The sequence below is a fragment of the Dunckerocampus dactyliophorus genome, chromosome 10 (assembly GCF_027744805.1).
Source record: "Dunckerocampus dactyliophorus isolate RoL2022-P2 chromosome 10, RoL_Ddac_1.1, whole genome shotgun sequence".
Classification (NCBI taxonomy): domain Eukaryota; kingdom Metazoa; phylum Chordata; class Actinopteri; order Syngnathiformes; family Syngnathidae; genus Dunckerocampus; species Dunckerocampus dactyliophorus.
The window spans coordinates 26427517-26715874 of NC_072828.1; the positions used below are offsets into that span (position 1 = coordinate 26427517).

General features: G+C 41.2%; 7 protein-coding genes across 20 annotated transcripts; 3 read left to right on the forward strand and 4 right to left on the reverse strand.

Moving 5' to 3' along the window:
* Positions 1–1976: 1976 nt before the first annotated feature.
* On the reverse strand, positions 1977–5882 carry lim2.2 (lens intrinsic membrane protein 2.2). Of its 3 annotated transcripts, none has more exons than XM_054789894.1 (5): positions 5771–5882; positions 4382–4576; positions 3113–3253; positions 2891–3025; positions 1977–2142 (listed from the first exon to the last, which is right to left on the reverse strand). In XM_054789894.1, exons 2-5 carry the CDS (start codon positions 4557–4559, stop codon positions 2072–2074), a joined length of 525 nt encoding a protein of 174 aa, XP_054645869.1. In that variant the 5' UTR covers positions 4560–4576; positions 5771–5882; the 3' UTR covers positions 1977–2071. The 3 variants fall into 3 exon arrangements, with proteins under 3 accessions (XP_054645869.1, XP_054645868.1, XP_054645871.1); XM_054789893.1 differs by having other exon boundaries at positions 5656–5817; XM_054789896.1 differs by having other exon boundaries at positions 5640–5789.
* Positions 5883–9770: 3888 nt separating this feature from the next.
* Positions 9771–22340, reverse strand: LOC129189278 (WD repeat-containing protein 47-like). 3 transcript variants are annotated; one of them, XM_054790809.1, is made up of 16 exons: positions 22193–22340; positions 21013–21196; positions 20851–20934; positions 20691–20775; positions 19437–19745; positions 18857–19296; positions 18661–18757; positions 17023–17195; positions 15579–15800; positions 15409–15478; positions 15183–15340; positions 14024–14193; positions 13742–13912; positions 13202–13333; positions 11332–11550; positions 9771–11268 (listed from the first exon to the last, which is right to left on the reverse strand). In XM_054790809.1, the coding sequence occupies exons 2-16, from the start codon at positions 21168–21170 to the stop codon at positions 11084–11086; spliced, it is 2673 nt and encodes an 890-aa protein (XP_054646784.1). In that variant the 5' UTR covers positions 21171–21196; positions 22193–22340; the 3' UTR covers positions 9771–11083. The 3 variants fall into 3 exon arrangements, with proteins under 3 accessions (XP_054646784.1, XP_054646783.1, XP_054646785.1); XM_054790808.1 differs by having other exon boundaries at positions 22180–22317; XM_054790810.1 differs by having other exon boundaries at positions 11158–11268; positions 11408–11550; positions 22180–22317.
* Positions 22341–23344: 1004 nt separating this feature from the next.
* On the reverse strand, positions 23345–67115 carry camsap2a (calmodulin regulated spectrin-associated protein family, member 2a). Of its 4 annotated transcripts, XM_054789310.1 has the most exons (19): positions 66363–67115; positions 62764–63023; positions 51923–52084; positions 51088–51174; positions 44463–44495; positions 41906–42047; positions 40052–40191; positions 34494–34590; positions 34252–34348; positions 33063–33094; positions 32851–32920; positions 30614–32681; positions 29282–29418; positions 28893–29116; positions 28397–28463; positions 27864–27929; positions 27200–27315; positions 26903–27021; positions 23345–25962 (listed from the first exon to the last, which is right to left on the reverse strand). In XM_054789310.1, exons 1-19 carry the CDS (start codon positions 66499–66501, stop codon positions 25654–25656), a joined length of 4365 nt encoding a protein of 1454 aa, XP_054645285.1. In that variant the 5' UTR covers positions 66502–67115; the 3' UTR covers positions 23345–25653. The 4 variants fall into 4 exon arrangements, with proteins under 4 accessions (XP_054645285.1, XP_054645286.1, XP_054645287.1 ...); XM_054789311.1 differs by lacking the exon at positions 44463–44495; XM_054789312.1 differs by lacking the exon at positions 27864–27929 and having other exon boundaries at positions 66363–67113.
* Positions 66425–74895, forward strand: ddx59 (DEAD (Asp-Glu-Ala-Asp) box polypeptide 59). Of its 4 annotated transcripts, none has more exons than XM_054789317.1 (8): positions 66425–67505; positions 68635–69478; positions 69698–69868; positions 69977–70066; positions 70162–70413; positions 71405–71557; positions 73432–73560; positions 73647–74895. In XM_054789317.1, exons 2-8 carry the CDS (start codon positions 68651–68653, stop codon positions 73905–73907), a joined length of 1884 nt encoding a protein of 627 aa, XP_054645292.1. In that variant the 5' UTR covers positions 66425–67505; positions 68635–68650; the 3' UTR covers positions 73908–74895. The 4 variants fall into 4 exon arrangements, with proteins under 4 accessions (XP_054645292.1, XP_054645289.1, XP_054645290.1 ...); XM_054789314.1 differs by having other exon boundaries at positions 69686–69868; positions 73647–74887; XM_054789315.1 differs by lacking the exon at positions 66425–67505 and adding an exon at positions 68322–68420 and having other exon boundaries at positions 69686–69868; positions 73647–74881.
* A 187-nt stretch (positions 74896–75082) lies between these two features.
* kif14 (kinesin family member 14) lies at positions 75083–93767 on the forward strand. 2 transcript variants are annotated; one of them, XM_054789308.1, is made up of 30 exons: positions 75083–76071; positions 76964–77218; positions 77322–77409; positions 78389–78487; positions 78616–78668; positions 78766–78796; positions 79272–79379; positions 79485–79601; positions 79744–79862; positions 80033–80205; positions 80931–81078; positions 81879–81942; positions 82025–82209; positions 82521–82623; positions 82729–82886; positions 82975–83122; positions 83353–83499; positions 83905–84037; positions 84304–84397; positions 84488–84629; positions 85128–85234; positions 86400–86500; positions 86825–87055; positions 87226–87413; positions 87885–88037; positions 88492–88614; positions 88752–88826; positions 92396–92537; positions 92658–92888; positions 92985–93767. In XM_054789308.1, exons 1-30 carry the CDS (start codon positions 75086–75088, stop codon positions 93017–93019), a joined length of 4737 nt encoding a protein of 1578 aa, XP_054645283.1. In that variant the 5' UTR covers positions 75083–75085; the 3' UTR covers positions 93020–93767. The 2 variants fall into 2 exon arrangements, with proteins under 2 accessions (XP_054645283.1, XP_054645282.1); XM_054789307.1 differs by having other exon boundaries at positions 92658–93767.
* A 124-nt stretch (positions 93768–93891) lies between these two features.
* Positions 93892–196024, forward strand: LOC129188826 (adhesion G-protein coupled receptor D2). Of its 3 annotated transcripts, none has more exons than XM_054789854.1 (25): positions 93892–94103; positions 94198–94234; positions 94560–94584; positions 95217–95441; positions 98157–98798; positions 101479–101670; positions 104097–104170; positions 104258–104542; positions 106131–106242; positions 106466–106603; positions 107752–107854; positions 109748–109859; positions 110232–110287; positions 110385–110511; positions 110811–110914; positions 113209–113311; positions 113829–113982; positions 114128–114261; positions 114592–114707; positions 116006–116126; positions 139859–139900; positions 147383–147436; positions 152334–152487; positions 175677–175759; positions 194121–196024. In XM_054789854.1, exons 2-25 carry the CDS (start codon positions 94199–94201, stop codon positions 194226–194228), a joined length of 3300 nt encoding a protein of 1099 aa, XP_054645829.1. In that variant the 5' UTR covers positions 93892–94103; position 94198; the 3' UTR covers positions 194229–196024. The 3 variants fall into 3 exon arrangements, with proteins under 3 accessions (XP_054645829.1, XP_054645830.1, XP_054645831.1); XM_054789855.1 differs by having other exon boundaries at positions 95220–95441; XM_054789856.1 differs by lacking the exon at positions 98157–98798.
* A 3814-nt stretch (positions 196025–199838) lies between these two features.
* On the reverse strand, positions 199839–266907 carry nr5a2 (nuclear receptor subfamily 5, group A, member 2). The gene is made up of 7 exons (XM_054788796.1): positions 266396–266907; positions 264204–264322; positions 261020–261161; positions 252453–253165; positions 228185–228304; positions 224939–225086; positions 199839–200455 (listed from the first exon to the last, which is right to left on the reverse strand). The coding sequence occupies exons 1-7, from the start codon at positions 266475–266477 to the stop codon at positions 200208–200210; spliced, it is 1572 nt and encodes a 523-aa protein (XP_054644771.1). The 5' UTR covers positions 266478–266907; the 3' UTR covers positions 199839–200207.
* Between the last annotated feature and the right edge of the window lie 21451 nt (positions 266908–288358).

A 288358-nucleotide genomic window follows, 5' to 3' on the forward strand; every position in this document is an offset into this window, starting at 1 on the left:
GTCCAAAATAAATCAAATGTTGCAAAGTAAAGAGCAATTTGTGCGCGCCATTATTCGTTCTCATTAAATGCCTTTTTTATGCAGCTTAATTATGCAAACATCTGTTAAAATATATTTATTCCGATGTAAGAAAAGTGACTTAAAAAATGTAAATGACATATGAAATTAAAATTATATAATTAAAAAAACAACAATTATTCTAACAGGGTTAGTGTTTTATACAGTACAGCCACTATCTTGACAGCCAATCAGTTTCCAGAAACATTTAGACATGCAGACGGAGCCAAAACAGTTCAGATGCAAGCACAGAACAAGAACAACGTGAACATGAAGTCTTACTGAGCTGTTTTCACTTGAAGGAGCTGCAAAGGTAACATTAAAGTTGGGTGCAGGGTTGAACCGGCCCTCGCACCCAAGGACTCGATGCCAGTATTCTGGAGGAAATCAAGATGGAATTTTCACGCGCATACTATTTGCCAGTAGGGGGCCCCGTCTGAGTTGGGTATTGGCAAAGAGTACAGCTGGGGCTGGCTCATTATTGCATTGGTTGTGGGCGGAAAAGGATCTCAGTTATTGTTTGGGTTGGTGTGCTACGCCTAAAGAAGGTCTAATACGATCGGAACGTTGCGATTGAGCACACCTTTTTTGAGGTTCATTGTCTAAAGCCAGATTAGTGGCCCCGGGGAAGGCTAGTGCATTTTCCTCCTCCTCCTCACCTAGAGGAGGAGAAGTTGTAGCTCAAACGCCTCCCTAACTCCCCAACTGTAACTAGTAATTAACCCTTAACTTGTAACGTGTAATCTTTACAGAATCTTAGATTTGAATTTATTTTCCTCAATAAAATTATAAAAATGTAAAAAGTAAAATTAAGTTAAAATAAACTAAATGATTAAAAATAAAATATAACATAAAAAATAAACAAAAGTAAATTAAATAAGATTTTACTTAATTTAATTTGTTAAAATAAAAAAATGACTAACTCATAAGTGTAACTTTAAATGTTTCCATTATATATTAATTTAATTATTTTTCTCAGTAAAATAAAATATAAAGAAATAAATTAAATAAATAAAAATAAATGATTTTAAAAATACAATTCAAAAATAAAATGATTTTTTAAAGTTGTATTTTATTTTAAATAAATTGCATAAATGAAATTGTTTCATTATCACAACAAAACAAAGTAATTTAACATATTTTCCTTTGTGGTACTTAATTTCACTCATAAATATTTTAGTAATTGTAATTTTTTTTATTTATTTTTCAATTATGTAAAAGGATTATTTTCTTTTATCTAACTTATTTACATTTAAAAATACCATAAAAAATAAAATTATCATTTTTATAAACAAAAGTAAGTATAAAGTATAAAGTCCTAATTTTTCATAATTTTTAAAATGATTTTAAAATCATTTCATATTAATGCAATTTATTTAAAATAAAATAAAACTTTTATATAAATAAAACTTGCATTTTATGTGATTTTATTTTAATCTATTTAATCTTATTTTATGAAATTTCGTGTAATTTTATGTAACTTGTAAAACAAAATAAAATTAAATCGTACTTACCTGTACATTTCATTTTGACACAGCCGTAATGCACGGGCCAGGCTGTAGGGGGCAGTAGATCTTACCAGCGCTGCTTTTGCAATTATTCAGTCATCTATTTTCCATGCCGCTTGTCTTATTAGGGTCGCGTGGGTGTTCTGGAGCCTGACTTCGGGCGAGAGGTGAGGCACATCCGGGACTGGTCGCCAGCCAATCGCAGGGCACATATAGACTTCCATTTCCGTGTGGCCAACATGCTAACAATTAGGCCACCGTGCGGCTAATTGCCAGTTGCTTTTGCAATTATTGATTAGTTATTTCAACAGCCATTCCGTCACAAACACCTCTTATGGTGACTGGAAACTTAAGTAAAGTACTGAATGGGCGGGATTTAATAATTGACTGAATAAATAATTGATGTCGTTCTTTAATATCAGAGAAGTCACGCAGGATGTGTGTATGATTTGTCTTTATTCTAGTTACTGACAAACAGCATTGGCTTGGCAGCAGTGTGCTGGTGTTCAGCTGTCAGGGACGTTTGAAGGAGAAGGTTCTGCAGTGGTTCGCTGGTAAGCACACAGTTGAAACACACCTAAGAGACACAGGAAGTCAACATTATCGTGACATGAATAATAATCATAATATAAACGCGGCTTGTGGTAGGTACACCGCTGGTGGGCCATCTAGTGGTACTTTTTTGATGGTACTTGCAAAGCAGATATATATATATATATATATATATATATATATATATATATATATATATATATATATATATTTTATTTTTTTTTATTTTTTTTTTTTTTGTGGTGGTTACCATTGAAAGTAATAATTTGCATTGGATATAAATGTAACCCTTCAGAAAGCTATTTTTATTTAACTCTCAGGAGTCAACAACGCGGCTACACAGACGTTCTATTTCAAAATGCAGACTTCGCACTGCACGCGAGTCTTGAAATGGTGTAAATCGGTCACGTAAAACCAGACTTATGATCAGCGATATTTGTTATGGTTGTGTAATTGTGTCTATTTATGTTTATTACTCATTTGTATGCTGTAATTAAACATGACACCATATTCCTATTGGTGGGAAGTGCTTGTTGTCAATCAATCAGTCGCAGCAATACAGGCGGTTTGGTTGCAAAGGGGGAGGGGGGCGAGTAAGCCAACACGGCCATCAAGTGGTCAACTGAGGTTGTACTGAAAAAAGGGGAAAACCAACCAAGGCAAAATAGAACAAAATATGTCAAAACGCCAAATCTAAACCAATTTATGTGCTGTATTGTTTTCTTCTTCTCAAGAATCAAACCGCCACAAACAATGATGAATGTGGGAAATACCTGCAGCAAAAGCCAGGATGATGGCCACCCAGCCGATGATGTAGGACCAGGAGAATCGCCAGTCCACGAAGCGTTTGCCGAAGAACGTCACTGTCACGCCAGTGTAGATCGAGAGAGCCAACAGCGCAAGAAAACCTGGCGACAGCGAATAATGAATGTTGATATCGTGCGTGCAGAACGATATCGTATGAAATCATATTGAATGTGCGTGGCGCGTGTCACCTGAGAGGACCAGGGCAATGCCCCCCATGCGGACCCTCTTGTTCTTGGTCCCGTTGGTGAAAGCGCTCAGGCCGAGCACCACGCCAGCAAAACAGCTGAGCACGGCCAACAACATGAAGGCCCGAGTCGCATCCCAGAAGGCTGTGGGTCACATGTTCTTTTAGAAGGCCGAAAATGCCCGCTGGTTTGAATACAGGTAGATAGCTACACCCTTCACTTCTCAGCAACCATTTTATTGTACCTTCTCAAGGGACAATACCGTCACAATGACATTTGGATGTAACTTAGAGGAGTCAGTAGTCAATAAGTCTTCTAAGTTCTGTTCATGACTTTTATGGACAGAATTTGTAGGCGCAGCCAGGACGTTGAGGGGTTCCGGTTCTGTGGCTGCAGGATTGGGCCTCTGCTTTTTGCAGATGATGTGGTCCCGCTGGCTTCATCCAGCCGTGACCTTCAACTCTCACTGCATCGGTGTGAAGCGGCCGGGATGAGAATGACCACCTCCAAGGCTGGAGTGCCATCTCCGGGTCGGGGATGAGCTCCTGACCCAAGTGGAGGAGTTGAAGTACCTCGGGGACTTGCTCACGAGTGAGGGACGGATGGAAGGCGAGATCGACAGGCGCGTTGGCGCGGCGTCTGCAGTGATGCGGGCTCTCCATCGGTCCATTGCGGTGAAGAGGTAGCTGAGCCGAAAGGCAAAGCTCTCAATTTAGCTGTCGATCTACGTTCCTACCCTCACCTGTGGTCATGAGCTTTGGGTAGTGACCGAAAGGACAAGATTTCGGGTACAAGCGTCATAAATGAGTTTTCTCATTTTGGACAAGGCTCTCCCTTAGAGATAAGGTGAGAAGCACTGTCACCTGGGAGAAACTCAGAGTAGAAGCACTGCTCCTTCGCATTGAGAGGAGCCAGATAAGGTGTGGCATCTGGTCAGGATGCCTCCTGGATGCCTTCAGGGCACGTGCAATGGGTAGAAGGCCCCGGGGAAAACCCAGGAGACATTGGAGAGACTACAGTATGTCTCTCAACCGGCCTGGGAACGCCTCAGGAATGAAGTGGCCGGGGAGAGTGAAGTCTGGGCTTCCCTGCTTAGGCTGCTGCCCCCACGACCCGACCTCGGATAACATGGATGGATGGAATGATGGATGGATGGATGGATGGAGTGTGTCCAAAGTGTTTGTTGTTATCTAGCACAGCCTTAATCCTCTTGGCTATGAGGTTCTGCACAGGGTGTTGCTGGAATCTTCTTCCGTAATCTTCTGCACTTACCGACAGTTATGGTGTGAGCGTGGCACTTGTGGTTGATGCAAAACCTCCAAAGCCCCTGATTGGCTGAGCTGCCCGAGTAGCGATACTGCATCCAGAAGTCGGTCGCCGTGGAGACGATGAGGAGCACGAGTGCAGCCACGCCACAGAGCGTGCCTCCTCCTGCCAGAGTGTACAGCATGGTGGAGACGTATCCTCCTGATACAGCGGGGGGGAGGATGGAAGAAGGTCACATCAGAGGAGTCAGAGCTCACTTTTGCCCCCTGGGGGGGGTTACCGAACTTAACTATGTGGATTAAAAACTATCATTATGGACCTGCAAGACAATTTACTATTATATCTTGCCACAACTAATGGCAAGCGGTGCCATTTATACGACGTCATTTCTGTGCAACCGAGGCGACGTACTCGACTAACGGCCACTTGATTAGGAACACACACATGTTACATCGCTGGATAGGTATCGATGGGGGGAACCCATCCTGCAAAGACGCAACACCGGGCCAGAGGTAACCAACAGGCAGGCCCGTGAAACATTTTGGAGGACATTTTTGGGGATTTTAATCATTATTGGTAACGATGGTAGACATTTTTGTTTTGATTTTGATTTCAGTCAGTTTTCTGTTATCAGATGCAGCTTTTAAAGCAGGGGTGTCCAGTGTCCGACCCCGGGGGCCTTTTTAGTGGCCCCTGGCTGTTTTTGTTTTCGTAATGATATTTCATTGATTAACATACATAATCAAGTAAACAAAGCCCTTATTTTTAAGAGTGGATTTAAATTTTTTTAGTATATTTTTTTCTATTATTATGACTTTTTTTCTGCATTTGGCCCTCGGTGGAAAAACAACTCGGGACACCCCCGTTTTAAAGCACACGGAAAACACACAGTTTCATTTTCCGCAGGTTCGCAAAATGGTTTGAGGCCAGCAAAGCACTTGATCCAGCTGTCGGGACAATGAGAGTGCATGATAGGCTGTTCCCAGCCATTCTTCACCACTAATCCGCCTCCGCGCGACACACGCCAAACTGTCGTTCATGAACAAGTCAGCACTAGCTGGCAAGCCAAACACACACTCGTGCTCTCGAGGATGTCTGATATTCGCGTTCATCCAGGGCGTTGTATTCTCAGTGTTTCGCCTCTCAAAGACTAGATAGGACAGCTCCTGTCTAGTCTGGCTCAGATGCTTTCAAACACAACACAAAACATCCCACACCCGTCTGTCCTAAAGAAGACTGAATAAGTTCAAGCCTATTTACAAACCAGTGAATCGTTTCACCTTCAGACTCGAGTCCCTTCACAATACGGCCTTTTGGAACGTCAGAGAAAATATCCTCCAGAGAGTCGAGTTAAACACCGAAAATGTGGCGGATAAGTCCAAGTTTTTGTGATACCTCTTGCTTGCTCGGTCTCTCCAGGCAGGCTGGCTGGCGTTAAACAGCGTGCGTATGCTTTTTAAGCCCCCCGAGCATTGGCTGCCATTGTCCCCCTCACAAAGGAGCGAATGATCGAGCGCAGCATGTGAGTGATGACAGCCCCTCTTTTACCCTCCAGTGACCTTCATCACTCCGATAAACCTACGTGCGGTCATCTTCATTCCTCTGGCAACCAACCTCAAGTTCCTCCTCTGGCCTCCCAACCGAGCCCCCGCAGGAAAGTTCACGGGTAACCTCGTATTCGCTGAACTTCAGCGTTCAGCTGTTTGAACTGTGTTGACCCTTTGCCAGTTCAATCATACTGCAACACATTGTTGGCCCACGCATGATGTCCAAGTCATCAATAACATTGAATATGTGAACCACAAAGTAAGCACAACACGATAAAGAGACAGCATCGTGTCAAATAGGGTCATTTGTAGCCCGTGTCGAGGATCTCACGTCCGCTCCTCGCGACGCTCAACCCAATTTCTTGAGTGAATTTTGCACGGCAATCCTCCCGAGGCTGCTGTGAACCTTTTCTTTCCGTTCCAACGTTCCGTGAATATGCTTGGTTAAAGCACTTTCTTTAGCGATGACCCTTTTGTGGCTTCCCCTCCATGTGGAGGGTGTCGTCGACTGTCTTTTGGACATCCGCCACGTCAGCAGACTTCTGCGTGATTGTGTAGGCGCAGGTGTTTGGAGTACATTTGTTGGTTAGGTTGCGACACCATGACTTTTCAATACCAGGGCTGTCAAATGATTACATTTTTAAATCAGATTAATCACGGTTTTCATATCAGTTAATCACGATTAATCACCACGTCACACTATGTTACCATATATTACCTTATCATACTACCTAATCATTTTCCTATGTATTTTAAACTAGCAAGGAGTACATGTGGAATACAGGAAGTGAACAAATGTATGCATCTTCCTGCTCCTTTTTGGACATGTAGGACAGTAAATTGTACTGTGTGATGTATTCCAATGTAACTTGTATGCGTGTTCAAAATAAATTAAACAGTTACCTTTACCATGTCTGAAATACTGAATTTTATTGAAAAAAAATAGATATATTTGGATGTACATTATCAGCACCAAATTAACTTTTCTGTGTTCTTTAATGGCAGAATATTTGAATCAGACTTTTAACTGTGTTATTATGAGCAATGAGGTGTTGCCTTCAAGGACACCACGTCGTTTAAGCTATATTCACATGTTTTGAGTGAATTCTCTGGGATTTCCGAGCACACTTAAATGCAGCAAATCATCACCTCATTAAGAGTTACAAAGCGAGTGATAAGAATATCCATTTATTGATTTTCATTGCATTTCAGCTTATTTAGACCACCCATACGCGCACAATTAAGAGGTTTTTGTGATGTTCAGAGTGTCAGTGAACGCATCTCGCGGTCTGTCTGGCGACAACGAGGAAGTGTTGTGAGGAAGTGTTGTTGCAATGAATGGATTAAAGACGTGTTTGTTCGGAGTAGGAGACACACATATGGTGTTGGAATAGCACTGCTGTTCATGTGTTCAGGTAAGAATAAAGTTATAAAAGAGCGTCAGACACTTTGACTGTGGGGAGCCACACTGTGCCGCCTTCTGTCGTCATAACAGAGCATCATGGCTTGCCATGACGCGCCTGCGTTAATTACGCTAAAAAAAATTAACATTATTAATCAAATATATTAGTTACCGCCGTTAACACGCTATTTTGACAGTCCTGTCCATTACTGAATTAATACAGTGGAACCCCCAGTAAAAATGTTGCCTTGGTTTGCATACATTTTCTGGTTAGTGTCTTGTTGTGTTGTTAATACACTGCCTGAGTCCATCTGTGTTCATCCATCTTGCTAGCAGCTTGCTAACACATGGAAACAGGCAGCAGAAGTCAGCTCCGTCATCAGCGGTCGACTCTGTAGTTCTTTGCTAACTACCACGGTTACGTCACACGTCTGCTTTTCTGATTGATCACGGCTGCAAAATAACTCATGATGGAACCAAAGAAAGTTTCAAGTACCAGCATTTTGATACAGAAGGTGAGAAACACGACTGAATTCAAGAAATAACTCACATGAAGGTGGCGTCCATGTTGATCTCGCTGCCACATCACCGTCTTTGTCTTCAGTCAAGGTTAAAGTGATGTTCAATGTTCATTTATACCTTTCATTCCTCGTTTATATGCATTTTGAATTATTTGTGCATGTAAAACTATAATTAGAAAACCATAAAAATCTATATTTTTGAGACTTGTGGTGTAACTGTTAGTTAGCAATGAACTACATAGTCAACCGCTGATGACATCATAGACGGGCGACAGAGCTGACTTCCTGTTCCATTTTCCATGTCTTCGTAAGCTAACAGTATGCTAACGAGGATGCTTTGTGACAAAAACACAGCTGGACTCACTCAGTGTATTAACATCACGACAATGCACGGCAGATTTTATGTTAACTGGAAAATGTCCGCAAACCGAGGCAAAATTTGAGTTAACTGAAAAACACGCTAACAGGGGCGTACGTTAACTGAGGTTCCACCGTATTCAAATTTTAGTGAGGCACTAAATTAGTTGTTTTTGTTATCTGTACGCCATTATCGTCAAACTTGCAAGAAATAAAAGCTTGAAATATTTCATTCTATGTGTACTGAATCTATATCATATATTGAATATAGATTTAAAAAAATGTTTTAGACGTACTTGCAATGGTAGCTTATGACCGTGATGATTTTATAGGTCAATCTAAGTTCACTCAGCTCCCCATCACTCAGCTCCTCATTGGTTAGCGCTTGTTTTTGGCTGATTGTGCCGTTGATAGTGGTGTTAAAGCTATATTTAGCCATATGGAGGGATGTCCGATATTGGCTTTTTTGCCGATATTTTTCCTCATTTTACAAGTTTATTCTCATAAAATTACAACTTTTTTCTCATTAGAAAACTATTTTTTTCTCTTACTATTTTGACTTTACTCTGGTAAAAAAAAAATTCTGCTGTTGATATTTTTTTGTATCAATTTCCAAATATTTCAACTTTCTTCTTGTATATTTTCTTCTCCGATTATTTGGACTTTATTCCCATGTTAGAAATTTTGCCCCAACCTAAGTTTCCAAAAATTAAAACTTTATTCATTGTTTTTGACTATAAAAAAAAAAAACTTTTTCCAACTTCATGCTACTAGAATTACATTTTTCGTCATATTATTACTTTAGTCTCGTGAAATTATGGCTTTTTTTTTGCCAGATTACAACTCTTTTCTTAATATTTTTACTTTTGATTGATTTTCCTATTGTTGCTGCTGCTGTTGTTTTTTTTTTTAAGTTTCCTTGTTAAATAAAATTTTTAGACTGTGCCGCGGGCCGATAAAATGACAGTCGTGGGCCGCAAATGGCCCCCGGGCCACACTTTGGACACCCCTGTGGTCAGTACTCTGTGAGGTCTGTCATTAGTCGGAATAGCTGCCGGTGCATCATTGACTGCTTGATTTAATGTCGTCGATGCAATTCTGTGACGTTGGCAGTAAAAACTCTCTACCGATGTTGGCCGATATCGATATCGGGGCAAGCCTAGGTAAATGTACACTTTTTTGCTCAAGACGTACGACAATATGAGTCATTGCCAAAATGTTTAGGCAAGTTGAAGGTAAAATGGAGGCATTCCCATCATGTTCTGTAATATCTTTACCCATGGGAGCACATTTGTTCAAATGAATTTACACGTATGTCCAGTATGACCATATTTTCGGACGGCGTCGGTGCAGAATTCTGCAAATACATGCAATTTTGGTGGAAAATAATAATTCATATTTGCATTTGGGACAGAATGCACGACGCATCTTAAACCACATCCGCTGGTCATGGGTGTGTACTGTGATTCCAAAGTGCGCTTCACCCTGAGCCAAAAAATGAAAGAGCAATGTTGGCACATGAAGGACAGCACATTGTTTGAACGCCTTGTAACGTCGTATCAATGAAGCAAAGCCAACGTTTGATGGCAAGTGCAACTTTATTCATTCATTTCTTTCTTCCAACACCAGATTTGGTTCCATTGTTTCATTGCAAGCAACTGAAATGTAGAATGTCAGCTTAGTCATGACTGTGACTCACAAAGGGAACAACACGCTGACGGGACACGTGGAACAAACACTGCACAACAACACGGTGTGATTCAACACCTGCATCGGTGAGGTGTCCGCTGTAATGGCGTGATCATTGTGGCACGCCTCTCAGCCACACCCGCCTCTTTCTGCATCAAGTCGTGTTCTCGCGGTCGCACAACCTCTGCCTATAAAGTGCGTGATTCAGTTGGGTCTTGAACGCATTTTTCGGCGTTTCGTTCTAGAAGACCGAGTCGTCAACTTTGTTTCAAAGACATCAACGTCATCTTGTGCTCTTCTGTCACTCGGAGTGTGATGTGCTCGCCTCCATCTATTCACCTACAGCTCCCTACTCAAAAATGGCAGAAAATGGTGCGATGAGTTCATTGTCTCTGTGTGCAGTTCATCCGCATGCCAGTGCAACGTGATCACACCACCTGCTATTGCCTTCCATGCTAACATGACCACGGAACGTGCACCATACGACAAGAAAGTACACGTGTCAAGGCAAGTGGTAGCATAGATAAAGCAACATAAATAAATACATCATTCGCTTATTTGACAATAATCCACAAATCTCTTCCAATGGTGTAAAAAGGCACATTATGTGACAAATTAAATACATTTTTAAACCACATTTTTGCCTTTTTCCAGTCAGCGATGCATCATCGCGATACCTTTCCTCCCATTCTGCCCACAAAACCCGAGTAGAAAGGAAATGAAACACCCCTCGGCGATCTAGGGTGAAAGAAACGGTAAGCGTCATTCGCTTAAAATGAAGAAAATAAAGCGGACTATTTGGGAAGGGCGCACGACAGTCACGTTACAATCCAGCGCACCTTCCACGTAAATTTTAAGCGTCCCTCTCACGGCAGCAACATTTCATACTGTTACTTTTTAAAAAATATCTTCAGATTTCTTCTTTTTGTGGCATTTTTTGCAAGAACATCCAGTCTTTCCCATACATTCATTTATCTGTGGCGGCCCAAATGTATTGGTGGCACTAAATGTATTAGCGCTTTGGCTGTTTTTGAAATGTGTTTTTTTTATCTGTCTGTCCTCGTTCACGCAATATAGTGAGACATTAGACGCACATTGACGTGTACATGATCTTTAACATCTGAACACTTAACATGGAGCAACGACCACGAACGGCTCGACGTGTGGACGCTGGGATGAACGCGATGCTCGATTAGTGCTCACTCCTGCTTTTGCCGTGAGAAATCAGACCCTCCGCGGGGCCCGGAGCCCACAGGACGACAGTCCGGTCGGCCGAGGAAGAGAGGAAGGTCCTGTCTTTGGGATGCCACCGACACTGGATCACCTTGTCGCAGTGCTCCCCTGCCAACGTCTGAGGGAGCGGCTTTGTCAGGTCACCTGCGTGCAAAAGAAAAGGAGTCAGGTGACGCAGTCACATGACACGAGTCAGCGTGACGCTACCTTGCAGGTCACTGATGATGATTTTGTTGTCATAGGAACCGGTGAGGAGATGATGGGCTCCGGGTGAGAAGCGTACCGAGCGAATGTCGCTGCCGTGGGGGCGGTACGTCTGAACGATGCGGCCTCCTCTGATGTCGTAGAGCATGCAGGTGCTGTCCTCCTGGCCGGTGGCGAGGAGGCGGCCGCTGGGATCTACGGCCACTGTAGCCACTGCACTTCCTGTATTTGAAAGCATTTGTTGTCCAGTGTTTCCCATACGTCAATGAAAATGAAATAAAAGACAAACGTTGTCTGTGCGTGCTTGGAGTCTAACTTATGCAGTGTGAAAGCGTAACACCGGGAACGCACGTGGAATGTAGCGCAGCAGGACGCACCTTTCTGGCCTCCACTGAAGAAACAGACGTACTTGAAAGAAGCCCAAATTGTCTGATAACTTTTCTCATTTCAAGAAAGAAATTCTACCAACGGCATAAGCAAAAGTTGCTTGGCTAGAATTCTTATTCTGGATTATTTTTCTTGTGACTTTTAAGAATATAATGAGCCCGAAAATAAGCAAGTTGTTCTCAGTCACATAGCGAGATGTAAGTCAAGAAGAAGAAGAAGTACGCCAAATGCTCTTAGAAGACTCTTAAAACGAGATCAAATGTGCTTCTATGAGGTTAGATTCAAGCAAAAACCTTTTTACATATTCTAGATGTAGGATACTAGTTATTGTATTTCTACAGTCTCCAATGAACCTATCATGCATATGACGGGGGGGGTTTCACACAGTTGTGTTCCAACGGGGATTTGAACACAGGTTGCTTGACTGTGCGGCTAACATAATAACCACTCATCCACCGTGCAGCTAACATCGCTTCATATGTCGGTTACTTCATTTCAACACGCATGAAGCAAATTATACGGATGGAACTTTTTCATTTAAAAAGAAAAAAGTGTGATTGTATCTAAGATTTAACTTCATTTAGGAAAACCTATCGTCATAAACACGAACAGAATTCTTTTTTTGGCATGATTTGAATGTAAATTCACTAGTTTTTAAATGTATAAACTCGATAAAAAGAGAGTAACTCCAGTTGAAGAATTTTACACATTTTATGACGATAGATTTCATTTAATAAATCTTGGCACGCGCTTTCACATTGGTCCGAAATAAGCAAATCTTTACATATATTTTCCGTGTGTGAGTCCGTTCTTAAATTTTGAAAGTTTAGAAACCAGTTTTATTCTTAATTTAAGACAAACATTCTTAATCTGTTGTTGAAGAATCATCAAAATAAGGTTTTTATCTTGGTATTAGAAAAAAGAACTCATTTCTGGCAAAACATACCTTCATAGGAATTGGCTAGCTAGACTTTCTGAGTAAAAGATAATTTTTCTCAAATAAAAATTGCAGCGTTGTTCCGAAATCAGCAAATCTCTAGATATATATTGTCTGTGTGTGAGTCCATTCTTAAATTTGGAAAGTTAGGTACTGAAGGAGGTTTTGCTCTTACTTTAAGGCAAATATAAATGAATCTGTTGCTGAAGAATAAATCAAATTCAGTGTTTAGCTTGTTATTAGAAAAAAAAAACCTAATTTCTGGCAAAAAAATATCTTCGGAAGAATTGGCTAGCTAGACTTTGTTAATATAAGATCATTTTTCTCAAGTGAAAATTGCGAGACAAGATGTTTTTTCTTCTCAGGAAAAAAAATAAGAAATGGTTGCTAGAAATGGGAATTTCTGTACATTTTTGAAATGTAGTTTTTGCAGTGTTGATGCTCGGTACACTAACTTCGCTAACACCAAAACCTCTAAGCCAACCAAGGGGGAAGAGAATAAGAATGAAACAATACGCTGCATGTTTGCAAGGTGACAAGGCCACCTACCTGAGCCATGCAGGGTTGTGCCCACCACACGCACACAGCTGGGCACCCTCAGGTCCCAGAAGCGGACTGTCTTGTCCTGGGATCCGGACGTGATCATCCACCCTCCCCATGTGTACAGAGTCAGGATGTGGCCTGTTCAAAACCAAAGGTGAAGCCTGAACACACGTATTTCTTCTACTACATTTCATTGGAGGAATAACATCAGGTATTGAATGGTGAATATTCAGCCTGTTGTTGTTTGTCTGCATTTTACGATCCAGCATTCGCAAACTCGCAGATTTTTGGTCAAATTTGCTTTTTTTCCTCCGAAAATAGGCGTTTTTTTCTCTTCACTCACCATAAGTACATACACACGGCGCTCTTCGAAAGCCCCCCAGTTTGTACACATTCATGTTTTTTTTTTTTGTCAAGCAGTTTGTATGCATTTTTTTTGTGTTATCATTGTTGTGAAGGCTATCAAAATAACAGAACTTTGCCATACTGCTTTTTGCGCCATTCTATTGGGCTCCCAAATGCACTAACACAGCACAGGGGTGATACCAGTATGCCCACTCAGGGCGTGAAGGCCTTGTCCTCTCTGGCAGTCAGTGGTGTAGATGTTACAGTCTCCAGCTCCAGCACTTATCAAGATGGACCCCCCACTCTCGGGACCCTCCATGAAGGCCAAGTCCCTGATGGTACCGTCATGCATGCTGAACTCTAGATCGGGACCTGAATCACATCATATGTCCATCTCAGTATCGTCTTTGAATGTCTGTGAAGTGATGTTCTTATAGCTATGGTAAAAAAAAAAAAAAAAAGTCAAACATAATAAAACGGCACCTGTGGCATTACAGCTGTCAGCGTTGAAAGGCAGAACTTTGACATATTTGTCGTTGGAGCCGGTGGCCAACAGCTGCCCACAGTGGCTCCAGGCGACACAGTAGATAGAACCTTTGTGGTGTTTGTTCCTCCTGAAGCGCACCGCCGGCTGCTTGACTGCATCCGGAGTGCTAAGCATGATGAAGGACCGGATGTTAGCAACGTCTAAAAAGGTATTAGTTGAACTTCAGTGCCGCAACTTAACAGTCTAGCCGTCCATCATGCTGCAGTAACGTGTGATGCTTTAAATCAGGGGTGTCCAAACTTTTTCCAGCGAGGGCCACATGCTGAAGAATGAAAGGATGCAAAAAACTGCATTTCACTTTGTAACACGGGTGAAATGCTGATAGAAATGTTTTTTCAATAATAATAATACGATTTTATTCCACTAAAATTGTGACTTTTGTTCTTCATTCGATTGTGACTTTTTTTCTTAATATTTTGACTTTACTCCCGTAAAATTACAGCTGTTTTTTTTTCATTTGTTTTGTTTTTCCAACTATTTCATTTCAGCTTTGTAAATGTTCTCCTCGTAATTATAACCTCATATCTTCTAAAACAAGAATGTATTTTGTTTTATTTCAACATTGTTACTAAAATGTTTTTACTCATTTTACAAGGTTACTCTCATAAAATTGCAACTTTTTTCTATTTAGAAAACTATTTTTTTCTCTGTTGATTTATTTTGTATCATTTTCCAAATATTTCAACTTTCTCCAAATATTTGGACTTTATTCCCATGTTAGAAATTTTCCCTCAGCCTAAGTTTAAAAAAATTACAACTTCAATTGTTGTTGTTTTTTAAAGTTAAAAAAAAGTATTGAGTCTTGAGTATTTCACTTCATGCTACTAAAATGACATTTTTCCTCCTACTATTACTTTATTCTTGTGAAATGATGGCTTTTTCCTTGCTGGATTGCAAATCTTTTTTTAATATTTTGACTTTTGATTGATTTTCCCAAATTTTTCCGCTGCTGTTGTTGTTTTTAAGTTTCCTCGTTAAATTACATTTTTAGACTGTTCTGTGGGCCAATAAAATCACAGCTGTGGGCCGCAAATGGCCCCCAGACCGCACTTTGGACACCCCTGCTTTAAAAGGCCAGGACTTCGGAGTGCACACCTGGCCTTCTGTGTGTCAGGATAGGCACAAACTCGCAGAGTTTTAGAGTTGGATCCAACGGCGTAAAGCGCTCCGGAGGGATGGAAGGCTACTGATCGTACTGCCTGCGTGTCTTCAAGCTGGTTCACTTTGACAAATTGAGTTTTGGACCTTCCTGTCTGCAAAAAAAACAATCTTTAGTGTTATGCTTTGTAGCAGGAGTCCCAGAATTTGCTGTGTTGACCACCTGCTGTGCTGTGCAGCGCGTCACGTGGCTGCTGGCATCATCTTGCATGGCCCCGCCAGTCTTCTCAGCACTGTGCATACAAGTGCATACAAGCAACGACACAAACGCATCCATTTTACGTGCATCCTGCCATAACACGGTTTCATTTAGGAAAAACTAACATTCACTACCTCGCAAGACCTGGAGGCACACCGGGGTGTTGCAGACTACCATCCCCTAATGTGCCACTGTTGTTTACACCGCCTGACTTTGCCCTGTGAATCACCTCCGGGTCCGTGGTGCTGGATGTGTTCGTGTCATCTGCCAGTCCATTCCACTGCTGGCCCAGCTGTGTCACCTCATCGCCAGGGTGGTCGATGCCAACGTTCATCTCCTCCAGTTTCTGGATGGATCTGGACAGAGGAAACATCGCTGTGAGTTTTTTTGTGATATATGTAACCCTCTTTTGCTTGAAAAGCATGCAAACAATACAATAAAATGGTCTTAGATAGAAAAAGCATGTCTCACATTCCAAAAAGGCTGCAATTCTTTTCATTTCCCAATAAAAATTGCTGATGAAAAGCTTAGTCGACTTACACAAATTGCACCTAAGAGCTGCTACTTATGCTATGTTATTTATTGTGCCAGTAATGACGCATGTGTAGAAACTTCAAGAGGACACACACTGTCATTTTACATGACACGTACCAAAAATGAGGCGGTCAGGGCCAAATCATTTAGCCACAAGGGGGCAGCATAGCTCAACTTCTCTAAAGCAGTGAACGTGTGTGCATAATGCATTAAACTTAAATACATTCATATTTAAATTGTACATACTTTTATTTTCTATTTAATGTATTTGATTTCTATACAGTGGTGTGAAAAAGTCTTTGCCCGCTTTCTGATTTCTTATTTTTTTAATGTTTGTCACATTTAAATGTTTCAGATCACTTTTTCACACAGGGCCATGAAGGTTTGGATTTCTTTTCCCCCTTAATAATAAAAGGATTCATTTAAAAACTGCATTTTGTGTTCCTTTGTGTTGTCATCGACTAACATTTAAAACTGTTTGATGATATGAAACATGAAAGTGTGACAAACAGGTATTTCTTATTTCATTTATTCATTGTTTTGATTGATTTATTTCTTGGGGGTGTCTTGCTGTCCATCTGCTGTCTATTGCATTTGCATGTGGAAGTGATTGTCAATCTGTGTTGGACAGTTTGATTTCACAGAAGTGTGGTGGACTTGGAGTTACAGTACATTGTGTTGTTTTGTTTAAGTGTTCTCTTCATTTGTTTGAGCAGTATTAGGGGAAATGTAGAAGAAAAAAGCTTGAATATAACTTATGAAATTCGTATAATATTAAGGAGATCATTGCCCAGGACACAAGGGATCTATGCAGCCTGTTCATGCCTAAGATAAAAACTAAAACAACTGTTGCTGCTTTTGTAGTTAAATAATGTAACAAAAATATCCGAAACAGCTCTCAGTACGATGCAGTGCATTTCTGCACCGCAGCCACAATAATGACGTTATTATTACATTAATACCGCTGGACAGCACAGCTCAAGTGGTGGACCTGCAGGTCGTCCTAACGTCATGGCTGCTCAGTTCCAAAGCCGCATTTCTTACCGGGTGAGGAAAGTCTCTGTGAGGTTGTTTTGGGCTCCATCGTGTGGTTTCACTCCCCCCTCAAGCAGCATCTGCTGGTAAAGCTGCCTCTGCTGTTGCTTCTGCTCCAGATGCTGCTGAACACGCAGACGCTGCCTATAATACTCCTGCACGTGCTCCGTGGAGTCACGCCGCTGGAACATAGACAAGAAGGAAACATGATGAGAAATGGTTTTATTGCACAGAAAGTGGAAGCCGGTATGTTGACAGTTAGCTTGCCGTGTAAATGGCATGTCATCACAAACGCATGCTTGCAGACTCTCTCTAAAGAGCCCCGACTGCCAACTCTGCACCGCTCAAGGCCCCATGCTACATCATGCACGTCATAAAAAAAAGTTTTCAGGGACATCATCGCATCCAACCAGTCTACAGCCAACTCTCGCATCACCAGACATCCAATATGAAGACACGTCGCTCCATTAGATGGAATGTGGGATGCATAAAGATGAGTGATGATGGAGGCAGAGGGCCATCTTGGGTGCGACTGCAAATCAAACCAGATTATCTGCCTCTTCTTCCCATGACCTCCACCACTTTCACGTGCCGGGGGGGCAGCGGGGCTCAAGCGTCATCTGGACAGTGGTGGCGGCGCAGTGACAAGGGATTTATGAAGCAATGGCAGTATGGAGATGAGGGGGTTCAGGGGGGATTTTATTCTAAATCTCTTCCATGGGGAGTAATGACTTTGCGTCACACAACCTTAGCTATTTGTTTTTACAGTCTTGATTCATGAAACCAATCTAGGGTGAGCAGCTAAAGGTGAATCCCTCTATTTACCTTTGACGCTTCTCTTCTCTGCCCGTTTTCAATCTACAACCAATAACAGCCATCATATACTGCACATGCACACGCAACTACAAGGCCACTGTGTGTGTAATATTGCTAACAATATGAATAAAAATGTCCAAATATGCCCCCGTATTCCTTGACCCTACTGAAGCTTTATGAAAAGATAGTTTGGGGTTTGAATCTCGATCTGTGTCGAGTTTGCAAGTTCTCCCCAAGCACTCTGGTGTCCTCCCATCACTGTCGTCAGGGTCAGCAAAGCCTTCTCTGGTGGCCTAAACACTACTGACCTATGTTTACAACTTCAACTGTACTATTTGTTCCATGAAATTGTGTTCATTTATTTCCATAACTTGCGCCGCAGTGCTTTCGAATCGTTTCTGTGTATGTTTGATTGTTTTGTCCAATCAGATTTCAGCTTCCATGTGTTGCCGTGTGAATGTAATTTCTTCTGGGCCTTCAGACTCAGGAGTGCTGATCCATGTCGCTTAAACAATATTAGGAACGGGGCAGTTTCTTTAACCAGTCCGACTTCATATTCGCCTCACAGGGCCAGCTAGCTGGCCTACAGTGATATATTGGAAGACAAAGGATGAACCGGGTTTCTTGCTTAAGTAATAATGGTATTCATTCCCAATGATATAATGCCACATATTGTTCTATTGTGTTGTTGTATATTGATAACTTTGTATAAATGTAACTTGATTGTTTATTAAGAGTTGGACTGGGTCGCTTAAGTCCCCACTGAAGGCCCAGATACAAAATGCACCGCTCGCCACCGCCTCCCACAGTCCAAAAAGTTTTTGTTGTTACCTCAGCTGTCTCTGCGCAGCACGCTGTTCCACCATCCCTCCCAGGAGTCAGAGGGCTGCGTGTGGTCTTGGGGCCTTCCAGTCCCCGTGGGTTCTTTCTGACAGCCAAGGAAAAGTAATATTTCAGTTAATCGCAAGTCCAACTGAGGTTTTCAAGAACTCTTCAAGAATCAAATTGAAAGATTTGTCAATTAGACCTCTCAGGTGAATCATCCAGCTGGTGAACATTGTTCTCCACCAGGCTTCGACTGAGAGCAGATTTCATGTTGGCCTCCATGCCTCTCTTGTCCTGGGCAGCCAGGCCGTGGGACAGCCCGTCCAAAGCCGGGTTCAAAGATCTGGACATGTAGGTGTCGGCCGAGTGAGGCCGCTGGCGGAAAGGTGAGGCCGGGCAGGGGGAGAGACGGTTGATCAGCGGAGTGAGGAGTTCGGCATGGCCCGCCTTGCTGGGCTTCACCAGGCGGTCCACGTGAATGCTGAGGGTCTTTTGTTGAAAGGCGCATGTAAAGGCACTAGGGGAAAGGTTCTGCAGCCAGGACAGCAGAGACAGATCCAGTTCATCGCAACCATTCCCACAGAGCAAGTCTACGCCGAGCAACACCTCGCCTTCTGTAATCTCCTCCCCGGTCGCTTTGCTCTGCAGAAAACAAGGCGTTATTAAGACCAACTGAACAGCCTTACCTGTAATGACCAGGTGATGTCCTTGTACTTTTTTCAATACTGTGTCAACACATCACGGTTCTGTTTTACAGCCATTTAATGAGGAGGTGAGCTTACCTGGCAGAACTCAACACAGCACTCATAAAGGATCCCTTTAACAAGCAGCTGGAAGAGGCGGTTCCCGCTCGCCCGGAAGCCAGCCTCGCTCAGCTTCCTGTCGGCCGGAATGAACTCAGCTACCATTGCGCAGGCCTCCTCGAAGCAGTGGACGCGCGCTGTACTCGGGTTCCAGTCCTTGAACTCGGCATGGTGGGTGAGGCGAGGCAGAGTGAGGAGGAGACAAAGCTTGCTGTAGTCCTCCTTGGATGGGCAGAACTCCTCCAGGTTGTGGAGGCACTTGACGGCCTCCTGCATGGTCAGCTCCAACTGGACATGGCAGAGAGGACAACTGAGTGAGAGGCTGGCCTTATCGAGGTACAATATATAACGTATGTAGTTTGGCTTTGGAAGAAACCCTCACAGTTTTTTTGTACCAGCGATGAAAGTATTAAAGATTCTTCCGTAGAAGTCAGTGCTTAGACACTATGCAAATATAACCCCTGGTTCAGATGCCCTAAATTACAAAGAACAATAATAATGATACAATAATAATAATGATCACAAACAATTCTAGAGGATTTATTGTTGACTTTACCACAAAGTTGGAAGGCCCAATAAAACATTTAGCCATTGTTTATATTTTAAAAATAAAACGCTTTGAAACAAGACATCCTTAAGTCTTGAAAAAGTCTTGACTAAATACAGTCAATGTTACGTAAACAAAATGGGCTGAAAGTGAGCAAGATTTCTCAATAAACTACATTTACAGAAATATTTCAAACTAATAACAACAACTGAACTGCATTATGGTTTTCAAATTGTTTTGTTTTCAAAGCATGACGTTATCTCTTTATCCTTACTGACTTGCGCTTCGTTGGAAGATGCACTGAATAAACAATTTGATTGGCTGATTCGCATCACATGGGTTGAGTTAACCGCATACATTTACTACTGTAATGAACAGATACGATTTTCAAATAATTTATGGATTGGTCCGGGTTGGTTTAGAACTGGTCGGGTCCACATCTGGATAGAGGACCTCCTACTGAGAACCTGATGACATTCGAGCAACGTGATTTGACGCTGATGTCGTGACTTTATTGCAAAATCATTGCTTTTCTGTTCATTATCTCTACTCTCATCTCGCTGGAAAATGAAGTTTAAGTGAGTTCGGCGCTACTGTTAATACCGAGGCAGGAATAAAGAACAGTTTCAAGCATTGGCGCGAATGCTGATCTCTCAGCAAATATTGATGTCCATTTAAAAACATACATTTTGAGGATCTTGCGCTGCAGACATGGCGTTGTTTACACACAGAGCCTCAAGAAACGTCTGCTTCAGAATGATGTAGCGGAATCTGCAGTCACAAATCATCACATTCAGTAACATTCCTTACCTGGAACTGAATCTGGGTTATGTTTACTTCTCTCACCTTTTCTTGTCAAACTTGTCCAGTCCTTCTAAAGGCTGAATAAACTGCATCACCTCCTCCCACTGGCCATCCAGAATGAGTTGCCTGTTAAGTGAGTCACACACGGATAATTAATCCGGTCTCGGCGGAAGGTATATTCAGGTGCGTGTAATAATGTCACACCTGAGGAAAAGCATGTCATCTGAGTAGAGGCCGTTGATGACACCGCTCTCCTTTTCCAAGGCCAGCATGCTGATGTGCAGCTTCCTGGAGCTGAGGAAGTCGAGGACCAGCTTGACCACCTCTGCCTCCTTGACGTTGATGGTCTCCTCTGCTGTCATGGCGACACGCTCCGAGTGGCGGCTTACTAAGAGATATATTTGGACAGAAGTGATTTTCTTCCATGCATGTATGGCAAAGAAGACAGCAATCATTTGACTCCAAACAATTTGAGTTCAGTCAAAGGATAGAAATCCATGACTGGAGTGCCGCTATAATTTTGTTGAAATTGTTTATTTTTGCACAATTCTGCTAACAAAAAAGGTACAAATTAAATTTAAACGTCTCTGACAGTGTCAAAAGTGGGCATTACGGTAGTATGTCTGCAAATGTATAAAATCAGCATCTTTGCGTACCTATATTAATGTGATGTGTCTTTGTTATTGTCATAAAAGGATACCGATTTTGCAGGGGTGACTTTTAGTGTTGTTTACTTAAATAAAAATGGGAAATGCTTATATCACAATCAATACAAATAAATTAATTACAATAAAACACCAAACTGTCACCAGCAACTGACATCAAAATGCAGGCTTAAATGTAACATGAGTTAATAATAATAATGATGATGAAAATAATAATAATAATAATAATAATAATAATAATAATAATAATAATAATAATACATGCTGCTATACTGACAGACTCAAACTCGCTGTTTCTGTTCATCAATACACAGGTTACAGTGATTATAAAACATTACTGATTAGTTCACGTGACTAGGATCAAAGTTAATGATAATGCTAAAATCTGCATCACCTTGAAGGTTATCGAGTTAGAACCCCAAGTGCCGCATGTCAGTGATGCGTTTACGTACATCACGTACATCTTCATTGTCAAGTCAACGGTTTATCGGCGGTCAAGATAAATGTTAATACGGTCCTGTATTACAATGTGTGTTTGGCGGAAAGGCACCGCCCCGTGCATACACACACACACACACACACACACACCACAAAACAACGAAACACAACACAACACCATGCCATTCATTTAACGCTACAAACAGTATGTCATTAATTTACAAGCCACAGACGGGGACGCTTCGTCAAATGGCCACCAAGTCCTGACCTGTCAAACCCACCAGCGTCCACGTTGCGTGACGAGCAGCAAGGTGTCGTAAATTCCGGTCCCGACCGGCTTGCTAGCAGTGCTTTCTCCTTTTGCCTTTATTTTATTATTATTTTTTGTGGCGCACAGGTCGCGTTGCTATGCGGAAACACGCAGACGAAAACGCCCAATCAGGTCCGCCTGCGCCGCAGTGTGGCCACACCTTCTTTGCGCGCGCATGACGAGAACCTGTCGGCTAACACGTGTAGCTCATAATACATGAAATAAAGATGGTCGTTGGGACGGTTGTGTTATATTTCATCTTATTTCTATTCATTATTTTTCGCTGTGCACGTTTTCTACACAAATTGGCACTCCTTTGATATATTTATTTTTGTGCAAAACTGCAAAAAAGACTTGTACTATATCAAATAATACCACGTGAACTTCAGTACCTTTTATTATACTAATATACCAGCCACACTCACTATGTTATTACCATGGCAACTTCATGCAGATGACATGCAGACGAGAAAGGACAGGGACAGTCGGCAGCACCGCAATCCCATTATGCCAAAACACACAAACACACACGCACAAAACCTCAAGTTTATGTGTACCCAATAATAATACTGAATAATCATTAGAATAAATGCTTTTTGAATAAATATAAGTTTATTTATATACAGTTTCATTGTTTGTATGGAGCTGGTGCACAGAAATACCTCATTATTCTCAGGGATTCGAGAAATACAATTTTCATTTTTGATTTATTATTTTTTATTTGATATTTGAAATATATATTTATATATATATTTATTACATAACATATTTTATTTATTCAGGATTTTGATTCATTTAAACAAATTGAACTCTAAGTGACCATATGCTTTTAGAATATATATCAATTTTTTTTTATCCTCATTATCCATAATTGAATTACTCATTACTTTAAAAATAATAATAATAATAATGATATACCACACTGTGCAAAGGTTTTAGGCCACTATTATATGACATTTTAGCAATATGTCAATGGCCATCTATGACTACAATGACTACTATTTGTAATCATATATTTTTTCCAAGTGATTTGGCCTCGGACCTTTGCACAGTATCCCATATATGAAGTTAAGCTGATTGCTGCAGCAACGAAGAGAAAGCATTGGTTTTGCAAGGTCTGACTTACAAACACACGTATTTGGAGGCCATGCTGAGTTTATTTAATGCAGCAAAAACAAAGAAACTACATGTTTTTATGACAGCACATGAAAAGTCCTTATAGCAAAGTCTGCACATGAACACACTGACTGTACAATAATCTTACAGTTGAAATATTCCCTTGGTTTCCTGTGGTCAATAAACCAACATACTAGATTACATTTTAAACTAAAGTACATGCTCTCTCTCAGTCATAAATACCCACCCCGCCCAAGTTTAAAATGATGCACCAAGTCAGCATATTTGTTCATGACACCAAGAAAAGCGGTGCCTTTTCTTACCCGTATGCAGCAGAACATCATCTGCCTTCTACAACTAAAGAGCGGAAAACTAGCAAAATATTCCTAATCTTTACATGTTGCAGCTAAAGCACTCTCTCGTGATAACCGCCATTGTTAACGATGTGCCAATTTAAATACATGAGGATTACGTGGCGTTCATCTGTAACACAGAGTGTGAAACTACAGATTTTCCAACAAAAGTACTAGTCTACAATACAAGGCTTCTTAGTCGTCGCTGTGTGATTTCAGTCCGTGTGAGCGACTGCACCGTTTGCGATTGTACAATATGTTTCAAACTGAAAGCACGAGTAGAAAACTGTCACCAAGGACAGTGTTCAATCCACACAAATCGACCTTGGAACATGACGGATGGGGGCGTCGCTCGATATCGACAGGATTGTACATTTGAGTTCCTGCGTTGAAGTTGAACAACAACCCCTGCAAATTGGAGGAAAGATGGTAAAAACGAAGACGGTAGAGCATTGACGAGGTACATGTACCGATTGGCTCATTAGGGTTCTTGCTCTGATAGAGCGATCATCTTTGAAAGAAAACACTGACACATGCAAACCAGAGCTATGCTCTAATTTGTGCCGAGAACCGTTGATAACCAACAGAGCTCGTACTTTGATATAAACAGCCGTCGACTGCAGGAACCTGCAGAAAAGCGACCATGAATCTTGACCAGTAATGGTGCCAACAACAAACACCTACAGCATTTATTTTTGACCTATACAGCAGTTCAAAACCAATACAGGTCTTGCCTTGATACTGTATGCGCAATCATCCCTGACAGTTGGTTTAACATTTGTGCTGGGCTATCTTGGCCATCTCGTGTCAAATATCAGTCAAACTCAAACAACGTATCGGTTTGATACAGAATAATCTTTCTTGCATTCTTCTATTTCCTTAGTAGAAAATACTTGGTCCAAATGCGTCTGATGGCTGTAAAAATGTGCTCATTTTATGCTGGATATCATCATTCAAAATCATCTTCCCAAGTGCAAAAACAAAACGACAAATGAATCATTTCCACGAGGGGTGCAACAATACGCGTATCAATAAACATGCATACCGAACCGTGAGCCCTGTATCGAACAATACGCAGTTTTAGATTTATTTTAACAACTTCTGACGGCGCCCTGTGCTGAAAGCTCAGCGCATCTGCGATCGACTACTCTGGCTTAGGTTGCACTGTCAAGCACAGAGCCACTCAGCTCCGCCTCCCACATTCATACCACACTGAGAATGTTGAAAAATAACAAAAATGCTGGCAATTATAATAAAATTCTAATTAAAAAGGTAAGTTAATTTCTTTTTTTGCATCGAAAAAGTACCAAACCGAACCGTGAATTTTGTGTATCGTTGCACCCCTAATTTCCACTGTCTGACACTTTCACTTAAACACAAGACGAACACAACACATATGTTCTATCTGGAGTGATGGCCTACATTCCTCCAAAGAAAGGGGTCCTGAAAAAGCTGAAACCGTTTGACTTTGTTGAGCTGAACACACAAGTGGTGTGTGGCGAACGCTAGCTGTATGCAATCTTTTTGGCCCTTTGATTTTGCGTACCGTAACGTACAAACATGGTTACTCATAAACACAAAGGCTTCCTTTGAATATATAGTATATAAAAAAAGAAAGCAACCGAGTACGTCGGATTACAATCACCTCATTGCACTCACAAATTAAAATCAATCTGTACATGAATTATAAACATTCAGTGCTTCAGTGTTCTGAGTACAATGTCCTAGCATTCATACGGTCTCGTTTTTGACGTTTGGCACATAGGAAATAAAAACTGTACTCACACATGCCTTCATAAACTAGACTCCCACATGACTTGGCTTTAAAAAAAAAAAAGTTAAAGATATTTACATCATTCGTCATCAGCAGAAAATTGATGGATGGGAACCAACTACGTGGAATTGCAGGTGTTGGAATCGTCATGGAAATATGCGGTGAAAGTGCAATTTTGTTCAGGTTCCATCAGGACTGGGGGGCAGGCACTACTTTTTTAGGGGTGGCTGGCTTCTTGGTTTGCCACAGGTGGTTGTGGATAGTGACGGCGTCCACGCTGGCCGACATGGTCTTAGCTGGTATCAGGCTGAACTGCTTCTTGTCCGAGTTGTACTTGTAGAGGCCGTCGATCATCTTGCGTGTGATGCTCTTCGGGCCGACGCCTGCTAGTTTGTTGATCTCCTCGGTGTCGGGGCAGTAAGTGTATAGGGAGCGGAACTGGCAGCCGGCGTCTCGGAACAAAACCAGGAAGTTGTTGGCCTCCGATTTCTCCATTTCCTGTTTCCCAAGGAATGACATAAAAGTTATGAGCTGCAAAAGAAAACTACGTACACAGAAGATATACACTATGTTGTCTTATTTTCATCAATGAAAAATTGCAATAAAGGTCTAGGTGCCCCCCCCCAAACAATGTGTGAGAAAATATTTTTTTAAAATAATCCTATATGAACTTTTTAAAAATTGAGTTCAGGGCCTGGTGATGCCATCTTAAAAATGAAAAGCGACCGTAATCACAGCCCTATTTCGTCACAAAAAAAAAAGTATTTAATCACCTCAGCAAGTTAAAATTTGCAATTTTTTCCAAATATGTGTGAATTTTCTTTTTATTTTTTTAATAATCCCATATGAACTATATTTAGTCACTGTCTGGTCCATGCAAAGTAAATTTGGCCAGTATTTTTCGTGTGTGAAATAAAAATGTTTAAATAATCCCACATAATCCCACAGCCACGATAGAAAAAATGTCCCTGCAGGGAAAAATTTGGCCATTTTTTCCCCCCAAACAATTTGTGAAATTTGTTAAAATTTTAAATACTGTAATGCCTTATGAATTATACTTTAAAAAGTCACTACCTTTAAAAAATGCCACTGCAAAGTAAAATTTGTGTTTTCTAAATAATCCAAATGAATCATACTTTTAGTCACTGCCTTAAAAACTGTCCAAGAATTGGCCATTTTTTCCAAACAATTTATGTGTGAACATTTCATTTAAATTACCCCCATATGAATTATATTAATTTTCTAGTCACCTCCTTAAAAAAATGTCCCTGCAAGATAAAATTGTCAAAAAAATGCAAGTACAGGTTGAAAAATCCTGAAAGTTTTATAAGTACAATATTAACCATTTATGATATTGTTGATTTGAGCACACATTATTGCATGTCACTGGAATCAATAAAAGACTAAGAATAAACTACAATGTATCTCATGCTGTTACCTCTAGGATCTTGTTCTTCTGCCCCTCATTGACCTTGCCGGCGAGGCAGCAGTGGGCTAGCGCGTTCTGGATGATGTGCTTATTAGATTTGGCACTTGGCTCTTTGTAGAGTTTAGGTCCTGAACAGATACAGAAGGAGAAAAAAGCATTAAAACTACCATGACGAACTTTACAACGACAATGCAGTATAGTCGTGAACCACTGCAAACGCAACATTTTGTAATGACTTTGTATAATGACCGCCTTTCCAGAACGTAACTTATGCTGCAGGACCAAGAGCACATGTTGCACACCAACCTGTGTACTCTGTGATGGATGTGACGGAAGAGGTGGTGGATGCATTCTCCCAGTCCTTCTCCCCATTCCTGCTGCTGGAACGACTCGGGGACAGGAAGCCATCTGCAGAATCAGGCCTGGAACACATAAATCACAAAATATTACATTTCTGTGCAGTGGTATCAGTATGTTTTACAACAACTATTTTCCCCATCATCACTTAAGTCAGCACGTAAACTGTGTGATATTGCAGCAAGAATGCTAAAAATAACAAACAATCAAGATGCTGACTGTTGCATGATGGCGTTATATCCACTAGTTGAAGCTTGTGAGGCATCCCGGTGTGTTTAAGGTCCATAAAAGACGCCAGCAAATTCGGACACTTGGTGTTCAGCAACGGTAACTGACAACCAAACACACCAAGAGAAGCTGAATGCCTGATGTCAAAATATGTATAGTACTTAACTATGTTTGCACAGCAACTGATACCATGTGAGGGCGTGTTGGCAACGTGATGGTGATGCAGCTGGAAACATACCATCAGACGCACAAGCGCACTGTGATGACCAAAAAAAAAAAGTGCTGTGCTCGTTCAAATCAAAGCTGGTGTGAGGACAAAGTGTAGTGCAGGACCGGGGACAGAACAACACGAAGCACCTTGAGTCAGTACCAAGCAGGGACTAACCTTCTCCTTCTCAGTTTAGGAGAGCTAAGAAAGCAGAGGAGACTTCCAGAGGCTAAACTAGCACTTCTGGCATGTGTGATAGAGAAGGAAAGAATGCAAGACATTTATTAGAAACGTGTGATGTAGTTATTGTTATTGTTAGGAGGGGTTATCACACAGCACAGATGAATACAATTGTGAAAAGGCATAGACTGTTATATGGGTTTAGGCAAGGGGTATTCAATTAAAATTAAAATAGGTCAAGATAAAAATGTACTGTAAAAAAGGTCTGGTCCGGTACATCTCTTATTCCTAACTTTCACACATCTCGCTGTCCTCTTTCTACCTTCTTTCCCTGCATGTCTCACCCGTACTTCCCTGCCACTCGCTCTTTCTGTTGTGTTTAGAGTCGCGATGTTGGCTATAGGTCCAGGTCCGTCTGCGTCTGGACTCAGACCGCCAGTTAGTGATCCCTGGTTTAGGCATACTCAACTTCCGTCAATACTCAAAGCTTGCATCAAAACAAACTCACATCAGCACATGACGAAACTCACCTTTGCGCTCTCTTCTCCGATTGTACGCCGTCGCCGTCTCCCAGGGACGCCAAGGACAAGCTGGAGACTGAAAAGAGATGTTGGCGTGAGTCTGGATGCAGGACGACATGTGGCACAGCACGACACACGGTCACAAGCGGCAACCGCGCACGATGAAACCGGTGGTCAATGCAATGTCTGAGCTAAGATTGAAAACGGACACATATAACAACACATGCCAGCACCACAGATAATGCATGATGCAATGGTACAAGAATGCACTGTTGATGCATCACTCAAGCAGCATGTCATGTTCAAAACGCACTCACTGGCCACAGCATTAGGTACTCAATCTAATGAGATTTGATGGTCACAATTATAATGCATCTGAACACGATGCAGTGCAGGAATACTGTGTACTTTATTTCCAACACAGTTCCCAGAACACATATCATAGACACACTTGGCAGACGGGATCAGCTTGATTTCCCTGCGTAGGGTTCGTCTCTGTGGTTACCTGCGACAGCCCGGACCGGAGTTTTTGGGGAGTCAAGGCTGTCGCGATGGATCGACTTGGGCCGACCTCGCCTCTGCCTGGCGCTGCCAGCTGGTCGAGCCTTGATGACGGTGTCCATGTCCTCCATCAGCTTCAGCTGCTTCCTCCTGAGATACTCCTGCTTGATGAACTCCTTCCTGGCCTTGTCTTCCTCCTTCCTGATGCGCTCCTCCTCCGCTTTCAACCTGAGGGTGAAGAAAGAAATGACGTCATTAAAAAAATTACCTCTTCAGTCCTGAAAATGTATTTGTATTTATTACATTATACCATGTGTGTGTTCTTTTAGGAAACCTCGGAGTCTGAAATTGTACAGTTTTATGGGACATAAAAAATAATAAAAAAAAGCATACCGAGCCTCCTCCTTCTTTTGCTCTAGCTCCGCCTCCTGCTGCATCTTCCTCTGCTGGCTTTCCTTCTCTCTCCTCATCCTCTTCTCCATCAGGGCGGCCCTTTTCTGAGCCATGTTTTCCTCTGCCTTTCCGTCCTCCTGAGACAATTAGGAGACAAACACATGTTACATAAACTGTGCAGATGCTTTAAATAAATATTTGACACCATTCAAAATTGCTATATTGTCAACTAGGGCTGTCAAAGTTTACATCAATTTCCCTGACTTTTTTGTGATGTGCGATTATAACGTGCACCAATCCTGTTTGACCCTCGGCCTACCCTGGAGTTTCACGAAACACAGCAGTTGATGTGGAGCCATAAGCGGGAACAAATAAATGGGCAGAAATGGACAAAGAAAAGGGTATTTTCAATGGCTTTAGCTTCAAAGCCCTGGCAGATGGCTCTCTCCACAAGACCAAAGTTATTTGTATCGACTGCCGCCGTGAGTTGAGTTGTCACGACGACTGCCAGAGAGGAGTGCAAAGGTACCAGAGTATTTTTATTGTCATTTAAACAGTGGTACCTTGGCAGCTAACAAGTGTTTTTAGATGCGAGCCGTCTCTCGACTGATTTTTTGCTTTGAACTATAAACTAAAATTTGGGCTACGAGCTGCTAGTTTCCGGGAGCCATAGCCGAGGACAGCTATTGGGGGGCTTGTGTCAACGCGGAAGAGAGCGGGGCTCACGAGCAAATTTAGTGGTGTTGTCACTGCGCAATACGTACCCGCGCATGCGCAAGGACTACATCACTTCCTCCTTTAGCTAATTTTTACTACCTGGAGGGCGGCGAGGCATACAGGCGCGTTCAGTGGTCAAAATGAGTGCCTGTTGGTCACTCTCCGGGAGAGATTCTCAAAGATCGACCGATAGCTCGCGATCAACGGGTTGGTGACCCTCGCTCTACAGTATAGATACATAAACCTAAAAAGGTACAACAAATGTTACTAAGCAGTAATTAAAATGCCAAAATTGGCTTTATTTTTATTCTTTTTGTTGTGAACATCTCCTACGTATCATTCTTGATCCATGTAACTTCCCTACAACCACATCTCCACAGTGGTGCCTAAATTATTCACATCAGACCCAGTTTTGTGACCTACATTGAAGCCCACACTCCAGCTGGTTAAGTAAGCAGTCCTCACAAAGCATAAACAGCAAGATGATGTCGTCCTCATGTTTCCTGAATCATTTATGTCATCATGCTCAGTGTGAAACGCAAGGTAATGTACGACTACATTTCAGGATTTCAGCAGTTATACAGAGGACAAACTTCCTCAGAAACAACAACTGACCTTGAAGAAGAAGCCACGACACAGCCTCTGTTCCTCCTCCGAGACATCCACATCTCCAAGCTCCAACTCCACGCTGCCATCAAGTGTCATATCTTCCAGCCGCTTCACGACCGACAGAGGAACCTCAATTAGGTTGCTCTTGACATCTGGCAACGTGGGGATCTCTGTGGGGGTCACCGTGAAGGTCTCTACCACTGGGTGGGCCAGAACTTCAGCAAATGACGTCTGTGCAGGCTTCAAATCGACACCAACTGTTTCCATATCAGTGGTGTGGCTTTGGGTGGGTGATTTTGGCTCCTGGATTTGGGCCTTTGAGTCCCCCTCTGTTTTCTCCCCTTTCGGAGAGCTGGGAGGAGATGCACAGACACCACTGAGCTCCTTGTCTGGGGATAGGGGCGAGTCTGTCTCCTTGTTGGCTGATTCGAGGCTGGAAGCTGCCGGCTTCTCCCCCATGTAAACAAAGGAGCTGGCTGTGGGGGGGCAGGGAGAAAAACGCCGCAGTCTGGGGATGCTATCCACAGACTGAGGGGCGGTGAGGACGCGGTTGTAAGGGGCCAACTTGAGTTCACTGGGGCGGACGGTACGAGGGTTGCGGGAGTGAAATGAGGCAGATTTGCGCTTGATGCTGGTTGGAGAGCGGTGGGCCGGGCGAGGGGAGTCTGCCGGGGAGGAGGGTCCTGAGGATCGAGTGACGGCACCACCTCGGCCGTATTTTTGTGGCGAGGGGTTTGCGTGAGAGGGAGAAATGACCCACGCCTGTTGATGTTGCTGCTCCCTCATGGCCATGATGACTTCCTGCTGCTGAGCCAGCCGCTGCATCTCAGTCTGGAGGAAGGCTAAAGAATGGTTGAGTTTCTCAATGGAGCGCGTATACTCGGTGAGGTCTGCCTCAGTGAGCTGGGCGTGGCCTTGCCCACCCTCCTCGCCTCCACAAGGGGACTTTTGCCAACAGGAGCTTGTACTGCTTTGCTCCGCCCCGTCAGGTGTGTCTGCACTGCTTCGACCACACCTCAAATTGGGACTTGCAGCCTTGCCTTCACCATCAACTTTGCCTCCTTCATCGCCTCCACTTGCTGCTCCGTCCCCCTTTCTTTTCACCACATTAAGAAAGGCAGAGTGTCCCGCCTTTTGCCGGTGCCTGGTAAAAGCCGCCTCCACCTTCTTCTTTTGCGCTTCAATGGCTTTCCTTTTCTCCTCCAATCGCATCCTCAGCTGAACCATCTCTGTTGCCATGACCTGAGCAGGGTCATTGGGTGGAAGCTGGACAGATGATGCTTTAGTAGGGACTGTTGGTGTTTGTTGATGAATGGGACTATGTTCAGGGGTCGGAGCCCATGAAACTGATAATGGCAAACCTAAATCTGAACCCTCTGGTGTTGTTTTTAGGGAGCTGCTGCTCTCCCGCCCCGAGTCAGGCGCAGATGGATTCAGTTTCTTCATCTTCTGCTCTGCAAAGTTGGTCATCTTCATTGCGGAGGGGGATTTGCTCTGACTGCTTGGGCAAGGGCTGGGTGTATCCATATCCAGGTCCATGTTCACAGAGCAGTCTTTCAGTGAGGAATCCTCATCCAGCATGTCTTCTGTATGAATGTGGATACCAGTGTCAACCTCTGTGGTGTCTGTCGGGCTCAGAAGTCCTTTGGAGTCCAGCTCAGACACTGGCTCCAAGCTGCCAATGCCAGTGCCAAGGTCCGGGCTGTGCAGGAAGAAACCATTGTTGATACCTTCCACGGGAGGCCTGCTTGGGCTGTGAATGATCTGGAGGGCTTCCTCCATAGAGGGAGTTGTTGATGTGACTCTGCTAGATCCATTAGGGTAGGTCCGCCTGTCAGGCTCCATACCGGCTAGGCTGTCGGGGCAACCCTCCTCCTCAATGCCAACGCTTTGACCGTTCACTGGCTGGAAGGACAGGTTCCGCTTCATCCCGCGGGGGAGTTGGTGGACTTTAAAACCAGAACCGTCATCAGTGCTGATGGACCTGACCATACCACGCGTGGAGGAATGAGGTGCAGGGGCTTTTTCCTCTTTGTCGAAAGGGATGTCAAAGGATACTCCATAAGGCCCAGGCCTGAGGAAACAGAAAGGCATGTTAAAAAAAAGGAAACTAAAATTCCAAAGGGTTATCGAGGAACAAAGATACTAAAATATTAATTAATAGTGTTAATAATTAAAGTTCTTTTCACTGAAAATATATTTTCAAGGCGCGGGGTGATGTGTTGGGACAGTAATATACTAACCTTTTCTCTTTGGGCCAGGTACCAAGGTTGCTATCCACAAAGGACATTGACGTCGACCTTTTGATTTCACCTGGAAAAAACAACCATCAGCATCACACATGTCCAGTATGCACACATTTTGTTACTTGGAATACAGTAGTATATTTATCTACATTGTACAGTATGTCATGTAACCGACTATTATACTAAACACATAAGGAGGTGAATAATACCTGAATTTCGAGGCTGAGGTCGCAGGGGCAAACTACAAAGAAAATGACAAAACATGAAGCATGTATTAACAACGTATTCTATGATGATAAATTAATATCCCGTGTGTGATCACAAAATATACAGTTTTGATATTTTAGACCACCACAACCATATTTTGTAGCCCCCTGCTTGATATTAAAGTTTAGTTTTAGTGCAGCCTGCGCATCCTAGGTGTTTTGTATGCATATTATACAGTGGTGTGTTTGCCCCCTTCCTGATTTCTTATTTGTTTGCATATGTTTGTCACACTTAAATGTGTCAGATCATCACTCAAATTTAAACATTTCAGAAAAAGAACATCATACCAGCAGTAAAATATGGTGGTTGTAGTGTGATGGTCTGGAGCTGTTTTGCTGCTTCAGGACCTGGAAGACTTTCTGTGATAAATGGAACCATGAATTCTGCTGTCTACCAAAAAATCCTGAAGGAGAATGTCGGTCATGCTGAAAACCCTCCCATGCGGCTGAATTACAACAATTCTGCAAAGACGAGTGGGCCAAAATTCCTCCACAGTGCTGTAAAGGGACTCACTGCAAGTTATCGCAAATGCTTGATTGCAGTTGTTGCTGCTCAGGATGGCCCAACCAGTTATTAGATTTAGGGGGACAATCACTTTTTCCATACCGAGCCATGTAGCTTTGGATTTTTTTCTTCCTTAATAATAAAAAGTTTCATGTAAAAACTTCATTTTTTGTTCAGTTGTGTTGTCATCGTATTTCAATCTGTTTCATGACCTGAAACATCTAAGTGTGACAAACATGCAAACAAATAAGAAATCAGGAAGCGGGCAAACACTTTGACACCACTGTATATCGTAGCAAACTAGCGTCCCACAAGAGATGGTCAGAGGCACTTTGGCTTTGGGGGACTACAATCACGGGGCAAACAAAAAAATGACAGCACAACACGTAACAGGTAAATAAACACACATAGAGTAGGGCAACTACTACTAATACTACTACTATTTACAAAACAAGTGGCACATCCTGGGAGGCTGGAAGCACTCCCAGCGACGCTGTGTAAGAGGAAGTCCTGCCAGGTCTCTGGCAGCAAGGAATAGGCAAGAGAAGCCTACGTTCAGAAGAACTGTTTGTGTTTTGAAGAACTCGTTCAAGTTTCACCTGAGACCCCTGTTTTAGATGAACATACCTTGGTCTTTCAGGACTGGGGGGTCTTTCCATGAAGCTCCTCTTCGTTGCCTTAGAGATTGGGATGGCTGGGATATTCTTTAACAAGGATGAGGGGTCTGGGCAGAAACACATTGACACGCCTGAATTGTGTAGTATAGCAACAACCAATCAATAGCACCGAGTTAGTTTGAATTGTTGATATTCAAGTATTTTAAGAAGTATTTTATGTACAAGTGCTGGATTACAATATCGATGGCTTACCTGTGGCTTCATGGTCTGAGATTCTCGGCTTCACAAAAGAGGGTTTAACATCCTCAAACCACCAAAACAGCTCTGCCATAAACGCCAAATAGTTATTCTGAAGAATACAAACAACAGAAAGATCCATGACTGATACACTGATACAATACACATTTGGGTTTTTTTTGCAAGAGCAGCAATTTGGATCAGCTGCCTCATAAACACCCTATTCCTGCCTATCCCTAGCTTTTTTTATTGTTTGTAATTCATACAAATAATAACTTCATGGATCCACACAGTTATTGACCAAATATAATTGTTTTTTCCTACAGTCCATGCCCAAACTGCCAAGGTGGACCTGCGTTAGGTGAAGTTACTGTAAATATCGTTTGTGTCCAGTGCATCCATTTCTCCAGCAGGTGTCTCTGTTACAGAAAACCTCATATTAGGACAGACCTGGTCTCAAAACTTGCAGTCCAGCAGTCAATAGTACTGCTGTTTACATTCAAGACATTCCCTCGGGTTTGATGTGTGCAAAGTTCAAATGATGTCAACAGTACCTGTGGTAGTAGAGAGCGAAGATTAAGGCATTAACCTAATTTACAAAATAGAGGTCAGCTATTTATTTCTGCTCTCAATCACCTGCATGCAGAACACTCGCTGCAATTGGGCATGTCTGTATTTTGCAAAAAAAAAAAAAAAAAGGGGGGTAAAGGTACAATGATCAACCATACAATACCATATTTTTGTCTTGCTGCCTTGTTCTGCAGACACCCTTTGTATAAATTCTCCATTTGGTTCTTAGGTTAGTCCACATCAAATGTGTGCACAGGTGAATAAGCTCTTTATCATTTTACCTGCATTACTGTAAAATTGGAAGCAGGTTAAATATACAGTTCAATTTATTTTAGATTAAACATGGGAGTTAAATGCAGGCATAGTTTAAATACTTATGGAGATTAAAGTGTTTTCTCATTAGTCTAAAGTGGGCAGTTTCTGCAGGGGACCTTCTGGCACACACACGTGCCGACACATGCATATGCAGAGTGAGAGCAGTGTGACGGGTACGACCTTGAGGAAACACGCCACCCCGCCTCCACCCCTCATCAGTGAGAAGTCTGCAGACAAAGACGATGCTGCACAGCTCAGCTCTCAAGATACCCAGTTTTCTCCATCAGCAACATTACTCTCAACCATGCATTGGCACGTGTGCATGTGTCTCTCTTCTCTTGCACACGCACACACACACACACACACACACACACACACACACACACACACACACACACACACACACACACACACACACACACCACACATGCACATGCACGCACAGTAAAACACAGCCCAAGCACGCCAGGGAACTGTAGGCAATTAACATAAGGTACAGGCCATCCCCCTCAAGAGTAACTGCAGCTATTTATCACTTCACATGCGAGCATGCAGAGTTGAAAAATACTACAAAAAAAAAATAATAATCATTTCATGATGAACCCAAACATAACACAAAGAGAGCACTTGCCTATAATAATAATTGATGTTTACAACTTTTCCATCCTTCCCTTCAATATTACATTTATGTCTCCTGTTACTTTGGGATTAAAACACACATTTGCATAAAATGACAATGACAAAAGTCAAACGACACGTTACCTTTGGCAGTACCTCTTGTTTTAAGGTGACCAGAAGACAGGAAAAGGAAATGTGAACAAAAGAAATACCTCTTGCGGTATGTCTGGCCCACAATGGTGGCAACAACCCAACGTGACTCCTCTTGTTCCATCTGTCCGTCTAACTGCTACTGACAGAGCAGGTGTGAGTGCTACAGCTTAATGCCATCAGTCAGCAGCCACACGCACACACGCACACAGCCAAATACCGCACAATCTCCTCATTGACTGGCATTGCAAACTTGTAGGCTGCCAGGTTTGTAGTGTTGCCAGATCTGGTTGGTTTGAGATTTGAGTGTGTGCCGCTCTTGGGATTGGGTAAGGACGGCGCGGTTAGGGGGAAGTAGAGTGGGGGAGGTAATCCTCCTCAGAAGGGAGGGGCACACATCAACTGACTATGCTATCACGGTGCATACTGTGCATGCTTTGTGTTAAATGTTATGTTAAATGTACACAGGAGGGCTCTCTATCCCAGAAACACACACGTACACACGTACATGTACGCATACATGCTAAGCATTCATTCACAGGGCATTACTGTCAACAATCATTGGGCCAGTGGGTTCATTAAACAATTGAGGTTCAGAAAAACAAGCACTCAAATAAATATCAATCAATCAATCAATCAATTTACTAGCATTTTCAGACTAATGAGCCAAAAAAAAAGTCCAATCACCCATATTGAATATTTCAAAACTGAAAAAAAAATGCTTAAGGAATTACAATTGTTCTCAGGGCATTGAATCGATCGCAACTGGACTGTTCAGGCTGCAGAAAAATCACTTGTTTTCAAAGACAAAAAGATGAACATAATATAGTTAGTTGATGTTGCTGTAGTTGTTAGTAGTTAGTTGTTGTTTAGTTAGTAAATCAAATAATTGACCCAAAAGTCGCAAATTTCTCAAGGGCAACTTGACAGTGCTTCTTAGGATGCATCCCTCAATTCCAATACCTCCACGCTCTGAGACCAAAGCGCAGGCTGAACTACTGCCACCCCGCAATTGTGTGTTCATTCACTTTCTCAAACATGTCTGCTCCCAGCAAAAGCAAAAACCATCCCTAAGCAGCTGATGAATGTCATTTTTCAGTCTCCAGCTAAAAAGATACTAATTTAGATGTCATTTAATTTGAAAAAGAAGAATTGTATATTGTTTTGTCCACATACTGAACATGTACTGCAGGGGTGTCCACACATTTTTGAGCAAGGGCCACATATGGAAAAGTCAAAGGATGTGGGGGCCATTTTGATATTTTTTATTTTGTAAAAGGGCTAAAAAAATATATATTTGTTTTGTTTGTATTTAAAGGCAAAACCTGCAGTTTATGACTAATTAGTAGTATCACATTTCAGCTTTTTCTCGTTACATTGCACCTTTTTGCTCTTTTTCCCCATTGTTGCTGTTATTTTTTTGTTTAATTTAAATTCTACAATGTGGCCCATGCAAAACAAGCTGTGGACCCCGAATGGACCCCGGGCCGCACTTTGGGCACCTCTGATGTACTGCGTCTCTTTTTCCGCCCACTGTCTTGCAGATGGTTAAATGTTAAGCATGTCAACCAAACATTGACATTACCATTTTATGTCAGGCCACAAACGGCTAAAAAGTATCTGTAAGTAATAAAGATTTCTAATACTCATGACAAAATATGGTTGTTTTCCATGTTGGTGGAAAGTAAAAGAGCAAATAAATGATATATAATTTCACTTTTTTATCTTTAATGTAAATAGTCAACAATAACCTGATTTTTCCAATTGTCTTTTTCCAAGTTGTTCCTCTTGAGTTTATCTCCCCTCATTTCGAACTCCATTGCTTTGCTTAATATCGCTCATCCTCTTAACATTTTATTTCCACATCAACACCTCTCTCACGCTACACGCCTCTCATGTCTCGGCTCCGTCTCTATAATGAGGTCTGTGTTAGTGTGACGGCCCAACACGTACTGCTACTGAGGGTGTGACTGCAGGGGAAACTAGGTCAAGGTTGCCGAATTTAATGTGCTTTTATGCAGTATGAGCTGCACCTCTTGTCCCAGACAAGAACTGGGTGATTCGTATGCTTTCTTTTTTTTTTTTTTCAAATCTCTGGTGCAATCAGTGTCAGCTAAACATTGCAATTGCCTGCCTGATGTTATTAAATTAGTTTCAGGTTGAGTGTTAAATTGGCATTTTTTTTGCATGTGAAGATGCAATTTTGGCCTTGAAGGAGACACGCAGACACATCTGCACCGATGGACTATGTTGTGTTTGTGCTGACACAAACTGCTGCATCATACAACATCCTAAGGCAAAGTCAAATTCCACTTGTTTTAAAAAATCTGCTTACGTTTTCACATAAAAAGCTAATGCATGCTTACAAGTGGAATCAGAAAGAAATGCAAAAGTGTATGCCATCTTAAAAAGAAAATAAAAAAGGAAGGATATGAAGGAGATATAATGAAAGACCAGCTAAGAGAGGCTAGTGGTTACTTGATGAAGACAAATTTGGATTGAAATGTTTTTCCAGTCTGAGTCAGAGGCGCTCATTTCTCCCGTTTCATGCTGACTTTCTTGGCTCGGGAGCACACCATCTGCTTTTCTAATCTTTTTTTCTGTCATAATCCCCAAAAAAAAAAGAACAAAGTAGCAGGAACACACTGATTTGTGAGGAGTGTAAGGGGCTGTCCACACGGGAACATTTTCAGGTTTGAAACAGTCAAGTATTTTATCCTTTCAGCCTTTCATCCACACGACAACGCCGTACTGGGTGCCCTGAAACGGCTTCCAGAGTGGGAAAATCTGTCCCTATCGTGTGGACAAGCAAAACCGCTACATTCTGAAAAGGATGACGTCACTGCCCCGTGTGGGTGTCCCGTGTGGGTGAAACTATATATTGTAATTTCGGTGTATAAGCTTTGAACCCTGCAGCTTCTACAGTGATACGGCTAATTTATGGCTAAAAGTACTACTGTTCCTACGATCCTAATAGTGCAGCTTCGGGAAGCAGAGAATTGGACGAGTGAAGTGGGTGCTAACATCACGTTTTTAAGTCTTATGCAGTGATTGTGTTTTGATCTGACAAGTCACACTTTCTTGATAGTGTGTCAAAAACTCCACCATCACCAACAGGTTTCGAAAAGCTGGACTACTGCGTGATGAAGAGGACAGCTCAAGCTAAAGGGCTAATTTGCCTAGAGACAGAAGTGACACAGACAAAAGAGAGAGACTGACAAAGTGTGTGATGAAGGAATTACAAGGGTGTTCAATTCTGACGCTGAAGAAGATGACTTTAGTGGTTTTAGTTCCCAGGAGGAGGATGAAGATGGCAATGAATGACTTTTTTGTTAGGCTACTGTTTAACATACTGTATAACATGCACTGTTTGGTGCCGTTTAGAAAAAACATTTATTTAATGAAAAGTTTAAAAAATCTTTCTGTGAAACATATTTCTGTGTGCTAAATATCCCATGTTACCATGTGGACACCTGTGGCTTATAGACCGCTGCAGCCTATATACTGTATGTACAATTTTTTTTTCTCTTTAAATTTAGTAGGTGTAGCTTATATACCGAGTCCGGAAATTACGGTACTCATTGTGTGGACAAGATTTTTTTCATCCACCCGCCCCCAAAAAAAAGAGCCCGTGTGGACAGGGCCTAATTCATACAGTACTTTGTTTTTTATCCTCTTTATAACAAAGGGGAGGAAACATTGGTGCACTATTGGAAGGTAAATATTGCAGCACATAGCAAGATTGCTTATCAAAGGCCAATTATTCAACAACAACGGTATCACCTCAATGTTCACGTTCTCTTTCTGTCGTAGTTTTACATGTTTTTATATTGTAAAAGAGGAACAGGATGCTTACATCAAGCCTTTATTGGTCAAATATTTGACCATACTTTGATTATTTCAGTGAGTTGAGGAAGTACCTTGATGGTGGACGAGGCATAGAGCATGTCCTCCACACTGAAATGGCAGCAGCTGTCCAGGTTGTCTCTGCAGAAGTCCTGAATGAGCTGCACGTTGTAGAGACGATCCGCCAGTGTCATGTTCTCCTTCAGACACACATCTGGGAGCACAGAGGGAGCCATCAGTGTGTTTGTAGTGTTACTGCTCTCGTGTAATGGATCGGTGTTGTTTCCCGTGGTTGGGACCTTTTGAGTTATTTAAGTGTTAGTGAGTGAATGACTGACTGAATGTCATCATCAAGGGGGTGGAGACTTGTTCATGTATCTGGTGACAGAACAATGTACACTGATTGATCTTTTGTCCTGATGAGTGAATGTGTGTGATTGTATTATGAGTCCATCATCACACATTAACGCATTTAAACAGATAACTGATGGGATTATGGCACATTGTTTTTCTATGAAGTGCAACAAGTCATCATGATCTTGTATGTATACGTATAATCTTGTAGGTGAATACTGTGACTAGTGCATACACTAAGACATTTGAGCACACCAGCAGGTTTTTAGCACTCAAGTACTTTATGTCTCCCCAAACTGATGGTTTTATGTATATTGTTTTTGTATCTGCCTGATTTTTCTTTTTTAAATCCTTTCTTCTCTCATCTCTTATGCCAAATGTTGTTGTTACTGTACTTAAAATCAACCTGCCCTCAGGGACTAAAGACGGAAATTAGCCACTGGCTACAATCTTGCATATTTACGTGAAAATGTTGATCAATATGCACGGTCCCTGTCTTTCTTCAATAAATAAATCGACAAGTAACGTCTACAAAAATACATACAAGGGCCACAACATTGAATGAGATCTGAATTTGTTAAAATTCTGTCTTTACAATGATAATAATGCTCGGTATTGACTGACACTGCCAGCAGGAAATCAGTGTATAACTACTGAGTAGTAGTATCAACATTAGCATAAGTATATATTTTGTAACCAATATTCAATTTATTATTACAGCCCTTCCAGTAATAGCAGCACAATTACAAAGATTTGAAATCAAGAAACCAAATCTGTTTCCCAATAGGGTTGTATACAATATGACTTTGCAATATCGCTAACGGTTATGCCTCGGTCACAACCGGTCGTACGGGCTCCTATGGCCCGTCTACTTGCCAGAAACGTAAGAAACACCCGGCGGACGCGCGTGTGACGTGTTTCTTCTTGAGCTGTAGGCTACACAGGTTCTTTGTCATGTCAAACACACTCTACGGGCGCTTACGTTTTTTTCAGGTTGCAAGGCAAATGTACGCACTTCGTACGTCGTCTGTACAGCCAACGTGTGTCTTTTTCTTTTTCTGGTGTCAAGTTCGGGCAAAATGTACACTTTTTCGTACGTCACACTTGCCGACTTGTTCAGATATTTTGCACGCCCTACATGCGTAACTCCTTCATAGTCGCCACAACTAAGTTGTCCAACAACAACAAAAAAAAACAGCGATTTCGGGAACGCAAAAAATTGCGTACGCCTGTTTGCGACCTAGGCTTTACTTACATTTTTTATATACGTTTAAAAATATTGGTTTTGTTCCTTAAGAAAATTGAAGTTGAGAGCAATGAGATAAAAGCAATGAGAGATAAATTCACAGCCCTGGGAGGCATATTTGCATGTACCTGGAAATGGATTTGCTATGATATATTAGCAAGATTGATAGAAAATGCGCATCTCTTTGAGGCGGTTGAGTTGTTTTAGTTGTGAAACATGATCATTTTTTATCATTATCACTTTTTATCATATGAAGGATTATTTTTTACGTATTGGACCTCCTAATATTGTGAAATTGCAAGAGCTTTGCTCGAGAGTAGCTCCTTACCATCGAGAGGCAGCAGCTGGGGGCAGTAGAAGTGCAGAAGAGCACCCAGTGCTGAGCCATCTGTGCTGTCCTTCAGCAGGTTATCCACTGGAGGGATCCAGGGAATCACCTGAGTGCTGCTTTGCTCTTTCCTGTAGCGGGCCTTGGTGACATAAAGACGGTCCAGAGTGAGAACGTTCTCTTAGCTGTCTCATTGTCGCTTTTTGGAGAATCAGCTGGTTTGATAAAATGTTTCACTTGAGGGAAAACACATTTGTAGGAAGCAATGTGAACCCAAGCGTTATTCAATTGCTTTGACTGCCGGTTTGAGCATACAAATGTGGTGGAATGAAAAATAATACCATGGAAAGACTACAGACAGCACTTAAAAACATAATAATATCTCAATGTCAGCTGTGTTTGTAGAGACAGTGCAGCCTGAGGCGTGAGAGACAGCGTTCAGGTGCCAATGCAGCCAAAGGACAGTGTGCAAGGAGAATCATTTCCTGCCAAGTGCTGCGAGACTATGAGAATCAGTCTCTGGGAAAACAATTCCATTAAAATGGCACGTTTTGTGTGTGTTTATTTCATTGTACGCCCCTCCGTGATCGGAGGCTGCAGTAGTTTAACTGGTGAGAACCATGTATTTTGATTAGGGCTGTCAATCGATTAAAATATTTAATCGTGATTAATCTCATTTTGTTAACTCATAATTAATCACATTTAATTGCAGATGAAAAAAAGTAGGGATGTAAATCTCTGTGGTAAACGATTCGATACACAAATACAACAATGTGTATGTAAAAGGGAAATAAATTGTGGATATAAGAGCCATTATTTTAATCAAAAAATAATATACAATTAGAAATCCCACAGTTTTTGCATGTTTGATGCGAGCTGTATTTTGTCCCACTTTGACACATAACTCCCTCTCACGCAGGACAGTCCCACGACAGTACTACTACTACTGTAATGTATTTTTACCCTTTTTCTTTCACCTCACATTTGGTTCCAAATCCTGATATTATGTGGGAATGCATAAAGGTAAGATTTGATTACCTCATTGAGTGCTAACGTGCATATTTGTTCGGTACACAACCTCTCTGAGAAGTCCAGGTTGGTACTGGTGGATGGTGGGTTCAAAAATAACATACAGTTAGAAATCCCCCAGTTATTGACTGCTTAAATGTGAGCGGCGATTTGTCTGACTTTGTTTGATCATCCTTGAATGCACCTTCTCCTGTTCTCACACGCTGCACAGATAGATACTTTCACACAGATGGACTACTATGCTGTATTTTGAACCCTTTTTCTTTCACCTCATATTTGCTGATACTATGTGGAAATGCATAAAGGTGAGATTTGATTACCTTATTGGGTGCTAATGTGCATATTTGTGGTGCACAACCTCTCTGAAAAATAAGTCCAGGCTTGTACTGGTGGATGGTGGTTCTGTATTCATTTCTTGCTTTCAATTTGATGTTTTTCCTGTCATAGTTTTACACAATTGATAATAAATAAAATAAATTAGATCTCTATAGTGTACGTATGTTTAACTGATGTGTTGATAACTAGCCAGTGCACTGCTAACTCGAGCTAATGCTAGCGCTGCTAGCTCTGAATGGGCAGAAGCCCCTACATAGCTGTCCTCGGCTATGCCTGGCGTTAACTAGCAGCTCGTAACCAAATTTTAACTCGCAGTTACACGCAAAAAATCAGCCCAGTGACGGCTTGCTTATAAAAAAAACAAAAAAACACTTGTTAGTTGGGACACTTGTATGCCTTAGTACCACTGTATCAATGGCAATAAAAATACCGGCACTGCCCCAGCTTTTCTATGGCAAGTCGAAGACGACGTAGTCCATGACAATTCTAATCACAGCGAAAGTAACTGTGTTACTAAGTGCAAATAACTTTGTTCTTTGTCCATCTGCCAGGGCTTTGAAGCTACATTTGCCAATCAAAATACCCCTTTTTATTTCTGCTCAATATTTGCTCCAGATTGTAGCTCCACAGAGACCACTGCATCCTCAAACTACAAACAGGACGTACGCACGTTAATCGCGCGTCCAAAAAAAATAGTGCCATTAAGGAAACTTCCGTTTTAACTTTGACAGCCCTAATGATGATTGATTTTTCCAGTTCAAATCCTACATTTACACATAGTATATACTGTACATGTGCTTCCATCATCTGTACCTGTGTTGGAGGTTTACACATACAGGGTAGGAAGCAAAATATGGTGCAGACAGAATCAACCTGAAGTAAGAAGTGATAACGGCACAGAAACAGGCAGTTTTACACCACAGAAACGCAATAGAGGAGCACCTTGCACCCCCACCCACCACCATCTCATGCAGCCTTTGTGCTAAAATGAAGCTGATGATGATAGTTCTGAATGCAGAACAGGTAGCAGTGTATTTTTTGTCTTCTAGGTCTAAAGGCTAAACTGGTGGTCTTGCTCCAGTAAAGTGTTGCTTCTTGTGGTGTAAACCTGCATAAAAGCAGCAAAGCGAAGGTAGCGAGGTTCGCCAGGGATGCAACGATGGAAGGGATTAGCATCGATGAGTTGACTTACAGGCACAAGCTTCATGTACCACTTGGTGGGAGACTGCAGCAGCAAAAGACAAACAGCAACAACAAAATACCGGTTAGTCAGAGAAGTCGGTAACATGGTTAGCACACACGGGCACACACAAGAAGAGCTATGAAGCACACAGCATGAGACTGAAACGTGGCACTAAATAAGCAAATCACATGGACTTGAGTTTAAATTAGACATTTAAGTAATGGCCTGATTGAGCAGACAATGTAAACAATGTAAACAAATAAAAAAAATCAATATTCTAAGGTTGCTGTTCTGCACACCACTCAGAAAAAAAAACATTTCAAATAAGCCCACGTGAATATGAACAAGATTTATGTGTTAAAGATATTTGAACGTAGGGGAAAATGTGCACGTGTGGGCACAGTCTGAAGTTGAGCGCAATTACAATAACTAAATCGCCACTAACAATTCATTTGATGGCCAATTCCCTTAAGAATGAGGTGTCAAAGAAGCAAATGCAAGTGTTAAGTCAATTGTGGCTCAACTCGCAAACTGGCAACCCTCAAAAAATATGAAAGGCAGCAAGAGGATAACGGGATCAGTGGTCACTTTCTTAGATTCCCTAATGCGATTAAAGTCGCAGGTCTCTGAATGGTAATTTAAGTCACCAGCTGAGGTCTGACGGCATCAGAGTAGGAACAGGTCGTAATCCAATCGATGTTCTTTGTTCATCAAGTTGATTTGCTTGCCATTGTGATGTGAATGTGATGCTGCTCATGCTGTGGTGCAGAAAAAAAGTAGATCTGCAGAAGATTAGAAATCCTTTGAAGCGTTCTTAAAATGTTTGGCCTGCTTGTCACGAAAGAACAACTGCATGAAGAGATGTGTTTACACAATGGGGACACTGGCAAATTATATTACACAAGGTCACGTGAGTTCTGGAAATACATGTGCAATAAAAAAAAAACTCAATGCAGATTCTTTTGTCAAACTCACTTTCAACGTGGGGCCACCTGCAAGTGTGAAACCATATGCATGTATAATCGCCTCATTGATATATGACACTTTTGATGATTATCATTTTCACTTTCTAAATGTTTTTCCTACAAACTCAGAGTGAAAGAAGTCAAGGTGCCAAGTGCAAATACATCTATTACATAATTCTAATAATAACCATTTTGTTAATAATATTCTTAGATTCATTAATGAATGATTAATACAAATAACAATTTTTTTTTTATTGGATATGACAGCAAAAATAAGAAATTTGATTTCAGAATTGACAACAAATACATTTAGCAAGAAAGATTAAGTGTCCATTTTTAAATAAATATATTAAAGCATTTCATATATAAAACATGTTTTACAATAATATTAAAAATACTAAATAAAATAATAACAATATAACTATGTTAAACAAGTTAAAAAATCTAATAATAATAACATTAAAAATATACATACAAATATAAAAAAAAATTTAAATAATAAGATACAATAAGTCTGTTTTTGACATGCATTATTTCCAGGCTTTTGCGAGCTGCATAAAATGATATGGCGGGCTGAATCCGGTCCCCGGAGCTTGAGTTTGACCCGTGCGCTATAAATTCATACATGAGCACGACCTTCATTATGCCGCATAACATACAGGCCTGTATATATATCTTCTTCTTTTTTTTTAATGACTTTCAGAGGCCGCAACACATCAGAATAATCTAATCAGATCCAATGAAGTCCAATTTAAATAAAGCAATTTGACTTTAAAAGAACAAGTGCTGCCTTCTAAACTAAAGAGAGATATTAATGTAAAAATATGTTTCTTATTATTGGCTTCTAGTATGCAGTGATGGAAAATTGCATTGCATTATACAGCCTTACACTGTTTTAGTGACACTGGGAAACATCTCTGATCTCCAAATAACTGCGAACACAACCACAAGAATAAATAGGAAATGAAAAGGTCTAGAGCCTCAGCATGAAAAACAGCTAAATAAGACTAATAGGTTGATGACTTTGACACTGCAGATGGGCACGCATGGAGGGTCAATACGTAGAATACAATCAATATGTGGAAGTGGAGGATAAACTCAGCTTTTTATTTGTTCCCATTCACCTAGCAGCTAAAATGGTTCTGACCTTGCAAAGTCACTGCTCTTTCTAGTCTGCAAAGTCCAAATTGGACATGTGGTGGTACGAGGGGGTGCGTTTTAGGAGAGGCAGAGCGTGACAAGATGGAGGATGGAAGAGACTTTGGGTTATGAAAAATTCTCAAGCTGCCATGAATTTTTAGTCTGATGAAAGAATAAATGAAAATAAAGAATCAGATAAAGAATCAGAAGCGCACGCCTTCGTCTGGGCAGGATGTGGGAGTGGGGATTCCAGACACTTAAATTAAATCAAAACATTTAGAAAAAAATATTATTATAAATTGGTTCCAGACCTGACCGTGATAAGAGAATTTTACAGCCTTCTAAATACGTTTTTTTTTAACATTATCAAAGCCCTCTAGGCATGAAATAACACCTCTACAATCACCTTTACACTGGCATTACCTAATATAGTAGACGTAATAACAGAAAATAAGACAAATTAGACATAAATAAGACATAACATAGACTCCCACGTTAGCACTGGGAGAGTTCCTTGCTTTTTTCTGGACAGCGTATTTCCTGCAGTGGCTATTGTCTCATCAATGTAACATTACTGAAACTTTGTGACCAATTTTATACTTGTAAATGCTTAATTTAGGCCAAGAATACATAAAATTTGCTTATATATGATATATAATATGATATATTTGCTTATATGCATTTTTTATTTTTTTTATTTTTTTACTAATAATAGGCCGTAGTCAACCACAAAGCACAAAGCAAAAACCATGTACTGCCAAGGGACGACTGGATTATCTCTAACTTTTAATATTCCCAAAGTTGTACAATTTAGATATTCACAACTACAGCAAATCCCCGCTTTTCACCGTGGTTACACGACCACTCCTGAATGGCAACAATTCACGAGTACTCTAATTGATATGCACGTAAAAAAAAAAAAAGTCTACTTTAGTCTGACTTTGGTCTCGATCCCCATCCCATCCAAACCCTCCTGTTAGCTTGGCGTTGACCGTCTCCTCTGAGTTCGGATCAACATAAGACACAACAAGAGTGACTGTTGTAATTATTAGATTAGATTGAGCTCCAGAACCCTCCACTGCCTCACACACTTAAAGGCATTTTGAAGTCTAAAATGTATAGCTACTCACCACTAAAGAATGATAACCTAAGACGATCAATGAGCAGACGGACGTCACAGAAGTCACGTTGCAGAAGTTACATATAAGATTCACTTGTGCGTCTCTCAGCAACTACGGTGCGTTCAAGGACCACCGAAAAAAGTCTGAAATCTCAATACTTGATGAAAAAACATTGTCATTGAAGCATAAATACAGAAACGTAAAAATGGCGGGCTTTCTACCAGTGGTACATGTATGTTGTTTATTTGACCTTACCCACTCAGGGTCAATGAGATGTGTTTACTTTGGGAAAATGGCTTATTTTTAGAGCAAATAAATATTTTTAAAGTTATTATTTTTTTAAATACCAAAATTAAATGAATACTTTATCATGAATGTGCGGGTTCTACTGTAATTAATTGTTGTAATTAATCGTTGGCTCTAAATTACTAAAGCAAAGTCTGCGGTCACAGTGTGAAAATAAGATGGACTCAATGTGCCAAGTCTTAGAGGATAAGGAGGCTCAAAACCTGGTTAAAATCTCTTAAGACCACCAAATCGCCCCTGGGGCGAGGTAAGGACCTCAACAATCCATCTTTCTTCAGCACACCCCCCCTCCCCCCAACGAAAGTCAGCACAGCATTTGGTGACATTAAAATGGTTATTCTGCTGCAATAAAAATATTGTCATGTCCTCAGAGGTTTAACGAGTCTCCATGTCATCATGTGTGACTCACACTGCAGTCACACTGCAAAGACGGCAGCCGTCTGTGTGGAGAGTGATTGGAGGAGATCTTGTGTACTTGCTTGGAGGTCTTGTATTGCAAAACGTACTTGTCTCATTTCGTGATTGAGACAATTTTTTTTATTTGCTCATTATAAAAATGGGCCTTTATTTCGCTGAAAGCTAATTTCATTCAATAATAACGCATAATAATAAAACATACTGTAGATGTTTGTAATGGCAAGTGCTAACAAGTGTGATGCTTCGGCTTGTGGTGCAAGCTGTAGAGTTCGTTTTAGAGAAGTCATGATGAAACGGCGTGAGGTCAGTAGAAGCGCTCTGTGCTGCCTCTGCACACTGACGCGTCACATCAGCATCAAAGTCTGCAGCCACAAGACTGGCAAGTGAAATTATGCACACTTGTACACACCCCACTGAAGTGGTAAGAGAATACAGTGTATAGTTCGTACCTAATACAGCGTAATGATTAAATTGTGAAATGAATGGGAATAAATAAAAGTGCTTCCATCTTTGAGTATTTCGGACGTGACCAGTGAAAAAAATCCATTTTGTGGTCATATATTGCTGCACCTGCTCGTTAGGTAAATTGTTATTTCTGGATTGAACTGAAAACACTATTGTCTGCGTGAATTTCACCATTACTACTGTACACAATTATTAGGCAAGTCAGTATTTTGACCATATTGTCATTTTTAAGCATATTTTCCAACCCGAAGCTGAATAAAATCGAATGCCGAATGGGTTGAAGCATACCAGGTGATGTGAATGTGCGTACTGAGGGAGGGTGTGGCCGTAGGAGACCGACACCTTTTATAAGGTGTGCACAATTATGAGGCAGCTTCTTTTCTTCCGGCAAAATGGGCCAGAAAAGAGTTTTTTTTACCAGACTCTGAAAAGTCAAGAAATGTAAAACATCTTTCATAGGGATGCAGCACTCTTGAAATTGCCAAGATGTTAGGACGTGACCACAGAACGTGAAGCTCCCAGGAACCCATTATCCTCCAGTGCTGTCATATTCCAGAACTGGAGTGTCCAGAAGTACGGTACACAGTGTGCAGTGCTCAGAGACAAGGCCAAGGTACTAAAGGCTGAAACCCAACCACCACCGAACAAGACACACAAGTTGAAAGGCTATGACTTGTCCAAAAATATCTGACGACAGAGTTTTCAAAAGTTTTATGGACTGATGAGATGAGAGTGACTCCTGTGGAGAGCTCCACTCCAACTCAGACGCCAGCAAGGTGGAGGTGGGGTACTGGTAAGGCCTGGAATTATTAAAGATGAGCTTGTTTGGCCTTTTCAGGTTGAAGATGGACTCAAACTCAAACTCAAGTCCCAAACCTACTGCCACTTTTTTCACACAGTGGTACAGGAAAAAGTGTGCATCTTTCAAGAAGACCATGATTTTTATGCAGGACAATGCACCATCTCATGCATCCAAGTACTCCACTGCGTGGCTAGCTGGTAAAGGTCTTAAAAAATAATGACATGACCTCCTTGCTCACTTGACCTAAACCCTACTGAGTACTTGTGGGCCCTGAAACGTAAGATTTACAGTGAAGAAAAAAGGTACACCTCTCTGAACAGCGTCTGGGAGGCTTTGGTTGCTGCAGCACAAAAAGTTGATGGTCTAATGATCAAGACACTGACAGGCTCCATGGATGGAGGGCTTTTCCGTGTTACTGAAAAGAAGGGTGGCTATATTGGTCACAGATTTATTTTTGGAAATGTCAGAAATATTCATTTGTAAAGTGGTGTTGTCATCCTGACTTCCATATTTGTCTTTTTCTCTGAGTTACCTAATAATTCTGCACACTAATAGTTGCCTAACAATTGTACACACTGAGATATTCTCAACAAAAGCCAAAACCTCACTTTCACTTCCTTAAAGATTGAGGTTTGAGGTTTATTAACATTTCGGATTGACCAAGAGCACTGTTATTGTTAAATAATAAACTAATCATCAATAATGCAAATTGCCTAATAATTGTTCACACAGTATGTGTATATATGTATGTGTATATATGTATGTGTGTATATATATATACATACCTAAGTGGCTGGTTCCCCACCATATTTTCCAGTAATAAAATGTCACTGAGTATATTGCTGTATTTTCCTGGAGGTAACTCAAACTCACTAAACCTTGAGGCAGCATGAGGCTTTTCGTTCAGCAGTGAAAAGGAGATAAGAGAGAGAAGGCCTTTACCATATGTATTTTGCAGGATCCAAACAAATGATTGAGTGGTTCAGTGATCAATTTATTGTAAACGAGTGTTATGCACATACAAAAAACACACAAATCTGCAAAGCATTCTTCCTGACAGCATTAGTAATGGTTGCTCATACCACAGTTATATAACATACTGGGACTGCAGGCTGGACATTCAGTGACCTCACACAAAGCAACTATTGGCCTAATTAGGCTGGAGAGCGCCGATTTTCTTGTTAAGGCACAGATTTAGCGAGGGATTCTTGCAAAGATCAAATCCGAACTTGTTGTGATTCCTTCGATGAAGGCTGGATTTTAATGGCTTAAGTTCCGTCGAGGAAGCGGCTTCCAGATAGCCGAGTGACACAAACGTCAAGGACTTAAATTCATAAAGTGGATTTTGCTTAGCTCGTCTGAGGCTGTCAGTCAAATGAAATCTGCATGTTTTTGCTGAGAAAGGAGTTAAGACTTACCCGAGGACTTCCTGCAGTCTCTGCATTCTGTGTCTCCTTTTTTTTCTTCTCCTCCTGAGCCACAATGTCCTTCAGATACTCGTTTATCTAAAAGGGGAGAACGAACAGGATTCATTTACGCAGGGATGCACAGGAAAAGTACTTGCATTATAGTCTGTATATACACACACACTGCCCCAATCCACCAATACAACAAATAAAGCATAAAAAATAACTTTATGTCATGTTAAAATAGATATATATTTATATTATGGGTCTATTATTTGCATTTTGAGGCCAACAGTACCCTAAAAACTGAAATATGCACTATATTCTTATTCTGAAAAGGTAAACAACCAAACAAGATCAAAGAGCTGCCAGGGACACTGACTACTTGACAGCAGACCAAATGATGAGGATTTGAAAGTGTACTTCAAGCATTACACTAACTCAGTGAAAAGTGGAGATTTTCTTTCAAATAAAAAAAATCTAATTAAATCCTAAATTTTTTATAGTGAAACGTGTATCTCCTCTGCTCGGCTTCATATTGATCAAGTTTAATCAGCCGTTAATCTGGTGACTATTAGACTCTGCCTCGGCACTCCAGCAGAGAACCATATGTCTGCGCAGCAGGAATCTACTTCTGTGTGTGTGTGTGTGTGTGTGTGTGTGTGTGTGTGCGTGTTGCTTACAAGGCAAGTATCACAACCAGTACAATGTAAATAGACTGCAGTTCAGTAAGCTTGAATTCGTGACACAGTAACAAGCACCTGCTATTGACTGATTTATAGTGCAGTGTAGTGATTATTGCATTGACAGCAATATGTGCACAAGCCAAAACAATACGGCCACCGACCTTATTTATCCAGGTGGTGACTGCGTCCTCTGTATCGTATGGCGTTTCCTCCTCAGAGTTGCAGGATGAATACGGGCGAATGCTAGCCATCACCTTCTCCACACTCAGGGTGTCCGCTGCGTACGCCAGCAGCAGAGAGTCAATCAATGCCAGATGAGCACTCTGCAAAAAGAAGGATGGGTTGGAGGGTAACATTTTATTCATTGCAACATCATAGTAAGCGGTGTTATATCATTAAACATGTGTGGCATTTTTAAATTTACGGTTAATAACTGTGATCGATGTATATCAGTCATGGATGACACACACACACACACACACACACACACACACACACACACACACACACACACATACACACAGTAACACCTCTGGACAGTGTAGAGTCTCCAGTTAGCCCAGTGGTTGTCAATTATTTTCTGTCCCCCCAATTTGAAGCACTTTGAAGCACAAACTGATAATGTGTATTTATTTATCTGTACAGTACAGACTCAACTCCAAACTGAAACCAAAAAAATGCAACAAAATGGAGGGCAGTGAAGCATACAAGCGTATTCAGGAGTCAAACTGCATGCTGAGTATGACAGATTCACACATGTTGGCAGGTCTGCACTAAAATTGAAAGTACTCCCTGCCCCAGGGGGGCCCGCACCACCTTTTGAGAAGCACTTAGTTAGCCTAACATGCATGTCTTTGGAATGTGGGAGAAAGCCAGCCACCTACAAAATATACTTCGCTTAAATGAAAGCCTCTTGTTTAGCTTATTTAAAACTTCACCTGTTTGTTGTCATAAACTGTATGATATGTTATGGTTATTGGTGCTGCGGCTGACTGATGCACTGAAATTCAATTTTGTGATTAGGGCCGCAACTAACGATTAATCTGATGCTTGTTGTTTCGATTAATCAAGTAATCAGCCCTAGCAAGTCAATATGAAGCAAACACAAACAGTTAGTGATTAGAAAAGAGGCAAACATGTTGATCACTGTTTTCCAAGTCAAAGCTGCTGTGTGTGAATATCTTGTTTTTGCCTAAAACACTAGGACAATAGGTCTGCTTTCACGTACGACTGAGGAAATTAAAAAATATTCACATTTGAAGGGCTGAAATCAAAGGATATTAAAAAAAAATTTAATAAAAAAAAACTAACCTAATTAATTGAATGCCAAAATAGTTGTTGATTAATGGGATAAAGGATGAATCATCAATTCATCGATTAATTGCTGCAGCTCTATTTGTGACACAGGCCTAGCAGCTCATGTGTCATTTCCCTAGAATACAACATAATAATATAATAATAAATGTCAGCTGTCATTTAGTTGTGCAAAATGTAAAAATATGTTGAATGCTTGGAGCAATGCTAAATTTGGACTAGGTGGCAACCCAGTAAAAAAACAATCCCATGTAATAACAGACTGCCAAGATTTTCTCCTTTATTGCATCTGTCTAAACACTTAGGAAATTCCCAGCTGAGAGACACTAACAAACCAATACACACAAACAAACCGCGTTATCAGTTCCAGCTACGGTTCTTCCGGCTGCTGCCACAACAAATGACCAGCTTCAGGCAAGACCAATCAGAACGTGGTTCTATTCCTGAGAGACCTTTCCCTTCTCCTATCTCATGTCCTCTCTGGAGCAGACTCTGGATATTGATTTAAACCTGCTGCGGTCTGAGGACATTAAATGTCAACAAGGAGAACCGATCTGGTTTACTATACCACAGACCTGTAGCCCTTAATTATATTGAGGGCCACAGGGGCATTGTGTAGGAGCAAAAGCAAAATAATATATTCACAGCCATGTCGTTGAGGTGGTGGAAACCAAAATATTAGAAACGCCTCTGAGTATGATGATTTCAGTGATATATATGCAGATGGATTAGCTTTGAGTACGAGCTGCTGTGTAACAGAAAAAGAACGACGGACAAGGATCAGCTGACCATGTACAAATGTCAGATGCAAGCTAGGGGGTGGAAGAACAGCCTCAGTATCTGGATGGACACTCACCACCCACAGAAATGGCTCTGCCATTTGTAATAAGGACTCTTCCTCTCCGATATGCATTGACATATTGCGATGTAACCTTTAGATTAGCTCATTACATACTGTATGCTTCCTTCCAGCCAAATAGTCTACCATGACTTACTCTGGATCCCTTTGCTTTGATCACCCCATATTTTCTACCATTTTCACATCCTGTAAGTGTCATGGCAAAGTGTCCAAATACTTTTGTCCATACAATGTACAGCAGTTGACCTCACAGGACGGTATGCCCTTCAAACTCAGTGACTTCTAAGCTGCAAACTTTGCTGATTACAGTGTCCTGTCTAGTAAGAAAAAACAACCAAGGATTTCCACTGGGAAAATGAACCAACTGAACCATGCAGCAAAATACCGCACTGCAGTCCCCTGGACCTCCTTTGGCCAGAAAACACAGAGAATCGAAGAGGACGTACAGTAAAATTGAAAAGCAGTCTGCTGGTTTTGGTATCACAGCCCTCTCATCCGGCCAGCAGGCACCATGCCTGGATGAGAGGTTTAAAATTAGGATCTGCCGAGCTTCCGGTAACCTCACACTCACTCAGCCGGACACGGAAAAGCACTCAGCTGCCCCCAACTCTCATTGCTAATGAGGGTCACAATAAGTACATGTTTTAGTGAGACAAGACGATGCATGAGACGGGGTCCGCGAGAACGAGACAAGACGAGATTAGTACAATGTACAAAGAAGAACAAAGTAGTACAAAGAAAAATATGACTGGACAAACAAACTTTTTTATTTAACCACGCCACAAAACAATGCAGGTGCATTATGAAAATGTCCCACAAATTGATGCTAAACAATATTGTTGTCCAACATTTTTTGAGAGCAAATGAACCAATAATGTTAAGATAACATATCAATCATAATAATCATAATAATAATGCAATATTTCCTTTAATATGTCATCTTTCACGCTGTACAGGTATGGAATTGCCGTTTGTGACGTGTTTTGTCACAGCCAACTCGTACCATCCAACATTTGCAGAATTTCTTGAAATGCTGGCTTTTTAACTGTGTTAAAGAATAGCATTTTTTCCCAGATGGGAAAACTGGGTTGGGTGGACATGTCTGACGTGGGCATGATCGTTTTGTTGTCTTTTATGTTGCTACCACTTTCAAATAAATTTGGCATACTGGCTCATTCGTGTTGATGGGCTCACCTTGCTCATTACTAATATTCCCACACGAAGGCTGTGCCAAAGAGGGCTCACTCTGTTTGCCGTTGTTCTATGAAGTGTCTAGGTGCTGAACCAATGCACAGAGTGAATCCTGTTGCTGCCTGTTTGGAGGCGGGGTACGAGGAAAACAGACACACATGCACATGGAAATACAGTATATGGATGCTGGCAAAATGATTTAAGTTTGTTTTTTTTCAGTGCTTTCTCTGAACAAGAAATCTTGCTTTAATATTGTGAGATCTTGTGACACTCATAGTATTTTCTGACACTTCAATAACCTGTAGCACTTACTGGGGTAGCACAATAACTGAGAATATTTCATTGAGCCCCTGCGGTTTTGTGAAAACTACTTTTAGCTGCATAGCATAAATATTTTAGATAAAAAGTTCCAACACTTGACTATGCGCTACCTGCAGAGCACAGTCTGGATAAAACATATGTCCTAGTCCACCAAGGGCCAATAAAAAAAAGAGCTGTGTGCCTTCATTTTTAACATTTCTATTTCTTCCTTTCATGAACACAAACATAAGCTATATAGTGTCATTTTTTAAAGTCGTATTTACTTATCGATATGGTTATATCAATGAGTTTATATGTATATATATTTATAAAATATATTTATTATTCATATATTTTTCCAGCTCCTTCATTTCTTTTCACACAGAAAGCGAACAAAATTTATTGACCACATCATAATTATTCATTTCTTAATTATTATTTTTCTAAATGTAAATGTATTTTATTTTATTGATTATTATTTGTAATTATTTTGATACTTATCGCTTACAGCTAATAAAACCCCCAAATTCAGTATCACATCAAATTTAAAAAGCTAAACTATTGGTTTGCAGTCTAATCAGCAAAATAAATGCAAAAACCTCTTGAACATTTAATTGGTTTCTTAGTGTAAACTGAACTCTTGAAATGTAATAACTCTTCCACAATAAGTGTGCTAGTCCCACTAATAGCTTTTTTCACCTTAAAAATTAAGCTAGGTGAGGAGAATAAGAATTTTAGCAGCCTACAAATTCATTCAGTGCTGTTTTATTAGCAAAAATCTCTGAGATTAACTATTTGGTCTAAATATAAACGTGCCCATGTGTCCCTGTTTAAAGAGGACATACTGTACTACAGTTCCTTTAACAGTCTGCCCAACTCTGAGCTTTGGATACACAAACTGTGTGGTCTGGAATTGGCCCCGGGATGGGAGCTTTTAAGCGGTATAGCTTCCTCCTCAATGTGCTGCAAAACCAACCCTGCAATTTAGATAGGAACCTCCAAGCTAAACATAGTCGAGCGGATAACTGTTACTAGTCTGTGTCTGAAATCATACCTGGGCTCCAAATAAACAACTGCCTTAGTTTGGTGGCACCAATGTGAACATGAATGTAGTCCTGCTTATCACAAACTCACACCTCCACTTAATGACGTCCTCGAAGCAGTTTGCCACCTAGTATTGTTTCCTGGCACGGAGTTTTTCCATTGACTCACGCTTGCTACATTATGTTTAAGCCACAGTGCCTCTGTGAACAGTTAACATAACAAGTAATAGGGTAAGACAGCAAGATAACCTTGAGAGACAATTCACAGTATGGCCTCCACTAGTATTACTTGATTACTGCTGCATGTATGAATGATAACATTAATATTACAGGACTACCTTATGTTCGATGCAGTGACTTTCGTCCAATAAAATGCGCTTAGAGCGATGCAACAACCCCCTCACATTAATCTATGGCTCTGAGTATGTCTGACAGCAATTGAAGAGCAATAATAATCAATTAGTTGGTTAATTGTGTGAAACTGATTGTTGATTTGAGTCCAATGTGGTGCAAAAAAAGAAACAAATAAACAAACAAAAGATGATTTTATAGTTAATTTTGAAAGTCAATAGAGGATGCCCATCCCAAACAATAACAACAGCGACAACTGGAGGCATTAAAGATATCAGGAGGATTCATTGCAAAACACACAGGTGTGTTCTTAAGCCACCTGAGGCCAAATATGATAGAAAATGCCAAACCATAGATTTTTTTCAGCTAGTCTGGTCCCTCATCTCAGACCCAGCTGCCTTGGGAGACCCCACCTGGGGCTACTGTATTTCCTCAGAAAACAAAGCTCCTGGTTGACAAGGGCAGACAATCTGCTCCACTTTGATACAGCTGCAGTTTCAGCCCATAGCTAGATATTTTGATGGTATGCTTAATACATGTGCAGATCCAGTAGATCCCCGCTTTTTGTGGGTGGTTATATTCCAGCCACCAGCGAGTCATTGAGACGCCCATAAAAATGTCTATTTTTGACACGAACTCGGTCCTCGTAGTCCTAAAAACCATTTGCCAGCTTGACTTTGACGTTCTCCTCCAATCTGGGATCAACATTTTCAATGAGAGTGTAATTATTGGATTAGAATGAGCTCCAGGACTCTCCCCTTCTCTCTTCAATATGCCTCACACACATTTTTAAAAAGTACACCGTATAAGTAATCAGCACAAATCATGTTATGTAAGTTATGTAACATGATTGATGAACAGATGGAATCAGAGTTATATATACGTTAAATAACAATGGTGCATTCAAGGACTGCCGACAAAAGAGCAAAATCTTAACGCTTGACGAAAAACATTATCAGTGAGGTATAAAGACATAAACATGTAAGAATTGTGGGCTTTTTAACAGTAGTACACATTTGCTGAACATTTTACTTGTATTATCACAAATTTATGAATTATTACCAATTCATAGTGAATGAGATGTCGGCTTATTTTTGGAGAAAAAAATCATTTTTTTGGCAAAACAAAATCGTGAATGTGTGGGGATCCGCTGTATGTAAAATAACAGCTCTTTTGTCCTTGTTATGAAACAATGGCAGTCCAACTGTGGCCAGCAGAGAAATCATGTAACGTCCACACATCCATACTGTGCCGTCTTGGAGTGGCCGCTGGCACTGAGCACAACATGCTGGCTGTGACTTCACTGAGGCTGACGAGAACAGAGCGTACTTGGCCCGCCTTCCCTTCTACCCTGCTGCTTCCACTCGTCTCTTGGGCGTAAGAACAATTGCAGAGGAAAATAATAAGGGCAGTGGACATCAGTTGAATGTTGAGATAAATATTGAGGGATACGACATCTCAGAAATTCTGGTTTGGCTGCATTTATTGTTTGTAGAAGTCCTGCATGTCAGAATTCTTTGCCTAGAAGCTTGTGGTTCCAGCCCCCATCATACACACAATGAACATATGACATATGCAAGAGTAAGCCACCTACACACACACACACGAAGTACACCCTGCATGCTGGAGTGTAACCATGGAAACAGAGTGCCTTCCCACTAGTGTGATGGAAGCAGATGGAGTGTTCACCCCGTCATCTAAGATAAAATACATGATATGTCAAAGTGAACTGAATTGACATGTTTTATCAATATTCATCAGCAGAAAAAAACATCATAAATCATAGTCAATATATGTGGAGTGGTGTGAAAAAGTGTTTGCCCCCCTGTGTTTGCAGTTTTTAAATGAAAGGTTTTTATTATTAAAGGAGAAAACAAATTCTAAGCTACATGGCACTGTGTGAAAAAGTGATTTCCCTCCCCGTTAAAACATAACTTAACTCAGATTAATTGAGATCAATCAGTGTAGAAAAGGTTATAAAGCCATTTGTAAAGCTTTGGGACTCCAGCCAACCGCAGTGAGAGCCATTATCCGCCAAAACATGGCCAGTGACTTCTAAGCTGCAAAATGGCCAAAACATGGAACAGTGGTGAACCTTCCCAGGAGTGGCTGGCCAACCAAAATGACCCCAAGAGTGCAGCGAAGACTCATCCAAGAGGTCACAAAAGACCCCACAACAACATCCAAAGAACTGCAGATCTCACTTGCCTCAGTTAAGGTCAGTGTACATGACTCCACCATAAGAAGGACACTGGGCAAAAATGGCCTGCATGGCAGAGTTCCAAGACCAAAACCACTGCTGAACAAAAAGAACATTAAGGCTCCTCTCAATTTTGCCAGAAAACATCTTGATGATCCCCAAGACCTTTGGGAAAATACTCTGCGGTCTGACGAGACAAAAGTTTAACTCTTTGGAAGGTGTGTGTCCCATTACATCTAGCGTAAAAGCAACGCTGCATTTCAGAAAAAGAAAATTGTACCAAAAGTAAAATATGGTGGTGGTAGTCTGATGGTCAGAGGCTTTTTTGCTGCTTCATGACCTGGAAGACTAGCTGTGATAAATGGAACCATGAATATCAAAAAATCTTGAAGGAGAATGTCTGGCAATCTGTTCGTGACTTCAAGCTGAATTTCTGCAACAGGACGATGACCCAAAACACAATAGCAACTTCACCTCTGAATGGCTGGGGTGGCCCGACCAGATAGATTTAGGGGGCAATCATTTTTTCCACACAGGGCCATGCAGCTTTGGATTTTTTTCTCCCTGAATAATAACATGTTCCATTTAAAAACTGCATTTTGTGTTCAGTTGTGTTGTCATTGACAAATATTTAAATTTGTTTGATGATCTGAAACACTGAAGTGTGACAGTGAGAAAAAAAAGAAATCAGGAAGGGGGCATACACTTTCACACTACTGTATATGTATGTCCAGCAACATGTGCAGGAATAAATTTGATGTGATTCAAGACAATATAAGGAAATCTTAAGTATAGTGCATTGCGTCTATCCCTTCATGGCTTCAATGACAATGAAGTATTCCCAAGCAAACTGTATGTTTGACAATAAACTTGTCCGTTTAAAAGCTTCTCTGATACACAGTCGCAGGCAGTGCACACATATTGCCTATAAAGTGTGTGAAATGTGAAACCATCACCAAGACAACATCTTAATAGTAAATGTAGCGTACATCGCCTCCAGATACTATGCTGGCAACATTCATGATCAATCATAGAATAAATGCTAAAAGAAACAAGATTAAAACATTGAATAAACATGTTTTAGTTGGAAAAAGAAATCCAGAGTGTCAAATCAGATGCGATGAGTGAGGAGAGAGTGTTCAGTGCTTGTTGATTTCCAACCACATCTGTTGGGATGCCTGTGAGCGAGGCAATTAACCATTCCAGCTACTGAATGAGAGGAAGTGAGGCATTTAATATAAACCAATGCCAATGCATGAATCGGCTTATATTATATTAACCTCTCAGTAGAGATCTTGCACTTGGATGTGCAATTAAATCATTAAACACTCACACATACAAATGTAGTAGCCATTATTCATCACTGCCATCATTTGGCCTTTTTGTATTAACGTAGTTGTCTTCCCACTCACCGTTTCCACGGCAACACATTCAGACGGACTTGTATTTAAATGAAAATCTGTTAGTCATTCAGTCCACCATATTCAATATGTTTCTTCTGTAGCTTTATATTCAGCATGGAACCATATTTGGTAACTTGTGGGTGTTCAAAATGGGAGTAGTAGGAGTAGGTAGTAGTAGGAGTAGGTTTCTCATAGCCGCTCACCAGTAAAACCAAAACCGAAAAATATAGGGTGTCATACTAAAAAGGTTATCCAAATTTAATTCCCTTATGAACTGCATTGCATATGAACTGTATTAATTGTCCAGAGTTACAATTTTGAACTTCCAAGTACATTGGAACCTCGGTTAGCATGTTTTTCTGTTAATGTCAAAAATTCCCGCTAAAATCTTTGCCTCGGCCTGCATATATTTTCCGGTTAGCATACAGTATACCGTGCATCTTGTTAGCATCCCATTCGTTTTTCCTCACCTTCTTTATTAAAATGCTGGCACCTTCAATGTTCATTCATTCAAGGAATAACTCATAACAAAGCAGGAAGGTGGTGAGCGTGTGGATCTCGCTGCCACATTGAGTCTTTGGCAACAATCACGTCTTCAACCAAGGTAAAAGTGTGTTCATTTATCCCTTCCATTCATCATTTATATGTATTTTACATGCATTTTGACTTGTTTTCTGCATGTAAAATTTGAATTGTAAAACTATATTTTATTTGTTTAAATTGTTGGCTTTCTGAAACAGATTAATTGGATTTACATTATTTCTTATGGGAAAAATTGATTCAGTTAGAGTACGTTTTGGTTAGAGTCGGACCTTCTGGAACAGATTAATGACGCTAAAAAGGTTCCACTGTATCTCAATCAGTGTTCTATCAAGGGTTATATTTTCATCTGGTGAAAGAGGCTGCTGCATTCATGGGAATCTGCAACTCAGATTCTGCATGTCTCTCTCACGTGGCAAAGGAAAGGTGAGTGGGTGGAATCATGCAGTACCATACGAGCTGTGCTCAGCTAAGAAAAAACAGCAGCAGCAGCACCCCATCACTTCAAAACTGCTTCATCTAAATGTTCTTTGTCCATGCTGCTAATTTAAAGAATAGTCAAGGCAGTTTGATCATGCACACCGATGACACCACCACAGAGCTCGTAGAGTTAGGACAGTCAGTGCGCCAAGATGCTGAGAAAGCGCATACATTGTAAATGCATCTCCACCTGAGCTGTTATGGTCACGTGGAGCAAGCCATCCAAATGAGCTGCGTCTCAAAGACTCTTCATAGCAAACAATACAGTCAGTTCAAGGCTAATAATAGTGCTACTTGTAAGTCGTGTTTAATTGCTGTGATGTGCTATGCTATGCTATAAATGTAGCTGCATTGAGTGTGGCGTTCGGTGGGCAGTAGGAAAGTAAAGCGCATGAGCAACCTCCGCGTGATCAAAGAACAAGGAGGTGAGTATCGGCAATGGAATGATCACAGGTTGGGGTAGGAAGGTCCAGTGAGAAATAAATAGAAATGTCCTAGGGAAGAACTGTGATTAAAAATGTATGAAGGATGGATTCCTAGTTCCACAGCCAGAAGAAGGCATTATGAGGAAAAAATGTGGAAGTCTATAAGATCACATAAACGTTTTTTTATTTTAAAGTTCCTGTTTGATGATGATATACAGATGCATTGTGTTAGGTGACTATAACATGCCAACTACATACCTCTGACCTCAAAACACTACTTGGAAATATATCAAGGTGGTACAAAAATGATGAATTATGTTCAATAATAATGGTCAAACACCGCATACTTAAAACACTACCCTGTTCTACATTGAATGTCATTTCGCTTCATTTTCAATTAATTCAGAATATAGCCGCGACATTAGGTACGCTGTCTTCACTGTTCAAATTGCAGCAGAACTTAAATAACTTTTTAATTAGCATGGAAGTGAAATTCAAAGCCGCAAGACTCTGCAAACAGACTGCAGGCATACTGTGTGCTAATCGTTTCTAGCACACAGTCACTCGTGCTTCACTGAGGCAGTGCAGCCGCCTGTGGAGACTTACTGTAGCTGCAAACTAACGAAGATGCTTTTTTTCCTGCTTAACTGACAGGCTGCAAAGTCATCTTTATGAGGAGTGAACCACCAATTGCAGATCATGTCATATACTAGTAGGCTGTTTGTTAGGTAGGCAGGTGGGTAGGTAGTGCCAGTGGTTGGTAAGGAGGTTGGATGGATAGGTCACATGACCACTGGTCTGCAGGTAGGTGGACTTGTCATTACAGGCTGGTGTGTAGGCAGCAACACCAGTTATAACAGTACAAAAACCTGCAAAATTATGAAAAACTCTCTTACCATTTGCAGAGGTCGCTTTTGAAGGTCCCTCTCGGTGACAAGTCGATCATGGTCGGTGACATAGAGTCCTCGCTGGGCCAGAGCCTGAATGACAGCGTTGTGGCCCTGTAGAGGTTCACCATTACCACTCCTCAGGATCAAGGTGGCGGCCCGGCAGTAGAGGTCCGCGGACAGCAGAAGACTGGCCACAGGGGGTTTGAGGTGCTCCTGCTCATACTGGTCCGTATAGAAGGGCTCTTTCATGTCTGCTGGGATGCTGTCTGTTTAATGAATTGGGGGAGAGATTAATAATGCCACCAAGGATGAGACTACTTCTTTCTTTGTCTAACATCTTTGTGTTCACTTTCCCATTGCCTAAATCAGTATTCAGCTTCACTGGTTTAACAAACAAACATTTTTCCTGAGGTAATAAACACAATATGACTTTCCCAGGACGCCATTGTTCCCATACATCTCTACAAAAAAAAATATGAGCTTGGTAACAGCAGGTGCATTGCAACAATGCTTAGCATTATTGGACATTGTCCCATCGGTGTACAGATTATTGTTTTTTATTGTTCCCTGCCATGCTTTGGCAGTATCCTGGCATGGTGATGAGTGGATAAACCTGGAAGTTACTATAGCAACCACAGGAGGAGCAGAGCCCAATCGATGAATCTAGTCTGTATCTCTGCAGCATTCAGCTCCCTGGGAACACCCCGCCTCATCAAAGCGACAGGCTCTGTTTGCATGCGTGTGTGTGTGTCGTTGTGCACATGTTCATGGACATGTACATTCTAAGAAACTGCCTGTTCATCATACACTTCATTTGAGTAGCAAAATAGGGCATTACAACTACAGGAAGTGATAATGGTAGAAAATTGGGAATCTGTCATAATTGTACAGGTCAATCCTCTCAATATGGACCCTGCTTTGTGCACTGGTGAACAATGAGACGGAAAAGAGCCTTCCCCAAACTGTTACCACAAAGCTGGAAGAATACAATTGTCCAAAAGGTCTTGGTGAGACTAATAATTAAGATTCTAAGTGGTTAAAACCAACCTTGGATTGATTGATTCATTCACTTGTCTTCCTATTGTGCATGAAAGATGAATCAAAGACACTAACAATTTTGCTTGTAAGTCTGCATAAGCTTTAAAAATACTGAAAGACATCAGAACACACTCCTGATGGTTAGTCCATAGCTATGCCAATGCTAGAGAAATTAATGTCAATTTTGATTTTGTGTGGCACGTGTGGTAATGAGCAGCACCAAATGCTTTCCACTCCCCAACACAACTGACTCACTCAGAATGTCAGTCAATAAATCACCTCCCCATGACCAGTATCAATGAGGTCATCTACAGATAGACGCTATGTCAAAGCAGAAAGGCAGAGGCATCAACAGCCTCCATCTTAGTGCAGTTTGCTCCATCTTGTGATTATCTCATTGATCCAACCTAGTAAATAAATGCATAGTTCCTCTTGTGCCATACATCATCCAGAAGGAAGTCAAAGGTTGAGCCTATGCAAGCGCCATGGCATCATGTCAGAGTGATGTGAAGTGTCCCTAGAACCTCCTGACTCCTTTCAGTATTTTCTAGCATTTCATATCTGTGAATCACAGTTTCATTCATGCAGTCACTTTCCACTGCGCATTCTGTTCAGGGTTACCGGAGATTCTGAGTCTATTCCACCTGATTTTGGTAAGAGGTGGCGTGCCCTGTGGACTGCAAGATGCACCCCTGCATGGATGTAAATGAGGGAGACGCATGTGAAGCATCCAGCATAGAAGAGTGTAGGCTGAGATCTGGATGTGAGCCTGCTCTCTTGCTCACCCTCTCTGGAGGGCTATATTTTTGGAATCAGCTCATTTCATTCTCTGCTGATTGAATATTCACTGAGGATCTGCAAGGGATTTCATGTTTGCAGGGCTTTTACAACACACCGCCAATGGAAGACAGCACATTCTTCTAATAAAGAAGAATGTATTAGTGATCTCAGAGCCTAGGATTCTAAAGTATAACGGGACACTGGAATATATATGCAGTATTAGTGGGGATAATAACAATGAGGATTTGTTATTTTTGAGCCATTTTTTTCATCACGTTCATTGCAAAAATACCAACACTTTTATTAAATATTTATTCATAATAATAGTGATCATTCTTCAATTAAAACACATTTTCCCTGGTTCGTAATATATTGCAGGCTGCTCTAAAGGCCCGGAATTCAAGCCAAGAGTCCGTGGCAGTTCACATCCATTCATTTCCTATACTGCTTGTCCCAGTTAGGATAGCAGATGCGCTTATCTCAACTGACTGTGGGAAATGAACTAGAATGAATTGAAAGCTGAATAGATGAAAAGAAAGACAAAATAAACCATCAAGCCAAAAGGAAAAAAGGCATGCTCATTTACACCACAATACCTTAATGTACATAATAAAGACAAGTCAAAAGAAAAGTCCATGTGATTTCCAGAGAGCCTCGCTGGCCAGGGCAGTGGAGCCAATTCACCCTGGCTGGGCAACACCCTCGCTTGAGTACGGGGAGAATGAAGAGGAAGTGTCTATTGTCCTTCTAACTACTATGCAGGGTGAAGCCTTGCATAAAATGGCATTAGTTTGTGATACAGCTCTTTCAGTAAACTGTTTAAAAATTGTGGATATTTACAAATGAGATCGCATGTTAAAAGGGACTGTTTGCAATTGCTAGGCGGCTGCCTAGAGGGCGCTAACCCACCCTTTTCCTGCCCCGAGCATGTAAGCTACGTAACACACACACACACACAGACATTCGCTATGATAATTGTCAGCTAGTAGCAGCGATTTGACAAAGTTTAGCTGCTAACCTTAGCCATCATGAATGTATTGCCTGTCATGACAGCCTGGCAGTAAATTGTTGCAGCCGGCGGTGTTCTTACATTTTTTTTTATTAAAAAACATGTCATTTGGAGCAAGTTGCAATGTGTGATTTTTTTTTTGTCTCGCTTGTTTATGCAATGTCAAGGCGTGGAAACAAAGAAGAACATCCATGCTTCTGTTAAAACACAACCACAAAAGCTAATGGAACAATGAATTAAATGAGATGAATCCCTCTTACTGAACATTTTTAGCCAATCAGGATTACAAAGCTGAGCATCTGTACATCTGACAGCAAAACAAATGAAAAATGTCGTGAACGTGAATATCATTTACTAGCTGATGTACCCCGTATGATGATGTTGGCCTTCACTCCAAATGTGACATGCGTGTTGTGTTTTCAAGGTTACTCTTTGACACCATGACAGTGAATTTCCAATAAGACAACATATTGATCACTGTAAACAACTCAGGGAATTGCCTTTATCTCATCTCATAAAACTGTGTTCACCATTCTATTGATCTGGAATGGCCCACAAGAGACATACGAAATGAGGCTAGATGAAAACCCCCTCAAACCCACAAAGGTGTTTCATTTGTGATGCTACCTCAGGTAATCAATGACCAGTATGGTAGTATCGTTTAGGTATGCCTTATATTCTTTGTGTTTTGTTAATATTTGAATACATTGTCACATTTGTAAAACTGAAACACGATGAAATAAAAGAACACAATGATGCAGGTAGCTGTTGTACCTACCTGCCCCATACGCTTTGGACAGCAGCCATGAGAGACTGCAACAGATTTTAGCCCGGGAGAAGTCATAGTGCTCAAAGGACTTAATAGCCGGTGCCACGAAGACCTTCTTCATATTCTTCACGTCTTGAACTTCACCCATATTTCCACGCTGTCGTTTTCTTCAGCCCTTCCCAGCAGAGCAGCGCCAAAGCATCCCGTGAGTGGAATTTTGGTGGAAAACGAGCGGCTGTCAAATGAAGAATGTATGCAGTCTGGCTCCTCAACTGAAAGGCGGGTCGGTTGGAATTCTCCAGAATCTGTCGTTGACACAATGAGTCGCGGTGTTTTTCATCCATTCATCAAATGAGACGGGCTCCTTCGCACAAAGCAGCAGAGCCGCTTTCCTTGGATTTCACAGGGGAAAGTGCTCTTCAACGTGGACATTCCCATTCTTTGGGATTTGTGGAATTTGAGGGTGTTTCCTTTTGGGTTCTTGTGAGGAAAACTGTTGTAAGTCGCGTTTTACTCCTTTTTCATAGTCCTGGTGCCTTGTTGCGGTTTCTCTGCAGCGAGGAACCACTCTCCAAGACTCCAACCACGCTCTGCACCGTTTTGTGCTTACTCCGCATGCGCCAAAGACGCCTTCAGGAACAGTCTGAAAAATTAGCGGTTTCTCCCTGTGTGCAAGAACAAACCGATTACCGAGCTACAGCGTGGATCTAGCTGGTTGCACAGGCGTGAATTGGTACTCCAGTGGCATGGCATTATGAGCTTCTTCATGATTTATGACACGATGGGTCTCTGGGAAAATATTTCCATGTTTGGGCCCACTTCACGCCTACATTTTGGCAATTGTGGCCGCACCCACTCGGGCCAGGCATGCACAGCACACTTTTATGCACGTAGTCATGCACGTGCACACGCGAAATGTAGCAGAGACATAGAATGACTGAAAACACCATCCATGCATGCATCCATCCACCTTCTTCCACGGGGGCAGCAGCCCCAGACGAGAAGACCATACTTCCCTCTCCCCGGCTGCTTTACCCAGTTCCTCCCGGTGGACCCCGAGGCATTCCAGTTGAGAGACATAGTCTCTCCAACATGTCCTGGGTCTTCCCCGAGGTCTCCTAAGTTTTAGCCCCAGTGAGAAAGCTTGTTTATGTAAGTCGTCTCTTTGCAACAAAAAAATACACATTCCTTTTCTATACCCTGCATCACGGGAAACCTTTTTTTTTTGGGTCACCAACAGAAATAATGTGTACGATTACCAGCCTCGCTCCAAACGCAGTTATGATCCAAAAACAAAAACACCATAAAACAAATGCAACGAGAAAATGCTGCAAAATAAAAATGCTGCAACCACATAAATGCTGCAAGATCAAAAACAAATGCAAAAGAAAAAGGCTGAAAATGTCAAAAAAACACACACATACCCCGAAAACAACTGCACAACATTTTAGCGTCTTATTTTAGCATTTTAACATTTTTCTTGTTTTTGATCTTGCAGTGTTAAAGTGATCGCAACCGTTTTCGTTTGCAGTATTGCCCTGTTGCATTTGTTGTATAGTGTTTGTGTGTTTTGTTTTGGATTAGTTCTGTGTTTGGAGCTTTTGTATGTCGCTATTTGTTTGCTTCGGCCACCATATTTCAGGGTAAACGTATTTGATAGTATGTCCAGTGTTTAATCACAAACTTGTTTTCGCGCATAACTAAGCAGTTCATATGTGAGTGAGGACAATTCACTAAAATATAAATGTAATAACACAAGACTATATTTTAATTCTAAAAAAAGCCCCCGAAATCCATCTATGAGTGAGTGTTTCAGTCCAAAGGAGCATATAAAATGCACAATGTCGTATTTTCGTACATGCACTGTGAAGCTGCAGTGACATTTGCAAGCTACTGTACAATGCCGAGCGCTATATACTGCCACGGACTACAATTCCCAGAATACTACTGGACTATTGACTACGTCATCATTTTGCGACCGTGTTTGTTTTGAAAAGCAGGCAGATTCGTAGCGGTTTCTTTCGAATTTCTCGGATTAAACATTCGGATATCTTGTGTACGTTGCAGGTTAGTATGATTTGTATACATAATTTTGAAATAGTAACTGCTGCGTAGTTTTTGCATTTATAACTTACGCTTCTGTGATTATCGACATTGAAGACAACTATCGTCTCATATTACAAAACTTTGAAAAAACAATTGCACTAATGTATATAGTAACGTAATATACAGTAAAGCGAGCATAAAAATGATGCTTTATTGTGTGTCTCTGTCTTCCCAGATTACTAGCCCGTAAAATGTTTATGCCAAGAGCCCTTAAAGTGAAGCGCCCAGCAGCAGACTCAAACCTAACTTTGAAGAAGAGGAAAGGTCAGGTGGACGAAGATCAGGAGAATGGTGAAGGAGCTTCTAAGACACATGCTGATCAGGAGTCCAGAGACACTATCGTTGAAGACGGCACAGTAAAAGCAAGTACAGACCCCATTGCTTTCGATGAAAACCCGTTACAGGAGGAAGAAGTGGAAGATTCTTCCTCAAGTGGTGATGAAGAAGAGGAGGAACCAGTCAAATCTTTCAAGAAGAATCAGAGATGGCCACAGCCAGGAGAACCTGTCTGTGTGATGTGTGGTCGCTATGGCGAGTATATCTGTGACAGCACTGACAATGATGTTTGCAGTCTGGAATGCAAAGCCCGTCACTTGGCCCAAATGGGCTTGGGAACCGGGGCGGAAGTCTTTAACCAAAAGGACACGAATGGAGACAAACGGACTCTTCAGGCCCAACCTGCTTCAGCTTCTGTAAATACATTTGAATTGAACTATTCCTACAAGGAGGATCCATTCATATCAAGTCTAACTGATGAGCAGGTGCAGAGGATTAAAAAGGAACTGGGCATTGAAACCCAAGGAAGGGATGTAAGGAGGCCCATTGTAGAGTTTGAACACTGTGGCTTTCCGCTTACTCTTAATAGCAACTTGAAGAAGGCCAGCTACGAGGCGCCCACACCAGTACAGATGCAGATGCTGCCTGTTGGTCTGAGTGGCAGGGATGTGATCGCCAGTGCTGACACAGGCTCAGGGAAAACAATAGCCTTCCTGCTGCCAGTTATACTAAGGGCACTGAAGGTACAATCATATTTGTCAAATTATATTTATACAATATTTTGAAATGAAATGACACCTGAAAACACAAGCTAAACATTGCTTAGGTTAAATTACATTTTCAATCACTCATATTTTTAGCAAAACCACCCAGGCGTGATGCGTATGTGCCTGTTAAAAACCTGTGTGCATGTATGCTAATTAATTATTCCGCTGCATGTTCTCTTTGAGGAACAAACACAGAGTGCGCGCAGCCCTGTGGCTCTCATCCTGACCCCCACCAGGGAGCTGGCCATTCAGATAGAGAGACAGGCCAAGGAAGTGGTGATTGGCCTCCCTAACATGAGAACCGCCCTGCTGGTGGGCGGCATGCCCCTTCCGCCACAACTTCACCGCCTCAAGAGCAGCATCAAAGTAACTTTTTACAGTAATGCTTTTTTCTCAATGAAAAGGTGGCCTCGCAAAATGATGAGGTAATATGGCTATTTTGTAAATGCGTATTTATGTATGGATCACTTGTAGGTTGTCATAGCAACACCAGGGCGACTCCTTGAGATTTCCAAGCAGAAGGCTGTGCAGTTGGATAAAGTGAAGATTGTTGTGGTTGATGAGGTACGGCCATCATTAAGCTACTGTAAATAAATCAACACAATAATTGGCAGATTTCTGACCTTTAATTTATGTGTGTGTTGACATATATTCTGCAGGTTGACACTATGCTAAAGATGGGCTTCCAGCAGCAAGTACTAGAAGTTTTAGACCATGTCCCAGAACACCACCAGACCCTACTGGCGTCGGCCACCATCCCAACAGGGACAGAGGAGCTGGCATCCCGGTTGGTGCGCGACCCAGTCCGTATTGCTGTAGGAGAGAAGAACCAGCCCTGTGCCAACGTCAGACAGATCCTGCTGTGGGTGGAGGAGCCCTCCAAAAAGAAGAAGCTGTTCGAGATTCTCCACGTAGGTTCGACACTCAAGTGTAGTAGAAATGACCCTTTTTTTGTTTTGTTTTTAGCAAACATACAAGTCTAATCAATTGAAAATATGAAGCAATTGGGTGTAAATAAGTAAGTAGATGCATGGGGAAAAGAGGTATTTTCTTAACTCTCCGTAGAGGTGGGCTGGCCTTCACCTAGTCACTCATTAAGAAACCCAGTTTTGCAGCTCTGGCCTCTCCGTGCAGGAAATGGGTGGGCCCACCGTCATGGCTGCAATCCCGGAATCCCAGTAATGCTTGGGCCTTTTGCTGTACATAGTATAAGAACAGTCTACTACAGTTGTCATTTGAATACATTAGACCTTTTAGTTTGGGTTCCACATCTGTGCAAATGTGCCGTGAGGCGGTGTTGTTTTGTTAGATAAAATGTCGACAAAAGGAAGAATGCATACAATTTTTGGTGTAGATCCAGATTAAGGTATGACTCATGGTATTACATTTTCACATTTAGCTGTTGGGTGACTAGCGTATACAGAATCAACATTGCGTGCGCTGAGCTGAGCGGTTTTCATAGGAGTCAGTTTTTGACGAAAATTATTGCCAAAAATATGTCTCGGTTTTCAAACACTGTCTTGGTTATCGTATGGTCGAATAATACGGCCGACAAACTAGTCCATTTGCCCGCGGAATCGAGTGCCCAAACAAAGCATTCACGCGTTGGTGACTCAGTCTGGGTCTGGGTCTTGTAGGGTTGGGACAATATAGACCGATTCCAGCCAGGATATCCTTTAATCATCTTTATTAGGCGTGAGGGCGGTTCATTTGCCCATAGAATGATGAACAACTCCATATCTGTCTCCTTTGCGCCGTGCGCTGTCAAGGCTTTTAAGCGTGCTTCATATTTCTGAGTGTTGAGTGAACAGGCTTTCAGAAATAAATGGTATGCGGTATTTGTGGTTTTAACTCGAATTTAACTTGTAGGAATATATTAAACACATTTCTTTGGCTTTACAGGACAACAAGTTATACCATCCCCCGGTGGTGGTGTTTGTCGACTGTAAACTCGGTGCTGATCTGCTGTGTGAAGCTGTCGCCAAGGTGACGGGCCTCAATACAGTGGCAATCCACTCTGACAAGAGCCAACTGGAACGCAATGGCATCCTCAAGGTGAGGCTAGTGTCGACCAGAATACTGAATTGGACACGGTTATCCTTGGTCATTTTTCTACATCTGCTCTCTTTACTTTCAAACTTTGCTGAGAAGTTTATTTGTCCAATTAATATGTTCTAGAAATAGTAATGAGCGGTGTTTGTCCACGTCTGTCTCTGACAGAGTGTGTGGCTCCAAGAAGCACTATTGTGCACTTTATCCACTTTTTTTACATATTTTACATATACACTGTAAGTCCAATGTAATACATTCTATACCGTATAGCTGATACAATAATAATAATAATAATAATAATAATAATAATAATAATAAAAAGTTAAACCGCACAAACCTTAGCAATACTTGTATGGTTATGGTCACATCTGAACAGGCTTTTATGCTAGGTTAGCCTATTCACTGAAGAAAAACGAAATGATAAAATCTACAGCGGTCATTTCTGTAGATGACTGAGCGCCAGGCTATTTTAAGGCATGTAGTGAAGCCTGCTTTTTTACAACGCTGTCCTCCGTGAAGTGGTGAGTGTATACTGTTAATGGAGCGTGCTCGTCTAGCTAGGGCCGGGTCAGAGATGGTGTAGTGTTCCTGACAAAGGTTTTTCTTTTTCGTTTCGCAAGCAAATATGTTGATGGTAAACACATGAGGGGGATGATAGATTTAGAGCCCGACCGATGTGAGATTTTTGGGGTCAATGCCGATACCAATATTGGGGGCTGAAAAAAACCAATAACCGATGTGTCGGCTGATATTTGAAGTAAGAGCATTGATATACACAGGATATGTACCGTACATTAACAGAAATTCTTATAATTCCCAAAATACGATTCAACACAAAGAAGCAGACGAAAATAAGTAAATAATTAGTAACAATGTCAACATGAGGACATGCCTCTTTGTGATTTACTCTTAGGTGTTGCCACAGTGTTGTTTGTTTGAGACCTGGCTAACTTGCACACTGCACATGTTGCATCTAACGTAACCCCTCCACAACTTACGCTTCCCCTCTGCCTGTCGAATGAAAATATATACATTTAGTGTATTTTGCTCATTAGCCTCGAATTTGATACTATAGTTGAACATTTCAAAATAAGAACACTTGGTGCATTGGACTGAAAGTGATACTGCATAGGCTAATGTGAGGTGTTTTTCAACTAAAACATGTTGTGTTTATAAAAAAAAATAAATAACATCTTACCAGTATCAATTAGTCATATTTACTAGCTATTGAAAAGTTCCATCTGCAGCCACCGAGTATTTGCAAACAGCTGAATAACAGAAAAAAATGCCAAAGCAAACATTAAAAAGTGGGAAAAAAAGTTGACTACAAACAAAATAAGAAATAATGAAAACATGCATCACATTACGAGACTTAATACAAGGGACTAAACTACATTTTATGTTCCAATGTAGCTGCCTTCAAAACATGCAGTATATCATTATTACATTAATATATCATTATTACAACTAAACACATGACTTGGAACATTTTCAAAATGATTTGATCCACTGGGAATCCTGCATGGATGTATGAAGTGAAGTGTGCAAATCTGCATTCATCTTTATTTCATTCAAAACGCTGTATGATAGTCTTAGATAATGATGGCTGTGAATTAACAGTTGCATCTATCTTTGTTTATCTTGCAGAGATGCAACTTGCATGATGTTAAAACACTGTAATACGCTCTCTAAAACTTGTGTGGAAAAAAAAACTAGAATGTTCTCATTGACGGGCCCTGATAGCGTGGCACTGAAGTGTAGTGTTATGTTTTACAAATTCACAGCTTACCATAGTGTAAAAAAAAAACCTGCTCTTGGCACACATTATTATAAATAAAGTCCGTTTTGCATTGACTCTTATTGTCTTGTGTCTTCAGGGTCTTCTGGATGGTGTCTTTGAGGTGGTGATCAGTACAGGTGTGCTTGGTAGAGGACTGGACTTGGCAAACGTTCGACTGGTGGTTAATTTTGATATGCCAAACACCATGGATGAGTACGTCCACCAGGTTAGTGGGGTTGGACAAAAAGATTTGGATTCAGTTTTTAATCATTGCAGCGCTAAGACTTGTTATACGCACTCGTTTCGTTCTAGGTGGGAAGAGCAGGTCGTCTCGGTCACAGGGGAACAGCCATCACCTTTCTCAACAACAACAACAAACGTCTGTTCCTGGGGGTGGTCAACAGGGTCAAACCAACAGGAACCATCCTGCCTCCTCAGCTCCTCAACTCACCTCACCTCTTCGAGCAGCAGAGGAGAGAAAAGCAACAGGCGAAGCTGGGGCCTGGCGACACGCTGGTGACCAAGAATAACCTCATCGACATTATCAAGCAACATGACAGGCGTAAGAAGTAGTTTGGACAGTGATGCTGATGATAATGGCTTCTTTCCGATGCGTAAAATGTCATTGAAATGTATGTACTGTATACGGTACTGTGTCTGAATCACAATTCAGAAGACTGGAAGAAGGTGTTTTGGACAGATGAGTCCTAGTTTGAGCTCTTTTCCTGAGATTTGGGTATTTTCTGTCAATTCTGCCATGAAGTCGCTACTTCTTTTACGGTTTAGTGCTGATTAACTTGGATTAGCAGCCATACTGGCTTTCTATACCGCTTATCCCAGCTGACCACGTGAGAGGTAGTGTACACCCTGGACTGTTTGCCCGTTAATCACAGGACACATATAGACAAACAACCATTCGCACGCACATTCATGGACAATTTTGAGCCTCCAGTTAGCTCTAACATGCAAGTTTTTGGGATGTGGGAAGAAGCCGGAGTACCCGAAGAAAACAGATGGGGAGAACATGTACACTTCACACAGAGATGCCAGACGGAGAGTTCAGCCCTCAATCTCCTGACTCTGAGGCCGCCATGCCAACCACTGGGCCACCGTGAATCATCTGATTGAGTAATGTTGGTAAAACTGATAAAACTGTTCAGTTTCTTTGAAAAACAAAGACATTTTTAAGTGATCCCAAACTTTTGAGCAGTAAGCTGTAGTTTTCCTGGTAAGTGTTTGGTTTCCTTCAAAATGTATGTAGAAGCATTTGGGTCTTACAATGCAGTTAATAAGTTTCAGATATTGACTTTATTCAGACTCCTACATATTCAAAAAATCATATTATTTGACTTGTATGTAGTTGTTTGTTAAAGTCTACCTTATATATTTGATCAGCTCTTGCATCATTTTGTCAAAAGTTTACCACGCCCATACAGTATGTCTGTATAGGTTGGTAGTACGGTGCTGCCGCCTAGTGCCAGATTCTAGACATAAAGTAAAATGACGAAATGAAGCCAGCCAATCAGCTGCCGTTCTCTGTTGGGATTTGAAATTGAGGCGGGTTGAAGGCGGAAGCAATGAAAGCAACACACAGTAAACAAGAGTATCGCTGTTTTACCGAAGACGACTCTGGTTTTATTTAAATGGAGGTACTTTCTTCTTTGAATTACTGCTTGCGATTATTATTCAAGCAAACAAATTATCTTTTTTTGTAGTTTTTTTTTTATCTTGTTCTCAGCCGTCGTCAAAAAATGTCATTATTCAGCGTACAGACTAGGAAGCACACAGCTTACAACGACCACCTAATGTCGACAACCAGGACACCAGGCAGAGAGTTTTTGACCGAAAGAAAAGCAGTCAAGACGCTCTCCAAGTCCGATGACGCTGCGTTTGAGGACAGAGATAAAAGCAGCACCATGAATCGGACGTATGTCATCCCTGCACTGTCAAAAAGCGGACAGACACCCTACCGAGGTCGGCTCACACTTCAGAGGAGGTCACGGCGAAAGACCGGAGCTGATAGCGCGGAGGACACGGCGGTGGAAAGCAGTCATAATAATGTGACAGCAGCCCCGGAAAAGAGACTGACCCTGCAACGGAGGACCAAGACACCCTCTGTGGATAAAAATGCTCTTGTCGCCGGTGTGGGCTCACACACAACGCCGAAAATCCTCCAGGAATTCAACGGAAGGACTCCCACTTTGTACCGTTCTATCAGCTTGAGAGAGACGGCGAGTAAAGCCTCAAATCACCCGGAAACGCAAGGGAGCCTGGCACAGGACAAGACGCCATCCTCCTCCTCAGGTAGGCTGCAGGGTGAGCAGGCCCACACATTCAAAACGCCCACCAAAAAGACACCGTTTGGAAAGATCGCCGCACGAAGAGACGTTTTTGAGAAACTCACTGTAAAAGAAACTCCTAAACCGGTGCTGGTCAAATCTGCAAGTCTGGACAGGTCAAAATCCAGGAAGCCAGCAGATGTCACCAAACCGGTCCCAACTCCTCGACTAAGTAAGGCAGGTGTGCTGAAAGCCAACACAGCAACACAGGTACAGGTGAAGGCCACTGCAGGGGCCCCAGCCTTAAAAGCAGACATCACCAGGACCTCCACCTCAGCTCCAGCACCTTCTCAGCAGTCCTTGTCTCGTCCCAGTGAGGTCTCCAAGCCACAGGACTCGCTTAAGATGGAGAACAGTGCAGTGACTGTTGCAGTCCGTGTGCGGCCTTTCAATGCCAGGTTTGTGTTGACATTATTGCAGTCAAACACAACATTTACAATATATACAGTCCACCTGCAGGTGCTTGAAATGTTTGAAAATGCTGTCATTCGAATGCTGCATATTCAAAGATTTGAAAAGTGCTTGACTATTGGATTAAGGAAGTGCTTGACCTGCAGGCTGATTGATCCTAATGTGAATCATCACTTTAGTTGGTTCACTTCTCCTGCAAATGCTGTTTGTTTCATTTAGGGTTCATGTAATGTTCACAGAGAAATTAGGAGCCAGCATCCAGATCTGCAACTAAAGTTACTTTACTGCAGAGGTGTGCAAACTTTTTACAGTTGGGGATGCATACTGAAAAATCAAAGGATGTGGGGGGTGGCGGGATCACTTAGATAGTTTAATGGGTTTTTTTTCTATTTTGTAAAAAGGCACATTAGATCCATATATTTATTTTAAAGACAAAGCTTTGTGTTATTGCTGTGTTGCAGCAATGCGACCTACAGCCACTTCCCTTCCGGTATTCTGGGGGGCAAAAGTCTAAACACGACCACATACACATGGTTTGTAGATGAATGTCAATAATGGTGCAGGCTGTTGAAATTATTTGCTCCAAGTGTGTGAGTGTGTATGCTGTGTTGCATAAAGAATGAAATTTGATTTGATGATACTGTATTTAAAAAAAAAAAAAAAAGCGATTTACTTTGTTCACAGCATTATACCTTATCTTTTAGTTAAAGGTGTTTTAAGACTCGTAATTATTTCATTTAAAGCAAAAAAAAAAGAAAAAAGGGATATGGAAAGGGTGAATATTTTCCACACAAATCAAACTAAACCCAATTCCACGTTTCAAAGGTGCCTTTAATATTTGTTGTCCTTTTTGGGTGAACCACCACTTTTCCGTCACAGAGAGAAGGCAGAAAAGGCCTCACAGGTGATCTTCATGACGGGTCACGAGACCGTTGTGCAGCATCCAGACTCCAAACAGAGCTATTCCTTCACCTATGACTTTTCCCTGTGCTCGGTGGATTTGAGAGACCCCTCCTTTGCTAGCCAGCAGATGGTGTACGAGACTCTGGCTAAACCTCTGCTGCTCAGGGCCTTTGACGGATTTAACACTTGCCTGTTTGCCTATGGTCAAACTGGCTCTGGAAAATCATACACGTGAGTGTTGGGTTTTTTTTTCTGATTTCCTTACACCTTTGTTAATTGTGTGCATGAATGGAGAGTTTGAAATGTTTGTCAAGCTTAAATGTTGTTGTGGCAGGATGATGGGCTTCGGAGAGGAGGCCGGAGTCATCCCTCGCTTCTGCCAGGAACTTTTTTCAAAGCTTTCCTCCATGGAAAATGAGCAGGTAATTTGTTGTCACTTTTATGTCTCCTCAGAGTATTCATTTTAACTTCATGTTGCAGGATAGTTTTTTTTGATCCTGCAAAAAATGTGGATGCTGATTTATTATTTATTTTTGCTTAGAATTGAGGTTGCAATTCTCTCGGACAGTTTTTTTTTTCCCCACCAATGCACGTCATTCACGTTCAGGGCCATGTATTTCGTTTTAAAGAAATCCTTTTCATTATTATTATTATTATTATTATCATTACTATGAAACTCCTGTCAATGCCCTTTCTGATGTTTTTCATGTGAGGTCCTCGAAGGACAGTTGATGGGGACTTTTTTTTTTCCATAGAAATGAACAGAAAGACAAAATAAAGTAAAAACGTTTAAAAAAAAAAAAAAAAAAAGACGTGCTCGCTCACTCTGCAATACATTCATATACTTATTTAAGAAACATCTATTCATTAATGTGCTTGCTTCTCCCACAAGGTGATAATTGATTGCCAATACGCCAGGGTGAGTTGGTGCCGCTGCCCTGGCTGGTCAGGCTTGATGTGGGATGGGGAGTTTGAGGAGCAAGTGGCTGCCCTTGAATAAAATTACACTTTGTGATGCAGCTTTTTAAGTAAAATATATATTAAAAAATGTATCAATATTTAGAAATTAGATTGCATGTTAATGTGAATGGAGATTGCGATCATTTTTCAATTTTTGTGTGTGTATGCGTGTGCAGGATCATTGAAATGATTCCAACTTTATTGGTAATGATTTAACCTGCATAATCAAATGAAATCCAGTACAGTGTGTGTAAAGATTCTTCCATTTGCAAAGACAATGACGCTCACGTCTGGTTGACATTGTCAGTAATGTAACATTTTATCATTGTGGTTGTTGTTTTGCCGTGATCCATTGAATCATACTGAGAGGTGTTTCTACGGCAGTTACCTTATTTAGAGGAACAAATTAGACAACCATTCATACTGGGTGTTGCGTCCTAGGTCAAATGTCATGTAGAGATGAGCTACTTTGAAGTGTACAATGAGAAGATCCATGACCTCCTGGTGACCAGAGATGACCCTAACCAGAGGAGGATGCCTGTAAGTACAACAAAAGTTGTGATTATTTTGGTGTTGTTTTTTTTCTGCCACTGATGCACACCTTTTCATATTTAAACATGGTTGTCATCGATGACCTTTTAAAATAATGTGAAGTTTTGTGATTTCAGCTGAGGGTGAGGGAGCATCCAATCCATGGACCTTATGTTGCAGACCTCTCTGCGTAAGAACACATGACTTTTTTTAATCTTTCAGGATGTCAAATGTATTTTTTATTTTTTTTAAAAGTGCTGACAGTCATTGATTTATTTCTTTAACAGAAACATTGTGAGCTCTTACAACGATATTCAGGTAAGCCTATTTTTATACTACGGATTCCTAAAAATTGATTATTGGGGGTGTCACAAGATTAATTCGTGACAAGATTTCTTGTTCCGAAAAAAAAAAGTCTGATCATTTTGCCGGTCTCAATATACTGCCATGTGCATGTGCGTCTGTTTTCCTCATTTCCCGTCTCCAAATAGGCAGGAAGAAAGTTCACTCAGTGCATTGGTTTCAGCACCTTGGCACATTTGTGCCATAGAACAACGGCATGAACGGAGTGAGCCCTTTTGTCAGTTGTAGTCTCTTTGCCTCAGTGGGTGGAGGCAGGGCCATTAGCATACACAGTGCGGAAGAGTGTAACGTAGGAGAAATTAGCATCAACAAAGATAATGTACAGGAAATTCAGTATTTTCGGACACCGCAGGGGGGTGTTGTGTAGGCAACCAGTACTTTCCTGTAACCCCAGACAGTGATGTAATAACTGGCTATGTCGTTTTTGCAGGGGTGGCTGGAACTGGGAAACAAGCAGAGAGCAACAGCTGCCACTGGAATGAATGACAAGAGTTCCAGGTCGCACTCTGTCTTTACTCTTGTAATGACTCAGACTAAGGTACTGAATGTCTTCGTCACTTGATTGCATGTACAGTATCTGCAAAATAAAATGTCTTCATGCCATAAAAGCCATACATTTGAGTGTGCATGTGCTGGTTCATAGACGGAGTTTGTGGAGGGAGAAGAACATGACCACAACATCACCAGTAGGATCAACTTGGTGGATCTGGCAGGCAGCGAACGTTGTAACTCAGCACAGACAAGCGGAGAGCGACTCAGGGTACAAAGAGTTTTTCAAACACCAGTTCAAATGTTTTCAGTTTCTTGCTGCATTTCAAATAAAATGTTATTTTTACATTTGCATTAAAAAAAAATCACCAATGGTACTTTTATTTTCTTGGATTTTATTTGTATCATTACAGGAGGGTGCCAGCATCAACAAATCTCTACACACACTGGGAAAGGTCATCTCTGCACTGGCTGAGCAAGCTCTAACCACAAAGAAGGTCTTCATACCTTATCGAGAGTCTGTCCTCACATGGTGAGAGAACTGGCTGTCTTGTTAAAATAATTAGTCGGAATGTAATAAGAATCCGTAGACTCATACCTTAATCAATCAGGCTTTTGCCAAGACCAATTGGTCTCCTATGAGGAAATAATTGTAGTATGCTGTACATACAACACCCTCACTCACCTTTACCTCTCCTTAAGGCTGTTAAAGGAGAGCCTTGGTGGCAACTCCAAGACAGCCATGATTGCCACGCTGAGCCCAGCAGCCAGCAGTGTGGAGGAAAGCCTAAGCACTCTGCGATACGCCCAACAGGCCCGCACCATCATAAATGTGGCCAAGGTCAATGAGGACACAAGTGCCAAGCTAATCCGAGGTCAGATATGCAAATGTTTTAAAAGCTGGTTTGAACTAGTTGACATTTGGGCCGCAGTGATTTGAGTGAAATGGACTGTTATGTAGCTTGTGTGAATGACCTGTTGTGTGTTGACCTTGCCACTCGCACCTTGCTGCCATATTCATCTCCTGATAGACTTTGTGTTTTTTGTTTACTGGTTTTTGTGTTATTTGAGATTCACTCCTACACTACATGTGTCTGTCACCTCTTTGCATGTTCTCCTCATTGCTCTTTCTTTATATGTGAATCTTTACTTTTCTATTTATGTCTTGCTCTTGATCTCCTCTCTCTCCCTCATGCCCTCCTGTCTGCCCATCTATCCATCACCAGCTTATGCACTACCCACTTCAATTAAGGGCCGGGCCCTAACCTTGCCTCTGGGCCATATTTATGCACTGTCAGCCGCACATGGCGGATAACTGTCATGCAAGTATTATTTTTCATTAGATCATCAGGCTGCCGTTTGACGTTTTTAGCACGAAGGCGAGCTCATGCTGTGGATTTCTCTCCCGTCCCCTGACACAGTATGAAAATCAATGTGGATGTGACTCAGAGGTTAGAATTTGGGTCAATGTTAGGTCCGTAATGCTTTTTTGATGAGCTGAACTTTTGTCCGGAGTCACTTGTTGAGTTTTCTAACGCTGTGATTTCATACTGGCGTGAACACATTTACGTATAGTTTGAAACCAATGCTTGTTGCTCAGAGCTGAAAGCAGAGGTGGAGAAGCTGCGGGCGGCCCAAGCGAGCACCCAGGGTATCCAACCAGAGCGCGTCATGCTGTTTCAGCAGGAGATCACTGCGCTGAAAAACAAACTCTGCCAGCAAGAAAGAGAAATGGTGGAGGCCAACAGGTCAGCATCACCATCAGGACTATCTTTATTTTACTCCTCTATCTTTTATTGCATAGTGGGATATTAACAAGTCCAAATTGATGGAAAAATTTCTAAGGCTGTCAAAAATCAGGGGTTAATGGCAGTAGCTAATTTAATTCATTAATTAGGTTACACTTTTTCACATAATTAACACATGTGCATCATGGTAAGACACACCTCTCTGTTATGATGGCAGAGAGAGGCATAGTGTGCATTCAGCTAAAAATGTGGTGGTGTGAAGACACCACCAAGGCAAGCCGTCATTAACAAAGTTAAAGTGATTCAAATGTTCTGCTACTATTACATTGACTACTGTTAGGCAATAGATGTTTTTTTTTTTTTTTTTTAGCTTGATTTACAATTTCAGTTCATTTGGAGCTTGTAAGACATACAAATATACATAATTGTGTCCTGTCATTTATCGTTTTGTTAATAAAATACAGTAAAAACGGGCATATTTCAGATTAATCATAGTTTCAAAGCTGTGATGAATGTGATTACAATTTTAAATCATTTGACAGTCCTACTTATTTCCTATGAAATGTGTTGACTTTTAAAGACTGTGCTGCATTAACTTGAAGTAATATTGATTATACTTTAGATTCATTTAATCTTCAGTATAAACACACATCATAGCCATCATTTTTCCTTTTTGTAATTAAAATATTTTCCTTTTGTGACATTTAATTTAACGGGAATCTTGAAATTGTTAAGAGGCACACATCAGTTGATCGATTTTTTTTAAAATTATTTTTATTTTTTTTTATTGAAAAATGTAGGGCATGGAGAGAGAAACTGGAGCAAGCTGAAATTCACAAACGGGAAGAAACAAAAGAGTTGCAGGTATGTTGCACTGAGCAGAACATCTACAGCCTCAAAAGGTGAAACGATACATAAACCCCTTTTTTGCTGTTCATGTTTGCAGAAATCAGGCGTGACATTTAAAGTGGACAACCGTCTGCCCAATCTGGTGAACCTGAACGAGGACCCTCAGCTGTCTGAAATGCTTCTCTACATGATCAAAGAGGGTCGAACCACTGTGGGCAAACTCAAGTCTGACTCCTCCCACGACATCCAGCTGACTGGAGCCCTCATTGCTGACCAGCACTGGTGAGAAATCAAGCAATAGGGACACTCGAATTTTGTTCGACAAAAGGCGTTCTAGACCCCTGCAAGCTGCAACTGTAATTATAAACCTATTGTTTTACGAAATAGAGTAGCGACCATGCACAAGCCTGAGCATCAGATTGTACATCCTCTGAGATATCCATCTCCTGTGTGCATGTGCAGATATTTCATAAAAAATCATGACAAATGAAGGAAAAAGTCAAATAAATGCAGTATCTTACCATAAAACAATGGCACCACACCTTCATATGCACCCACACCAAAAATATAATGTTTTTTTTTCCTTGTTCCAGTATTATAACCAACACCCATGGTACCGTCAGCATCACTCCCATGGAAAATGCCAAGACTTTTGTGAATGGGAACTTAATCTCAAAATCCACCGTTCTGCACCATGTAAGTATATGACAAATATCTCATTTGTGTACGTTGGAATCAAATCTGTCTCTTTGTCCTATTTTATAAATACTGTATGTCCTATTTCTTAATGTTTGTTTCCAGGGAGACAGGGTGATTCTTGGAGGAGACCATTACTTGCGTTTCAACCATCCGGCAGAGGTGCAGAGTGGCAAGCGGGTGTCGTGTTGGACAGGTGCAGGTGACGGCCACAAAGACTTTGAGTTTGCCAAAAATGAGCTGCTCACGGCTCAGAGAGCTAAGTAAGTAGAAGGGAAAAAAAGTTTATCCTGACCTATATTGGTGTTTTTGGGGCGGAATTCCCTTTTGAGTCATATTTTTGTGTCCCAGGCTGGAGGCAGAAATTGAAGAGGCTCATGTGAAGGCCAAAAAGGAAATGATGCAGGGAATCCAGATGGCCAAAGAGGTGGCCGAAAAAGAGCTGTCTGACCAGAAGGCCCTATATGAGGGCAGAATCCGAGTACTGGAAAAAGAGCTGGTACAGAAAAATTTTGTCTATGGCCACAAGAATGAAAAAACAGAACATTCAGACTTTTATTTTTTGTTATTCTTTGGTTTCTATTTGCATTGATTGCAACGGTACTGTTTCTGACTCACTTGCACTGATTCTTTTTATAGTACCTTTTAGCTGACTGTTGGACCAACATACTGTATCTGTGCTGTCTTTTCCACCAGTCCTGAGTTATACCAAAAATGTCATTCATTCAGAACGAGGAAAATGAGCGCAAGCGTCTCCAGGTGCTCGACCAGCAGAGGGTGGCCAGCCAGATGGAAGAACTGAAGATGGCCAAGCTCGAGCTGGAGCAGGAGGTGGACTCTCATAAGAAACGCCTCCGTCTCCATATGGAGACCCAGGTCAGGGTTTAGACTAACAATTTCACTTGAAAGTGGAAAGTTGGCTGGTATTGTGCAGGGCAGGTTTTTTGTTCCAGATAAAATGTGGAATAATACTCCTACACACACCAGGTCTTTTAAATAAAGGTGGATCCTGGAGGATATCAAGTTAAAGCCTTTACATGCATATGCAGCTTCCAGTGTGGCACTGTCCTTTCACATTACGCAATGTTACGTGTACACCTGGTTTAAATGTGGCCACAAATGATAGACAGCCAAGGGTTAAAGGTTCAAAGTGGGGAATTTTTGAATGTCTATGTTCAAGATGAGTAAAATTATTTTTGCCCTCTTTCATTCAATATTGCGACTACAGACCTTTTTCACACAACAAGTTTAATGTTCATCACTATTATGTATTCACTGTAGGTGATGGAGGAACACCATGTGTGTCAAGCAAGGATTGTGGACGCGTTGGAGGCAGAGAAGAGAAAGCTTGGCAAAGAGCTTGAAGAGATGCAGAAGAAAAGGGCCATGAGAGTAAACCACACGCCTAGAGATGGTGAGTGATATTTCCTGATCCATTATGATTTTTCACCTTTATGATCTTTGGCCTGAACCATCGAATATCGTGTCTCTTGGCCAGAATGTGATACAAACGATAGCCTTGCTGTTTGTTGATTTGAGAAAGAGAAGAAGACAGATTATTGGACTGTTATATTTTGACAATGACTTAGCAGTCCAACATAACACTCAATGATGATAGCCGGATATCATCATCATCAGTGCAAAACTATGCAAAATATATTTGATGTGTTTTTATTGTAGTATCACCACGCTGGGATGCTATGAAACTGTCCTTGATGATTGAGGAAGCCAATAAGATCAGTGCTAACTTGAAGAAAAACACTGTTTTCAGCAGGTATAAACAAAAAGTACAAAAATATATTTGTAAAATATATTTGAGATCTGGATAACGTGGACTTCAATTCTGATCATTCTGTACTTGTAGACACGAAAGCTCAGACGATGGGAGCCAAGGCCAAAGGGATGTGCTGCAGGTGCGGGTCCAAAACACAAAACTGGGGATCTCTACTTTCTGGAGCATTGACAAATTTCAAAACAACATGGCTGCCATGAGGGAACTTGAGCAGGTTTGTTGTAACTACTTTGTATGTTTTGAGATTTTGACTCGGATTTGTGGGTTATGTTAATGATGATTATTTTAATGCAATTGTCTGTGATATATCTCAAACAAGTATAGCCTATTGTCCAAAAAGACAGCTTTTTGGTTTGTGTAATAAGAAACGTGCCACATTATCTCATGTGTTTTAAATCTCATTTAACAACAGTTTCATTTCATGCATGTGTGCGTCTTATCACACACACAAGCGATTTATTGTGTAAGCGGGTGCTGATTTTAAAGATAATATACACGTTATTGTACATCTCATACTCACTATATTGATGAACAGCAGCGTTATAATGCGTGACCAAGTTAGCTGTGGTTGATTTTTCAGGCTTCTGATTGGCCAAAATACGCATGACAACCAGTGAATGTGTCTTTACGTGGACTGGAGTGGGGGAAATGTGTGTTTTTGAAAATACTTGTAGACTTATTTTCTGTGAAAAGCTCTGTCTCTTCTCCACAGGGCGGCCCTTCTTCAAAGGATGACGATGTGTTCTATGACCCTGATGATGAGTGGGAGCAAGATATATCAACTTCCTCCGCTTCCACATCCAACTTCTCACGTCGAAGGTAATTTCCCAGCGCCTCACTCTTCTCCAGCTCATTGAGCCTCTTCACCATTTCTTACTGTATATTACCTCATACTTCCTCTTAATTCCGCCAATGAGTTTTTCCTTTTCTTTAAAAAAAATAACATGATGCTGCTGCAGACTTTATTTTATCTGCTTTATTCTTTTTCCAGCATTCATAAAAGTTATTGTCTAAGATCGAGCCAAGGGTTGTGGGTTGGTTTCCCCCAAACATGTAAAGCAGGTGTGCTCGCACCTTTTCAGCCTGCGGGCTACTTTTAAAATGACGAAGTCTCAAAGATCTACCGCCTATTATAAACATAGAAAATATATTTAGAAATATATAAATGTGTAATATTTATAATTTGTAGACATTTTTATATTTTGCTATATTTATAAATATGGGTATTTACGTTGTATATCAGAGGTGCACACACCTTACAGCATGCAAGTTACAAGTTGGCATGATCTATCTCTTACTATAATTAAAATATATACTATAATATACTGCGATTGGCTGGCGACCAGTCCAGGGTGTACCCTGCCTGTCGCCCGAAGTCAGCTGGGATAGGCTCCAGCATACCCCCGCAACACTAATGAGGAGAAGCGGTATAGAAAATGGATGGATGGATATACATACATACATACAGTACATACATACATACATACATGTATGTATATGTGTGTGTGTATATATATGTATGTATATTTACGTATGTATATTTGTATTTGTACTTTATTTATCCCACAGCGGGGAAATTCACATATGTATACATATGCACATATGTGTGTGTATATATATATGTGTGTGTGTGTGTGTGTATGTGTGTATATATACGTACAGTATACATATGTGTGTGTGTGTGTGTGTGTGTGTGTATATACATACAGTATACTGTATATATCTGTGTATAGATAGACAGAGACAGACAGACACCCCTGATGTAGAGACACATGCAGAATGTCTGTGACCCATGTGGTTATTATTCCTCTCATGTCATATGCTCTTCCAGCTGGAAGACAAATAAAACATAAAATAAGCTGTGTGGTCTCTCACTAGTCTTCTCTCTTTACGTCATTTTATTCTATCATCAGTGTTTCATGACAAATATAATCATGTCATATTAATTATAGGCTAACTACTTTTGTTGTCTTTTTTTTCCCAGGAGCAGGAGTTTGTTAAAGAGCAAAAGAATCTCAGGGCGTCTTTATGAGATCCGTGTCCATCCCATCCAGAGTCTGCTCAAGGGCTCCTCCCACTCTGATGGTAAGTCTGATAATACAACATGAATGATTTCTTGCTCCCAGATTGCTCATTATAAAGGCATAAGAAACACCAGTAATGTCATTCCTCTGGGAAGATATGACCTGGAATGGGAACCAGGGAGGATGTGCATTCCCAAACTCAAACCTTGCTTGCACCTTTTTAAAGTAAAATGTAATCCAAGGGTGTTGCCACTTCAAATATAAACGGAGTCCTGGAGGATTATGTGACAAATTGACTTTTTAATATGACACAATGTTGTAAAAATGATGTCTGGTGAAGTCATTTTTTTTCACACCCCAAGTGATCACCGTGTGTCTCTCCCAGGGTTAATGGGTGTGGCCACACCGCCCTCCAAACATTCCAGCACCACAGAATCTGCCATGCCTGGTATCTGCAAGGAGCTGGTGGGCCAATCAGTGGCTCGTCTACGAGGTTTTGGAGGCACAGAGGAGAGCCTGGCTGATAGGCTCGCCTCAGATTTGCACCGGGTATACACGGCCGTCCAGATCATTTCTGAGCTGTACGACAGTTTAGATGATGACAGCCAAGACAGCGGTGAGAGTCAACCTTGGTTGTGTTGACACTTTGACAAGATGATGGCGCTATGTCATTGTCATAAAGGCTGGGCTATACAATTAGCAAACAGATGCCCGATAACTATGGTGTCATAAAAATGAGAAAATTCTTCTCATTATTATTATTTTTTTTCCCCCCCTTGCTGTCAGTGTTTGTGTGTAACTTGTCGGCTCAGACCCAGCTGATCAAGGCCACAGCAGCCACAGAGAGTGCAGTGTTTGTCATCACACAATGGTTGGCCAATGTGAAAGCCTCCTCTGGTCCACTCTACACCCTCGCTGAGGAACTCGAGAGCCAAGTCAAGAAGATGGGAGTATTTCTCCAGCTGCTCATTCAGGTGAACATAAAGAAATCATTTCAGTCTCTTTTTTTTTTTTTTTTTTTTTTTCTGGAGCAATTATACAGTATTAGAAATACTTGAGATGTGTTATTAATCTGAAGTGGAAAATAATTTTGAATATAGCAGAGGGCGGTTAATAAAAATGCAACGCACTGATTGACGGGTCTTAGCTCTGAGCTGTTTGAGCTGTGTCTATGGAAATGGCCAAGCGCAGGGAATTGTCAACCTTGAGCCTCAAACAGAACATGAATATATGGAAAATGAATTAAATTCCTTATAAGCCTCAGTATCTAAACACTTGTCTATGTTGGGGTTTTTGCATTCTTAGTGTTTTCATTTATTTACAGACCCTCCTCCCCCTGAATATGCCGACTATTTTCTTAGCTAAATCCAATTCAGTTTAACCATTTTTTTAAAGTTTTGGCGCACCCATTATTCACTGGAAATTAATATATTCTCTCTACCCAGGGTTGTGAGTCTGAGATCACATCAATGGTGGCTGAGGCACGAAAGAAGAGTGGTCAGTGCCTGGCTGCTGCGTTACTTGCACTTGGCCATCTGGCGGCGTTGTCAGGAATGCCGCTTAGTGTTATGGAGCTGAGTGCCCAGGCCACAGGCAAGGTAACACCACCATTAATACCTGAGTAGCATCTGTCTGTCAGGCTCTGGGGTCTGCTGTAATTAAGCCCCTTGTTCAACAATACCAAAGAATAGAATAATAGTTCTATGGCGCTCAAGCCGGACATTGGGACGTGTGAAGTTATTGAATAAGAACGTGTTTGTCTAGTTCAGTGTGCATACTAATCATTGTCTTACAAATACATGAAAGTGTGATGGTCCTGCCATTCTTTCATTTATGATGCATATTTCTGGGTGATAGTATCATCACATAACAATGCTGCAAATTTTGCTAAGTAGATCCAAATACACAATCCTTTTTAACAACGTTGCAATTTTGTTCAAATTTCTGAGTGCACAGGCAAATATCTGTGATGATGTTTAGCGCTTGCCTTGACTAGGTGTGCCACTCTACTCTTATGTGAATAACCATCACAATCCTGCCTTTTTTCCCCAGGCATCTTGTGTGGAGTATCTGCTTAATGGGGCCAATAAAGGTGTCCACTCACTCCTGGAAGGAAGCCTCTGCATCGCCAGAGAAATGCTGCGAGACGCTCAGTTGGCTTATCCAAGGAGCCCAGTAAGATCACAACCACCTTTTTGTTAACCTACCTGTTTTATTTCTTTCAGCATTGAATTTTAATTAGTTGTCATGCTGTCATCTACGAACCAGTGCAACCAAGGCAAACTAAACGTTTGCCCTTTATTTATTTACAGGTGCTGCAGTGTCTAAAGTCCAAGACACTTGATTTAGCCCGCTCCTTGCAGAACTACATGCATTGTCACATCACGGTGAGTCATAACCAACTAAATAAAAAGGTAACATGTTGAGGACTGCGTTTTCTCCTGCTTTGCTACTTCATATTAAGTTGTATTTTTATGGCTCCTTACTGCTTAGTTTCATAATTGTCAACTTTTTTTGTTCATTTTTATATACAGTACAGTGTTTCCCACAGGACTGCAATCTATCTGTGGCACATGATTGCGGCTGGTGTGGGGTGGCCATATAACATCATTGTATAATTTTCATTTGCATGGGTGGTATAGCTTGCCATGATGAATTATTTACTTTAAATAGTGCAATCCAAACTTGCACTTTGTACCCAATCAGGGACATTATGCAAATTCCTCAGCAAATGAATATGGTATGGTCTCTTCAATTAGGTGTTGAACCTTCCTCACCTGTAGCAGGGGCTTTTTTTGGGCAGATAATCCTGATCAGAGCAGCCATTTGAAAGAATGGTGCAGCAATGATCAAGAATACACTGACACATGTTTTGCAGCACACATATGTTAGGAATGTTACAAAATTTGGAAATATGTAAAATCAAGTCTGTGATTCTGTCTGATAAAACATGACTAGAACTTTAATTTGATACTTCATTCACTTCTCTGCCCCAAGTATTAAAGAAGTTAGAGCAGATTTCATAGCGGGAAATAGTGCCTTTGGTTCCCCTTGCTTTAACATTGAGTCAAGACTTGGCAAGTACAACTGTACTACAAAATATATCATAACTTAGGCTTTGACGTTTGTTTTAAAAGTCAACAGAGTAGCCATTTACATTTCTCTAATCATCAAAAAGTCCAGGGAAGAAAATCAAGTGTAATAATGCTGGAGCAGCATGCTGTATTGGTTTCCACGCCACACTACTAATTACATGTACACAGTAATTCCAGGGCAAAATGAACATATGTTGCACCATCAGATGATTTCATTTCTTGAAATTTAATCTGCAGATAGATTTTAAAGTGAATCTATATCATACATACCGCTTGTATTGTCCTGAAGCGCCGATCCATGAGTTTGAAAGGTTTAAAGTTGCACTTAACGTTTCTGTATACAAATGAAAACCTGATATATGGAAAAAATTGCATTTTTAAGGACGTCGCCATGGACTCTAATGGAGCGTGCATGCACAGTTGTTCGATTTTTTCATCACTTAAATATAGGACTTTATTTGTAACAGAACTTATTTGTAACATTCCTACATATATGTTTTGACCTGGACACGCCGCGCTGGATGATGACATCACTAAGTGTCACTGCTTCTGGGCCGTAAACTACCGGGCGTACAAAACATCCTTACTTTGCATTGTGTCCCTAATAAATGTTGATTAAAAGGAGTTTCAAATAAGGCCAGATGAGTCACACATGAATACTAAATGAAGTGAATGAACTGACCAAAAGAAGAAGAAGCGAATCAACTGTATTTCACAGGTCAACTACAACTCCCATGACCACCACATACCCGCAAGACAATGACGCCACCGACAGGCAGACTGTAACATTTAACTTCATTTTCATTAAAAGTGCTGGGAAAGTGCCGTGCTTAAATCCAATGCTTCATTTCCTAGTATCGATTCAATCCATTAATTACCTTTTAAACGATGTTAGATGAACATATATGTTGTCCTGAATGGAAACTTGAGAACACATATCGTTGTAGTTGAACGGTAGGAATATAAATGTATGCATCGATGTAGTGAATGAATCGTTACACCCCTAGTAATAAATGAATGTATGGGAAGCACTGCAGTACTAGATTTACTATGCCAGTGGGTGAAAAGGATATGCAAAGTCATGGGAGGAGTTTTGAAAAGACCGTATGGACTTGAGCAAAATACAACTCAACATGTAAATAAAACAGTCAAATCTGAAATGCTTTCTGAACAAAACAATCAATGCCACAGAGAATGAAAAGGCTCAAACTATCTTTCACGGCACACAAACTTAAAGGCTACAAATTCATATTGAATCCCACAACAGCCCCATTAAAGATGGCACTCAGCCTTTATTGCCGGCATAAAGCTCAGAGGGCTTATCTCTCTGCTGTCGCTCGCCACCATCTTTCAGGTAATGAATGTGTTGAATGAAGTGACATCACTCACAGCCAACCGTCTTATTTGCCGTTATCTTTGCCGTCCAAACTAGCTATTTTTTTCTTTTACCATTCATCGACACATTTAGGCGCAGGGCCGTTTTAACAACCGCAGTGTCACTGTTGTCAAGCACACCTGAGTTAAAGCTGAAGCAAATACTTGTAGGGCTTGTACATGCAGCGCGCCTTGCAGTTACCCGTGTCCAAATTCAACTGAGTGCTATAAAAAAATGTTTTGAGAAAGTTACATCGGATGATAACGCAGTCACGTTAAAGGTCCTACATTCTAGTTTTCAACCATTTTCTGAAGCTCTATTGTGCACTTTTTACATACACAGTACACTGGAGCTCTGCACTGTGAGCTACATGCTAACATTGCAGCCTTAGTGCGCCTGCTCTAAGGTATGCTTTTTGTTGCATTTCGCTGCTTTTATTTTCCCTTTATAGTCTGTGCATCACCAAAAATCGGTGAAGACGCTGACCATTGAGTTTCTGATTGGTCAACTTGCGCTGTTGCCAAATCCTCTGTAAAACAAGTCGCTATTGACTGTCATGGAAGTTGCTCGATGACCTCATCGGCTAATTTGCATATTATTTGCATAGGATGTAACATGCTGTAGGGGGGAAAAAAAGCCTAATTTCATAGGAGAGACAAAAAAGCACCTTAATTAAGTTTACAACTACAAATAAACTCAAGTCATGGTTTGTTAATTTAAAATTGGCCAACACTTCATCAAAAATAAAATATTTTTGATATTTGATCTTAGCCAGCGCCTCCCAAAGTCGAGACAGCGTAATAATTGCATCCGGACTCGCCTCCAGCCTCCACTCTTTATCTTGCAGTTAGGACTATGTGTTTGTTTATCACACGTTCTGACACACTGACAGGTAAGTGACCCAGTCCCAATGAGTGTAATGAGTAGTCATTTCATGAAGATTAAGAAACGTGGGAGCTGACAGTGCACTGACCGCTTGTGAGTGCTTTGGGCGGGTTGAACACACACCGTAGGACTATACGTGCTTTCACTTTTTCACCAAAAGCAGAAAACTCTCAGACGACGGCAGAAAAAGTCGCCAGTTGCTTTTGAGTAAAATTCGCCAAGAGGGTTTGTCATGTCGCCAGATTTAGTGACAAAATGTCCAAGTTGGCAACACTGTTGACTCATAGATGTTTGTTAGCTTTTTCAGCTTTGTTTTCAACTGTTTCATGTCTTCATTCAACACACCATGCACACTCACACGTTGACAAGTCCTCATTTCAACGACATATAGCATCCATAAAGTGATGAGTTGAATTGCTTTATTTCCTAGTTTTTGAAATTCAACATCAAAACTTGAATTTTCCATTTCAAAAATAACAAATCTTTTGGACTTAATATAGCTCCAGAGGTCTGCACTCACTGTGTTTGCGTCCATCATCAAACACTTGCGTCTGTCTTGTGTATACTGTATATATTTTTGTGTTTTTATGGTGTCAAACAGGAGAGTGAGACTGACCTGCAGGATGTGGAGGAAGACACTTCAGCCTCCAAATTGCAGACTTTGAGGGCTACTGCGACCACATTGTTCAAGTTGAAGCACGCCATCAAGCAGCTGCACTGCTCTTTGTCTAACACCCTGACAGGTGAGGCTTCTGACACACGCACCCTGCTGTGTGTGTGGATGACAAACGCATTCAACTTCACAATGCATATCATGATCTGTCGAGACTTTCAAGTCTTCACTGCACACAACCATCCCCCAGGTCAAGATAGGCACTCCAAGCTCAGCAGCTGCAGAGAGCTCATCTCCTCTTCTGCCAAGGCTGTTGATGAGATTATCAGAGGTCTCTCCAAGGAAGAAGCAGTTGTGCTTTCCCTGCATCCACCCTGTGGCCAGGCTCTGACGGCTGCACAAGATGAGCTGCACTCTGCCCTGCAGTCTCTATCTGCGCCCTGGGATCAGCAGGCGGCTGTCGAGATGACGTCAGATGAAGGCAAAGATGATGCTCGGCTACCCAAAGAAAGTGCAGCCTCTCACGGTGCTGCTCGAAATCGAAGTGTTAATACATTTGTATATTCCCTCCCTCCAGGCGTCCTGTCCAATGGTAGCCCACGCTGGGTCTAATATTTATCTCTACATAATGAAGGAGTTACTGTAACAACAGTTTGGGTAGCACCAGAGACGGCCGGCACTACTTTCTCCAAGTCAATACAGAATTTTGTTTGCACTTGCCAAATTATCTGGTGCTTGGATTTATGTGTCATTTTGCTTTTTCATATGATTTTTATTTATTTTTTTTCATGGTTGATGTGATTGGGGTGATCTCCCACATCACATGTTGATTTGCTGTGGCATCGTTTCCACAAGTTTCAGCAATGTCACATTTTATTTCTGATCAGTGTTGCATTCATTTGTTGGTACTGATGGAGGGATTTGGACCACTTTTTATATGTTGGTCAGAACATAACCCAATTTAGTTTGTTTGTGTGTGTGTGTGTGTGTAGTGTCAGCAATCTCCTTAGATGTTTTGTTTTTCTCGGTGCATGCCATTCATTGGACCCTTGTGAAACATAATCACTCCAATGCGGAGGCTCTTATCTATTTTTTAGTTAAGTCCACATGGTGTATTTGCACAAGCATTGTAAACATGTTACCAACACGATACGTTTTTGACACTTGATATGATGAAAAATGTTGACATCTGTAGCCCTTCCCTAAACTTATGTTGTGACAAATCATCTATTTCAAATGAAATGCTTGCATCCTTCCATCCAAGGTTTCTGTTGTGTTATTACATTTACGTTTTAGTATGTGCAAGCATTGTTTTGCCGAATATTTTATTACCTATTTGTATTTTATCACAAGGGTGCACTTTTAGCAAGTGCTGTGAACCACACAACGTGTGGAGAAAAGGAAAGTAAGCCATACAAGTGATTAATGCTCCCAGCATTACGTCATTGGGCAAACCTCAATCCAGACTCGGGAGAGAGGAGACGTTCAAGGACCTCAGAGGGTCCTTGGACTTCGGGGCGCTGTCTTTTTCTACTTGTTACACCCACTTTTACAGCTTCCCCGCTTCACCAAACTCTTTACTCCAATGACGAAGTGATTGAAAAACAAGTATTTGGTAAACTCGAAACGTAAGTGGAGAGATCGATGCTGCGTTCAAGACCAGACGTGCTAAAAGTTTCAAGGGAAATTATTTAAGGTAAGACGCTTCTTTTTTTATATATTTTACACATAAGGTAACATGAAGTTGTTCAAATAACTTTCCCCGTTGATTTAAGGTGTTTGATTTTCAGGATGCACCGGTTAATGTCTCCCGATTTAAGCCTGCTTGTAAGTATTTGATTACTAGTCAGTTTTTGGACATGCTAATATTTCCACTCAGGTTGGGTGATAATGCGCATTTTGCATGTTAAAGTGCCACAGCAGGTTGCACCAGAGATACGGAAACACTGGAAGACTCACAGAAAGGCATATATATATAATTTATATTGTATTTTTTAAAAATGTATTATTTATTTTCAGAAAGGCATACTGTATGTCATTCTTGGATCGTTCATAGATCACATACCTGTTATAATTAAAAACAATTTAAAAAAATATATATATTTTTGTTGTACAAATTGGATAGTTAAACATACTGTTAATTGTTTTCCAGGTGTTTTTTCATTGCTGTTTAACAGGTGAGTTGTTAATATTTGTTTAGCATAAATGCTAAAGTTAATTAATTTTGCAAACATATTAATACAATATATAGATTTTCATGCTTGCACTATAGTGTATATTGTATATTTCAAACTACTGACAGTAGTGGAATTTTTCAATAACAATTTGCAACAATGCTTAATATAGATTTGACTTAATAAGATGTAATGGGATGTGTTTGTAGTCATACTTTACTGGAGCCATATTTAGAATACACTGTCAGCACACATCTCTGCATCATTTCTGTTTCTGTTTTATTACTGGAAGGGTGGTGGAATAGTACCAGTATACTTCAGGTGCCCTTATTCCTCTGTGTTCACACAACACACATCCTTGGGTTTAATAGGAAATCTATGCTACTCACAAAAGGTAGGTCCAATAGGGAGTTGGACATTCATCTTGAAATTTCACCCAAAGGCCGGATATCCCTAATTTTATGTGGTGACATGATGTGACTAATCAGAGTAAGCATGGTTAGTCTGATGAGTGATAGTATCCATACAGCATACTGTATGTAGGTAGTTTTAGTGCCATAGCCCTCAAATCACCTTGTCTTGGCCTTTTCTACGTATCTCCACTAATGTCTGTTTTTAAAAACATCTTATTTTAGCAGCTTTTACACTGGAAACCAGGACAGTTGCATATGAGACATCTTATGAGTACATTGCTGATGAGCTGCCATGGGACAGTGCAAGAGAACGGTGTTACCAGCGATCTGGGTCCTTAGCCAGTGTCTCTACTCCGGTTGAGAACCAAGAGATAAACAACTTCTTAACGTCCTTGAACGTTTCTGAAGCTGCGTGGATTGGCCAGAAATTCACCACTCATCTTCAAAGTAGGTTCAGTGTACCATTTTTGCATATACTTCATCAATTTATTAACAGCAGAATTGCAATGGAACCTCTAAAGGCAAATGGCACTTTATTTTTTGTATTTGAAACACAATTTTTTGGGAAAGATTGCCTCGAAAGTAGCATAAAACATCTCGGAGGATTAAACCAGCATGTGTTTTGCTTTTTGTTGGAGCGTTTGTAACAGGAAGGGTGCAAAGAGAAAAAGAAATGAAAAGTTATGCAAGTGGTGAAGTAAGATGTCATCAGCTAATTTACGTAATTGGCCATGACGCCTTTGCCTGTGATTGCAATGGACGCTGTACTTGAGAGGGATGGCCTTGTGAAAAAGTGAGTTTAAAAAAAAAAAACAAAAAACAAAGATGAAAAGCACGATAAATATGTTTAAAACTACAAAAGATGTTTCTTATGTGCCTTCCTGTTGTAATTTTTTAATGTGGGTGTTTTCACATGGGGCAGGGGACCACCGCAGCACCCGCTGCTCGTTGAGAAGAGCAACACCTGCTTTCATGTCAGAGCCTCTCTTAGAAAACGCAACATTTTTTACGTGTTTATGTCTTCGTATCATTGATAATGTTTACATCAAGCTTTAAGCTAAAAGTGAAACCAAAGCAGTGGAACCTCCGGTTAGCGTGTTTTTCAATTGATGTCGAACATTTATGCCAAAATTCTTGCCTCGGCTTGCATACTTTCTCCGGTTTTCGTACAATATGGCGCTCGTCGTGTTGTTAATATACTACATGAGTCGCACTGTGTTCTTAATGGCTTTTTATCTCGAAACGTCCTTGTTAGCATCCTATTAGCTTGCCACTACATGGAAACAGGAACAGGAAGTCAGCTTCGTCACCCGACTACGATGTCATCAGTGGTTCTTTGCTAACTAACACAGTTACGCCACAAAACACACTTTTAGTTTTACAATTCTAGTTTTACATGCATAAAACGATTCTAAATGCATATCAGTGACGAATGAAAGGGGTAAATGAACATTTAAGGTTACTTTTACCTTCATTTAAGACAAAGACACAATGTGGCAGCGAGATCAACACATTTCTTGTTTGTCACCTTTATCAAAATGCTGGCACTTGAAAATGACTTTGGCCCCGTTGTGGGTTATTTTGCAGCTGTGATCAAAAGAAAAGATGTGAGAAACTATTGAATTCAAGAAATAACTCATGGCAAAACACAAAGGTGGCGTGTGGCTGCCACGTCGTGTTTTTGGCAACAGTAACGTCCTCAGTGAAGCTAAACGTAACCTTAAATGTTCATTTCTCCCTTTTTATTCCTCATTTATACACTACTGGTCAAACAGTTTAGAACAGCCCAAAAAGGTAAGGTTACCCAAAAGTGAAAAATTATTTGTATTTCAGAATGATACTGTTTTCAGGGACCACAAAATGGGTCAACAGTTTAAAACTGTTGTGCAGAAGTGGAGGTTGATCAAGCCTTGGCGGTTGGTGCAGCTCATTCCTACAGGTGTTCCAAGGTCTGGAGTACCTACTACCTCCTCTGTCTGCGTAAAAACACACTGTGGTACTATACCCTCGTGAACATCAGTTGTACTGGAGAAAGTCATTTGCTGCTACAAAAATGGCAAGAAAGAAGCCAATTAACAGTAGAAGAGAGACAGACCATCTTCCACCCATCCAATTTCTATGCCGCTTATCCTAATTAGGGTCGCAGGGGTATGCTGGAGCCTATCTCAGCTGACTTCGGGCGAGAGGCGGGGTAAACCGTGGACTGGTCGCCAGCCAATCACAGCGACAGACCATCTTTTAAAAGATCAACTGTTTAAAATGTAGCTTTTTCCTCCAGAGAAATTAGTGTTGTAAAATTTTTGACCGGTAGTGTGTGTATTTTCTGCATGTGAAACTATAAAAATGTGTTTTGTGTTAACTTTTTTGTCTTTCTGGAAAAGATTGATTGGATTTACATGATTGCTTATGGGGAAAAATGGATTTGGTTAGCGTAGGTTTCGATTACATTTGAGACCTTCTGGATTGGATTAATGATGCTCACCAAGGTTCCACTGTAAATCCACCTAGTAGGGGCCAAACTGCCATGTTCCTTAAAGGGATAGTTCGGATTTTTGGACATGAAGTTGTATGACATCCCCATCAGCATTGTAGCCCAATAACAGCGACTTACCCCCACAACTTGGTCTCCTAAGTCCAGTTCTGGTCAGATTTCTGTGATGAAGAACGTAGTTCCACTTAGTTGCCGGGGACAATTAAGTATGGACTTTGGCTTCTCAAAACAATATGCGTTCAAAAGATTAATACATTTGCTTAAAAAAAATCAGACCTCACAAAACGCTTGGCGTTCTATATTTGTCTCCCGCCGTATTCCTGCGCACTGTCGCCTGTGCGTTCATGTGTATGTGACGAAGATGCTTTCTTTTTTGAAAAGTAGCATCTGCGGAGGTCTCTCTGGCAGAGCAGGTGTAAATGAGGTGCGGTAAGAAGGAGACATTCCCATTTTAATGTGTTTGTGAGGGCAAACGTGCTGCGTTATATCAAAATGTTCTTAGCGTTTTATGTCTATCTGTATCGAAGTAGACTGTGTTTGACTTTAGAGGTTCCACTTTCTTACAGCCAGTTCTTATCTGTATTAGTTTTTATCTTCATAGAGTGGCGTGCAAATATGTTTTGCTTTATGGCAATGCCTCTGTTTTGTCTCTATGTGGGGTGCAAAAAAAGGTTCATCTGAGACTTTGATTCTGGAGTTCACTGGGCGCTCAGACCGGAAGAATGCCCGTCTTCTTCTCAAGTTTCCTTCCTTGGACGCAGTGACTGTTTGCGCCTATTTACGCTTCGACCCTAACTGCTACGGAATTTCCACCATCTTTTCTTATTCCATCCAGTCCCGTATTAATGAGTTCCAGCTCCGTGCGAACCTGGTCCAAGGAAAGCCTGTTCAGCTGGCTCTGTTAGTGCACGGTATTCATGGTGCTTACCAAGAAGTCTTCAACCACGACGGCTCCTGGCACTGGACTTGCGTTTCTTGGAAGCAGAATGGTGGACGCTGGACACTATTAACTGATGGCCGCATGGTCTACACTGGGGATGGCTTGAACTCTTCTGACAGCATTGGGCCAGATGGACTTTTTATTATCGGCCAGGAGCAGGACACCTTTGGGGGCTCATTTAAGAAGGATGAGTCATTCTCAGGAAGCGTCACCGAGCTCCACATATGGGATCGTGTACTGAGTAGAAGTGAAATGGACACTATGGAAAAGGAGTGTTCACCAGCGACATCTGGGCTGATTTTCAAGTGGAGCGGAGCATCCGTGGAAGTAGAGTCCTCCCTTACAAAGCTGTGGGGAAGCAGCCCATGTAAAGGTATACTGGGCAGCTTTCAGCATCATGGGGATGGGAACCGCATTTGAAATGAAAGCAGATGACTCAGAATCAGAAACTTTATTGCCATTGTACAAAGTAAAACGAATGCACAAGGCATTGCAGTCTAGTGTCAAATGCAGTTTGGCTGCACGGGTATTAGAGTTGGGTGTGGTTGCTGTGCAGAAAAACAATCACTTAGAGACCATTCGTAAGCCAGTTTGGACTGCACACTTTACAGCTCCGTGCCAAAAATCTGATACGTATTTACGTGTGGAGCCCACCCATTTGGCAAGTCAACCTAGCTGAGATAAACATTTTGGAAGAAAAAAAACCCTGAAAAGTTCTGTCTGTGTCAATGTCTGTCCCCTTGTCCTTACTTCCGCCAAGCGAGTGTCATTATCAGAAGCTTGCCTAAAAGCAATGTGGCCACTTTGGTATGCAGGCTAGTAGTTCAAAGTAGCTAGTCCCGGTGTTTCTCAAATTACTGGAATAAGATTAGTGTTAAAAAAAAAAAGTGCACGGAGTTCTAACGTTCAAAAGTGTTATGTAATGCGCTTCAATGCCCCAATATTTAAAAATACTGCTGAGTTTGCGGCTTTTGCGTGTTTTTATGAAGTCACCAAAATAGGCACGCGATTGTTCCAAACGGCTACTAAGACTGATTTATTTTGTTGCCGGTTTTGGTGTAATGGAAAGCGGTAGTTAAACTGCAGAGCTGTGGTAGTGCTGGTTCATTGCATCTTGTATTTAAGAGCAGGTATATCTGAAATGACTCGCAGTAGCAACAGACTTGAATACACACTAAAACACATGGGCTCATTGTTCATGTTTAATGGCTTTGTGGTCGTTTGCCTGATGTTTCCTTCTGCTCAACCTCATTTAAGCTGCTTACAGTTCTTGTAAATGTTTTGTGACTCACATCACTCGTAATCCACCCTTCAAAACAAACTCTGTCCGGGTTCTGACATCATGGTCCCCTGTGGGTACTGAGAGTCTAAAACTCTCCTCCCACTGGAACTGAACACGGAGTAACACATTACTGAAGTTGTTGCTACAGGACAACACTACAGACAATCTTTTTTCAAAAAAGTGCCAGTAATGTTGCATGTCTCTTTTCTCATCAGTCCATTGCGTGCATCAAAGATCTACAGTCATCCCTCGTTTATCGCTTCCACACCCGATTGTGATAAGTACATTTTGAAAGTAGGATTTCTTATTTATAAATGGAATGTTTCCGTAGTTAGAGCATAGAAAACATGTTTAAAACCTTCTAAATACAATTTTTTACATTAGAGACCTCTAGACATGAAATAACACCCCTATAGTCACCTTAGGACATAACAAGAGACAATAAGACATATTATAGACTCACACATTTGGAGAATTCCTTGGCGTTTTTCCTTTTTTCTGGTTTCTACACTGCACTTCCTGCGGTGGCTATTGTTTCATCATTGTAACATTACTGACACCTAGTGACCAGTGTAGAATACTACACATCATATTATATGTCTGAATGCATCTTTTGAATAAAAATATGTAAAAGTTGCCTAAATATGGATAATAATAGGCTATGGTCAACCAAAAACAGCATTGATTTTTAATTAATGTGTTTTAAAAAACTGTGTTAGAGTGAAGCCGTGGCATATAAAAGGGCGAAGTGGCGAGGACAGCTCTCGGTTTTCATACGCCACAGTTTTTGTACGATTTTAGTTTTTTGCCAAATTTTGCCTCGGTTTTCATGTTTCAGTTTTTGTCTGAACTTCTGAAACTAATAAACAACAAAAACCAAGGTACCACTGTATATATCTAAATGTATGGAAACACGTGTCATCAGTTGTCCCTTCGTTCTTAATTGTTTGTCTTACCGAGGTCCATCAGACAATTGTATGTTTCCAACTTTGTGTGAGCACATGGGGAAGGCCCTTGTCTGTTCCAGCATGGCTGTGTCCCAGTGCACACAAACAAGGTCCATAAAGCCATGCTTGAATGAGTTTAATGCGGAACAACTTGCACAGAACCCTGACCTCAAGTTCGCCTTGAAAACCTTTGGGACCAACTAGACCAGAGATGGTTACCTTATGTGCCCTCTTTCAGGTCCAACATCAGTCATCATGGTTTTCTGGACGATTGGACAAAATATTTCCCAGATGCATTCCCAAATTTTCCTCAATGATAGAAGAAAGTTGGAATGGACCAAGTCCTGATTTTATTCTATGTTCACGGATTGTAAGAATATTTGTAATTACTGGATAGTTATATAATAGTCTGTAGTAGCGGCATCGCTCTGGTTGTAGAGTGCTCGTCTCCCAACATGAAGGTTTCTGGTTCCATCCTTCGTCCTCCCATGACCATGTTAAAATATCAGTGGGCAAGATACCAAAGATACCAGTCACTCCTGATGCTGCGTCATCAGTCAGAACTCTTTGAATACCTCGAAGGTAGAAAAGCCCTGTACAAGTGAAAGTCCGTAGTTGAATTCTTGGTTTCCACTGCTGATGAAATACGTTTACATGAAAGACTCTTTCTCAATTTCTCAACTGAAATCAACAGACTTTGGACTTGTTCAAAAGTTTTGTGGTTGACGTTCATGCATAATTCACTGAGAATCATCTCACGTTTTGTTGATGGTCACAACAATTGATTCATTTGACGAGTTTACTTTACCCTTTTATCTTACAAGGTAACATCTCCGCCTTTGATCACGCATTTTTGGACTCCATCTTGGAGGGGAATGCCTTGCAGACGTTCTCTGTGACGTTTGTCGACAGCACTCCGCCTGGGGAAGAATGTGGTGTTTTTGACCCTGCTACCGGGAGTGTGAGCCTGGAGAAGTGTGACTCTTACAGAGGAGCTGTCTGCCAGTTTAAGAAAGGTACCAGCGATTGTAGTGTATGGCGATAACATCACACAAGTTCTATGAGCATATTGAAGGTTTTTTTTTTCCAAAGTGTGGGACAGTGAGCTTGGGGCTTCCCCTACTCGTCATCCATCAATAAACACTCGGTAGAGTATGGACTAGGGATGTCCCAATCCACATTTTTTGGCTTCCTATCTGATTTTTTTTATAGTCTTACAGATCGTTTTTTTGGTTTGTTTGTTTTTTCAATAATAAGAAGCTTTTGTTACAAACATGAATATGTGGGAACCAAACAACCAAAAGTATTGCTGAATTTACTTTTTTATTGCACAGCATGACCAACAATATTGTTTGATTTTTGTAATAAACCTCTGAGAGTCAGGTCCCTAATCCAATAAAAGTCCATCCTATAAAAGATAAAACTGGAAAAAATGGGCGTTCAAAATATTTTTTGGGTAGGATTAATCATTTGAAATGGTTATACACTAGGTCCCGGATACGAACACAAGCCGACTGGTCTATATTTTATTTTATTTTGCCTTGTAGTCGCTCAATCAGTATTTATACTGCTACTGTACATGCTTGACCAGTAGAGGGCACTGTGACACTGCTAATGGGACCAACAGAGGCAGCGTTAGCGCTAATGGGACCAACACAGGAAGAGTTAGAAGATGGGGAGATAAAGCTAAATAAAAAAGCTAAATTATACAACCCGGACAGAGCGTGTGATTAAAGTTTATGAAGAGTTAATAGGCCTGCTTAATTCTACACCACCCACAGAACACTACCTCTTTTAGAAGAGTCTAATGACGACGACAATTTGTCCTTTTTTTCAATATCTCCTCCTCCACCACAAGCAACGACGTATGCTCGGCCACTCCTCTTCAAAGGTAAATAACATTTATCATTACGTATTATTATATCACTTTTATTGTTGTTTTTTTCATTAATTATCCTCGTTTAATATTACTACTGCATCCAAACTCATATTTACATACATACGCATATACTGTATATGTATACACGTACATGTAGTACCTACATCATTGGTAATATTACCTTTTCCCCCACTTAAGAACAATTTGACATAAGAACGGTCGTCTGAAACCAATTGTGTTCGTAAGTTGGGGACCTAGTGTAGATCAATTGGTGGTGTGATTTAGAATAGATGACTTTATTTTAGAATTCAGTGTTTTACCTTTTCCACTCATTTTACCAGCATTGAGTGTGTGCTATTTGGGTTAGTGAATAAAATGCAAAAATCCTTACCTTTGTTGATGCAATACGTCATTGGCCCATTTTGTCCAGTAATTGAGAAATGGATGTAGCTTACCGATAGCTAACTTTTCTAATGGGATGTCAGCCTCAGCACGTATTGCTACCAAATCTTCAAGAAACTGTAATGCCCGTGCTTGTGACTAAGGAAAATGTTGACACAGATGTCATTTGTTGTCACACGGTGAAGTCGCGCACACACACAGCTGCACTAGTTACACTAAGCGAACCCCGCTAGCTTCCATTCACGCTTCGTAACAGGAGCTTCCAAGTTTTTTCTCCGCCGTTTCGTAGTGTTTTTGCGGTCCCTATCATAAGCAACCAGAGTGGCACTTCCCATACGAGCTCCCTCCACCATGACGCAGCAGTCCGGGCACAGTGAGAGGGAACTACCGCTGTAGTTAGAGAGCCGAATATTCAACGTCCAACGTGAAACTAACTTTACCACGGTACACTGCGGACATGTCTGCATGGTGGTGTTGTGTTCTTTCTTCTTGGTGGCGCGCATTACAGCACCTACCATGTTGGAGTGTGGCTCAGAGTTACGAATGTGATACGGCAACCGGATCAGCCCGATCTCGTGGCGGAAGTCGATATTATCAGACCTTCACAAATACAGCGGATCGGCAGCCTTTGGGACATCCCTAGTCTGGACATGGTATGTAAATCCTGGTCAGTTCTTTAGTACTTTAGCCTTCCTGAACTTGAAAGGCTGAGAAGATGGTAGAGACTCTTTATCAACCCTCACCTATTTACAGGCGCTTGTCAGGTTAGGTTTATAACCGGTGATATCCCCGATCTTCTCAGCCTTTTTAAAGTTCAGGCAGGCTTAAGTGCGAAAGAAATTGGCAATACGGATTTTCAGGAGACTATTTCGTGCTCAACCCATCTTTTCTCCAACATAAGGAATTGGGTTTTGCTAAATGTTGATCAACTTTTAACATAGCTCATGTCAGCCTACCAGGTTTTTATTGTTTTCTTTATTTTTTCAAGCTGTCGAGCCTCTTCTTAAGTCTTCACACCTCACACTTGGAAAACCACTGTTTTAGATGATGTCATGCCTTTCAATTAAATGGTACTTTTGTATCGCATAACATTAACATATAGTATTAGCACATGTTACAGCTTGCAAATGATACAACTTCTATTTTTATTTGTGGTTTTAGAAGTGCTGGATGCTGGAAGTTTCCCAAAGACAGCATTCTTCAGAATATTGGTACTGGAACACTTAGCCAAACCTGTGAGTTGAACCTCGAGTCTTTCATTATGCTTGTGGACAAATTCACAGATTCATTGACGACTGCTGATTTTATTTGGGTTGATGAAGGAGCAGAGTACCTACTGGGACAGTGACCTGGCTTTCCTGCATCAGTTGACCCAGGCTGCCCTGCACATCGTGGAGACCGGTGGCCCGAATGTCCTCACATCAAGTGATGTCCACTTCCTGTCTCAAAAGATGGAGATGGAGTTGTCGGCGCTGGCGAGTGGCCACACGGACAGAGCGGATGCAGCAGAGGCAATGGTGTCCATAGCCACAGATTATGTAAAGATGGCAAGTGTGATGCTAGAGCCGCACGTGGCTCAACAGTGGATGGGCCTAACAGACGATGGGGTGAGAGCTTTCTGTCCAGTTGTCCTACATGCACCAAAATGACACCATAGTTGCTACTAGGGATGTAAATCTCTTTCAGTGTACAAATGATTTGATTTGATACGGTTCAACGGTTACATTAGTTGATGTCGACAGTCTAACGTTCTAAAATAAAGAAGACAATTGTATAAAAGTGGGATTCATTCAATATTTTTAAATGTGTAAAAGAGCACATCATAGCCGCAAAAATGCAGTAAGGCAGGGGTCCCCAACCACCAGGTTACACAATATATAACAAATAAGGAAAATTCAGATTGCTATAATGTACGTATGTTGTGCTGATGTGTTGAAAATCTGTACTGGTGACTAGCTAGGGCGCTGCTAATGCTATTCTCGTCTTCAGTCATGCTAAGCTACGGAGCATGTGCGACAATCGTTTCGCCGGAAACCCAGGCTCTTGTTTAAGAGATGGCCTGTCAACCTGCAGTGTTGCCAACTTGGCGGTTTTGTCACCGAATCTGGCAACATTCCAAACCCCCTTGGTGACATACAGTATTTTCTCAAAAGCGACTAGCGACAAAACAAGCAACTTTTTCTGTCGTCGTTGGAAAGTTTTCTGGGATTTGGGGACTTAAAAGTGAAAGCATGTATTGTTCTGCAGTTTGTGTTGTCACTGAGCAGCAGCGGGTGCTGCTGAGAGCGTCGCCTTGCCCTAAAGCAGTCACAAGTGGTCAGTGCACAGTCAGCTTCTGCGGCACACTGAGAGCATAGCGGAGCTCCGCGCGTCCATGAATCACGCAATGCCGCCGGGTGATCTAAAAACATACAGGTTTTTTAATCTTTCTGAAATGACCACTCATTACACTGAAGTCTCATTGGGACTTAGTCACTGTGAACGTGTCAGAACGTGTGATGGAAGACAGATGTGTAATAAGTGAAATTAGTGGTCCTAACTGCAAGATAAAGGGTGGAAGCTAGAGGCGAATGTGATGTAATGTAATTATTACGCTGTCTAGACTTTGAGAGGCGCTGACCGAGATAAAATATAAAAAATATTTTATTTTTGATGACGTGATGACCAATTTTAAATTAAGACACTAAAAATCAAGTTTATTTGTAGTTCTAAACGTAATTAAAGTGTTTTTACTCACTTCTTTGTCTCTCCTACGAGGATATACTTTTTTCCTACAGCATTGGTCGCAACATATGCAAATAATATGCAAATTAGCCAATGACGTCATCTAGCGACTTATATGACAGCCAGTAGCTACTTGTCTTCCTGAGGAGTTGGCAACAGTGTCAAGCAGTTGCTAGTCTTGCGATACCCGGTGCATGTCTCTACGATCAGTTCGTCTAATAATGTATGACTGATTCTTATCCACCCAGGAGTCTGCTACCGATGCAGCCGCATCTCTCGCTTGTCAGACAGGATATCTGGTCGCATCGGTGTATCGTTCACAACCGTAGCTGCTACCTTGATCTCTTCTACAGATGCACATTGAGCACTTCGTTTTTTGTTCCACATGAAGGATTTGCATGATTATGAAACATGTCCATTTGAATTTGTTTGACAAACTCCTTTGTTGTCGGACCTGATTTTCTTCAACAGATCAGCGTGGGGCCGTTTACTCTTGTCAATAGCATTGACAACCTCACTGAAACTCTGGCAGACATGCTGTTTGCTGAGGGAAGAGGCTTCTCACTTTCTACCAAGAATATAGGTACTGAAACAACATAGTACAAGGCAGATAACTCAGTACAGTAGACAGAATAGTTTGAATTGCTTACAAGTGATTAGGAACCAGAGGAACACAACTCATTTTCATTAGCCCGATGAATTAATGACGTGCATATGTGGTCAGATTTGAATGGTTGACTTTGAATGTGGTTATCTGACTGTGTTATCTTTTGCTGCGGGGCCTTTGCTGCTGTCTTCATGGCCAGATGTGTTCATCAGAAGCCACAAGCTGTCTCAAGAAAGCTGCTGTCAGTCATTTAAACCATCCGACCTCGGCATGAGGGGAAATGATCAGGATGAGCTGCTTATCCCAGACTCAGAGCTGCAGAGGATTCAGAAACTGGGTAAAAAAAAATACATGCACAACTGCAAAATCAAATCAAATCAAATAAAAGTTTATTTGTATAGCACCTTACGACATCCCGATGCTTCACAGGAATTAAAACAACTTGCAACAAATAAGAACAGGGATTGATTATGTAATGCTGAGTGACAAGAACACAAATAGATCCTCTCTATGGGTGTCTGCAGGACATCAGACCTTCCTTCATTTAAATCAGTGGTTCTCACGCTTCTGTCACACGCTCCCAGGGGACAGAAATGTTTTCGCACCCCCCTGATTTGAAATACTGTTGAGAAACTGATAATATGTATTTATCTATGTATACTGTACAGACTGAACTGGAAACTGAAACCAGCGAAGTGCAACAAAATGGACAGCAGTGAAGCATACAAGCATAGTCAAGAGTCAGATTTTATGTTGAGTAAGATAAATGTGTACATGTTGGCAGGTTTGCTGTAATATTGAAAGTCCTGCCTGCCTCTCACGCCCCCCCAACAGTTCACCGTATATTTCTTAGCTACCTTTTGAGTGTTAAGTTGTTGTGTGATGATTCTAGCCTTCTAAGATGACACCGTAAGTCAGACTGGTATATTGAGGAATGACCTCCTGCCATTTCCAATGGGTTGACAAGCTCCTTGTGAGTTCCCTTTATAGCTCGTGATTGGCTCCTGCCAAAGAAAGAGGCTCAAGCTCCTGGCAGAGGTGAAGCCCTTTTTTATCAAGAGCGGACCTTGAAAAAACAGTTTATGCATTAATCCGCTTGAGACTCCATTATTATTATGCCTTCCATACTGGAGTAAACCATCCCTCCTCCGCAGGCTCCAGTTGGTGCAAAATGCACCTGCTGGCCCAAACCATGCCCGTATCACACCAGTTCTCTTTTCTCTCCATTGGCTGCCGATACATTCTAGAATCCATTTTAAAGTCTTCCTGTTTGTGTTCAAGGCCATTAACGGTCTTGCTCCAGCATACTTGGCTGAATTTTTAAATGGCCGTCACCAATCTTGGGCCCTGCACTCTTCTAAGCAAACAATATTGGAAGGCCTGAGGATGAGATACAACTGCAAAAGAAAATCTTACTGCTACTCAGTTATACATTACATCATTTGGAAACTTCTGGTTGCTTTTTTCCCCTCTATTTTCTTCCAGGACATAAGGATGTGATGTTTATTCACACTCACTACAGCCATCTGAATGAGGTTTTATCTGCTACGCCAGAGCCATCTCTCAGTGAACAAGAGAAAGTGAAAAGGTTTGCCTTTTATTGATTATATACTGTAAAATCATCTTTTGTGGATATATGAATGCTGTATGCGATTTGGAGTCAAGTGATGGAGTACAACGGATCCCCACACATTTGCGATTCAATGTTCACACCCCCGCAAATTTGCAGATTTTCCGTCTTTTTTTAATTTTATTTTATTCTTTTGCCATTTTTTTTCAACGGTAAAGACTGACTGTAGGTTGGGAATAAATAACAATCATAAAATGTACAGCATACATGTGCCACTGTTAGAAAGCCCACAATTTTGACATGTTTATGTCTTTATGCTTCACTGATCATGTTTTTTTCTTCAGTCATTCGCACTTTGTTCGGTGGTCCTTGAATGCACCATAGTTTTGTGATGTGACTTGAGACGCAGAAGTTTGGCTACGGAAACATTGATTAGTGGTGGGTACTTCCCCATTTTCTACTTTAAATGTGTTTAATAGGTGTGTGAGGCATATTTAGGGCTTCAGCCTGGATTGTGTCGAGAGTGAACAATGGTAATTAATAAGAGAAGGGGAGGGTTCTGGAGCGGAATCTAATTTAATAATTACAAGAGTCACTTTTATTGCAAATGTTGATCCGAAATTGGGGGAGAAGGTTAATGTCAAGCTAGCAGGAGGGTTTGGATGTGGGGGGGCGAGCCTTGACACGTTGCAATTTTTGGAAGAAGAGGAGCACCAACACGTTATTAGTCTCCCTGTGGCGAAATTCACTTGTTTTATATCAAAAATATTTTGACCGGAACGAGCGATCATACTCTCATAGTCTGAGGTACTGCCACCCAATTGGCTGTCATGGTGCAAATTGCGTTTGAGTCTCCGTTGGGTATAACTGTTGGCATATTCTCCCCGTGTGTGCGTGGGTTTTCTCCCGGGTACTCCAGCTTCCTCCCACATTCTAAAAACATGCACATTAGGTTCATTGGCAACTCATTGTCCATAGGTATGAATGTGAGTGTGAATGGTTGTTTGTCTATATGTGCCCTGCCAATGGCTGGCGACCAGTCCAAGGCGTACCCCGCCTCTTGTCCAAAGTCAGCTGGGATAGGCTCCAGCATACCCTAGTGAGGACAAGAGGCATAGAAGATGGATGGATGGGTGTTAACCTCCCAAAATACAAATTACTAACTCAAAATACAGTAAGCATGACTTTTTGCGAGTGTTGCTTACCATCAGCAAATGGCCTAACTATGCTAATAAAATGATGCGCCCATTAAAATGTCTATTTTTTACACACGGCTCACTCCACCCCTCCAAATCCTCCCTTTGGCGTGACATTGACGTTTGCGTCCTATTTCAGAGCCACATTTCCAATAAGAGTGACTGTTGTAATGATTAGGTTAGACTCAGCTCCAGAACCCTCCCCTTCTCTCTTCAATTGCCATTGCTCACTCGTGACACAATCCAGGTATAAGCCCTTAATATGTATCACAGACGTATTAAACGCATTTAAAGTATAAAATGTCTAGGTACTCACCACTAATGAAATGTAATAGAAGATGATGTATGACGCACACAACTATGGTGCGTTCAAGGAATGCTGAATGAAGTGTGAAATCGCAACGTTTGATGAAAAAACATCAGTGAAGCATAAAGACATTTGCTGTGCATTTTACCTTTGGTTTTGACCTGTACTGAACTTTTGAAGTAAAAAAAAAAAGTGTTTGACCCAAAATGTGCAAATTTGGCGAGGCCGTGAATGCTGAATGGCGAATCTGCGGGGTTCCACAGTACGTTACATTTAATATTTGTCCCAAGAGTGTCTCGTCAAAGAGAACGTACCAAGGAAATAAAAGACGTGTGAATTCTGTATGTGCCTTTTTTGCCGGCTTATATGTACAAAACGGCCTTTAACACTGGTTTGTTCCCTTTTCAGAACCGTGCCTGGTCACCTGGCTTCTGCTGTCATATCTGCTACTGTCCGTGATGCGTCCAAGGCCCAAACAATCCCTGTTGCTGTCAAGTACAAGCTGGGCTTATCACATGTGGTACTGTTACTGTGTGCTCTTCATAGGTCCAGCTTGCATTGTGCACTAATTTGCCTTGCTAATCTTTCCAAGTATAGTTACTAGTTACATGGCCACGCCTGCTATAAGCATAAATTGTAGGTATAAACTAGACAATGAGTGTGAACTGGATGAAAACAGGCTTTTCTACATGTTTCCCTTCCAGCAGTTTGCCTTGAGCTGTTGGCTCCAGTCACAGTCATGTCCCCATTCCCATTCCGCATGCCACATGAATATCATCACAATAGCCTTTTCATTAGTTTGCGCATGAGATTGCAAGTAATTATTGCAGCAGAGATTAGCATCAAAGATAAAATAGAGAGCATTAATGGGTGAATGGTGTATTTTGCTTAGATGGAGAATGCACAGAGATTTACCCCAGTGTGCGCCTTCTGGAATTTCAGCCTCATGTAAGTTTAATCAGCAAAACAGTAATTATGTCATTGCTATTGCAGACTGTTCACTAAGATTGTGATGTTTTTGTGCACTTTTTTGTGGTTTTAATAGGGATAGCCATACCAGTGGCTGGTCCAGTGAAGGCTGCAGCGTGATTGTTGCTGGATCTGGTGTCACTTCCTGTCAGTGCAACCATACGACAAACTTTGCAGTGTTGATGAATTACTTCAAACCAAAGGTGATGCAGTAGATATGCATATGATGTAAAATCATTCTGTGACAGTTCTGTGGCTCAGTCTGTGAATGCGGTGCAATTGAATTGCAGTAAAACCTGTCAACCAGTAGGTGGCACTGCTGGTGCTTTTCCAGTTTTGCTATTTAAATGCAATAAGAAACAATTTGTGTGGTTGTCTTTAGCAGGCCATCACTCCTAAAAGCATTCAACCTGTAATGTTTGTCATGACCAAGAGATCACCCACTCTAACATTATTCTCCTCTCTCCTCATTCACACACCGATGCTTTCCTTTCTGTCCCAGTGGAGTCCCGAGGAAGAGCTTGTTTTGACCAAGCTGACGTTCATCGGCTCTGGTGCATCTTTGTGCGCTCTGGTGGTGACCTTGATGCTGTTCACCGTGTTGGAGTGAGTATCTGCACCTTGGCAAGGTGCTGCAGCACCAACCGCATTTGAAGTAAGCGTAAATGAGTGACCTAACTGACCTACGTAAGGATGCCTTCAGTTGATAGTTGTGTTTTTACAACACGAAAAATAACATAACTATAACACAATAGTTCAAATAGCTTATGTGTGTGACTGGGACGGCTTTCACGAGAGCACATGTGTCAAACTCAAGGCCTGGCGGCCATGTTCATTTTCTGTGGCCTTTGAATGCCTGGAAATAATGCAATCATAATCGAAAAGACACTTTTTTGTATATAAATTTTGTCATTATTTTATTATTTGTATTAATTATTATTTATTTTATTTTTCAATTCTTTTATAGGAAAAAATATTCGTAAAAGTTGAATAATAAAAAAAATGTTGTTTAAAAAAAAACACTTCTTTTTTGCTAAATGTAATTATTCTGTCAATCTTGAATTGTATGCAATTAGAGTGTCTTATTTTTTTGGTTGACCAACACCATTTAAAATGAATTATACCTTTTGTTGTACATTCAAATGTCTGCTTGGCACTTGACATCTGATTTCAATATAAGTAAGTAAATAAATAATAATATAAGAAAATAATCAAATATGTAATAATATCATAAAGCAATTGTACATTTATTTGCTTTCACAATTACAGGCGGCTCTCTGAGGGCAACCGTAACTGCAGTGTGGCCCACAGTGAAAACGAGTTTGACGCCCCTGCACTGGAGGAACACAAATATCAACAAGGCGATCATTGTCATGTTGTCATGCGATCATTGTTATGTTCTGGTATAGTTGTTTAGATATTTGAGCTGCCACAAAAGCAAAAAATATTTGCGTCAAAGTGAAAGTTATGCTTGAAATGTATCTAATGTATCTAAAGCTGGTTTTCTCCCTTTTTTAGTCGGGAATATTCCCCTGAAACTTACCTATGTTCTACTGCTGATTACTAAACAACAGAAAAAGGTAGAAACTAACTTTTTTTTTTCTGATGAAAGACGGGAGTCTAATCTTTCTTTTGGTAGGTTCCATGTTTATGTAACCATAGAATATATAGAATAATATACAGTATACAATATTCTGTGTGCCTTGAAAGATCATTCTAAAATGGCCGGTACTGAAGGGGATGTCCTTTGAAAAATGGCTGGTATTGAATGAGTTAAGGAAGAACTGGTCTCAAAATAATGTTGACAATAATATCGTTTATCGGCAATAATTTGTAGGACAGTTATGGTCCAGGAAAATGTTATGGTGGTGACAGGCCTACTGTACATCTTACTATCCTTTCAGGACACTTGCTCTGCATGTTTTCACTCATCCAACTCCTGCAATACAAATGAGTTTCTAGTTGCCAAGCGTCTTTATGACTCGTTAGTTTTAAAAATGAAGGAATTTCAAAACATTACAATTTTTGCTGCGACACATCAAGCAGGTGATTTGATATTTCCTCTGGCAAGTGTTTGTTTTTTCATCATTGTGGTGTAGGTTGACCCAACAATGTTTCTTAGGGTTGAGGTCAGGGTTCTTCCGCATGAAGTCAGACTATTGGGAGCATAGAATTGTCAACGAGGTCTTGCTTTGACATGATTAGAAAGGCAGAGTTCAACTGTTGGATCTCCTAATTGGTTTTGTGGTTGGGAATGAAGCTGGCGCTGCTGCGAGGATTGACTGCTGCTAATCTTCTAATTACACTTGTCCACACCTGAGTTCACACCAAAGGTTTATGGTGGCATTCTGCGGCTGTTCATTAGCATTAGGGTCACACTGGGATCCTAATAGGCCATCAAGGAGCTGCTACCACAATTTATGACTGTCCTAAAATCCAAGATCTGTGAGCACAACCTTGCGCTGCACATATGCACACTAGGTTTACTTCAAATAAAAAAGACTTCCATTCATTTCATTATTTAATATTAAATGAAATAATGATGAATCCCATAATTAATTCTTAATTACATGAACACATTATTAAAATTAAATAATCAATTGTGCATTTCTGTCCAAATTTTCACTGCAATATCTATTTATTTTTTGATTCATTTATACTAATATATTTACTACTTTATTTTATATCATCATTAATTCAGCTTATTCTTATTTACTCTTATTATTACATTTATTTATTTTTTTTCCCTCTTTTTCCTTTAATACTGCACAAACTACTGTATATACTGTCAGTTTTTTTTCTCTCTAAATATCAGCCTTAATTGGCTATTTTTTTTTTTTGTGAGTCCATCACTTTCATTGTTAAATTTAATTGGATATTTTCCACTTGTTTGTCCCAAGCATCCCTCGGTCTGACAGGACGTCCATCCATAAGAACTTGTTCATCGCTCTGATCTGCGCTCAAGTCATTCTGCTGTGCAGCGGCTCGGCCATTCACAACAAGGTGCGCACTCGTCCGTTACACGCACCGCGTGAAAGCGGGTGAAAAAACAAATTGAATTCCAGACTTTTGGACACAAAAGGTCTCGTTCTCATAAGTATTGTTCACAAAGCGGTCTAAATCTGTTAGTGATTTTTATTATAAGATAATCCATTCCCCTCACAAGTGTGGCATATCAAGACGTTGATTTGACAGGATGATTATTGCACGGGTGTTACATGTTAACATTTTATGTTATCAGTATATTTACAGGTTTCCTGATTTAAACAAAATAGTGCAGTGGTAAGAGGGTATGCTAGTACAGGGACAGAGACTAACAGGCTCCTTTGTGTGTGTGTGTGTGTGTGTGTGTGTGTGTGTGCTTGTGCATGTGTAGAAATTCAGTAAATCCAGGCTAACCAGTATTTCTTCAGCTATATCGCCATAGAAATATTGACGTTTACTGCCTTACCGGAGCGCCGCAAACAGGAAATAGAAGTTTTATCTGTGCCGGTGGGCGCGTGCGTTGCTGTGCTGGCAGGTGGCGTGCACGCTCGTGGCAGCTTTGCTCCATCTCTTCTTCATGGCTGCCTTCAGCTGGATGCTGGTGGAGGGTCTGCTGCTTTGGAGCAAGGTGGTTGCCGTCAACCTCAGCGAGGAAAGACACATGAAGTATTACTATCTCATCGGATGGGGTACGGTGTATTTTCATTTTTTTTTTTATCTAATTCAAATCATGTGATTCTCCATCACAGATATCATCTGCTGAATCAGCATTTATCCTTCTTTTCTTCTGACTGTGTTTGTTGTGCTTTTAACCACCCCCCACCCCTTCCCCAGGTCTCCCAGTGCTCATAGTCACCATCACACTGGCGTCAGCCTCAGGCAAATACTTGGCGGATGGATATTGTTGGCTCAGTGTCCAGAACGGCGTCATCTGGAGTTTTGCCGGGCCTGTCATCTTCATCATTATGGTTAGCAACAAACGTCCTTATCATCGTATGTTTTCTTCATTGCTGACATGACTGATGCCTCGTGAAAATGTATCGCATGCTTGGAAACTGTGCCTTTAAAACATCTTACTACTTTACTTTTCTTTAGTTTTTATATTTTTCCTGATTATTTTCAGCAAACAAAGCATTTGTCTTTTTGCTAAATGATTGCACGGATCTATTAAGCTGTACAATTTGGTGCCTTCCGGTCCAAAGTGATTGTTTGCCCTTGGCTTCTGCATGTCATGACTGTGTCCCTTCCTTATTTATTTTCTACTCTTACTGCATTTTTATTGCTTTTGTTCTTTGCAGGTGAATATCATGGTGCTGACGAGGGTGGTGGTCATCACGATATCCACGGCCAAAAGGAGATCCATTATGTTGCAGATGGGGGCCAGCCCGGTGGAGCAAGCCTACGAGCAAGTGAGGTACTGGCCAAAGGGGGGAGCTATTTGTCCTCTTTTTAAAGATTGCTAAGATTGGCTGTATTCCAGTCAGAAAGAAGACGGGAGATTTTAAATTGGATTCGTCTTTTTTTTTTTTTTTTTTTTTTAAACAGAGAGGCTCATTCATCAAATAAGATAGAAAAACACTTTGATTTTCACCGTTTCAGGATTGTTCACTTTTGACCAGACACAATTAATTCAGACCAATTGGCTTTAACTAGATTCACAATGAGGTTACATTTTTTACTACAATATTAAAAAGAACGAAACAAATAATACAGTCTAGTATTAAAATAAATCAATCATTTCAAAGAAGCGCACAAATTCCTATTGAAACACTTAACAATAAATGATTTTTGGGGTATTTATATCATGAAAAAAATGACTAACCCTAACTCTGCTAACTCTAATTTGAATAGAATGTTTTTTTTTTTAATCATCACAAAGTCATTTCTGCATAATAAATCAAATGTTACAATTGCAGTTAGTCTTTATAATGTGTCTGTTTTTAAATATTGCAACTTGCCCAATCAAATAAACAATTGCGATTCAATTTCCTTATGAAAATAATGAGTTGGGGTTTTACTTTTTCAGTATAATTACACATGTAATGGACCTCAGCTTTACTTCTCTTGCCTTTGCACGTTGCCATGCTGAAGCATGGCAGCTGTGTTTCTCATGGCACCGCTCTGCGGGCTAATCCGTGTGAATCTCTCCCACATGTGATCCAGTAGATTTCCCACCAGCCGTCTTGTAAACGATTCTATTGGTGAATATTATGTCAAAGTGTGTATTTTTTTCCCTCCACCTCAGCCCAGCAGGCCTCACAGTAGGCACACTATAAGAATTTTCAAAGCTGGCCTTGAACCGTTTGGCACCCCTGGGTGGCAGCCGTCTCGGAAACTCAAACAAATTCCTCCGCTGAATAAGCTAGGGCCTTCCATGTCACATTTCCAATGCACACACACACACACAGACACACACACTCACACTGCTGGTGTGGTTTGGCAGTCACCTGAGTGGGACACTAATTCCACTCTAAACAGAATGAAATCAGATTTACGGTGGGAAGTTGTCACCCCAGGAGTCTTCCCAGCCAGTCATCCTAGACTGCTCAGTTTCATCCCTAAAAGAAGTGAGAATTTGCAGAATCTAGATAAGTGAGAGAGGATATTAACCATTTGAAAAAGTTATTGTTAGTCCTTCACCATCTTTAGGCTTGTTTTTAAACATTGCATGCATGCATACAGTGTGCTTAGATTGGTGTCATGTGACCACAGGGCTGCTGTGAAAGCAGTTCTAGTTTTGCTGCCCATCCTCGGGTTGACGTGGCTTTGTGGGGTCCTGGTCCCGTTTTCCATCGTCATGGCCTACATCTTCATCCTCCTCAATTCCCTACAGGTACACACCCATCATTATCATTATTATTATTATTATTATTATTTTGTATTCTCAGGAAAAAGCCTAATTAACATAATGTCTGATTAAATAAATAACAGCTCCTTCTAAAATGATATAAATCATTATAAAAGAATAATATATATATTTATTATTATTATTATTGTTATTATTATTATTATTATTATTATTATTATTATTATTATAAAACATGCATGAGTGTAAACTACAGTTATTTTGAGATTTTACTCCTGGGAGGCAAGAGCAAAATATTTAAAATGGTGGCTACAGGATAAATTATAATAATAAATGGGGGTCAGCAGTAAATTGTGTTTTCTTAACGAGCAGTAATAATTAATATTCACAATAATGGTAATATACTAACTGGTCCGATTGGTCTCAAACCACATGCAACCGTCAATGGTCAAATTAGTAGAATTAGTATAACAAAAATATTAGAGTTAATACAATAAATGAGTGAAAACCATGTGTATAATTTTAGTACGATAGGTAAGAACAATATGGAGCCTTCTGCTTGTTGGATGTGAAACCAAACTAAAATACAACTTTTCAGCAATTTCCAAAATGGCCATCTACAGCCTTAATCATGTTTGTTTTTCTTTAATGAGAACTAGAAAGGTTTTCTATTATACATTCTAATTCTGCTCTCTTGCTGAACATACACACACGTTCAAGGCTTTTATGCGTCTGTGGTAAAGCTGAATGCGGAAAGCGGGGTCTAAAAATAAATAAATAAATAAAAAGATGTGTGGTTACGCAGCTGTTCCATTTTAACAATGGAAATGAACTTGTTTGTTTTACATTTGCATTATTCCTGTAATATACAGCCTAAGGTCGACGTGACTGTGATCACGTTAGCGCTGAAATGTTTTGCGTACGACAAGCCAGTTGTTCATTCTTTACCTGCTGCATTGGGTGAGAGGTAGTTATTCAGTAGATTATTTTCCTACGAACTTGCATCAAGTAACACGGGAGAATGAAGTCACGTGTTCCATTTCATAAATAACAAGCTGTATCTGGATATTTGAGGAGAAAATCAATAACTGTTTTAGCTGCGGTCTGATTATGATGGAAAGCGGCCTGGTTGCCATAAATCGCATGGTATTTTTTGCCATGTTGAAGATAATTGTAACACTGTTTTGCTGCTTACATTTTCTCATTGCAGTTGAGCTGCAGCAAGCAATTCATTGATTATCCAGTGAATCGAAAACTACTTTGGTATTAGATTAATCGTTTTTTGATTTAAAAATGTAAATATCTTCTGATTTCAGCCTCTCAACTGTGAATATTGTTTCATTTCCTTAGTCGTCGGCGAAAGCAGAGCTATTATCTTACTATCCGATTACCAAAATATTCACACACGTCAGCTTTGACTTTGGAAAACACTCATTGACATGTTTGCCTCTTTTCTGATGTGTTTGCAGACCAAAGCACGAACTGTTTGTGTTTGCTTCATATTGATTTGGTCCGTCTAGGGCAGAGGTGTCAAAGTGCGGCCCAGGGGCCATTTGCGGCCCGCGGCTGAGTTTTTATTGGCCCTCGACACATTTAAAAAATACAATTAAACAAGAAAGCTAACAAAAACAACAGAACAACAGAAGTGTAAGAAAGTGCAGTCATTTTACAAAATATTATAATAAAGTCATAATATTAACAAACATTTTTTTAGGGCATAAAGTCGTAATACCATGAGAACAAAACAAAATTTTTATTAAAACATATCTACATGGGTTGCGTGTATTCTTTGATTTGGCCCTCAGTGGGAAAAGTTTGGACACCCCTGGTCTAGGGCCTGACCCATTACTCGATTAATCGAAACAACAAGGTTCAGATTAATCAACTAAGATTAATCAGCAGTTGCAGCCCTACTTTACAGTAATTTCTATTTTTTTAATTCCTTTTTCTATAATGTATATTGCTATACTGTATGTGTTGTTATCTCACTGGCTTCTGTCAGGCTACGTGTAAAAACGCACGTTAATGGTCACAAAGATGACGTGGGAATGCAAATACTGTGAAGGGACAAGCAAACACCACAGAATTTGCCGATACTGTACACCGTATTGACCCATATATAAGACAACCATGAGTATAAGATATAAATACGGTGAAACACCAGTTTTCAATAGAAATCCGTTCCAAAAAGTCCAACGAAAACCAAAGTAATTTTTCCCATAGGAAATCCTGTAAATCTTCCAGGCACTCAAAAATATGAAAGAAAAATACTTTTTCTAGAGGATAATTACACTTTTAAATACAAATGACTAATGAAATGGGCAGATGAACACTGAACATCACATTTACGTTTATTGAAAACTTGTTGGCGTTTTCCGTTGATCCACACGAACAACTTCTCAATGTCTTCCATTGTTTGTGACACCTTTACCCCGTCGGCAACATTAGCTTCCTTGATTTCTTCTTTCTTCGCCAGGGTAGAACTTACCATGGATGCGGACTTCCGGTACATCCTGTCGAGTTTTTTCTTGAAGTCGATGGCGTTTCTCACCTTCTTTACCAAAGCGCTGTCTCTCGCAAATGTCTTTTCGCCCCGTGGCGGGTTATGTATTAGTCACCCTCAATTTAAAACAAAAAAGCATGGAGACAGTCACCAACAGGTGGGATGCTTTGTTTGGGCGCCCGAGTCTGCGAAATGATACGGGCAAACGGACTACTTTGTTTGCTGCAATGTTTGATTGGACAAAAAAATTCGACAAAATTATTTGTCGAAAACTGAATCGTACAAAAAGTAACCGAGCTTTTAACCGGTAAATAAATGAGGAAAAAAAAGCACATCATATTTCTTAGCTGCTAGAGAGTTGCTGCTTGACTGATTACCCTCGTCCTAAAATTGGCATCAGACTAGTCCTTTTGTGTTTGCTAACTTGCCCAGTCCCAATTGTGGTTTGATACTTCAAAGTAAAAAAAAAAAAAAAGATTAGCGTAGTGTTAACACGGCTATTTTTGTCCTCAGACCAAAGGCTGCGCGGTAAAGGCACAAGTATGACATAAAGTAAGCATTGTTGTAAATGGCCGCCTTTTGTGACTTATTATGTGATGATAGTCAAATATCCCAAAATGTTGTCTACTGGGCTGAATATATATATTTTTTTTATATTCTGCAATATCTACCAGCTTATATTTCCCGAAAAGCTTTTGAAATATACTTTTTAAAGCGTGTGAGGCACATGTCTGCATTGAGACATACCGTTTAATCATGAAATGAATCAGGACTAGATATCACAGTTCACCCTGAATCTTTATTTTTCAGCTTACCAAGACTTTTTGGACAATTCTATGCTTTTTTAAAAAATTCTATGCATGAGTGTTGTGTATGGTGTACGACTGCTGTGCAGAAAGCAAGGTCCGTAAAGGCATGCTCGATGAGTTTAGCGTCGAGAAGAGAACCTGAGAGCCCTGACCTCAACCTCATCAAACACATTTGGCATGAACTAGAACGGGCATTGTGAGGCAGGTGTTCTGGTCCTGGTGACCTCGCAATCGTTTCTTTTGGAAGGCTGTACAAGAAATTCCAAGATGACGCGTGAAAGAATCTAGTGGAAAGTCAAGTGAAGAAAAATGCAGTTTGGACATGAACTTGTAATCAGTGCATGCATTTTAATACTGTGTGTTTTTAATACAGAGTCAAAGCAAGCCATCAGTGCTACCTGTTGCTTTATCTCACTGCCCAACTTTGATGTTATTTTCAAGACTTATTTAAAGCTATTCACTTCAGTCCTTGACTGTCACTCACAAAGATACTCTCAATAACTTCATTTCATTTGATCTGACAGTTCAAAGTCATTCATTCAAATGATAGAAACTTAGGTATTTGTCAGGGCACCTTTATTCCCTTTTTTTAATATTAATGACTTTTATTAAGGTGTGACTTATGTCAGCAATGCACTTTTAGGTCCTTTTCAAACCTTTCCAAATCAGACGTTCCACTTCATTGTTTCCTTTTTAATTTTTCTGAATTCCATGCTTTCTTCATTTGTCTGTAATTTTACTGTGTGCATAATATAGTATGCATCTAAACGAAAGAAGATGTTAAATGTAAGCAATCATTTCATCATGAAGGATTAAGTGATATGACATTTCTAGCAGAAGACTGATGACCCGATCAGCCGGTGTCTTTTGTTGGGCGTTGGTTTGCTTGTGGGGTGTCTGTTCTTGGTGTAACAGCCACTTGATTTAGCATAATGGACCTATAAAGTGTGTCCTCAAAAGGCCTGGAGGGCTGAAGACACTAAGGAGGAACCCTGCCAGGCTCCATTCTGTTCCAGCGACACACGGTGTGGACCTCACTGCACTCTGGTCTGCATCGGGGCGCACTGTTGCAATTCAGAGATAGACACAATTAGATATTAGTAATGCTGTAGTAGTTTTCTAACGATTTCATACGTCATGTGTCTCATGTGAGGAGGAAACTGCATAAAATAATAACATAGTTCCAGATTTAGGACATGTAACAAAATTATATGCAAACTGTAGATAAAAAAATGAAAGGGAGAAAAGGAGGGTGTTTATCATGTAGTAATAATAAGAGGAAGAGGAAAAAAAGTTTTCCCTGTTTATTTGTACGAGCTCAAGCTAAGCAGCATAAAGCTTAAGTGTCCAGCTGTTACTGTCAAATCAATAAAAGAGATAATGTTGACTGGATAGTACGCTGCTTCTTCGCTTCCGTGTCTCCTGACGCTGGATACTCGTGGAACCTTGGTCAGTGTCATTAATTCATTCTGTTTGTTCTCTAACTGAAATGTACAGAATACATTTTCCCCATAAGAAATAATATAAATCCAGACAACAACAACATCAGCATGTTTTTGTAGTTTTACACGCAGAAAACACCTGGAAATGCATAGAAATACAGAAGGAAAGGGAGAAGTGAACATTTTAGGTTACGTTTACCTTAATTGAAGACATGATTGTTGACAAAAACAGCTAAATGACACGTTTGTGTTTTCCTTTTGAGTTATTTCTTGAGTTAAATCCTGTTTCTTACCGTCGTTACAAAAACGCTGGTACTTGCCACTTTCTTTTCTTGCATTGTGGGTTATTTTGCAGCCATCAAAGGAAAAGGTTAGACTTGAGACGGAGCTGTGTTCGTTAGCAAAGAACTACAGAGTCAACCGCTGATGACATCATCGATGGGTGACAGAGCTGACTTCTGGTTCTTGTCTCAGTTTGGTTAGCCAGCCAATAGCCTGCTATCAAGGACATTTTGTGCTAAAATTACGTTAAGAAGACTCACGCAGTGTATTAATAACAGGACAAGACGCGCGGCATGTTGTATGCTAACCGAAAAACACACTAACCGGGGCGTAAGCTAACCGAGGTTTGACTGTATTTCAAGTAAACCGGTCGAGATATGACTCAATTGTACTCATTTTCACATCCAGTACGTACCATTTACCACTAGCAGTGGGCATTTACTGTCCCATTTGGGCCCTGCAAATTCACTGACTTTGGGTAAAAAAAAATATATTTTTTTTATAGATTTATTTATTTATTTTGCAGAAAACACATCTCATTCACCCTCTCAGTTGGTAATCATTTAGAAATACGTGATAATACGGGTAAAATGTACGGCATACATGTATCAGTTAAAAAGCCCACCATTTTTGCATGTTTTTTTTTCGTCAAGCGTTGAGATTTCTCACTTTGCCCAGTGGTACGTGAACGCACCATAGTTGCTGCAAGACGCAAAAGGTGAAACTCATGCATAACTTCTGCACTCAGCTGAGTGCAATCTAATAACTGCCGTCACTCTTAATGCAAACGTTGATCCAAAATCAGAGGAGAACGTCAACGCGAGTGAGTCGTGTGTCAAGAGTAGACATTTTTATTGGCATATCAATTACTTGACGGTTTTGGTCAGTTGCCGGTGGTCCTTTGCAGGGGGTCTATTCATTGGGGTGTAGGCCTTTTTTAGTCATTTTTTTTTAGGCACAATGGACAACGACAACAAAGTGTTTACAAAGTTTTTAGTGGGTGTGGTACTCTCCTGAGTCTACTAAAACTTCCAGCTCTGAGTCAGTAAGTTTTATGAGCATCTTTACCATAAATAAAGGCACGCTTCATCTGCTTCCTTATCAGACTACACATAAATAGCACATAGGGGGAGGGGCCAAGGGGCTGTTTGTGGGGGCCCATAAATCGCTCCACCCACTGTCATCCAATCTCTCGGCAATGTCATTCAAAACTTTTGCACGATCCATTACTGAGGTATAATAGACTCGTGGCCATGCGGTGTCCACCCCATTATTAGCCCATAACTTCACTCCATCAATAACGTGGAGAGGCAGGTGAGGTTGAGTGAAACACGAAGCGGAAGACAACAAAGTAGGGAGGGAAGGGAAGTTAAGAGCTGTAACGAAAATGTTGCGGCGCCCCAAGTCATCAAGGAGTGACCTGCTTGTTTTCATTTATGCACTGGTGATTTTTTTCATGGGAAAAAAAAACTTGGGAGTGTGGAGCTCTTGGGTCATTTCTCGCCTATTTTTTTCTATATAGAAAAATTGAAGTTTTTGTTAGTCAACTCCTGGAACATAAACCATTTCACTTGTAAACAACTGAAGGAAAATGTGCTTAAAAGTCTGTTCTACCCCACCAACACACGGCGCCGCTGTATACAGCGGATCAGATTCACAGATTTTTGTTAAAGAAATACATTGTAAAATTCTTGGGTCTATTTTTCACGGAAAATACATCTCATATACCCTAAGTCAGTCATCTTATTGCTGCATGGTAATGCGGGTAATATGCACGGCCTACATGTCACCAATAAGGTTTGTTCATTAAGCACTGAGATTTTGTACTTTGTTGATCGGTCCTTGAACGCACCATAGTTGTGTGCTGTGTGAGATGCAAAAGTTTCTTTGGCTACGGAAGCCTTTTAATTCCAGCCTCAAAACTTGCAGCATGGTGATTGACAAGTTGATTTATTATCGTAAATCGCTACTGGAATTAGAACAGGCAAGCAGTGTGGATTATGTAGACGTGGCTCGGAGAAACGCCTTCTCTAGCCTGCTAGCCTCTTGGCTAGTGTGACAACCAGGCTCAAGGCTGCACCGTGACTCCGATTCCATCTGTTCATCAATCATCCTACATTATCATTCATTAGTGGTGAGTACATTTTATACTTGACATGTGTTTGATACATATTTGGGGCTTCTGTGTCAGGTGTGCACAATGGCAATTGAAGAGAGAAGGGAAGGGTTCCAGAGCTGAATCTGATCTAATAATTCCCATTATTCACTTTTATTACCTCCGCCAAGCGCAGTGCAAAGCACAGCGTGGACCTTCTGTTTTTGCCGGCGTTTATCTTTTTGACTGTTTTGTTCAAAATAACTTGAAAAGTTCTGAATGGATTTGGATGAAATTGTCAGGAATTGTCGGAAATGGGATATGGAAGAACTGACTACATTTCGGGCATGATCCGGATCTCCGTCTGGATCCAGGAATTTTTTTTAAAGGATTCTTTAACATTGCGAGATACGACCATTTTCGGCATTTGTGCTTATAACTCCACCAAAAATGGTCAGACCACTTGTAAAAGAAATACAGGACAACTTTCAAAGACTGATCCAGAAAATATAGGATTAGTATTTTTGCATGAATCACAATATGGGGGGAACTATGGCGCTTGGCGGAGGTTTGCGCTCTTCGAGTGCTTCTCTCGTTGCAAATGTCAAGCTAGCAGGAGGGAATAGACATTTTTATGGACGCATCAGTTACTCACATAAGGTAACCTCTGCAAAAAGCGGTGAGCGAGTGTAGTTGAATGTATATAGCAGGGGTGTCAAACTCGTGCCATGGAGGGCCGAGACACTGCAGGTTGTCTTTCCAGCCAGTCACTAAAGCAGGTGATTTTAATGATCAACACCTTCAGTTTGACGGAAGGAGATCATCAATTAAAAATGAAATGACATTTAAATGTTGAACTTAAAGCAAACATAATAGAATGTTTCATGGTTATACATAAAAACATATTGCAGTCCAATGACAACAATACGACTCTGAACAAAATAACATGTCAATGATCTGCTAAATAAATGAACACATGGTGCTGAAAACTTCAAATCAAAGTAGCCATAGGTATAATCATGGAGATTTATTTATAAATCCATATTTTAATTGGTGTCTTTGATAATTATGAGGAAAAACAAATAAATGCGCGACGTGATTGTTTGCATTATTTCCCGCTACTTTCCCTTTGAAAAAGAGTCCACTGTTTGTGCCGCATCCTCAATTACCAGCTGCAGCATCAAAACAATATTCAAACAGGATACCAAGGTCAGACTCATTCTCACCAAGCCTTCTCTGAGATGCCACTTCTACTGAGGATGTAGAACGAAATGGTGTATTTATAGTGTTTTGTCTCCAAATTTTATTTCTGTGTTATATTTGTTGATATAGAATTGATTGCTAATTTCGCATTCTTTTTTGCTCATTTACTTCTTTTAACAGACAGGGAATTAAGTCAAGGTCTCGACGCAATGTTGGTGTAAAAATAAACTAAAAGGACTATAGAGAGTCAGTTTTGAGAGAGGGGTGTAGTGCTATCAAATTTGAAAAATAAAGCAGGAGAATAATAGACTTCCTGTCAAAGGAGGCAGAGAATTCCTGTCGTTGTAAGACTCTCCTTGTGTTAAACCTGCAGGCATTTATTTAGCTTAGAATTACCTGCAGCTCAATTTGGTAATAGCCTCTGTCATAAGAAAGCAAACCAAACCCATGCGCCCGTACCTCGGAGTCGGAGTCTCAGAACTCATGATCACACTCTCACCCTCACACAAGCCAGTCGATTGACAGTGTCGGGGGGTGGGGTGGGGCGGGGGACATCTGAAATTCCCCGTATTGAAATAATGACCGTGCTAGTTGTAGTTTCACCGCCTTTCTTGTAACTGATGGTGTCGTACACATGCCGACATGTGCACACACACATACAGTATGCATACAGTCTGGGCTGGTTGTGATTAGTATGGGGACTGTCCTGGTTTCCGTTACTCTGCCAGACTGCAGTAGATGTGTAGCGTTTATGCGGCTTTGATGCATACTTTGTGGATAATTAGCGAGAACTGGGTCAGCACAGGGCAAGAAAGCAAAACGGTGTTGTTCTTCTAGTGGGTGGCAGGGAGTTGCTGGGATGGGGTTGAAGTGGGGGTGAGGGTGTCGGGAGGTTAAAAGGCTGTCAAATATTAGCGCCAATTCACATTGAGACATTTTCTTTTCACTGCATTAAGGTCAAAGCAAATAAGCAGCGCCGTCTGTTCTTTTTCTCAAATAATTTTGGTAGATGGTTAACATATATAAAACATGCAGAGATCTTTCCTAGGATCTTCTATTATAACTACTGTAGTTTGAAAATGCAATGGAAATTCCATGGTTGTAATTGTTACATTATTGATTTATAGTGATGATAAGTTTGGTCTTTTATTGCTTGATGATAATCCTGGGTATTTGGGGGAAAAAGGACACAAAAACCTGTCAGGAATATCATGGTTTTATTGTGTGGTCTCCTGTAATTGCATCGTCTACAATGATTTGGACTGTAAGTCGTTATTGATGTTTTGTTTGCAAAATACACAGTCATTTCTGCTCCACAGATAATACTGACAAAGTACAGGAATTTAGGAAATCCAGTAATGATTGTTACCTTTCGTGTCCTTCGCCATCACACGTGTTAATTAGTGTGGAAAGTGCCTTGAACGCTTGCAGCTGCAAAGCAAGAAGCTAGGCTATAGTTATTACTCCATGTGAATGAAGTGTTAAGTTAATTATGTAAAAATCATGTGGTGTCCAATCATCACAACTGTTATCACTGACGTGAATGGTTTGCCAGTGCAAGCTTTTATTTGCCACTGTTTTTCGCGAACTCAACATTGTGCTGCTATCTTTTAGGGACAATAATATTAATAATAATCATAATAATAACACGAACTACTGTTGCGACCGTAACCCACGGCAAACTAAAACGCAACTCTGAACCCCTGATGTCACTTCCTGTACAGCACTGGAACATGTTTATAGCAACACGCACAAGTATGAGTCTTATTTATGTCTTAAATGACTTATTTTTTGTTATGATTATTTTCTGCTGTTGGGTAATACTGGCTGCACAGTGGCCTAGTGGTTAGCATGTTGGCCACACAGTCTGGGTTTGTATCCATGTAGAGTTTGCATGTTCTCCCCGTGCGTGCGTGGGTTTTCTCCGGGTACTCCGGTTTCCTCCCCTATTCCAAAAACATGCATGTTAGCTTAATTGGAGACTCTAAATGGTCCATCGGTATAAAAGTGAGTGGGAATGGTTGTTTGTCTATACAGTATGTGCCCTGTGATTGGCTGGCAACCAGTGCAGGGTGTACCCTGCCTCTCGCCCAAAGTCACCTGAAGTAGGCTCCAGCATACCCCCGTGAACCCTAGTGAGGATAAGCGGGAATAGAAAATTGATAAAGGTGATTATAGGGGTGGTATTTCATGTCTAGAGGGCTCTAATAATGTTAAAAACCATATTTACAAGGTCGTAAACAGGTTTTCTACGCTACAAACACATACAATTTATGTATAAGAAATCCTACTTCATCACGGTCTGGAACAAATGAACCGCAATAAACAAAGAATGACTGTATTTTGTTTTTTATGTGTGCAACGTTTCTTTCGGTGCTGAGTAAAATTTCAGAGAACTACATCAAGTAGTTAATTTTCTGCCCATTCAGTTCTGAGAACTGAATTGGAGTCTTTTGACAGTCCAGACATTTTCCATACCTTTTATTTATGGCACTGAAGTACTAGTGTACCACAATGCGACGCCCCTGCAGCACTGATTTATTGATTGTCGTGGCCACTTATGTATTTGACTACAATTCCAGCATTGTGTGACAGTGGCAATGGGAGCCAAAGAACAACAGCTTGGCCAGCAGGACACTGATTGGGATGTAGATCGTCGTCCCTGCTGCCCTCTTGCCCTTCCTGGGGTTGCCCCTGGCTTGTCCCCTACTGATAGCTTGGGTCGTTTCCTATGCGCGTCAGTGCACACAGATATACACTCTTCCTGCAGAGTGTTTACAGCCACATGCTGATTCCGATTAATCTGCTTCTTGTCGGGACAAGCTTTAGGGTGGGTCCTGGATGCTTTGTATCGGACTCACAGGCCGCTTAAGGTGGGTAAAACATTCACACACACACAACCTGAAAGCCCCCAGCTGACAGATTGCACCAGGCCTGGACCTCTTTTTACACTGAGCAGATGTGGTCTCCCACTTGTTTTCCTTAGTAATTATCCCTCGTTAAGTGAAAGCATGTGCCAATCAAACGGCTTGGCGAGCAAGAGCGGTGCTTGAGCCAGGGCAGGGGGAGAGAGAGAGAGAGAGTGAGTGCGTGAGGGAGGCATCCCCTCCTCTTTTTAAAGCACAGTGTCATTTCAGAGTCATTACAAGATTAAAGGCAATCCTTGCCACGGTGGGAGAAAGCTGCAACAGCTGCCGCACTGACATTATTACGCCTCGTTTGACTTTCAAGTGGTTGCAAATTTGATGATTATCACATTTAACACTTGTCATGTTAGATTAGAGCTTAATGTCATGTGCTGTTGTTAAGATGCTGCCTTAACATCGCAATTGTTCATTCAGAAACTCGGCATCAAATATTATCAGAGAATTGAAGTACAGTAGAACCTCGGCTTTCGCTCCAAAGGGTCCGTCTAAAACTGAATTGTACGAAAACTGAAACAATGTCAACCCAAGTAATTTCTTCCAGATGCCCAGACTTTTCATATAGAACAATTATATTTGTATATGCAGAAAACAATACAGAATTCATATAAATGACAAGTTAAATGGATAAATGGACATACGTCACTTTTAGCGTGATTGACGACTCTGGTGGGCAGCAACTGCAGGGAAGGAGGACAGACCCACATGGATGGTACCTTGGTACTTTGCTACTGGTAATTTTTGGTCGTTGTCGGGTACACGATCCGAGATGGCTGAATAAACAAGGATGCTGGGAGTATTATCCCGCCACGTCTTTATTAATACCATAAGATTCATTATGCCCAAAAGGTAAAATACATCAGATTGTGACGTGCAATGTTGTACGATAACCGAGACAGTGTATAAGGACCAAGGCAAATTTTGGCAAAATGTTTGTCTAAAACCTAATCATACAAAAACTGGAACGTTCCAATGTATAAGATGCAGTCATATCAACAGTATTAAGGTTGATTGGCAAAGAGTGGAATTGTTCTGCATGGATATACAAGGGAATGTTAGACTGGGGGAAAAAAAAAGTTACATGGAGCCCACATACAGTGGATCTCTGCATGTTCATGATTCAACATTTGTGACCCCACATACTGTAATTATCAAAATATTACTTTTTTTATTTGCTGGAAAGCCTGCCTTTTGTGCTTAGCCTTATCCTAGCTGGGTGACCATTCACAAGTATGTAAGGTTAGCATAGTGCGTGACTGCATTGGAAGGCTCGCTAACTCACTCTTGGCGCTACCAAAAATAACACAAGTAAAACATGCGGCACACGCATTGTAACCATACCACAGGTATTGAAATAAACGCTTACACACTAATATACATGCAAAACGATACTAACGTTTATGACCCGCAAGGCATGCTGGGAAGCCCAAGCCAAGCCTCCCGTAAGTCATGAATTAAAGTGGTGGATTCCATTAACCGTATGGTAAAAGACCACAACAAAATTTTGACTCTGAGAAAAGGGGGGCAAGCCGAAAAACAACAGACGGTGATAGTTAAAAAAAAAAAAAGGGAAAGAAACGAAGATATATGAAGTCTTCATGTCGTTGAACTACCATTCATTTTCACTTTGAGGACCTACGAACCGTAGTGAAGTGTGATTGCATGTGACAGTCGCCGTGTCTGCCTGTTTATCATGATGGATACACCCCGCCACTGTGGGGGTGCAACACACACACACACACGCATACACAGACCTCTGAGGCAGAGAACACTATGAAGACTCTTGATACAGAAGCACACATGCTGTATGACCCAAATATTACACAGAAACACTGTAAATCATGGAACGTTGGACTAATTATACAATTCATGCTCTTTCTTGCCTAAGAGCAAATCCAAATTTATTTTAGAATGGTTGCAGACATGTACTCTGAGCACGCTAGATGCTTCAAAGTCGCAGTTGTTAGCTTTGTCATGCAAAAAATGTAGCGTCATATAACTAAATGGAACAATAATGCTCAGATTTACAGTGGATAGTTTGGGTTTTTGTCGAGTGTGATATGTCCTCATGTATGAGTAAGTTCTCATGAAATACAAGGTCACATGTACAACGAAATAATAAAGCAGAAGGCACACCCGTTGACCACGTTTAACCCTTAAAAGGTGAAAGATGCTCCGTCTTTCTCGCTGCACCTCTCCCGCCTCCATACTTTGTGATCTTGACACATGCCATTAACCTCAGCTCGCCTCACCTCAGCTTTGGGGGGGGGGGCGCTGAGGTGGGACCATCCCATAATAGTACCCGCACCAATCCTTTTTCCTGTTTTGTACCCAAAAGCAACTTGTTCAGGTTTTGCATATTGCAGCCATTTGTCATTGCTAGTCAAGGGCACCCCATCGCAGTCTTGTCAGCGGTGCAATTTTATGTTTCTGTTCTCAACACTGGTGTGTATGTGTGACCACAAAGTATAAGTCAGGTGATTTTAAATTTGTTTTCATGCCTACAAATGTGTGCATATGAATAAGTGGACACATTTCTCTCTAGCGCCCGAGGAATAGACCAAGGGCAAACATTCTGTTGTTCCTTGAGCAAAATGTGCACTTTTTATGGCGAAAGAACGTCAATGTTTCTGGGAAGAAAAAAACATGATAAAGTGAAGATTTCTCCAAGTATAAGTTAGTGTTGCTCCTGTTAGATATATAATGTAGGACTTGGATGACATCCATCCATGCATGCTATTAGTAGGAGTTGTTGAGCGTTTTCATCAGTGTGCTTTAGTCTGCCACGAGCATAAAGTATACTTATGCTACATACAGTATGTGTTATGTGTGTATGCATCGTACACATTGAATTTGCATTTGCAAGAAATTCTATGCAAATGAATTAATCACAGGCGAGAATGGTAATTATCTGAGTTTTTAAGTCAATTACCTTTCAAATAATAATTATTCATCAATTACAATTAATGCATTGCACCCTCTATATTTCATATTTAGTTTGCGCAGTTAAGCTTGCACTCTTATTCCCTCGTTGAGTAGCTGTTTATCTTCCTGTGTGGTAGTCATGAACAATGGCAAATGAAGCATATTTTTGTCAAATTTCTCTCCATGAATTGTTGGACGTCTGGCCAACCTTGTAATAGGGCAAGGAAGTATTATACAGTCATGGAATAAACGATTAGAGCGCCCTTGTTTCTTCAGTTTACTGAGCCATTATGAATGCCTGGTACAACTAAAGGTACATTTTGTTTGGACAAATATAATGATAACAAATATAGCTCATAAGATTTAATTTAAAAGCTGATAACGTCAATGGTTTTCTTGATGATAACCAAAATAACTTAAGTTCTTACATGAATAGCTATAGCATTGTACTTTGTTATATGTACCTGTTATATTTGTCCGAACAAAGATACCTTGTTGTATCAGGCATCAAAAATGAACAAGAAATTGAAGGAACAAGAATGGGCTAATAATTTTTTCCATCACTGTATGAGTGCTCGTATTTGTGTATTTCTTCGCTGAGACGCTCGTCAATATGCAGCATTGTTTCTTTTGTTTTGGCAGATTTTAAAATGCCGCTTAGGCAGGAGGGAAAACCAGAAAATGATGTACAGTGATCTCTTGTTTATTGTGGTTAATTGGTTCCACGCCCGACGATAACAAATGAATTTCCGCCAAGTAGGATTCCTTATTTATGAATGGAATATTTTCATAGGTAGAACATAGAAAACATTGTTTACAACCTTCTAAAATGCATTTTTTTAACATTATTGGACATTACTAACGCTTGTATAACCCAGTATAGTAGACATAATAAGAGAAAATAAGACATATCAGACATACTGTAATATAGACTAACAGGCTAGCTGTGGGAGAGGTCCTTTCTTACTTCCCGTTTCTGTACAGTACAGTACTTCCTGTGGTGGCTATTGTCTCAACAGTGTAACATTACTGACACCTAGTGACCAGTGTAGAATACTACATATCACAACATTTCTTTGAATGCGTCTTCTGAATGCCTTTTGTTTGTTTTTTGTTTTTTTACTTAATTTTGCCATTTTTATGCTTGAAAATGCATGCCTAGTTTACGCAAAAAATATGCAAAATTTGCTAATAATTAGCATTTTTTAAAAAGTAATAATTGATGATTTAATGATTTAATATACTTTTGAAAAACCGTGATGGAGTGAACACTGGGTGCAGGTCAAGCTTGATGGGAGGCTTTGGAGGGGGAGGTGTGAGCCGGTGTTGCTTACGCTGGTGCTGTGACACTGTAGCAATATGAAGCCTTTAGAACACCTGGCAAAGGCAATGACAAAATATGTACTGTATATTTTACTAATTGATACTGTAAAGGCTATTGCTTCTCTTTAGCCTTTCTTCCTGGTTCTTTGGACCACGTTGTGATTTTCCCATGGGTCATATCTAAGTGTTGCACAACTCTGATTGTGCTATGTGAGTGTGTGAGTCAAGGAGGCCTTCTATGAGAAGCTATTAGACTGAAATGCACCACGCTACTAGACTGTAATAGTAATATCTAATGCGGTATATTATTCAATGATTCAGGCTCACAAGACTGTGGTGCATAAGTTTATGTTTAACTACACATGATTAATTCAGCCGTCTTTGGTAAACAATATTGCTTATGGTTTTCTGTGTGTACACGTACGCATGTATGTTGTGTTTCCCAGGTTTTCCTCCCATTCAACACTTTTTCCCCCCCCCCAATCAGTTGGAAACCTTTGCGGTTAAAAAACACTTCGGGATTGACAGTGGGCTCACATGCACTTTGACAAGGGGGCGCCCCCAGAATGATCCCTTAGTATTGTTAATGAAACAGCTCTGTGCACTTTGCCTCGCCAGTTCAAAGGCTCTTTCTCTGACCCATGTGCAGAATCTTTGGATCGGTTTTCTGCAGCAATGTTTTGCTTGGCTCTTAAAAGACGCCCAAACCCTAAATTGTCTTGTTTAAAAGCTAGTTTGTTTACAGTTCACTTTCTCTCGCTCTCGATAGCCCCTCAACCTCTCCATCACGTTAGCACATGTGTGTAGTACGGCCTTTTTCAAAGATGCATTTTTTCTCCCGCTTTGGGTAAACATCTTTGAATTACCGTGTGTTACAACAAATAGAAGCCGTAGTTTATTTAAACATCAACGCAGGTAAAGGAGAGCACTCGTCTGTTATCGCTTCAATAACGTCTGATGTAAAATCAATATGACACACTGAGACAACGCTACAGCAATGGCAAACGTTGTCATTTGTCATCGGCGGGCAATAAAGATATACAATTGATTTTACTCCATTCCGATTCGCATCCACCCCCCCATGTATGGCTGTTTTGTGAGTGGACGGACAAAAGGAGTTTTATAATGACGATGGAAGGACAACCTTGCCAAATCCAATTAATATGAAAGAAAGGGACTGTGATGTTGTGAGGTCTCGTGTATTATGTTTTCATCCACATGCCCTGGCAGTAAAAGAGAGCGATACATGAATGGTTGGCTTGGCCTTTTCTCATTATTGACATGTCTTTTTTTTTTTAATGGTCATTGCTCAGTGTCGATGTTTTTATCAGAGCCTTAAACTTTTCCTTTGCTTTTTTTGAATGACGGTCTCTCTCGTGTTATTTTATTTAAAAATATTCGACAGAATGAAACATTTGACAAATAAATAACAATGGATTTGATTGGGTGATTTTCTCTACTGTAGCTTCATCGGCGTCTGCAGTGTGCGCGCTGTATCTGTGTGCATTCTGTTAGGTGTCATGTTGTGTTTTGTCGCCTCTGGCTTGTGAGCAGCCAAGTTGTGCCGGTGGTAGCGAGCAACATCTGTTTTGGGCTTGTTGTTCCTCTTGGCTGCTTTTCAATTGGATTTCCTCAAGCAGGGCCAAAAGCTGTCACCTCTGCCAGGCTCTGTTAGTGATCACTGCCGGCCCCTATATTAAGTAGGTGGTTCAGGGCTAAGCTAATAACTCTCCCTCCTCTCCTGAGCCATCGCACACCACTACTGTGTTTCCACCAGCGTCAGTGTGTGAGTGTGTGAGTGTGTGTGTGTGTGTGTGTGTGTGTGTGTGTGTGTGTGTACAGTCCCTTTGTAGCTTATGTACACCCAGCAGTGGCACACTGACTTGGGGGTCTCTCCCACTCACCGTGACAGCCCAGTTGAGTGCACGGGTGTGTGTCCTAATAGCTCCTCTCAAAGAATGGCCAACCCTCTTTACTAAGTATGATACAATGAGGTGCAAGCACACACTTTGCCGTAGTGCGGTTGAACTGTGCTGAGGAGGTCTTCCAATAATTCATCATTCAACATTAACGCCAAATGAAAGCATTATAGCAGACTTGGGAGATATTTTTCTAATTTGAACTCCAGACAATTTGCAAGTACATTTAGGAAAGATTTTCGTTTATGTGTGGCCATCATTTTTATTATTTGCAGTCGTCCCTCGCCGCTTCGCACTTAGAATTTTGCGGCGTCACTCTATCACGTTTTTCAAGAATGAATGAATTTATAAATCATGCGGTTTGGTGGTTGAATACGGCCTATTATTGGTCAACAACGTGTATATTTAAGCACATTTGACATATTTTTGCCAAAATGAAGCATTTTCAAGTATGAACATGGCTAAATGAGCTAATATACAAATAAATATAAGGCATTCAGAAGCATTCACAGACGTTGTGATGATATGTAGTATCGTATACTGGTCACCGGGTGGCAGTAATGTTACTGTAATGTTCGGTGAGACACACAAGCACCCGAACAACAGGCTCGTTTTTCAAGTTTGAGTTCTTTCGCAAAATGTACAATAATCTGTAAAACGAGCTACTCTTGCGGCCGTAACCCACAACAAACAAAACAAACAAAAAAACAAAACTATACAAACTAGAACTGGAACGCCGGACCACATTTACGGCAACACACACTTATTTATGTCTTAAATGCCTTATCATGTCTCTTTTATGACGTCTACTCTGTTGGGTAATACAAGCGTAAAGGTGACTTGCAGGAGTGTTAGCTCATGTCTAGAGGGCTCTAATAATGCTGAAAACAACGTATTTAGAAGGTCGTAAACAGGTTTTCTATCCTCTAATTATAAAAAAAAGGAATCCTCCTATGTGGAATTTCAGTTATCACGGTTGGGTCTGGAACCAATGAACCACGATACGTTTCACTTTTACATTCAAGGGCCGCTGAACAAAGTGCGAAATCTCAACATCTGACAAAAAAAACACATGATCAATGACGCATGATGACAGTAACATGTGAAAGCCGTGGTACGTGTAAACTGTACATTTGACTTGTGTTATCGCATATCTACACATTGTTACCGCCTCAGGGTGTATTTGATGCGCTTTTTGAGGAGCAATAAATAACTTTGATCAAAATCATGAATGTTCAGGGATCCACTGTAGTCCGAACTAAATGGGGTGACATGGCTCAGTTGGTACTGTAGAGTGGTCGTCTCCCAACCAGGAGGTTGTTGGTTGGGTCCTCCAACCTCCCGTGATCATGTGGAAGTATCCTTGGGCAAGATACTGAGCACCTAGTTGCCCCTGATGCTGCATCATCAGTTGGTAAATCGGCTTTGAGTACCTTGAAGGTAGGAAAGAGTTATACAAGTGAAAGTCAATTTACCATTTTTATTCTTCATTGTTCTCCACTCCTCAATGATTATACTTGTCCTGCCTTGTGGTTCAAGCAAAGCCCATCTGGGTGTTAAAGCTTGCACGGGGAGGTGTTTATCTTGTCAAATTGACAGCAGGGCAGCCTGGCTGTCTACCTGCCTGCTTGTCTGGCTTCATGCGGTCTTGCCAGCTTCTTTGGCCAGCTGGAGCCGATAGACAAGGGTGGATTTGAAGCGAGGAACTGCACAGCATCAACTCTCTGCTTCACAGCACTGACAGATACTTTGATTTGACATGCCATGGGCTGTTAAAGTGAAAGTTATGTATACATGTTAATTAAACTGTTTATGCATGAAGGGGTCAGAGACATTAGCAAGTCCCAGTGCAGAAGTGTGAATTTCTTGTCTTTTTTCCTCCATCACAGCGTTTTCTCCTCCTCTGTCTCTCATTTCCGTAATGATTACCAGGTGCAAGGGCAAAATTTTGCCTCCCCCCTTTTTGTGCTAAGCAGGGATGCAGATAGCTCTATTTGTGAAAAGTGTCTGTGAGTGTTTGAATTTAGGCCGGGGATTTTTGACATTGGCTTTAAGTTGTTGAAATAGCTTCCACTCTTTCTCTCTTTTTTCGTGATACGGAAATCTGGAATTCTTTAAATCTATGTGGAGGTTGTGGTCTTTGGCTCCTTAAGAGAAAGCAGTCGGGCCGCTCAAACAATTTGATTTCTGAAGCATTTATTATCGATGTGTGCTTTGACAAGGGTACTTCATTTTTGACACACGCAAGTGTGTGGAATTAGTGCTTTTTAAAATGAAACGTGGCAAATACATATACTGTATTTTGTAAATAAACTTAGCTGTTTAGTAAATGTCAAAATGTCCTTGAAGAAGACATTTTTAATACGTGTCATGATGTCTGGGTGCAGTGTGTAGAAGCGTATCATACAGTCGTATTTTAACATCAGCACTTAATTTTTGTATTCACAAATTAATCAAAAACAGTAATCCCTCGTTTATCTTGGTCAATTGGTTCCAGACCCGACTGTGATAAGTGAATTTCCGTGAAGTAGGATTTCTTCTTTATAAATCAAATATTTTTGGCGTAAGAGCATAGAAAACCTGTTTACGATCTTCTAAATAGTTTTTTTTTTTTAGCATGATTAGAGCCCTCAAAAAAAAAAAAAAGAAAAAACACAATAGAAAACATAATAAGAAAAAAATAAGACATAACGCATAAATAAGACATAATATAGACGATAGCATTGAGAGCGTTCCTTGTTTACTTGCGGTTTCTGTACTTCCTGCAGTGGCTGTTGTCTCATCAGTGTAACCTTACTGACACCTAGTGGCCCGTGTAGAATAGTACATATTAGGTCTTTGGGTGCATCTTTTCAACACCTTATATTTGTATTTTAGTTCATTCAGCCATTTTTATGCTTGAAAATGCTTAATTTAGTCAAAAAAATACATAACATTTGCTAAAATAAGCGTATTTTTTGACTAATAATCATTGTTTTTGCAAATTGGCAATATTTATTAATTCGTATATTTTTGGAAAACCGTGAAAGGTGAATCCGTGAAATTTGAAGCATAAAGTGGTGAGGGATTACTGTAGACTAAAAATCATAGGTTGTGTATTTAGTTTGTCAGTGGCAGACACAGCAGCTACAATCTCCAAGCTAGACATAATTAACCCACAGCTCTTAGTCTTGCAAATGAGGTGAAGCCAGGGCCGTGCCAGAACAATAGATGCTAACGAGCCAGTATCAGAGTCGTTCATACCCAACTCAGGGAGCGACACTTCCTTTTTATCGGAGGTGTTAATAGCAGGACAGGATTATACCACTACTCCGCCCAGGCTTAGTGTAAGGAACCAATAGAAGGAGGGTGCTGGCACACCAATTCCGCCCACTCTTACTGTATTTAAGGCCTAGGCTACCAGCACTTGTTAGTTCGCTGACGAAGCTCTTCAGATGAGGAGCGAAACGTCCGACACCTTCTTCACAGAAGTACAGATGACGTCTCAAGAAGCCTTTCCCTCACTGCTATCTAAAATACAACATTTCTCAATAAAGTATCACATAATTACAGTTGCCCGTTACTTACAGCCACAGTCTCCAAGGCAGAAGCGTATTAGGGAGTGTTCCATTAAACAAAGAGTCCGGTATGCTCCGCATCATTCAGTTTGTGTGCTTAACTGCGTCACAAGCACCACTTTGTGAATTATTGCAGCCACTAGGTGTCGCCAAACCCCCGTTTTTACTAAAAAACGGCACATGTTAAATTATGTATATACAGTGTTTTGAGATATAAGTTGCACCTGACTATAATTCACAGGACCAGCAACACAAAATGCGGTAATCTTATTGTATTTAATGGCAACATACATTTATTATTTGAATGAAAAATCTCCAAAAAGCATTGAAACACTGGTGCTTTCTTACCGCTGGTCAAACTAGTAACATGCTTAGTGTTATAGCGAATGTGTTTTTCTGAGTTGCATTGCATCGCACTTCTCTCGGGGGGCGTAACTGTTTTTGGTCAAACACAATGTTGGTTGGATTTAACTTTTTAAACATACAATTGTTCTGTAATTAGTTGGCTGCTAATTAATTTATGCTCCCTTGTTTGATGTGCAGTATTGCAGCACTTTGAAAGCAACTGTATTCATCCTTTGCATAAATTTGTAACACTTGCCGGAGAGTTCAAAAGAAACAGGACTTGGTTTAGAAAAGCCAGCACGCATTTAAATCATGTGGCCCAATTTTGTTTGTTTGTTTGTTTATAGCGGGAATACTAATGAATTAACACTTTAAACAATCCATCATTATTGTTCTTCTGCCACTTATTTTTAACTCAATTATATTCTAATAGATCACTTTTCTTAATGTTCTCCCCACTTTGTTCGCACAAGATTAATTACAAATCAGAGCAATGATCAAAAACATGCTAATCAAATTGAAACAATGAGTTGGGAATTGCAATTCTAATGCAATACAACGGGGTATCTGTTGCAAATTAAGCAAAGAACATGTATTATTTTGTGTGCCCGCGTGTCGGCATCGTGTGTGTGTGTGTGTGTGCATCGGTACGTATCTGTGAGGAAACATTTTCTGAAAAAGTCTCAGGAACTAGCCACAGGACAAAGCCAATGCTGGATGCCCTCCATTGTCGTCATTTGTTGTTCTCTTATGATGACACGGTATTTACGTACCTCATGCAGTGTCGTCATCAGGTTTTGTCAGTTTGAAACCGTACAGGTGCAGCCTGAACTAATAGTGTGCATGCTGCTTTTTATAGGAAAGATAGATCATTGACGAGAGGCTTTGCGATACCACAGAAAACATTGTGCAGTTGCTCCACGCATTTACACATAAATTGTGTATTTTTGTTAAAAAAAAATGTTTTTTTTCCTCTGAAAAGATGCCTTTTCCCCCCCACAGAAAACGCATCTCATTCACTGCTAATGTTTTTTCGTCGAGCATTGAGTTTTCTCACTCCGTTTGGCGGCCCTTGAATGCACCGTAATTGTGTGCCGTAAGAAGCAAACGTGAATGAAGCACTAGCTTCGACATGCAATCAGGCCTCAAAACTTGCAGCGAGGTGAGCACAAGTTAAAATATTATTGGATTATGTAGACGCGGCCTGGAGATGCGCCAGCCTGCCGACCGAGCTAAAGGTTAGACCATGATGACTCTGATTCCATCTGTTTATCGATCGTCTTGCATTATTATTCATGAGTGGTGCGTACTCATACATTTTATACTTTAATAAGTGTGTCAGGCGTAATTAGTGCTTCAAACTGGATTGTGTTGCAGGTGAACAATGGTAATTGAAGAGAGAAGGGGAAATATCAGTCACTTTTATTGTAACTGTTGATCAATGTCAAGCTAGCAGGAGGGTTTGGAAGGCGAGGTGACCGAGCCTTGTGTCAAAAATATGCATTTTTATCGGTGTGTCAATTACTCGCCGTTCGTGGTTAGCCTTGGGCCATAACCCACGCAAATAGCGGGGATCAACTTACTTTCTAATGTGCATTTGTGTGCGCGAGAACCAAAGTGGCTTTTCAGAGAATCCATTGTTTCTGCTGACCTTTACCGGACTTTACCCCAAGTTTTCGTGATTTGTCGTACGTCTTTTGCATCAGTGCTTGAAGAAAGCGCTCCTCCGCATTTCCGTTAAGGCAATTGGTTTACATTATGATCTGCAAACTTGTATGTAAAAAGATTTCCAGTGCAAAAAAAACCAAACTATTTTTCTGTGACCCAAAGTGCAGCATTTATGCATCCAAGGGCACGGCATTGTTGGCTTCACGGTACCACAGTAGCCATGGGCTTGTGTGAACATGAAATATCTGCCTTTATGTGTCATTTTTTCATGATGTTCCTTTCTCCCTCTCGCTTTGCTTTCCTCCAATGCTTTTCCTTGATGGTTTGTCTGGTTTGAATTGCTCTCTTTTTGTGTGTCTCCTTTGGTGTGTTTGTGTAGCTGCCAATGTTTATATTGTGTCTGCTTGCACTCGATCTTGGTGTGTGTGTGTGTGTGTGTGTGTGTGTGTTTCTATCTCCGTCAGAATCCGTATTGACACAAATGTACTTTATTGACAAAAATGGGTTTGAACCTTGGACATTTTGCGATGAAGCTTGAGTGAGGGACTCCGCTATTGTAGAGGATACAAACGCGAGCTCGGCCATACAAAAGGGGGCCTCAGTTTGGAGAAGTTGTCATTTTAAGCGCGGCTTCTCGTCTCATTCCTTTTCAAAATAAACTGCTCATCATTCCGGTCATTAGAGCTGATCTTTTCTTGATGATAAGAGAGTGTAACAACTTTGTCCTCCCACCTTATTCCTTGTTCCTCTTTGTCTGTTTGCAGGGCCTGTTCATCTTCCTGATATATGGGGTGTACAACACAGAGGTAAGTCTGCATTGTGTCTCAAGGCTGTCGCAGTGAATGAGAGAAATGACAAGTTTCTGATGGGCTCCATGGTTAAAAGCTGTGCCGGTGGGGGGGAGGGAGGGCGGGAGGGGGGGTTGCTGCAAGTTGTGTGTGTGTGTGTGTGTGTGTGTGTGTGAGAGCGTGTGATGGTTGATGGCGGGAGGAGGGCCGGGATGGAAGGGAGGGGGACATCGTTTCCACGCAAGCGTCCCGCTGCCCTTCATGCTTGGACTAACTTATATGCATCCGAGTCCGACCATTAAACACTGACACGCCGCCGTTCTCAGCCACTCATTGCTCACCCACATTGGCTAATATTTCACTGCCTCTTTAAGTTTTTAAACTCACAGCCCTCCATTTAGAATCCTGACAAAGCCGCTTGGCCGGTGCTTTGCCAGGTCCCCTCATATAGTCTTGATATGTAAGGCGGAGCAAGAAACATACGCAGTGAAGGCCCGAGAGCATTGCATACTGAGATGCTGCGTTATTATCATTTAGATATGCTCTGGCGAGAGATGAAATGTAATGAATGGGACTCACGTTATGGTGATCACTCTTGGTCAAACTTTACATGTGCTCAGGTGAAGCAGCTTGAATCCTGTTCATCAGTTAAATTATTCATCCCCAGGCCAAATTTGGAGTTTTTAATTAGTTTAATGGACATTTTGTATTGCATGGAAGCAGCAAAGCACTTTAAGAAGTTGTGTTGAAGACGTGAGACGCTTTTTTTCATCGGGACTTAACAGCTGCCGCGGTTCAAGCAGTCCAGGCAGTAATTCTACAGTTGATCAGCTTACTTAAGATTTGTCAGATCAAAACACAATCGCTCCATAAGACTTCAACACGTGATATTAGCAAACACTGAATGAATCTGCACTCTAAGCTTCATGTGAAGTGTAAGTTCTTTTAGCCATAAATTAGCAACATCATTGTTTAAGCCGCAGGGTTCAAAGCGTGTGAAAAAAGTAGTGGCTCATAGTGAAGAATTTACGGTATTTTTTACCTTGATTGAAGACGTGATTGTTGACAAAGACGGCGAAGTGGCAGCGAGAGCCACTCTGACACCACCTGCATGTTTTATGAGTTATTTCTTCAGTTCAATGTTCCTCGCCTTCGTTATCAAAATGCTGCCACTTCCAACTTTCTTTGGCTCCAATGTGGGTTATTTTGCAGCCGTGATGAATAAGAAAAGCAGAGACTTGTGACGTAGCTGTGTTAGTTGCAAAGAACTACGGAGTCAACTGCTATAGACGGGTGATGGAGCTGAATTCCGGTTCCTCTTCCAATGTAGGAGCGAGCTAATGGGCTGCTAAAAAAAAGATGTTTTATGATTAAAAAAAAAAAAACACAGTTGACCTCACACAGTCTTTTAATACCACGGCAAGACGTGTCCCATACTCTATTGTACGCTGAGCGGAAAACCTAACCGAGGCAAAATGTTGCTGTAAATTTTTGACGTCAACCAAGGTTTCGCTGTATGGAATCAATGTACTACATTGGACACGCCTGTAGAAAGAGTATGAATCATGGAAGAAAAAGTGAAAACAGACAATATTATTTGTTTAATGTTTTTATTCATACCAATCTTACTCATTCTCCAAAAAAAAATAAATGTATAGAAAATATGCCCTGAGCATGTGTCCCATGTTTAATTTAATGCTATTTTTCAGAACCTGTTGCCAATACAGTTTAAGGTGACAATTTCATCTAATTCTATTAAAATACAGTAAAACCTAGGTTTTCAAAAGCCTCATTTTCCGTATGATTCTGACGAAAATTTTCAATTTTTGCACAGCAAATAAATAAATTAATAAAATCAACTATAAATAACAAAGCAGTCCGGTTGCCTTGTGCGTTATCATTCTGCGGAATGGAGTGCCCAAAACAAAGCACCCTACGCGTTGGTGACTCACTGTCCGAGTGTGACCGCTAAATAACCTGCCACGGAGCCAAAGAGAGATGCGAGTGCCAGCAATTTTATAAAGAAGGTGAGAAACAATATTGAATTCAACAAAAAAACTCATCGCAAAGCCGTCTTTGCCAACAAGAGTCTATCAAGGTAAAAATGATGTTAAATGTTCATTTGTCCATTTCATTTAGAATGATTTCACATTGTTTTCTGCACGTAAAACTGTAATTATTCTCTATAAAGTGTATTTTTTGTTCATATTATCGGGTGTCTGGAACAGATGAATTGAATTGACGTTATTTCCTCTGGGAAAAATTGCTTTTTTTTTTAGCACGTTTGGAGTTTTTGTGTGCCTCAGGATGTTAACAGATAAAACATATTTGTAGATATTGTGTACTGAAGTAACAAAGTCATCACCGAGTGTTGGGATGGATATAAACATCTTTGTCTTTTGGCACTTTGATTGAATGTCCAAGGTCATCATGGCTGGAGTTGACGAGTTGGGTAACACATCACTACGTTTGACAGCTGGTCAATGGTTAGTAATGGTTATTCATCTAGTCCTGCATCATTCCTCTTCCGGGTACTGCCGTAGCCTTTTACTCTGTTGTGTTAGCAAAAAACCTCCACTTGATGTGCTGCATGAGTTGCCTTTGGTTTCCTCAAATCCTCTCGATGCTTGAGGAGCTGTCCTTCAGTCAAAGATGAGCCACAGTCCAGAGACGGGCAGGGCTCACCCTTCCATGCTGTAAAATAAATCAACGCTGCATTCTTGCTTAAGTGGCTTTTTTAGTGCTTTCAAATTCATTTTCTTAAACTCAGGTTGTCCTTGACCCAAAGGTTGTCACAGTTTGGGAGTACTATGTGTACATAATCCAGCAATATGACCGAGCATCCAGGATCACTCTCCTTTGGTGATGTTTGAAGAGAAGTAAATAGTGATGAGGTGATTTCATGTCAGTGAAAGGATCACTGCTGTCTTTTGTTGCGTGCGCTTTAATTCCAAGAGCCATCTAAGATTGAGATTTTTCACCATCTCTGGCATCCAGAGGAAATATGTTCATAAAAAGAATTGACACAATAAAATGCATTATTATGAGCTGTTTCACAGAGCTGGAAAAGTCTGGTTGCTGATGTTTCCTATAATCACAAATCTGTGCAAATCACTTGGTAGCTTCTACTTCAGAGTTTTCCGGCCTTTTCCATGGCCCACACCAGTGTTGCCAGATGGGAAATGAGAATTTATTGAACCACAAGCTTAAAGGTTTTTTACATAGCTGATTTGACGTTGCTCAGGGCCATCTGCTCCAGTGAAACATTACCACAGACTGTGCATGGTATAGCTCATAATGCAGTTTTCCCTTTAGCTAAACTAACAGCACTGTTAAGAAAAAGCTGGCCCTGGAAGAAGACTGCCCACACAATGTGCAACATCCGATGCAGTGCAGGATGCGTCCTCTTTGTGTTTGCGATGTAATGAAGGGGTCAAATGATCATATATTATGGAACGGAACACATCTAGAATACTTTTAATACATTCTCAATTCTCTCTGTTCCCCACAAGTTTTGTTAATAAGAGCTTAGGAACATTTACCCTATTTTCAGGACGAAAAGTCACCCTGTTTTTCCCATACTTGGCCGGTCCTTCAACTTATAGCCAGGTGTAAGTTATAGTTTTTTTTTAGTGACACCCAGTAGCCGCAATAATTCATCGAGTTAAGCTTGTGGCGCAGTTAGGCACACAAATCAGTGATACGGTGCATACCGGACGCTTTCAGTTACGGAATACTTTTTAATTTGCTTCTGCCTAGGAGACTGTGTGTCTGTAAGTAATGTGCAACTGCTGTATAGTATTGATACCTGTGTGGATCTAGAAATGTGATATTTTAGACAGCAGTGTTGTTAAATTAGTACACGAATTATGTCTATAGCTGCTGTGTCAGCCACTGACTAACTAAATGCACACGTATGATTTTCAGTCTATTTGAATTCATTTGCGAATAAAAATAAAGGTTTTGGTGTTAAAATATGGCTGTTGGATGCATCCAGGATTCATGAAATATGTCATCAAAAGTGTCTTCTTTGGGAACATTCTGACATTTATTACACAGGTAAGTTTCCATTGTATACATACGCTTAAAAAATTGGCTTATTTTGACTTTTTTGTCTCCCTGTTGGTGTAAACATTGCCCCCTCCCTCTGGCGTCATCTTCTTGCGCCATGACACCGCTAAACATAAATACTGTTTTTTGCATTTTTGACTGATGCGACTTATACTTCCACACGGTAACAATGACACATTTTACAACCGTTTCCTGTGTTTCACACTGTTTTACTTCCGCACTAATACTGCTGATAGTAAAAATACAAAGTGTTATTTTTCTTGTATGTAGGGTGGCATTTTACTGTTAGTTAATTATGTCATTCAGTCATTTTCTATGACGCTTATCCTCGCCAGCCAATTGCAGGGCACATAGAGAGTCACATTCATACCGAGTCTCCAATTACCGTAACATGCATGTTTTTGGAATGTGGGAGGAAACTGGAGTGCCCGGAGAAAATCATGCACGGGGAGAACATGCATATGCCACATAGAGATACCCAAGCGGAGATTTGAATCCAGAACCCTCCTGACTGTGTGGCCACCATGCTAACCACTAGGCCACCGTACGGCCCCATTCCACTTCTTACAATTTTAACATTGTTAGACTCATTTTCTTAGACTCGTCAGGAGAAAGAGTTGCCGACACGTGATAAAATGCACTAGTTGGGACGACCTGTTCTACTTGAATGATGTTGTCATTGGTCTTACATGCACAGGGACCGCAAATGTTGATATTCATCCCCATTCGATGCAAGCGCACGGGTGAAATTATGGTGAAACACAGAGTTAAAATTGCTGGTCATAAAAAGTCTGAAAAGCAACACGAGTTTCTGTTGCTGAAGCAAATTAGATGTGTATTAACCAAATTTATTTAAAAAAGAAAAAAAAAACTTTGATATGCTAAGGAAAATTGCCTCAGTGTCGGGAAATTCATGAAGCTGGATTCCCGTCTTCATGAATATGGCATAGAAGATGGGCTTTGCAGCTAATATACTCAAAATGCGGTGTTTTTAATAGCTAATTACCTGACAAAACTCCCCATTATTCATTGCAATTAGCTTTTCCTTGGTGGTCACCTTGTATTAACGCGCTTTGATGACCTTTTATTTCCATCAGCTCCAAGGATGGCGGCAGGTGTTGTCGCTTTCATATGTTAATTGCTCAACTTTGCATCGTTGCGGAACCTTGAGTGCGCGCTAAAGCCCTTAAACACATAACAATCATCTAAAACAATGCCCTTCCCCTCATTGTCAAATGATTCATTAAGTGATGTCATGTAATTGCCTCAGCACGAAGGCTGCTTTTGATATCGGTGAAATCCCCGGAACCCCCCCACCTCCATTAAACAATGGAGTAATAATTCCTCCGGTATCTGCACTTGTTGCACATCTTGCCAGAATGAATAGGCCCCGCTTTGAATATACGGCGCGGGTTGTGTTGATTCTGTGCTGTCACACGTGTTAGCTCCTCTTCATTATGTGGCACTTGAGCACAGCCGTATGTAAAATATATGCACATGCTGCCTGTGTGTCGTCTGTGTGTGTGGCTGCTCGGCGGCGTGTCATAATTTATATAAAGCTGAGACTTAATGAAGCCAGAAGCCATAATGCATATTCACTAACAGGGTGGGCTGGCCTTATGTGTTGCGTCCCCAGCCACCGCAAATTTACAGTGAGTGTCGACAATGTGCATGAACACACGCACACATGATTTGGATCTTGTAAATTTCATTTTATGTCATTCAGTACACTTTTTTATGACACCAAGTATAAAATACAGCTTTTAATAAGCAATTGTTGCATTCAATAATGAAATAAAACCTGCATTGTTTCAGCACCATTATAGTTCCTAACAGCTGGTTATCACTGAATCAATGTACAAATCAGGAGTATTCTTTTCTTATATTGTTTACATGTGGAATTCATGGAACAAACACACTCAGGTGAGTTTGATTCAGTAAATAAAAATGCTTCTGTTTTTAGAAACACATTAAAAGCCTGCTGGATGATGTGACTACAGTAATTAGAAAAGTAGACATAATAAAGTAGATATTGTATCAATGTATGTTAAAAAAAAAAATCTTTTCTTCATAGTTCCCAGTCATGTCCTCACCTTGACTAATTTTATTGTTGTAATGTCATTTTTATGAATTTGTGCTTTTTTAAAATTTGATATTGTATATTTTCATATTAATACTTCCTGCCTCAGGACTGCCGATGAAAACTATTCTATCAACTGGCTCAAGTAAACTCTGTATCGGACTGTTCGTTAATGTGCACTATCCTAATTCATTTCATTTCATTTCATTTCATTTAATCAGTTTTTATCAATAAATACATAACATAAAAAAATGAATAATTATGTATGAATATATTTTATTTGAAATTAATTTAATACAAAATATAATTATAAATAAAATATTTTTATTTTATTATGATAAAATATACAGTATATATATATACACATACATATATATATATGTATGTGTATATATGTATGTGTGTGTATATATATATAAAGTATATATGTATGTATATATATATACACATATATATATATATATATATATATATATATATACACACATACATATATATATGTATGTGTATATATATACACATACATATATATATATGTGTGTATATATATACACATACATATATATATGTATGTGTATATATGTATGTGTGTGTATATATATACAGTATATATGTATGTATATATATATACACATACATATATATATATGTATGTGTATAATTATATATATATATGTATATATATATGTATATATATATGTATGTGTGTGTGTGTGTGTGTGTATATATATAAAATGACCCTTCCAAATGCAATAAATTGTCATTCAGATTATGAGTGAAAATGTTGCATCATCAAGTCAACAACATTGCATGGTTCATTTGAATATTATATTTATGAAAAGATGCTTTTTGATTTACAGTGATATTCACTACTTACTGTATGTTATTGATAATTTTTATACTTCAAGTGTATTTTTACTCTGAAATTTTTGGAAATCAGTGCTGTCTGGTCCGTGTTAAATGATGGAGATCTCTACTCCGTTTCCATCCGGAGTATAAAAATGTAATCTGTTCTGCAAGGGCGGTCCCTCCTCCTCCAATAGCTCCATTTGTTGGTCTCGCCGCTGCGTGTTGACAGATGATAGCTCCAAGTCGTCTTCTGAGTTTGCCGACTCTATGTGTCACTTTCAAGTCCCATTAGCCGCCGGGACACACTCCAACACTTTTACTCGTGTAAGCACACACACTTAACACGTTGTCTTCCACTCGCCGTCGGCACCCGTGCAAACGTCCGCTCAAATGTTTCATTTCCTCCCACGTGTCCCTCCGTCTTTGCTTGCTTGTCAAGTACTGGTGTGTTTTGAGTTCCGTGTTTTCACACCGTTAAAGTATCTCTCCTGTTCTGTCAGGTTCGGAGCACGGTCAACAGGATCAAGGAGAGGAGGAAAGCGCTTCATTTTTCAGTAAGTAATCCTTTGTTGTGTTGTGCACACACAAAAACACACACATTGTGGAAGGAAACACAATAGTCACTCCAATAGTGCCGACGAGAGCTGGCCACAAAACAACCTCTTACAGCCTCTCACTGGTCCACAGTCTATGTTAGATGCCCTTATAGATCACATACACCCCCGTAATAACAACCCCCACCCTTCATCCCAGTAATGTCAACCTCTGTGGTGGCTTACAAGTTTCTAATCCAGGACAAGCTGTCCCCTGACATTAAAGTGTCAGGCCAGTATTTATACCCTGTTGTATGCCTGAGATGCTGCCCCGTGTGTGTGTGTGTGTGTGTGTGTGTGTGTGTGTGTGTGTGCCTGTGCATCAGAAAATCACAACCTAAGCCAGACACGGGCAACTACGGCCCGCTGGCCAAACACGGCCCGTTAGGCTGTTAAATCAGTCTCAAGTATAGACGTGCAAGTCCAAGTCAAGTCTAAAGTCAGACAAGACAGGTCGAGTCGAGTCCTTACAAGTCATAAGCACTGTTTAGTGTCATTTTTACAATGAGGTTGCCTTTTGAATCGTTTTATTTTTAAAATAAAACAAGACAAGCGTGACAAGACTTGAGTGCTTACACAGCATTCAGGATGTCGTCAGCGCACGCAAATGTAAGCCGCACGCTCATTGTTTGTTCTTAAACCCGATTGGACGTTAAGCGATTCATTCCGAAAACATGTCGTCGTGCTGGAAACGACACAATGTCGTGATCACGTCAGTTGGACACTTCGAATGCGGACACATTTTACTCAACACATTCACTGAAAATCTCAAGTATTTTCAAGTCATGACACCAAAGTCCCGAGTCATTGATGTCAAAGTCCAAGTCGAGTCTTTGAGGATATTGACAAGTCGTGACCAACATCTCTCGGGTCCACACTTACTTTTCTGACCATAAGTCTTTAACTTTTGTGAAGTGAGACACTCTGCGCTTTCTGGTCATTATTGGGTCATTACAGTAATCATAGGGACTCTGGAAGGTGAGGCTTTGGTAAAACGTAGATTGGGTTCTGCAGCAGTGATAGATATATAACGGGAGTTGTGTTGCTTGATTGCACGACATGTCAAGAAGGGACATTTACTTACCCTTGATATTCAATCACGTGATAACATTTGCACAATTCAACATGTCCGAAAAGGAGTACGAAGAAGCGCCCCTACCCCTTCTCCACGGTATCTTTGACATGTTGACACCTGCAATATTTTGCTTGCTTGCAATTTTTTTCATGTAAAGTTTGTTCACTGTGTTCAAAGAATGACCCCAACGCCCTTTCTCATCGCAGCATCCACATTTGTGTGACTTGTTAGCGATCGCATCAACTTCCCTCCGCTTCCTAGGCTTTATAGCCGCTAACATGCTGTCCTACCCCTCCCACCGCACCCTGACCCCCACATATACACCCAACAATATTCCCCACCTTGCACCCATCAGGTCATGAAACCATTAGTGAGTGCAGATTGATTTTTCCAAATATCATGCGCTACCCTCTTCCTTTGACGCCCCCACCAGCTCCGAGATAGACACGGTAAGAATGTGACCAAATGAAATAAATAAATAGATCAGATGTGTCTGCCAGGCTGGGTTGGGGGCTAATGGGGCCCCTTGCCACTGGTGCTGCTTGATATATTGACTGCTCACGGCATCTGTGAGCCCCCCCCCCGCCATCTACTGTCATTTTTACTGCTTGCTCTTGAGGTGGTGGTTTTCCAATCTCGCTGGGTTCCGCTACCAGAATGCGTTTTTTAGCCATTGCTGCCACCTGACGGTTTTTAGCTAATGCTGTTTGGTGCCATAAATCCTGTTTGAAATACCGTATCCACCTGTCCTCTGCTTGGAGGGGAGACATTTGGCTCTAGATGACCGCACATGCCCCCATATATCCCCTTGTTGTAAAACATAGGATTGGGTATTGTGCCTCGCCTGCTGAGGGTTAGACAGGCTTTACTGGTCTTACTGCATGTGGGGTCATTTGAAGATGAATGACACCAGTTGGAGGTAGCAGGGCTTGTATGGTGCATTACAGTGGATCCCTGTCAATTTGCAGATTTTTGGTCAAAAAAATAATTGAATTGTTTTTTTATTTCAAAAATAGGTTTGTTGCAGAGAAAACGCATCAGTAATAATTTCCGCATATGTGATAATACAGGTAAAATGTACAGCAGAATCCCACCATTATTGCACATTATTGTTTTTATGCTTCACTGGTAACATTTTTCCGTTTGGCCGGCGGTCCTTCAACGCACGTGTTTTTTGGTTAACTTTGAAAAATTACGGCCATATTTAGCCTTTGCTGGCGTACATTTTCCATTTACCGTACAACATGACGTGAGCCTTGCTGTGTTATCAGTGCACTGTGTGTGTTGTTAAGGCTCAGGTATTATTTTAATCGCACAACGACCTTGTTAGCAGCTTGCTAGTACATGAAAACAGGAAGCGGAAGTCAGCTCCGTCGCCCGTCTATGATGTCATTAGCGGTTGACTGTAGTTTTTTTTACAGTTACGCTACAAATCACTGCTTTTCTTTTGATCACGGTGATCAAATAACCCACAATGGAGCCAAAGGAAGTTGCGGGTGCCAGAATTTGGATTTAAAAAAAAAAAAAAAAGGAAAAAAAGGTGAGAATTAACTCCTAGCAAGGTTCGGTGATGAGACACACTTGTGACCTTGACAACCTCATAAACAGTTTGTTGTAATCACACGCTCTCCGCTTCCCCCCCCCCCCCTTTTATCCCCACTGATGCACCCTTAACCCCTTTCCTAAAAGAGGGCCCCCCCACACGGTTTTCCTAGCCCCCTGGGCTTTTCATTTGAAACACACACACTAGCGCACAGCCACTTGGACCAGTGCGGCTTGCCTGTTTGATACCAAGGACCTTCTGACCCACCCTGACCTCCTTCTTGTACATAGACAGCCAGATTGCTTGGTGAAATAAAGCTGTCAGTTTCTGCTCCCAAATAAAAAACAACCCCTTCTCGCCCCTGACACTGCTGAAATCTAGATAGAAGTTGGATGTGGATTAGTTGTTGTTTTTAAAAAAATCTTAATTCACATGAAGACAAGGTATATTTGATTGGTATCGTTTTTTTTGGGCAGGGGGTGATGAAGGAGGGTACCTTACCCAAAAGCCAGATGGGCACTTGTGTCAAGATCATGAGAATTGAGTAGAAAATAACAACAACAACACGTTAAGTACTATTTTGGATTGAAAGCAGACTAGTAACTGGCGACATGAGCGTCACTTTCACGGTGGCTGAGTGTTTACCATTTTGGCCACACAGTCAGGAGATCGGGAAGATCTGGGTTCGAATCAAGTGTGCATGTTCTCCCTGTGCGTGCGTGGGTTTTCTCCAGGTACTCCGCTTTCCTCCCACAATCCAAAAACATGCATGTTAGATTAATTGGCGACTCTAAATTGTCCATAGGTGTGAATGTGAGTGTGAATGGTTGTTTGTCTATATGTGCCCTGCGATTGGCTGGCGACCAGTCCAGGGTGTACCCCGCCTCTGGCCCGAAGTCAGGATAGGCTCCAGCATGCCCGCGACCTTGGTGAGGATAAGCGGCATAGAAAGTACTGTAGATGGAAGGATGAATGTCACTTTGTCACCTTTGGTGCATCATCAACTGTGTGAACTAAATTCTTATTAGACAAGGCTTTTGTAAATATAATCCTGCATACAAACTATTTTCTTTACTTTTCTACTTATTTTTGACTTTACTTTACTTTCAAAAATCCACATTTCCAGCCTGGTTGTACATTTGATGACATAACACAGGTTCTATATACTATACCTCGAGGAAACACTTTTTTTTAAGGATTGTAATGTATTAACCAGCTGATGCTACTTTTCAGATATCCAATTTTAAAATTATTCACAATTTTCATGAACTTGAAGTAGTTTACAGTAAAACAACACAACAAAAATAATGTAAATAGCATGACACCTAATATCACACTATTTTTGTTGTTTGGTTGTGTTAACATGAACTATTAATAAGTGTATTTAGTTTTTTTGCCATGCTGTTTTTGCAATTTAAAGAGTATATAATGTGTATATATACAGTCTATAGCATGTATTATTATAATAATAATAATTTCAATAACCACAATAATCTAATAATAATTATACTACTACTACTACAACTACTGGTATTACTGCTAAAAAATATGATTTATTGGATAATAGTAATATTGTTATTATTAATACTAATCATAATTATATTATCATTATTATTATACTCCTGTGCATGCGTGTAGCACGTGCACGTACAACACCAGCATGGCACGGTGAGATAGATGGATAGATGACTTGTAATGGTAATGATTTAATTGGATTTGGACATGCACACTAGTTACAATGGAATGCATCACACAATTCAATTCACAGTTCCACATGTCCAAAAGGAGTAGAAAGAAGCAAAGCTTATTTAATCCTACCCCCCGTCTCTGTCTGTTCCACATCTGTTGCAGTACGTTTGATTTTTGTAATACATACTGTACAGTAGAAGAGAGATAGATACTGTAGATGGATGCAGTTTTGCTGGTCACTTATGGAATACAATAACTGTGCATTTGACGAAAACAGAAGGTATAGCCTACATTTGAAAAAGATCTATAGATAAATACCCTTTCAATGATGTAATGTCATTTTAATATTTGCGTTAGAAAGCAAAGAGTTGCACTGGTTAATTTGCGTAAGGCAAGCTTAGCTAAGTGAGCAATCACAGGAACGCAGGAATAGAGTAGAGAGTAAAATAGGGGGGAAAAAAACATTTGGTGCGTTTATTTGCTACGAAATATCATGAATTTAAACTGGTCCTGCAGTCTTCTGATCTTGCTCTGACATCTCTCCTTCTCAGAACTGTGCCAGTTCCCGGCCGTCCAGCTCCGTCACCAGCTCTCGCCCCATCAGTTTCCCACAGGCAACAACCCCGAGCCAGGAGGAGGCAGCCGCCCCCTTTTTCCCGAACAGCAACACGCAATGCCTGCAAATAGAGGACGACAGTAGGACATGTAAGTTGTTAAGAGTCATGCAGTCAAAGTGTGTATGTTGGTTACAAGGTGGTAAGATTTACGTTTTTTTTTTAATGACAAATGAATCTGTCAGACAAATCCACAGATTGGTGTCTCAGCGGTAAAAGATGTGATAAAATTCATAATTTGTTTACCCAAATGTAATTGTAGGCATCTGGACTCTTTTTGTTTGTTCACTCTGATGTTTCACCTTTCATCCAAAAGGCTGCTGCAGTTCAACATTTTGAAGCGTGGAGTCTCCCTGTTCATGTCTCTCGTGGGTATGTCCCCTGGGGGTGTCACAATTGGGTTGTTGTTGGCCACAACACCCTAGCTCGTTAGTGACCACTCTTCCTGTTGAACGAGGCGATCCTTGGCAGAGAGAAGTTAGGACATCTCCTGTCCTAACGTTGTTAGGATAACTGAAGAAGCCTTTTGGATTAACGGTGAAACGTCCTCAACAAACAAGAAGAATGCAGCTGCATTGATTCAGCCTTTGCGGATTGTAGATACAAAGACTTCTTCTCTAATATGGTCGTAATTAAGGTAGTACACAGTCATCCCTCAGTTATCCCGCAATTTCCGTGAAGTAGGATTCCTTATTTGTATATGGAATATTTTTGTAGCTAGAGCATAGAAGCATACAGTTTTTAACTTTATTAGAGCCCTCTAGACATAAAATAGCACCCCTATAGTGACCTTTACACTGCCATTACCCAATATAGCAGGTATAACAACAGAAAAAAAGACATATAAGACACAAATAAGACATAATATAGACGAGGGGTGCAACTAACGATTATGAGTATGAGGCCGTAGATGGACCAAATCTATTTGACGCAAACACAATCAGTTAGTGGTTTGGTCCGCAAGACATCAGAAAAGAGGCATAAATGTCCATCACTGTTTTTTAAAGTCAAAGCTGTTGTGTATGAATGTCCTTTTTTGCCTAAACACAAAGATAATAGGTCTGCTTTCACGGATGACCAAGGAAATGATCAAATATTCACATTTGAGAGCCTGAAACCTGATTATATTTACATAAAAAAAGCCATTTAATAAAAAGCGATAAATAAAAAAAAAAAAACGAACAAACCGAATACCAAAATTTTGAGTCATTGGATAATCAGTGACTTCATGGATTCATCGTTCCAGCTCTAATATAGAATCACACACACACGCATACCCCAAGCCTATGGTTTAGTTTCATTTGATGCGCTTACGACACTTATGTAGTATGGTAATAATACTTACAGTATGTACATTATAATTACAATTTGTATTTTACTTCATTTTGTCCATTTTATACTTGAAAATGCGCGATTTAAGATTCAAGATTCAAGAGTTTTATTGTCATATGCACAGTAAGACAGGTAGTCATACTATGCAATGAAATTCTTATTCTGTTCATTCTCCCAAAAAAAGAAAGAAAACACAAGAAAATGAATAAGAATAGAAGAAACATTAGGCCAAAATATGTAGCGTTTTCTTACATACAGTATGCATATTTTTGACAAATAATAGGCGGTAGTCAACAGTGAGGAACGGCAATATGATTTTGGAAGAAAAACATAAACAAACACAAACCATAGAGTGAGGCCGCAAAAGTAGAAGCGTCAAGTGGCGAGGAATGACTATTGTTTTTTTTTTTTTTTTTGACAAGACATTGTGTCTTCATGGAAGGGGAACGCTTGCATGTTTGATGTTATCTTATTGGAGCGCGTCCCTGCAGGGGTTTGCACAGCCCTTGTGCAGGCACAGCGGTGCTCTTCAAAGTGGTGGCGCTCTTCCTCAAAGAACTCGGTAGTAATAATCTTGTTGTCCCAACAATACGGAGCGTGCCAGCATGTGTCTACCCCAACTCTTGGACTGACAGACACTTGGATCAGATCCATGCAAGAGCAGAGAATCCAACCGGAAAAAAACTGTCAATCACTATTCTACCGATGTCAATATTTTGGAAATACCGCAGTCCCTCAAATTGCTTTTAAATACATCCTATTTCCCCACTGTTCAGCCTCTGGCTTATCTGTGATGCATTAGTGCAAGGCTCTCTGTAGCGGTCGAGTGAAATCAGACATGAGAAATGTCCTGTTGAACTGAAACACTGAACAGACACGCTGACATCAATCTATCTGGCCGAGCCGTGCTGCTCTCAGAAAACTTAATAATGCACTTGATTGTGCATAAAACTGGAGTTGCCACATTCAAGCAGGTAAAGTTGAAAGGAGAGGTCACTGTTTAGGGTTGTGCCGCGGTTTCGGGTTCTGCTTAAAATGGAGAAGGTAAGAATAAAACTTGACAAGATTTCTCATTCGGAAAAAAACAGTCTTGCGATAACGTATAAATAAATCACAAACTAAATGAAAATAAACTCAATAATTTTGCCATGTGCATCACGTCTCTTTTTCTCATCTTTCACCTCCAAACTGACAGGAAAGAGTTCACTCTGTGCATTGATTCAGCACCGACACGCTTCACATAACAATGGCGGACACTCTTGTTAGTCATACAGTCGCTTTTGTCTTTGCGGGGGAGGCGGGGTCGCTATCGAATACACACAGCAAAAAAGCGGGGCATCGTGGGGAGCGACGCAAGGTAACGCTGTGGAAATTGAGAGGGGAAAAGATGCTTTCATACCACTGCCCTCAAGTGGGAATACTAATGAGCAAAGAGAGCTCATCGACACGAACGAGCTAGTATGTCGAATTTATTTACCGGTGGTAGCAACGTAAAAGTAACAAAACGAACTTACCCAACTCAAACAAAGCAAAGCAGGAAAAACACAAAGCATGGCAAAACAGGAAGCACTACAAACAAAAGGCATCAAACAGGAACTAAGGCATAAAACTGGAAACAAACTAAACTGTCGCGCAGGCTCACTCACAGGACGTGACAGACAAGCCAGCATTTCAAGAAATGCTGCAAATGTTAGACAGTATGAATTGCCTGTGAGAAAATACATGTCACAAACCCCAATTCCACAACTTTACAGAGTGAGAGATGAGGTTAAAGGAAATATTGCATCACTGTGATATATTATCAATTCTAATTATTACATATGATCTTAGCAGTGGTTTATTCGCTCTCGTTCTTGTAGACGCATCCTTGTGCATCGCCTGATGACTGTACTTTGGTCAATCATCGTCTTCCACTGATATGCATGTGTAATCATAATCGAAGATATCAGTTGGCACAAATTGTGTGTCATGGCTTTGACGGGACCGTATTTGTACTCCGAGTGCTGTGCGCAGCCCCGTGCAGCCCTCGCACTGTAACACACAGCCTTTCCTTTGCGGGTGATTTGCATGGTCCTCGACACTCTTAATGCCTCTCTCACTCACTCAGTGCACAGTCGTTAGTGTCACTGCCTATGTCACATTCATGCCGGTGAGCCCTCGCTTTAAGCAGACGGATGAGGCCTTGCGCCACAAATAATGTGTTTAATGTAACACAATCACTAAAATAAATGTTTGTCAGATTAGATTATTCAGACCATTTGCTGCTTCAATCTGTTCCCGTCTCAATGCTACCGCATGCAAATTGCATGTGCATGATTGACTGGCTTTATGGCCGTGCGCTCAGACATACAGTACAGTAAGGACCTTTGCTGTGCATTAAACGTGTCAGGGACACACACACACACACACACAAACACACACGAAGGCAAGCTTGTACCCACAATACACGATAACTAATCATGACAGTGACTGAATCTAATACGTATTGCTTAACAGGGACAGAAATGCAGAAAATAGAAATAAATGGGTGATTGGGTTCCTTAAAGGTTTTAATATTACACATAAGAAAAGTACTAGTGTACATTAGGTTGGATTGCAAAATGTGCATTCTGCATGAGTTTGCTGTAGATGCAGAAACCTATTTGTAATTGAATTAAAACGCCAAACCACACTTGAGCAAAACGTGAAGCTAATTCTGATTCTATAGCACACGCTGTACATTTTTTGCTGCACACAGCCGCCACAAATAGACTTGGCTCTACCTGTTTGCCCTCACATATGAACTGGCGCTGTCAAAAATAACGCATTAACGGCAGTAACTCATTTATTTCATTAATTATCTTAATTTTTTCAGTGTAATTAACAAATAAGCACCAGAGCAAGCCCGCCTCTCTTTGTTGTGACGGCAGACGGAAGCACAGTGGAGCCGTCTGACGCTCTTTTCTAACTTCATTCTGACCTGAACACATCAACAGGATCCCGACACCGTGTACTGTATGTACCTCTTACTCATGCACGTCTCTAGTCCCTTCATCATGGGAACCACACTTCCTCATTCTCATCATGACACTGTGAGATGCATTCAGGGACACTCCGAACATCACAAAAATGGCTTTATAGTGTGTGTGTGTGTGTGTGTGTGTGTGTGTGCGTGTGTGTGTGTGTGTGTGTGTAAATAAACAGGAAGATAAAGAAAAACATGAAGTGGATATTCTTATCACTCACTTGGGATGATTCAAATGTTGTGCTACTATTAAAGAGACTAGCGTTAGACAAACAGCTTTTTAGACTTGTGTGGTGTCTTTTAGCTTGATTGACATATTCAGTTGGTGTGGCGCTGTTAATACATACAAATATATATCATCCCTGTCCTGTCATTTAGCTTTCTCTTCATCAACTGCAGTCAAAATGGTCATATTTCACACATAGTTGCTAATGGTGATTAATCATGATTAATTCATTTAGAAGCAGCAATTAGTGTGATTGAAATTTGTAATCATTTGGCAGCCCTAATATGAACACAATACTGTAGCATCTGCGAATGTAGCTTGTCGTTCCAATTTTGTACAGTAGATGGCAGCGTAACGCCGCTTCTTAGCACACCTCACGCGTCTGCCAGAGACTAAGAAAATGTAGCAGGAGGGATGAGCGTTGCCAACTTGGCGAATCTGTCCCTATACAGTATTTAGCGAGTGTTCCGACCCCTCTAGACACCCTCCTCCCCCCACCTGGCAACCCACAGCCACAAATACTTTATAGTTGTGTGGGCAAACGCTTATATACTGCAGTTCCGTACTTTTACCATTGCATTTTCCAAGTAACTGTTTTGTAATATTACTTTCTATTGCTGCAAGTCTTTTGGCAGAGAGTGAGCTATGTCGAGTGTCGAAGCCGAGGAAGCACAAAGGAAGAAGCAGTAGACAAGGACATGTGCAATATGACAGAACGGGGGGTGAAGTGTCGGTGTTAGTGGTGGTGGGGGCGTGGGGGGGGTTGAATTGAAAGGGGAAAGGTTACGTGGGTGTTTGTGTATGCGCATGAGTGTTGCATTCCTGATGAGATGGCCCCGCACAATGACTAAGTTGAAGGTTGCGAGCCCTTTTAAAAAGGAATAATATGCCAGATCGCCGGCGTGAGCTCATGTGGGCCTATTGCTTTGTTAACGCCTCCATCTCAACGAGCAAACACAGCCAAGCAGTTGTCTTAAAAAGGCTGTTTTATGTGTCTGTCTTATTTGAACGGCGTGCATTGTGCTGTCCAGCTTAAAGCGTGTGGGTAATTTGTGCCTTAATCATGACATTCATCTTTAGAACAAAAGAAAGAATCCTTTCAGCTCAGAAGGTAGACTAATCCAGTCAGCCAGGTGGAAAACTTGTCATGTTCATTGTACTAGTTCTAATATAGATGCCAACGTTCCATCTCCACATGAGTAATTACTGCAGAACTGTTGCAGTGTTGGTAATATTAGCAAAACTATTTCCCATTTCATTTCCCATTTCCCATTTCACATTTGTGTGAAATGATGGGTGATCTCTTTAAAAAAAAATGGTGCTCTGAAACTACTGTGACACCTCCAAAGTCAAAGCCCAGGTTCCCAAAATGGGGTATGCATACCCCCAGGGGTGCGCCAGTTGTAAAATGAATGAATAACAATTAGCTGTGAGCACCTCACAGCGCAAGGAGAACGGAGCAGAAAGGAGACAGAGCATGAAGTTGTTCATACGAACAAATGCGTTTGATGATTATTTGTGCGTTAAGAGTGGTTAGTCCCGAAGATTTCATTTCTATTAGTGTTCCAATCCCTGCACAGCGCAAAAATGAAGATTTATCGTTGGTTTTGTGGATTTTTGGACTCGGGATACTGCTTTGTCAATTCAAGCCATTCAAAAGGAAGGATGCAAACATCAGACTGGAATAGAAGATATGTATTGGTACTCATGTCATACGATGTGACCATGCAAAATACACATTTTTGAACCGTAATTACTATAAAATGAGTTAACCAATTCATTATGTTGAATATTTCCACTGTAAAAAGTTTGGGAACCACCGGCCTAAAGCATTTGTGTCAAACTCCAAACTGCCAAGTCTGGCCCGCTGAACTGTTTGAAGAATAGCAAGGAATTGGACCTTGACAAACAAAGCGCTCGCGAAGTGTTGCACAATCAAGCACGACACACGAGACGAGGCGATACAGGAGAATGAGACAAGACGAAGTTTTACCATTACTGTCAAGAAAAGTACAATGAAAAAGTATTTCATTTGTACTACGTTACACTCTTCTGCACTCTGTGTGTATCCTACCAGCCCTGCCTCTCCCCACTGAGAAAAAGAGACTGTGTGGCTGACCAAAGGGCTCACTCCGTTCATGCAGCTGATCTATGATCTATGATCTGATCTATCTAAGCCTACCAGCAAACACCAAAAATCAGCGACTAATTGATCCGTCCATAAAATGGCTATTTTTAACACATGGCTTGCTCCTACACCTCCACACCCTCCTGTTAGCTTGAGGTTGACATTCTTCTTGGATTTTGCACTGTGGTTATTATTAGATTAGATTCAGCTCCAGAACCCTCTTTCTTCAGCTGCTATTGTTCACTGAAGAGGGACACTAACAAGCCATAAATGCTAAATGTTTCTAGCAACGGACCGTGGCCGACTTTAGAGATTCCACCGTATCTAGAAAGACGGTCCACTCAAACATATCGGATCAAACCCGATCCTTGGTGTCGTTTCCAGTTTCTGGAAGTCAGCTTGTAGGAACCATATGCCTGCACACTGCTGACATCTGACACGAGCCCCCTTTCTCCCTAACATGTGTTCTTTCGCATCCCTCGCAAATGTGAGGCCTTGTCTGTAAAGTGGTGTGGCGGTCTACTGCATGCATCTTCTGTTGGCCCCCACCCCCTCCCCACCCTTGTAGCCTTACTCTGACACAGCACAACATGTCATGCATATTTAGCCCAATCCATTGACATGCAACAGGATCCCCTTGCTCCACAAAAATTGTGTAATGACAGTGTCATCTGGGTACCGTTTCTCCATGTGCAACTCCTCTTTGTGGAACAGACACCGTGGAAATTACTGTGCAATATTGACAAGGTTAAATGTCAAGTCTTAGCATTTTCTATATTAAAGACGCTCTGGACCAAGTCGTAGTTGGAATCATCATTCTGAGATGCATCAGCGTATGTTTACATGCAATTTATTTTCACTGAGTTGAGAATAAACACAAAATAAATTGATAAAATGAGTGAATAACATTTTATTTAAGCGGAAACTGGAAGATGGAAACGGAAAGTCACAAAACAGCTGAACTGAGGTCTCATGGCTTGTATGTCTTACAGTACCATCACTTCATTGATAGTCCGTTGTTGCCATCAACTAAGTTTGCTCATGTGACTCGTTAGTATACACTAGGGGTGTCTAAAGTAAGGCTCGGGGGCCATTTGTGGCCCACGGCTGCTTTTATATTGGCCTGCGGCACATTCTGAAAATATAATTTAACAAGAGAACAAAAAAATGGACAAATCAGCAGGAATTTGACAAGAATAACGTAATATTATGAGGAAAAATAACCTTAGTAGCGTAAAGTTAAAATATGAATCATATGTTTAAAGTCTTGATACAAACAAAACATGGAATGAAGTTGTAATTTTTAAATTTAGGTTGAGGAAAAAGTTACAATGTTACGAGAATAAAGTCCAATTATTATGGGAATAAAGTCAGAATTATGAGACGAAAATTTACAAGAAGAAAGTTGAAATAGTTGGAAATTAAGAAAAAAAAACAGCAGAAATGGGGAAAAAAAACTGCTGTATTTTTACAAGACTAAAGAGAAAAAAGTTGTATTCTAATGAGGGAATTTTTTTTACGAGAATAAATTCGTAATATTATAAGGAACAATAATGTCATTTTAGTAGCATAGAGTTCAAATATTAAAGAAAAATGCATTATTTTTTCAAAAGTTGTAATAGTAAAATAAAATAAAATTGCACTTGTAAAATTAGGTTGGGGGAAAAAATTATAAAATTATCGAATAATGTCAAAATATGGGAACAAAATCATATATTACGAAAAAATGTATGAAGATTATTTAAAAAGGAACTTGAAATATTTGGAAAATTAAAAAAATGTAAGAAACAACAGCAAAAATTGGACAAAAAGAGCAAAGAGCCTATATGACAGATCTGAGATGCAGGTGTTTCTTCAACTATATGTAACTATATGTAACTATATGTAACTATATGTACTGTAACTATATAAATGCACATCTGCATTTGTTGCTTTACAAAATAGCAAATGGCCCTCGCATCCTTTCAGTTTTCAATCTGTGTCCCTCGGTGGAAAACTTTTCAACACCCCTGGTGTATACACGCGCACACACACAAAGATGAAAGGCCTGTGCTATGAAGCAGGATTTCCTGTTATTCAGGATAAGTTTGAGATTTAACTCCGGAAATGCAGTATTATGAAGCTGGCTAACATCTTAGCAGGATATGTTGCCGTGGTATCATATGCGGTGGAGCTAAGATGCTTCGTCGCAGGTTATATTTCAGAAAAAGAGGTCAGAGCCGATAAAAACAGCCGATTTCCTGAAAAATGACATCACTGTGGAGGTCTGCACGGATAGTCAGCGCTAAGAGCAAGGATTTTCCCAGGAATCGGGCAAAACTCTTAATTTTCTCCCAGATTTTCATGAGGAAAGTTGTAGCTAGTTGTCAGAGGGACTGGCTTATCTCTAAAGTACAAAACATGCTAGAAAATCATCAATCATGTTTTGGAATTCCAGCTAGTGTAAAAGATGAGTGATGTTGAGACACCTCCTGGGTGACAAGGAAGTAGACATTTGGTGCTGTGGGAAGTTACATCACGTTCGTAATTACCACACCAGGAAAAATGCACAATGCAGGTGCCGAGTCCATGTGTTCCTGTGGTATTTGGCTTGGGACCAGCAGTGTTCATTGTCTTTCTGATGAAAAGTGATGTGCGCTAATTCTACATCTGGTCTTACCAAATAGGGCTAAAAAGTTCAGCCAAGTTTATATAAAAAAAAAAAAAAAAGGTTTCCTCCAACATTTTCCTGCATCCTTTTTGCATTTGGAAGTGATTGGCAAACAAGTGGATGGAACTGGTTGGGTTTGTGCCCGTGTGTGTGACTGTGATTTTCTTGGTTGCTTAAATGGGCTGATGTGGGCCAAAGCATTGAGGGCTTGATTGTAGCCTTGTAATGTAAACACCCAAACAAACAGGTCGCTGTAAAATGTGCTGTTGCTTTGTGATGTATTTACATTCCTGGTCCTCACTCCGACGTGCTTTCCCTTGCTCTCTGCTACTCCTCCATCAGTTTTGTTTATTTCTGCCTACAAGATCGCATTCTTTTGCTCATTCCCACCCCCCCCCAGCTTGTACTCTTTTGAACACTACTGGCAACATTCGTAAGTGGAAGTGTTCTAAATGACAGTGAAATGACTAAACGGCTGGGATTTGGATTGAAATTGCAATTGCTCTTGTTCTTGGCTAACATTTCTCCTAATCATGTCAAAAATCACCACCAGTTCCTTTGATCATTTTAAAAGAAATCCATCACTCGAGTATTTCTGTACCCGCAGTAAACCCTGGCATTTGAAATCCATCATATCCAATGAAACAAATCAGAAAATGAAATATGGAGTCCATTTGGTGGTTCTTAAGTGGCTGTAAGGGAAACTGTTTATGCATATTTGCCCAGCCGCTGCAAAGCGTAAACTCAGATTTATTTTATGCGGCTGTTCTGCATAACAACGCCGCGCTGTCACACGCAGACCAAAGTCCCGAGAGCGGGATCTATTCATAATTCAGACAAACAACAGAGCACGCTGTGGCATTGTCACATATAACAAATTGAGGCGGATTTGTATCTGCTTACAAAGGTTGACTGCATTATACATACTGCAGGTGCCGCTGAGTGCGTGGTAATAGGATGTATGATGGATGGCTAAGCTACACGGGCTCCCATTCTTCTGGGTTATTCATCTATTTATCTGCTTATTTATTTATTGCTTCACCCAGAAAGACCCTCGCAAACCAGGATGGCGCATAAGGCCTGCAAGAGGTCGAGTGCTGGCCATTATAGAAATGGATCTGAGGAGCGCGAGGTCTGGAAGTCGTCTCCTCAGCGTGTGTCAGACATACTGATGTCAGTGCTGATGTTCGTCGGTGGTGCTGGCGCTTTAAAGAGGCCGTGCTGTTTGTCGACTCTTGATTGGTCTTCTAACTCAAACGGAGAACTAAAACCATGAGAGTTTTTCTCTAGAGGAACTTTGTGGAAACCGCACACAAAACTGGACCTGGGTCTTAAAGGAATTTAGGGAAACATTCCAGACCAATGCCCAAATCTCCTTGATCACATTATAGAGTCGCATGCAGTCATTGGTTCAGTGTCTTTTCCTATGAATTCACTCTATCTTGAGAATTTCATTTGATTTTGTGCAGGAAGCAATGCACTACAATTGGCAACAAATGATTGTATTCATTCATAATCATTCATTCATAAAAATGGTAATGTAGAAGTTGATTGAAACCTACAGTACAAGTGTTTTTCCCCCGGTGGGGGGAACCCATTTGATGGTATGGATTCAAAGTTGACGAACAATACCGTACCGTAATTCCTCTCCACTTTGCGCTTTGAATTTCATGCATCCATTTTCGTCCAGAGCCGGCGCCAGCTGTCCTTCCCATATCCGGGTCAGACCCCAAAACTTGATTAATCGGTAGTCTACCCGAGTCATTGAGGGGTCAAGAAGTAAACTTCCCTCCTTTCGTCAAATAGTCAGCGAGCTAATTCTGCAGAGCAAAGCCTTTTGAAGAACAAGATGGCGAAAAAAAAAAAAAAAGATTCCGAGTACGGAGCAAAACAGTGCAGCACCACAAGACGCGTTAATGGTAAGAAATATTAGATTTATTATTGGATGGCAATAATGCTAATGCTAAATGCTAAAATTATACAATGCTACAATTATACATTCAGAGACTTATTATATTCTATAATTGTTGGTCTTGCTTAAAAATGCACACATTTAGTTTTATTCAATGTTAAAATATGATATGGCTCTCATGGAAATACATTTTAAAATATGTGACTTTCATTGCTCTCTTAGCCAAAAAGACTATAGGGTGTTGTTTCATGTCTGGTGGGCTCTAATAATGTTACAAACCTCATTACAAAGTCGTAAACCAGGTTTTCTATGAAAATCTTCCATTTATAATTAAGAAATCCTACTTTGCGGAAATTCACTCATCAGTGTCAAGTCTGGTACCGATTATGGGCGATAAACGAGGGATTGCTGTACTTGACATTTTATTTAGAGGATTTAACTCTAACTTCATAACCTTAACCGAAACCATGGCAAAAAAAGACAAAAAGTCGTAATATCAGTATACTGTACAGTGGTACCTCGGGTTTTGTTATTAAAGCGTACAGGGCAAGCGAATCGTGCTGCAGAATGATTCAGTCCAAAGCAAACGAATCATACGAACACAGGGGCATTCAAAAACCTAGGTTTGACTGTATTTTATCGGCGCAGAGTCACCATTTTAGCTCATCCGTGACGTTAAAGTTGCTTGCAAATTGCCAGTTTCAAACATATGCTCTACATTTTCTTACAATTCCTACTTAATCCTGAGCTGTTGCACTTGGACCTGCGTCCGCCTGAGTTAAGGTCACCTCCACCAGGCCACCCGCTCACATCCTCTCCTTGTAAATATGTTTTTCTAAGCTCCACCCACACATTTTATGACCTCTCCTCTTTGCCTTGATGTATCAACCGTGTGACGAATGTTATTGCAAATGTATACATGAACTGACCGGCACAATGCCGAAACATTCACCACTGCAGCGTCCTACAGCTGCCAGCAGCGCAACAAAACCAATATCAGTCTCGCCACTCCATTCCCCAGAACACTTTTCCATCATGTGGATCTCAACAGCCCATGGCGACCATATAGCCGACAGCTTACCATGAGCCAAAGTAGGGAAGAGAAAGAGGAGGGGCTAAGAGGGGTGAATCAGGCTGTAGATCAGGGCAAGGAGGATGGCGGCACGGCCACCAGGTGACAGGGGAATAACATCCCTTTCTCCTCAATCGACAGGGACCATAACTCCTGCCTCTCCAGGGACAGATTGAGAAAGGCAATAGCCCAGGGGGCTGTGAAGCTCGGATGCTTAGGAGAATTGGAAGTTAAAAGAAAAACCGTGTTTGCTGAGCCACTACTACCGGTTCAGCCCAAAGCGTCGCTGTTCAGTGCTGGAATTCTCTTGGCCTTCTTTTCCCTCCATGTGGGACACTGTCCTTAAAGAATATTAGTGCACATTCAAAAAATATGCTTTCACGTGTTTTTTTAAATTTATTTTTCACTGAGCAGTGAGCAATGTGCACACATTGGACCGATCCGCAGTCAATCAAAGTGCCAACATGTGACGAAAGACAACCACTCACTTAGACTTGAACACTTTTAGAGTCTCCAATTCAAATTATATGTCAATTTATGGGCACAACACAACGCAACCCTGAGGGAACCATGCCTAGAAAGACCAAGCCTAGGTTTATGACTGGAAATACCATCAGTACAAGGGCTTTAGGGCTGTAGTTTATAGCTGTGAAAAATTGTACAGTATATAGTAGGGATGTCCCGATCCACATTTTTTGGCATCCGATTCGATCCGAATTTTTTTTATAGTCTTGCGATCCGATTTTTTCAAAATAATGAGCTTTTGTTACAAACCTGAATTTGTAGAATTGAATATGGTTGTGAAAATAGCTTTTCAAAGTATTGCTGAATTAACTTTTTTATTACACAGCGTGACCGACAATATTGTTTGGCTTTTGTAACAAACCTCTGTGAGTCAGGTCCCTAATCCAATAAAAGATTGCAATAAAAGTCCATCCAATAAAATATAACATTGGAAAAAATGAGCGTGCAAAATACTTTTAGTGTAGGACTAATCATTTGACATGTTACTTGACATATTACTTTTTTTTTTTTTTTAACAAACTCTCTTCAGCGGAATAGTAATTTATTGACGGTCTCTAGTATAAACCGCCAACGGTGAGAGCAGCACTTCCCGTGGCAGCGGGGGCAGAGCCAGAAATGTAGACATTGGGTTGGCCAAGGTGAGACCATTACTCACATAGGGGTGGCAATAAGTTGATACCTGAAATGTCTAGATGGCCAGTGCGGTGGCCGGATTGGCCTGATCTCATGGCGAAAAGCCGATATTATCTGATCTTCAAAACACAGCTTCAGAAGAAGATATTTCTCCTAAGGCAACCCCTTCGACACCTCAGCTAGCATTCAAGGCTAAACCAAGTCAGACTGACTCACAGTTTGCTGTTTTTTTCATTATTGGACTTTTGACAACAGCCCCGTGTTCTGCCGTGGGCTCGAACCAAGGTCCTTCGGAGTGAAAGTCGACGGTGCTCGGCTTTGAGCTAAAAGCCCACAGTGAACTCAACGCTCGACGCTCAGCGCATCGCTCAACGTCAGGGAGTGAGCTTTACCAACGTACGACTTCAGCATGTCTTGTGATCTTGATCATGCGTGATGATGGTTGGTGGTGGGTGGAGATGATGACCGTCTGTTATATCCGTTGAACTTTGCCTCCGACCATTTCCTGTTTGACTCAAGCTCGGTACAATATAGACTCTTACGTTGTGTTTCATTCACTTACTGGGGGGGCGCCTGTAACCACCTGTAGAGGGCGCCACTTGAGCGCTGAGCGTAAACTATCTCATCCTTGCGGCACCCCCACAGAATGCCATCTTGATGTGGCCCTTAGCTAAAAGCACGCATGATGTAGTGCACAGCAATAACACGACCAGCTAATAAACTCATTCAAACCTCTCTGACGTTGTCAATAAAAAAAATGAGTTTTATCGTCTTTGTAAAGGCAGGTTTTTTAACATGATGGGATCTGATTGGATGTGAAAGTAATGGGTCATCAAATGAAATCGTTCCATATCAGGATGTCTCCCTGTGTCTCAACTGTTTTTTTGACCAAGCAGTTTTTGGTTTTGACATTTCCTTTCCATTTCTCTCCATGTCATTTATTAGTCTTTTACTTTTTAAAACGCGGTTTTCCAACTCCTTTACCGACACGCTCGGGTGCTCAGATTGGGTGGGAGGGAGCAGCGCAAGCCTTTTATAGCCTGATCAATTTTACAGTGGCTTATTGAAGAGGTTTTAATATCCCTCTTTATTTTCACTTGTAACCCACTTTGTCCGCCGCTGCGGGGCGGATGTGACGGCTCGGCACGGAGTGAGACAGTCAATAAATTTTAATACACTGTCTCTGGAAAAGTACACATGTTTAATCCCTTATTTTTATTGCCTCATCGTGATAACATTATTCCAGCGGGTGAGGTTGGGCAAAAGAGCGAGCAATAAAAGAAAGGTTTTATGACAATATAAAGAGGGAAATGAGACCGTCAATGGTTAGAAGAACCACAAAGGTTGTAAATTAGTGTTACGCTATTAACCAAGTACATGTGTATTGTGGTTATGCGGACAGTCCCCCTGTCACTCAAAGGTGTAAACCTCAATGGTGTGATGCTGGTTTTCCCAGATCAGATCATTTAGCGAGGCCTGGCACCAACCCGAACCCTGAACAAGGCATCTCACGGCCCCAAATGCTCCCCGTGTGTGACTAATGTGCTGTAAAGTGTGCTATAGACAATGTGAACTTGGAAATGAACACCAAGGAAGGGCGCTGGATGTTAAACATTACACACAAATGGAGTATCTCGCTCTTCTGCCACCATAAAAGGATCTACTGAAAAAGCGTTTCCCCAGCCAGTGACGTGTAGGGACCGTGTTTGTGCAAATAATTGACCTTTAACCCCTTAGCATTCTGGATTTTTTGGGCTAAATTGCCAAAAAAAATGCATACCCAAAGTAAATGCGAAGCTGTCATTGAACCGTTTGCAGGAGAGGCATGGCTTTGGGCTCTTCTGAAAGCTAACAAGTGGAATTTGTATCCCCAACAGTCAGAATCTAACTAGTTAATAGACGTTTGAGTACACGGAGAAGAAGGATTTATTTTAGGTTTGCCTATATTTTCAAAGTGTAACTAGTTTGGTGGCATGGACTGGAAAACACAAAGATAGAGTTCTTATGGAATCCCGTTTCTGTAAAAATGGAGTATTTGACACATGTAAGGCTCAGGCGTTCCAAAGGTGTTGCATTTGAAGAGCCTCCGTCCCACCTGGTCAGACTCCATGCTAACACCGCTCCGTGGCTTCCTGGCACTTTCAGGACAGCTTTGTCATGATGGTCTGTAAAATAAAGACAGAAAAAGAAACTTCCAAGGGGCAACATTAATGCACCAAAGACACACAGTCCATCCAAACTTTTACCACCACGGGCCGCTTGCTGGAAAATCAAAGGATGCAGGCGGACGCGGCACTTTGATGTTGTACATGTTGTAAACCAACCCATGTAGACGTGCTAAGATGTTACGTTATATCTAGGAACAAAAAACAGCTTGCATCTCAGCGTTGCGACATAGGTGACGAAGCGTTTCCATTTTTTTTTTTGTGCAAATATCTCAGTTTTCTTCTCGCTTTTTTTTCCCTCAATACTACAATATTTTTTACTTTATTCTCTTTATTTTTATTATGACTTTTTCCCAACCTAATTTTCCAAAAGTCGCAAGTTTAATCTTTGTTTTATTTTCCACTTTTAAAAGAATAACGTCTTTCTTTCGTTATTATTTCAACTTTTTGCCTCATAAGTTACATTTTTTTTGCTGGTACAATTATGACTTTATTCTTGTAAAGCTTTTTTTTTCTCGTAAGATTACAACTTCTCTCTCTCTTGCTCAAATCACTAATAATAATAATAATAATAATAATTTTGTAATATTTCAACATTAATCTTGTATTTTTAGAACGTGCCAAGGGCCAATTAAAAAACAACCATGGGGCACAAATCGCTCCCGGGCCACACTTTGGACACCCCTGCATACAATTAAAAAAATTACAATTGCATTTAAATGGCTGCTGCATTTACAAGATGCCTCATTATGTACACATGCTCTATCTAATAAGAGTCGTAAAAAAATAGTTAAGAAATAGTTAGTCAGTGTAAAAATGCATTAAATCATCCTGAGAATAGTCTCTCACCTTGTGATTTCCTTATTTAGCAGGGCAAAAACACCTTTGGGACTCTTTTAGTGTCGTCCATTCAAAGTGATTTTACCTCGGCGAGAAGATAGAAAGAAAGGTGAATGGATATGTGTGCATCAGGATTTATCCACTGCATGTAAAAAAACTACCAGGATCATTCAATTCTACTTTACTGCCATCAAGCTGATGAAAGCGGCCGTACACACAAACTTCATAATGCGTGCGTGTGCGTGCGTGCGTGTGTGTGTGCGTGTGTGTGTGTGTGTGTGTGTGTGATAGAGTAGATTGATTCCTAATATAAACAGTAAATGTGTCTGCTGACATCTGTATTGCAGTGCCCTTTATGTTCCTCCTTGGCCAACTCCCTCTTTCAGTGTGTGTCCGTGTGTGTGTGTGTGTGTGTGTGTGTGTGTGCGCGCTTAGCATACCTGTATAAATGTTGTTTTTGCGTGTGTTTTGGGATTATTTTTATTGTGGAAAAAAGAGGTGAAAGTCTTATTTAACAAGCATCAGCGGTACAGTTAAGCCCCAAATTCATACCCTTTTCATTTAATTTCAATATTTTAATAAGGAATACAAATAATTATAATAAATCATTCAATATTTTATTTATTTTCATACCAATTATAACTGTTTTTGACATTTTAAAAATGATTCATATCCTTGATGATAATAATCTTTTGCATCCTGTAATCCAGAGTTTTGATTCTATTTTTCATTTTTGAAAATACAGTATTGTACCAGACGCACGTTGACGAAATAAAACCGCATTTTAACTCAAAATTTGGCCAACGTATGAATCATTTTGGGCTTTATCGTAAAGCCAATCATTTGTGCAACAGGACAACCCAATTCGTGCAGTATTTTTTTTTTCAAGTGATGAAAACGCTGTGACGATATTGTTGCTTGTAAGCCGTGGGTGGGCGTATCCAGACATCTTCTCATGTACTTAGTCCTCCTGCACACAGGTACCTGCTCCGCTGAAGGTGAAAGAAGTGCTCACTTGAGCTCATTGAAAAGTAGATGTGACAGTAAATTTTTCAGGCCCTTGTGAGATGGGAGATCTTGTTATAGCAGTCAGGATGGGGGTCAGGGCAGTGGCTGCTTGATGATTGAGGAAAAGAGAAGTAAATTCATTCTGCTTCGGGCACTTTGTCAAGTGCCAGTAGCTTACCGTTGAGAGCCACTCACCCATCACCGTGTTACGGCCCCAGAGGTCACCTCGCCTGCCATAAATCTGCCTCGCCTCCTCGTCTGCTAAACCTATTGCCTTCCACCGGCTGAGCACGAGCAGTGAGGGCCTACAGCTGCTGGTCCTCGTAGTCACGGCGAAGAGAAAACACGGGAGAATTGGTGCTGATGGTGTCAGGAGCCATTTAGGTGGTGTTTGGACCAATTGGTAGGGAGGTAGGGTTTTACTGTACATGTTGAGGCATACTGAAAGGTCACCTGACTGCTTTACAGGTTATTAACTCATTCAATACCAAAGATGAATGTATGCGTATTTATAAACCCAAACGCCCGATCCCAAAGATTACGTTTTTTTTGCACGAGAGGCAAAAAGAGGTCATGAGGCAACTGCACACATAAGGCATAAAAACATGAAAACGGCCACAAGGTGGCAGACGTGCATTTGATAAGAGCTCGGCATGGATCATTTGCATGTGCAAACACACTCGACAGCAAGGAGGAAGTGGGAGAGCACAGCGTGCAGAAGGTTAAGCATTGTAAGGAAATTTTAACGCATGTGCACGCACACGCATGTGCACTAATGCACACACCCAGTCGCGTATTTAAGAGACACAGGGAATCTAAAGTAATGAGTACAACAGACACTCTTATTGCAAATGTTGCATTTGGAGGGGGAGGAGGTGTGATTGGTGTGTCTAAGTGACACATTTTTTGGGGGCGTCTCAATTACTTGCAGATTTTTGCCAATCACTGCTCGAGATGCACTTTGAGAAAATGCAGGAGCTGGAAGCCAGTTTGGGGCAAATGAAGGCATGAGAGGATACGCAAATGACCGCCCTGCTAGATTTGAATGTCCACCACTGAAGTTGTGTTTGAATGATTATACTGCAGAACTTTACAGTTGCCGTAATAAAGATATATCTAGTCATTCACCCAGCTATGAAACAAATACATCAAAGTCACACCTTGCTATTCAAATGCTGAATATATTATATTTGATTTTGAGATGATGAAGTGGATAGAAAGATCCTTCAGCTGTTCTTAGGAAGAACTTTGATTCACTGCCAACAGGTTTTTTTTTTTCTTTTAAGTATGCAAATGATGGAAAAAGTACTTTTTAATGTGTAAAAAAAAAAAAGATTTGCAAACGGCAAGATGAATACTAAGACACCGCTTATCCTTAATTCATTCACAAGAATTACATTTGCTTTATTTCACTAATATTTCTTTCTTTAAAACTGACCTTGCGGTCATTTTTTCCATTTGTAATGGCGGGATGTGTTTGGTGCATCAAGGCTCATGAGCCCTTCAGAAATGATGCGGGTTAATTTGGACTCTTGCACTAATGGTCCTGAAAGGCTGTATGGAATTTCATGTACTTGAATAAAAAGGTTTACATTCACCACAGCTATCAACTAACACAACTAACACAACTAACACTAACCACTCTCCCAACCGTGGACGTCCTCGTCTGTCTCACCGTCAAGAAAGTCTTTAATATTTCATTTGAACATTTTTCTTGGTTGGTGGTAAAGGAAGAAAGGAAATGGATCTAGTGTGTGTTGTGTTGTGATTATGAGACTTTGTTGGTCTCGTGTGTGTGTGTGTGTGTGTGTGTGTGTGTGTGTCAACTTGGAGTGATCTGCTGTTGCTGAAGTGTGTCCTCATGCGCCGTAATTACACCTGCCCCGACTTTTGTGGGCGCGTTATTTGAAGTTGATTTTTCTTTTTTTATTGAAGGCACATGTGCATGCGCGTTCCTTTTTCCAACATGCAGTGCACAAGCACCAGGCTGCTTTCAATATAACCTCTTATTAGGTGGTGATTATCCCGGCCGCGTCTGGCTTCTTTCAGACGCTGACTTGAAGTCGCAGAGGCCAGGGGCACACGAGGAAGAAAGGAGTGAAAACTTCCTGAACCCAGCTTTCACCCCCACCTCTAAACCTCCAGTGTACCCCTCAAACTATGAACGAGCAACCTTATATTCAGCCTGTTCTTGTGGGGCGGATTTGTTCGTCGTAGAGTGAATGCTTTCAAAGACAGCAATACTGCATCTTACGACCTTCAGATTCTCCCAACAAATATGCTGTCCCGAACATTTGCATTAAAGTAGCATAAAAACACTGTTGAGAAGCCTTTGGAAAAAGTGACACACCACATGGTGGGCGTGTAATTAAACCTCAAAACTGACAGCAAAAATAGGATTGACTCAAAACGTGCCGTGATTTGCGATGTTTTAGCCTCTACTTTTTTCTTCAACCTTGAGCCCTGCGGCCTATACAGCGGAGCGGCTAATTTATGGCTAAATTCTAATCTTGTGACATCTCCTTTACTTCAGAACTACTACTAATCTTTTAAAGACTGTGCCGCTCACAAGTCAGTGAGGAAAAGGTATCTCTTTCTTTGGCAGGAGCCAATCACGAGCTATCAGTGCACTCACGAGCTTGTCAACCCACTGAAAAACGCAGGAGGTCATTATATATAACAGTATAACAACGTAACAGTCAGACACACGGTGTCATCTTACAAAGAACAGTAAACTCATCACATAGCAACTTAACACTCAAAAGGTATACCTCGGAAATACAGACATGTACCAAAGTGATTTTGAAATGGAGAAAGGTTTTTCCGTAATGCATTGTGTCTGAGTCACGCATTCATTGGGGCGCTGCAATGACTGTGGGTCAACTGGCTTCCTCTGGTGGACAGAGGCAACATTGCAGCGTCATCCATCCATTTTCTGTGCTGTTTGTTCTCCAATGAAATGGTTTGCTCAAACAAAATGCATTATGGGAAAACTTTAGAATGTAGGGTTTTTCCCCATTTTAAACTCGTATTGGTACATGTTTGTATATTTCGGAGGTATACCTTTTGAGTGGTAAGTCGTTGCGTGATGAGTTTAATGTTGTTGGTAAGATGACACCGTGAGTCAGACTGTTATACTGAGCAATGATCTCCTGCGATTTCCAGGGGGTTGACAAGTGCTTCCTGAGTTTTTTCATATCTCATCATTGGCTCCTGTCAAAAAAGAGCTGCCTGGTCCTCACGGACTTGTGCGCGCCACAATATGCCAGACAGGAAATAATGTTCTATAAGCCTACCAATCACAGCCTCAGGTTCGATTTTTGCAGAGGTGCATATGACGCTGCGCAAGAGCTTTTGCAGGGGGAGGAGCGAGCCGGTGTAGCATCCGCTGGCAGCTCTCCAATAACTAGTTGCAATTTATTTTTGTCCACAGTGGGACCCAAACCCTCTTCCTCTAGGTTCCAGAGACCTTATGCCACATCCCTGATCCAGTTGTCCATGACTGTTATCATGAGACCCTGCTGTGTTTATCACGTATAGTTTTCCATCCAGTTAATAACTTGAAATGCAGGAATTGAGTTGGAGCCGAGGGTAGAAGTTCAACTGCAGATAAACGCAAGGCAACGCAATGGCAGGGCACATGCAGACAACCATTCACACATATGGAACATTTACAGTCTCCAATTAGCCTGCATGCATATTTTTGGAGAAAACCCCAAAACGCACGGGGAGAACATGCAAAGATTTGAACCCTCGATCTCCTGACTGTGCGCCCAACATGCTAACCACCGTGTTGCGGCTCCCGCAATACAATTCCGATCTAACAATTTTGGTCATGCACCAATGGTTGGTTATCACCAGGCCACTCTATTTGGCACACGTTAGAATTCTCCATTCTTGTGCTTGCTAAATTAGCGTGGTTGCAACCAGTCGGTGCCAACTGCTATACAATGATTAAGGAATGGAAAAAAATGACAGGTGAAATAAGACAGAAGGAAGAAGACATGGATGACAGGCAGAGAGAAAATAGTCTGGCTGGGGTCTTCATAGGAGCCCAAACCTCAGCTGTCACCCGTTGGGCTTCCAAAGAGCAAAACAATGGACTGGACAGATGGTCCCAAACACGCTGCAGTGGGCTTGACGCTATTAAAAGCTGTTTGCTTCATGCCAGACGCTAGCAGGAATTGTGATCTGTTTGTTTCTGAACTGGATATACATGTTTGGCTAACAGCTTTTGTTGTTGCAAGAAACCCTCTAGCGTGCTTTTGGCCACCAAACGGCCATTACGAGTCCGACTATGATGTCTGTGTTTAGTTAGCTCATAATTAAGAGACAATCAAAGGCAGCACATGTCGGTGATGGACCAACAGTACGGTGATTGATTTGCACTCGGTGGCTGTCAGCCAACACTGCAGCCCATGATGAACTTTTGGCTGATAACCAATAACTAGACAACCCAACAAAGCCCGCCCCTCTAGGCCACCTACCTTCTCCTTCCCTGCTATTTTCTCCTCATTCCTCTTGCCTTCATCAAGAGCAGCTCTGTCACGTCGGGGTGATGGACTCCTCCGATGCGTTGACCTTTCTCCCTCTGGCTTGCCCCCCGCCGTGCTGCCCTCTCACATGTAGATGAGACGGAGACAGATGAAGATATTTTGCAGTATTTTGGTTTGTGGCGGGGGTGTCATGCCGTGACACAGTGAAATTAGTTTTGGTGGAAGCGGATCAACCGTCGGCCAGGGAGATGAATCCAGACATAGAGGGCCTGTTGAGAGAGCAGACTTGACAGGCAGCACAGGCAGACGATTTGGGAGGAGTATGTACCTCACTCACGGTGCAACGAAAACACGTGTGAACACATAATGTAACGATACCGCACGGACTATGCGGGTATCGTTACAGACCGGGGGTCGGCAACCTTTTGCATCAAAAGAGCCATTTTGCCTCCTCTTCCAGTAAAAAAAAAAAAAAAAAAAAAAAGTCTGGAGCTGCAAAACATTACACTTATAAACTTTTATAAGCTGGAATGTTTTTTAAATGTTACCTATTACAACAAAAGAATAAAAAAACAGAAGTGCAACGAGCATGTGTACGCCTATACGCTGAAATCTTTGAAGCCTTTTTGAGCGGTTGCCATATTTGTTTGAAATGAAAGCAAAACGCAGCCAACCTTAATATCAAAAAGCTCATTTGGGTTCACGTTTGACTGGCAGAGGCCATTTTTCATTTCCTGTTTATTTTTAATTGGGAGAATGGATGAGCTGATATTTTTGTGAGCGGTTCTTTCACGTATTTTCCATCCGTGAACGGCTTCCCCCTCCTTCCCATCTCATGTGCAGCTCAGTGCTGCAAACTTCTCCGTTTTCTCACTAAATCTGGCAGCTTTCCAAACCCTCTTGGTGACTTATTTACCCAAAATGTTGATTTATCCCTTTCATTCGTCATTTATAAATGTTTATATGCATTTTAAATTGTTTTCTGCATGCAAAACTATAATTGTAAAACTGTAAAAACGTGTTTGTGTTAACATTTTGGGCTTTCTAGAACAGATTAGTTGGAATTGCATTATAATGGGAAAAACTGATTCGATGAGGGCACATTTGGGTTGGAGTCGGGACCTTCTGGAGCGGATTAATGACACTAACCAAGGTTCCACTGTACAGCTTTTCAAAGACAGCGAAACTTATTTTCATGTCACAATTTATAACACATCCGCTTACGTGCACGTAAAGCACGCTCGCACACGCTGACCTAACCCCGCGTGCATGTCTGTGTCTGTTTCCAGCTCAGCTGCCCATTCCTTGTGCTCCAACGAGAGTCGACAACACCACCAGCCAAAGTTCCACGGGCGCTCATCTGCAAAGGAAGGTAACTGACAATTGAGTCGCTCGCAGTGGGACTTTGAGACTTTGCGTTGCCAGACAGTTGAGGGGGGGTTAACAACCGCATTCGATCTTTAACCTTTGGACAGAAACAGACTCAAGTCAGACTGAACGTTTAGACTTCTGAACTGCGGTGTAACAAGCTGGTCAGTGCCATTTTGTTTATTCAGATGCATTGGAATCGTTTCATTGGGTTAAGCCACTGATTGATTTTGGAATACATTTCATGAGAAGCAGATAAATATTCACCATAAACGCCAATCAGTGCTTCACTGAAAATGAAAATGTGTATTTAAGAGTATTGAATTTATGGGACAAACACTTAAAAAGGAATGTGGGTACTTGTTAGTACTATATAGAGGTTGTAAACATAAAGCCACCGTTTGATGCTTCATGTCAATAAGTGGGGCTCACATTTTATATTATGCCAATAAGTAGTTCAAATCAAATCAATAATAATCAATATAACACTGACAGTGAACATTAACACGGCTTTGAAATAATCCCCCAACTCACAATACTGTATTCCTCTGTCTCTCTCAGCTGTTTTATTTCTTTCATACGTCCTCACACACTCTCACGCTCAACTCAATGCCATTTGTGCTCCCATGTCCCCCTGGTGACGCGTGTCAGTACTACATCTTCCGTGTTTTACACGTCCATGTACTGTATTTTTGAGTACTTTTAAATATTATACTACATATACAACCACTGTTTTTTTAAATAATAAAAACAACACTGACTCTGACTGTATTTTAAGAGCAATGTGTTCACATAAATAATATTTAATAAATTTATTAAGATACGTAAATAATAATATAATAATAAATGTAAATAATGTAGACTAATAATAATAGTAATAATAATAATCCAATGTTATATAAAATGTACAAACACTGAATTGGTGGACTAATTTTCTTGATGTTTTTGCAGCATTAAAATTTCCTAAAGAAAAATAAAGAATCCAAAATGAATGACAAAATTATTATTCATTTTGATATTTAAATAGTAATAATAATAAAACAATTTTATATAAAATGTTAAAACATTGCATTGTTGGGCTAATTTTGTTGACGTTTTATTGCATTGAAGTTACTTAAGAAACATTAAAAATAAAAAAGAATGCAAAAAATAGGATTTATTTAGCTCTTTAAATCTTAACAATAATAATCATCATACCATATTATATCAAATGAATGAAAGAACAGAAATAATAAATGAAAAGAAATATACGACAGTAAAATGGGTGAAAGAATGATCTTACATAAATAATAATTTTTAAGGGTCATCCTTTCCACCACCCCCTTGTCTGATTCTTTTAGAAGCAGTGTCAGACTGTCCTTCCCCCAAAGTGATTGAAGCTGACTTTCCTCTCCATCCAGCTTTGTTGTTTCTTCTCAGTTGTTGGGTGGTCCTTGTCTCTCTCTTTCTCTTCCACTCTATCTCCTTCTCCCTCATTGTCAAGTTCATAGCGTCTGTTTCTCTTTGAGCGCTACGGCACCAGTCCATGGCTCGAAACCCAATACTTGAGTATACACAATTAAGTTCACACCAGAGGTTATTGGATGGAAGTACGGTCCCATTCCACACAATGTGTGAATCAGCCAAAGGATGGGAGGGTTGGTGTGCTGGCGGGTTATTTGGTCAAGGTTGAATAAATACTGGGGGTTAGCAGTATTGTGTTGTGCATTGCCTGGCTTTTACCTTCGAGGGCTTTGCGTTGCAATCAAAGATGTTGAAAGTCAGTGTGTTGGCTAATGTTACTACCTGAGTGCACCGTGTGCTTTTCTTACAATAGTTGTCGTTTTTTCACCGCCATTGTCAGGCAGCAACGCCACGATTCAACATACAGCCAAACCTCAGTTTTCCAACGCCCCAGTTTTCGTATGATTCAGTTTTTGCCCAAAATTTTGCCCCTTTATTGTACAGTATTGCACGTCAGAAACTAGCGCGATTGTCCTGTATCGTATCATTCCGCGGAGTGCCCCACGCGTTGCTCCGTGCATTTTTTATTGCGTGCGACTGGTAAACAACCTGCCATGGGGCCACAGAAAGTTGCGAATGCCAGCAAGAAAAAAAGTGAGAAACACCATTGAAACAAGAAATAACTCACCGCTAACAAAGTATGAAGATGATGTCCGTGTGACCGATTTTCTCACCGTCTTCTATTACGGTAAAAATGATTTTAAATGTTAAGTTATCCATTTCATTCATCATTTCAAATTATTTCTCATTGTTTTGCGCATGTAAAACAACGTTATTTTTTGTTCATGTATTTGGGTGACTGGAGGTATTGCAGGAAGCAAAAGGGTCGACGTTTACTGCATTTCTTTCTTCAGGTGGTTATTTTGCATTTTTTTGTTTTTTTGCTTCTTTCGCATCTGTCAAGAGTTGCAATTTTTCTATGTACAGGGGAGCCTTGGTTAGCACCATTAATGCGTTCCAGAAGCTCCAACTCTAACCAAATAAATTTTTCCCACAATCCACTGAATTTGTTCCAGAAAGCCAAAAATGTTAACACCAACACATTTTTAAAAATAGTTTTGCAATTATAGTTTATAAGTTGAAATGCGTGAAAATACTTATAAATGATGATGGGAAGGGATACGTGAACATTTAAGGTTACTTTGACCTTCTTTGAAGACGTGATTGTTGCCAAAGGCGGCGAGATCAATACCGACACCACCTTCCCATTTTGCCAGTTTTTGCCCGTTTTATTTCTTGAATTCAACAGTGTTTCTTGCCTCGAGCCTCCGCTGTTTTTTGCTCACAGCTGCAAAAGAACCCAAAATGAAGCCAAAGAAAGTAGCAAGTGCAACATTTTCACAAAGAAGGTGAGAAACACTATTGAATTTAATAGAAATAACTCATGGCAAAACAGGAAGGTGGTGTTCGTGTTGATCTCGCTGCAACAGTTGTGTCTCTGACAAAAATCACGTCTTCAGTAAGGTAAAAATACAATTATTTGTATTTAGAATTGTTTTATGCATGTAAAACCATAAAAATGTTCTGGAAGGGATTATTTAGATATGCATTTTTTTTTTCGGTTAAAGTATGTTTTGGTTAGAGTCAGACCGCCTGGAACGGATTAATTACGCCGATCAAGGTTCCAATGTATGTAGAATAACTGCACTTGTTTTGGGAGATGCTAAAGAAGCAACATAACGACATAAAAATGCAAAAGAGCCAACCGAAGAAAGAAACGCAGGGTCCGAAAGGCCTGAACGTCTGCCCGTTGCATCCTCCAATTTTAGGAGCAACATTTGGAAAGCCTCCTGCGATGAAACAAAACACAATCTTCCAGTATTTGCCCAGATAAACTCACCCCAGTTGACCTTTGCAGCCCGTTGAGTGTTTTCGCCCTCCGTATGCTGTTCACACGCGATTGGGAGACCCCTGACAGGCCAGCTGGATCCCCCACCCTAAGCCACCCCAAACACACACGCACACACCAGAGGCCAGCGAGTCATTCAGTTATTTGATTGGAGGGTCATGAATGTGTGTAAGTGACAGGGGTGTTTTGGGGGTTTCCTGTTTTGGCCCGTGTGCCTCGTGTGCTTCCTGGCAGGGGGGTTGCTGGTGTCATGTCATCTTCGGGCCTGGCGAGACGCATGCAATTTTCCCATGGGGTAAACGGATACGGTGCTTTATAGGACATGATAGAATAAGATGTTTATCCAGCTGCCATCAAACAACACTTGACATCATGACACCGCGTGAAAACATTCTGTGCCTCGTAATGAAGTCCTTTTGGAACATTTCTCTTTGAAATGTGCCCTAACTACGCTCTGCTAAGCACCTACGTGCATTTCTGTTTAATCAGTGGTAGACACCGACTTTATATTTTCAAATATATTTGTAGTGAAAAGCAAATGTTTGCTTATTTATGCGCAATATTAACTTTCGTTCAGGGTTCATGAAGTCACATACATCACTTTAATTGAAAAGTAAAATGTAAACAAAGCATGCGTACATTTTTCTTTCACTAATACATTTAATCAACCTGACTTGCTCTACTTTTTCAATTTTAATGAAAGATAAAAACTGGAAAAGCACACTAAGCAACACGTCAATGCAAAGACGTATTTCCCTGGATATGTGTGTGTAAATGTTTATTTATCCCACAAACACACACACAAGCACACCCGGGGTCGGTCATGTTCCATTAATCCAAAGCAAGCAGTGGTGATTGATCAATTAGCCCTGCTTAAAGCTGTGGCTCAGGCTGATCAATATCACTGATCACCAGCCAAAGGTTTTTCATTAAGACCTACTGCTCTGCATGAGTGGACGCTATTAGCATAGATCACACCAGCTGGGAGGAATGCCAGGGCGGGGCCAAGAGGTTTCTCCACTACCAAATGAGTGAAAAAGGACATTTTGTTGGAGATATAAAAATTGATCCGATGTTGGGATTAGCCCGAAATTTGTTGCAACTTCCCAAGGCAAAAAACTGAATCGTATGAAAACTGGGACGTTGAAAAACTGAGGTTTGGCTGTACTGCAGTTGCACTGTGTCAGCAAAGAATTGATATATTTTTAGTCACGTTCTTTGACAAATATTACTATGGAGTCATCCCTCGTTGATAGCGGCTAATTGGTTCTAGACCTGACCACGATATGTTAATAAATGGCATATTTGCATAGTTTTAGCATAGAAAACCTGTTTATGACTCTAAATACAGTTTTTAACATCAGTAGAACCCTGTAGAAGTGGCGGGGCCAGAAATGTTTAATTGGGGTGGCCAAGGTGAGACCATTACTCACCTAGGAATAAGTTGATACCTGAAATGTCTAGATGGCCAGTGGGCTGGCCGATGAGTGACCAATGGTGGCCACGGCCACCTAGCTCCACCACTGGCTAGCAAGCTGACGAGCTAGCAAGCTAGTGAGCTAACCAGTTAGCCTCAAATTTATTTCTTCCAAATATATGAAGTCACAAAACTTACCACTTCCACACTCTATGATGTGGGACATGCCATGGCTGACTTCATGGCTTCATGCAGTTTTAAGGTCATGTCTTGTAAGCTATTGTCTCATCAATTTTTTGTGTCATTACTGCTACATTACTGTTTTCACTAATAGACCGTAGTCCACCACAAAACAGTGCTGATTTATGAATTCATTCATTTCTGGAAAAACGTGATATAGCGAGAGACGACTGATATTATTTCCTTACGAAGTGATTTGGCTCCGGGGCAACCCCTGGCCTCGGCCCTCTTGGTGCTGAGTCTGAAGTGTTTATTTTTAAAATCTGGATTTTCATGTTAGCATTGTGAAAATCTCACGTTGCATGTGAATAGCCTTTAATTCCCCATCCCATTGTTGCCCTTTTGTTGTTAGTTACCTGAAAAACAGCGGATGTCACTGCACCACAGTGATATTTCTCATCCGCGACCCCACCGAACCCACGGGATCATCCGCAGCCTGAAACAAAAAAACACCGGGCTGCCGCCACTGACAAACTCACCTTTCTCACCCTCCCCTGCCCCCCAGTGGGGCCGGGGGCCATTGTTTCACTTGAACAATCCACGCCGAATTAAAAAATGACCACGCTTTGTTCAGCGAGGCTAATGCGTACTGCTGTCACGGAACCTGTCGTTAATGTGCCATCGCTGCGTCTCATATCCTCGGCAGACACAGGCAGAGCTTCCTCCATCCGTAGGGGGGTGTGTGCACCAGTGCAAGGGATGCTGTTGAATGAATAACGGAAGGTTGGTGTTGGTCATGTGTGAGTGCGTGCATGTGTGTGGGTTTTTGAGCACATGGGAAGGGAGTTGGTCACCGAGATAGTGAGGCAGACAGGAAGAGATCGTCCTGCTCCTGCCATGGCTGGAAGTTGAGGCCTTTTTCGTCATGCATAGGCAACCGCTCATGCACGATACACGAGTGTGGATCGGGTTTTTAGCACGCACACATTTAAGATAAAAGCCCTGTGAAATGCTGAAACTTTACAGGCAGCGCTCCTTGTGTCCCTATTTACGGGTTTTACTCGTCTCGTTGGGATGTACGGGAGAAGACTGATATTTCCGTGGGCTGTAGATGGGTGGCGCTGGGTGGGATGGATGGACAGATGACACCCTCATCCACCCCCACTGGGGAGAGGAAGTCCCTATCGGAGCACAACAGGAAAGAGACGGGAGGAAAACAAGTGCATGTCTTTTTGGACATTAAATCACTTCCTTTTTGGCCTACTTCCCCTCGCAACCGTCCTCTACCTCGTCCTTCGCCCAGCGCAGTTAAACTACCCTTGTAGTGGACAGAACAAATGATCAATCCTCCTCATCTCTCTTCAAAACAATGCGCAACTTCCTGTTCACAGATTCCTTTGAAGAAGAATCAAAGTCAGGAACATTAAAAAAATGAGAATTTTCAATTTGGAGGGAAAAAAAGTGCTGTCCTGTGCCTGTCGACACGTTTTTTGAAGAGTCTCTGTGGGAAATGTTGTTCTTTCATCCAGAAGAACATTTGTGAGTATAAGGGGGCCTGGCAGTGTTTGCACACGAGACGGCTATTTCTTCTTTTTAGCCTTTCTTCCTGGTTCGGTGGACCGCGTTGCTATCGGAGAAGTAGTCAATGATCACACAACTTTGAGAAGGTTTTCAAATTGTATGAAAAAATAAGAGCAATACCTTTGGTTGCAGGTATATCATCGATGAGGAAGACGGACGAAGAGAGTCTATATCGCAGTTGCCTACTAATCCTTTATGTGTCTGTCTCTTCCAGTCCTTTTTATGCAACTGTTGCACAACTCTGATTGTGCTATGTGAGTGTGTGTTTCAAGAAGGTCTTTTATGAGAAGCTGTTAGCCTGAAAAAGTAGTGAGCTAGTATTTTACACAGCTATGCTGAAGAGTTGAGGTCCAGGGGAAATGAAGGGTTTTAGTCCCTCGTTTAGGCCCTCGTTGATTAATTATTTGTGTGCAACAAGACTTTCCTCAACAAGGTTTAGCTGTGGCCAAAGCAGGAAAGAGTCTTTTTAATGGTACTAGGAATTGCAGCTCCAAAATATTAGTCCCGAACACAAACATACAGGACGACCTTGTATGTTGTGTTGTCAAACTGTGGTGTGTACCACATGAAGTTCAGAATAACGCTCATAAGATCACATGAAACGTGCAACTGTCACATAATGCTGTTGTCACCGCTGTAAAAAAAAGATGACTTCCTTCCTGTAGGGGACTTCCTGTTTATGTCTGAATGCAGGTCAGGAGGAATGAATAGTAGCTGTGTTCCTGCTTCGCTCGCTATCACCATCCCTAAAGTTGCCCCCCCCCCCCAGGGCTGTGTAACCTGCAGCCCTTAATATCAAATCCCTTCATTTTATTGTACTTCTTGTGTCAACATACGGTGAGACATATAGACACAACTTTTGAAAAATCCAGCCAAATTATTCAAATCATATCAAATGAATTTTTTATTAACTTGGATATCGCTCATTAGAGGAGAAGACCTCTGCCAAGGCTGAGCACTCTGGATTTGAAACAGCACTAATTTGTAGACTTTCACCTCAAGCCAGGCAATTTTTACCATTTAGATTAATTACGCAAAACTAACAAAAATATGTGTTTTACCTGCATTTTAAACATATTTTTGGAATGTTTTATATGTTTCTTGTAAGTGTGTAAAAGTATACATGGTGGTGGAGACCCTGGACCCTCATTTGAGTGTTTGGGTGGATGCTTGGGTATGACTATCCTATGTAGCGGCCATCTGCCATTCCGATGCACTTTTTCAGAACCTTCCTCTCTATAATTTATACCAGTCCTAAAGCTGCTTATGATCTGGACAGGTTTGTGTTGAGATCTTTTGCCCATGTCGATAAAGACCGTTATCTCCGCGCTGTCTGCCACCCCACACTCATCCATCTGTGGCTCGTATTGATCAGCCTGCAGTCCAGTGCCTTGGTGTCCATGTTGGGGCATCACACAGCCTCAGTTTACCTTCCCTCACTTCCCTCTCCGTAAATCAGATCTGTAGCTTGTTAGGCACTTTGCCGCTACGCTTCCGCTGAGAGGTCTTGTCAAACACTGGCGTACATGAGCTCCACCAAAGTATTTTCCTTTTTAAGTTCAAGCAGGCACAATCCTGATAAAGACGTCTTTTCACTTTTACGATGGCACAGTGTTGGCTTGGTGGAGTATTACAATTTCTACATTGCTGTCGTCGTCATTTATTTTTTCATAATAATACAAATCCAGTTCATCCGTTCCAGAAAGCCAAAAATGTTAACACAAAACATGTGCAGAAAACCATTTTAAATGCATATAAACACACACAAATGATGAATGAAAGTGATAAATGAACATTTAAGGTTACTGTTACCCTCCCTGAAGACATTATTCTTGACTTGACTGCTCCCAAAGACACGGTGTGGCAGCGAGATCAACACCTTCATCTTTAACAACACCATCCTGTTCTCAGGGTTTTCAATCGATCGCAACTGGACTGTTCAGGTTGTCTTAGAAGACGTTTTGCCTCTCATCCGAGCAGGCCTCATCGGGTCATGCTCAAAGACTAGGTGGGACACACACAAGTCAGACTAGATAGGACATTTCTAGTCTGAGAGCTTGGTGCGAGATGCGATCTCGGCCCAGCAGGCCCAGACAGGAATGGTTGGCTCTTTATTGGTTAGTATACAATGGAGTGGGGCCTCTGTCCGCCAATGATGGTCATTTGGGTGGGATCACCTTCGTTAGCATCCTATTCAGATGTAATGATGGTCATGGATTCGGATGGGTCCTTCTGAAACCATGCTAATGAAGGTGATACCACCTAAACGACCATCATTGGCGGGCAGAGGCCCCACTTCATTAGTGCTGTCCTATCTAGTCTGACTGGTGTGCGTCCCATCTAATCTTTGAGCATGAAATGATGAAGCCTGCTTGGGTGAGAGGTGAAACATCTTTGACTCAACCTGAATAGTCCAGTTAAGATCGATTGGATCTCAGTGAATGAGAATAATCACAGGCATCACCATCCTGTTTTTTCTTGAGTTCAATAGTGTTTCTCACCTCAAAAACCCTAAATGGAGCCAAAAAAGTGGCAAATGGCAGCATTTTGATAAAGAAGGTGAGAAACTATTGAATTCAAGAAATAACTCATGACAAAACAGGAAGGTGGTGCTAAAGATGAAAGTGTTGATCTAGCTGCCGCAGGGTGTCTTTGTCTTGGTTTTTTACACAGGTAAAACTGTAAAAATGCGTTTTGTGTCAACCCCTGATAACATCAAAGACGGGCGACACAGCTGACTTTCAGTTCTGGTTGCAAGCTAAGGATACAAACAGGATGTTTTGTGATTAAAAAAAACAAACACATTCACACAATGTATCAATAACATGACAAGATGCACCACACTAGAAAATATACGCAAAACGATGCAAAATTTTGGCGTAAATTTTTTACAATAACCGGTGCAGACGTTAACCGAGGGCCCAATGTACATGTAACATTTGAAACAGTATTTGATTACTCGTTACTGGAGAACAGAAAAAGCGTTAATGTTACTTTTAACGTGGTTATTCCCAACATTGACTGTATATAAATTGCAATTAGCTGCAAGTGTTCGTTATTCGGATGACAGCAAAATGAACTCAACCAGATCCTCCATCCAACCCAGATATCCAGGTGACGCAAAGATGGCATCCGCTTGCGTATGACCCGGTGATTGACCCAAACAGATGCTGTACGCATGTCCCCACACTCCCCAATGGCCCACACTCATGTTTTTCATAACCATGCTGCAAGTCTGTGATGTTCAGTGTTTATAGCCGCCTCTGGAAATGAACCTTCACTCCTAAGAGTCCTCGGTAGCTTACAGAAAGTGTTGCTGTCCCATGAGAGGCGTGGCAGACTAAATAATCACAGTGACAGTTTGAGAGCAGCTGTTTGCATGTGAAGGCCTGCCAGCAGTTGGACGGGGTGCTCTGAGAGACAGGAGGAGAACAAAAAAAAAAAAAAAGCAGCCACGGACGGGTGGGAGGATGAAAGGAAAGTTCCTCTTTGGTCCATTCAGGCATCTTTTGGTATTGATCACACGGCCAGATGTACTGTACGGCATGCTCAAGTACTTACGTTCCCCTGTGAACATGCATGCTCACACTCCAGTAAGAGGAACACTAAATTGAAGATGAGTCGTTTGTTCGTGTCATGTGCGTGGAATGCCGTGCACTACATAACATGCAGTTTATGTGCGTTAGTGCAAACACACATAATGGAATGTTAAGATGCTTAGCACTGACCAAAGTTCAGGAGCACATTGCCGTGGTGAAGTTGTTAAGATGCTATTTCCTGTAGGATTTAGTCACCGTAAAGGTTTTAGCGAAGTGTCATGCCTGCCTCTTAGGACTTATTCTACAAAACAAGAACCTGATTTTAAATGATGGTCAAGGTAGGTTTTGGTCCAACCGGTACAAATGTTCAATGTTCTCCCATCCACACATTTCCAGATACGAATGTTCAAGAATTGATTTTTTTTGGAATAAAACAGTGGAACAAATATTGCATGGCTCGATTTTTGTACACTGTCTTGGTTGTTGTACGGCCAAACAGTGCACCTAACAAACTTGTCTAGTGCCCAAACAAAGCATCAACGTGTTGGGGATTCCGTTGTTTTGAAGAGTGGATCGTGGTTCTTCTAGAGTTGGGGCACTATAGACAGATTCTGGCCAGGGAATCATCTTTATTATGTGTGTATCTGTGGTTTATTTGTTCATGGAACACACACAGAACGATGAACAACTTTGTAGCTGTCTCCTTTCTTCCTCCTGTCAAGCACTGCGCCATGTGCTGATGAAGCGTTCAGGTGCACTGCGCATTTTGAGTGTTAGAGGAATCTGTGCTTTTTTTTTTTTTTTTTTTAGGACGCCTTCAAAAAACTTGCAAGTGTCAGAACTTTGATAAAAAAAAATGTTGAATTCAAGACAGAACAGAACAAGGCAGAACTCGAAGGTAGGGTCTGTTACAGTAGCACTGTAATGTAAGGTTCCTAGTTAGCACAGGCTGAAGGGGGAATGGTTTAATGGAGACACATTTCTTTCCATTTTTGTGCCTTTTGGTTATTTGTCCTAGTCCTTTTGGAACTGATTCATGACAAAAACGGAGGGTCTGCTGTATTTCAAATGATGCCTGACTCATGTGTTTTCTCCGTAGGAAGTAAAAATCCATTCATTTTGCCTTTGACAGAACTTATGTAGAAGGTTGGAAAACTGTTTTTCTGTATTTTCTGAAGTCTCCCCGGGGTAGTCCCGCCTCACACTCTGAAAACCACCGATCTAGGGCATATTTCTTGATTTTCAAATGCTATGAATCACATAAATAATCAGTTGAGGCACAGGGATACGGACGTCATTTAATAAAAACATACTTGGTTTTTCCTTAGTAGGATGCCTTCCATTGTGCTCATGCAAAGGACAACGCTTGTGTTCCTTCCCTTAGACAAACAGCTACATAGGTGGTAAATAAATGTGTGTAGAAGTGCTAAGGGGCTGTGTGTGTGACGGCTGATGGTCCTGCTTTGTGTTGATTACTCTGCTCTCTAGCAGCAGGTCACGCAGATCAAGGCTGCTGGTGATCCTGCGGGACTGAAATGTTCTGGTTTTATGAGAGGCGAGCCGAGGCCGTCACCTGTCTCCACTTCATTCTGCTGAATATATTTTTTCACTGTGTGTTCATTCATTTTGGCATAAAAGAACACACAGTGACCTCAGACATTATGAAAGCCTTTTACATTCTGCCGTGTTAAAGGAATTGGAATACCAAAAAAGATGTACGTGGTTTTATTTTAATATAAATCTATTCAAGTCTTCACAGATTCACGTAAACCTAATTACTGCCTTCGTGACAGATTCTAACCTAATGCGGCAGCTCACAAAGCAATGGTCCATAACGGCAAACTATTTTTGGCCAGGTTTGTATTTTAAGGAATGTTCTTTCAGTCACAGGAAAAAAAATCACAAAATCTTAGCATAAGTCGGAAACTTTAACACAGTAGATAAGGGGTTGCGTTCCATGAGCGATGATTATTTGCAATGCGTAAATGCATAATTGAGCAGCCCATAAAATGTTGTTTTACTTTTGACACAGAGCTCGCGGCTAATCACATTTAATGTATAAAATGTGTAGGTACTCACCTCTAATGAGTGATAATGTAAGATGATCGATGAACAAATGGAGTTGAGGCATAGAATATAGCCTTTAGCCTGGTCGATTAACACAGCTGTGCTGCATTCAAGGACCGCCGAGCAAAGAGCGAAATCTTGATTTGTAACAGTGTTGCAAGTGTGTTGTACATTTTACCTGTATTATCACATATTTATAAATCATCTTATGGTTAATGAGATGTGTTTTCTGTGTCAAAAATGACCTATTTTTGGTGAAAAAAATTGGTTTTGGACCAGAAATCTGCAAGTTTTCAGGGCTGTGAATGCTGAATTGTCAATCTGAGGGGATCCATTGTGTACTTGTTTTGTTGAGATCCATAATGACATCTGGATCCAAGGGAACAAAGTGGAAATGATGTAAAACCTGATTAAATAAGATTTGAAAAGCATGGAAGCTTCTGAACAAAACACATTTCCTAGCTGCATTTTGAATGAAATCGTACAACTTTGTAGTAAATTCAATTTTCTGTTCTGTTCTATGGTTATCATCACAGTTTTCCTCTTTGCCATCATTGGTACCTTTCTGTTGTGGTCTCACAAAAAAAGCCAAAGGAAAAGTTAAATGTCACTGAGCTAAAGTCTGAGCTTATGTGCTGGTGTCACGCATGATGACCGTTTCAACTCTGGCTTCGTCTTCTTCTACTGTGAATGAAGTGGTGTTAAGATCGCGCCATGACACTCCACAGAGGCTGCCGGTCTGGTACCGAAACACGTGAATCGGTGCTCGGTAGTATCAACAAAAGTCGGTCGCTGCCTATAAAAGTACCGTTTTCGGTACCCATCCCTACCGACCTGTGACATTTTCTCCCTTTTAATAATTTTTTTGTCATAATTTGCAATGGACAACCCCTTCCGCAACGTGTTTGTGTTCAAACAAAAGGCGTTTTTTTGCAGTCTACCTGAAGTAGCATGTTGTGACATTCAGTTTGTCGTTCTTTGTCCATCCCTTCAAGCTCTCTTTTTGACACCGTCACGGCAAAGGTCAAGATTCATATGCAATCACGCATTCACCTTCGCCACTCGACTGAGCTCTGGGAAGATTAGGCCTTTGTGTCTTGCTCGCTCTGTGCGCCGGGTTAATTTTTTCCACAATGGTGCCAAGCAAATACAGAAGGAGTGTGTGTGCGTGAACGTGTTTGTGTGTTTGTTTTTAAAAGACGTTTTAACAGAGCAACTCCTATTGAATTAGATGACCCCCTGCTTGCTAAATGGATTTTTGAAGTGTCTGTAGTTGGAGGCTTTCAATTGGATGCAACCTTGAGTCCTTTTTTTATGGGAGCGCTGTAGGATTTAAGTGCCGGTATAACATGAGCGCGACTGAATGCGCGCTCCTCATTTTTTGAAATTGAAAAATCTCCAAAGGCTCACGCCATTGTGCAGGCAATTAATGGAATGCTGGCAGCGAGGTTCAGGTGCTTAAAAGTTGTATTTTCTCTCCCTCTATGGCTCTCCTTTTAATTACTTATAAAGGATAATCATCATGGAAAAAAGCATCATACTGCTGTAGGCTTCCTCTTTATGCACAATGATGTATAATGCATGCTTTGAAATGAAACGGGAGTGGCCTTCAAACCATTCCATTTCCAAATCTTTGTGTGTTTGTTTAGCATGCCGCAGAGATGCTTTTGCATAACAATGACGAGTGTTCCCATTAACAATGCTTGCCGATTCATTTCATCCTTACGTGTGTAAAGTTTGTCCGTCAGGTCGGCAAGCAATTGGTACCACCGCTGTCATTAGTGATTTGAAAGTTGGCTAATTGCCTCTCTGAAGACTTCTGCTCTTTCGCTTTATTTACTGTGTGAACCGTCACGGAGCAAAGATTCATTTAAAATACTTCTGTTGTATTTTCTGATTTAAAGATGTTGGGACGATCGTTGTTACATAACTGAATATAACGGGGAAGGGGAAATCTGCCGCTAGCTCCAAAAAAGATGAGACGAGTTCTCTGAGAATACTGAGGGACAATTTTATCAAACTTGCATGAAGGAGACAAGTAAATACAAGCTGAGAAGATGGCTTCTAGAGAAATGTCTGACTATTCAGGCTAAAATGTTCGCATGACAGGGGAGGGGTGATCTCCTCTTCCTGTGAGGGACGGAGGCAGTGAAGGGCAGGCTCACATGCCCAGACACGCAAGGCTATTGGAATCAGTTCATAGGCATATGGAGTCTACACGTCTACACCAAGCATTCTGTTCTTTATAGAACATCATATGAGGGAGACTAAAAACATCATATGACGAAAGAGGATTCCTTATTTATAAATTGAATATTTTTGTAGTTAGATCATTGAAAACCTCTTTACAACCTTCTAAATAACATTTTTAACATTATTAGAGCCCTTTAGACATGAAATAACACCCCTATAGTCACCTTTACATTCGCATTACCCAATATAGTAGATATGATAACAGAGAACAAGACACAGACATAAATAAGACACAAAAAAACATAACATAGACTCACATGTTAGCATTGCGAGATTTCCTGGACTGCGTACTTCCTATGGTGACTGTTGTCTCATGAATGTAGCATTGCTGGCACCTAGTGACCAGTGTAGAGTACTACATATTACGTCTTTGAATGTGTCTTCTGAATATCTTATATTTGTATTTTTGTTTGTTTAGTCTTTTGAAACTGCTTAATTTAGGCCAAGAATATGTCAAATGTGATTCTATTTACTAATAATAGGCAGTAGTCAACCACAAAACAGCAATAATTCATTCATTAATTTTGAAAAACCATGACAGAGCCATAAAATTAAAACCGCAAAATGGAAAACATTTATTATATATATATATATAATATATCATATTTATATATTATACATACATGCATTTATCTATTTATAATATAATTAGGGATGCTCCGATTTCCGTGAAAAAGCATGTGATCAGCATATACTATTGCAGCATGCAGCCTGAACACAGCGCAGGCATGCCAAACCCAAAACGATCATGTCTGCCATGTGGAATTGACCTACCTACCGTTTGTGAGAGTGATATACATTTTGCACCCTGCAAAACGTGCCACGAAAAATATCTGGCCAGGCTAGCACGTTAAAAAGCTTTTAATTTAATACGACATTTGAAGAACAAATGTGATCATCAGTCAAACGCCAGCTAACGCAGCCAAAACACTCGCCCATATGCGCGTGACAGTCAGCAGTCTAAAGCAAATGACCCCAAAAATAGTTGAGTTCACTGGACGAGATGACCAGCCTCTCTCAGCGGTGGACGACACCGGGTTTGCCGTCTGCTCTCCTACTTGGGGCCCCGCTGTCTCCTTAAAGAAGGCGTCTCATCCTCTGGAATTTTCAGCAATTTTATATGTTCTCTTGAAAAATAAGTCAAATATGTTTTTGTCTAAATGAAGGTGCCCTTTTTAGTATCATATAGCCACTAGCAGGGGTGCAACCAGGAATTCCCCCCCCCCCCAAAAAAAAAAAAACAAATTTGTTGGGTTGCCCCATTTTTAATTTTTAATAATTACCTATTTTTTGGGCCCCCTGGCAGTTAGGGGACCGTGGAATTGTTTGAACTTTTCCCCTTTTAAATAAATTTAAAAATGTACACTTCATCTAGCGGTATCAGTATCGGCCAATTTCACTCATGTATGATCAGTATCGGAATGGGCAGCAAAAAACCCTGATTGGAGCATCCCTAAATGTAATCATTTCTAATTTATTATATTTCATGTTTTTGGAGTGATGCAAAATGGAGCATGCAAAATGGAAGTGCTGCTGATTTGAATGTAAACTAATCCAGTTCCGTCATCAGAAAGCGTTTATATGATGCTCCCACTTAACTGTCACCTCTCGTCTACTCCTGGGAACAATTCCAAAAGTGATTATTTTTTTCATGAGCAACTGCGTGTGTGTGCGTGTGCGTGTGCGTGTGTGCGTGTGTGTGCGTGTGTGTGCGTGTGCGTGTTCCCATGCAGAAAGCGCATCTCAGCAAACACGAGTGATGAGTTTAAAAGCTTCACAAAACACTGGTAGACACAACTTGGGGCTGTTTGTGTGATAGGAAGGAAAGCCTGTTTAGAAACGGAGAGCATTACATCTGTGTGTGTGTGCGTGTGTGTGTGTGTGTGTTAGTGTTATCTTGCTTTTGGCAAGTTATTTATGTGCGTTTTTTTCCCTTTTTTCTCACTATCTATGTGGTTATCGTTGGACTCGACCCGTTTGGAGCTGCTGTCCACCTTCGGGGATGCACACAGCATGCATTTCTGAGTATTTTCACCTCAGGCTGCACTTGTTAGAGTCCGCGGATAAATTTATATACATTATTTATACAAATTCTGGGCGAGTGAAAGCAGGCAGGTTGAACGCATTTATGGACAAGGAGGCACTGCAAGCCAAGCTCCAAGTGAGGGTTGGTGGAGCTGGCTGCTCGGCCAGCTCTGTCTGACTAGCAGGCTTTGTTCTGCATAAAAAAGATGCATAGCACTAGTTGGAAATGAATTTTGGATGGGATCTGATGGGTTTTTTGTCTCATGTCCAATGCAAAAGCGCTTGTTCATTTAATAAACAAAGAATATATAGTGGATCCCTGCACAGTCATCATTCACCGTTCACAGTCCTGTAGATTTGTGAATTTTTTGGTCCAAAAATGTTTTTTTTTTCTCTGAAAACGGGCTTTTTTTTTTTTTTTAAAGAAAACACATCTCATTCATCCTAAGTTGTTAATAATTTATAAATACTGATAATACAGGTAAAATGTACAGCATACTTTTTTACTTGTTTGTCTTTATGTTTTACTGATAATGTTTTTTCGTCAAGCGCTGAGATTTCGCACTTTGTTTGGCAGTCCTTGAACGCACCATAGCTGTAGTAAAAGTTATATGTAACTTTTACACCGTCACGCTGATTCCATCAGTTCATCAAATCTGTTGATCTGAAACTGGAGGGAAACGTGAACGTTAAGCTCGCAAGAGCGTTTGGAGCGGGGATGAAAGCATCAAAAATAGACATTTTTACGGGTAACGTAACCGCCGCAAAAAGCGAGGATGGACTGTACTGTACAGTAGCTATACCTAAACGTGAGAGCACTTTGCCAATAAAGGAAAATAGTGTCACTTTGATTTGCCTGGTGATGTTACAGGAGGATTTGGTGCTTTATAATGTTGGTAGACCATAACATAATAGGTGTTCTACCTATTATGTTGAATACTCTCATCGGTGCTAATGTTTATGCTCAGAATTGAGTTAAATGCGTTAGATATGATTTCACTTTGGTTTTTATTGGCTGGTGGCATGCTCTTAAAAGCCAAATTAAGCACTACGGAGGAGGATAAGGTCAAAAGGATAAAATGTTGAAGTGAAATGTTACGATACCACACTAATAAAGTACTAAAACTAAACAATATGTTTTTTACCTTTAATGCAAAGTCGACGTGTGGGATGCTTTTACCTTTCAACATTACGGCTAAGGACTAGGACGAAGGATTTTCATAGTCGAATCTGATTCGTTAGATTTTGTCCATAGTTGTCTAATGGACGAATGTTGTTGTTTAGCCATGCTTCGGGGAAAATCAGGAAGTTGCAGTCCAAAAGTCTCTTACTGTGGGTCCTAACTTGTTTATTTTATCTACCAAAGACCGCACACTAGCGAGGAAAATGCACAGTAAGGAGAGTCTGTGCTGTGTTAGCTTGAGCTTCGCTTTGTATTTGTCCGCACCTTCCTCGCCTTTGTTTACATTCTCGACAACACCTGTGAGCCCTTCATTTTCAATTATTTATTACCACAGATGGCTAATTTTGTATGAAAATGGGCTACTTATAAGAAAAACATATGTAAACATTTAGTTGGATTCAACGGCCAGATTGATGGTGGAATCCTCCGAATGGAATCGTGGAATATTCTACGCCACCCCCCCATTCAATATATTTAATTCCTCAGCATGTCTTGTTCAATTTGTTTTACCATGTTTGAATAAACTAAAGGTGATGAATATCAAATACATGCTTTCATGTTCGTTATCTTCGGCCCTCTGTGGAAAAAGTTTGGACATCCCCGCTTATTGAAAAATGGCACATACAAAATGTAAGTACTATATATAACATATAGTACTATATATAAGATGTAGTACTCAGTACTATGTAGAAATGGTGTTTTCCCAACATATCATCATTGATGACCTCATTGGTGTTTTCTGAAATAGTCCTGCATGCTTTTACACAGGCGCCCCCCTCCTCACAAGTGGATGCGTCACCACCTGGTTGTAGTCTCCACGTCCCCATGGAGCTGGAGTTTACTGCTTCCTGCTTCTCATCTTCAGCTTCATCGTAGAAGGATGTGCCTCCCGTGATGAGGAGCCTTCAAATGTCAATTGTGAATCTTTTTTTCTTTGTTTTACTTAAAGCATAAACTGTGCTGTTTGGTAATGATGATATAGTCTGAGGTATTTTGGTAAGCTGTCTTTGTGTTTGTGCTGTGCCAAAGTGTGCTGTCATGGTACAACTGATGTTTTCATTTCTGTATCATACTGTAATGTATGTAACGCCCATGTTCTTACTGCTAGTAGGATATTCTTTTCTTTCACGTTTTTTTTCAATCACTGAAACTGTATCCATAAAGTGAATGCTAGCATGTCATATATGATATCACAGAACAGTGTTTCCCACCCAGACGGTAATGACCATCCATCCATCCATCCATCCATCTTCTACCGCTTATCCGAGGTCGGCTCACGGGGGTCAGCAGCCTAAGCAGGGAAGCCCGGACTTCCCTCTCCCCGGCCACTTTGGTCAGGAGAGGTGTTCCCAGGCCAATTGAGAGACATAGTCTCTCCAACGTGTCCTGGGTATTCCCCGAGACCTCCTACCGGTCGAACGTGCCCTGAACACCTCCCCTGGGAGGCGTCCGGGAGGCATCCGAGCCACCTCATCAGAAAACTCATTTCGGCCACTTGTACCCGCCATCTTGTCCTTTGGGTCACTACCCAAAGCTCATGACCAAAGGTGAGGGTAGGACAGTAGATCGACCGGTAAATTGAGAGCTTTGCCTTTCGGCCCAGCTCCCTCTTCACCACAACGGACCGATGCATCCACAATCCGCCTGTCGATCTCGCATTCCATCCTTCCCTCACTCGTGAACAAGACCCCGAGGTACTTAAACTCCTCCACTTGAGGCAGGATCTCATCCCCGACCCGGAGATGGCACTAAACCCTTTTCCGGGCGAGATCCACAGACTGGGACTTGGAGGTGCTGATTCTCATCCCAGCCGCTTCACACTCCGCTGCGAGCCAATCCAGTGAGAGTTGAAGGTCTCGGCTCGATGAAGCCAGCGGGACCACATCATCTGCAAAAAGCAGAGACCCAATCCTGCAGCCACCAAACCGGAACCCCTCAACATCCTGGCTGCGGCTAGAAATTCTATCCATAAAAATAATGAACAGAATTGTGACAAAAGGCAGCCCTGGTGGAGTCCAACCCTCACTGGAAACAGGTCCGACTTATTGCTCACAATGAGAACCAAACTCTGACATGCAGGAAACAAACAGCCTGAATTAGGTCATCCGGCGCCCCAAATTCCCGGGGTAATGACATAATTGTCAAATTTGCATAATTGGCCATGACACATTTGCAAAACGTCAGTAAAAACATGGAAGCAAACCAAATATGTTTCTATCTCCATATGATCTTTTTTCCGTTGCTTCTTGTTGTCATGTATCTCAGTGTCACAGGCAAGAGGGGCGGCACCACCCACAGCGGCATCCGCTGCTCGTTGAGAAGAGAAACATGTTCTTTCAGATCCCGCAGGTGTGTTGTAATGTGTTTATGAGCGAGGGCAAACCGGTTTGTGGCAGTCCAAATGTAAAAACCGCATAGATAAAATGTATAAAATAAATAATAGTCATCAGTATAGAAGTTAATCAAGTTATTAATCATTATTTATTATAATCAAAAAATGAAAAAAATCGATGTAAATATGTTTTTTGCCTGGGAGTTTCTGAGCAAAGGTGTGTTATAACGAATAAAAATGGATCTAGACAGTTCTTTGTTCATTTGTTGAAGTCGGTGAAAAAGACTTCCAGGGTGTCCAAACTTTTTCCTGTGAGGGCCGGATGCTGGATAATCGAAGGAGGGCCCTTTTACATTTTTAAACCAACCCACGTCGATAAGCAGAGACGTTTATTTTTCATATATTTACCGTGTTTTCCTTTGTTTTCTTTCTAAATATTTTAACTTTCTTCTTGTACGTCTGTGTAGGCTCTCAGTCGTACAGGAGTTGTCCATCGAGGAAAAGGCTTCTTGAGACGTCATCTGTACTTCTGTGAAGAAGGTGTCGGTCTATTCCATCCACTGTAAAGATGAAGAATGCAAAGGAATGCAAAGAGCACTACATTGGGGAAACTAAGCAAATGCTCCAAAAAAGGCTTTATCAACATCGCAGGGACAATGCTAGTGGTCCTCAATCAGCAGTACATCTACACCTGAAAGCTACCAATCACTCTTTTCAGGACAGCGAGGTAAAGATTTTGGCCAAAGAAAACAGATGGTTTGAAAGAGGAGCAAAGGAAGCTATTTTTGTCAAACAACAGAACCCATCATTGAATCAGAATGGTGGTTTGAGGTTTAATTTGGACCCTGTGTTCAGCAGGTTACTGAGACCAAAACCCACAGCTCTTAGTCTTGCAAATGAGGTGAAGGCAGGGCCGAGCCAGAACAATAGATGCTAACAAGCCAGTATCAGAGTCGTTCATACCCAATTCAGGGAGCGACACTTCCCTTTTATCGGAGGTGTTAATAACAGGATAGGATTATACCACTACTCCACCCAGGCTTAGTGTAACGAACCAATAGGAGGAGGGTGTTGGCACACCAATTCCGCCCACTCTTACTGTATTTAAGGCCTAAGCTACCAGCGCTTATTAGTTCGCTGACGAAGCTCTTCGGATGAGGAGCGAAACGTTCGACACCTTCTTCACAGAAGTACAGATGACGTCTCAAGAAGCCTTTTCCTCGATTTCTTCTTGTACATTTTATTCTCATAATGTTTTAAGCTTTTTCCCAAGCTTTTCAAAAATTGCAACTTTCTTCTTTGTTTTGTTTGTTTCTCATCATTTTATGACTTTTTAAAAACAAAAATGACAGATTTTAGTCTCTAATATTTCTTTTAATATGATGACTTTAGTCTTTTAATATTTTATCTTTATTCTTGTAAAATCACTACTCTTTTTTCCATTTTTTTCTGTTGTTATATTTTTATTTTCTCGTTTATTCATATTTTAGAATGTCCTGAGAGCCTGTAAAAAAAACAACTGTGGTCCCCGAGCTGCACTTTGGGTGCCCGTGTACCACAGGGTGTGTGCACATAATCCAATAGAGGCAAGATTTAAAAATCTGCTTCGATTATTATTAGAGTAGATTATTATTCTGGATGTAAAAAGGCTACAGTACAAACATGCCTTGTTTATTTGCTGAAATTGTGTTGTAAAATAATGTATTATCTGTATTACATTCACGAGTAGGGGTGTAAAAGATCTTAAAAGATTAAAACGTGACAAGATTTCTTATTCAGAAAAAAAAAAAACTTGTCTCGTGGGCACCAAGTCTGGGATGGTAATAAATTAATAAATTAATCACACAATAAAGTACAGTATATTGCCATATGCATCCTTTCCTCTAAACAGTCAGGAAGAGGGTTCACTCTGTGCATTGGTTTCAGTGCCTTGGCACGTTTGTTCTATAGAAGAACGGCATGAACGGAGTGAGCCCTTTTGTCTGTCATACAGTCTCTTTGGTCATACAGTCAGTGGTGGAGCCAGTCATTCATTCATTTCATTGGGGTGGCCACCATTGGCCACTGCTCTTTGTCTCGGTGGGTGGAGGCGGGGCGGCGAGCATGCACACAGAGTGCGGAAGAGTGTAGCGTAGTAGAAATGTTATTAGTAGACTGCAATATATTGTCATATATTTTTTCATTGTAGACCCAACCTCGTGTATCGTCTGGTGTCGTGACCTGAGTGTCTGGTGACAACCCCATTAATGAGCTTTTAAACCTTTTTGTGCGTAAAAGCCCATTTTGACTCCATGCCAGGGGTGTCCATTTTTTCAGGGCTGCATACCGAAAAATGTACCGGCCACTTCTGCATTTTTTTTTTTTTTAAACCAGCCCATGTAGATATGCAGAGACATTTTTTATATTTAAAAAAAAACAAAACAGCCTGCATCTAACCTTTGTTTTATTGGTGACCAAGCATATTATTATCACTACATTACACTTTTTTTGTTGTTTTTGTGTTTTTATATTTCATCTTTCTGCTTGTACGTTTTTTTTTTTCTTGTGATATTATGACATTAATCTCATTTTTGGACTTATTTAATTATTGTAATATTAGACGTTTTTCCCAACTTAATTTTCCAAAAATGTCCAGTCATGGAAAAAAAGATTAGACCAAACTTGTTTCTTCATTTTCTTGTTCATTTTAATGCCTGATACAACTAAAGGTAGCGTTGCTTGGACAACGATAACAATGACAACAAAAACAGCTCATTAGAGTTACATGCTTTGGCAGTGCAATGCTAGAGCTATTCATGTAAAAAAAATGGTTTTGCTTATTACCAAGAAAACCATGGAAGTTGCCAGATATCAGCTCTTAAATATATTTGTCCAAACAAATGTGCCTTGAGTTGTACCAGGCATTAAAATGAACAAGAAACTGAAGAAACAAGGGTTTTTCCATAACTGTACACTTAATATTTGTTTTGTTTTTCCTTTAATATTTCAATTTGATGCCATTTTTCTCTTACTATTATGACTTATGCCTTATTCTTGTAAAATGACTGCTCTTTTTTTTTGTTTGTGCTGGGTTATTTTTTCCAAAATGCTCCTACTTAAGCGTACTTTTGGAATGTGCCGAGGGCCACTGAAAAAACATTCATGGGCCGTAAATGGCCCCCCGGGCCGCACTATGGACACCCCCGCCCCATAGAAACAAAACCAGAAGATTCTACAGTAGACAAATTTATTGTGGCGCCGAAAACCTCACGTCATGTAACACAAAGATGGACGCAATAAATTATTTTCATTATGAAGCGTAACCAGTGACATTCTGTACATCAAAGAGGTAAAAGCACTGTAAATAATATTCATGAATAAACGTTAAGTGAACCCCTGTACAGCAATACTTCAAAGTCAGAGTTGGAAATGGATATTTTAGGTGGGATTCCTTCATGATTTTAGTGTCTCACGACATCGTTTAAGTACTGCCTGAAGCTAAAATGAAAATAAAACACTGTACACACAATTTGAAACCAGAAAAACAAAACAAAAAGGGAAGCTGATTTTCATTGATGTCGCCTTTTTAGGAAATCATTGCTTTGCAATTTCTGCATCATCATCATCATCATCACAGTTGTCTCCCATATGAGCACATGAATGTAAACACATGAATGTTATTATTCATCTTTTCAAATTGTACAACATGAATACTTTATTTCTCTATATATTTGTACATATTGTCATTCACATCTGCACGGTTAGCTAGCATGGTAATGAAATAAGGCAAGACTCACATAACTGTGACATCACAATATTTTTTTTTTATTTTATTTTATTTTTTTTTAAATAATACTGATTATAATGGTTTGTCTGGAATTTCCTTCTTCTGTTCTGCGGCAGGCTTTGGTCTATCCGGGCAAAGGCAGGCTAAATCCACGTCCAAAATGATGTTTTTTTGGCCATTTTGGGGGGTTTAAAATCACTGTTGCTGGAGAAATGGCTATAAATACAGTTGTTTAGGCTGATATTAATAAATGAATTGATTTAACACTGACCTGTCTGAGGTACATAGTTTAGAATGACTCGAGGAGGTGATGAAAAGGGAACCACAGGTGAACATGAGGACTTCTATAACAAGTTATTTTTTCTTACTGGACAATTTGGTTCATTGATGTAGACCTTTCTTTCTTTCTTTTAGTTTTTTGTTTCTTTTTTGTCAGTCAGTTCTCCTGTTTTTGGTCAAGTCAAGCTGCCGCTGCCGTGCGTGTGAGTTCAGTGATGGCAGCTAAAAAGTCATCTCTGGTTGACCACATGTCCGTTTGTCTGTACAGTACCAAGCGATGGTAAAAGTAAAAGTCTAAACACGAGTCAGCATACAACTATACATCCTTTCTTTATCGTCAACATTGATCGTCTTTGTTTGGTTCAAGTGTTCCTCTTTTTTTCCCTTTCCTGCTGACACAATCAGTCAGTTTCACTCTGCTGGCCATCCTTTGCACGCAGGTGTTTCTCGACTGCATTGTGGGTAACGCAGTCCCCCCCTAAGCTCTCTTGGCGTGGAGCATTTCGATGAGCAGGTTGTTGCAGGGCACGTCGCCGTTCAGGTGTTTGTAGTAAAGGTATTCTTCGGCCTGCAGGCTGATGGCTCGAATCTCCGGCAGCCGCAGGAGCAGCTGACCGAACTTGTCCGTTTGCTGCGGGTAGTTACACATGACGTAGTCCAACAGTGCCGCGTTCACCTGCTCCTGGACGCTCTCCACCAGGTGGAAGTTCTCCAGGTTCTTCACATCTATTGAGAAAACCACAAAGTGTTAGAGATACTGCTTTTTCTTGCATGTTATGTTGCTGTCTGAGCTTAAACAGCTAAAAAAAACAGGCTAGAAATGAACATGAAATAAAATTGATTTTTATTTATTATTTTTTATTTCATTTGGTGCTATCATGGGAGGCCCAAACCCTCGAATCTGTACACTCCACCCTCTTGCTGTTCCACTGTTGTCAGCTAATGACAGCAATTTGGCAAAGTTTAGCTACTGACTAGCTATTACTGAATGTATAGCCTGTCATAAACAAACATGACCCCAAATTGTGGTGAGTGAAACCCATGGAGGCAATCTAAAAATCTAAATATTAACAATAAAAAATATGTAAAAAAATACATGTTGTATTTAAAATTAAAATAAAAAAAATTGTATTTAAAATCATAAATGTTTTTATTTATTTCATTTATTGTGATTTTTTTTAAATGAAATATGCAAATAAAGTTGATTATACACAAAATCATGGCAGTCAACCACAAGAGGCACGGATTTCATGAAACCCCCACTCATCTGTTTCAATACTCATATTTATTTTTATTTGTTTTCATTTGTATTAATGGAATGCCTTTTTTGAACAATAAATACAGACCAAGTTTATATATCCTAGTTTATATATCTTCTCCAGCATCAAACTCCAACTTTGAGTGCCATTTAATTCTTTTTCTACCGTGGGGGGTCTGAAATTTCCCAGTTGGAAATGCAGCATGAACCAGGAAGTGCAAGAAACAGGAAGCGGGGAAGTTGATAAGTGAGACACACTTGTATGCAATCAAAGCTCTCCATGGAGCGCACAGGTGAGGGAAGAAGAGCGAAAGTTCAAATGTGTGATCTACGCAAAGCCCACGAAGTTTCCATGTGTTTCCTGTGGCTTTTAAAGGTGAACTTGTCTCATCGACAGAACATGTTTGGAAGAAGATATTACAAGTAACAGTAAGTGCTACGTTAAAGTCTTATGCACCACACAAACACTTTAAACCCGCCAACCTAATTCTTGGGAATCCATTCATTCTACCCAAACAGCGTCTCTATTTACAGACAAATCTCAAAATAAAAAGGAGTCACGCATAACCTCATTTACGGAATTGTTTAGCTTTAACGTTCTGTTATTTTGTTCTCTCTCTCGGGGCTGCAGTGTAGAAGGAATCAGGTAAAAGGCAAAAAGAAAAAGGGGGTCGTCCTCCTGAGAAATTTAATCCCCATGAGTCAATTAATGATGTAGGGCAAGACAGCCATGTTGGTGCCGGAGATCCGCCATCCTTTTTTTTTTTGTCATATCAAAACAACTCCGTCACAAATAAACCACTTTTTCTAAGAGGTGAGTTCAGGTGCTAGTTGGTGGAACGTCTTTTTTTTTTCTTCTTCCTTGTTAGCTGCTTGTGCTAATTCTGTTTTGCATCCCTCCCAAATCCTACCTGTGTGTGCCGCCACAAGCACTTCTCCTCTGCAATAACAATAATAAGCTCACTGGGGGCTTCTGCAGATTATTGCAAGACAAGTGGAAAATGTGCTAAATGGATAATGGTGGACTACAGCGCAGTGTGTACTTGTCATGATTAGGAACTGCAGGGCTGGAGAATTTTTAATGAGGTGTGTGTGTGTGATCTTTTATTAATATGTTTGACCCCAGGTTGGGTGTTCTTATGTAGGCTAATGCGTAACCACAGCGTCCCAGTGTCTATTTGACACCTCCAAACACAACACATGACACGGACAGACACGTGTGCATGTGCGCGCGCGCACACACACACACACACCACTTAATCTCTCTTACTTCTCAGACACACACATTATCACACACTAATCCATGGAAATACACACGATATTTGTTTCTCGCCTGCACAGTATTACACCAGCATACACACACACACACACACACACACACACAAACACATCTGCACCTACTCAGAGCATTAGGAGGAAGGAGGGGGAGATAAATCAGCAGCTAATGAGGTCTAGAGAATGAGAAGCAGCTCCTTCAAGGCACTTCCATCTATGATGCACTCTACCATGCTATTACAATCTGTATGCATGTGTGCATGTGTGCATGCACGCTCACCCTGACCTCTGGGTGACACAGCATGGGGGCTAAATAAGGCCAAGAAGAGGACAGGAAAGGGGTGTGTGTGTGTTGTGGCAGGAGGGAGACTGACAAAGCGGGACTCCAAACAAACATGACATGCTTTTTCCTGCTGCCACTCAGCTGTGTGGTCTCACAATCTTTGTTGTAATTCGTTCCAAAGGGGTTTGATGGAGTTAAGGTCTGCTGACATCGCTCCACACCAAACTCATCCTAGCGTGGATCTCGCTTTGCATGGAGCCTTAGACAAAAATATATTGGAAAGAACACGGGAAGCTTCTATCTTCGTCCTTCATTATTTAATTTATGAACAAGTATCTCATAATAGCTTCCATGAATGTTCCAGAAAAATAGCTCATATACAGTAAATTGCAAATATATGTCTAAAGGAACAAGCCACAAGTGTGTGTGTGTATACTGTATGTGTATCAAGGGAAAAACTGCTGCTTGCTCCAAAATAGATGAGACACAGCAAGTTCTTTGACAATAATGAGAGGCACATTTGAATAAAACTTGCAAGCGAGGAGACAAATGTCTGGCTGTTGATGCTAAAATGTTAGTCAATATAGGGAACCGCATATGATCTCCTCCGCCTGTGAGGGACAGAAACGACAAAGGGCAGACTCGCGCGCCTAGACACCCGCGGCTATTTGAATCGGGTGATAAGCATGTGGAGGACTTGTTTTGGAGAAATCATCATTAATGTGTACTAATTATTGAAATTAAATAGACTAATGGACACAAACAGTTTATAAGTGCAATAACGAAACGTATTTTGTAATATACAGTATATTCCATTTGTTAGCTTTTTTACAAACTATAAAAAATATATTAAAAATATGAAAATGCCCCCCCGCATCCTTTTGATTTTTCTGTATGCTGCACTCATCGCCAAAAATTTAGGCACCCCTGTTCTGAAGTATGCCCACCGCGTGTGCCAAAATTTGAAGCAAATGACTTTCATTGCTGCTTGCCCTGAATCCAACTTAAACTCTAAATTCAGTCCTGTCAGTTAACTGTGCAATATTTTCATTCAAATCAATTATATGACATTTTCACAAAAAAGGTTTGTGGACTCGCATCACTCTCCGAAATCCTCACCAATACGACAAGGTGAGCGTCAAGATGAGCGCAAAGCATGTGAGGTGTTGCCATTTTTTCCCAGGCGGATTAATGTGTGTGTGCGTGTGTGTGTGTGTGTGTGTGTGTGCGTGCGCGCTTGTAGGTGGTTGGGGGAGGGGCCGGTACTACAGAGAATTAGCGTATCTCTCTGTCAAGCTGATTAGGCCGAAAGTGAGGCAAAAAGACCACATTTTAATTGCTAATTATTACCAGTGCCCCTTTTGAAAAAATAATGAATGAGGGTTTCCGTATGAGGGGGGGCTTTCTTTTTGTCTACAATTTACAAACGTGATGCGTCCTCAAAACAAAAGGAAAGAACAAACGCTGCATTTGGAACATCTGTTTACAGCAATTCATTTACTCATCTAATGAAGACAATGGAGGGAATGAAAAAAGGAAAAAAAACAGTTGATCAGCAATCTCCAGCCAGTGTCAGGTCGAAGCATTAAGTGTGCTAAGTGCTCTCCTTTCTTCACTGCCTCCTACCTCCTACCTCCTACCCTCCTCCACGCTCTCCTTCACTCCCTCCTTCTCATCCTTCAGTCACTGTGGGACTAATTATCAACTTTTTTCTTTTTTTTTTTTTTTTAACACATAAAACAGCCACAGTTCATCGCAACGCTGCGTCCGAATATTCAAATGGAAACCCTGAGGTCCCGAGGAATATACAACATTGTTCCATTTGATGGGCAGTCGCATTGAAGATGGCGACCTAATGCAAAAACACCCGTACACCGATTTCTCCTCTCAGAACCCGCTGTGTCTTTTAATTAGACTCGAAGATCAGTTGTCGTCCAATCTGCCGAAGCATGTTGCACTGCCCCCTACCCTCCCTCCCACGACCTGCCTGAGGTACACACACAAAATACAAAAAAACTAAATCCGTTCTGGTATACAGTGGATCCTGTCCCTCACCCAAAGTTGGTAAGAATTGACAAATACGGGATAATACTGGCAACATGTAGCATACATGTACCGCTGCTAAAAAGGCCACCATTTTTACATGTTTATGTCTTTACTGTATGCTTCACGGGTAATGTTATTTCCTTACATGCTGAGATTTTGTACTTTGTTTGATGGTCCTTGAACACACCATAGTTGCAAAAGTGAAACGTATGTACCCTCAAGGTACTCAAAGCTCTTTAACTGTTAGCACATTACCTACTGATCAGGAGCAACTGGGGCTTGCCTTGTTTGTTTTATTTTGAAGTGATTAAAGGGATGTTTCGGATTTTTTGACATGAAGTTGTATGATATCCCCATCAGCATTGTACTCCAATAACAGAGACTGACCCCCCACTTGTTCCCCTAAGTCCAGTTCTGGTCAGATTTCTATGATGAAGAACGTAGTTCCGCTTAGTTGCTGCGGACAATTAAGTAAAGAGTTTGGCTTCTAAAAGCAATACGCGTTCAAAAGATGAAAACATTTGCATCACAAAAATGCGTTCATGTGAATGTGACGAAGACACTTGCATCTTCTTCCGCTGTGGAACACATACGTAAACAAGATGGCCGCGGCGCTCGGTCGCGTAAGTACTGTAGATGCGAGCGTCTTTGTCACATACACAAGAACGCGACAGTACGGCGGGAGACAAATATATAACGGCAAGCGTTTTGTGAGGTCTGATTTTTTTGAGAAGGCATTTTTGTGACGCAAATGTATGACTCTTTTGAACGCATATTTTGAGAAGCCAAAGTCTTTACTTAATTGTCCCCGGCAACACGGACATCTGACCAGAACTGGTCTTAGGAGACCAAGTGGGGGGTAAGTCGCTGTTATTGGACTACAATGCTGATGGGGATGTCGTACAACTTCATGTCCAAACTATCCCTTTAAGTTTATTAGGGCACTTTTGCAGAGCTGCTCCCAACCTGAACGTTGGGAGACGACTACTCTACCACCTGAGCCGTGCCACCCCCAGTGGCACGGCTCAGGTGGTAGAGTAGTCGTGGGCTTGAAGGGGGAGTGAGCCGTATGTTTAAAAATAGACATTTTAACGGCCGTCTTTTAGTAATCGGGGATTTTTTGCCATTCACTGGTTCTGCCGGAACGTAACCCCCACGTAACTGTACCTTCAATTTGTTTGGGTTTAAAACTATTTTTCCCATCATTGTTATCCATGTATTAACTGTAAGACCATTTTTAATGTAGTGTTTTTATTGCAAATGTAAAGGTAAGTTAACCGGTGCTAAAACCAAAAATAAATAAAACAATTGGTATTAAAAAGTTAGTTATTTTCAACTTTAGCTTTAATTTTCAGATTTTGGTCAAATTCCAAACTGTACTACCTTGAGGGTTATTAGGCTTTATTGCATTTCGACACACTGCCCCTTGACTCATGCAAGTGATTAAGTGCAGCTTGTACACAAATGTGGACACTGGCTTAATTTTTCATTACTTCTCCTCATCTGACCAGTCCAACAAATTAACGTCGCGGCTTTTTTGTACTTGCTGCAACCTGTCACGACAACATGACAAAATAACTCCATGTTCTTTCACTTTCAGTGTCCCAAATCAATAAACTCCGCTCAAATGTCCCAACATGTGCTTCCCCTCCTTCTAGGTTTCAAAACAACACATAAAAACTGTTGGGCCATAAAGAGATATTGAGTCAAGCACTGTCAGTAAACCAGAAGACAAACAAGGGACTTCCGCCATCAGGCTCTTCCAATAGGCCTTTATATGAGCCTATCAAAGGTGGAGCACCTTTTACTACAACTGCGGCGCTTTCAAGAGGACTTGAACCTGAGGCCTGGCCTCTTTATTGCATCCCACTTGCGTTGTTATCGCGTCAACTATGTCTTCTGCTACTTTATTTATTATTAATCCACCTGGCAGCCTGGCTCCAATCAGAAAAGAGGGCGTCAACAGATGAGAACCTGATGACCTTTGATTCAGAGTAGGTTAAGGGAACCATGTAGTAGCAACACACGCGTTTTATACCGGGAAAACATGTCTGCACCCGTGTGTTTGGTCATTTGCTGTTAATAAAAAGGGCAGCAAGGGCAACTGAAGCAAATAAAGTCTTTGGGACAGGGGGCAATGGCCGCTTGGTTGGCGTTATCACTTAAGTAGCCCACTATCTGAGTGAAGATACACTGCGCTGATCCATTAGTTGTGTTTTGTAACTGAATATCACAACATCCTTTACCCCCAATTTGACACTCATGCAACCATAACCTTGCGGTAACCACACACACACACACACACACACACACACGCAGTCGGGCTTCATTCCCCTCAGCTCCCATCAATACCTCACTTACAATTCACGTGCATGTGCTCCTTTCCTCAGCAGGAGGCTGAGCTACCCCATTAGAGCATTAAAGTCGTCGTCTATTTATGCTTGCCAGCAAAAGCATCGCACCCCGGAGAGCTAGCCTCACTTGTTTTCCTCAGAGTCCCTTTCGGGGAATTCTTTTTCTGCCTCACAAAAACCAGGGGTATGACTAGTGTTGTGTGTGGTTCTTAACAATTAATGGGGATTCTGTCAGACCTAACCGGATACAAGGGCCTGCGCAGCACATGAAAGAGACTGAATCATCTGGCTGAGCTCTTACTGAGTGGATTTTGATCTTTAATAAAGCCACAAGCTGGAAACTGACACTTATTGGGTAAAGAGTGAGCAATACATTCATTTCTGACCAACTGGAGATGAAGAAGAACTGGTGGTTGGTCAATGCTGAAAAACATCAACTACTGTGTATTGAATCGAGGCAATTGGTTGTTTGTTGAATATGTTTCACGATTTGTCCAAAAGGCTTCTTCAGTTGTAAACTTTTAGGTGTGGAGTTTCTCTATGTCCCTGGTGGGTATGTATGTACCATGGGGTTGGTCACAATTGGGTTGTTGTTATTTTGGCCCGGCATGGCCGGTGAACGACCCGTCCAGCATGACAATCGGTTATTCGCCTGACTGGTGGAAAACAACTCGTTAGTGGCCACAGATCTCATGGAATGAAACGAGCATTGAGGGAGAGATGCCAGAACATTGTTGGAAGCAGATGATAGAAGATGGCACAAACCTTCTTCTCCAGTTTGACATACAGTTTACTTACCAGACACCCCTTAAGCTCACCTTTTTAAGGCAGTGTGTTTTATTTTAAGTCGGGTCTGGCCTATACAGTAATGGCGAATTTTGGAAAACATACGAATGAAAAAGACATACGGACGGCAATGTCCTTGAAAGCCCTCATCTATTTTTAATAGGCTGTAAGAATCAGACAAATATCACACTTACACATTGGAGAAAAAGCCTCATTAGGTTCTGAACACTGAGCCATGCTCTGCAGTGATTCTCTCATTGTGCTCTCATACCGTAACATACTGTAGCTACGTACATGCCCTCCAGCTAACATCCAGCTCCATGTCCAGGGGCCGACTATCCTCTCTGTGAGCAATGAATAATAACACTTCCTCTCTCAGAATACACCATCAATGGGGACGAGCTTTTGTCAGCATGTCAGAATGAAGCATGAAGGCTCAATTTGTCTGTCCAGCTATCAAAACCCTCCCTTTAACCAGTCAAGAGGAGGCATGTCATGCAGCTTTGAAAAAGAATACAGTGCAGTCCAGTTGGGGATATATTAAGCCAAATGTAAACCTGAGTTGACAACACGGCTGTTGTTGTTAACAGGTAGCGGTTGGTTCAGTTCTGTCGCCCAAGGACAGGTCTGCGGGCTCGGCAAGGTGATTGAGAGGGGTCAAGAGACAGGACGGGAGGCAAAAGTGCCTTAGGTGTGATAAAATAAACAAGAGAGAAGGTGCTCTGAGCTCTGAGTCAGTGAGACAAGCCTCCCTCATTGCCGATGCTGGCTGCGAGGTGCCGCGGATTTGTCCTGAAGTAGATTTAAATCCTGGATCAGCTACTCCAGTCTGGGGAGTCCTTCGGTTGGTAAGGTTCCAGTCTGGAAAGGATGTATTATTTCAACATTGTATTGCAGTTGGGCCGCACGGTGGTCTAGTGGTTAGCACGTAGGCCAACACAGTAACAGCCTGGAGATTGGGAAGACCTGGGTTTGATTCTCCCTTGGCATTTTTGTGTGGAGTTTGCATGTTCTCCCCGTGTGCGCGTGGGTTTTCTCGGGGTACTCCGGCTTCCTCCCACATTCCAAAAACATGCAGGTGAGGTTAATTGGTGACTCTAAATTGACCATAGGTATGAATGTGAGTGTGAATGGTTGTTTGTCTATATGTGCCCTGCGATTGGCTGGCGACCAGGGTGTACCCCGCCTGTCGCCCGAAGTCAGCTGGGATAGGCTCCAGCATGCCCCCACGACCCTAATGAGGAGGAAGCGGTATAGAAAATGGATGGATGGATGTATTGCAGTTTGAGATGATTCAGAAATTAGTCTTTTTGTTTTTTTGGATATCAAACGGAACGAGTGAAATCTTAATCTAATTGGTTGGCTGCACAATATTTTCATTGAATTAAAAATATCATTGGATGGACTTGGGACTTGGGTGGTGTAGTGGTTAGCATGTTGGTCACACAGCCACAGACAGGAGATCGGGGAGACCTGTGTTCGAATCTCTGTTGGGCATTTCTGCGTGGAGTTTGCATGTTCTGCTTGGGTTTTCTCCGGGTACTCCGGTTTCCTCCCACATTCCAAAAAGATGCATGTTAGGTTAATGTCTATATGTGCCCTGCGATTGGCTGGAGACCAGTCCAGGGTGTACCTCTCCTCTCGCCCGAAGTCAGCTCGGATAGGCTCCAGCATACCCCCGCGACCCTAATGAGGATAAGCGGCATAGGAAAAAAATGGATAGACTTGAATTACAGTAAAGCCTCACCACCACGGAATTTTGTGGCTTCACTCTAATACGTTTTTTCAAAAATATTTTAATTCACGAATCAAGCAGTTTTGTGGTTGAATACATTCACTCATTTAGTTTCTATACCGCCTGGCCTACTAGGATCGTAGGATGGAGTCTGTCCCAGCTGACTTTAGGTAAGAGGCGGGGTACACCCTGGACTGGTTGCCAGTCAATCACATTGTGCATATGGACAAACAACCAATCAAACTCACATTCATACCTATGGATAATTTAGAGTCTGCAATTAACCTGGTTGAATACATTTGCATAGTTGAGCAAATGTTATGTATTTTTTGCCTAAATTAAGCCTTTTCACGCATAAAAATGTCTAAATGAAGTAAAATACAAATATAAGGCATTCACAAGATGCATTCAAAGTTGTGATAATTAGTATTCTACACTGGTCACTAGGTGTCAGTAATGTTACTGTAATGTTCAGTGAGACACACAAGCACCAGACTTGATTGCCGGAACAACGGGCTTTTATGTTTGAATGATCTCACAACAGGCACAATAATCCCTAACATGGGCGACTGTTGCGGCCCGTAAACCATCCCAAGCTAAAACTCAACTCTGAGCCCCCGACGTCACTTCCTGTTCTACCCCCACTCAGCTCCCCTAGCACCACAACACATTTACAGCTACACAAAAGCACAAGTTTTATTTATGTGTTAAAAGGCCTATTTTCTTGGTTAATACCAGCATAAAGGTGACTATAAGGGGTGTTATTTCCTGTCCAGAGGGTTCTAATGACGTTAAAAAAACATAATTGGAAGGTCATGAACAGGTTTTATATGCTCTAACTCAGGGGTGCTCACACTTTTTTCGCCTGCGAGCTACACTTAAATAATCCAGTCCCAAAGATTTACTTCCTACTAAAAATATAGAAAATATATATTTACTGTCTTGATAAATATGAGTATACATTGTACATGTATATCAGGGTGCACGCACTTTTTCAGCATGCAAGCTATATGTCAACATGATCTATCTCTTACTATATACTATGTATAAAATTTAACTGTTAAGTTTTACTACTAAATACTAAATACTAATGATTAGTATTTCACATTCACAGTTTCAAAGTTTACAGGTAATCAAAGTAGCGGTAGCTGATATCATTCGCAAATAATTCACAGTTCAATTCAATGTGGCAATAAAGATAATTCCTCAATAATCGTATACATAACCCGAGTAGCGGTAATATGTCTGTCAAAATACGTAACAGCTTCGTAACGTTCATTAGACACACACTTCATGTTTTATGTCCAGTTAGCGTTTGCTATCAAATATTACCCATATCCAAGAAATGGAAATGATTATGCAAAAGACAATACAGCCCAAGTCAAGGCAACATATTAAAAACGTTCCAGCATTGGGCATTTTTCCAATTCATCATCAAATAATAGTTTAAGAAAGGGAAATGTAGAAAAACACACATTTCTATAGTGGAGTTCATGATGAGAGCAAAGCCATCAAACAATACACTTTTTTCTACATAACTGGCCCCTACAAGTGAACGGAGAACTTTTGTTATAGATATTAACATCTTGCTGCTGAGTTAGTTTATCCATAATCCGAACAAAGATGACGCGAGATGTGACTTTCACCATTGTCGAGGGAGAGCAATAGCGAATCAGGTGGGGCTCTTAATGTCAGCTGACTGGTGTCATATGACATCTATGGAGTGATGTTTATGCGATCGACACAAACCTTTGCGATGGACCGGTGGCCCACGATCGACGTAATGGGCACCCATGCTCTGACTACAAATATTATTTGATTTATAAATAAGGAAATTCACTTATCACAGTCGGATCTCGAACCAATTAAACACGATAAACGGGGATTACTGAGTCAAATAAATAAGTAATTTCAATGACAAGTTAAAAATGGACACCCTGCATTAAATTTGAGTCATTTGTGTTATGCTGCTGAAAAATCCCCACATCTCAGCATTATGAAAATCAATGTGCCAGAGGTACACTGGGAGGCCTGAATCAGCAATGAAGCCAGTGTTTAGCCCTTTGAGGTCCTTCTCATCTCCCCAGCCAGCATCTGACACTCCCCTTTCTTTAGCCCCCCTGCAGGCGGAGCCAAATAACTTACAATAAGTGAATATGAGATCCACCCAAAGGTCCCTGTTCTCTCACCTCTCTAATAATGTCTCCGAACGTAGCAACAGTCCATCCCCCCTCTGCAGCTATCGCACGGTGACGTGCAATTACTGCTTGCTCTTGACTGACAACAGCAGTCAAACACTGAGGCAATGAATGTAAATACAGGTGGCAAATGGGAACAATTACAGGTTGTATTTGTTATCTTCAAATGTGTCTGTCATCAATACAAGAGCTGATCAAAAATATCTGACTACAGATCAAGACAACCATAACACTGCACAGCGAAGTATTAATTATGGTAAGACTGGACCTCGTTAGGTTGTGCAGGTGTACCTGAAATAGTGTTCAGTTATATTGTGCTCTCTGTAATCTTGTTTGCATTCAGTGCACTTTTACCCCCCCTTGGCTAATTATACCCACGGTTTGTTTAGTGGCCGTGGGAGGGCTTGCCAAGTGGAGGGACATATCAACCTTTCTTGTTTATGATAAAGTGACAGAAAATCATTGGGGGGTCAAGTACCTCCTCCCGCCACCCCTAAAACTCCTGCAGCAGTTGGGAAGGTGCCTGTTGGTGGGAAGCCTCCCCTTTAATGGTCTCATTAAAGGGCCCGTCTCCCTGTCAATAGATTTCTCTTATTCTTTTTCTGACAAATTTGAATTAATAATTCAGCGCCATGTGCCTAGGGATGTATATTTTCAGCATGAAGGACAGTTAATCCGTAGCACCCCCCCCCCCCCCCCTCTTCTTTCTCTCACTCCTTCCTCTCTTGTTTCACGTCCTCTCTCCCTCTCTTGATGATGGAAGGCAGTGGGGTAGTGCTGACTAAAGCCACCGTGTTTTGCACACCTCCTTTCAACTGCTTTGCTCTCTGTGTGATTTTGGGTCTACTGTCACATGACAAGCTGTGGGTTAGTCCACTCATGTGCAAATTGCTGTACGGTGCTGGCCCTCCAATCCCGGCCCCTTCGGTGTTCCATGTTTGCATACTGCGAGTTAAGTTTAGTGAATTTTAGTTGCAAAAGTACAAATAGGCATGTGTCTTATCTGTTGGCCTCTTGGGGGGGGGGACTTAATATTGGAGGAATTATGTGAAAGGATGCACAAAAACATGTATTTAAGCATGTTTTTTACTTTAATAATGTAAAAATGGGAGCAGGGACATAAAAACAAAACAATAAGGGGTTGTCAGTTTTTTTACTCCCCTGTGTCACCTTTTTAAACATGAATACACATAACTACTGTGCATTTTAGAGGAATGTTTTAATGCATTTTATGAAGGAAATGAGAAGGATCATGATAACTGCACGCAAGTCATGCATAAATTAAAATTAATTATTTTATTTGATTAATTAATTTACAAGAATATTAAGACAAAACAGCTGTAATGTTTATGAGAATAGTATTGCAATTTTATGAGGAAAAATAACGTCATGCATAAAGTTGAAATTAAAGAATAACTATTAAACAAAATATATTAAAGAAAGATGTTTTTTAAATTTGAATATGTGAAACAAACAAAACAATAAATAAACATGCAATTTCTGGAAAATTTGGTTGGGTAAATGGTATAATATGGGATTACAATATTTATTATGGGAATAAAGTCGCAATATTATGAGGAAGAAATGTACAAAGATGATTTAAGAAGAAAGTTGACACTAATAACAGGCTTTTTCACCTATATCACAAAGTGGATATTTTCTCTTAAAATATAGATAGGTTTGTTGCATATCTACATGTGTTAATTTACAAAATATCAAAGTGCATCCTTTCATTTTTCATCATGTGGCCCTCGGTGCAGAAAGCAGGACACCCTGCTCTAATGCACAGCCCCTAAGGCTACATATTTGCATAGTGTCGTCGGATTGCTATGATATGCTGTCATACTACACTGTCATCATCAGTTCATTTTCCAACCAGCATTTTGTCTCAAGAAGAATATGTCTCGATATTTTCATGTATTTTTTTTTATTTATTTGGGATCACAACACAGGCCACAAATGGTATTGCGTTTTTAAATGTTGATGGATGTATAGCAGTACATATGCCGAGTGTGATGGAGTTGTTGTGTGTCTGTCTGTCGTCATCGTGGAAGCTGGCGTTTGGACGTTAAGGCATGCGGTGTAGTAGGCGTGGGTGGATATCGGTGGCAGCTGGCACTGAAGCTTGCAGCTTGAACAAGCCAGGGCATGATGTGATGATTCATAGGACGGCAGGCCATGCCCAAAAATATGACTTGATTATTTAAAATGTTTTACATGGCATTTATTTGTAGCCTTTATTGTTATTCCTTCAGCTATGGCGGATATCTGAATGCAAGTCTTTGTGTCTGCAGACAGTGGACTCACATGTCTTTGTTGCTTAAAATATCCTCCGTGACAAGAAAAGACCAGTAAGGAGCTGTGATGGGTCAGCAGTGGGGCTTGAGGGAGAGAGAGTGAGGGTTAGAGAACCAGCGCCAGTGAGCCAGGGCACCTGTTGGATCATCTGTGCTTTAAAACATTTAATCACTGTCTCTAGTTACACATCCACATACACACAAACCGCAGCATGCACACACAAAACCTTAAACCCCCACCGTTGATCAGAGGTATCTTGTAACCACATTGTCTAGAAGCACTACACACATGCACACACATACAGTATACAGTATGATGATGTATGATTATAGCAGCCACCCCACCACCATGTACACTATAAGACAAACACATGGTTTTGTGTACTGTACTCAGTCATACACCAGCACAATAACTGACAATCCACATGCCAAGCAGGACACGCAGCTGCAGTAGGTGAATGTGCAGGCTTGTATTTTTAAAGCTTGCCTTTAACATGTACGCATGGGATTTACTTGACTAGATAGGACAGCTCTAGTCTGAGAGCCTGGTGCAAGTTCCAATCTATTTATCCTCTAGGATCCTATTGGATCGTGTATGTAAAGAACTGATGAACCCTGCTCGGATGAGAGGCGGAACATCTTCTAAGAGAACCTGAACAGTCCAGTTGCGATCGATTGAATGCCCTGAGAATACAATGACCCGGATGAATAAGAATATTCACAGGCAAGGGAAATTATGATCTTCCAGCAGATTTGTTTTCTGAGTAACTAGTACACGTCTCACAGGTAATCATCGGCCAATGAGTAACACTAATGACACCTCATCAGCCAAAGTGGTCATAAACACTTTATGATAAAGTTTTTCCAAAGGAAATGACAGCAACAACATTAATGTTGTAGAATCACTGAAGGGCTGCTGGGCTGTTATTCACGTTTACAAGTTTACAAATGATTGACAGGCTGGCTGTGTAAAAGCCGGGGGTCCACCTGATTGCGCTTTTTAGTTTTGAACATTTGACCCGTGCGCTACACTTAACAAACAGAAGGTACTTTGTTGCGCCTCCTTTTGCGTTGTGTTTCATCATACATATGTTTCCCACGACAAAGCAACATGTTCAAAATGCAATGCGCTCGGAAAGTCTTGCTGAGATGAAGAATTGAGATTAAGGGATTTATCCCAACCCAGAGACTCACATGAACACTGTTTTTTTTTTTTTTTCCTTTTTTTTGTGGAAAACCAAAACAAAGAAAGAAAAAGCTCACTGATTGAGGCAGCTGTGTATTCAGGAATGTGTAACTGTTGATTGCTGCACATATGCAATGTGTAAGTAAGACCCAAGCGTGCGAGCTGATCAATTCAATGCAGAACTGGCAATTCTTCTTTCCCTGCTGTCATACCACACACACACACACACACACATACACACATACACACGAGAGCCTTGTTGTAAATCTGTAGGCATTGATGGTCTTTGAGTCACTAAGAATCAGCTCAGATTTGTTGTCAAGTGTTCTGTCTTAGTTTACAGCGCCCTTGAGAGGCTGATTCTTAGCACCCAGAAAATGATGACAGCCTCGTTGCAGTTTACATGCGGTTTTGACGTAAACATTATGGGCCATTCCGCCGAATCGGTGGCATTTGCGTCCCCAGGAAATACGATGTATGAATGCACAACAAAGTTAACTGTAACATAAGTATTTTTTTTAATGAAGCCATGTTTCCTGCACATTGATCTGCTTGCATATTTCATGAATACACTTTAAAAGGTTAATTGAATGCTTTCTGAAATGTTACTTTATCGTGAAATCTAATAATTGAAATACTTCAGAAATGTTTTTTTTTTTTTTACATATATACAGTATATCCCAACTGTACTTTATGTATATGTTCCTAAAAAAATTAATAAATTAGTTATGTCGCTTGGAATATTCTACAAAGTAGTTGCATCATTCAGTTCCTCTGCAGGCCAAGGGATGATGGTGATGATGATATACTCGATGATATTTCAATTATGACTTGGAGTTAAAATCTCAGCACAGTTCAGTTACTTGATTTTTATTTTTAAAATACAATTTTTTGTTGAATCACTGTAATGTGCGTAGTATTAAAATGCTATCAGCATAAATGCCGTGTGGCTATATTTCATGTATTTGCTAAAAAACTCACTCCCGTTACTTTCAGTCTTGTTATTCAAATGAGTCATCTTTGACTTAGAAAATCTGTACAAAAAATGAAATAAAGGTCCCTGAGATTTTGAGCAGTTCAATATGTGTATTATAGGTCTATTATCAGATTAAAATTGGAAAAAGAGCAGAAATGTATGTTTGTTTTGAGAGATTACAAGAAGCAAATGGCACATTCGGTGGAATGGCTTTAAGTACGAGGACTGAACATTAGTTAGGTTAGGTGTGAGCCTGCAAGGAGGTGACTCCTGCACAATCGAGGTAGCATGAATGTAAATTAGGCGCTTCTTTCCAGGAAATCACAATCAGGGACTTTATTGTACATGAATTCCACAAATCATCGGGCGAGGTTGTGATATTCTGCAACACACTAGTGTTGCAGAATTTGTGTTTTCCTTCACTAATATGAGCCGCTTCACCGCAGGGCCCTGGGTAGCCTGAGCCTGTCCTCCCTGGCCCAAACACACATCCCTTGCCTGTTAATTGGAGTGGAGCGGCGAGCTAGCAAGAACTGCGCTGGGACCCGAGACGTGGCCACAGAGAATGTATTCGCATTAGCATTGCAGCGGAGCGACCTGCACATAATGATAACCTGAAGCTTTGGCCATTGGGAGACACACACTCACGTAAACAAGTAGTGTAATACAGCCCCAGTGGTGGGCCGCTCGACGACTGCAGGAGGTGGAGGAGGTAGTGGAGCAAGAGGAAGGAGGTGGAAAGTGTGTAATGAACTTGACTTCCATTGATCGGGACTGCAAGCACAGAACCGGGGGCTGTTTGTCCCAGAAGGGCATCCGTACTGCTGCTCGGTAGCCCCTCATAAATGTTGGAAAGGCCTCAGCTGCTCTACCTGGGTGCAGATTCACTCACGCACACTCTCAAACTGATGACGAATGAATGACTGGCTGGTGATGACGGTTGAGGGGATCAATCATTGCTTTAGCAGGTTGAGGTGTGTTGACATGTGTTCAAAGAGACTCGATATGAGCAAAATAAGTATGCAGGAATAAAACTCTCACATCTACCAATGCTGCTCTCCGTATGCCTCAGTTTGGCCCCTGAAGGCCCCCATAGTATGTTCAACACATGATTGATATTACTGCCGATACCACTTAGAAAACACCTGACGTGCTGGGCGGAGCGTGCGCGGCTCCTAAGCATGGGCTGGCAGGGGGGCCCTCAGCGTTATGCAGCCGGTAATAAAAGTTGAGCATTGATTTTCTGTAGCAGCTTGTAACTGTTAATGTTGAAACATCAATAGCCAAAGCAAAGCCGCGGTGTCTTAATGGGATACCGAGAACGTGGAGGGCGCGAGCCGAGGCGGACTCTAAATCACAGAATCTATCCGTGCCGATCGATAGGACAGTAACTGCAAGTGTCCCTCTGCTTTCCTAATGTTTTATAATAAACTGACAGCCTGTAATAAGGCCGGGGACGAATGGAAGGGCAGAGATGGCGGGCCCACCTTAAATCAGCAGGACGTCAGAGTAGAAGAAGGGAAATACTGTTTTCTTTTGTAAACATTTTATAGGCACATTTCTCTGTTTGGGGTGTGCATAAAAGATACAGTATTTCCTGTATTGCTTTTATGACACGGTGAGTTAAAGTGTGTGCTAAGTCGTCCTGATTTCACAATGTGAAGTGTCAGGCGGGGCTGCACGTGTTATGGTTGTGACAAGGTGATTACGACTGTTGCGATACATTTCTTTACAACAGCTGCAACGCTATACTTTATATTTACTTAGACACCAACTAAGCTCTCGGTAATGAGTCATTATGGTGGTTTTGGAAAAGTACATACAGTATAGATACAAAGTAGAGGCATTGCTTTGAAAAATGCACATTTAGATTGTTGCGTGTATTTGGCTTCCAAGTTTTGAATATACTGGAAAGCAGGTGTTTTACAAACTCATAGATTTTTTGGGAAAAAAAAAAATTCTCCCCAGAAAAAAATGTTTTTACCAACAAATACTAAAATATCACAAAATAGTTTTTTTCCGCACAAAAACACATCTCATTCACTGGTAAGAATTTATAAATACGTAATAATACAGAGAAAATATACAGCATCCATACACCAACGTGAAAAAAAGCTCACAATTTTTGCATGTTCATGTCTACACCGACAATATTCATATCATTTTCAAGTGTTGAAATTGAGCATTTTGTTCGGCGGTCCTTGAACGCACCACAGTTGCAGTGAAACGCAGCAGTGAAAGTTCAACAGCGTGACTCCCATCACTTTCAAGGGTGTCTCAATTACTCGCAGATGTTCGGCATTTGCTGGTGGTCCCGGACGTAAACCTCATCCCTCCCCAATTACGACTTTACCAACATGGTCTTATATTGGCATATTTCTTTCCATTATTAGATTTCTTCCACTGTTTTACCTCCAGAAGGAAAACTTACACAAAATTACCGCTTTATTCGCCTGTATAATGTCATGGAATCCGATAAATAATAATGTAGTAATGGATTTTATAATAATAAAATAATAACACACATAATAAAAACACACACGACAAAAATATCTTTACAAAAATAATAATGCTCAGGTATCCTACAGTATTAATTTAATATTATTGCAGGTGTTATTTCGAATTGAGCTGCATTATACTATGAGGTCTTTCTAATATTTTAGACAATTTATTGCAGATTTGAGAACGAGAGAGGGGCAACGTATTTCAAATGCATGTGAGGATGACAGTTCAGTTCAGTTAACTGTTAAACTGTTCTGTGTGGTACGTTTTTGACACTGTTTCAGGTGAAGATTGGAAAGACACTGTATAGAAAAATGCTGGGAGTCAGACGGTTTGTCAGGTGAGAAGTGAAGCAGAAGCTAAAAGACGGTTCAGGGTGACTCCATCTCCCTGGCACCACGCACAACTCACCACAACACGTCTTAATGACAACAGCCTGCAGTCGGTAATAATGGCAAGCCGGAGCTTTTATTGCTTCATAAATTCTGAAAGCCTTTTCGGCAGCCTGATTACACCGAATTCCCTACAAAGTGGAAGGTGCGTTTATATTTCTTAAGCTAAAACTGAGAGGAAATAGGCCCAAGTATTAAGTTCATTGCTTTAGGCCATATTTCCGCCTACTCCTGATGAGGCAGAATAAGAGGAAAGAAAAGTCAGGACACTCAAACTTGATTAGCTGAGTTTGGATCCGTCGGCTTGAAAGTTTGAGCGGATGGTGAAGGACTTTTTTATTTGTTGGTTTGCTGCCTTAGAACGATGCTGATGGCTGGTAAAAAGATTTGTTTGAAAAGTAGATGACAGTCCAATACTTTTCAATCAGCCTGTGTTTGCCCAGCACTTTGCACCACAGTCAAAGCGGAGTGATGAAGAAGGCCGAGATGTACTGTGCATAGATTGCGCTTTATTAGCCTTATACATAAATCTACAGTCTAGCCCCCCTGCAATCACACTACTGTGTTTTCCATTACTGCTGTCATTGCACCAATCCACTAACTGACAGGGCTTCAAGCACGCAATCATGCATAGGAGGACTGACCCACACACAAGCGACAAAGACGCATACTAAGTGCGTGTCTTACAAAGAATAACGTGCCACATTTCAGACACCCAGATCCGGGCGGGGGGGGCTGATTTTATTCCCTTCCAATGTCTATTTTGCATTTAATACAAAGTAGTGAAAAGTATAGACAAACGTACATAACTGTTGCTGGGTCCGCTTCTTGCGGCAAATTCGGTTTCAGTTTCACAATAAAGCACACATGACTTGTTTTCTGTGCGATTGCAATATTCTTTTCAGCATTTAAAAACACAGCTGGCATTGTCTTTTTCTTTTTTGTCTTCTTAAGATTGGCTCTGATTGCCAGACGTCAGCGTTGCGTGAAATTATATTTATATGGTATTACAGAGGAGCACTTTTACTTCCCACTCGGAGGTCTCCTGAAGGACAGCGTAGTGCACGTATAAACGTGCACAAACAGTCTTTATCGCTGCTTGCTTCTGTGATGGTGATGCAAAAACTACTGAACCAATGTCTACTGGCGGGGTCTGCTATGGGATTACAGTGATGTGTGCTCTACCAAGTCCTGTACATTGCTGGTTAGACTACACTTATTGCACAAGGATGCCTTAGCCTGGCCACAATAGAAGTCCACTCCAAAATGTGCAGTTTTATCCACAACAGTGGTGAGAGATCGTGCAAGAGGCATGCTTGGAGGAATGTCCACCAGAGCTGTCGATTGTGAATTGAATGTTCATTTCTCTACCATAAGTTGTCTCCAAAGACATTTCAGAGGCCTCATAACTGCAGACAACGTGTAACTACACCATCCTCCACATCCAGCATCTTCACTTCCAAGATCGTCCAACACAGTAAAACAGCACATTTTGGTGTGGCCTTTTATTGTGGCCAGGCTAAGGCACATCTGTGCAGTAATCTTTCTAATCAACATCTCTCATATGAGATATGACAAAGTTTTTTCATTTTTCTTTTTTTAAACGTTTTAGATCTTTGGCCTCGATGGGTTTACAGTATATTTGTGATTGACTTTGATCAGGTCAAAAGGATCACAAGATGACTCCGTCTTGTCCAGCACCGTGTCTGGCGCCGCACAGCAATGAGCGAATAATACATAACATGATATTTCTATTGTGTTGCTTTAATGAAGCCATAAAGTCTTTCGCCAGTTATGTGCTCCATTATTTGGCCCCTACATTGGTCCCAGTGGGTGCAAGTATTGAACCGGCGCTGCCTCCTTTTGTTAATCAATGCCCCACCGAATTCAAATGATTTGGTTCGTTTCAGGAAATGAATATTTGCCCTGCGTTATGGGGGGGTGGAGGTAGGGTGCTACGGGGGTGGTATGTATGATTAAGCTCGCCGGCTAGGGATCAGCGCATTGATTCTGAGCAACTACGGCTCTTGCTTAATTGGGGTCCACCTGTCTGGGAATTTAGTATTTTTCTTCTCACTCACTGTAGAGATAGACATGCGGTGAAATAGGGATAGTGCTGTGTTTTATCAAGGTCACATTTACGGTGTTTAGTGACAAAACAAAAATCACGATCATGATGGCAGCAGCAGAAATAAATAGATTGATGAATAAAAAAGTGGATTTAAGCCTTTTAAGATGTCACTAATTTTAAACATGGAAGATGGTGTACTTTACCCCGGTTTTCCTATGATTCGGTTTTCGACAAAAGTTTTCACCAAAATTCATTCAGGGTTTCCCGAAGCATTTTTTGAAGCTGTGGTGGTGGGCTGCATGGGAGGCGGTCTGCCGATGCTGTGCCGTGCCGCTGCAGCAGTTTAAAAAAAAAAAATAATAATTTTAAATTTACTACTGGGAATAATGTCAACATTAGGGTTGTTTTCACAGGCTCCAACAACAAATGCATTAATTAACTTCTTTCTCGCTACCTTTTGTTCCTCTCCTCATCTGTCAAGTGCCAACAAGGCGGACAAGCGATTCCAGTGTACGTTTTTCAAAAGAGAGCATAGTGAAATGTTTTTATATTTGGTATTGATATTTGATGTTTTATTTCAAACTAATTGTGGTCAATATGTAAATAATAGGCTATACTTGTATCTGTGTATGTAGCACAGGGGTGCTCACACTTTTTCAGCCTGTGGGCTACTTTTCATACGACCATGTCCCAAAGATCTACCTCCTCCTATAAACATAGACAATATACTGTATATATATTTAGTATATGTGTAAACATGAGTATTTATGCACATTGTACATGTATATCAATGGTGCAATCAAAATGATGTACCTGTTGCTATAAAACATATAGCATATATAAAAAGTACATACAAAGTGACGGTTGTGATGTGGGTGACACGTGACCCATACTACCTTGGCGACTGCAGTAAAAGGCCACCCTGATATAGCATATATGTCCATTCATGCAATGTATCACTTAACATTGTTTTCACGTAAATAACTCACTTCCAAGGTGTGACGGCTTTTATTTTATCGTGGCGTTGTACCACGATCCATTACAACCCTGTCTCTTCTCGTACGCTGTCTCGGTTGTATTTCATCCTTTGGTTATTGTGATATTAGGATATGATAACATGAACAGATATGGGTGCCTGCAATGGATTCATTAGGTTTACAATGTTTCGTATGGGGAAATATTGCTTTAGATGTGACACGTTTTGGTTTTCGTCTGACCTTTTGAAACAAACTAGTAATTAAAACCGAGGTACCACCATATTCAAAACTGCTTTGCATTGAATATCAAGATAATTACTTTGAAGTCTAAAGGTGAGCTATTATCAATGGACTTTCACAAAATTCACCTCTCTATCAACTTTTTCGGGGCTTTGTTGCCCTTAAACCCTACAATTTGGAAGCATTATTCTAAGTTATGTCCACAAATCTGCTTTCTTTGCTGGGAGCATTTAGCACTCAGCACCGCTCTGACAGCTCCTGGTTCTCCTCCCAGCTGACGAGGACTGGCAGCGCCCTTCTCACCCAATTAGAGCTGACGTGGTCCGACCCGCAGATCCCCACTCGTTTGCTTTCAGAACAGACTTTGACCTCTGGGCCTGCAAGTTCTTTGCCAATGTGAAAGCTGTCTGTCTCTGACTGGGGCATTTTACATCAAACACCCCACTTGTGAAAGTTGATAATGCAGAGTTTTGTCATTTTATCCTGCCACTGGTCTTCAAGAATGTTGCGGTACCATACAAAGGCTAAACATCGAAGCGCTATATTGCAGAGCTCACACAGCAATCTTCATTTTATATAGCTTTAATTAAAAAATTGTAATGCGCAAAAGACCACTTTTCACCTCTGTGCTCACCTGTCACCTGATGATCATATAAAACAGCCGCTTGGCAGTCTTTCTATTAAGCTCTTAAGCCTTTTAAAAGGAAATCAAAGACCCATTAACAGTCTTCTGTCACAAGACAAGTCGTAGTAATTCTTCACTGAACTCTGACCCAGGCTGCACTCTGTCTTTCTCTAGCTTTAATGGCTGTGACTTTACTGCCACACACACACACACACACACACACACACACACACACACACACACACACACACACACACACAACCAAACACATGGCCATTGCTCACAGTTCCACCAACACAGATCAATGCTAGCAGAGTGATCATCTCCATCTTGATAGAGGGACAAAGCCTTCACTTCCGACAAGGAAAGAATGACAACACAGACCGAGGATGCTGTAGAAGGAGATGGATAAAGAGCAAGACAGTGAGAAAATAATACAAAGCGTGAAGAAAGACGGTCAAACCCAGGTCAGGACAAGTGTCTTCCCTCAGCAGGTGTGACATCTATATCTCTCGCTATCGACAACTGGCTTAACTAAGAGCTCTGTTGTTGGGGAGATGGTGAGCGACTGTTCAGCGATAATGGGGAAAAAGTCAAAGTAAAGGCACAACATCGTAGCTATAGCGAGGGATTATTTCCATTATCCATATCAATGTTGGTTAAATATATAACATGCATAGATGAACCGTATCTGTGATGAATGTGTTATGTGTGATATCAACTGTGTCTGAGACTAAATGTGCACACAAAATTTTGACAAAAGAAAGAAATTACATCCTACATGCTATATACTGAAGTAAACTTTGTACTAATAGTAAGTGCTTGCTGGAAATGGTACTACGTGAGCTTTAGGAGTGATCACATTAACTTTATTCATTCAAAACAAAGCTTGGTTGCTAATTCAATTTATTGGGCCAATGACAAGGAGTGACTGGTGCCACTAATGCCAAGTGATAGTCTGTATATTATTAAAGATTAAACAACTAAGATCCTAAATTTGGACAAAAATGGGTCCTGAATCAAACCCGAGTCATATTGTGTTCAATTTATTAATCGCAGTCCAGATTTAGTCCAGTGTACATTAAAACAACTTGATCCCTCTTTAGATCTCATCTTGGTGTTCACCAACCAACGCAAAGCTACTTACACGCCTCATTTAGCTACAATCCGTATTAATTGGTGCTGCTGGCAGTGTGCACGCCAGCTGTGTGAGCATTTGCTTCCTCATTCCATCACACATAAACACACACACATGCAGATGAGTCCATCAATCGCACACCTCTGCTCAGCTGTGTGCGATATGAATCAATGGTAAATCTCCAGGCTTTGCAATGCGGAGTCCAAACATCACCTCTTCCACACGGCAAGCTCAACGCCACCTGTGTCGGGTTTGTTCTGTGGGAGGCACGGGCAATGCTGGAGAACAGGCACAGCCGGGGGCGATACACATCCCTGAGGTAAGTCTTTCATTATGGATGATGTTTCCGCCAAATTATTTAGACCCTGAGTCCCAGCAAAGCCTATGCCATGTAAAAACACATACCAACCAAACACACAGGTCCGCTGAGTTACACCCAACCCCTTTCTCTACTAACAGTGACATTAATCTAGTGTGATTACCAAAGTGTGAGATGTATTCTAAGCAGTTCGTCCCGCTTCTTTGTTTTTAGGCAAACAAAGGCAAAACCCGACTGAGGTGGATGCCCTCTTTAATTTGTGTGTCTGCGTGATTGTGTCCCTGAGAGGCTACTTGTAGTCTTGTTAGGAAATTGACAGAGGTCATTGTTAGTCCTTTGGCAATGTCTGACCTTGGTTTAGAGACTGGAGAGCCACTTTAACAACACACACCACCGGTGTACACCTCCTGTTCATCTGTTAAGAGTTTTAGACTACTCAAAAGACAATTGAGAATCGATTCTTCATGTTCTTGTTCTCATGGGGCTAGATAATTAGCACAGCAACCAAAACTACTGAATTGTCCCCCGAAACATCCCTTGTATGGACTCACCAAGGCTGAAGAGGACCAGGAACTTGAGGCAGACAAACTCCCGTTGGTCCATTTGCAGAGATCGTAGTTTGGCCACCAGCTCCTGGGCGTGGCTCAACAGATTGTTGAGGGTGGCCCCCGCCTGTGATGCGATCACTGCAAAGTCTACCTGCAAAATTGAAGAACGAGCAATTTGAATTTATGTTTATCAGGTTTTCTGCAATGATCAATAACAAAATGTGGCGCTACATAACGATACTTCCTCCTCCTATTGTATTTTTGTCAAAACCAATTGTAGCGTTCCATAAAGCAATAAAATCCAAAAAGATAGATGGAGGATTGATAGATACGGGAGTGCATGCTATATTTGCAGCTGTAGCATATTTGTCAGGGAGGCAAGTCCTTAGCTGCCAGTCACAGTAAACAGCACCATATTAAATTTTTATATTTATTGACAATTCATTACCATAATTGACTGTGCAAGCGTTTCCAGGGAAAGGTTGATGCAGGTGTTCCCCAAAGGAGGGTCTGTGGGAGCTCCAACTTGCAATTAAAAACGCAGCAAGATTTCAAACGTATGTACTGAGAGGGTAGTATGAAGCTTACACGTTCAGGCCAACCACGGTTCTTACCTTGCTCTGGGAGGTTTGACAAATTTGGCAGGAGATGTCATTTAAAGTCCAATCCACTCTAACTCACCCTTTAGGGCTAATTATTTGACTGGTTTGTACTTTTTTTTTTTCGAAAGGTACAAGAATATTCCCAGCTGTAAAAGTCAAGACTCAAGGATACAAAAGTAGGGGTGGCAAAGTGAGGTGGCACCCCTAAAGAAGAATAATGTACCTGAATGTTTTATTCTGAGAGCGCTCCATTCCCTTTCGTCCCCATTGTTACCCCAACTACTTTTGTCCCTCCTCTTCTTCCCACAATCGCGAAGGTGAGAGTTATGGCTCAAGCCAGAAGCAGACGCTGCCCCCTTTCCAAAGTGTCAATCAATTTACATAAAATCAACTGTGCATGAAATAACTTCGTTGAAGGATTGGACTGTTGATGGTGATGCCTTAGGTTATTGCCTCCTGGCCTAAAGTACAAAGAGAGGGGAAACCACTATAACGCCACTATAGCGGAGTTAGCACTAACCCCAGTGACCTGCATATCAATCAATCAATCAATACTACTTTATTATACCTCCTGCAGAGACATGCTGGCTAAATATATAAATAAAGCTTCTGATTTAAACCCTGAACCACAATGAGCGGAAGCATGTGAACAGTGGTGTGAAAGAAAAATAAATATGCGACTGGTTGTCGTTTAAATTCCATGGACACCAGCAGTGTCGCGCTGTCAAAATATCATACAGTGTTACCATATTGGTGCTGCAAGGCCTTGCTTAATCATTCAGCAGCTCAGCCCATTTGTCATTTTATCTTTGCATGCATTTTAATAAGCTCTAGTCCATGTTTGATCCTATGACAGGAAAAAGAACTAGCCTCCTTTCTTCCCAAGCTGAAAATGCACATACAGTTGCCACTAGGTTGCTGACCCTGAAAACGACATTCGTGTTCACTTTCTTTTGGGACTAGTGTAAAGTTAAATTATGGGTGCGTCTGATATCAGCCAGCAGACAAAAGAGTAGACTTGCTGTTGCACTGTTCTGTTCCCTGCATAAAGATATTTCTTATTTATCTATCGTTATTTTGTTCTTCTGTCATCACATTTCCAGATGTTCCATAAACTATACCAAATTAATATGCTTGTGATTAGTAAATTCCAAGCAAGGTCCCTTTTTATGACAACACTGCTGAAATTATAAAATAATCCCAATGCAAAATGCATTTGCTCTGTTTTAACTAAATTTGCCATGTGCTCTATTCACAAATGTACTTGCCCTCTCCAATAGCAGCTGTTCATTAACCAAAGTATGCAAACGAAACCGCCGTCCGGTGACTACCAACCTTACGGCTGCATTCTCTGTATCAACTGCCTCCGCATCTTCACCTCATCATCACCTTTTCCAGCCCGATTGTGCTCCATTTTTTGTCAGTCGACTCTTCATCATCTGACACTGACCTCTGCCTCATCACATGAAAAAACATACGCCTACTTTCGCTTTACACTGACGAACAAAGGCGCCATTATGGGCTTCGGAGGATGCTGCTGTTTTGCTCTCAGAAACTAAAACTGCTACGATGCTCCCTCCAACAACGGCGATTTGGGACCCAATTGAACCTCTAGCTGGTGGGACGACGTTGACAAGCATGTCGTTATTTTGGCGTGAGAATGTTGGCATGACAATGACTGACTGTGCTTCCTCGCCTGCATGTTGAAAGTGTCCCTGTTAAACTGTATATGCTTGTTTTGTGTTACATCACTACGGTCGTGGTGACAATTAAACAAGGACAATTTGCCAGACACACAATTATTTCAGCAATGATGGCGTCACAGCTGATGGAGGTCTGTCGTGACCGATAAAATGAGCTACACTTCACAGCACAGCCGTGATAATCAACATCTGCTACATTTTATTAAAGAACGTGTTTCGTACAGTTTTAGGTGTATATTCAATACATTTTGCTGATGAATGTGAAATGGACTACTGAACAGTCTACATTGAGTACGTTTGCATGCAGTCAAATAACCCTATTATAATCGGGATATTAGCAATAACCCGGTTGCGCACGGCCAAACCAGTAACCGTTTTTTAAAAACCTGAATATTACCCCTGGGTTACTCCGAAAATCGGGTTATGTATATGCCTATCGGGATATCCGATCAAAAGGAACATTAATTTGTGTTCTGCGCATGTTCTATTCGAAAGGAATCTTGTGTCTTTGGGAGGAACTACTTGTAAAAATGACGACACGCAAAACCCCACACTTTTGGACAACCCACCTTGTTACTGCCATGTTTGTTATTGTGCCATCTATGGAAATGACATAATCGGCGGTTCTGATTGGCTTAAATTGCAAGCGGTCCATGGCTGCAGTGCCGCCATTAGGTTGGCATGCTCATGGCAGCCTGTGAATTTGTTTTTGTGCAGACAGAAGTAGTTTTAAAATGCCACTGTGTGGATGAAGTCTTTTTTGACATCGGAGAGGGGCAAATGTGCATTTTGGAAAATGTCTGTGTTCATGCTGACATGACACGACCCAAAATAATTTGAGTTTATTTGAGTTGAGATGTTGCTGAGAACCAATTGATGGTTTTAGGTTGAAGAAATGAAGCTACACTTAAGTCATTTTCAGGGTTTGGAATTCTTTGACTTACCTGTTGGCCAGTGACCAATAAAATGGAGCCCTCCTTGGGATGTACCACCTGCCTAAAGATATGGTCGAGGATGAGGAGTTCGCTCCAGCAGTTCTGTAGAAGTTTCATCTGGTCGTCGACCTGTTTAGAAACATTAAGAAAAACCCATAAGTTGCTTGATACTTTAGGGATTATCCCCATTAACTTCAAAAGCAAAAGCATCAGTTAGCTTGTAAGTACATGTCCACATTAGCTGTTTTCAGTGCGGGTGTGCTCATTGGTCTTTTTCTATTGATTTACTTTCATACCGCATATTGTTTTGTGGTCTTGTACAAAATTGAAAAGCACACAGTCCAAAGTGTGTGTGTGAATCTTTCCACATTCAGTCAGTACTTTATTACGTGCCTCTTTAACAGGTTTCTCTGTTTGCCCATTGCCAATAGTTTCTGAGTGATCCCACAGGTTATGATGATTAAGACCATTTCTTTTTTTTTTTTTTTTTTTACGCCTGCTGAATTGCAGCCGTTGGCTCCCATGGACCTGCCAGGTGAGCTTTGGAAGCAGGTCAAACAGTGCACCAAAACAACCTCTTCCATTGTAACAGACAGCCTCTTCCCATGCCCGGCCATGTTAATCATTAGTCCGCATGGGGAGACTCAAACAAAAAAGACCACTTTGGGATGGATGGAATGAGGAAAATAGCTGTGTTTGTGCTCTATGTTGTGTCATTAGAAATAATGTATCCTTCTGAGTACACTGTGGTCCTTTGGTGTAGAGCGTTAGTATGTGTCTTTTCCTGTGTGAGAACTTGATGTTCATCACCAGTATCAACAACAGTGCGTAGGACGAGGAATGTGGATCGATATTAAAGGCTGGCTACACGAGCAGGTGCGAGCTTGGGCACCATGGGAAGGAATGTCTTCTCGTTTGTATGCGGTGGGGAGCACACACAGAGATCTATTTGTTGAACTCTGCGCTGACTTTGGGTTGTAATTGTAATGTCACTGCCAACACTTTATTATGTTAAAAAAAACATCACCGCAGAGTTGCCAACTCTGGAGTCTACAGTTGATTAGGGTTATTATGACTCGTGATTGGTGTTCAACATAGTATGTTTACCTTTCAGTAAGACATAACAACGGGTCTGCCACGGCTAACACTTGGTAGAGCCAGATAACAAATGCTTCCGAGACACATTATACACCTGAGTAGGCTTCTGGTTGTGATGGTAACCTTTGGCCAACTTTCCAGAGTTTTATGTGGCTGTTTCATACATAAAATAGTGCTGAGAACACACAATTGGCACTGCGGTGTTAGCATGTTCTGCTTGTGCTTGTTCTGGTTCTCTTGTCCAAACGTGTGCATTGTTAATTGGTGAAGGCTGATTGAAGATTAGGTAGATAGGTATCGATGTGAATGTTGTCCATCTCAGTGACTCTCAGGAGATCAGTCTAGGATGTATCCCAACTCCTGACCTAAGTCAGCTGGCATAGGCTCCAACTTGTATGGATGGAAGGATGAATGAGGATGAATAGCACATTTGAATAATACTGGATGAAATACTAAAAGTGAAGTCCTGTCTGGCACCTGTCAGTTGTCAAGTTTCTGTGACCTTTTGGATCAGTATTCTCGACTCGTCTTCTCTACTTTCTTTACACCAGTTTTGTTGTCCCATATTGGAGGCATCTGGAGCTAAAGCAGAATTCGAATGCCTTCATTAAAACCATCAGAAGGCCTTCAAAGGAGGCGTTTCTTTGAGCCACCCAGCGATCCTCCTCTCTCTGTCCCCCCAAATCTAAAGACCCTGGAAGCTAGTGTAATTGTGTGAGTGTGTAAAGGGACAGGCATATGTAAGACCCAAGCTCTTCAAAAGCCAACCCCCAACACCACCACCACCGCATGTCACCGCTGTTACCAAGTGGTGGGGTCCTCATCAAAGGGTTGTCCTGACTCTGCTTGCCTGAAAGCGCCTCTCTGACAAGAAAAGCCCGGGTCATCAAAGGGTGGGGTATGGCGGCGGGTGATAGCAGCATAGACGAGGGCAGGGAACACCCGTCTGCAAAAGGGAGACCGGTGACAGACAGCCAGGCATGAAGGCGGCCCAGGGATCGGTGTTCAGTTTGCTGACCTTTCAAGTACCAGTGACACAAACTGTTTCCTTGACAAGCTCTTCCTTTTGCTCCGTCAAATGAGCAACATTCTGATCGTACAAGATCCTTTTCCTGCACCCGCAGATAATATGAACTCACTGACATCGAGTCAGACACTTTATTTTGTATTTCTATACTGGCAGGTCGCACACACTATCTCTGTGCAGAAGATGCGGCCAAGTCAGTCAGTGAACGACTGGCTGATTGCCAAGTACTGATTACAACTCATAGCTCTTTGATTTAATCACAACATAACACCACAAAGTTCAAATCACAGTTTGTTTAACCTCTGTGATAAAACGTATATTACTTATTTAGCCGTTGAACACTTATCTCAAGATGGTGGAAATTTAGATAGCACGCAAATGTACCTGACTTTTGCAGCCGTAAAGAGAACAGTTGCAGTCACTGTGTTGCTATCAAGATTCCTACGATGCTTAAGGGTTGATGTCCCACTACCCTGTCATTAATGAAGAGGAAATGACAATGGAAAAATTAATTTAGATTTACAAACTTAAAAATGGGTATCATTGGATAATTTTTCATGATTTTGCATGATTTGTTATCAAAGCTAACCCCATGTTTCCAATAGATTTCATCATAAAAATCAACATTTCTTACAATATCATTTCTCGCACTATATCAAGGTTTGATTATCGCTCCCTCCCTATATAGCGTTTAAAAAAAATAAAAAAAATAGATGATCGCTGTGTTGTGGCCACTAGGCGGCAGTAATTACACAAAACATTGAGACATTAGCTTACATGACATTACCTTAACACTTCATGAAGTCAGCCACGGCATGTCCCACATGATAGAGTGGGAAAAAAAAGTTCTCCTCTCATCCCGTGTGGAAGTGGTAAGTTTTTGACTTCTTAAGTTTAGAAGAAATACATTTGAGGCTAACCGGTTAGCTCGCTAGCTTGTCAGCTCGCTACTTAGTGGCCGTCTTGAGTCCCTGCAGTAGAGGTGCGCGATGTAGTGTAAACAATGAATAAAAGCAGTGTCAAGGTGACCCCCATCGGGGGGCCCGCCCCACTATTTGAGAAGCACTGCTCTAGGGGTGTTATTTCATGTCTACAGGGCTCTAATAAAGTTAAAAAGCGTGTTTAGAAAGTCATAAACAGGTTTTTTATGCTTTAACTACAAAAATATTCCATTTATTAACATCGAGTCTTATATCGTGGAAATTCATTTGTTGTGGCTGGGTCTGGAACCAATTCACCGCTATAAATGAGGGACGACTGTATTTTATACTTATTTTATACTTCATACTCTACTCATATGTCAAAAGCTTTATTAAAGGTAATTGGCCTCATTTAGTCAAATCGTCCTAGAAAGCGGAAGACAAAAAGACACAAAACCCAGTCCTTGCCTTGCGGTGAGTAGAATAAATGGAAGTATATAAGGTCCTCAGTTCATGAATGGAACGCTTATGATGTAGAAATGTAATTCCATTCATCAGAGGTGTCCTTGCGTTGAAATTAACGATAAATGACTCCCCATATTTATTTCCCGGCGTTGTTTCAATCACCAGTAGCTCCATGCTATTTTAGAGTTGGCACAAACCTGCACAAAAACATCCATGTTTACAAACGTCCATACCCTTTTTGCTTGCAGTGTGCGCACTGAAACAATCCAAAGTTTTTGGCTGTCCTTGAATTGTAACAGTCTCGGAGCAAAGACTACCTTCGCACAGCAGAAAACAAGTTTCTGACAAAGCTGACCTCGAAACCTAAATTGAATGTATTACTTTCTATGGCCTTAGCTACTCAACATTATCACCAAAGAAGAGGGTTAGATAATCCAAGCAGAGATTCTTTGATTCTATGAGATTCAGATTTCTATGCACCGGCAATGAAAAATACATACCCTCCAAGAAACCAATTTAACACCTTGATGATCATTCAACTGCATGCGATCAATGCTGGGATCAATCACTTAGCCCATAGGTTTTGTTCAAACCACTGGCTAGGATTAATGGGATTTTCCAGAGGTAGAGAAAGAAAGGAGAGCAAGTCAGAGGGGGTATAAAAATGCCAGACTGAGAATGAAAGAATGAGAAAAGACGTGGGGGGAAATTGAGGAAATAAAAAAGTGATTGGGAGCAGACATTGCCGAGCAAATGTAAATTAATTAGAATTGGCGCATTCAAATACTCCCCGACAAACGTCATGTTTATTCATAGCCCCCTGCCAAGAGTAGAGCAATTATCACGGGGTGCTAAGTCAAAACAGGCCAGGGTGGTAGAACCTTACCCCCTTTCTTGTGGCCTGGTCTTGGTATCGTGCCACGAGCATTGTTAGGCGGCGTGCAGTGTAGCGAGCTTTAACGAGTGTGCACAGCTGGATCTTGTTTTAATAAGTAGTTCCATTTTTGATGTGGACTAATGAACACATTAATGGAATCTCCTTCTGTGGAGCTTAATGAATGGAGAAATTCATGCTATTTGCTTTTTTTTGTTTGGCACACAAGGAGGGGGCTGCATGCGGAGATCCCGAGCTAATCTGCCTCTAACCCGTATAAACAATCACGGTGCTGCTCTCTCTTCTGGACAGGAATCAATGCTGGCTTGAACTACTACAGGTGAGGTTTGAAGCCGACTTCAATGCTGCTGTGTGTCGAGCTGCTCATCCTTTGGTGCTGTCCTATTCCAGCATCTGTTCGCCTTGAGCCAAAAAGGCCCGTTATTCACCTGGGAACTCGCATTAATTCACCTAGAAATGGCGCCTGTTGTTCTACGAGTGTTTAATTATGTTTAATCATGTCTTGCCTGCTTGCTCACTTCCAGTGTGGCCATTTAATTAACTAACCCTTTACAGGGCACATATTGAAGACAATTATACTATTATGTGTGTGTGTGTGTGTGTGTGTGTGTGTGTATATATATATATATATATATATATATATATATATATATATATATATATATATGTGTGTGTGTATATATATGATATATGGTATATATCATGAATGCTGAATCGCAAATGTGTCTCCATAGGGAGGGAAAAAAAGCAAAACACAGGATTGTTGCTGAAATGTCAGAGGATAGAAATGATTACCTTTGCCCCGCCTCCTAATTTCCCCAAAATGTCTCCTTGTTTATCATGGCATACAGTCCATTTGGGTTTCGATCCAACAACTGGTCGGCTGATAAGAATGCTGGGAAAGTGAGCAGCTGGCACCGTCGGGGGTGGGGGTGTGGGTTGTAGATGGTGGTTTGAAGCAGCGTTCAGAGGAATGATAACATAAACGACAGTACGCTTCGCAACCAAGACTAAATGTGTATAAATATGCAATATGCGATAGCCAGTAAAATCTAAAAACATATTTAAAAAGTATATATGGGGTGGCATGGCTCAGGTGGTAGAGTACTCGTCTCCAACCTGAAGGTTGCAGGTTGGATCCTCCGTCCTCCCATGATCACATGGAAGTATCCTTGGGCAAGATGCTAAACCCGCAGATGCTGCGTCATCAGTAGGTAAATATGATACCAGTGTCAAAGCGCTTAGAGGTAGAAAAGAGCTACACAAGTGAAAGTAAACAAATGAAAGTAACCATGTGATGTTCCTTAATGGAACTTGTTAAGCATGCCTTAACACCCACAACACCCAACAAATTCTGAAGAAGTCCCAAAGGAGACTGTACTTCCTGAGAAGACTGAGGAAATTTGGCATGTCCACCACAATCCTGAGTTGCTTCTACAGATGCACCATCGAAAGTGTCCTTACCGCCTCCATCACTGTTTGGTACGGTAACTGTACAACACGTGATAGGAAGGCACTCCAGCGGGTGATCAAGACCTCACAGAACATTGTTGGGGCAGCCCTCCCCTCACTGCAAGACATTTATACATCTAGAGTCCTACGCAGAACACACAACCTCATCAAGGACAGCACACATCCACAACACTCATTATTCACACTCCTACCATCAGGCAGACGCTACAGGAGTTTGAAGTCCAGGACCACAAGGCTGGCAAACAGCTTTTACCCACAGGCCATCAGGCTTCTCAATGAAGCACTCACACACGCCACACGCAACACACACTCATAGCACTTTATTTATTTATTTATTTATTTGTATTATTTACTTGCATTAATGTCTCTTCTGTTGTTGCTTAATTTCTTGGTATTTATGTATATGTGTTTATGTTTCTTATGTTCTTATTCTTTCTTGTGTTTTTCTTTCTTTTCCTTGGGAGAATGAACAGAATAAGATTTTCATTGCATGGTATAACTGCTGTTTTACCATGCACATGACAATAAAACTCTCTTGAATCTTGAATCTTGAATCTTGAATCTTAAACTAATAAGCCAAACCACACCACACCACACCACATGTAGTAGTGCTACTGGACCAGCCAGGACACCTCTCATTGTTTGTGTAAATAAGCTTATTAGACACTGGTCACATTGTTTAAAATACATACTTTGCATTGTCATCGGTGTACCTGTCTACTGAAGAAAGCCAACATTCTCGCCGGAACACATGAAGCTAAGCTGCTGTAGTATCTATTGGTTGCATGTGTGTTGAATGAGGCGTCTCATTAGAGTGAATGAATACTGAATGGCGAGTTTGTCTGAGCATACCGCAGCGTGTGTCCGAATGTGTGCGCGCTCCCAACGTCTGATTGATAATACCTGAGAGCGTTTCCCACGGTGACCGCGCGAACTGACTCTGCGGGCTGACATTTGACCCTGAGAGCGCGTTTCTTTCGATTGAGCGCGTTCACTTCACCTCATCTGTCCGCACATCCTGACATCCTCACTCGTGCGTTTAGCTTGTGCAAGGTGGACGGGCGATGGATGGACATAGGCGGCCCCCCCCCCCTCCCCAGTGTGGCCCATGCAGACACAGGAAATGCATGTGCTTACGTCTGCAAATATCCCAGGAAGTTAACCATAGTTGCAAATCAAAATAAATGCTGCAAGTGTGGCAGAAATGTCCTCACAACCAGCAGTGAGGCTGCAAGAGAAACATGGCGTGATATTGACGAGACAGGAAAAACAAAAATATCACTTTGGGCACGGGTGTTGGTGCAGGAAGAACATCTCGTTTCGTCAAGGCCACTGGTGATGTCAACAAGCGTTCCTCTCCATGCTCAGCATGAGAGTTTGAGACTGAACCAATTCTGGTTTGTACTTAATGCATATAGATATAAAAAAAAAATCAATAAGGTACCTTTGAGGGACAGGTCATGAATTTTACATTCAAGCTTTTACACCATTTGATGGTTTCTTCACTTGATACATCTAAAACACAAAATTCGGTGCTAAAATATTTGGATAATTTGATTGGAATTATGTGTAAATACGTGAAATGAGACCTTGAAACAAAGGAGGCATAAGTCTTTGTCGTTGTCTCATTCATGCAGATGGTTAAGGCTTAAAGGAATGTAGCTTAGTCTTTTTTTTTTTTTATCTTTGCACACTGTTGTTTTCAGGATACCTTCAGAAGACAACCTACCCCCCACAACACACACTCACAACCCCATACACTTGAATCTTAAGGCTTAGAGCTAAGAAGCTATCAACTAATTATCAAAAACACAGAGAGGCCCTAATCAATTATTCACATGAACATTAGACCACTAATACACATGCAGCCCAGGGATGTGTAGCTCCCAAAAGTAACCCTTCCTTGTCTCTTCCTTCACTCCAACACACACACACACACACACACACTTGAATGTAGACATGTCAAAACCTGGAGACGTGCATGACAGGAACATCCATATATATTGTATGTATGTATGCCTTTGCACTCTCATGTCTACCAACCCCCCATTCAACGTCCGACACGTAGAAAATGCATCCAAAGGTAAAATTACTTGTAGTAGTAGTAGACTGTACTGATCATAGAAATCCTATTGATCCATCACAAGCAGACTCCCCAAGCACACATACACGTGGCTTAATCCTCAGCATTAAGCCTCAGCCATTGGATTTTCATGCTGTGCAATCATTATATGAATTAATGCTGCAGTTTATTGTGTATTGTTGAGTGAGCCCAGTGTGAAAGGTAGGTGGGTCTGAACATGACACGGTGCAGATTATAGCGCGTGTGTTAGTTAAAAATGTGTGTGTGGTGGGGGGGTTGCATTCACTTTATTATCCCTCCATGACTCTTGACAAGGGTGAGAGGGGATTTATGTGCATGTATGTATGTAAACGTGTGTGCTTTTGTGTGTTTGACTTTCATTGACAGACAGTGGGAAATGACCCCATAATGCTCGTCTGGCGCGTTAAAGGGAAAAGGAGTCCGGAATAAGAGGAGACAACAAAGACTCTCCCCCTTCCCCTCTTTTGTATTATTCAGAACGGTAGGGACATTTTAGCAATCCCACTCACACACACACCCCAGCCTTAACGCACGTTAAAATGCATAGACTTGAAATGGTTTTCCTTTAGACAGTAATCCCTCGTTTATCACAGGTAATTGGTTCCAGACCCGGCCGTGATAAGTGAATATATTCCTTATTTGTAAATGGAATATTTTCATAGCATAGAGAACCTGTTTAGAACCTTACAAATATGGTTTTTAACATTATTAGAGCCCTCTTGACATGAACTAACACCCCTATAGTCACCTATAAATTCACATTACCCAATATAGTAGACATAAATAAGACTTGTGCTTGTGTCTGTTGCTATGTGAGCGGCGGACAGGAAGTGACGTTAGTGTTCAGAATTGAGTTTCATCTTGCTGCAACACGGTCGCAACAGTAGCCCTTGTTTTTGTTAGAGATTATTGTGCCTATTAGTAATTGTAATAATAGATCATTCAAACCTGCAATACAAATGTGATCAAGTCCGGTGCTTGTGTGTCACTGAACATTACAGTAACATTACTGACACCTAGTGACTAATATTGAATACTACATCAACGTCTTTAAATGTGTCTTTTAGTTCAATTAGCCATTTTTATATTGGAAATGCTCAATTTAGGAAAAAAAAAACATATCATTAGTTTAAATATGCTTGTATTTTTTACTAATAATTTGCCGTATTCAACCAGCCTGAGTTAATAATTAATTAATTAATAATTAATTTTTAAAAATCATGATAGAGTGAAGTTGTGAAATTCAAATGGCGAGGGGCGACTGTACATGGATGCATTTTTTGATGGTTCGTAGGTGTGGGTGATGTGTTACGCCGACGATAGCTGGCACAACTCCAGGGATCACAGCCCCTGATCGGCAAATTAAACATGTGAATGCGCTAATTAAGCATTTCCGGTGTTCCCGCTTTGATATGTAAACAATGAGAGGAAGACAAGGCCTCCGAACCACGCGACAGCAAAGCAGATGGAGCGCCACATGTCCCCAAGGTGCATCACCTTGTGTCTTGTGACAGATGCTGACTTAAATGCATCTGTATAGAGCCGCACACCGCCACAGTATGAGAAGCCTGCTGTCCAAGCAAGTGCAGATCAACAAAGGAGGAGAAAAGCCTGAGGGAGGTTGAGACAACAGCTTACTACCTTACCCTCCTCTTGTGTTTTTGTTCAGCTTCCCTGGTTCATTTCTGGAGTTTTAATGGTGATGTCAACACCTTTCACAGAAATTCCCCTTTCAGCACATTAGATTTATTGCTCATCATTGTTTCACCTTGCTTGAAAAGTGTTTTTTATGCCTCTCTGAGACAATCCGAAAAGAACGTGGAGCTGTAAAGTCCTTTATTAGTGCAATGCTTTTATTCCTCATGTATGGAATCATTTATCCACTGCTGCTGCCAAGGTTGCCGTTATGGCGTTTTTGGGTGAAAAGCAGAGAACGATTGACAGGAGGAGTCAATGATGTGAGACTCATAAAATGACCTGGTGTAGCATTAAAATAAGTGGAGAGAGAGAGAAGGAAATTAAAAGCAGCAGAGGAAGGAATGCTAAAAGTAGGGACAGCGAACAGGTGTCTTTGTCCTACTTTGCTGGCGGCGGTCGAGCCATTTTCTCCACGGCTCGTTGTTGGGCGTGAGGCCTCTTTTGAAATTTCTCGGCTGTCGTCGCAACACAAGCATTGCATCTAATGTTACTCCTATGGAACTCCTGTGTGTTCATGTCGTGAGCCATCTCACTCGTTGCATGTCGCATGTGAAAGCTCTCCACCGCCATTGTCTCTCGGAACGCCCTGCACCGCGCACACACATAACGGCCCAAAGTTTCCCCGCTCCCTGTCAAGAATAGACAAGCCCCAAATAAGCATCGAAAATAGACATCGGAGGACAACTGTTGACAGCTCGGTGACGAAAGAAGCAGAGACGGGCACAACCTCTTGGCAGGCCGGATTACAGCCACATAATTGAGGCCATGCAACATTGGAACATAAGACGCTAGGTGCAATTCTTGTGTTTTTTTTTACTGAGGCGAAAAGCCCATTGAAGCATTGCGTTTCAGTGTCAGAGTACATCGTGAGGAACAACAAGATAAATCAATGCCTTGAGCTGCAGAATGCTGTACAGTACTCTGTCTCACATACTACCCAAGCCTTATGCCACCATTAGATTAGTTCTTCTTGAGCAGGGGTCTCAAATTTGCCGTGGAACCCCAATTTTGTGGCCCCGTTCTTTTATATTTATGTTATATACAGTATATTACTACATACTACTACTACTAAATACTACAGACATACCACTAGTACTATATAAACAAAAATATACAGTACTTTGTGGCAATCTGAGTCCCACAAATGCTGACTGTGTCGCTTAAATTGGCAAGCAATGGCCAAATGAACAGGGGGTTTCTAGACAGAACACTTACTACAGTACAATCACGGTGCGACCAAAAAAAAGCACAGCACATGTAGCAAGTAAGTAAACCCACAGAGGACGACTACTAGTACTATGATGAATAATAAACAGCAGCTAAGCTACCACTAAACACGCAACTTTAGACACTTTTACCAAAATAAGTGCCGCAAGGCATGCTGGGAAGCCAGACACACTCCCAGTGACACTACAATATGTTATATTTATTTATTTTTATTTTTTTTTTAAATACCTGAAACCCTTGTTTTGTGGAATACTTGACGCGGGCCAGCTGCACCCAGACTCTCCCTCCAGCAGCCCCCAGGTAAGACAATGTGAAGTCATTATAAATGACACTTCCCGTACATCCTGGCAAGATTGAATTCAATAGTGTTTCTCACTTTCTTGATCAAATTTCATCATTCCTTAGCCCCATGGCATGTTATGTAGCTGTAGCACCAGTGAGTCAGCAATGCATGCTTTGTTTGGGGGCTTGATTTCGCAGAACAATACAGTACAGGGCAAAAGGACTAGTTTGTTTCGTGCTATACTGTACTAAAACTGAGACTGTACAAAAATCGAGGAAAAAGTTTGGAAAGATTTTCAAAAATATCCAAAAACCGGGACGTGCAAAAACTATTTTTTGCATAGTCTTGCATTTGTAGTGTATTTTTCTGTGGAAAATGTAAGCAAAAATGTGGTCTCGGTTTACGTACGTTTCCCGGTTAGCGTACAATATAGCGCGTGTCTAGCTGGGTTAGTAACTGTGTGTGTGAGTCCACTTGTGTTCGTAATGTGTTTTTTTTTTTTTTTTTTCTTACCACATCCCTGAATTGTGTTAGCAGGGAAACGGGAACCAGAGTACATTGTCCCACAGTTCCGTCGCCTGTCTATGGCGTCATCAGCGGTTGACTCTGTAGTTCTTTGCTAACTAACGCTGTTATGCCACAAGTCTCAGCTGTTCTTTTGGTCATGGCTTCAAAATAACCCACAGCAGAGCCAAAGAAAGTTGCAAGTGCCGAAGACGGTGAGAAACATTGATTTCAAGGAAAAACATGAATGCGGCCACCGTATGGTTTAAAAGTTCATTTATCCCTTTCATTTCCCACTTATATGCATTTCAGATGGTTTTCTGCATGTAAAAATGAATGGAATAATTGGATTTGCATTATTTCTTCTGGGAATACTTAATTCGGTTAGTTTTGGATTGAGTCGGACCTTTATGCTCCGACCTTTATGATTTACGCACTCAAAATGGCTGTAAATGAATAAATCACCAATCTTTAATTGTTTTCTACAAGTAGTTAAACTGTCTAAGACACACGTGAGATGCGAGAAGGTGTAAAAGAGAAAGATAGATTAGCTGACAGGTTTGCATAGTTATGCACGGTGTGTTTAGTTTAGAGGTTGAGGGTCAGCATAAGGCTACAGCAGCCACACCTCGGCCCCTCTGACCTCCAGGAAACCTTAGAGCTGCGGGCTATTTCCAGGCAAAATGCCACCGCTTCATTTTGTCTTTGTAGTTGTCTTGACCACGCGCTGCCACCCCCATACCATGCCCCACACAGCCTGCCTGCGCTCAACCAATGCCGCTCAAGCCCGACACATTTTGACTGAAAATTGTAGAAAATGTTGACAGTGTGTGTGTGCGCTAACCCTGACCCCCGCAAAGATGGTGAGTCCTGGTGAGAAACACTTCAGCTTTTGTTTTGTTAGAACATTTAGAGCAGCTCAGAAATGTCTTAAAAATGTAAATCAGTCAAATCAAAAACCAAAGTTACAAAAAGTGATGGTAAAATGTGTGTCTTCTACTAATTACATTTCTATTCACATCAAACCCTGCTTGGAAACACAGGGTCAATTATGGCAACTGATGCTCTTGGCTTAGAACATTTAGAGCTGGTGGCACTCAGCAAAGATGAATGTACATTTAAGATGGCTCTTAGCTACAAGTGGAGTGGATAAAGTTGCTGTGTTATTTTGATGGAGCAGGTGTTTACATGGCGTTGAGTTAATTTGTGAGAGGCCCGAGCAACTAAATCAACACCCTCACATCCACTTTGTTTACCCATTTTCTTTGTCTCTTATTTTTGCTTCCTCTCCCATCTTTCAAGTGCTCCCTCCCCCAGCCCTGCTGATTTGACTGCCAACTTGTGACAACAACCGTACAGGACTGTAACCATCTCTTCACCTACGTCAGCACATTAACAAGCGGGATGACCTGCCAATAAAAAAGGCTTTTACCCTGATCGTCCCCAAACAAGACTTAAACGCGACCTGCTTTCTGCCGCAGAAAGCCCAAAGTGCTCACAAATGTGAATAAGGCTGCGTTAACTTGCCGGAAAATGAAAAAGTACAGCAGATGGAGGCATTTTTAGCTTTTCTTTTGTTGCTTCATTAGCAATGCTTGGGAATGTGGCTAAATTGGAGAAAGGCGGAGATGGATGGAACTTTAAAAAGGCATCGCTCCAGCTTTAGCTGATGCAACACTTTCACGCACATGCTCACTCACCTGCACATTCTACTGAGCTCCAACACAAAAGCTGTATCAAAAATACAGTACTGCCTTGACAAATAAGTCACCTGCACTTTTAATAAAACTTTTAGACAGGTGTTAATTTACTTTTCTGTTAATTATGTGTGTTTTATATTACAGTCGGGGCTGCACGGTGGCCAAAATCTGGTAGATCTGGGTTCGAATCTCCATTGGGCATCTCTGTGTGGAGTTTGCATGTTCTCCCCGTGCGTGCGTGGGTTTTCTCCGGGTACTCCGGTTTCCTCCCTCATTCCAAAAACATGCATGTTAGGTTAATTGGTGACTCTAAATTGTCCATAGGTATGAATGTGAGTGTGAATGGTTATTTGTCTATATGTGCCCTGCGATTGGCTGGCGACCAGTCCAGGGTGTACCCCGCCTCTCGCCCGAAGTCAGCTGAGATTGGCTCCTAGTGAGGATAAGCGGCATAGAAAATAGATGGATGGATATTACAGTGGACTCTCTCACATTCGTGGCGCAGCAAAGTCTTGAACATTTTTTTCCTCCAAAAATGGCATTTTTTCTGCAGAAAAATACCCTTCATTTACCCTATTTCAGTAATAACTACATTTATACAGCATACATGAACCACTGTTAAAAAAACCCCCCACCATTTTTACATTCATTTTTACATTACATACGCTTCACTGGTCATGTTTGTCAATTGTTGAGATTTCGCACAAGTGAAATGAGTGAAATGTCATTAATCCATTCCAGAAGGTCCGACTCTAACCAAAACGTACTCTTAACTCAATTTTGAATTTTCCTGTAAGAAATAATGTAAATCCAATTAATCCGATCTAGAAAGCCCAAAATGTTAACCCAAAAGAGGTTTTTATAGTTTTACAATTCTAGTTTTACATGCAGAAAACAATTTGAAATACATATACAGTGCATGATGAGTGTAAGAGATAAATGAACATTTAAGGTGCCTTATTGATTATGGTGATTATTGCCAAAGACACGATGTGGCAGCAAGAGCAACACGACACCACCTTCCTGTTTTGCCACAGTAACGACATACGCAAAATTTGAGTGGTTTTGAAACCATGATTGAATTCACCAGTGTTTCTCACCTCAAGTCTTTGTTTTTCTTTTCAATGTACATGCAAAATAACCCAAAAGTTATTGGGTTATTTTGTTGCCAACATGCCAACAAGTTGCCAACATTTGATAAAGAAAGCGAGAAACACTACTGAATTCAAGAAATACCACCAAGGTGGTGTCCTCGGTGGTCTCGCTGCCACATCATGTCAGTAGGCACGGGCCGGTTAACAGTTTCAGGGTATACCACGGGATCAAATAGTCATTGTTTCAAAACCACTAACTTTTCCATGATACCGTTCTTGCCGTATGAGAGAAAGTGGAGGTCCAGCGCAGCCACGACATGGAAGTACTTTGTCACGTCCTCTGTTATTCCTCACGGTCGGAACTGGCTTTCGATGCATTGAAATCACGGGCATGGTTTGTGTTGCCAAATGTTGGACGTTAGCTGCCTCGTTAGCATTGAGCGGCACCGGTACAGCCCCCGCTTTGTTGCTCGACATTTTACTCACGTTGAGGGTCACCAAAAGTGGAGATGTGATTCAGAACGAGACAAGGTTCGAGGATAAGTGGTATGAACTGTTTCCTCTCCATTTAGCAACAGTTGCTTCAACAATCACATGACCCGGATACGGAAGTGAAACCGGTGAACGTCTTAACTAAAGTATGTTGTTGGTCACCGCAATTCATTTATTATTGAGAAATAATTCCTTTACTTGTTATTCATTTTAAATACACCCAATTCTGTGCTGCTTATTCTCACTAGGGTTGCGGGAAAACATGCAAACTCCACACAGCGATGTGCGGAGAGTCTCCTGACTGTGTGGCCAACATGCTAACCACTGAGCCACCATGTGGCCTCACTTCCGTCATGTTCTACTATATTGTTTAAAAATAACTGTTCAACAGAAAAGTTTTTTTCCCTTCTTTTAAATGAAGACATTTAGAGCTGTAATTATAATACCGTGAAGCTGGTATAATTTTGCTAAGGTTATCATACCATCAGAATCTCATACCGACCCATGGCCAGTCAATCAAAACTGCATTATTGTATTGAAATGCCACAAGGTAATCATTCGTACACAACAGGTACTCTGTGTTTACTTTGCACCTGCTCTGAAGGAGAAGGGTGTTAGTTACACGTGAAAACAATGAAGATATAAAAGGTAATGGAGAGAGGAGGAAGAGGAAATACAGTTGAGTCATTTAGCGGAACTCTATACTTTTAATGACATACTTTCATCCCTCATCAAAGCAACAAGTACATGAGCAGACTTTGCTCATGTTAACCTCCTGTCGCCTCCTCCGGGATGGTCCGACTTAAATCTTTCCCTTTTAACAAGTTCCCTGCTCTTCCTTCCGACCCCCTGCGGTCCCCAGTGGTCGGAGCTACGGGACCGTTACAGTATTTGGGAAGGCTGCGTCGACAACCGTCAGGGGAGCTGAGGAGGAAGTTCACTTTTTGAGTTGTCCGCACTTTAAACATCTAAAGCATCCTGGGCATGAAAGCCCAGAGGACCTCAGGTACAACATATGTCTGCAATTGCCATCTTGTCATGTTGCACACAAACGTACGCACGCGCTTCCTCTGCTGGGAAAAGCATGGATACATTCAGGATCCACCTGTAGCCATACGTTATGTCTGCTTCCTCAAAACAACCCCCTAAATCCACTTACTCCTGTTTGTCCTCGTAGTGATAAACAATAAGGCTTGTTTTACAGTATTTATGAAAAAGATAGCTTGATGGTCCTGCCTGGTCCATAATTTATGAATGAAAGGAGGCCTATGTGAACCTCCCCAACCACCTCGTATAAAAGTAGCCCCAAACTCCTGTTCCTTCCCAGCGCGACTGATCAAACAGATATTGTTACCACTAAAATAGCACCACACATGGAGCTGTAGGACCTGCATGCAGAGGGGAGGAGGAGGAGGTGTGGGCGAGGGAGGAAAAATGTTGAATTTAGTGGCGATTTAGACAACGCTCCTCGGATGTTAGTGTGTGCGTGGAGGGGTGTACTGTACAAGCGTTCATGTAGTATGGTGTGTGTGGTGGGGGGGCTGTCATCTATCACTGGACAAATGCTAGGATGGGGGGGGGGCTGCGCTGCTAGAAGCGGGGGTGAGGGGTTGTCGGCCCGAATGGTGCTGCTCCTCAAATGAAATAATATATCTTTGAAAGCCTACGCCCCGTGCCGGTCCCCGCCGCCATATATCAAGCCCATGAGCGTCTGGTGGAGTCGCTCCAGGACCATTAACCTTCCACCTGTTCCCCCCGCCCCAACCCCTTTTGACACCCCCCACATCCAACCCCACCTACTGGTCCTCTTTTCACCCCCCCTGCTGTCCTTCACCGTGCCCCCCCCTCCTCCTCCTCCTGCCCTTGGTCGCTGCCTCTTGTTCATCTTCCCATTTAACCCCCTCCCCTGCTCCCTTCACCTTCCTCTCTTCCTCATTTCCCTCTTGACTTTCATCCCATCCTTCTCCAGCAGTGCATCATGGGCGCCCCTTCATGCTCTCCCCTTCCACCTCTCGTCTCATCCCTTTCTGCCGCTTCCCTCATCTTCATCGCCACATCGTCTTTCTTTCCCTCTCATCCGCACACGTTCACTCTCATGTCTCTTACAGGGTTCTGTCCCTCTTTGCCGCTCCATCTTTCTGTACGCCGTTGTGGCGAGGGCACAGCGTATTGGGGGATGCTGTGCAACCTGCAGAATAATCATTCAAATCCAGTGGAGCACGGCCACAGTTACAAATCTCTGCCAAACGTACGCGTCCGCCGACCCCATCATGCTCGCAGTTTGTCAGGGTTAGGGTGTCTGGGATGGTGTGGGGGGGCTGTTGACCTCTGTGACAAGACTGACATTGCAGCATAAGGCTTTCTGGCTGTGTGTGTGTGTGTGTGTGTGTGTGTGTGTGTGTGTGTGTGTGTGTGTGTCTATGGTTATAAATGTTCCATGCCCTTAATTTCACATATCAGGCCTTAACAGCTTGTTAATTTCCATTCAGGTATTGGGTTTGCAGGGAAACATGAGTACTTACTAGGATTGTGATGATACCCCCCGTCTGAAAAGCATGTCAATATGTGTGTGTGTGCGTGTGTGTGCGTGTGTGTGTGTGTGTGTGTGTGGTAGATGATAGGAAGACAGTGCAGTCTAACCAGGCTATGCTGAGTCAGTAAATTTGCATTAAATATTCATGTTTTGATGGAGAATATGTGAAGGGGTGTTCTACAGTCTGGGAGAGTGGGCAACATTACACAACCCCCTTTGCTTTTTTTTTGTTTTCATTTTTAGAATTCTCAGGCGTCGTAGGCGCATATGAAATTTGTTTTTTCCCCAAATCACCTGGTGGGCCCCGATCTGAGTCCGGACCCAGACGGCGTCTTATACGGTCCGATAGCCGAGAAGTTATTAAGTGTTTTAAGTTTTGATGGTGCACTTGTATTTTGAGTTTACTGTGCTGGTTGATCAGATCAGGAAATTGACCGACTTATTGCATGCGAGTTAAGCCATCCCTCAGCCAATCAAATCTGCATTCCGTGCGCTGAACATTGCGACTTTAAATACAGAGACCAACGAAAGAGGAGAAAAGCGGTGCAAGAGACACGGAGGAGTAATAGATACATGGGGGGGGTTTGCTTGAGGAAATTTTCTGCAGCTGGATCTTTTGAATTTTAGTTGCAACCTCATTTTCAGACCAATATTTCATTAACAATAACACCTAGATAATATATTTTGGATATGCATGTTTGTATGAACATGACTGTATATTTCTGATTCATTCATGAAGGAATAGTTTTGATTTTTGTATTATTATTATTATTTTTTTTATTTTCATAACCATTCCAAAACTCTAGAATGGCAGGTGGTGTGACTTCCTGTTTTTTTCTGATCTAAAGAAATGAGCTTTTCCATTAACATGCTAAGTGAATTGATAATATTATACTGTGTTTGGAAAGAGGTGCTGATTTGCCGGTCCCATGGTGATGATGCCTGCATAAGCTCCAGCACGCGCCAGTGAGACCCGAGTGAGGACAAGCGGCATAGAACATGGACGGATGGACGGATGGACGGTGATGATGTAATGCGAGTGTGAATGGTCGTCTGTCTCTACATGTGCCCTGCGATTGACTGGCCACCAAGTCAAGATGGAGGGTGACGAGGCGCCGGGATGGCCTCCAGCTCCTCATGACCCTGAACAAGGTATTTAGCTGGAATAGTTTTTCCGTTTACCTTTTGTCCCGCTCTCCTATTTTTGTAATCTGTCTGCGTAACTTCACCTCTTCTACCCACTGCTGCTCAATTTTGTTCCCCCCTTTTCTTCACTGTCGCTGCGCTCCCGCCACATTCCTTATCTATTTGCGTCCCCTCTCATCTCCCCTCTTTGTTTCACCTCTTTTCGCCTGATCTCTCCTCTCCCCAGCCATCTGTTTATCCAATATGGCCGCCGCATCTCAGCTGGGAGCTTTCCCAGGGAACCAGACTTCTAATACAGTTCCTCCTCAACTTAATGGGCCTCTGCTCTGCTTTTGCAATTCCTGCTTCATGCAGAGAAAAAAAAAGCCATAGAAAAAAAGCGAAAAAGAAGTGTCTGGATCCATGCAAAAGCTGTCCCTAAATGACTAAAACAAACAGCGAAGCCACATTTGGAAATGTCCCAGGCGTTTCCATCCCTCCTCCGCTTCTATCAGGTTGATGGACTAAATATACGGATATGGTTACACCGTATTTACACACGACAGCTTCTGTGGCATGCCACTCAATTGGTTATGTCATCATTAGACTGATACAGCTAAAAAAAACAACTAAGAGACAAGATTATTAAGATGCCACGACTATTACGAAATATGGAATGACAAGGAAATATTCTCTGGGGGAATCTGGAAAATGAATACGCAGATGTGCATGCGATAAAGGAATAATTTCTACAAATTTCCTCATGTGTTTTCCAGTAATTACCTGGCTGGCGGGAAAACTGGTGTGTGTGTGTTTGTGTGTGTGTGTGTGTTGAAAAGGCACACAAAAGCGCATGTCGTTCCGAAATGAGACACACATCCTCTTTATTAAAGGGTGTGGAAAGGAAAGGGGGAACGGGGACGTGTGTTGAAAAGGGAATTGAGTTAGGAAGGTGAGACGTAAACATATGAATCATCAATAGTCCCAATCTCCCTCCCATTGTGTTTGTTGTGGGAGTCGGGCCAGCCATCCCATATTGCTGGAACAATGGAGGAGAGAGTGTGGCAACTATGAGTCACACTGACAATAAACCAACGCAAAGTGTGGCAAAGTAGAGGTTGTTTATTGGAAAAGCCCAAGACTTGTGTGACCTTTTTATTTAGTTTATAAGTGAGTTCTATTTCGACTAATTACTGTAACTGAAAACATGCGTATCACAATGGGAAAGCGAAGCCATTCAAATGTGTGTCGTCCAATAGCGCCAATAAACAAATAAGTACAAATGAAAGCATAACCAGAGGCTTGTGCATTTTTAAATAATCATGCTTTATACATATAATAATAATTATTATTATTAATAGCATCATAGAAAATGAAAGGATTAATAAATATTTTTATATATTATTCATTCATATATATTATTTATATTATATTGTTATTCCTCCACATATATTAAAACATGTTCTGCAAAATTGTCGACATGGGCGTTAAACAAGAAATATACCAGATTAGTTTGTTCCGTACGACACTAGCTACACTTGCACAATGCAAACATTTAAACGATAACAATGCTCAGTAACCTAAATATTCACGTAACCACTGCAAATTGTAAATAAACAACAAATAAACAATGAATACCTTTTCTGAGCTGTAATTATTATCAAACAGCCCTTTTGTTTCAGTTTTTAATTTGTGAAAAATGTACGTATGCGTGTATTTTGACCTAACATTGCGAGCAGTAAGTAAGCAGGCAAGTGGTCAGGATTGCATCACAACGCTTGACATGACATCAGTGCAGTGGTGAGTACATTAAAGCCTGAGCTCAGGATGAGCACCACCACCGTAATGTCTCCCTCCCAGAAGAAGAAGACGCCACGTGCCACACTGGAAGCGAACACGGGAGGGATCTTCAAAAGGTCCCGCTAATGGCTAAATGTGTCCGAGTCCCGTGACGGAGGCAAACTTATGGAAACTAAATCTTTAAACACTTGTTTTGGCAGATATCTCGCACACACCCCCTGAGCTTGGCTCGATTACCAAAGACATTCTTTTGTTCTTACTGTGCTAAAAATAGTGAACCCGTAATGTGTGAGTGCCGTGTCTTCGTTTGTGAGTTTGTGTGTGTGTGTGTGTGTGTGAGAGAGAGAGAGATGAAAGTGTATTTATAGTTCCCTAAAGCTCCACACCTCTCCTGTGACAAACTTTTAATTCTACCCTGCTTCCTGTCTTTGTGGTCCGCGGCCCGACCTCACATTTACAAACAGATGGAGTCACATCCATGCAAGGACTTTAAAAAGGATGAGTGCTGAATTCATTTCAAAGTTTGTCTGTCGCTTATACTGTAAAAAGGGGCATATTTCTGTTTTACAATAATAACATTGTGACAACGGACACACACACACACACACTCACACTCATCCAGCCAGTGGAGGAAGCAAAGATCACGCTTTGGTCTAACTGTACAACAAAACACAGCACATGCATTCAATAGAATTACCAAACATGAAAAGAAAATACTTAAATTCAGCAACTGGGGCGCCAACTAACGATTACTTTCTTAGTCGATTGACCTGAAGCTTCCTGTTTCAATTAATTGGATAATCAGTTAGACCCACATTGGTATGAACCAAACACAAACAGTTAGTGGTTTGGTCGGCAACATATCGCAAAAGAGGCAAAAATGATGTGTTTGAGTCAAAGCTGATGTGTGTGAAACGCTTTCATGGATGACCAAGTAAATGTAAAAGTACTCACATTTGAGAGGCTGAAATCAGAAATGATTAATCGAATACGAAAATAGTTGTTGATTAATTGGATAATCGATTAATCACCGATTCATCAATTAATTGTTGCAGCTCTATTAGCAACTAACCAAAAACAGCAGGGTTGAAACCCCTCTATGCTACCATCCGTCTCTCTACTCTGTCTGGCCTGGTTGGGTTGAGATTGAGGGACAGACGGCTGTCCCACAGGGCCTGGATTCTGTTCGAGTCTTCTTCCCTAGAGGGAGTTTTCCCTTGCCATCGTCATGTGGGGTTCAGTCAATTTGCTTTAATGTATGAGGAGTGTGGTTATCCACCTCCTCCGTGTGGAAAGTGCCTTGAGATAAGTTCTATTCTGAATTATATAAATAACATTGAATTGAATTGAATTGAATAGTAAAAATGGTCCAAATCGTGAACTGCGCTTCAGCATCACGACACTGAAACACTTTTTTTTTCAATCCCTCTTGAGTTTAGATTGCTCTCCACAAAATTAGGCACTGCGCTATTCTACAATTATTCCTGTCACATAGATGAATTATTCCCCGCCTACCACACAAAAAGGAGAGTTTTTGGGTGTCCAGCTCAGGATTGTCCTCTTTTGAGCTGAGGCCGTTCCCTAATTTTGTAACAGAAACACGACTCAGTTGCTATTAAGCTCCAGTAATATGTAGTCATTAGAGGAACATAATGACATCACATTCCGCAGCTAATCAGGGAGCGGCAAACACAAGTGGTTGTGGTAATTGAATTAGATTAAGGGTGTGTGAAATGTTCATTCAAAATTAATGGACAAAGAAAAGACACACACACCTGGCAACTAGCGTGTGTGTGTGTGTCAGTGAGGTCCCTGCGTCCCAGCTGAATGCAAATGGAAATCTCAAAAAATGTCAATAGTGGCGACACGACGCATGCTAAATGTCAACATATGTTTTCAAGGACTTTGTAATTGTCTCCCTTTAAATAATAATAATAATAATAATACATGTAATACACTGGTTATTTTCCTCATCCGAAAATAAAATTATATGTAATACGTGGAGGTAATTTTATAACTGGCCCCAGCCCATCAATATGCAGCTGAGCCTTTGGCAATGTGCTATGCCAGACAAAAGGTTGAGACAACAAGAATAAAAACAGTTGAAGCACAGAACATCAGCAGAGCGACACCGTGTTGCTCTGAATATTAACCTTCACTCAGGGAGACAGCAAACCCGCTTTTATGTGCGCACTTGAATTCCTCCTTTGGGCTCTTTGTTGAATAATGCCCTTGAAAAGTGTATTAATAAGGTTTGTGTCCTCACTGATTTTGTGTCAACCTGTTCGGGACTAATAAATCTGATGTGGTTGCATTGGTAACTGCAAATAAATATGTTGTGATCTTGGCAGATGTTGTCATATTGGAGATGGTTCAGATCAATAGGAAGAGCTGCTGTAGTTTATTTGCAATGAAAGTGTCCGTGCCGACCTAATGAAGTCTGATCATCATACAGACATGAGGTACATTCAAACGTATTCAGTGGCTTTCTGATAGACTTAAATGCTTCTGTGTTGTCAAGTGGCTTTTAAGGTGCAGTGTATTGTACTGATGAACAAGGCCCCTGGCAGACAGGAGACAGAATTCATACAGAAATCCCAACAATCCAATTAGTATTCCTCAAGAGAGTAGGTGAAGTTTGGAGCATAAGCATTGAACGGATTGCAGCTTCCTATTATGCAGTACAAGCAGTGAAGTATGTGGTCATAAATGCAGTACTGATGGCAACAATAGAACAGACAGATGTATCTTCAGTCAATATGCTAACCAGTGATACATCATCACAGTGTGCACAGTCAGATCAGGAGAATCACTCATGGGCAGATAAATCACCCAGACTATGACCCCTTGAAAAAGGACCTGGAGTTTTCACAGCCCATAGCCAAAATGTGTCATGTTAGGGAAACGTATGACTGGCTGCTGAATTTTTGATCAGTCATTAGGACAGTAGGCAGCCCAGTGAATTCATGCATTGGTGTTGAGCCGTGGCATATAAGAAGTGGATAAAAGGCATGTCTAGGATTGAGTGATTGAAGGAATGTTCATGGACTGTGCTGACAACTGTCTGTTGTAAAAAGACACAATGTTGACAAGTTGTGGTCCTTAGAGGAATTCCAAATAAGTAGAACCAAAATATTACAACTACAAACTACTGACTGATAAAACTATCCCATAGCCCATAGGGGTGTCCCGATCCAATATTGATTTCCAATGAAAGAAAACGAGTATTGGATTATATCGGCCTGTATCTAAAATCTCTGATATAAGCACTCCGATAAAATCAGTCCATTCCAGACTTCCAGCACTTCTGCCTAGATCACAACAGCATGTGCAAAACTTGTCATGCACAAGTTTCCTGTGGTGACACAGAACCGGAGTAGTTTAATACGACCAACCGCACATTTGAGGATTTCCGCACGACCACGGAAATGAAGAACCAAAGGTCTGGACCCTCAAACAACCAACACTGTCCGAAACATTTGCAAAGCGTGAGAAAATCCCACGAGATGGCAAAATCTCATTAGCTAGAACAGAAAAGAGGCCAATTTACTGTATCGTGCTCAATGACCAGCCTCTGATGGTAGCTAGTAAATACCTACTGTTGCTGACGGTTGTTGGTCAAGCCTTTTCAAATGTTCCACACTGCAAAATATGTAATAAAAGTATGTTTGATTCGTGCTGATATCGGCTTGATATCCGTACCAGCCAATACTCAAGGCTTCCATATCGACGTCATGTCGGAAGTGAAAAAGCTGTATCGGGACACCCTTATAAGACAGTATATACAATCTGACAATATGTTGGCGTTTTTTTACTGTCACAAGACCATGCACACCCACCTTGAGTTCACGGAAGAAGATGCTGCTGCGAGCCCATTCCACGATGGAGAAGAGTGTCTGGTCAGCCATCTTGCACATGAGTCCAAAGGTGTTGAGTTTCTCGTGCTTGCCTCGGCTGGCCTGCTCCTGCTGGAGGTAGGCTAGGATCTTTGCTTGGATCTGTGGCTCGTCCGGTTCGCACTTGAGCAGCTCTACGATCAGGTGGGGGAAACTGGGTGGCGAGCCTGACTGGTAGGCATCGGCGTAGGCGTAGCCCATGATGGACTCTGGGGAGCTGGTGTACGGGTCTGGGTACTCGGACTTAATGGTGCGTGTGCCTTGGAAGTGTCCGTAGGCCGTTTGATAGCCCTGCAAGCTGCCTGCATGCGGCGGCATTGCCATGCTGACAGGCGAAGTAACGAACGGGCTGCGGTCATAGTCTGTGGGGGGTAGGGCAGTGGCATGATGGTGATGGTGATGGTGATGGTGGTGACTGGTGTGGTGGCCAGCGTGGTGGCTGAGTGGAAGGCCCTTGGAGGCAGCTGAGTGGATGTTCTGAATGGCTGATGAGATGGTGAGGTCGGTGGGCACAGCCTGCATCACCTGGGTCATGGCCTCGATTTTCAGTCCGTTAGCTCGAATCAGCGCCTTCTTCTGTTGCTTTAGGGCCCGGTCACGTTTGTACATTGGGCCAAACTTGTTGCGTCCTCCTCGCATGCGATCTGCTCGCACAGCTAAAAAGACAGAATGATACAAAAGAAGGAACCCCATTAAGTAATCACCATAAGAGTTTGATAGTTTCGCACAGAAGTAGTGCAGTGAAATTAGTATCAAATTGATTGATTTCAGTAAGGAAAGTTAGGAATGATCCAAACTGTAACTCCTAACCCTGTGAATTCAAGGCAACATATTGGTAGTTTTGTGTTGAGGTAGGACTCAGACTCAGACTCAGACTCAGACTCAGATCAAGTAAAAAATGGACAGTGTTATGGAAGGACATTCAACTTTTGGAATTCCTATGTAGGGCAAAGGTGTTCCTGCAGCGATTATACTTGACATTGTTGACTCTGAAAGCGCACAGGTCTAACAGATAGTGAAGTTACTCATTGACCAATGACACAAACCTCTCTGCATCACTGTGCTTGTGGTTCACACAAATGAATATCCAAATGAAAAACACATTGCCAGAAACATGAAGATATCTTGTTAATAACGTCTTACTAATTAATGATATGTAAAAGCTTCAAAACTGGATCGGGATAGACAAAAACTAGAGGCTGGAAATTAGCATATGGATTCTCCCCCATGCCACCCTCACGCAAGATCCCGTGGCGAGGATCACACTGTGTATGTACAGTTGGTATTTCTAATGAACGAGATGGTTACACGGAGGACTGCTACGGGGGCCGCGTGTGATCTGGCTGACTGCCACCAAGGCGAAACTCCGCTGCTGTCTCCCAGTTGGGGGGTGTTGGAGTTAATTATTCATACTTAATCACCCTTTACTCTGACCACCGTGCAGAGCAAATAGACATCTGGGGCTACAACAGAAAACCTCACCACAGTACTAAAGTAATCCGGCATTATTCTGTAGAATAAGTCTTGCCCCCGTATTTTAGATGTTGATTCCTGGGATACCATGGTGACTTGGTGGGAGGTCGACTCCAGTTCGTAATGTCTTAATAGATGAGTAAAAGAACACTTGAGGACTACTAAAGATTGGGCGTGGAGGACTGGAATGGATGTGCTCCCCTCCCACCCCCTTGACATACACTCCAAAGCTGCCTTGGGAGCGATTTTAATGACCTCCGCTAGAAAAGTGTCTGTCACTGATTGGAGCGAGAAAGGAGCTAAGACACACACCCACATGCTGACACCCTCTGATACGCTCAATGCACTTGATCACAGACAGAGATGGGAGCATGAATTCTGACACCTCAAAGAGTTTGTAGTGCATACAGAGCGAATAACGCTTACTGACACACAACTGTCTCAAGACACTGGAACGTCTACTGCCAGGGATTATAACCAAGTAATTAGTATTGATCAATCAGGGCCTGTGACAAATGTATCCATTTAATCGTTAGAGTAGGGTCATTTAAAGTATTAATGGTTGGGCCACAATGTTGCAATTAATGAGCCAGGAAACCTATAGCTGGTTTTACTGGGAGACAAATGAGGCTCAGATAGCCTTCTTGCAGCCACCCATTATGAAAATAAAGATTAGGTTGTGTTGCTTTATGGTCACCAATACCAGCACACATACACATAAAAATGTAACACATATATGTAACGAGTGTGTATAGTAGGATGAGGGAGGGTGTCAGTAAAAATAATTCACAAACTGACCAAATCTACTGTACTGTATAGTAGAGCTGCAACAATTAATCAATTAATTGATGATTAATCGATTATCCATTTCATTGACAACTATTTTGGTATTTCTTTTTTTTATTTCAAAATGTAAATATCCTCTGATTTCTGCCACTCACATGTAAAATATGTTTTCATTTCCTTAGTCATCCATGAAAGCAGACCTATTCTCTTTGTCTTTTAGGCAAAACAAGGTATCCACACACATCAGCTTTGAGTTGGAAAACAGTGATCGACATTTTTGCCTCTTCTCTGATAGGTTGTGCACCAAACCACAAACTGTTTTTGTTTGGTTCATATTGATTTAGTCAGTGTAGGGCAGAGGTCGGCAACCTTTACTATCAAGAGCCATTTTGCCCCCTCGCCCAATAAAGAACAATAGCCCGCAAAACATCACCTTATAGATATTATAGCTTATAAGAGATTTTTTTTTTAACTCTTTTCAAAAATGTGCATGTTGCCCACTCGTGTTAAAAAAAATAAACAAAGAGCATGTGGCTCTGGAGCCACGGGTTGCCGACCCCTGATCTAGGGCCTAACTGATTACTTGATTAATAAAAACAGCAAACTTCAGATTAATTGACTAAGAAAATAATGGTTGTTTGCAGCCCTGCTGTATATTATTCATCACTAAAGGTAGCATGTAAAGCAAACAAGCGTTATCATACACACAAATAACCTTTTCCACTCACACACTCCCTAAACACACAAACATGCCGACACGCATGCACACAGCCCTCAGTGTTTATGTCCTCTGATTTATGGTAGTTTAATATACAGGAATATTAAGTGCACGCAGGTGAGCATCCCTGTCGGTCGCCAGCATATTAATGGTTCCTGCAGAGCCTTGCTGACACCCTGTTTGTCATGTCGGGGCCCCGGCCCCTGGCCGGCGATGAGCCCTATCCCGCGCACACACATGAATACCTATGATACCTATGCATAAGTAATGGGACAGCTGCCTGGCTTCCGCCACCGGCTGATGGGTGACAAATCAAAGTGAGAACGATGGAGATAAAAAAGGTTGATGGAAAGATGGTAAATTACATCGGAATATATTCACATTCTGTTGGCGATATCACTAATCCAGATGGATGGCTTTGCATGTGGTTTAAATAGAATCAAAAATACGCTTTATTAGGTTTTCCTACACAATGTAGTTTTTAGTTTTAGACACTGTAAGAAGTATTAATTTAGCAACACATAAGTATTAAGCCTCCACAGCAGCCCACAGCCATACTGCATCTTTAGGGCGATCCACTAAGTGAAGGAGACATTAGGCAGATCAGTGAAGCATATAATCAAGGTAACTTCTAGAATATCCCACCAGTGGGGGCTACTCGGATGTAGCATGCTTCATCAGCTCGATTGTTAATGGTTTGAAACACTGCTGGCTTCTTTCGTTTGACTCAACTCTGGCAAAGACGCAACATTGCAGAACAAGAGCCCAGTGTATTTGTGTGGCAAAAAAGCATATTCTTCTCTGTCCGCAGAGTGTGCTGTATGTATTCATATGAGCATTTAGTCGGGGTGTCGGTTTATAGAAGTCAAACAATCCTCTGTTGTGGCCTATTCCAAAAACATTGCACACACATGGACACTCCCTCACCAAAATCTATATTTGGTCGTAATTTCAAAGCAGTCATGGGATTGGGGCAATTTACAGCGTTTATCAAAACCAAAAAAAGCGTTATTTGGGTTTAGCTTCAGTAAATGATAAATAATAGGCCAATCTATATTAACTTACTATACTACCTCAACTCAAGCCTTAAATTAAAAATTGGGTTTTTCTTCATCGCCCAGGAATTGATTACAAGTGTTGGGCAAATGACTTTTAAAAAAGTAATCAGTTCTAGTTACTAGGTACTTTCCCAAAAAGTAATTGAATTAGTAGCAGAATTACTGCTTCATAAATGTAATTAGTTACCGGGGAAAGTAACATTCAAATATCTGGCACGCACCAGTGAGAGTTTACCACATCAATGCTTCATGGAACGACCTGCTTGTGTTTTGTGTTGTGTTGTTTGGAGTGCTGATGTCCCCGAATGCACCTCGAGTGTGATTGCTGGACAATGAGGAAGTGTTGTGTGGCTGTGCAAGTTGGAGATGTTGGAAGTGAGTGCTGTTATTGACGTGTTAGGGTCAGAATAACGCGCCACATTGCACTGTCGTTAACGGTGTTGTAACGTTTGACATGGTAACAATAACGGCGTTATTTTTAACGCTGTTGCTCCCAACACTAATTTCGACAAACATTGATCAAAAAGCTTGTTATCAATTTACTGTACGTGTGCTTTCTTGACAATCAACAAAATAACTTCCATAACTTGCACACACAAATGGCGACCCAATAACAACTGACCCTAGACTACCGTAAATTCCGGTGTATAAGTCGCACGTGTCCACTTCATAAAATAACATATTGTGGCGAACACGAATACGTGAGCACCAGGCAGCTCTGTATTTGACAGGAGCCAATCATGAGCTGTGAAAAAACTCACGACAACCTCATCAACCCATTGGAAATTGCAGGAGGTCATTACTCAATATAACAGTCTGACTCATATTACAAACAACATTAAACTCATCACGCAGCAACTTAACACGCAAAAGGTACCTACGAAATATACAAGCATGTACTAATACGAGATATCAAAATAACAAATATCAGCTATTTTACACCTACCCATACTGCATTACTGCCAGAAAGGCAGTTCATTGGAAGACAAGCAACCTAGATGGATAGCATTGCAGAGGGAGTCAAAGGAGCCCGGAGCACAGAGCCCAGAGGGAGGCTGACGTCATTGCATCAGTATTGGTATATGTTTGTATATTTCTGAGGTATATTTTTGGGTTGTTAATTTGCTCTGTGATGAAGTTAATGTTCTCAGTAAGATGACACCGTGAGTCAGACTGTTACGTTGAGTAAACAATTAGTAGTAGGTTCAAAGTTTAAGAAAAAAGTAGCGGCTTATACATCGAATTTACAGGAGCACTTTTCTGACTGACTGACTGAAACTGATTAAATACAAGGTCTCCCTCCTCACCCATCAGTGCATTCATGGACATGCCCCCCACTATCTCAAGGAACTCCTCACCCCCCAGACTTCCTTATGCACCCTCCGGTCTACAACCAAAAACACCCTTCAAGTCCCCACAACTAAGCTCAGCACCATGGGTGACCGAGCCTTCTCCGCTACGGCTCCAAGGCTGTGGAATGCCCTCCCTGACCTCCTAAGGGCCCCACAGACTGTAGAGGTTTTTAAAAGAGACCTAAAAACCCCTCTTTAAAAAAAAAAAAAAAACATTCTTTTAAATATCGTGTATAGGTTTAGTTTTAATTTTATTAGTTTTATTTTATACTATACTCCTGCTTTGTTTTAGTTATTTTTTTTTTTACTCTGTAGCACTTTGAGATTGCCAAAATGTACTATTATTATTATTATTGCTAGTTTTTTGTCGATACATCTTGACACAATTGCATCGCTGTGCACAGAAAAAACATTTTTACATTTTTATCCCCCAAAAATTGTACTTTGGAAGACTTATTTTGCAAAGAACTGGAAACAGAGCAGACAACCCAAACTGTCAAAAATCAACAAACATGATGGAACCAAAATAAACTGTCATGCGTTTGGCTGTTGCTCATTTCACATATCGCTACAAGCGGCTGCATCATGCCATGAAGAAAAGCACAAATCTCTTTCAGTATTTTTGATCCAACGGTAGATTCTCTCGCCCGTGGCCGTCTGAACACCTTTGCTCTTTTCATGAATACGTGCATTAGCTCGGGAGATTGGTGTGCGTGTATGCGTGTGTGCGTGTGCGTGTGTGTGTGTGTGTGTGTGTGTGTGTGTGTGTGGCAAGTAGTGTCAGCCTTCCTGTATAAGAGCAGTGCTTTACTGGTTGTGGCAGGAGTCGGCCACCAGAGCTTCTAGCCCCTGACAGGGTGCCGGAGGGCCCATCGTGCCCCCGAGCTGAAATCTGCCGCCAAGCAAACCAAACACCACCCACTGGAAAATGACAGGCTGGGACATTCTGCCCAGCGGCCATTCACAATTAAGACCGATTAATTACACCTCGCATGGCAGATAGAAGGGAAAAGCCTCCGGAAAGATTTTAGTTAAGCAGTTTTTTTTTGGGTTTGTTTGCTTTACTTTTCTCCCACACTCTTTGTGGTTCTTTAAGGCGCTTCGGGACTGTAAATTTATAATTCACTATAACCAAATGAATAACATATCAGCAACACTTGGTTCTCTGTTAAATAATTAAAATCTTGTTTTACAATTGTTGCAAAGTGACCTCTAGGTCAAGGTATGGGATGGAATTAGTGAGTAAAACCAAACAAAAAGTGTTTTTCAATATTATCTTTGAACAGGAGGAATATTTCTTGCCCCTGTCATCCTGTCACTATTCCACATAGCTGGGTTTGAGCGGGCTTCTGAGCCGCATTCAAATTAAACAAAGAGGCCCAGAACTGGCCGGCCAAAAGTATCATCATTACCATTCTTGCCCTCATGCCAAGTTTTGTATTTTTTATTCCCTGTCTGGCAGGGTTTAAGTGCATAGCGGCTACCAGATACCCCCAAACTCCCTCTGACCCCCATCTAAAATACTAATAAGCATTGCTAGTTTTCAACACGGTGGTAGAAAGAGGGATTTCATTTCACATGTTAACAGAAACGTTTCTAGTGGTCATCTCTTCATGTATATACATTTATTTGCAGGTCGTTTTATTGTCAGAGGAGGTATTTAACGTTCTAATGCGCTTTTGTGGACATCTCCATTTCTTCCCATTGAAAACTATCATGGAATAATACATTTCATGCCAAAGCATGAATGGGCTCTGTTGAGCCGCGTTCAACTGTGATTTCATGGAAAATGACAAAATTGTCATTTGAAAAGTACGTCGCTAAAAGTTTATAAAACACCTATGTGGACGTAAAAAACCTCTTCCATGCAATCATTTTTTCCCTCCGCTGTTGAGCATCGGTAATTGCAAACAGGCAACATATCTTGAAAAGTATATGATGCTTAGCAAAGAATGCAATGCCGCTTGCTTGCCTTTTCACTTCTGCAGATGTGCACAACTTTTAGATGACTTGTTTTATGGAGTGGTTTCTTATATAAACCCGCTTCATTGTGTCATTTTACTGCAAATGGATTACTACTGGGAACAAAGTCAAATCAGTGTTTAAATATGTCTGAGTCGCCCACAACATTGGGTACACCTGCAATGATTCCAATACGAGCTGCATCAAAAGATACATGACAGTAATGTTTGGTTTTGGTTGCCACTGTAAGAGAAGTACTGGTTTAGTGTTATTACTGTGCTAGTAAGTTTAAATCTTTTTGCACAGAGGGCCTCATCCTGAAAATCAAAAGATGTGGACGGCCACTTTGACATTTTTTAGGTATTTTTCAAAGTTATGAAAAGGCAACAACAACAAAAAAAGTACTGTATATATGTAAAGACAAAGCTTTGTGTTATTATTACTTATTAGGATCACCATTTCAGCTTCTTCACTTTACATTTGATCTTTTTCCTCTATTTTTCTCTTTTTTGCTTTTATTTCTACAATGTGCTGTGGGCCAATTTAACTGAACATGGCCCCGGGGCCGCACTTTGAAGAGCTCTGGCTTAAATATATGAAATATTAGAAACAGCCAAGCATACCATCAATTGCTTTTGAAAATAAGGGACATTTTGAGGAAAATAAGGGAATTTAAGGGAAACTATGGGAAATTCCTCCCGTCGTCGCAAGAAAAATTGTGAGCGTGGCGGAGCAGATACCTTACTGCCATCTGCACAAAGTTGAGGCACGGGAAATTTTTGGCAAACCGCTTAAACGGGAGGGCGGCAGAGGAGAAAAGGCAAAACACGGGAGTTTCCAGGGAAAACGGGAGGGTTGACAGGTGTGGCCCCCCAATGTGATGCAGTGCAGTTTGGCACGGCTGCAAAAAAGTGTACCAACTCTGTAATAAAGAAATTATTACACAGTAAAAGCAGGAATGATTTCCTTCATTTTGACATAAAGGCTGTGTGCAGTTGTGCTTCCTGTAAGGAAACCTGCATGTTTAGCACAAATAAGAAGAGCAAGAACACACACATAGAGATTGAGAAGGAAGCACGTGACAAATACACGAGTAAGAAAACATGCAGTTCCAAGTCACTTTGGCAGCTGAGATGTTCTAAATGTGAGTGCGTCGCTTACCTTCCAGCTTCATGCCGACAGTGAGGCACTTTTGAAAGCGGCAGTATGGGCAGCGCTTCCTCTGGGTCTTGTCAATCTGGCAACTCTGGTTCTCTATACATGTGTAGCGCTTGTTGTTCTGGACCGTGCGCTTGAAGAAGCCCTGCGGAGGGAACCAATTAACATGTCAACCCGCTTGACCCCAGCCATTTGATGGTAATGCACCCATTCACACACACACTGAGTGTACACACGCACACACACACACAGGCACAGCTATATCGCATGGTTAATAAAAAAATGAATATAGGGTGCTTGTAACAAATAAAAAGTTTATTAAATCACATGTGACAACTGTACTGACATTCCAAAATTAAAATAAAAATTGCCATTCATAATCTGGTCCCTTCAACTTTGAAAGGAAATCATCTTTCCAACTTTCCACTTAGTCATGAAAAGACTTCAGCACACGGGCACAAAAAAAAATCCAATACACAATTTCCATAATTCCCAGATCCGGAATTACAGAGATTCCGACTAGCAACATGGAATTAATTATTGGCAGAAGCAGTGAGGACGGAGGGAGTAATGTATTCTAGATCCATAACCTAGGAGGAGTTTGTTTCAACCTGGTCTTTTCAAAAATGAAATGAAAAGAAACCGCTGCTGTCAATATTTTACCTGGCACACATTTAATTGACAATCTGCATCAAAAAATAACAAGTGCTGAAATATCCATCCAAAAATACATATAAAATACGGTATACCGAAATATCTACACCAAACCACACCTGTCAACATTTGCATTTGGAAATACGGGATAGTTTCTGGGAAATAGGAGCAATTCCTCCCCTTAGTACAAATGACCTTGCAGATTGCTGTGGCACAGGCGTGGCTAATGTTGCCATTGTCGCCTGCAGAAACTATTTCGACCGGAGGGCCACAGGAAAGAAGGGCAAAATACGGGAGTTTCCCAGGGAAAACGGGAGGGTTGGCAGGTATGCAGCAAACTCTTTGAAATTGGCTCCAGTAAAAAGCAGCGGCATATTCAAGAAAATATCACTTTCAAGCAAGAACAAGCATTATTATTATTATTATTATTATTTATTATTCTCTTCCTTCCTCGCGCATCAAAGATCCTCATTGGAAAGGCTACATGGTTATGGTTTCATTTATTTCAACCGTGCGTACAGGTTACAGTGAATGCGTCATGTTACAATTCCAAGTGTCCGAAAAGGAGTAGGAAGAAGCAGAGCAGCGGAAGTTTAGAACATGAGAACGTGAGAAAATTGGATGTCAATTTGTATTCCGGAATCTCATTCGTAACCATACAAGTGTGGTTGCTTTACTTTAAAAATGCCTCCCCTGTAAGTTGTAGCTCTAAACTTCAACTTCATTTGCTTTGCCCGTGTTGGTTTTGCGCCGTGACCTTGACCTTTCTGCAAGCTCCTTGCAGTTTGAAGCACTTGTGTGCCGTCTCACACTGGCCTCCTTCTGAGCGTGCTTGTCAGCATGAATGAAGTGCTACCGTGTTGACTCAACGTGCACTTTTGTGGGAGATAACGGGATTTTAGCACGAGAAAGCCCGACAATTGCGGCGCCATTAATAATCAGGTATAGCCTGCTTTATCGAGCGAATCAATGGCCGGCTGCAGGTAAATATCAATATTATTAATGTTTCAACAAGGACAGGCGGCGTTTGAAAGAACACCTCTTCATCTGCACCCCGCATGCATGCAGACTGAAAGCCGTGAGGGCGCGTTGAGGCTGAGAAGCTTCACAGATGCCACCGACGTCTCCCTCCAAGCAAGTACTTATAGCATCTCAAGGTTACAATACGGAATCCAATCTATAACATCTGCTTTGAATAATGACCGCATAGGCAAGAAATGTGTGCCACAGCATCAATACTGTGTTTTTTTTTCTTCTTTTACTACAACGTGTACTAACACAGAGACATTTACCTTGGTAATGTCTGCATGAGGACAGGAAATGGGACAAAAAGCTTGCTGATGGAGCTCAAATTCAAAGCGGTTTGCTTTGCAGGCACCTCGTTATTAACTTTTGTATGGGAAGCCTTTCCCATTCAGACGGCTGCTGTGCCGTTAATGAACTTGTGATGAAAGTTGCACACACACTCACACACTCAGGAGAGGGAGATAACGGCCACCGCAAAGCCAATACGGCTTTATTAAGGATGAGGTTGATGCAACAATGCATGTTTGTTCATTGCAACTGCACTGTTTTGGTGGCCAGTACATTAGAAGCTGCCTAGAGCTGCAACAATTAATCAGTGAATCGATGATTAATCGATTACCCAGTTAATCGACAACTATTTTGGTATTTTGGTATTCGCTTTTTGATTCTCTGATTTTAGCCTGTGACCATTTTTAAATGTCCCTACACATCCATCAAAGCAGCCCTATTTATTGTCCATTATCGTTATTATCCATTATCTATTTATGATCTATTATCTATTTATTACCTATTGTCTATTTATTATCTACAGTATTATCTACTTATTATCTTTTGTGTTTTAGGCAAACCAAGATATTCAAACACATCAGCTCTGACTTTGGAAAACAGTGATCAACATTTTTGCCTCCTTTCTGATATGTTGCAGACCAAACATGGAACAGTTTGTGTTTGGTTCTTATTTATCTGGTCCGTCTCGGGCCTCGCCGATCACTCGATTAATCGAAGCAACAAGCTTCAGATTAATCAACTAAGAAAATAATCGTTAGTGTAGCGCAGCCACCGCAAACTAAAATCGCAATAATAAAACGTGGTTTTCAATAAATACCATTCAATTAAATGACACACGGTTATGAGAGTCAACACTCTCATTTCATTTGATCCGGCATGCATTCCAAAATTGTTTTGTGTGACACTGGCAGCAAAGTTGTGCTCTTTGTCCAACAAATTTAACTTTCTTCCTCTGTACCGTGCAAAAAAACTTCCCAAACTTGGGAGAAATACGTTTACAGTCTTTGAAGAAAAGAACAGAACCATAAAAATGCAATTCTGTACACAGAATGAATATACAGTTAAAAAAAAAAAAACATTGAATTTTTGGAGACACACACACACACACTGGGGCCACGTTATAGGCAAAAATGACACACACACACACATACACACACACAGCATTTTTGCTCTGTGGAGATTTTCCACTGGATGCATGATGGAAAATGCGCCCACTAACCTTGCAGCTCTCACAGGTGAGGAGTCCGTAGTGATATCCTGACACCTTGTCTCCACACACGGGACACATCTCGTCCAGGTCTTCGTCATAGGAGTAGTCCATCATTTTGATTTGAGGGGCTGCAAGGGACGCATGCACATTGAGAGAGAGAGAGAGAAGGGGGGGCTATTATTACAATGCAGCCCCTATTCAATTTGCAGACTAGTGCAACGCAGAAGGCCAAAAAGAGTGGAGCAAAAGTGAAGACTGTGGAAGTCAAGCCTGCTAAATATGCGATGCACCCACGTTGGGCTCGCTGGGGTAAAGAGAGATATTAGAGTTGCCGCCCACAGACAAGCGCTCATCTCTGCAGGCAAGCAGACCAACAACCAACGTGGTCATTCCCTGTCTTAACCCCTCGCCATGCTGACGGCTTCTTTCGTTTGATATGATTTGGCATTTTACGCTCCAGTGTGAGTTTTTTTTAATGGCTGCAATGCAGATTCAACCTTTCACGAACAGAAAGGCGGTTTCATTTTGACACCAAAACCACAAATAAATTCCAGCGTTATTTATTTTCCTATTGTTTTATTATTTACCTCGCTCATTAGAAGTGGTTGCATGCGTGATATCATTCAGCAAAGAGTCAGAATGACATTTACAGCAGTTGCAAAAGCATTTACGGCTTGGATCATAAAAGCAGCTGGGATCAAACAGGAAAAAAGGAGCCCTAAAAGCGGAAAGATTGGTGTTAATTTTGTTTTGCCTTTCGGGGCGTCTCGTCGAGGCCTCAGCGCCAGCATTTTTGCCCCCTTTTTTTGATAAAAAAAAAAAAAAAAACGTAATCGCGTAATAATAATTAAAGGGGTTGTTAACACCTCCCTCTGATGCTGTGAGCAACAGGTTGCACTGCCTTGCTGGGGTATTTTGCGTGGAGACGCGGAATGAAATGCAGTTTTAACACGCTTTCACATTTTGCAGGGCCTTTTCTCATTTTTGAATTTTCCGCTGCACAGGAACAGACTGTAACCATCGCGTATGTGCGCATCCATGCAGAAGAAATAAAGCTGCTCTGTACACGTAAATAACAAATACCAAATGTAGCCGTTTCTCAGCCAATAAACCAAAAGAATAAAAATGGCTAAATTGCCTTTCGAATGCAGAAATGATTGCATTCCTCTAAGAATCTTGCATTTAGAGAATAAAAATAATAATGCCCCCAATAAAAAAAAAGTGTCCCGAGCTACCTTGTTTTTACTGCGTGTGTAAAAAAGCAGATAAGTAACCAACGACCCCCCCAATCCCCCCCCCAACAAGACACTCCTTTACTTGAGAGGGAGTCTTATGGCTCTGTTATCAGCATCTCATAAACTATAGTGCGACCTCATTGCCTGCTTATGTGAAATGGAATCAATATATGCATCCATATTTAAATATGCAGCGTGGAGTTTATCTTGGCAGTTTGGTGGCACAGCTTCAGTTTCTGTCTTGTAAAACGTGTTGCCTTTTTTTTGTCAGCGCAGCAATAAAATTCGAAATGTGGGCAAATGACTCGCTTATTTCTCTTGCAATTTCAATTCATTTAAAAGCAATTTAAGTGGTCTGAAGATGAACGTTGCAGGGATATTTTGATCTAAAAAATACTGCCGATCATGCTGTAAAAATACAATTAGAATTAAAACATCATGTTTTTTTTTAAATTTTATATTCCAGTGCATCTTGCACGATGCACGCAACGTATGGAATATCAGCTAAGTTATTTTTCATATTTCCCTGCAGTAAAATTAGGACCACCTTTTAATTTGTGCAAAATGTAAGGATAAAATCACCAAATTAAAACATCCTGAAGTGAAGTTCAATGCTTTATTATGAGATAGCATTTTGGGTTTAAAACGCTGACGGAGCTGAAGGTTGGTGACGTGAAACACCTGGATGGTTTTTACGCAGCCAGAAGTCAGACGTCCACCAAGCAGAGCTAAAATAAAATGTGCGATCACAAATCTGCACTTTTAAAAGTCCATCTGAATAAAAAACAAGGCGCGAAACGTCAGAGATAAATCTGCAAACCCCAATTTATTCTTCACGAAAAATCAGTTTGACAGCCAACCTGACATCCGCAGGAATGCGCTTTGCACAAAATCAACTGATCCTTCAAAAAAACAACCAAATCATTTGTGCTGTTGTTAGCTCGTGAAAGGGGTGCCAGTTCTTACCGTGCAAGTTCCTTGGCATGTGTCCCTGTTCCCCATACGATCGAGAGAGTACCAGCGAGTCCGTCTCGACTTTGGGCAGCATGTCAGCACCGCCGGCCTCAGCTCAGCGGGACACTCGGATGGGAGACACTCGGCAGTCTTTTGGAGCTGTGTCTGACTTTGTGTCCCTGTCTGTCCTCCAATTATTGGACGTGGAAGTTGTCGATCTTCCTTGGTTGCCGAGGAAATTAACCACAAATATCAAAATGTCATTTTTGAACTAAAAAAAAACAAACACTCATATTACGCACAAAAAAAACAGAGGCTAGACTCATTCGCCTGTTCTGTTAGTTGGGAAGCGAGAAAGACGTGTTTTGCAACACGAAATAAGTTTCCTTGTGGCCGCTCCAAATGCGCTTAAACCAATAAAAGTGGTGTGACTTTAAGCCTTCACCGCAAAGTCTGAGCCCTCTCTTGTGCGTAAAGTCAGACTCGGCGCGTCAAGCCGGACTGTCTGGAGATGTGGGAAGCGCTCTTCCTCCTCCTCCTCCTCCTCCTCCTGCTCGCCGCTTTGTTTACTCCCCTCCCTCCAATCCTGGACTCGTGCGGTCCTCTGACGTCGTAGCCCCCGTGTCCAATCAGGTCAGTAGACCGGGAAACCTCGCCTCAAAGCCTGCAGGTTGAAGCGCTCCAAAATCTCAGCTGTTAGATGCCGTTCGTGGTGGACGTTTAAACGTCAGCCAGTGTGGGAGTCGCGTCTATAGGCAGCCGTCCATTCACGGCCAAATGCGTGCACGTGCTGGCAATTGGCACATTTATTTATTGTTGTTTATATATTTTAATTCATCCGCTTATGAATATAAACATACTTTAGAGTTTCAGGCAGGGGTGTCCAAAGTGCAGTCCGGGCGTCACTTTGCGGCCGTGGTTGGCTTTTGTTGGCTCGCAGCACATTGCAGAAAAAAAAAGTCAAAATTTTGGAAAATAGATCAAAAAGACACAATGTCAAGAGAAAAAGCTGAACTGTTGATACCAATGACTAAAAACACAAAGCCTTGTCTTGAATCTTTTTTTATTTTCATTTTTTTTAACAAAACAACAAAATCTATAAAAAATATATAAAAGTGGCCCATGCAGTTCTTTGATTTTTTTTCAGTAAAAAAAAGCGGAAGTTACTTTACTACTTTTATTGCATTAAATCAATTTGATTATTTTTGGACGTACAAGTGCATCCCAATGCTATTAAATATTTTTGAAAAGTACATGTATTTCAGTTTTTTTCATTCACTAAGCGAAATACTTCATGGGTGTATATCTGACCTGCAAAAACTACCCGAGCCTTTAATTGGTCTCTTAGTCTGAACAGAAGTCCTGGAACCAAATAACTTTTTCACGATATTCAAATGTATTGAGATGGGTAGCTAAAACTCAGGGCACATGCCAGATTCCAGTCAAATGCATGATGTTCTAATTATGGACTTTTTCTGTTTTTTCCACATGCAGCTTATCCATGCATTTAAGAAATTTCAAATCACAGCAAAAATGTTTTACAGTATATGATGTAAAAGCCTGACTTGAACACAGACGGTATGTGTGTTTGACGTCTGCAGCATCTTCACGGTTGCATGCTGCACTGAATGACTTTAAACCATCATAAACCTTCATACTGTCTTAAATATTGATGCTACTGTTTGGTCATGCGTGTGATTTGTATAATAATTAGCCTTACAGAGGAAATGTGTTATATTGTGGCAAAGCAGCACAAACCGTAACAGCCGCAGTGTTTAGTGCGTGAGGCATCAACCAAAAGCTTCAAATATGCTGCAATGCTGTGGGCTTTAAAAGTGACAAATGCAATGAAAAGGGGCGGGGCCTGGAAATGCCAAGGGAGAGGATAAGTACAAGAAAGGGGAGGCGGGGGTGGGGGGTGCAAGTTAGGCTATTAGATAAGACCTTCTGTGGCATGATAGCAGTGCTGCAATGATTAACCTGCAGGAGTGAGGGGTGCTGGGCGGGTGGGTGCTGGGGGGAAAGACATTGGGGGACACACGGGGGAGGGGGGCATTAGCTAGGTCATAAAGTTAAATTCTGTTATTTTATATTGTTATTTCCGTTCTAGAGGGCTTTAATAATGTTAAAACCCACATTTAGAATGTCGTAAACAGGTTTTCTATGCGTTAACTACAAAGCCATTTCATTTATAAAAAAGGAATCCCACTTCACAGAAATTCACTTATCACGGTCGGGGACTACTGTACTTTCTTAGTTATTTTTCTCTAGTTGTCCTGTGAAAAAATAAATACTTACATTTGTCCCTCGCCACTTTGAGGTTCGAATTTCGCGGCTTCACTCTATCAAGATTTTCAAAATTAATTAAAAATATTTTTTTTGTGGTTGACTACAGCCTATGAATAGTAAAAAAATATGCATATCCAAGCAGATTTTGTGTAGTCTTGGTCTAAATTAATCATTTTCAACCATAAAAATGGCTAAATGAAGAAAAACACAAATGTAAGACATTCAGAAAATGCATTCAAAGTTGTAATATATAGCAGTCTACACTGGTCACTAGGTGTCAGTAATGTTACACTGGTGAGACGATAGCCACAGCACAAAGTAATCTATCCATGAAAAAGCAACACATAAGTCTCCAGATGCGGAGGTGTGAGTATATATTATGTCTTATTTATGTCTAATATGTCAAATGTTCTGTTATTATGTTTACTATATTGGGTAATATGAGTGGAAAGGTGACCATAGGGATGTTATTTCCTGTCTAGAGGGCTTTAATAATGTCAAAACCTGTATTTAGAAAGTCATAAATAGGTTTTCTGTGCTCTAACTATGAAAATATTCCATTTATAAATAAGGAATCCCACTTTGCGGAAATTCCCAAACAACACTTTTGTAAAGAGCAGCATGTGTCACTCAGAGACAGAAATGCCGTTTATAAATATATGATAAGTCGAGTTTGTATTTTGAAAAGTCACAGTGACACAACTCAAACTTTGGACTTTTGAAATTAGACACACAAACACAAACACGCCGAGAGCCTCCGTGCTCTGTTTGCATGCTAAACTGTGCGCTTGCGTGAATTTGCTCATTTGCGAGATCAGTATGATTCATTCATATTCCTTTTTGACTTTCCTTTCTGCCCCAGGTCAACTTTTACTTGCTGCTCTCCGGGCCTTTGGATGTGGACAGCGCCGGATTATTGGAGGAAACCCAGTGTGTCAACAGTAAGTGTTGACATTTGGCTTTGGGAGATAAACCTCGCAGTGGATCAAACAAAGACTGTCCCCTTTAAGTGGACAAGTAAGTGTGCTTGTTTGTGTGTGTGTGTGTGTGTGTGTGTGTGTATGAAAGAGGTTTCAGTGCTGCAACTTTGCTGCTGACAGCCTAGAGTGGAAGGCCGCTGCTATCGTCTGAGGGGTTTGGTTATCTCCTTCCCAAAAGGCTGCAGAAACGTGAAAGTGAGGTTAATCAGAAGGTTACAGAAAACATGCACACACATTTTAATGATGTCTGTCTCTATAAAAGCTGATATCTGATAACAACTATTGACGGTATTTTCACAGTATGTCACACTTTGAAGCAAATGGCCTGACCATTTGTTTACAATGTAATCCATCCCCAAATAGGAAGAAGCTTACATTTCCTTGATTTACAGTTTTTATTTTTTTGAGCATGGTCGGGAATGGGCAATGTAAGTGTCTTCTTGCAGTCTTTCAGAGTTAATCGATTGTACGAAGTTGATTGTTGATTAATCGCCTTTTGAAGCAACTGAGGCAAAATAGGGTGCGCCACTTTGCTGCAACCACTAGAGGCGCTGTTGATTCTGTCTTAATATGACAACAGCGATGGAAAATGTGAGCTGCACCGTTTTCCTCGCAGATTGCTGAAACTCAAGTGTCGATACGTCACCATTGTCACCAATACCGGAATGACCAATGATCAAGTTAAAGTGCGGGAAATTTATGGGGAACTATACAAATGGGAGGGCGGCGGGACAACAGACGAAAATGATCTCAGCTATCGACTTTTGTATTAAGCTTAAGAACTCAAAAACAAACACCACACAAGCTATAATTTTTATAGCACAAAACAACACAAACGATTGTGACTGTTTTGTTTCATTTGGAGGAAATTTGATTGACCTATAAAATAATATGTAATAACTTAAAAATGAAAAGAACACAAATGATCTCCACAAACAATTGGACTTTTTCACGCCGGTCTCCCTCAGGTCTGTGCAACATATGTATGCTACATATGTATACATATGTATGCTACAATGTCCTGTCCAATAAATAAATAAACAAACAAATGGGAAAGAAGGGTAAAATACGGGAGGTTCCCGGAAAAAGCAAGAGGGTTGACAATTTTGATGCTGCATGCATGATAACAGTATCTGGCAACATTGCGGGCATCAAAATATCCATAAAGAAAAAAAAAAAAAGAAAACAACTAATTGATTCAATGCTCATTCACTTTCCCAATTAAAGTGAAACCTCGGTTTCTGTGTGCACCTGGGTTTTTGGTGGAAATGATGTTAATTTATATTAATTTATAAATTATATTAATATGTCTTGGTTTTCGTACACTATCTCGTTTTGCGCCCAACAAATTGTTCACAAATTGTTGAATCGAGTGTGCAAGCAAAGCATCCGCACATTAAGTTGTGACACGATAGACAGATTCCAGGTTCCAGGGAATCCTTTCATCGTCTTTATTATGTGTATAGGGGTGGTTTCTAATGGCTAATGCAATGCACCCACAACAGTGAACAACTCTGTGTCTGTCTCCTGTCTTCTCCTTAACTTATTCAATACCAAAGTATGCATACGTTTTCATAAACCCGAATGCCCGATCCCAATAACGTATTTATACATTAGTTTTGTCGCGCGAGAGACAAAAAGAGGTGATGATGCAACTCCCCACTAATGAATTTCACTTCAGAGCAATTTTAAGCCATAAAAACGGCCACAAGGTGGCAGAAGTGCCTGTGATAAGAATTCGGCATGGATCATTTCCATGTATGGACAGCAAGGAGGAAGTGAGAGAGCGTGGAGGAGTGGAGCGTGCAAACGGTTATGCATTGTAGGGAAAATTTTAACGCATGCACACGCGCGTGCACACACATAGTTCAGTTCCAAATGTGAAAATTGTACATAGCTCATGGTGTTATATTTGTAAATAAATAAAAAATATTTGTGTGAAAGTGAAAGCTATGCTTGAAATGTACCTTTTCACAAAAAGCTGTTTTTCTCCCATTTCTAGTTGGGAACTGATATTTTCCTGAAACTTGCCTAGGTTCTACTGCTGATTACTAAAGAACGGAAAAAGGTAGAAATAAACTTTGTTTTCTGATGAAAGACGGGAGTCTAATCTTCCTTTTGGTAGGTTCCACGTGTATATAGCCATAGAACACAATAATCTGTGTGCCTTGAAAGGTCAGTCAAAATCATCTAAAATGGCCGCTACTGAAGGGGTTGTCCTTTTGAAAAATGGCTGGGATTGAATGAGTCAATAAGCAGTGTGCGCTGTGCTTTGATTAAGCCTGCGCATTTCTGGGTGTTTGTTGCAAGTGCCAAAACTTTGATAAAGATGGTGAGAAACACTATGGAATTCAAGAAAGAAGTCGTAGCAAAGTACAAAGGTTGCGTCTGTTACAACAGTGTTGAAATTTAGTTGAATGCTCATTCTCTACATTGTACAATCATCTTGGAATGTTTGAAAGAGCTGATTTATAATCAAAAAAAGTCTCCGAACTGAGTGTAATATGCGGCAAAACATCTACAATGTATCACTACTTTATTACAATGTGTTTATTACAACTGTGTAGTAGTCTATGAAAAATGCTCCACACAAGATTAGTATGAGCGGTTTAGGGGCATCCCAGGCTGACAAAAATATGGTGGACCACTGTGACCTGCAGCAGGTCAAGGTCCATGACTTCCTCACGTCTGATGAAATGTCAGTCAAATCAGAAAGGAGGACGGTAAACCAGATGGTAAATTTAATAAAGGGTAGTGTGAATCTAGGAAGGAGGCCTCAATGGGGAGCTACACTGGTAATGCTTTTGACAGAAGAGAGGAAGAGCAGAAGTTGAAGTCAGGATGAAAGATCAACGAAGACTAACAGACCACAAGAAACAGGAGGGAGGACGTCCAGTGTACAGTGATTTGTCCAACATCAGCAATCAGATGATGCGGGGTTGGACATCAATTTATTTTCCAAGTGCATCCAACATGAAGCATTTTTTGAGGTTATGTACTCAACCACATCAGTTTAGAATTAAAATGTCACACAATTATGCAAAAGCCTGGATTACAAGTCATTTATCTCTTATTATACGAAGATCTATGTTTTATGTTTTCAACATGGCAGCTGGTTGAGTAGTGGCTAGGCTCCAGCCTATTCAGCAGATATGTGAGCCAAGACTTCCTCCTCTGTTGTAATTTATGGTCTGATAAGCAAGTGGAAACGTGAGGTTGGAGTTGGATTTGAGAGATATGACACCAGATAGCATGAAAAGAAAAATTGTACACAAAAATAAGGTGGTATGTAGAGACTGACCGAAATTCATGCATAAATGCTCGGTTCCTCAAAATTGGCGACGCAATAAAATAGTAAATGGACTTTGACTTGTATAGCGCTTTTCTACCGTCAAGGTACTCGAAGCGATTTGACACTGTTACCATAATTACCCACTGATGATGTAGCATCAGGAGAAACTGGGGGTTCTTGATTGCACCCAAGGATACTTCAACATGGTCACGGGAGGGCGGATGATCGAACCAGCAACCTTCAGGTTGGAGTACGACCACACTATCACTTGAGCCATGCCGCCTCCCAAAACTGACACATTAACCATTTTAGGTCCAGATTCTAAGTTTGGAAAACTCTGCATTAACATATTCAAAACCAAAAGTGAATCATTCTTTGAGACATTTAAATGATTTCTCTTCTGTATCAATGCTTCTTGTCAGTGAATTTGACTCACTGGTTTTTCCTTTCAAATATCCAATTGTTGGGTGAGCAGACAACTGCATATGTGCATAGGAACCGGAATATGTGGAGGAAAGTGATATTTAGCCATGAGTTCAGGTTCTGCCAATGGAAGTTGGATCCTTAGGTCAGAGTGTGCAGAAGAAGTGATGGACGTTTGGGTGGATGCAGGGTAATGGTATAGGGCAGCACCTCCATTGTTGGAAAAACAAGACTTGTCATCACTGAAGGCAATCTCATTGAAGAGAGATATTAAACTGATATTATACAACCGGTGGCAACCCAATATCTCCACAGTCTGGGAACGAGCTTGATCAAAATGACCATGCATTGGCCTATACAGAGTGGTGTTACGCCACAGAATTTTGGGAGTAGAAAGAATAGAGTGGCCTGCCAAGAGACCTGACCTCAACCAAATGGTTGGTTCAGCTTGTGTGCTAGAGGGACCAACAACGCGCATTGGCAGATTTGCGACAACTCCTGGTTGATGAGTGGAATGCCATCCCACAGCGGTGTGTGATCAGCATGATAAGGAGGTGCAAGGCTGTGTAAGCATAAACCGTAAAAATGCCAACATGTCTTGTTGCTTCCTTGACACTGATAAGACTTCAATCACCTCGTCCACCGAGAACACCAAAGAAGAGTCCGTTGCAACAGCAGAATAATATGCTTACCGTAGGTATTGAAGATTTAGGCACAGTTTGCAGGGGTGAAATGCACGCGCTCCATTATGCTGGTCATCCCGCAAGTACATGTTTCTTTTCATTGAAATATCTGACACCGTGAATGTCACATGGCTGGACTAAGAACTACAGAAGTGACAGCCCAACTTAAGACGTCAGATGTGAGAGAACTCAAGCAAGGAGACGTTAAATAGGGAGAATGAGAAAGTCGAGCAGTATGAGAAAGCAGTCTCACGCACACATATAATTCTCCTCAGCGTAAACATTTTTCTCAGAGAATGTCCTGGAATATATGCTGCGGTGACTGTGATTTACGCAACCCAACCACTTCTCCGTCCACACTCACAGGCATACATATGCACCCACACACACTCTGGCATGCTGCAAATGATAATTAATGTGTCTCCTTCTTTCCAGACACTTTGAGACCAGAGGGTATAATTGTTACTTCTGCATGTCCAAGCCCTCGCTCTACTGAGAAAGCTTATATCAAAGTTATGTACTGCTGTTTATATTGACGCTACATTTTGATTCTACACAACACAATGTGTAAACCGACAAGCTTGATCCCTACTTTTGTCACACAGACACATCTTAACGACACGTAGACTTTGATTCTTCAGCTAAATGGTCGCTGTTCATCAAAGCACCTGCCAACCAGTGACGTGCAGTCAGGGGAGGCAGGTGAGCTGTATGATTCAAATTGTTTTTAACATTTTCTTGAGAAAAAATAGCAGAATTTGCACATTTCCTCATCAAATGCGGGGCACACACCCAAGAGGAGGCTGCCACGAGCGTCTCTTCTCAGCTTAGTGCGCAAGCCCCGCCTATCGTCTGAGTGCACTCGGTGAGTGCACTGAGTTGGATCATGTCTGTCAGCATGTCGCCAATAATATGCTGCAGAAACAATTATACAGCCTCTGTATTTTATTTAAGTGTGACGTCATTGTTCCTCTAGACAATAAAATGCACAGAAATGGCACACGCGGAGGCGCTGCAGCACTCTCCTCATCCTAAAGGGATGGGGGTGCACATGAGCTGGAAAGTGCTTGTCACTGCCATTTTTTTGACAGCAGCAGCACTAGCTGGAGAGCAGCAAGTCAAATGCAAGATATTTTTATGCTCCTCTGAATGAATGAGTTAATATGACTGCCAAGATAGAGTCACTGAGGTAGAAAGGGACACAAAATTTGAACACACAATTTGCAACACATTTTAATATACAATGGACGTTCTCGAATAGCAAACATCGAATCGAATAATTCAGATACTCCTAAAAATATTATGATGTTATTCATTTGTGCCTATTTTTGACACAAGCAGGTATGTTGCGCTCGAGGACCGCCAAACAAAGTGCGAAATCTCAAAGCTTGCCGACAAAACAATATCAGTGAAGCATCAAGGCATAAATGTAAAAATTGCGGACTTTTTAACAGAGCTACACGTATGCTGTACTTTACCTGTATTATTACATATTTATGAGTTATTACTGACTTAGGCTGAATGAAGTGTGTTTTCTGCGGAGAAAACAGCTTATTTTCAGAGAAAGAAAATTAAAATACATTCTTATTTTAAAGCAAAAATCTGTGACTCTGAGGAACAACACTGCAGACCTTATTTTTTTATGTTTAGATTTATGTTTGACTACAAATAACTTTGGCCAACTAATATTTTCTTTCTGTTTTTGTTTTTTTTCATACCTTGATTAAGTTCTACATCATGATACATGATACATGATATATCATGAATATCATAACATGTATTGTCTTTGGAAGGGCAGAACCTTCGATGCAGCTAGCTTGTATCGCATGTAGCCAGTTCCAATAATTGAATGTTGACTTTGAATGTTTAACCTACTTTTTAATAACTAAAGGCATGTCAAATGTGACTTTATTGTGACTAAACAAATGAACCATGCATATTTTGGTATCATCAAACTAACTCGGAATCATAATCACATAAAATAGTAACAGGTGTAGAAACTACTCGAGTAAGAACAAAAAAACCCCAAAGGCGAGACTTCTTAAAATGAGCAAAATGGTGTAAAGTGGACACCTGTGAGTAAACTACAGCACTAAATGTATAATAGGATAATAATGGAAGACCCATTGCAGTGTTATGATTTATAGCATATCATGTTTGAATGGATTTATCCTTTAACCCCATCATTCATATTCATTATCCAAGCAGGGCGATTTGGATACATCAAGGCCACAATCAATTTCAGACGCCAGGTGAGTGTGCGGTCATTCATGACAAAGGTGTGCTTACACAAGAAAACATACACACACCTGACTCTATAAAATCCCTTCTCTATTCACGTTGCTGTTTGCCTAAGTGGATCCTGGGTAATTGTGTAGGTTGTTGACTTCCCTTCTGCTAGACACACAAACACACAGATACACACACACACACTCATGGTGACCCTGGGGTCAGTGTGCGGTTGGCTGTAACAGTCTGGACGGTGAAAAAGTGTCCAAGAAGGATTGAACTGATTTGCTTTCTCTGCCAGTGACACAATTACACAATTACTGGCGGCTGGTCCAATGGTGTCTGTGTTGGCTGAGCGCTCACTTGTGACAGACACATTGAATCCCCTCCGGCTGACCCTTTGCACTAACACACACCTATATACAAACGCACACACACACACACCTCTGCTCAATGAACTGTCCCATCCTCTCCTTATCCCACCCGATGCTTTTTCTACGTCTGCCACACCATTTACCGTCACACTAATGAGACAGACACGAACATTGACTTTACAAATATAAACCACTCTTAATTCCTTACAGTCAATCCCAACACATTTCCATTGCATGTCTTTCATAACAGACATAACAGACGTCTACAGCTACAGCTGCAGGGAAAGAACGTTATGAACGTTGCAGCCACAAAGCTGTTGTCTACATGCTTTCTGTTATTTGCAAAATGTTGCCAAGATTTTGACAAAGTGTCTCCAAATTGCTTTCCTTTGACACGCCTGATCCTAATTTTAGAAAAACCTACCCCAGCTGACTTCGGCCAAGAGGCGGGGTCCACCCTGGAGTGGTTGCCAGCCAATCGCAGGGCACATATAGACCAACAACCATTCACTCTCACATTCATACCTATGGACAATTTAGAGCCGCCAAATAACTAAAATGCATGTTTTTTGGAATGTGGGAGTAAGCAATTTACTTACTACAACCTCAACCTCCAACTGCAAACGGTGGTAGACAACCACTCTACCACCTGAGCCATGCCGCCCTCATCATTGAATGGATGACCACTTTAAAGGAATACTCAAATCATTCTTTTATAAAAAAAAAAAATATTTTTTGTGACAATTCTCCACACATTTGCAATACTTTTACATAAAATTGCGGTTCAAATCTCCCCAGTGCTGACGGGCTTCCAAAGGCTAGCACCTGTAATCAATGTGTTGCTGTTCAATTAGGGGTACTATTGTGCTGTGTCATGCAGCTAATGGCTAATAAAGCCTAACTGCGGCACAGAGATCCATAAAATCAGGCAGGTGAAGAGACACAAAGGGCTGCTTTATGGGTTTAAAAAATGTGGGCGGGGGGTAATTGGTCTTCAATGATAAATCTTTACTCTTGCCATGCCTAAAGGTATATATTTTTGGGTGACATATGCAGTTTGTGGGGCTTTAGTGGGTTATGTGTCGGTCACTTGTTCATTATTACTTTGTGTGTGTGTGTGTGTGTGTGTGTGTGTGTGCTAAGAGTTCATGCGGGGTAAATACAGAGATCCTAACCATTAACTGTGTCGTAATGTTTAGTCATTGAGACACTTGGAAATCTATGGTTCCTATCCCTCAATGAGGGAATTCTGACTTGGAAATGTAATGTAAGTGATTTCAAACAGCGGGCCGCGTTAGTTACAGGGGAACAACGCCAGGCATCTAATAATTAACGCTTACCTTCATGATCTATGCTTTGAAAGAGCATAGCAAATTTGAAATGATATTCCCAGGATGTTTTATATCATTGTAATATCACAGCCACCACTCTGACTGCCTGAAATGAATTGCAACACTCCCTGAAGAAGCCTTGCACTGAAATAATTCATTCAGCTGGCATGAGGGATGGAGAAAAGAGGTCCAACAGTGATTTGACAACTAGACATTTTTACATAGGAAGAGTGGAAATGGGAATTTATTTGATCTGGAACAAGTTCTTCCTGCATTGAATAATTTAGATACCCAGGCAGCCATAAAAATTCAGTCATTCAGCCAACCAGTCAATCATTGGATGAGACAACAAAGATCAGTTAGAGAGGCTGGTTTCTACTTGATTTTAAGTGCTGTTGCACTCACACTTAAACAGCCTCCGTACGTGGACACCAAGATATGTACTTTATAAATTGATGGGGAGTATTTGGATCAAAGCAAAGGCCGTTTTATGTATCTTGTTGGTATTACATATCTTTGGTGTTTTGGTGCCTTGCTCAAATTAACTTCTGCAGTATGAACTGACGTCTTTCCAGCAACAAACCTGCAGACCTCCAGCTGCCAAGCCAAGTCCTTGCAGGCTGCGGTGCTGCCACCGTTATCTTTCAGTATTGTAATATGCTATCATTCCTGGCATGCAAGTATTACTGTCCTTCAAATTCCTGACCCCCACACCGTGCCCTCTTTGAATTCCACATTTGTTCAGTGTTTATTTCCCACTCTAAAATTTGAACCACATACATAGCTTAGGGTGAACCCGACCACAAACTAATGAAATTTCAGAGCATTGCCTTTACACGATGCTCGCAATGGTGGAACGCACTTGTGACGCCATGGCGCGGGATACACTTTGAGCCAACGTACAACTGAGCCAGTGCAGCTGCTTACATGAAGGCCTTTAGTATATTTTCAGAGCTGTATAAGCAGATGTGAGCACCTACTGTGTGAGTGAGGAGAGAATATGGAAGATATCATGTACTGTATGTACGGCACTGTGCATATAAGTAAAATACACTATGCATATTTGGACCACACATAGCCGCAGATTTCTGTGAGTCGTTATTGTGGTAGATTGAAGGTGGGGGTAGTGGTGACGTTGTTACACCTGTGAACGTCGTCACAACCTCAAACTCGCTGGCATGAGGAGAAAGGTGCAATAGGCCGCAGTGAAAATGACTCCCAGCCGTCCCCCTTTTGGGCCTGCAGAGCCAATTTCTACACATTGGTTCATTCAGGCATTCATCTAAATGTAAACATGTAGCAGGAAATGTAGATTTGTTTGAAAAAATGAGAGCATTTGATGGCAAAGTAAGATAGATGTTATAAGTAATGCGGACAGTTCCTGTCAATGCTTTCTTGACAGTATTTAGCACCTAATTTTAGAGAAAGCTAAATGCTTGATGATATTAGTGTATAAAAAATGACCTTTGCCTGAAGCATTTTCAAAATGTGGCCAACCGACTACAGTACATACGTGCTGTGCTGAAAAAACAGTCAGACCTCTAAAGTCGACCGTGATCCATGCTGTGGCTCTGTGTGGTTGTTCCAATATCAAAACACATTTTTCCATTGGGATCAATTCAAATGTGTTCTACAGTCAAACCGTCACCAACAGTAATGTGTCCCTAAAGCTTGTTTATGGCCACCAAATGTGCGAACCTATCATCCCTCAATTCCTCGCTCGACTCATGGACATGATGCCGCCTCTGACCAAAAAAGGCTTCGCTACACATCTTAAAATGAAGTCAGAAGCTCAGCCAACTATCCATCAGTCAGTCAATAATCTACTGTAGCCTGTTAAAGGGATAGTTGGGATGTTTTGACATGAAGTTGAATGACATCCTCATCAGCAGTGTAGTACATCAATAGTGACCTTTCCCCCACTTGGTCCCATGAGTCCAGTTCTGTTTGGATTTCCGTGATGAGGAACATTGGTCTGCTTAGTTGTTGGCACTTGTTGGCACCAGAGTAAACATATTGGGTAAGATTACATTCATTTACACGGACATGTATGTATGTAAGTTGACCTTCAATACTAGCAAAATCTGGTACTAGCAAGAGTACACACTTTTCCTCCTCTGAAGCACTTTCATACCGCCGAATTCCCTCCAAACCTGACAGCCAATCAAAGCCGTGGGAGCCTCGTAATTTGTTCTGGAAGTGAGCGCGTCGCTCACCGACGTAGCTGGCCACAGCCGCTCGTCGCCTCCCGTGTGTGGAGCCCATTACACTCATATAACCCCAATATATTGTTTTTAGTACGGATTTTTACTTGGGGTTATTGCGCCTGTTGTGATATAATTCCTGCCAAAAAAACACAATAACATACAAACAAAAAACACCCCACCGGTTGCTACAAATTACACTGCTGACTAGTAAACTGAAGGGTGATATTTCTTGGGACCCAAGCAGATATACTGTGAATGACTCTTCGACCTGGTTTCTCTGACAGTTGGGATCAGTGTGACACAGGAGGTTTTGAGGCATTTTAGATGGTGCTAAAGCTGATAAATCTGTCACTTGCTGGAATTTGTCTCCAAGCATCCCGGGGTGCACAGAGGCGGAAGGAAGAGGAAGGACTAGCAAGAGCAAAGGAGGCCAAAAAAAAAGAGAGTCGTAGTGAGAAGTGATCCCTCAGCCCGACAAATTCATGCTGCCAACAAAATGGTTGCCCTCGTTTTTCCGCTGACATGCCAAAACATCCTGTGGTAAGCAAGTTTTGAGGTGACACATAAGTTGGGAGAGTCTCTTTTATTTATTGTTTTTTTTAACCTCTTTTACCTCTGTCCATCCATCGATGCATTTTATATACCTCTTGGTTTCATTTGAGTCACGGGTGAGCTGGAGCCTATCCTAGGTGACTTCAGGCAAGAGATGGCGTAAACCCTGGACTGGTCGTTATATATTATATTATGTATTATGAAAGATGAAGGAGTTAAAAACATGACATTTGCTTGTTTGTTCAAATAGCAGACTGTCTGTTCTTCGATTTTGGATCAACATTTGCAATTAGAGTGACTTTTGTAATTATTAGATTCGATTCATCTCTAGAATCCTACATTTCTGTCTTCAATTGCCGTTGTTCACTCGCAAGCTCACAAGCTAGGTAGGTTTAAGCGCTAAATATGCCTCACACACTAAATAAACACATTTAAAGTCTAAAATGTAAAGGTACTCACCACTAATGAATGATAACGTAAGATGATCCATGAACAGCACACATCTACCGCCAAACAAAGTGTAAAATCTCAACATTTGTCGAAAAAATGCTATGAGTGAAGCATAAAGACATAAACACGTAAAAAAAACATTGGCCTGTGGTAACAGTAGTACGTATATGCTGTACATTTTACCTACATTGTCACTTGGTTAGAAGTGATTACTTGTGGTGAATGAAATGTGTTTTCTGTGGTAAAAAGGGCCTATTTTCGGTGAAAAATAATGTTTCTTTTTTTTCTTTTTTTGAATTTGCGTTTGAGGGGCCGCAAATGCTGAATTGCGAATGTGCCAGCATTCCTTGTATTGTTCCTGAAATTTCTGTTTGGACTCCACAATTTAAGAGCTTTTCGGTGCTTTTGAGGATTAGGTTCCGCTACACTCCTTAGAAGGAAAATTCAATCGAATTCAAAGTCTGAACAACTGAAATCAAACTTTGAACCGTCCTATGGAATGAATGAGGCTGCACCGTTTCTCTGGAAGCGTGGAGGACTGGAAAATAAGAGAATGTCACGGAAGGGTTATGTGATGTGTGTGGTATATATTGTGTTGTATTTTGCTGGTCGTTGTTAATTAACAGTTTTTGATACTCAGCAGTGGGCCTCGTGTATGATGTTGTGTGTGTCTATTAAAAGTTGGCAGTTTGTGCGCCACTTTAATGAGGACCTCCAGAGTGGTCAGGTTGAGTCGGGCCTGTGGCGGCCAGAAGGCTGACAGCTTCATCCTCTGGAGAAAATGGTGAGCCAGCTTGGGTTTGGCCGAGACCGTGTATGTGCTAACTTGTGGGAATGCTGCGCGTATCTAACATAGAGACATACAGACAACTGTGCATTAATGCAAACCTTGTGCAAATCCAAAATCCGTCACTCAGCGTTCCTCTCTGAAACAGATTCATTTGTACACACTGACAAGTACTTTGCTTGACTCGTGCTGAGGTTTCTGAACATGTGTCTTGGCACTCGTTGTACCCCATAGCAAGAAAAGACATATGTTGAGTTGAGAAACTTTGTGTTGTCAGTGCTCACTGTACTATTGAAACGTCACACTGATGGTTTCACAAACATAGCGTGCATGCGTTGTTTTTCACCTTAACCAGTGCAGAAGCATCTGAATCTCATTTGGTTCTGCGCTGCATTCACACACATTGTGTTGATGACTGATGCACTTCAGTGAAGGCCTGTCAATACAAAGCACGTGCACAAAAAGCCCCCCCCCCTTCCCCAATAGGCAGCAACATAAAGAGGTGGTGGCGGGGGTGGTGTGAGGAGATAGATCATAGTAACAGCCAATAATAAATGGATCATGCTTCTATGTTTTTAAAGCCAGTGGCAGCTGTATTGAATGGGAAACCTTGTGTGGGGGAGAAAATAGAGGTTTATTGATCAGAGACGGCATGTCGAGTGGAGGCGGGGGCGGAGGGCGTTCTGGCGCTTTGAGGCCTGTTGACCTCCAGCAAAATGATGTTCTCACTGAGTTTTCTGCGTCTTAGACCTGCCTTTCTACAAGCACTTCACATGTCTTTCTGCTGCCTTTTACACTTTTTACAGACTCGTGCTGTTTTTTTGGAGTACATGGGTGGGTAATGAAGTAGTGTTTCACCAGCGACCGCATGCAGACGGATGTGCTGGTTTCAAATGTTTGTTTGCCTTAAAGGTGAGGTCCGGTGTGATTATACTTGAACTCTACATTGTTATGTTTCTTGTGGAAATTCAGAGTGCTGAAAATGTCTACAGTGAGTGTGGAAAAGAGAAAAATGATCAGGTTACTTGAGTGGAGCCGCCCAGCACCACCTTGTAACGAGACGACTCGAACATGACTGCGCAAACACTTAATAACTATCATTTACTAGAGAAACCACTGGTTGCTCCATTTATGTGCAAAGTGTCCCATTTTTACTTGGCTACCCTGGAGGAGGTTATGCTTCAACTGCTGTTTAAGATGTATTTATTCTCAGTTGTCCAGGTCATCATTGTATTCTCAGGGCATTGAGTCGATCGCAACAGGTTGTCATGGGCTACATTCACACCGCAGGGTATGCTGCCCCATTCGGATTTTTTCTTCAAATCCAATCTTTCATGTGTTTTTTCACATTTCCAAAAAAAAAGTAGACTGGGAAGCGACACACGTGCAAACGTCACACGGCAATGCCGTTATCCAAGTATCCCACAGCAAAACATGCCTTTCGATGATGTGTAGGTCTGATATCTGCGACCTGGACGTTCAGACTGCAGTGGATCGGATACGTATTTACAGGCCTGAGTCGCATTTGAACATTTCCGAATTGTACTCGAAAATCAGATACAGATCGTATATGAGCAAAGAATTTGGACTTGACTTGCAGTGTGAAGACATTTGGCCTCTCATCTGAGCAGGCTCAATTCATGTTCATGACTAGATAGGACAGCTTTTGTCTGAGGGGATGAAAACCAAGAATGTTTTTTGTTTTGTTTTGTGGTGCAAAATGACAGTCGTTAAGATACAGTGGAGTGAGGCCTCTGCCAGCCAACGACAGGGAATCACCCTCATTGGTGATTTCCCCAGTAGGGGTGAAGAGAGATGACTCGATAGGGGAGTGAGGGAGGCCATCTATGTTAAAGTTGGGAAACCATCTTTAAATGGGGGTGGGGCTGTAAGACGAGTTGTCATTTAACACCACAAAAGAGCGAAACCATTCTTGTGTGGACATGCCTCTACATTTAGAGGAGAAAATACTTTGGATCCTGCACCAACTCCTTCCACAGGGCTGTCCTACCTAGTCACACTGGTGTTTGTCCCACCGAGTTCTGCACATAGAGGACAGATTGTTTGTGGGAGGAACCATCTCTGAACAGAGGGGGAGGTCTCAGACACCACCTATCTCCCACATCCAACACTGTCCTTTCATGCCTTCAGTCATTTAGAATGAACCATTAACCTGTTGGTTAGCGTGTTGGTCAAACGGTCAGGACATCGGGAAGATCTGGGTTTCGAATCTCCGCTTGGGCGTCTCTGTGTGGAGTTTGCATGTTCTCCCCGTGCGTGCGTGGGTTTTCTCCGGGTACTCCAGTTTCCTCCCACATTCCAAAAACATGCATGTTAGGTTAATTGGCATCTTAAATTGTCCATATGTATGAATGTGAGTATGAATGTGCCCTGCCATTGGCTGGTGACCAGCCCAGGGTGTACCACGCCTATCGCCCAAAATTGGCTGCGACAGGCTCCAGAATACCCCCGCGACCCTAATGAGGACAAGCGGAATAGAAAATGGATGGATGAATAAAGTACTAAAAAGTATTTATTCTCTAAGGTAGAGAGTAAATGTTTTGCGCATGGGTATAATTCCCAGACGCAAACGACTGTCCCTCATTCCGCTGTATCTTACGACTGTCGTCTTGCATGACACAAGACTGAAATCCATTCTTGGTGGGGGGGCGTGCTCTATTTTACAGACTGAATGCTTGGATCCTGCACCATTCCCACAATCTAGAGCTGTCCTACCTAGTCCTTGAGCATGAACTGATGAAGCCAAACATATTCTAAGAAAATGAAAAATGCCCAGAGAATAGGATTATATTAATAAGAGAGAAAAAAAACAGTTGTGGATCCAAGATTGTTTTTCCTGCGTTTGTTCCGACTGCAGCTGCACGGTGGATGAGTGGTTAGCATGTTGGCCACACAGTTAGCATGGGATTTCTCCGGGTACTCCGGTTTCCTTCCACATCCCAGTTAATTAGCGACTCCAAATTGTTCATAGGTATGAATGTTAGTGTGAAAGGTTCTTTGTGAACCTTCTTTGCGATTGGCTGGCGACCAGACCAGTCCAGGGTGTACCTTGCCTTTCAACCAAAGTCAGCTGGGATAGGCTCCAGCATACCCCCGCAATCCTAATGGGGATAAGCGGCATAGAAAATAGATGGATGGGTGGATGTTCCGACTGTTCCCTTAATCTTCCATTAATAATAAAATAATGTAAATGACAAAATTAAGCTGGTGTTATTTATGAAAGTGTCCATTTTATTCCCAAATATACAAGATATGTGAAGAAGATAGTTGTTTTGCTCCCATACACATCATTGAATATGTGAAAAAAAAGATCAAAGTATGACTGCAAAGGCCAAATCTCGCACCCGTCATTATCATTTCACCAGCTGTAAGTAAATACCCAATGTGTGTTTATGTCCAGGCTTCATTCATCCCTTGGCTTCGCTATCTGACCAAGTAGGGAAGATAAACTATGTTCAAGTATATGTTAACAAGATATAATTGAAATGTTAGGCGCCACTCTCGCTCTCAAACATTTGACATGCTGATGGTGTGGTGGTAATTTGATTTGAGGAAACTTTGTACATATTTATTTTCTCAGTTGCCTTCGCCAAGCTCAAATTCCGAAAAGGATTTTCTCCCATTTGTTTCTCCTTTCTTTTCCTGGTTTTATTTTTCATTCCTGCCTGCCCTCTCGCTCTTTCCAAAAAGCCCACTCGCATGCAGACTGGATCTCCAACCAATTTAAACAGCGAGGTTTTCGGCAGTCAAACGCCGGCCAGCAGGAGTGCTGTGGTCTCTGCACTACTTTGTCTGTGGTCGCACAATTAAGGACTTAGGTGTGGTGATAGGAAGAATGTGGGAATTGGATCCTGGCAGCCTACACCCTACAAATTCACTCTTTCTTTCTGCCTTTCTTTCACTCCACCGCTGACTTCCTTTAGTCATTTGCTCTTTCTTGTTCTTGAGCTCCCCTCTTTTGGCCTGACAACTCTTCCTTCCTGTCTTCACCCTCGTCTTTCCTTCCCCCCCCCCCCATTCTTCTGCCCAAATATTTTTGTTCTTCTTGTATTTATTTTCTTGTCCCCTTATTGCATATCCAATACATTTAACCAGTCTTTCCTTTCTTCATCATGTCATAATACAATGTTGCGTTGTAACAACTTTCCTACATTTCCACAAGTCGTTCTTTGTGCATCGTGGTTGTTATCATTAATAACTGGCAGGATAGCATTAATTACACTGTATCTACTGTATATTGCTTGTGGATGGGTGCGTGTTCCTTGGTGTTTGACTGGATTATTTTGAGTTGTGTTATTTGTTTCTAATATACAAGGTTATAGGAGGAATGATCGCATTGATTATACAACCACAACTGCAAGTGTCCTTCAGTCAGGATAGCAGCACTAACTAATTGGACCTTAAGTGTCAAATGTAGTGAAGCCAGTCACAAATTGTATACTGCAAGTGTCAACGCCATGACGCCTTTACAAAGGAACTCAACTTCTTGGTGGAGATGGGGTTAGGGTTACCTGAAAGCAGAGGTCTCGGAATCTATCCACACGGAAACGTTTCCAAGTATTTTATCGTTTCAGCCTTTCATCCACACGGAAACAGTGTTCTGGGCACCCTGGAACTGTATTTTTTCAAAAGAGTGGAAAAATCTGAAAACGCCAGCTTATCGTTTTTGTGTAGACAGCCAACATGAAAATGATGATGTCACCGCCACCCTGTTGCCGTCATGTGACCAGAAGTGAATTTTGACGATAAGCCAACATCGTAACTGAATAGTTCACCCCAGGTGACATTGTGCTGATATTTAGTTGTCTTATACTCCTCGTACTTCTCGTAACTCTGCATGAGCATTGGAAAGCAGCAGACGGCAACATATGCGTTCTTTCTTCTTCTATGATTTGGTGTGTCACGTGGTTCTGTCTGTTCCCAGCACCACACGTAGGTGTGCCTGGTGTATTACATAATTTTCACGCGGTGATCCGTTCCCGTCTGGATGCAAACGTTTACTAATCCGGCAGCATGGACGCACATTTTTTTTAACGCAGCAAAAAAAATCTCAGGATTGTTCCCGTGTGGACAGGGCCTCAAACTCAACTCACCTGGTGGCCGCTGGAGGCAGAGTCTGGGTGAGGCTGGGCCGTATCCCGTATTCCACCGAAAAAAGGGTTTCAAGTATTTAAAAAAAAGTCCAACTGATCCAGTCTTCTCAAGCTTTATGAATAACAATTCAGAACATGAATGGTTCTTTAGAACATGGGCTTCTCTTGCCTGCTCCTTGCTGCCGAGACCTGGCAGTGCTTCCCAGCATGCCTTGCGGTGCTTGTTTTGGAAAAGTTGCTGAAGTTGTTGGTGTTTATCATTCATGCATAGTAGTAATAGTAGTTAGGGGTAGAGATCGACCGATGTGGCTTTCTCAGGGCCGATACCAATTTTTAGTTGTCAAGGAGGCCGATGACCGATATTTGGAGCTAATTGTCATTTGCAGAGAAATTGAAAATATTGGCAACAAAATTTTGAATAATATAAACTTCAACTTTGAACTTACTTTAACTTGAATTAATTTGCTTTTTCCATGCAGTAGAATTCATCAGCGTACAGTAATGACCAGACATTTACTCGGTTGTAGTGCGCCGTTAGGGTTCATGCAGTCATGCAAGGTGTGCAAACATATTGAATGAAATATACTCACAAAAAGTAAAAATGAAAACGTATTGGTCATTTTTAGTCTAGCTCGATCATTTACTGCAAGTGAGCACGGCTGTGTGTAACCAAATAGATGGTGCTGTGGGTGGGACAGTGCTGGAGACAGAGAAGCTCGGATGCATCAGAGCCAAAACAACCCAGTTTTAAATTGATCTCTTATCGGCTGTCGTGTTAAAATACAAAGTAGATGCCAAATATCGGCCCGGCAGATTATTGGTCAACCACTAGTTAGGGATGTCTCGCCCTGATATTGATATCTGATATCAGCAAAAAAAAATCTGATTATATTGGCCTGCTTTTAAAAGCACTCCGATACAAGCAGTCTACTTCAGACTCGGAATAAATAAACTCTTCCTTTCAAGCTGAAGTGCTTCTCTTGTGGGACTCAAGTAGCAATAGCCATCCATCCATTTTCTATGCCTCTTGTCCTCACTAGGGTCGCAGGTGTATGTTGGAGCCTATCCCAGCTGACTTTGGGCAAGAGGTGGGGTTCACCCTGGACTGGTCACATATAAACAAACAACCATTCACACTCACATTCATACCAATGGACAATTTAGAGTCGCCAATTAATCTAACAATGTGAGAGGAAACCGGGGTACCCGGAGGAAACCCACACAAGGGGAGAACAAATGGAGATTTGAACCCAGATCTTCCCGA

Excerpts from the sequence above, each read along its gene's own strand:
- lim2.2 (XM_054789894.1), bottom strand. The coding sequence starts at position 4,559 with ATGCTGTACACTCTGGCAGGAGGAGGCACGCTCTGTGGCGTGGCTGCA. Across the intron at positions 3,254-4,381 it reads CGCTCACACCATAACTGTCG|CCTTCTGGGATGCGACTCGG; the intron begins GTAAGTGCAGAA and ends TGTGACCCACAG. Across the intron at positions 3,026-3,112 it reads CATTGCCCTGGTCCTCTCAG|GTTTTCTTGCGCTGTTGGCT; the intron begins GTGACACGCGCC and ends CGCTGTCGCCAG.
- camsap2a (XM_054789310.1), bottom strand. The coding sequence starts at position 66,501 with ATGGGTGAAGTTCAAGACGTGAAGAATATGAAGAAGGTCTTCGTGGCA. Across the intron at positions 44,496-51,087 it reads AGACTGCAGGAAGTCCTCGG|TCTCCCACCAAGTGGTACAT; the intron begins GTAAGTCTTAAC and ends TTGCTGCTGCAG. Across the intron at positions 29,117-29,281 it reads CAAAAGAAGGAGGAGGCTCG|GTTGAAAGCGGAGGAGGAGC; the intron begins GTATGCTTTTTT and ends CTTCACCCTCAG.
- LOC129188826 (XM_054789854.1), top strand. The coding sequence starts at position 94,199 with ATGCACCGGTTAATGTCTCCCGATTTAAGCCTGCTT. Across the intron at positions 94,585-95,216 it reads TTTTCATTGCTGTTTAACAG|CAGCTTTTACACTGGAAACC; the intron begins GTGAGTTGTTAA and ends ATCTTATTTTAG. Across the intron at positions 110,288-110,384 it reads TTCTGGAATTTCAGCCTCAT|GGATAGCCATACCAGTGGCT; the intron begins GTAAGTTTAATC and ends TGGTTTTAATAG.
- LOC129189278 (XM_054790809.1), bottom strand. The coding sequence starts at position 21,170 with ATGACAGCAGAGGAGACCATCAACGTCAAGGAGGCAGAGGTGGTCAAG. Across the intron at positions 19,746-20,690 it reads CAGCGCAAGATCCTCAAAAT|TTGGAGCTGACCATGCAGGA; the intron begins GTATGTTTTTAA and ends TGCCATGTCCAG. Across the intron at positions 13,334-13,741 it reads CGCCCTGAGTGGGCATACTG|GCCACATCCTGACTCTGTAC; the intron begins GTATCACCCCTG and ends GGTTTTGAACAG.
- nr5a2 (XM_054788796.1), bottom strand. The coding sequence starts at position 266,477 with ATGCTGCCCAAAGTCGAGACGGACTCGCTGGTACTCTCTCGATCGTAT. Across the intron at positions 264,323-266,395 it reads CATGCCAAGGAACTTGCACG|CCCCTCAAATCAAAATGATG; the intron begins GTAAGAACTGGC and ends CGTCCCTTGCAG. Across the intron at positions 261,162-264,203 it reads TCACCTGTGAGAGCTGCAAG|GGCTTCTTCAAGCGCACGGT; the intron begins GTTAGTGGGCGC and ends TTCCCTCCGCAG.
- kif14 (XM_054789307.1), top strand. The coding sequence starts at position 75,086 with ATGTCATTATTCAGCGTACAGACTAGGAAGCACACAGCTTACAACGAC. Across the intron at positions 77,410-78,388 it reads CCTCCATGGAAAATGAGCAG|GTCAAATGTCATGTAGAGAT; the intron begins GTAATTTGTTGT and ends GTTGCGTCCTAG. Across the intron at positions 78,669-78,765 it reads TATGTTGCAGACCTCTCTGC|AAACATTGTGAGCTCTTACA; the intron begins GTAAGAACACAT and ends TTTCTTTAACAG.
- ddx59 (XM_054789314.1), top strand. The coding sequence starts at position 68,651 with ATGTTTATGCCAAGAGCCCTTAAAGTGAAGCGCCCAGCAGCAGACTCA. Across the intron at positions 69,869-69,976 it reads GCCTCAAGAGCAGCATCAAA|GTTGTCATAGCAACACCAGG; the intron begins GTAACTTTTTAC and ends GATCACTTGTAG. Across the intron at positions 70,067-70,161 it reads AGATTGTTGTGGTTGATGAG|GTTGACACTATGCTAAAGAT; the intron begins GTACGGCCATCA and ends TATATTCTGCAG.